General features: G+C 39.6%; 1 protein-coding gene across 4 annotated transcripts; it reads right to left on the bottom strand.

Moving 5' to 3' along the window:
• Positions 1-5,826: 5,826 nt before the first annotated feature.
• Map3k5 (mitogen-activated protein kinase kinase kinase 5) lies at positions 5,827-210,932 on the bottom strand. 4 transcript variants are annotated; one of them, XM_074073740.1, is made up of 31 exons: positions 210,738-210,932; positions 209,775-210,476; positions 142,873-143,012; positions 130,539-130,562; positions 125,441-125,634; positions 124,575-124,743; positions 123,351-123,457; positions 120,655-120,825; positions 101,602-101,714; positions 92,774-92,933; positions 90,410-90,563; positions 86,026-86,133; positions 78,734-78,783; positions 76,255-76,350; positions 73,166-73,247; positions 61,903-62,036; positions 56,621-56,748; positions 56,069-56,205; positions 54,437-54,542; positions 48,368-48,525; positions 42,355-42,532; positions 41,589-41,609; positions 32,813-32,990; positions 32,548-32,716; positions 27,825-28,010; positions 25,633-25,738; positions 15,291-15,534; positions 10,625-10,737; positions 9,380-9,492; positions 6,848-6,924; positions 5,827-6,188 (listed from the first exon to the last, which is right to left on the bottom strand). In XM_074073740.1, the coding sequence occupies exons 1-31, from the start codon at positions 210,811-210,813 to the stop codon at positions 6,128-6,130; spliced, it is 4,455 nt and encodes a 1,484-aa protein (XP_073929841.1). In that variant the 5' UTR covers positions 210,814-210,932; the 3' UTR covers positions 5,827-6,127. The 4 variants fall into 4 exon arrangements, with proteins under 4 accessions (XP_073929841.1, XP_073929821.1, XP_020035993.2 ...); XM_074073720.1 differs by lacking the exon at positions 210,738-210,932 and having other exon boundaries at positions 32,813-32,993; positions 209,775-210,396; XM_020180404.2 differs by lacking the exon at positions 210,738-210,932 and having other exon boundaries at positions 209,775-210,396.
• Between the last annotated feature and the right edge of the window lie 23,258 nt (positions 210,933-234,190).

Here is a 234,190-nt window from a genome sequence, read left to right as displayed (position 1 = left end):
GGGGAGCCAAGTACAGGGCTGGATGCGGCTCTGGGAGCCGATCTCCACCTGCACTTTAAGTAGCCATTGCTAGCCACCCTGTCTTTGCACTAGGCCTGCATGAGCCTCGGGGCTCACAAGTTAGTGAAACTTTTGCCCACGTATGTGGTTTTTCTTATTCTTGTTTTCCAATTAGTAAACTACCATGTGACCGCTGGCTTGCTCAGGAAGACCAGAAAAAAAAAAAGGCAACATTTTTTTAAAAGAAAAGAAAAAGAAACATTAACAGGCAAATAAATGATAAAAAACAAAATACTGAGAAAAAGAAAATAAGTAACGTACATAATGGAAGCATAAGGAACAAAAGTCCAGCAGCGACTAGTTCTGCCAGGTTACCAGAAATGCACTCCCCCGCCTTCCTTGGATGACAAGCTCTCAATAGCTGAAAACTCTTTCGAGCTAGCGAAGAATGTGTCACAAGGGTTGAATTTCTTGTCAGGGTGACAATTCTATCTTTATATGCAAAAGCTGCCACTCTGAATGCAGGCATGCATTGTTTTTATTTTGTTTACTGGTTTTCTGGGTGAATAGGTAGAGGTTTTGACCAAGAGACACTTCTGCTTTGGTCTGTGATTGTGGATTTTTCCTATGGTACCGTCTCTGCAGTGGAAGAGGCAAACTGATCACTGTTAAGTGATATCCCTAGATCATATTCAAATTAGTCTTACTAGACTTGCAATCAATAAAAATAGAGCACAAGTGGGCAGAGGTACTTATAGCCCTGGAATTGGACCTCAGCGAAGTCATTTTTTTACTATGCTACAAACCATCAGAGTTTAAGATGCTTTACTTTGAACATCAAAAAGATTTTCTTAGCTAAATTTAGATTTGAACTTTTTGGCAGACCCTTGGAAAACGAAGGTGGTTTGTTTTTAACTTTCTGATTAACCACCTCTCTCAAGTGAACCAGTGAGTTTTTTGAACAATGACAAAAAAAGTCAAGACTTAATTGATGTTTGTTTGATCTCATTTGGTTTGGTGTATGCTTATTCATACTCTCTTTTGATTACTTATGTTTCAGTTTGTCTCAAGTTACAGAAAAATAAATGAAGTAAGGAGCATACCAAAATCTTGCACTTAGGCCACAGATAGACTATTTGTTCTAAACTTAATGTGGTGTCTGCAGCAGGTGGGGTTGTTGATGACAATGCAGAGAATGAACGGCATCTGTCAAATGTCAAACACCAACACATTGTACTTCAAGTTGTACTTGGAACACAGAAGCCATCTGCCTCGAGCTCCCTCATCTATCTCAAAAACCTCTGCAAGTCTTCATGGCTCCCCTTCCCAGGGGAGGAGCTGGACCTCCTGACACCGCCTGCTCACCTCCTGCCCTCTTTGAAACCTCAGCCTCTTCTCCCTCCATGCCTCTCCCTGACTAACACATTGAGGACTCTGGTTCCCACAGCTTCTTCCCTTGACATTCCTACCCCCACCCCCAAATCTATTGTCATACGTTTTGTCCACCAAAAGTAATAAAAGTGTGGACTCCTGTGGTATTGTCTTTTTAAAAAAACAAAACAAAACTAGTTTTTCTTACTTAGCTATAAAAACTTTCCAGATCACAAAATCAAGTTACTTAGCATTTTCAATCTGTCATTCCCCTAGACATTCTATAGATGTGATCCTGAGTGGCTGTCCACTTGCTCACCCACTGCTGACCTGGCTTTTCTGATTCTTCATGACCAGTCTTTTTGTCCCCTTTGTTTATTTAGATTCCTCCTCCCTCCCACTCCTTCCTGAGATCTTCATATTCCTCAGATGTTAGGCCACAGCTTTTTTTAAGTTTGCTGGTCTCTCACAGCCTTCCTTTACTGTTAATTTCATCTAGGTGACTCCCAAATCCAGAATGTATACTCTTGATCTCAGTCCTAACTTCCTCTAGTATGCTTTCAGTGATCTGTGAGCAGTTCTGTCATGATGCCCTGCCATGGATTCAACATATCCCCAAATGACATCCCCACCAAGTCCTACTTTTGAATTCTTCTCTTACTTACATAGGCTCAACATCTATGCTTTTCTTCCCCTTGTCATCACTATCCATAGACCCCAAACCTTTCCAGGTAATTTGTGCCACCCTCTGGTTTCCTACTCCTCTGACTCCTGCTGGACCTTCATTCACATCTGAGACATCCTCCAAGCTTCTCTGTCCAACTCAGTTCCTCCTAATTCACCTTACACAATGTCACCAGATTAATCTTGTAATTCACAAGCACGTACACACACCCCTTCCTTGTTCAAAAACCTTTAATAGATTCCCTATTTTCCATATAATTAAGTATTTCTCCCACTCCCTTCCCATCCTCACTCCTGAATTGGCTCCTGAGCTCTCCCCTACCTCATTTTTTACCTTTTGCCTCTCTAACATTTCCAGCCAATGTAGTTGTTCACTTTCTCCAGAATGCTTTTAAAATCCCCTCTATTTAGCCTTTGTTCTTGGAGCTCTACCCGCAGTGATTCCCTGGACCCACCTTATTTAATAATGCCTTCTCTTCAAGGCTCCATGTTAAGGTGTTCCTCCTCCATGAAGTCTCTTTCACCTGCCCTGGCCCCCAGCTAACCTGTCCTCCGAACCTCACCTGGGGTTACTGGACTCAACACCTGTCCACCCTTTAACATAAGATGAGGTCAGATTTAGTGCAAAATTGTGTCTTCAATCTGAGGTACAGTTTTGGTGGCAGGAACTTGAGTCTTTTATTTCTCTACAGGGTTTCCATAAAGTCTGAAACCATCAATTATTGTATTTGTGCACAGATTGCAAATATCCTTGATGACATAATGCGTGTTCATTGCATTCTGAAGTCGGTGGGCATCTCATGCATTTTGTGCTGTTATAGCATCTCACACACAGTAGGCATTCAAATGGGTAAACAATGATTCCTTATCATGGTGGCCTAGGAGTGAGTGAAACAAAGTATGCAAGGACAGAATTTGGAGAAAGAGACCAAAACGTAGTTAAAAGGAAACATTGGATCTACTGCTCCCAGCAAATTCCTGTTTTGTTTCTCTCCCAGTACTTCTGCCATTCTGTTCGAAACCAACTTCCCAGGCTCTGCTCTGGACCCTGGCTTCTCAGGAAAGGTTTTCTCGATTACCCCCTGGCAGCTGGATGCAACTGCACTTACTATACCACTTTGTCTTGATTCCACCTCTGACAATGAACTTGAGGGGAAAGAACCATGTCTTGTTCATGCACCACACTATGTACTACCCAGAAAGTACATAAAAAATGCTCTGGAATGAAGGAAAAGCCATCTCAACAGCAGGCAGCAGCACCAAGCCCTTCCTGTATGCTAAGTGCTGTACTTGGCACCGGCACCCACCTGTGAGGTCTTGTTTGAATCTTATCTCAGCCCTCTGAGGAAGGTACATCATTTCCTCCATTCTACAGAGGAGGGTACTGAGACTCAGAGATGCTAATTAATTTTTCCACGGTCACAAGTTAACTGATAGTTCTGCTCCAGGCTTGTTTGCAGGGTTTATACTGTGATGACCCGTAAATGTAACCATCTGGTTTTACCACCTCTGTGTGTGTGTGTGTGTGTGTGTGTGTGTGTGTGTGTGTGTGGTGTGTGTAGGTGTGTGTGTAGGAGGTGGGGGGGTTCTCCATTGCCCTTCAGGGGTTACCTGAAATAAGGAAATGGGATTGGATTGTATGAAGTCACTGGTGGAGCTTTTTTTTGTTTGTTGGCAGTACTGAGGGTTGAGCTCAGGGTCTCAAGTTTACTACTCAAGAATTCTACCACTTGAGCCATGCTCCCAGCCATTTTTGGCCTTGGTTATTTTTAAGTAGAGTCTCCCTTTATGCCCAGGCTGGCATACACCTGGAACCTCCTATTTATGCTTCCTGCACAGCTGGAATGACAGATGCATGCCATACTGTGCCCAGCCATTGGTTGAGATGGGGTCTCTTGAACTCTTTGACCAGGCTGGCCTCAAACTGTGATCCTCCCAATCTCAGCCTCTCAAGTAGCTAGAATTACCATGCCTGGCCTGGTGGAGTTTTTTTTAAAGGGTATCTGGGGGCTGAGGGCCTGGCTCAAGTGGTAGAGTGCCTGCCTAGCAAGCAAGAGGCCCTGAGTTCAAACTCCTGAACCACCACCAAAACGGGGTGTCTGGGCCCTACCCCAGACAAATAAAAAAGTTTTCCTGAGTTTTCAGTATCTCTCTCTCTCTCTCTCTCTCTCTTTTTTGTGGTACTGGAGATTGAACCCAGGGCCCCGTAAATGCTAGGCAAGTGCTCTACCATTGAGCTATAGGACCAACCTGGATGGTATTAATGGCTTTAACAAGCATCCAAGTAATTGTAACAGGAATCTGGATTGACAGTCCCTGTCTTCTGTTGATCTAATGGCCTTCCCAGTGCAACATTAATCCATATCTTCTTCTGTGTCCAACACACAAAGTATTGACAAAAGCCTAATGATGCCAACCTGGGAATGTACTGTAACCCATGTAGGCATAGAGGAACCTCTACCCACAGAAAAAGTAGGAGGAAGATCCCAAGGACAGACTGTAGCATTGAAGAGTTGCTTAAAAATGGGTAGCTGGATTCTATGCACATACAGGCTAGAAGTACTTAACACTGGAATTAGTGAAATAAACTGTGTCTTAATAAAGAGGACACCCTGTATTTCAGTATAAGTCAAATGATATTATCACTGAATTTACACTTTACTTCCTTCAAAATTTCCATAGGATGTGAGAAGCAAGTATGCTTCATGATATGGTGTAAAAAAAGAAAGATGCAGCTATGTTGTTGTAAATGTCAAATGAAAACATTTATGAGAATATTCTGCATACTATAATGCAATACAAAATAGATTATACCTTAATTTTCACATAGAAGGAAAGATGGCATTTGTTTTATCAAAGATTGTTATATATGGATCAAGTCACGCTACATGAATGGTTATATGTTGTTTCCACACTGTGTAATAAACAGCTTCCTATGTATGGAAGAATGTTTATTTCATCCACCCATCTAGGACTTCAGACTTCACCCTATTAAGATGAGCAGACTCATAAAAAATGCAATATTCAGCTCAAAATGAGAATATTTCCCCCAAACATGAGAACTGCCTTGAGGAGATAAAAACACAGTACTGTCCACGAGGAAGTTCTTTGCAGACCTCTGAGGTTACATAATAGTCCCTCAAGATAACTCAAGACCTTGAGAAAAACACACTGACTCTCTTTATTCTCATTTTCTTCTCTCTTTTTTACCCCTCTCTTGCTCCATGAACACTTTGAATATGTTGCTCTTCGACTACTTCAATAGAAGACAGATTCTACTTAATGTCAATAGTTGAAGAAACAACCAGAAATTCAACATAGTCCTTTATCTAACTCATCAGCACAAAATAAGAATTCTTCAGAATTTATCAAAACAGTGTATCAGAAATCATTTTACTTTTTTTTTTGGTCTTTTTACTTTTTAGAGTAAATATAACACAGTGGATAGCTTTAGAACAAGCTAACGTTACTATGATCCAGGCATGGCAACTGGTACAACTCAGTAGTACATAAACACCTTGAACAATGCACAATGGGCCAGAAACTTAAGTTACAAAATACAGTCAATATCACAATTAAGACAGATAGTAAAAACCATTACTCTCAGATTCTACACACTTAAAAAAACATAGACTTTATACAATGATTGATTGCATCTCTACTCAGCTTCTTAGGGCTTGTTACAAATACACCTAATCCTATGGTGTGGTCACATTTTGGTTTTGTTCCAGTGGTACACAATCACATGAAATGTTATATCCCTTTTGTGTGAAATAAACATTTGGCTAAAGTACAATAGCTGCTGAGTTAAAAAATGTCTCCATAAAAATGTGTAGATGAAAATATCCTTCCCATTACAGTTCTAATTAGGGTTATTTTTGAAAGTCCTCGCGAAGAGTCCTTGAGAACTGTAGAAATAGAAGCAGTTAGGAAATTTCAGTGTATTTGAGTAAACAAATACTGGATCTAAAGTGCAGCTTCCTCCTCCTCTCCCTCTGATTCTCCCTCCCTCACAAAGTTTAGTTCTGTATTCATTTTCAGAATCTCTGTCGAAGATTAAATTGAGTGACAGTCAAGTGTGTTTGTCTCGAAAGTCAATGATGGCTTTCCACAGTGTACACAGCATTCCTCCCCTGTATAAAGACACAAGAACAAGGTGAAGAACAGTCTTTTCCTTTGAAACACTGCCCTGGAAATAAATATAGCAGTGACTTCTTAGCTACCAGCTGCTTTGGTTAGACCCTGAAGCTCCTGAAGTCTTACCAGTCATTGTGTATCCTTCTTTGTATATATTTTCTCATCAGTCCCCCATTCCTTTCTTTTTCACTCCCATAAGTTGCCAGGTCCCAGAATACCATTTTAGATTGTCAACATTTTTGGAATGTGTCATTATAGAGAGGTGAGTGTAAATTAGAGAACACTATAGCAAGAAATTGGTATCAGGTTATACCAGGGTTTTGGATGGCAAGTCAACACCTCACTCAACATTTCCAAAAAGTATGAGATTCTCATGAGCTATGTTAGAGCACATGCTGACAGCAATCTTAGAGTATCAGCATGGACCTAGCCTACACATTAGTCAAGAAAATGTTTCCAGTATTTCACTTGCATAGAAATACTAGTGAGTAGAGCACCCCAAAATAGCCAGGTCCAACTAACTCAGTTTACTTGGAGCAGCTAAAAACCAGAATGCTCTTACTGGACTGGGAAGCTAGTTAAAGAGACTCAGCAGGGCAGGAGCCCAGTCTTCCCACTCTCAGCCATCATAACTTATCGGAAAGAAAAGTGGTACCTTATTCTCAGACATTTTAAATCATCACGTGTAACGTAGTAGAGAACATCCACCAGTGTGTAATCCTCAGCCAAAAACTGCAGAGAAAGCAATATGTACACAGAAGTAAGATATTTCATGTGCAGTTAATGAAAGAAACCCATCCATAACACAGACAGTGGTGATAATTAAAAATGAATATAAAAGGAAATCCACTAAACATAATCTTCTAGAATAATTAGAAAAAGGCCTTCTTGTTACAAAATAATGACAAAGAAGTGCGTTCAGATGACTTTCCAATACATGTGACACCGAATTTCTGGATAGGCTTCTAAGGAACAGATAAGACCCCCTTGTAATTACATCTGTGGCTCATAAACAAATGTTTGTATTGAAGAAGTTTGGGCTAGGGCCATGGCTCAAGTGTTAGAGCTCCTGCCTAGTAGGTACAAGATCCTGAGTTCAAAACACATACCAGGATAAAAAAAGAATAAGTTTGGTAGTTCATACCTTTGTTTTTTCCCTAGTTCATAAAAAATGTTCTTGGGAAGTTAATTCCTGCTTATATTTAATCTCTGAGCTTACTTTTTCACAGCTGACCAAAGAGACTTGCCTGTAATTCACTGCAAAATCAGAGTCCTGAGTTTAAACTTCAAATATTTTTAAATAAAATTCACTGTTGAATTTCCACCCTTCCTATGGTTATTGGTTGATATCTATTGTTTAATATTTGTTTTTAATGTTCTTAAATTGGTCAATATTCTTGTTTTTCCGAAGGTGACAAATAGTCACTTTGTGCCCTACTGTACACGCTGAAGGTAAGGTTTATTTAGTGCCTACTACCTCGTACTTCTGCTTTGTCATAAAGATATGTCATGCAAGACAGACTCCTCCTCTGCCTCCTCCTAATAATACCTTCACATGGTTTACCATGTGACAGCTCCTGTCACGTAATTGTTAAGAACAAAATTCTTAGGCGACTCTAAATTTTATTTAATGATCCAATAGATTATCAAAGTCAAGGAAAAACATCTTAATTTTTAATTGTTCTTGAGTACAAAAATAAACTGAAATCAAGATAACATTTTCAGAAGTCCTTTCTAGACAGTTACAGTGATGCATGGCTGGGAACCCCACACTTGGGAGGCTGAGGCAGGAGACTAATAAGTTTGAGACTGGCCTAAGCTATATAGCAAAGACACTGTCTCCAAAAAGCAAAAAGAAGAAAAGAGGTCATTTTTGCCAAATAATATCACCGCTTAATGTGTGTGTTTATATATGTGTGTAATCTTAAAAAACAGTGCTATTCATGCTCATTATAAAAATGTATAATGATCAGAGAGGAGTTAGATTATAATTAGACATAATATGGCTTGTACAGAAAACATTTCTGACATAAATTTACCTACTAAATCTATTTTATTAAGTAGCAATAGCCATTGCCCAAGGAGTCTAATAATGCTGGAAGAGAATTAAAATTTTAACAACAAAAGAAAGTGGCCTTTTATTCTAGCTACTGGTGAGGCAGAGATGGAAAGGATCATGGTTCTAGGCCAGCCTGGGCAAAACGTTTGTGAGATTCCCCCCAACTCAACCAATGGTTGGGAGCTGTGGTGTGCACCTTTCATCCCGCTAAGCACAAACAGGAGGATTGTGGTTTAAATTTGTCTGGACAGAAAGCAAAACCCATCTCAAAAATAACCAAAGCAAAAAGGGCTGGGGCCTGGCTCAAGTGGTAGAATGCCTAAGTTCAACATCCTATACAGAATAAAAAAAAAAAAAAAAAACAACAAAATAAAACAGTAATAGAAGAACTTTTCTGTTTTAGTTATGTCTTGATTTTTTCCTTACTCTTCCTAATTTCCAACTTCCTTAGAGATTGTGGACAACAAAGCTTTTGCTGCCTCCATGCCTTTCCCATCCTGTACCCCCAGGTCCAGATGATCTTCTTATCTGGCCCTCGTCAAAAAAACATGCATCCACTTGGCCTAGTTTATTTCTACATATTCCTGTAGACTCATGTATCACCTTCCTGGACAACCTCCCCATCCCCCTCTCTTGTAACTCCTGCAAACGTTCCTCATAAAATTCACCAGTGTATAATTATATATACATATATACTCTATATAACATACAGTATATATAGTATTTATAATACGTATAATTTTTGGCAGTACTGGAGATTAAGTTCAGGGCCTTGTGCTAGCTAGACAAGCACTTGAGCCATGCCCCTCGCCCTTTTGCCTCTTTTTTTTTCAGATAGAGTCTCACACTTTTGCCCAAGGCTAGCCTCGGACCGCTCATGATCCTTCCTGAATAGCTGGGATTACAGGTATACACCACTACACCCAGCCCTAATTCTATTTTTTTAATCTGTGAAATTATCTGAGTATCATCAGCCTACATTAGTCTATAAGCCTCAGAAGGGCAGGGCTGGCTCGGACTTGCTCATCAGGGTGCCCCTGGGCCTAGAAGAGGGCCTGGTTCATAGCAGGCATGCAATATTATGAAACAGAGTAAAGGAGTATGGGTCCCGCAGATGGTTTTCCTTACCCGACTTATAGTGTCTTCATCAGCTCCATTTTCTCTCAGCCAGCTGGTGAGTTCAGAATCCTCAGTGGCTGTGCCAGGAGAATTCGGGTGGCACACAGGCAACCCGGGAATATCTAGAACCAAATTTGAGTGGGAGGGGGGATATACTTAGCTTCACCTAACAAAGATCAGCTGAGATTCTCATAGTCCACAGACATTTATTGATACTCTAAAAGACTTTTCTCAATCAGAGAATAGTTTTAGAAACAGTTGAGATTGGCAGTAAAAGTGATAGGATAAGAAAACTCAGGCTAGTTAATCTGGCAGTAAACAGGGAATCAGAGGCAATAGTGAGTTGGTATTCCCAGTGTATGCTTTCATATCAATTGCATAGTTTTTTGAAATAAACCTCATGCACCAAAATTAAGCCTTGTATTTTTCATGACAAAAAACCCCCCATGAACACAATTAGCAGAAAAGTTTAACAATATAATAATCTCTTTTTCCACTATTTGTATTAATATGAAAGAGATGGACATCTGGACAAATAACTATGAATTATATTTTCTTCTAAATCAGCTAAGCAAATTCTCTAAAGGTTACCTTTCACCCTCAGCTTCTCATATGTTTTTTTGAAGTTTTAACCCATGACTTATTTGTATATCCTTATTTTACTTGTCTGTTCAAGTTAAAGCAGAAAAAAGCTAGAATATACTGAATATAAATGCACAATAACAAAAATAGTATTATTTTATTCTAGTAATCTCACTGTGAAATCCTTAAAAAGAAATAAACACTAAATCAGGGGAAAGTCCTATTTACCTCAGTAATATATATGATCTCAGAAAAGCTAACTATGAATCATACATACACTTATAAGAAATTACAGTTTGTTACACTTAAGAATTGGATTTTTTTTTTAATTCTGCTTGTCATTGTGATGCAAGAGATAGATGCTGGTTAAGCTATGACATAAAACTTCCCCTTGGCCTTCTCAGCTTTTTTTTTTTTTTTTTTTGTGGTACTGGGGCTTGAACTCAGGACCTTCACCTTGAGCCACTCCACCACCCCTATTTTTGTGAACAGTTTTTTCGAGATAGGGTCTCACGAACTATTTGCCTGGGCTGGCTTTGAACCTCAATCCTCCTGATCTCTGCCTCCTGAGTTGCTAGGATTACAGGTGTGAGCCAGGGGCACCTTGCTCTTCTTAGCTTTTTGAGAAAGTCTTGATTGAACAGGATTACTTCAAAATTTCCTGCTGTTTACCTATTGGTTCGGACTTAAGCTTCAGGTGTCTAATTTCTTGGTCTTTTTCTTCAATAGCTTGATGAAGGAGTGCTTGTAATTCCTTCTCTTTCCGAACCAATTCTTCCAGTAATCTACAGGAGGAAATTACATTGGTTGATCAAAGGTAGAAGCAACAGAGTGATTTAGACATGGGCTTCTCAAGCCATAGTGGGCACAGACACTCCTGAGGTTTTACACAAATAAAGATTCCGATCCAGGAGCTCTGGGATGAGGTCAGGGAACTCTGCATGTCTTACAAGCTCCCAGCTTGGTTCACAGACACCGCCCCCCCTTAAACCTCCCATTCCAGTTGCAAAATTTTAGAAGACTCTGTGCTTCCAGGGAAGATCCAAAACCTCTGTTGCAGATGGTCTGCCAAAATCTTCAGAGATACTGTTCGACTGATTTTTTTAATGACCATAAATGCCAAAAATACAAATATGGGATATTAATAGACAAATATTTTACAGGTATGGCCCTCATCAGAAAAGTTAGCAAACTGGGATAATATCATAATCTATGCAAAGCAGAAACGTAATTACTTTTCTTAAGCTATGACAATTTGAGAAGTAGGTCTAGGAGAGATTGCCAAGAATACCTGGTGTGTGACAACTGCTCAATAAATGTTAATGGCTGTTGTGGCAATGGTAGTTGTTACTACTGTTGTTCTTCTTCCTTCTGGGAAGGAGAGTGGGGCTAGTGAAGTGGGTAAAAGAATAGCTTTGTCCTGGTATGTTCAGTTCCTGGTTGGCACTCAATGCAGTTGCCAAAGAAACAAGAGAGAGCTATGGTACTCAGAACATGGTGCTTCCATAGAAGGTTCACTTTGCAACTGAGAACCAACTCCTAACCTACTTGCCAAGTCCAACACTGTCTCTTGAGGAAAACGCTCCAAGTTATAAGAGGAGATGCTCTATTTTTTATAAAAATATCTTTAAGTAAGTTGGATTCAGAGTTTAAAATATAGTTTAAAATACATAATTATTAGTAAGATCATTAAGACAAATTAGTGCTACTCTAGAGCTCTTGACAACGTTGTTTTCTCTTCTGACTATTGATAGACTTAACTCAGGACCACGTTCCATCCAAAAGTTTGTTCTGCTTTAGTTGACAAGCTTTGAAGGCAGCACGATGCAGCTGAGATAGGCCTGGGCTTATGGCCTGGTTCAGCCAAGCGCTTCCTGAGTTAACTTAGACAAATGATTGCTCAGTGACTCCGGGTTTCTGTTTTCTCATTTGTAAAAAGGAAAAGGAAAATTTCTGGAAAGCCTCACAGTGAGGGTTAAATGAGACAGTGTAGGTAAAGTGCCTCACACCGTGCTTGGCCTTTGGTAGGGGCTGTTCTGGGCCCTGCTACAGGCTCAGACCATAGAAAAGAATTTCTCCAGGGCTCTGTAGGGATTTTTGTTCTGAGTCCCAGACTCCATCTCATTCCACAGCACGTAAAGATAAGCCCTTAGGAAGGAGGAGGGATTATAGTAGAGCAGACAGTGAAGGTAAATCACAATGAAAGGCAGACAGATAGGTGGGTTGTGGAAGACAGGTAAAGCAAAGATACCTGCAGAGTAGAGACGGTGCACAATTATGTAGGTTAAGCAACATGAACTGAGAGCAAAAGGAGGAAGCGGAGGGCTAGAGGGAGACTTTCTGTCTATTCCAACATGAATGACATTCTCAGAGTGGACAGCAAGGTCTGTATGAATTTTCAAATTGGCAATTTTTTGCTTTGGTGTATATATTTTTGTCTACCTTGCTAATTTTCATGTATGGAAAAAAGTGATAGATATCCCTATTGTTTTCTCAAAGAACACAGAGATATTTTCTAGAATTTCACATACGTTTATCTAGGCTAGATAGTACCTTTTTTTTTTTTTAATCTTTAAAAAGCCAGAACTTCACACCGGAAGCACAGGATTGTGAGTCCATGTTATTTGCCCCACGTCCAAGTCCAGCTTTTAAAACTATCCTGAGTATGTATCAGTCCATCAGTTTTAGTTTTACTTTGTGTTCAGTTAGTCGGGAAATACTGTGTAATGAAGGCAGCTGTCTGCCTCTCTGTTCCAGAAACAAGGAAGTACCATGATGCTGGTGTTAAGTCAAGTGAGCAGAAGCTAGTGAGGTAGGCTGGTGGGAATCCTAGAATTGTAGGACAGGGAAGTTAGATAATCAGACAGTGCCTTCTAAATTTTACTACTGTTCCCACATCTCCTGTGTGAAGTGAATTTTATTATGCATTTAGTTAGTAGAAGTAAGACATGTCTAAAGCTATTTTCTTACTTCTTGTCATTTACAATTATTGATGATCTATTAACCAAGGGCTGGATAAGCCTGATTTACCTTTATCAATGATCATCCTAAATATTATAAACTTAAGACTGTTAACATGAGAGCTATAACCTAAACACACACACATTTTCTCTAGATTTTTTCTCTAGATTAATTTTGGAATATATATACTTCTTGGGGGAGATTTGAACCCAGAGCTTCACACATGCCAGGCAAGCTGCCTACCCCTGAGTTACATCCCCAGCATGTTATATATATATAATATATATATATATATATATAATATATATATATATATATATATAATATATATATATATATTATATATATATATATAATATATATATATATATATATAATATATATATATATATAATATATATATATATAATATATATATTATAATTTTATATTGCAAATAATATTCAACTGAAAATGTATAAGACCAATACAGATAGGACCCAGTCCCTGACTTTACTTGCTCAGTGCTTGTACTAAACCAGTCATTCTTTCTTCAAATTATGTGTGAAGCAAATGTTGCACCTTATCTCACTTGTCTGAGGGCAATGGAGGAACTGTGAGAGATAATGACTGAAAAATGAAAAAGGAGGCTAATAGCCCTATCTCACAGGTTCAGTTCTAAGTATGTAAAGAAAGCACACACCTGTGCGGGTTGTTGCAGAAAATGTAGCTATGTAGTAATGTGATAAAGAAACATAACATGGGAGATCTTAATCTCAACAGAGATGGGAAGATGTGAAAAGCAAGACCTTAGGAGGGGCCAAGAAAACCTCAGAAGAGAAATGTGAAAACATGAAGAAAACAATAGAGCAGCCCTTAGGACCACAGATGTCACAAACATGGCAGACAGAGGCAGCCCCAGGTGATGAGCAGAAGGCCAACTAAATGGGCAGAGGAGAGAAAGGAAAGGAATATACACGTAGGTTGCATTCAGAGAGGGAGGTCCTGTTGACATAGCCAGGTGTGTAGACAAAAGGTTGCAGGGCCAGAGGACCAGACAAACCAGCTCTTTGGTAAACAAAGTAGCTTTCCTGACTGTATAATTCTGACCAGATGCCATGGGTGGGAAGGGGTGGACCAAAACAGTAATGAGGGAAATTTTCTCCTCCAACAATCAGGGATCCAGAAAACAACTCCAGTCAGGCTTGGGCAACAGAGTAAAAACAGAAGTGACTGAAGTTTGCACCTATTATAATGGATGGGGTGTTAAAATTGAACTGTTGCTTGAGGAGAGGAGTGAGAGACACCAAGACTTAAACAAAGTCTCAGAAGAGAAAAGACTCAAGTTTTTTTCCTTCCACTAAGTAATAGGAAAAGACTGGGTCATGGAAGTCAGACGGCCAATTCCCATTTTTATAAAAGATTTCTCTATGCAAATTATAGAAGATAAGACTGCACAGCTTTACTAAATCATGCAACCAAAACTTATTTCTGAATAAAAGATGAGCTTTGTAACTAAGTTTGGGATTCAAGTTTTACTTTAGAAACCTAAACTTATAAACAGAAATAAGATTTTTTTTTATCACCCTGGTGAACAACTAGAATCTTCAACTAAGTTTTCTAAACATTTAAACAACTTTTATTGATTTGCTAAAAAAAAAAAAAAAGTTTTCACCACAGGCACAGAGCCATAAAGTCAGTTCCCCACATGTCAACCATAGCCAGCACAGGAAGCCATAAATTATGAATTCAGACCTTGAACTGTGCCAACATCTGTGAAGAACAGGAAGAATTTACTGTTCACTAAATAACCTGTTCTTGGGATCCTATACTACCAAATTCTCAAAGACAAATTAAACTGCAGATATATAACAGCATATTAAAAATAAAATAGTCATAAATGTGATCAATGATCATCTTTTCAAGTCTTTAAAGTGCAAACTTGGTTCTGTCTCCTTGAGCACTGAGATCTTCCTATCCTGAAAGAACTTTATATTCCAAATCCCAGGCTTTCAAGAACACTGACTTTGTGTTCTGTATTTCAGCTATCTACCAGATGGAACAGGCTGCTCTGAGTCTTTGTTTCCAATAATTTATGAGGTTACAGCTCAGCTTATTGCAAATCCCAGGGCACATGGAGATAAAGCAGCAATCAAAGAAATGGTGCTAAGGAAGACTTGAACTTGTAAAGGCAGAAATGACAATAAAAGATAATAAAATATAAGCTTTGTGCTAAGCTCTCCTGTTCCATAAAGAAATACATTAAGTCAAGTTGACATGAGTAGGATAAAGAAAACACAGTTTATATGTTGTATACACAAGAGGTTCACAGTAGACCAAAACTGAATGCTCTTTTGTAGAAGTAAGAAAGAAGAAAGTACCCCTGCTTAGGACATACCTGTTTGTTTCTATTTTCATCCTGCCAAGCTGCACATTGAGTGACCGATGAGCACTTTGGGAATCGTGGGATACAGTGGAGCTGAGTGTGCTCACCCCAGAGGTAGCCACAGCATCGTCGATGATGGCCTGAGGTCTTCGGACAGTCTGATTTGAAGGTGCTTCTTCATGGTCATCTTCTACATCCAAGTCTTCCGGATCAGCCGTGTCACTCTCCGAGGCAAGGCTAAAATGTGGCCTCAGTTCTGTTAGGCACAATATCAGCAATAGTGTTAATAAAATATAACTGGTTACCTCTATGACTAGAGGAATGAGTATCAGTCCCGCTACTACCCAAATTGCTCTTCCAAAAGTGAGGGTGGATTTCTGTGCCTTAGTTCAAATCTGTTCTTTCAGTGGATTTACAAAATTTACAGGATGTAGAAATACAGTCAGAGTGATCTCATTCAAACAAGAAAAATGTCCATCCTTTACATAAGATCAGTGGGAAAAAGGCTAAAATCTGAAGGAAAGGTAATGATGTAAAAACCTATTAAGGATATAAAAATTTGGTTTTTTTACAAATAAGACTCAGATTATATGATGTCGACAGCTATTAATTTGCTTAGCAATAAGGATACTACGATATATAAAGATGACATGGACAAACCAAGTACACAGGATATTTTTCCTGTAACATTTGCAATGTAAGGGGACTCAGGACAGGTGCTGGAGATGCCTCAGCTGTGCTTGTGTTAACATCAGTAAGACCACCTCTCTTTGACTCTTGGGTTGACTGTTATTGTGCGTCCTGCTCTAGCCTCTTGACTAATCATTGAAATTTAAAGTGCAAAAGTTACAAGCTTACAACTTAAACACACTATTTAACATGGATTCGTCTGCATGTCACTTCAGAACTTGGGTGACATATTCTCATAAAATACTGCATAAATTGTGATTAGGTCCACAAATGGGCCCACAAAAAAGAAATTGTAATTCAAGTGAAGTCAGGGTAGAAAATACTGGACACCATATGCTCTGGCACATGGAACTTTTATCAGATCACAGAACCTACTGAGAACCTGATAAAAGTCACAGACTCTTCCCCAGAAGAAAAATACATTTTGACTACATTTCCTAATTTTGCTTAGACTTTTTTTTTTCCCAGGTGCTGGGGACCAAACCTAGAGCCTCACCACTGAGCTAAATCCCCAATCCCTTGCCTGGATTTCTTAGATTTACACCGATTTTCTGACTCTATCCCAAGAGTCCATGAATCACTGGTTAAGAGGTCCTGTGTGGATGAGGGGAATCTGGTGGGGGCAATGGAAGATGCCATCCTACCACTTCAAAATGGCCACTGTGGCACTCACCAAAGACCTGTTTCCAAATCCTCCAGATGGTTGTTCTGTGAACAGTATTTTCCCCAAAGGGAGAGGCTATTGCTTCTTTTCCCTTATCTACTACCCTCCCCTTAGAAGCTGGAACCTGGGTTCTACCCTCACTTTTTTGTTTTTACTTATTCTCCATGGGTGAGGTTATTCAACTCTGTGAAGGTTAAGTCCTTCTAATGTGTGCTCCAATCCTGTTGCATGCAGAATATCCTAGGTATTCCTCAAATTCAACACCTCTTCCTTATAACAAGAACCAGGTCATCATTCAAGGCCAGGTTTACATAGCCCTGGCCTCCTTCATCTCTTTTTCTAAATGAAACAAAACTTATTGTGGTTTAACAAGTACATGACATAAAATTTAGCACACTAACCATTCCTAAAAATAGCACTCAGTAATGTTAAGTACAGTCCACACCACCATGCAACCCATCTCTAGAACTCTTCATCTTGCAAAACTGAAACTCATACCCCTCAAACCATAACTCCCTATTTTCCCCTCCCTCCAGCCTCTAGAAACGACTTTCCTTTCTGTTTCTACGAATTGCCTACTCTAGGTATCTCATGTAAGAGGAATCATATGGGATCTTTTTGTGACTGCCTCATTCCACTTAGCATGATGTCTTCAATGTTTATCCATTTTGTAAGCATGTGTTAGAATTTCCTTCCTTTTTAGGACACAATAATATTCCATTGTATTTATGTGGCATATTTGTTTATTCATTCATCTGCTGGCAGGTACTTGGGTTGCTTGTACCTCATGGCTACTGTGAATAGTGGTGCTGTGAACATGGGTGTTCAATATCTCTTTGAAATCATCCTAATTTATCTTAGTACAAATGACTTTAAATCAGGTGTCTTAGCACCTAGTACAGGACATAAACACTTCAGAGTCTCAAAAAAAATACAGTGTGAGTAGAATGAAATAGTCATCCTAGGATTATTTGGGTTTAGAAGGGAATAATGAAAAAAATTAATTTATAAACAATTTAAGATAGTATAATTCTAGATTAAATTAGAAGTCAAGATTAGATCTTTAATCTGGTTTCTTTTCTAAAGCATCTAAATTGCTGGCAGAGTGGCTCAAATGGTAGAGCCTAGTAAGCATGAGGCCTTGAGTTCAAACCCCAGTACCTCCAAAAACAAAACAAAACACCCAAGAAACAAAAAACAAACTAAGCTTCTAAACTGAAAATTTTTCAGTAATTTAAAAGTTTTGGAGTACTGTTGACTACAATGTCACTTTCTGGGAGGAAAAACTTTTTTGATGTTTTTATAATAGTTAAATAGTCCCTAACTCTATACCCTTCAAACTAGCCTTTAATGTATGTAAACATGACTAAAAAATTCTCTCAATTAATATGGAAAGTAGAAAGTTGCAAGCAAATGCAGTGCTTTGCTATTTTGTCCTTTCATGGGCCTCACATAGCAAGTGCACATCCTCACATCAGACACTGGAGCCTCTGGCCCTTGTCCTCAAAGCGATAACCATCTAAAGGAGAACTGGGACAACTGTACAGAAAAGCCCTAGGGATACACTCAGAGACAAATGAAACTGCAGGTGTAACTTAATACAGCTCCAAACATCTCAGGGATAGACCTACTTCTACATGTAACTTACACGTGCATTGTGATGTTTAACTTGAAGTGCCAACTTGTCTAGGCTAAGGGATGCCAGGTAGCCAGTAAAACATTATTTCTGGGTGTGTCTGTGCAGGTGTTTCCACCTCAACTATTTTTATGGAACTCGGGAAGGAGGGAAAGGAAAAGAGAAGGACAGAGCATCAACAAAATTGTAAAACATGACATCTGTGAAGGCAGAGGAAATAGGATATGTGTTGAAAGCTGTTGAAAAACAGAGGGTGGGAGGCAGAGGGGTAAGAGAGAGTAATGGAAGGGTTGAACTGACTAAAGTAAAGTAGACTCAGTGCAGGGATACATTGAGAAACCCCTCTGAACATTGACTTAGATACTAATAATGAAAGACAGGACTATAAAAAAGGTACAGTGTGTGGTGGGGTGAGAACTTGTGGGAGGGGGAGGGGGAATGAAGGAGATTAAGGTGAGGGAATATGGTTGATGGACTCCATGTAAGTATATGAACTAGAACAGAGAAACCTCTTGCAATAGTTTTAAGCAAGGCGGGGAGGGGTCGAGGGGAAGGGGGTACCGGTGATCTTACCAGTGTACAATATTAGCCTGTTTTGAATGGTCACAATGAATCCTCCCCTGTACAAGGAATATATCCTAATAAAAAATTAATGGGGAAAAAAAGAATTTCCACCTTCTCAGTGGGGGTGTATCATCCCGCTCACCAAAGGTCTGAAGAGTACAAAAAGAGAGAGGAAGAAAGAAGTCTCTTTCTCTCTTCTTGACCTGGGGCATCCCTCACCTCCTGCTTCAGGTTCTCAGACATTCAGGCTTAAACTGGGAGTTTCACCATCAGCTTCCCCCGGGATCAGTCCTTCAGATTTGGGAGTGAAGTACACTGAAAGCTTTCCTGGGTCTCCAGTGTCCAGAGAATGAATCATGGGCCTTCTCAGCTTCCATAACCCCATGAGCCAATTTCCATAATAAATTTCCTCTTATATCTCTCTCCATATCCCATTGGTTCTGTTTCTATCACATACATGCATTGAGTGTAAGGGGTAAGAAATGCATATTTGCAGGATTGAATCCATGATGGTTTACTCATGGGCAGATTCATGGAGGCCAAAGGGCCTAATGTGGACTCTGGTGGAGGGAAAGGGCTGTGGCTTAGGGGGATGGGGAGAGGTGTTTAAGAGAGGGAAGCTCCAGTGGTGGGCCAAAGCCTTCTAGGAAAAAGGTTAAGCGAATGAACTGTCAGGAGAGAGTCACATGTCAGGAGAAGGACTGGGCCTCAGGTCTGTCATGAGTGGACGACATCTAAACCCCTGTATGGGAAAGTGGACAGAATGATAGGATGAAACAATGCTACACCCTACTCCAAATGGGTAATTCCCCAGAGGAAAACGACTACACCAAGCTTACTTAGTATTTCTGATGCCAAGATCACGATGGGGTGTGTGAATGGGGAGTATCACACCAACATTAAGCTACTTGTGTGGTATCCAGTGCAGTTTGTTTCACATTCATGTATACTGGGCACGTGCTTGATTTGCTCTAACAACTGGTAGTGATATCAACCATCCACTCTGAGCAGCTTTTAAAGATCACTGCTAATCATTTGTTGCCCTTAACGCAGAGAAACTAAAGCAGATACCTTAAAGCAACTGAGGCCAATAGGAAAAGGGGAACAGGTACTAGAGAAAAGGTTAGATCAAAAAGAATTAACCTAGAAGGTAACACCCACGCACAGGAAATCAATGTGAGTCAATGCCCTGTATAGCTATCCTTATCTCAACCAGCAAAACCCCTTGTTCCTTCCTATTATTGCTTATACTCTCTCTACAACAAAATTAGAAATAAGGGCAAAATAGTTTCTGCTGGGTATTGAGGGGGGGGAGCGGGAGGGGGCGGAGCGGGTGGTAAGGGAGGGGGTGGGGGCAGGGGGGAGAAATGAACCAAGCCTTGTATGCACATATGAATAATAAAAGAAAGATGAAAAAAAATAAACAAATAAATAAATAAATAAGTGGGAAAAAAAAAAAAAGATCACTGCTAATGCAGGAAGTGTGTCTGCCTTATCAACGCTCTCTGCCTTCTCAAGGCCACCATTGGCTTAGCATTTCTCCATCTGGTCACCAACAGCCATGTTGTACTGAAGAAGCAACAACAGACACTCAGTGTTGCCAATAATCTTATGGCACATTCTTGATGACAACTGAGAACACAGCTTGAGAAAAGAACTCTCTAAGGATTTCACTGTACTCTCTGTTCTGTGTGCTCTTTGGAAGCAGGAAGATTTAACACTTTAAAAAGAAAACTTTTTGTTTTGAAATAATATTAGAATAACAGAAAAGTTACAAAATAGTACAGAGAGTTCCTGTGTCCCCTTCATTGGCTTGCCCTGACCTTGACATCCTACATGATTTTGGAGCTATTATCAAAACCAGGAAATTAACAACTATTAACAAGTCTACAGCTCTTAACTTGAATTTCAGCAGTTTCCCTGATACCCTCTTTCTCACTGAGCAGCATGTCTCTTTAGTCTCTTGGAAATCTGTGACTAGGATTCCTTGACTTCTTCCAACTATCACAGTTTTGAGTTATTTTGCTCAATGTCCTCCACTTGAGATTTACGTGATGTCATAATCAAGCGGAGACTGCCTTTTTGGTAAGAATACAGAGATGGTACTGTGCCCTTCTCAGGGCATCATATCAGCAGGTACATGACGCAAATGTCTTGTTACTCGTGGTGCTTACTTTGATCGTTTGACTGCAGGAGTGCCTGTCAAGTCCCTCCACTGTAAAGTTACTGTCTTCTAGTAAACAACTTGTGAGGAGACACTTCGAAAGTATTCTAAGGTCTGTTTCTCACCACTGTGTAGCCATTGATGATCCTTGCCTATGATAATCATTCTTTCAACATTTATTAAATGGAATTCTGCTACAAGGAAGAGCTGACCCTTTTCTTCTGAGTATTGATTTCTACAATTATTTATATCTATCTGGACTCATGGATATTTATTTTTTCTTTGAATTTGCTAGAGTTTGGGTTTTAAGTGTTCCCCAAAAGTCCATAAGGTAAAGGCTTGGTCCCAAGCATGACACTACTGGGAGGTGGTAGAACATTTAAGAGGTGGGGCCTAGTGAGAGGTCTGTAGGTCATGGTGGGGCTTGGGGGGGTGTCCTCAAAGGGGACTGTGGACTCCAGTCTCTTCTTTTTCTCTTTTGCTTCCCAGCCATGAGGTGAGTAGTTTTGCTCTGCTATACATTCCCACCATCTGGTATCACAGAACCAAAGCAATGGAGTCAAATGACCATCAACTGAAAACTTAACTGTGAGCCAGAATAAGCTTTGTCTCTTTCTAAGTTGACTATCTTAGACTTTTACTGAGTAACACAGTCCTATAACTTAGCACCATTTTTATTTAGTTTCTTTGCTCAAATTGTTCCAACCTGGGCTCCTGGGGACTCCTTTAAGTTGTCTCCAATGTCCTTTCAATAAGCCCCATCTTTTTTGGACACTTCCTTACTTCCTGGCACCACAAGATGTCCCAGGATCATTTTGTTCCCAGCTCTTGCTCCAAGTCTGCAATCAACCATGTCAATGGGAGCCCTGATTCCTTTGGTTTGAGGATGACATTTAAGATCTATGATCTGGGTCCTCTCAGCAGACAGATTTACAGAATATGTGTACTACATGTATTTTGTTTCTTTAGTATCTTTTGAAATTTGATAGGTTAATTATAGTATTTTTATCATCTAAAAGGAATTTAACCAGGGGCATTTAAAAACAGTCATATATTTTTTTAAAAAATGTAGTTTCTTTTGTCTTTGTTGTTACTGGCAGTACTGGGGTTTGAACTCAAAACCTCATACTTGCTAAGCAGGAGGTCTATCACTTGAGCCGTGCCCCAGCCCTTTGTTGCTTTAGTTGTTTTGCAGGTAAGTTCTCATGTCCCCCGCCTGAGCCACCAGGCCAGCCCAGACTTCAATTCTCCTATCTATGCCTTCCATATAGCTGGCATGACAAGTGTGTGCTACCATGTCTGGATTCTTTTATTGAGATGGATCTTGCCAACTTTTTGCCCATGCCAGCCTTCAACCACAATCCTCCTAATCTCTGCCTCCCAAGTAGTTGGGATTATAGGCATAAGCCACCATGATCAACTTAATGTGGTTTCTTTGCATCTCAATTGTATAACAAAATTTTTAGGGACATTTGAAAATTGCATGGAATTATCAAGTGGCTGTAATTACTTCTTCTTGCTCAATATTTCATCATTTGTATATTGGTGGCCAGTGTATGTTGGCTTCCCTTACCTTTGGAGGAATGCAAAAAGTACTTTTTCAATGTTATTCTCCCCCCAAAATTTCTACTTTTTAATAAATGCTTTCAAACAATAACTTCAATCAAAATCAGATACTCCTAGTGGCCTCAAAGAAACCAATTTCATGGTAGAAGGACAAATAAGCTTCTTTAGTAAACACTTCAGAATCTGCCCCATTGCACACACAGTTGGTTAAAGTAGTGCACACACGGAACTCGTGTGCAAGGACATCTCTGCTCTGAGCTCTCCCTAGTGCCTTCCCTGACTCACAGAGCTTTGGAAGAATTGTAGATTTACTGAAATGTTGCAAAGACAGTACAGAGAATCCCCAGATAGTATCTACATGATTCTCCCTTAGTATATTTGACATAACTGTGGTATATTTGTCAAAACCAGGAAATTAACCTTGGTACAATGCTAATAACTAAACCACAGACCTTGCTCTGATTGCATCCGTTTTTCACTAATGCTCTTTTTCTATTCCAGGATACCACATTGCATTAGGAAGTCAGCACTAAAAAGCAATTTAAAAAGTGCAAGCTAAGGGCTGGAGAGATTGCTCAGTGGCAGAGCTCTTGCTTAGCATGCACAAATAAAGTTCTGAGTTCAATTCCCAGCACTGCCAAAAGTAAAACAAAAAACAACAAAACCCAAAGCAATGACAACAAACACCCCCAGATCATTTACGTGCTATTTAAGTAATCTCAAAATGTAATTCCTCTCCCCTCTCCACAGTTGGACATCCTTAATTTAGATTATTGCCACGTTTAGCTCATGGCTACACCTGTTCTTTGCAGTGATGCACACCCGTCACTACTTTCATGGAACACCTATAATAGCACATTGCCTACAGCCAGGCTTATCTGAATAACAAATTATTGAAATATAAGCATTGTTGACTTTGAAGGCATGGACAGCTTAGGTTCACCTCCAACAGCTAACTGCATGTCTCAAAGCCTCTCTAGAATTTTTTCTAAGTTATGCCAATTTTCTACCCTCATGTGTTATAATTGATGCAACGTATTGACTTATTGTTTTGACCGAATATTCATCAAGGGCTTACTGTTTTCCAGGCACTATGCTGGGCAGTACGCTAGGCACAGAGTAAAATAAAGCACACGGTTGCGCTCTGGTGAGAACAAGAACCATTAAATGAAAAACTGAAGCAGTTTCAGATTGTGGTCAGGGTCATCAATGGGTAAAAACCACGTCCAAGGAGAGGGACTCACAGAGGGAGCCCACTTTAGATTTGATGTGGTAGCGGGTCAGACTTCTCTGGGAGGTGCTTTTTTCTTTTTTGTTATTGGTGATTGGACTCAGGGCCTGGAACTTGCTGGGCAAGTACTCTCAACTGAACCACAGCCTCGCTGTTTTTAGTTTTATTGGTGGTACTGATAACTGAACTCAGGTCCTCAAGCTTATCAGGCAAGAGTTCTACCACACCCTCAGTACTTTTTTTTTTCCCATTGTTTTAGAAGCCATTTTATTACACAGCCCTCAGTACTTTTGCTTTTGGGTTTGGCTTTCAGATAGGGTCACATGCAAACTTTGCACAGTCTGGTCTAGGACAGTGAGTCTCCTACTGCAGACTTCCTGAGTAGAGGGAGCTGTCACCAACGCCCAGCAGGAGGTGCAAGCCACAGGTCAGGAGGGATGCAGAGTGGAGGAGTATTCTAGGGCTATGAGAACATCCACTTACATTTCTAGCACAAGAAAGAAATCCCTTACTCTACTAATGTTTAATATGAAGACTGGCACTGGTGCCCTCACTTGCAGGTTAAGCAAGGTATCCTGAGAGAAGAGAAGGAATTCCACAGTTTGGAAGGGCTGATGTAGACTTAAAATGTTTGGTATCATTTACAAATATTTTCAATTTTAAAATGTTTTATATTGATCTTATCTTTTTAAATTTGTGTTTTAGAATGATTTAAAATACAGGTATAAATTAGGACAATAGACATGCTTATAATTTAGATATCTGAAAGTCTATCTATATCTGTCTATCTATCTATGTAGACAACTATCTAGACATCTACTTAGCTGTCTATCCATGCCCTCACTAAAGATACAAAGGGTGGAAGAACTTTGCCTAAAATTTTTTTATTACTGCGTAGACTATCAAAACACTCTGGAGGTTTTGCCTCAGAGTGTGAATATACACCTTGCTGCATCATCACTACCCCCTTCACATCTCGCTGCTGTTAGAACTGAGGCTGTGTCTAAACCAGTGACTTCTAAATTTGTGCATCAAAATGACCTGGGAGTTGTAGTAAAATCAGATTCCTATAGATTGGAGCACAAGGGGATTTTAGGATTGTGAAAATATTCTGGATGATACATGCTATTACACATTGCTCAAACTCACAAAAGTACAACACTGTGGGTGGATCCATGTAAACTACAGACTCCAGGTGATCATGTGTGTTAAAGTAGGTCCACCAATTATAGTAAGTGTGCCACTCCGCGGGGGTGTTGAGCGAGGCTGTGTGGATGGGGACAGAGGCTCTATGGGAAATTTCTCAGTTTTGGGGTGAATCCAAAACTTCTCTAAAAGAATAGCATTTTTAAAATCCTTTTTAGATGTGAGTATTCTCATCTAATTCCTGGGCTCTACTTCTAGCAGGTTCTTCCCAATTCAGTCTGAGGTAGGGCTCTGAAAGCTATAATTTGAAAGAGTTCATTACCTGGTTCAATGCACTGGCAGAGTTGGGGACCACTAGTGAATAGGACATAGGCCTGGGTTTGTGGGCACAGATCTGTATGTATTAAAATATATGTTTATTTGGGGTATCTTATAGTTTTTTTTTTCATGTCCCAACCTGCTCTTTGAAGACAAGGAAGCAAGTCTTCTTGACTCACAGTAAACATTTTGCTTGGTGAACAGTGCTCAGACTGTTCACTAGGTAAAACCTTATTTGGTGACTTTGAAATGATTTTTAAAAAGGCAGCCATGGTCTTAAAAACATAAGGAAATATCAGAAGTGAGATGGCAAAAGAACAGCAAGCTACAACATCCTAGCACTAAGTATTTCCAGAACAAGTAGACATTTCTGACCTGGCACCAGGATGGTAATAGCCGTCTGCACAGCCTTTCGGATGATGCTGTCCAGGGCAAACATCCAATGTGGCTTGATGTTATGGTTCCGAAGAACTTTATTTACCTGGAAGAAGACAGTGACATTTAGTCTTCTTTAATGTTTAATTACAAATAACCCCATGGATCCAAGCACCTCAATGAAGTTCTAGCTACAAAAACAACAGAAAGTTTTTGTCACTTTGAATTACAAATCTTCATGTCACTAGGTAATGAATTAAACAATGCCACTTCAGGTGAAGTTGAGTACATCCCACGTAGGCAAACAAGTAAAGTGTTTAAGTGGAGGACAGTCTGAATAAATGGGAATGTCACTACTTTGGGGCTCAGAATATGCAGCTGCAGAATGGTTGGAGGTCATAAAGGAGGAAGACAGCATTCAACTGGCTTTCAATAAAAAAATATAATAAAGCCTGTCCTTAAGGGTGTGCCATTTAACACAGCCAAGCACTTCAGCACACTCTGGGGATTTGGAAAAGCAAGTAAAGGGGCAAAAGTCACCTTTATATGCTACCTAACAGAAAGTCACAATTGTAGCCTGTTTTCTTCCCACCATTGTTCATGCCTCTGTAAACAGGGAAAGAATCTGCTAGAAAGTCTGTTCTCATGACATGAAAATCCTTTCAGACTGAGTTTGTCCTGGTACCTTCATTACTTTAAAAGACCTACCTGCTTATGTGGCTGACATGTACAACATATAGTTACCTGGAATATTTCTCTAAAGACACACACACAATGGAAGAAGGGTCCTTTATAACCATGACCTGCTCCTCATAGCTCCTCATTTGGGTTAATTCCCATCCAGGATATTGAGCAAGCAAGAGCAGAGGTGGTGTGTGTGTACGTGTGTGTGTGTGTGTGTGTGTGTGTGTGTGTGTGTGTGTGTGTGTGTGTGTGTATGCACGACCTGGGCCCAAGACCCAGGATTACAACTAAGTGACTCTTACTCTGAATTCTACAGCCAATTTGCTTTCCAACTTCTAGGATGAAAGCCAAGTATGTAGGCAAGTACAAACTAGCTGAATTATTTCACTCCACCTGCAGATGGCTGCGTTTCCCTGGTTGTAGTGTGAGCATGCCTTTAGTGTTTCATACTAGTGACAGATGGTCAGCTGCTTTTGTTTCCTATGACCTCAATCAATTCAGGGCTCTTGCCACCACTCACCTTATAGCACGAGGACCAAATGGATCATACAGTGTCTCAGAGAATACTAGTGGCCATCAAAGATTATAATTTGGTTTTAAATTAAGGATTATTTGATGCTCCAAATGCAACTATCAAGACACCTTCCACATAGGATCAATGAACAATGAACCGAAAGTTAATTTTTGAAATTTAAATAAAATTATATGATGTGATTCCTATTTGTATCACAGGCCCCACCAAGAACCCTCTTGTTTCTGTCTTGCACACCTTCTAAGGTCTTCTGGGAGGACCTTAGAGATATGTTTTTGGTACAAAGTTCTACAGAGAAGTCTTATCCAAGAATAACACAGAGTTTTGAGTCAGCCTTGCAGAAGACTGGCTTCTAGTCTGTGTTGCATAGCAACTCAGTTTTAGAGAGAATTCCCAGCAATCTCTCATCAGATCATGCAGAAGAATTTCCACTCAGTGATGTTCTGTTCTTTGAATTACGTTCCTGGCTAGGACATGGTGGATATGTAACAGATAAATGCATTTAAATTTTTCTATAAAGAAACCAGAGAAAAACCAGAGGGAAAATCATAGGTTTTATTCCATGATGACTGTTCAATGTATACTGTTCAATTTGTCTCAGTGGCCACCAGATGGCATTTCCAGTATGGCATTAGGAAGTGTAAGACTAAAGCATGCTGTATTGCTAAAGTCACCAAAATAAATAGTGACCAACAACGTGACTTCATAAGAAGAAAGTTCAGCCATGGGGGATGCTTGCAAGGTTTTCTACTTTCCACAGTGATTTGGCTTCACAGGTAACTTTTGGGGTGCAAACACTACATAACCAATCTGATACTTGAGGCACACAGCTAGGGAAATAGCTCCCATTTATCACCCAAACAGAAGAGAGTGGGATTATTGGAATTGCTGAAGAAAGACAAGATAGTAGAACTTGTGTTTTATGTTCTTTTTATGAGCTGAGTCTGTGGGAAAACGCTGACAATATCACACTTACCGCATCCTGGAAACCAAAGAGGACCACCTGCACTTGACTGATCCCATGGCTGTCGAAGTCCAGCTCTAGTTTCAGCTTTGACAGGGTGGTAGCTATGATTTTTCGGTCAGTGGACCTCACAAACTCCCTGAGGCTCGTGACGAGGGTGGTGATGTGTTCCCATTTCAGCTTGGGTTCCTCAGCACCCTGTGAATGAAACCCCATAGCCCCTCAGTCACTCTGGGCTGCACTCATCAGCCATAGGTACACCAGGCCCACAGCTCTTTTTGAGAATGGGGCTCCACGGTGCCTCCTTCTAAAGGAAAAGACCACTATTTTGAACTGCATGGCTCCTCTTAGCCAAAATCACCACCACCAGCCCCACTACTTGGAAACAACCAGTCTTTGGGAGAAAGGGTCCTTGCCCCACACACCTGTCAGTAGCCACAGTATAGTCAGCTATATAAAACTTTAGCCAAATGTGGATAGGCTGAGGCAATGAGATTGTTCTCAGAAATTTTAATAGGCACTAAAGTGAGATTTAGGCAATGAGCCACAATATCTTAATTTCAAAGTCTGTCCAGAGAGAAGTCATAAAATAAGAGTCATGAATGTCTCCAATATAAGGAAGGAAGTGAAAGCAATGAAGCTGATAATGACAATAGAAATGGACAGGAACAGAAATGCCACCAAGAGGGCCATAGCAGCTGGATTGAAGAAAAAAAATGTGTCAACTCCTGGAGCTTCAAGTCACTTGGATCATGCTCTATTTTCGTCCTTGTGACTCGGCCAGGTTCAGTGGCTGGACTTTCTTGAGAGTCCACTTCTCTCACTGTTATATGTGTCTGCCAACATATGTCCTGGTACTTCAATTTCCCTTAAAATGAGGCAATTCCTTGCAACCAGAGGTCAATCTCAGATTCTATCCTTGAAACTATTCCTTGCCCATCAATGAGGCACCTGGTTATAAGAATGGATCTTTGTGATACTCAAACCAATCCCTTCTCTCAAATTGCATTTTTAGAAAACTTTGAACAAGGCACACTGCTTCTGTAAATGAAACCTAGTGAGATGTTATTTATCCTCTCTTAAATTTAAGAAGCAACAGGGTTTTTATTATGTTCACTTCCATCTCATACTGAACATTTTCCAACTGCGTCATTAAACTTAAATTCCTCAGCTGGGCTGTGAAAATTATGACATATAAGATTCCACTAAAGTAAAAGACAAATGCACCATCACAGTCTCTCTGCATTTGGGAACCCTGCCCCGTGTTTATGTTTCGTAAGAAAAGATTATAAAAAGCTTAAAAGCTATGATAAGGGAATTTAAAAATCACATTGGGAATAACTATAAACTTTGTTTTTTTTTCTTACCACAGACTAAGCTACACCCAAAGTAAAGACTCACAGGCAAAATCATAACACCATGAAAATATATTCAAGAAGAAAAAAAATTTCGGTAGTTGGAAGCTTATTATTTTTGTGAAAACCCAGTTACATGTTTGCCAGTGGTTTAAGTAGCAAACATTTATTTTTTATGTTAGCTTTGTTTTTCATAACAGAAAAACATGTTGCTTCTGGTTTTTTTGATGTGTGTGTCACTGTCCTACAAAGGAATGCTCTCCACTCGGGGAAATATTTCCTGTCCAGGCTACTCCATCCACTTATGTCATGGCTATTTCTGTCCTAACTCCTGTTTCTCCACATTAACTCATTCATGTGCCCATGTGCCTTCTTCATGAACATCTTTGGTGGGGTGTGTGTGTGTTGAGTCCGAGTAGGTAACAAAGGTGGCCTTTGTGAACCTTTCCTGAGCCCCTCACAGTGCTGGTCCTGGAGCCTTCTGCGAAAGTCCCATCTATTCTTTAATAAACTAAAGCAAAAAGGGCTACAGGTATGGCTCAAGTGGGAGAGCACCCATCTAGCAAGCGCAAGGCTTCGAGTTCAAGCCCAAAAGAAAACAACACAAAAATCCTAGGAATTACCAAACTACTGAGTATGATTAATTAACCTCAAAATTTAAGAATTTTGGGTTGGGGGTATAGCCCTGTGGTAGAGCATATGTTTAGTATGTGCAAAGCTCTGGGTTCAATCTACAGCACCAAAATAAATAAATAAATAAATAGAAAGAAAGAAAGAAAATCAGAGTTTCAGAATAACCACAGCAGTGACTTCTCTTGCCAGGCTCAATGCTGGGGCTGGGACTATAGCAATGACCAAGGCAGGCCATGCCCTATGGAATGACAGGTCAACAGTAGACAAAGAAACCAGACCAAAAGGACATTTTCTACACTGGAAAACCATACGCTTTGGGGAAGAGTGCAAGATTCAGGCAATTCCTGGTATGCATGTTTCTGACCTAAAACTAAGAATTCAACTAATGGCACAAGAGAAGCCTTCACTCCATGGTGGCTATGAGTGATTTCTCCTCCCCATTCCTTTCCCCATGGTTCCCCCGCCCCAGGTGCACAGAGGTTAAGATGGCACTCCCAGGGGTCACATCACCTGCATCCTATCCTGACTCCATCACTTAGGGCTGCATAACCTTGGCAAGCTGCTCAAGCCCTCTGTGCCTCAGTTTCCTCATCTGTAAAATGAGGACTATAACAGAAATATCACTTCTGTACTATTGTCATGAGGATTAAATGAGGAAATTCACAAAAGCCTAGCAGAACTATCAAGAACAATACCTAGCCCAGACAGAGAACATGTTTGCTGTAATTACCATACATTTAATATATAGCTACTTATTTTTATTGTTTTTCTTCCTCCACTAGAATGTCAACCTCAAGGGATGCAGGTTTCTTTTGTTCTCTGTAGTGTCCCCAGCATGTGGAACAGTGCCTGGCATTTGGCAGTTGACCAGAAAGTATTTGTTGAGTGAATGAATGGCCTCTAAGTGCTGGCCAGTTGCTCCTTCCTTCTAAACCTGGCTCTTCCTCTTATCTCGACCAGTCCTATTCTCAGTCCTTCAATGACTGCAGGAAGCCTGTCTGGCATCCTTGACAATCACCTTGCCCCCAACTCAGATGTCAGGCTACTTCTTACCCCAGAGCACCTTCTTCCGGGGCCTTAGAGATAGTCAGAGTTTCCATCCCCAAAGTACAGATGGTGCTTATTTTGGTTCCCCCTGTATCCAGGACCCTACAGGTACACATATGGCCTCTGACTCCTCCTGTGGGCTCTAAAGAGGTGGACATTAGGGAATTCTTCAGATGATGAAATGTTTAGCACAAATGTCAGCACAAAAGCCTACTGGAACTCTCAAGACAAAGACAAGGTGGGGCTGGACAGTAAGTACCAAGCAAGAGCCTTGCTCTATTTCCATCCCAATAAAAGATGAGAACAAGTCAACTCCTGGACTGGGAAGGTTTAACAACTTGGACCAACTCCCCTAAATCCACCCTTTCTGCAGCTGTTTTCCCTGGACAGAGGGAGGGAAGAAGCTATGTATAATTCACAGGGATCACAAGCTATGGGCAGTTTGTGGTAGACAGGGTGGGAAACAGGGACTAACAGACAGTGACAAGCCTCGTGCCAGGACTGGGAAGGCTCGCATTGGTAAGAGGACTGAGCTTCCCATACCCAGCAGTGTGGGACTCAGGGAAAACCTATTTCCACTGATGCAGGTATGGGGAGTGACTTCTTCCTCAGGTCCCTCAGCAGAATCTCAGGGAACATATTTTCCCAGGGATTATGAACTGAATTGTATCCCTCTCTCCCCCCACGCCCCCAGTTCATAGGTTGAAGCCCTAACGCCCAGTGCGAATGTATTTGGCAACAAGGCCTTTAAAGAGATAATTAAGGTTAGGTGAGGTCATAATGGTAGCAACCTAATTCAACTGGCTGGTGTCCTTATAAGAAGTAGAAGGACACTGAGGTGCTCACACAGAGAAAAGAGCATCTAAGGAGACAGTGAGGAAGTGGCCGTCAGCAACTAAGGAGAGAGGCCTTCCAGAGAAGAAACCAAGCCTGGCAACACCTTGACCTTGGACTTGACCTTTGACTTGAGCCTCCAGAACTGTGTGGAAATAAATTTCTGTCACATAAGCCACCCCATCTGTGGTATTTTGTTAGCAAACTAATTCACCAGGGAATAGTCTCACTGACAAGCTTTGCTTTTCACAGTACGCTTGACCCTTTAACCTGGTATATAATTCACTTACTGTTCCTGTCACCTCTATCTGAAGGTAGCAGCACAGGGGTTCTGTTATATTGGCTGATGTTTCCAAATGCTTGGAGGAGTGCCTGAGAGGTAGCCCTGCACTACCGTCAAAATGAACAACTCACATGACTCAATGCTTGCTTATTAATTGAATAAATAAATGAATGAATGAACAGTAAAAGAGACTCATAGGGACTAGGAAGACTTCACCAACATGAAAATTTTGCTTCTTACTTAAAAATAGCTTATGTTCAAAACCACAGTTTGTACACGAGGGATTTGCTTTTTCATTTCCCTTGGGTAGTTTTGTTTCTGTCGCTATAAGCACTGTAGATTCTTCATAGTCCCACATGACCTGATAGAGCTCCAGGTGGTTAGGACACAGTTGAAAATACACACGCTTTGATTGGTGTACAGTGGCATAGGCTTATTGTCCCAGCTACCCAGCAGGCTAAGGTAGGAGAATTGCTTGCAAAGTGAGACCCTATCTCAAAAAGTAAAATAAAAAATTTTCATACACACACACACACACACACACACACACTTTGGGAAATGAAATACCAATAAGAAGCTTTACCTGAGCTAAGGACTCCATTAAGTTCCTCACAACCTTATCCTGGTCCTCGGTCAGGATCCTATGAAGGGTGGCTCGCCTTTCACTGTCCTTCCTCAGCATAAAGAATCCAGAATCTTTTTCTTCAGGGGAAGGTGGCGCACTATGATCTTCAAAATTTTCATCTGGAATGCTGTAAGAGTTGACACAGCCTAAATCACAGTTTCCTTTATAAAATGGCACACTTCACAGTGTACTTTTTTTAACTCAAGAGAAGTCCGGTCTTTACCCCAAAAACAGCGTCCGTATTCCCTTCACATCTTTTTCTCCACAGGACTTGGCTCTGGTTTTGAAAGAGAAGGGGTCCACCTTCAACTCAGTGTCGGGGGACACGGAGCCATACTCACTACTGCTGCTGGTGTCTTCCACCAGGACAGGGACTGGCAGGGAGATGCTCCTGAGGTACTCTGCTTGTAATGGGAGGAAAGAAGAAAGGTGGTTAACACTCTTTACTTCTCCTGGAACACCTGTTGAGAGAGACCAGCATCATCTGTCAGCTATCTCAGGGTAGGGAACAGGAGATTACAATTCCTTCCTTGCTAAGGATAACCCAGGCAGGAGGTCAGCTAGGAAAGGGTCTCTCAAGCCCTGAAAGGAGAATCTCAGGGGTGTCAGACAGTTGAGAAAACACAAGTTTGGCAGGTCCTGGGTTCTGATCTCCTTGTTTTTATTAATGACATTGTTGTTACTTACAGGTCTCAGTTGTTGACATCTATGAAATACAGGTATTATGATGCATAATTTTTAAACTATGTTCCAAAGAGGTTTAAGGGTCTACCTTAGTATTTTGGGATTACTTTGAAGGGATGAGGAGTGGGACACTATTCTTTTACCTAAAACAATTGCACTCTGACCACCATAGGTCACGGCTCTGCTTGAGGATGAATATATAAAAGCATTCTTTGCTAAGAAAATTTTGGGAACCAAAGTGATATGATAACTCCATAGCAAACAGGGACTTCTGGTCTGTTTGGATGGGACTAAGGCAACCCAATAGGAGTTCCCTAAATTTCAACACTGGTTTTTAAGACAGTAATTTTTGCTAGAAACATCTTAATTTCTCAATGATACAAACATCTTTTACTAAAGAAGGCAGGTGTGAAACTCTAAGAAGAGAAAAGCACTGTTGCCTGGAAACCTTCTTACTTAATTTCTCTCAAACTGGGTTGAGTCAACAATTGCCTGAGTCTCAAACATGGGAGGTGACAGTCAGCAGTGACCTCTGACCCTGCTCACCATGACTACACATCTGTGATCATGACTGGGGAACAGGATGAGTGGTGGTGTGGGCCAGCAAGTCTCAGAACACACAAATGGACACATTTCTGACCAGTCATTCCTTATCTGATTTACAAATATGTAAAAGCATGATTCGCCTTCACCTTCCACTTTTCCTTCCTTTGCTCCAACTATTCTCAGATTCTGTACCTTAACATTCCGTGTATGTGTGTGTGTGTGTGTGTGTGTGTGTGTGTGTGTGTGCTGTATTATATATTGTATATGCTGCCAGCACAAAATATACAAAATATGCCATAAGGTTAGTGGTGGTTATTTCTAGAAGATGTGATTTGGGGGTAACTGAGTTTTATTTTTTCAAACTTTTTATAATAAACAAGTATTAATTTTACAATTAGAAAAATATGTCACTCAAATAGTTTTAAAAAGCAAATATTCAATAGTCAGCAAACGCCACTTTCCTAAGAACTTGCTTTAGTCAAGGATGGGGGTGCACGCCTGTAATCCCAGCACTTGGAGACTGAGGCAGGAAGATCACAAGTAGTCCGAGCTACTTAGCAAGACAGTGTCTCAAAAATCAAAAACAAAAACAAAAAGAACTTGATTTCCCTGATAACACATTTAGTAATGTTCTAGAAGATGAAACAAATCCTATTACAAATGTCAGGAAATGATATTTCTCTGAAAACATACCGCCTCGGACACTGGTAAGGTTTTCTTAATGCTCAGTTTTAGACTGGGTCTAACCACATCCAGAAGTATCCCAAATCATACCATCTTGAAGCTATGACACTTTCTACCCCTGGCTATTTCAAAGATGCCCCCAGGCCTGTTCTATTACTCTATCCCATCTATAAGCCAGGTAAAGAAAGCAGGTAACAGAGTAGTACCAGTTTTGGTCTCACCTGCGAGAAGGAAGAAGGAAAAGTGTGGCTTCCAGGGTCAGTGGAGCTCAGGGGGAAATGATCTATGGGTCAGTAGCTGAAGAGTCTCCCAAGGATGAACTAGCGGACCTGTCTATTCTCATATAGCTGAAATGTTATAAGGTAGGAAATAGAGGGAGCCAAGTAGCATTGCTGAATTTACCAATTTAATGCCAGAGAGTCTGAAGTTTAGAGAGAAGCCCAAATGGCTCAGCTGAAGACATATAGCAGGGCAAACTGCCTAGCAGGCAGTTTCTCAACTTCACTCTACTATGAACCTCCCCCACTTTTTTTTCTGGAGCAACTCATGGCCTAACATTTCATGGGCCACATTTTGGGCAGTGCTGCTCTGCTGTAAAAGAGGGCAAGTGAGTGACCTCTTGCTGATAACAGTAAGGTTGTCTGAGAAAAGAAAGGCTTGTTGGGGAGATTGCTTATAAGAGGACACTTCTAGGGGTGCTCTGTTTCTCTTTAGAGACATTAGCTGCATATGGGGGCAGATTTCAGAATAGGCAGAACAGCTACTTTGGAGAAAGATTTTTATTCCTTTGAGATGTTAAGGTCCTAGTGTTAAATACTGCTATTATGGGAACACATCACCAAACAAAGCCATCACTGTTCTCTTGGCTTGGAATAGCCAATCTTCTTCTTAAAGAAGGATAAAAGCACTCTAGGAAGGCCATGCACACTGGCTCACACCTACAATCCCAACTGCTTGGGAGGCAGAGATTGGAAGGATATAGGTTCAGGGCCAGCCTGGGAAATAAGTAAGACCCCATCTCAATCAATAAGCTGGTCACGGTGGTGTACAACTGTGATTCCAGACACATGGAAATCCCAGGTAGGAGGATCATGGCTTGAATCCAGCCCTAGACAAAAACAAGAGACCCTACCTGACAAAAATAACTAAAGCAAAAGGGCTGGGAGAATGGATGAAGTGTAGCATGCCTGGCTAGCAAGCATGATGCCCAGTACCACCAAAAAAGTTTTCTAGGTCTTCAGGGGGGTTCACTAGTACTTGCTGAGTTTCTTCATCAGTTCACAGATGGACAATCCTCTATACAATGCATGCAATGAGCAGACATGAGGGCAAGCTTCATTTAAATTTCAAAACAGAATCAACGTTTCTTGGGAACAAACAGAGTAATTAATTCTACCTGGAACACAATCAGACGAGTATTTCCTACCATGTGTTTCTAGAAGTATATGCAGCATGTATGCAACACACCTATGTACATCTTTTTAAAATTTTTTGAGGGGTTTGAACTCAGAGCCTCATGCTTGCTAGACAAGCAAGGGAAATGGGCTACCACTTGAGCCATGCTCTGAGCCCACATATGTGCATCTGAAAAAGAAAGGGAGGAAGGCCTTGACCTGGCTTTTAATCTTTTTGGTCTAATTATGTGCCTTTGATTTCCAGTGATGAGAGGACCTGGTTCCTATCTGTGAATTTTAAGGTTGCTATGGATACCAACTGCCTAAAAAGAGACCTGATGAGGTAAGACAGTACATGCTTAAGGATGCAACACAGGCTGCCATTATGGTTCACCTGGAAAAGAAAGGGACTGTCAGATGTTCTGTAGGTCCTGTGCACATGACCTTGGATCCTCCTCTTCCTGATTTTAAATTAGTGAATCTAGTTCTAGATGATTCTCCTTCTGTTAGGCCCATGTACTCATTCATCCAACATCACAGACTGTTCTGATCACAGACTATTTGTTGGGTAGGAGTCTGCAAAGGAGAGTGACAAGGAGCAGCCAAGGGAATGGAAGGCAACAGATGAACGAGGCATCTCATACAGAGGCTCATGTGGTAGATCACCTGCCTAGCAAGCTCAAGACCCCAAGTTCCAGCCCTGGTACTGCAAAACAAGCCCACACATGGCAGTGTTTGACAAAGCAAGAAAGACCAGCATTCTGGGCTGGAAGCCACCAAAGAGCTGAGAGAAAAGCTCTTGTTGGATTGCCTACATGGACTTGATTGGTGATCTTGGCCAGAGTGGGTTCAGTGATCAAGTGGAAGGGCATCAAAAGTGAAGAGGTGAAGATGAGCTGGAGACACGGAACTTAAAGACGTGAACTTGGGATGGGAACAAAGAAATGGGGATGTTAGTCAGTAGGGTGTCAGAGAAAGATCAGATCATGACAGAAGACATTGTGTATGGGTGTATGGGACTTACAGGAGAGCTGGACACTAAGAGTCAAGGGCATATGGGATCCAGGACCCACCAGAAGTTCCACTTTGGAAGGATGCTTTCTCTTTTGTAAGGGGAAGGGAAAGAGGTGCTCAGGAAGGTGGCTTTACACACTGGTGGTGGAGTCGTATGATCAAGTCTATTCTTGAGGGTTTCAGCTTCTTGAGTTGGGAAAATTTCCAGGCACATGAAAAGGTAGTATATTCCTGTGGTACTTGTCACTGTCAGTGGAGAGAAGTGCAAGAATCTTTCCAGAGGAGAAAACTGGCAGGGCCTGGACAGCACAGAGTCACCAGTCTCTAGAGAGGGACTCGTAGGATCAGGGAGGAGAATGCAAGGATTTCCAGTCACTGGCAGCCTTACTGCTGATGTCTTGACAACTATTACGAAGCCCTCCACTAGGGGGCTGGCAAGGAAGAATCCAAAGGGGCTAGCTGAAGCTCTCAGAGAACAGGTCACTTCACAGATGTGTCTCTAGGGAGCAATTCTCATGGCTCCATTTGAGGGTTGATGAGAAGGAGTATGAGTCCAAAATTCCCTAGGAAATGGCTTTTTCAAAAGGCCAGGGGTAAGGTAGGGTGGGCAAGGGGCAAGTGGCCATATGGATCCCAAATTGCTGAGATCTCCCATTTAGGAGAGGCAGATGGCTCTAACTTCAAGGAACTGGATATATTCCTGCTTTGAGAAAATGGAAATTTACTGAATTTCTTCCATTGCTATGAGGGAGACTCAGATCCTAGGAGCTATTCATGAGCTACAGGGACCTTCATGGTTCTTTGTTTTGAGGACAGTCTAGGGACAAGGCTCTGCCTCAATGCACAGCCCTGAACCTAGTCAGCCTGCCTCCGCCTCCAGTTGACCAGACCTTGAATAATGACTCTCATACTTGTGTAACTTCAAGAGCCATCTGGGTTTACTGAAAAGGACAGAATTCCAGGATGCACCTCCAGATTCTGCAAAGGGCCAGACATCTCGATTTTTAACAAGATCCCAAGTCACCCACACGAGTGGATCTGGGCCTGAGTCACTTCCACCTTCCTGGTGTCTAGTTCTGATATTCCTCATGCTAAGTGCATAGGAGACATTTAAAAGTGTTAGTGAGCAAACCACCCTCCCCATAGCTGCAATAATTCCATCAATGGTTTCACCGTAGCTACTAGCCTCTGATGGTTATTTATATAACATTTAAGTAAAATAAAAATTCAGTGCCTCAGCAATGGTAACCATGATTTTATTTTGTTTCTATTCTTTTTTTTCAGTGCTGGGGATCAAATCCAGTCCCTCACACATGCTATGCCACATCTCCAGCCCAGGAGCTGTGTTTTGAGTACTGTATAGGACTAGTGGACAGGGAAGACATAGGACATCTCTATTAATGCAGCCTTATAGACCATGTGCTAGTCTGTAACACTTTTCCAGATGGAAATCTGTTCCCGGCTCCCTGCCCCTCTTTGCTAGTTTCTTAGTATATCTTGATGAGCCCTTTGGGGTCTAAGCCTGCCTACCACTTCCACCTTCCTTCTTCACCTGTTCTTTAAGCACCTGCAGTGCTGAGCCACTGAAGTGCCCTTATTATGCAGCAAGCTTCCACATATCCTGCTAGCAGTGGCCTCCCCTGTCTTCCCACTCCCCCTCCACCTGTCAGATACACGTTTATCTGTATTCATCAGGTCCCACCCCATTAGAAAGTCTTCTTTGAGACCACACACTCAGATTGACTTCAATCACTGTCCCCCATTTTGTAACTCTCTCTATACAGAGTAAGTTACACTGTGGTGGAGTTGATCTTTTTCCTTCTGTCTCCTCTATAAGAATGATGGCTCCTTAAGGCATTATCTCTGTCTTTATCATCATTATATATCTAGGCATGGCACATTTCCTGTGCACACAGTAAGTACACAATAAATGTTTAAGTGAAAGGGAATGACTTAAATTGTTGGGTCTGCACGTGGCTCCTGGAGAACTGGTGGGGCTAGCTAAGTCACGTGTTGTGGTTTGAACAGCTCACCAAAACTCACACTGAAATTTAATCCCCATGATGAGGTTCTAAGAAGCGGGATCAGGTGGGGAAGTTAAGTGGTGATTGGGTCATGTGGGCAGAGCAGAGTCCTCATGGATTAATTCACCCGTGGGTTAATAGATCAGTGGATTATTGGGTTATTGTGGGAGTGGCTTTGTCATAAAAATGATCTCTCTTTGGCTCTGTTCACATGTGGTACTGTGCATCACCCTGGGACTCTACAAGGCAGTCCCCACCAGGAAGAAGACCCTCACCAGTCACCAAGCATATTCTGGAGCCATGCTCTTGGGCCTCCAGAACTGGAAGCTAAGTCAACTTCTTTTCTTCATAAATTATCCAGTCTGTGATATTCAGCCATAGCAACAGAAAAGTGGACTAAGACATCACATCTCTCCCTAAAGGGGAGGGAGGGTGCCACCATCATTACCTGCCCTTTGCCCTCCCTAGAGGAAGCTATATGCCGTTATTGAAGGTAGAGGCCCCCAGGCAGGGCAATGGTTGTGCTCTGGATAGAAACAGGTACATGGCCTACAAAAGATAGCAGGGAAAGAAGAGGCCTGATGTTTGTACTCATCTGGAAGAAGAGAAGGCCTAGGCCATGGCCACAGTTGTAATTTATATTTTATATGTGGCCTGAAGTTCTTGGGAATACTTGAGAACAATTAAGTGGAATTTTTGTTCCTATTTAGCTGTGTCTTGCTTTCCAATGGAGGACAGGGAAATGGCTCAGGAACCACTACATCCAAGCAATGAAATTCCTTCCGCTGAGGGTCTGAATGCCTAATTGTGTGGGAAGGTGGGGTGTCCATTCTTTCTAGGTCCAAGTCTCTGTCTCAGATAAGTGGTGCAGACCAAGGGGAGACAGCCAGAGGTGAGGAAAGGCCCAAAGAATTTGGGAAGCCTAGGGCAGTTCTGACTGAAGAGAACCAGGAGACTCTTAGGAGAGGGCAAGGGACCTTCAGGTTGTAGTCCCCAATTCTCAATAAGCCTCTGAGAATAGGGGCCAGAGAAGGAGGAAGTGATCAACAGTAAGAGAAATAATACCTGCCTATGATGTGCTTGCTGAGATACGTGTCTCTTACGTAGGTGCTCATTTCATCCTTTTAACCCAACTGCACGCATGAGGCAGAAGAGAGTAAGTCATGGTCAAGACCACCTAGTCAACCATGGAACCCAGCTCAGAGCCCAGCACCATCCTCTGACTCTCTAAAGTCACTCCTCCAGTATATATTGCTCTGGTCATTTTGGAATGGTGTCTTGCAAACTATTTTCCTGGGCTGACCTCAAATCTCTTAATCTCAGCCTCCCAAGTAGCTACAACTACAGGCATGAGCCACTGGTGCCCAGCTAAGATTCTATAATATCCTAAGAGGGGTTGGACTGTAAAGCCAGGGGACAGTCCCTACTCCTGTTGAATTACACTGAGCACAGAGGTGAAGGCACATGGGATCCATGACTGACCAGTGTATAGCAGATGTAACCTGCCTTCTCATGCTCACTCTGAGGCCCAGGCTCACTAAGCAAACTGAGGACAGAGCTGCCAGCTCACCAAGTGTCCCCAGCTGAGTTCACCGAAGTGAAAGGCACATGTGACAGGAAACTGTTTCCTGTGAATGGAAACTATGCCATGTGGAAGTGATCAAATACTCATGGCTGGGGCTTCTAGGCAGAGCTCCAAGGCTTTTCCTGGGAATTATTTTATTTCATTCTCAGAACCAAATCTGTGAAGTAGGGATTGTTGCCAGCACAGAGTGACAGCTAAAACAAGTGATCTGCTGCATGTCACATATCTAGAAAGAGCCTTGGAGGGATCAGAACCAACTTTCATGCAACACTAAAAGCAGACTGCCTGGAAGTCTGAATGGCACTGCAGGGTCCACCTTGTAAAGCAGAGACAGTCCCACAGCCGCCATGCTTGTGGGACATGCTTGTGGAGTGGCTGAGAGGAGAATGTAGCCTCTTCTCAGAGGCTACCACCTCCAACACAGAATCACAGAAGGAAATCAGAGAGACTATGCCTGGGAAACCCCAATCAATGGGTCTCTACCATGGCTGAGAGGCCTTAAGTCATCTGAGAAAGACACGAAGCCCTGCCCCTTTGGCTCATAGAACAGAGGCAAAATTAAGTCTCCTGTGCGTCCGTCAACCACTCATCCAATGGAAAAATCCCAAAACATGTTCCTTTTCATTCTTTGAAATGCTACAGTTGATCTTCCTAGAGCAAATCCTCCTGCCTGCTTTTGATCCACAACAGACAACTGGAGAAAATAAAAACCCAACTCCTGACGTGCTGAAGGTGGAATGCGCTACCTTAGAGATGACGGGGGAACATCTGGCACCCGACTTTTTCCACGAGGAAGCCACTGGGTGGCCAACTGGCTCCTAGATAACAAAGTATGGACTTCACTTGAATCTAAGATTTCAAAAACACAGTCACTCTCTTGCTTTTTTGGAACATAACGGAGGCCTCCTTGGAAGAGAAAGGCAAGGATCTCGCAGATGCACATGCTGCTGTACTCAGGACCTCCCATGTGAACAAGGGGCGAGGATGGGGTTGGGGATGATTGGTTTGGAGTGCATCGTGCCACAAGCCCATCCTCAGCTCAGTGGGCAAAAGCAGAAACTTACTCACCATTTGATCCAGTCGAAAGAGCTGTGGGAAAAAAAGTGAACAGCAGTGTAAGCACATGTTGGCTTTGTTGTTAAACAGAAAGTTATAAAAGTGAATGCTTGATGTAGGAGTGATGTCCCCCAAATACTCAATCGTCCCATCCTCACCCAAAAGAGAACCCCAAATGCCAAGAACAAGTAGATGCCTTACTGATTCTTAATTTGTGAAATGAGTTATGGAAATTATTGCAAAGGACAATTTACTTGTATTTTATACTGTTGTGTTAGTTGTAGGTGGCAATCTTTTTTTCTTTTCCTTTTTTTTTGGGGGGTTAATAATTCACAAAGATATTCTCTGAGGGGTAGCAGGCATTTTCTACTGCCGACAATTAAAAGATCATATTATCTAGATGGCTTGGAAGTTTAACAGTGCTGGCACAGCATGGTAGCCCATTCATGGAAATTTTGGGTTTTAGTTCTAACAGGCTACATTTCATCTTTTCACTTTAACTTTAGTATGCACAATGCTAGAATGTTCTAGAGGCTGATGTACTGACTACCTACAATGTGATGGAAGACCATTATGTATGAGGTCCCAGGATTTGTGAAATTTGGCAACATGGCTCCTTCATATTGGAACAAAATGCCTGAGAACATTGTGCTGATGTTTAGTTCAAACTCCCAGTGATATCTGTAAGTAGATTAGTCTACTTCTAGAAAGTTTTTTCATGTTAAAAGCTTAAGATTTAGAAACTGAACATATATTCTTCATGCAACCACATACATACCTGAAAGCTTGGGTTGTGTCTTTTTCTTTTTGCTGGAAACTTTTAAGAACTCGTCAATAAGCAAGTCATTAGCACATGCTCTCTTGTCAGGGTCAGGTTCAAAACATTTCAATATGAATGCCTTGGCCTCTGCAGACATGGACTCTGGGATCTCAGGGTGGACTTTAAACATCCCAACCTAAGTCATAAATAGAACAAGCACAGGGGTCATTACCTGAGTTCCAGGCCCCACGGCTTTCCCCCAGTGCAATGAGCTCCTTCATCCTACAAAACAAGAAAAGTTCAAGGCTTTTCTCCAAGTGAGGGGGGATGTGCTCTCTGTAGGTTAGGAAAAGCTTCCAGAGTGCTTTTGTAACTTTACCAATGGCACAGGAAGAAAAATTAGCTTAACACAGTAGAAGGAATTACAAAGATTAATGCAGTCCTTCAGAACTTAAAACACATTACTACCTTGGCATTCAAAGATATTTTTAGTTAAGATCACTGAGTTGCTCAGAACAGCTGTGTGCTAGGCTCTGGGTTTTCCATTTGTGAATCTCAATCCAATAACACAGTGAAGTAAATGTTATTTCTCTTACACTAACAAGGAACACAAGGCTCAGAGAGATGAGGCTGTGTGGTTATGAAAAGGTGAGTCTGCCCCAGGCTGTCACCTGCTGGCCCGCTGGCCACCAGGCCTCCACCCCACAGGACCCTGGTCGCTGCCCTGCCCACCATCCCGCAGACCTGCCAGGCCACAGCCCTGCCAGACCACCAGGCTACCGCCCGCCTGCCGGCCCACCAGCTGCCGCCCACCACAGCAGGGCTCCAGCACCACCAGATGCTGGCTCCACACCTGCCTAGGAGACGCAGACTAACAGGACTGGATGCTAAAGGAGTAACACAAAACAACTAAGACTGAAATTCTACTGTTCCTGAACCAGGAATTTTTTCTTTCTTTTTTCTTTTTTCTCTTTTCTTTAAGTGTTTGTCTTGTTTGCTGTCTGATTGTCCACCATATCTCCATGTTGATTTCTTTGGCTTTCCATTTTTTTTCTTTTTCTTTTTTCTCCTTCTTTCTTGGTTTTCTGAGTTTTACTATTATAAGTTAGCTAATACTAAATAACACATAGACCAGGGACAGAAATAGTACCAAGTGGAAGGATGGGAAGACGTAAAAAGGATGGAAACCATTCTCCCCCCAAAAATACATTAGTACAGGATTCAGAGGGAAATGAAGAAAATGGATACCCAGATCTAGACTCCAACAAAACAAAGAGAAACTATACCAAGGAACCCAATGAAGCCTATAAGAAGACCCTAAAAGAAGAAATTCTGCAAGTAATCAATGAGAATTTCAGAGATGATACTAGACATGGTCAACCAAATGTACAGGAGGCACTCAAGAAATTCCAAGACAACAAAAATAAAGAATATGAGAAAACACAAAAACAAATAAATGAAATCATAAGAGCCCTAAATAAACACCAAAGAACACAATAAATAGAGAGATAAATGAATTAAGGATGAAAATTGACAACATTAAAGAGGAAGTGACGCGTGGTATGAAAAACCTCAGAAAAAAGAATGAAACAGAAATACAAAACAAAATGGAAGGCCACTCCAGCAGACTAGAACAAGCAGAAGACAGAATCTCTGAACTCAAAGATGAAATGGTAATTAAAGGAAAAACTGAAGAACTACTAGTCAGACAACTCAAGACCTGTGAAAGGAATATGCAAGAACTCACTGACTCCATCAAAAGACCAAACCTGAGAATCATGGGCACTGAAGAAGGAGAAGAGGTACAAACAAAAGGAATTCATAATATATTCAACAAAATAACAACAGAAAATTTCCCAAATATAGAGAAAACTATGCCCATACAGGTACAGGAAGTCTCCAGGACACCAGACAGACTTGACCAAAATAAAACTACTCCATGACATATTATCATGAAAACAACAAGCACAGAGAATAGAGAAAGAATATTGAAAGCTTTAAGAGAGGAGAAAAAACAAATAACAAACAAAAAACCAGAAATGTGGTTGGACTTGGGTCACATAACAAGGGGAGAGCACATACAGGAGGTATGGGGATAGGTAGAAAACCCAAAACATGAAAGCGTTTGATGTCCCCACTCCAGAGGAGCTAATACAGAAACCTTAAAACAACAGAGGTCAACATGAGAAGGGAATCAGGAACTAGTGAAAAGGTCAGTTAGAGATGAATCAATTTGGGTTGTAACACATTTGTACATGGAAGCAATGCTAGGAATCTCTCTGTATAACTATCCTTAACTTGACTAGCAAAAACGCTTTGTCTTTCTTATTAATGCTTATGTCTTCTCTTCAACAAAATTAGAGATAAGGGCAGAACAGGTTCTGCCTGGAAGTGGGGGGGGGTGAGGGGGAGAGGGTGGGGGCAGGGAGGCAGGTGGGAGAAATGACCCAAACAATGCACGCACATGTGAATAAATGAATAAAAAAAAATTAAATTAAAAAAAAAGGTGGGTCTGGGATTTGAACCTTGATTTATTTGGAATAAAGCCTATGCTGTTTCCTATTATATAATTTGTGAGTATTTTCTTCATCTCCAATTACCTACAGTAAGTGATATTTAAAAGTACTTTAAAATGACATGAATAGATTTTCTATCACAATTAGAATTTATGTCTCATTGCTTCTATTCTGAAAAAAAAATTAGGGCCAGGCAGAGCAGCACATGACTATAATCCAAGCTCTTCTGAAGGCAAAGATTGGGAGGATCATGATTGTGATTCAAGGCCAGCCCAGGCAAAGCGTGAGATTCCCATCTCAATCAATCAACTGGGCATGGTGGTATGTGCCTGTAATCCCAGCTATTCTTGAGGTCATAGGTAGGACGATTATGGTTTGTGACTGGCCCCAGGCAAAAATGCAAGAGGAAAGCCTACTTCAAAATAACAATAGCAACAAAGGGCTGGGGCATGGCTCAAGTGGTATAGCACCTGCTTACCAAGGGAGAGGCCCTTGATTCAAACACCAGTACCACCAAAACACTAAAGAAAAATTTTTACTGATTTTTTTTCTAAGGAAACCTTTTTTGTTATTGCATAGCTTATATAAATGTATTCTTATATACATAATAACATATCGTAACAATTATGTAGCCTTGTTATATAGGTCAGACACTATTCTAAGTGCTTTGCATGTATTACCTCAACTACTCTACAACAAACTCCTTTAGGTACTATTTTATCCCCATCCTGCAGATGGGGAAACTGAGGTAGAAGGAGGTTCAGCGATTTGCCCAGTGTTGAGTATCTTGACCATGTTGGAGCTTGCATTCAAAAGTGTTCCAGTTCAGCCTGGAAGAGGGGGTGGAAGTGGCCCAAACAATGTATACACATGTGAGTAAATGTAAAAACAATAAATAAAAAAAAGAACTGCTCATATCACCTCTTATTTCCCTTTTGGGTTCAGTTATATTCCTCTTTTTTTTTTAGTGGTGCTGGGGATAAAATCCAAGGCCTCATGAATGCAAGACAACATTCCTCATTTCTATCTCAGTAGTGTCCTGTCCTATCAGATTTTGTTCAAACTTAAACTTGCTTTGTTCAGATGTGCAAGCTGTGTAGCATGTGGTCCTTGTGAGAAGTCATAAGCAGGTGGGTTAGGGCTGGAACATGGCTGGTGGCAGGGAGAGGACAACAGTGACCCTCAGAAATCCTCTGCCTCACAGAAGAGCAGTGAGTGAGCTTGGCCTCCTGGGAAACAGGCATCATGCCAAACTTCCTGCTGGCTTGGCAACTGGCAAATCAGTATCCCAGTCAGGTCACTGCCTCACCCAGTGCTCAGGTCCCCATACTGGCATGAGGGCTCTCTCAGGCCTGTGGGGAGCACAGTAGGAGAAGCACAGCTGTACTCAATATTCTGTAGGCTGAGTTCTGCACAGCCCCAGCCACAGAATAAGGCAAGAGTAAGATGCGGAGCAGCTGCTTTTCCTAAAATGTTTATGTCAAATAATCTGGAGGCTGAGATTTGGCACAGCCCCAGCGGCAGAAGAGAGCTAGAAGGTGAGATGCAGCTCAGCTGCTTTTCCTAAGTTGTTTTAATGCAGGTTTCTCCTGCTACAATGTCACACCCCTCCCCAGGAACCATTGCTCCACCTCCTTATTTACTACTGGCTATAAAAGACTTGCTAAAGGAGGACATGGAGGCTTTTTGGATGGGAGTCTTTTCGATGAAGGGAGGATTGCTGAAGGGAAATGAATTACTGAAGGAGAATTGCCAAAGGGGAATTGCCAAAGGGGAACTTCCCAAAGGAAACTGCTAAAGAGGGGTTGATAGAATTGGTTGGCAGCTTGCTAGGGAATGGCCACTGTTGATTGTCTGCAAGTCTGAGGGCTGAAACTTTAAGAAAGCTGAAGAGAGAACACAGGACAGTGCAAGTCTGATGGGACAGTGCAAGTCCGCACTGAGAACTTTATACATAGGCTTTAGAAAAGCTAAGCTAAAGAAAATCTAGAAAGAACATGGGACAGTGCAAGTCTGAGCATTGAGACTTTAAGAAAGCTAAAGAGAGAACATGGGACAGTGCAAGTCTGAAGGCAAAGGCTTTAAGAGAGATTATGCTGAAGAAAAGCTAAGAGAAAACATGGGACAGAGCAAGTCTAAGGAAAGAGACTTTAAAGAATAGTAAAGAAGACTTTTAGAAGCAAGGTTTTAATGACTTGTAAAGGAGTAAGGCCTTAAAGAAAAGATAGAGAAAAGAAGCAGAGTAAAGAGAAGAGAAGTAAAAAGCAATGAGGGTTGTGCGTCTCCACCCAAGCATCCAACACACCTGGCCCCAACTTTCTGCATGTCTGTCTGTTTATCCTGTGTCCTTTCTGCATCTTCCGTCACCCTTGGTTAGCCCCAGTTAGGTTCAGTAATAACCAGGAGTGAGAAGAAGCTCGCTTCACAGGCCTGCTCACTTATCAGAGCCTCCGAGTTGGGAGGGAGACTGATTCCCACTCCCCAAAGAGCTGCTTATGGGCAAGTTAATAAACTAGAAGAACAGACAAGAGAACAAGGTGGACTTCCTTAAAATGGCAATTATGAAGCAGGTGACAGTGGCTCATGCCTATTAGCTTAGCTACTTGGGAGGAGCATGGCTCAAAGCCAACCCTAGCAAACAGTTCATGAGACCCCCATATCAACCACTTGCTGGGCATGGTGATGCCTGCTATGTAGGAGTCTGAGATAAAGAAGATTGAGGTTCCAGGCCACCAGGGGAAAGGAAGAAGTTCACAAGACCCTATCTCAAAGGAAAAAAGGTGGGTGTGATGGCATGTGCCTGCCATTCCAACAATGGTAGGAAGTGTGAAACACTTCCTGTCCAGAAAGTGACCCCTGTCTCCAAAATAACCAGAGCAAAAAGGACCAGTGGTGTGGCTGATGCTATAAAGTGCTTACCTAATGAGCGTGAAACCCTGAGTTCAAACCCTAATACTGCTAAAAACAAACAAACAAAAAAAAGTAATTATGCTCTTTTTAAAAAGGGAGTCCTCAAACTTTTATGGTAGAGAAATAAAGGAAAATATTGATCTGAGACCTGGTAATGTGACTTAAGTGGTACAGCACCTGCTAACAAGTGCAAGGCCCTGAATTCAAACCGCAGTACTACCAAAGCAATTTTTAAGAGAAACAAGAAAATATCAATTTGATCGAATTCTGAAATGGATTAAAAATCTTCTTGTGTCTCCCTGCATAGAAAATAGTCAGCGTTTAAGTCATCTTTCCTGCCGTGGTGTGTTGTTTATACCGTGCTGCTAAAAAGTGGTCCAAGGAGGTTAACTGAGTCTTACTAAGAAAACCAGGGCAGAGAGAGATGCACCCTGTGAGGCACAGGTGTGAGTCTGGGGAGAATGAATCTCCTTGAACTTGAATGTGCTCTCAGTTCGTGCTTACTTAGGCTTCGGTCCTTAAAAATATGTCACATATACACATAGAATATCCAGGGGCTACGGCAATCCTTATCCCCTTGCTTTTAAGGTAACATGAAATGTGACCTTGAACATGGCTGCTTGCGGCTCTCCGAGTTCATAAAACGGTGGTTTTCCTGTGGCCATTTCGATGATCGTGCACCCCAAAGACCAAATGTCAGCTGCCTTCCCATAACCTCGTGGTCCTTTATCAATTATTTCTGGTGCCATATACTGGAGCGTACCTGGAAAGAATTCAAACACATCTCCACTTGAAAAGGGGAAACAGATGCGTTTCTATTGACAATTTCAACTTGTCTACATGAATAAGATGACTTTAAAAACATGATTCGGGTACTAACACATCATCTTCTTTGAGGTCCAGTTTTCTCTATTGGGAATAAAAGTGAAAATGGCAGTTTTTACAATGGGTTTTTAACCACTGACACAAATGTCACCAATTTCATCTAGTTATGAAGATGTATGTCCTCACTCCCTAAACAGTGGGTCACTCCCCTAGGGTCCCTAAATAGTGGGACACTCCCCAAGGGACTCTAAGGGATTTCTTACCATTGAGTTTTTAACAACAACAGAGAATACCTCGGCACATTATTTTCTGCATTCAGTTCTTCAAATGTATGAAGACTGCTATTCTGTGTACTTCTAACCTTCTTCAGGACAAGTCTAGTTCACTCATTTCCTGAGATTCACACTCCTCAATTCCCGAACTGAGTGCTTAGCTCCTCTGTTCTCGTTCTGGAGGACGTTGTGGTAAAAGTGAAATAATCCAGACACAAAGACAAGTCTTGCACGGTGTCATGGATACGTGGCATCTAAAAAGGCGGATCTCATAAACATTGAGAACAGCATAGTGGTGACCCGAAGCTGGGGCGGTGGGAGGGGGAGGCTGGTCAGTGGCTACTAAGTTAGAGCTTAATAGGAGAAACAAATTCTGGTGTTCCACTCTACAGCAAGGTGACAACTCCCAATGCTAATGTGCTGTATGTTTCAAAAACACTAGAAGAGGTGATTTTGAATAATGTCACCACAGAGAAGTGACAAATGTTTGAGGAGATAGATATGCTTACCCTGATTTGAACTTTATACAATGTATACATGCACTGAAACATCATATGATACCCCATTAATTGTTCGTTTTTGTGTCAATTTTTTTAAAAAAAGAGAAATCAGTTTTTTTTCTGGTACTGGAGATTGAACTCAGGATCTCAAGTTTGCGTCCTACTGTTCGAGCTGTGCCCCTAGTCCTTTTGCTTTTAGTTTGTTTTTCAGATAGGGTCTTGTGCTAACTTTGCCTTGACCAGCCTCAAACTATGATCCTCCTACCTCTATCTCCTAAGTACCTGGGATTACAGGTGTGCACCACCACACCTGGCTTCTTATTTCTTAAGTATGACAGCATGATGATTCTAAAAGCTGTGGTGAAAAATAATGTAAATAACATCTAGTGTACTCTATTCTGTAAATCAACCTGTACTACTACTGCTGTGTGTCTGAGGTACACAGAACAAGAGATTTAACAGATCAAAGACAGGTCATGAGCTATTAACAGAGATTTGTCAGACAAGAGTGAATAAGAATAAAAGGAAAGAATCTGGGCACCAGTGGCTCACACCTGCAATCCTAGCTACTCAGTAGGCAGAGATCAGGAGGATTGTAGTTGGAGACCAGCCTGGACAAATAGTTCATGAGACCCTATCTCAAAAATACTCAACACAAAAAAAGAACTGGTGGAGTAACTTGAGTGGTATGGTGCCTGGTTAGCCAGTGTGAAGTGCTGAGTTCAAAACCCCAGTACTACCAAAAGTAAATAAATACATAAATGAAAGAGAGGAGACTTAAAAGGCTGCATGAAACCAGAGTTGAAGGGTGTGGCATGATGGGGAGAGCATTAATTGAGGGCCCATGAGCCTTGGTTCTGGTTCTGGCCTGCTACAACAACTCGTGGCAACGACCTCATTGGTCAGCTCAAATAACTGGCTGCCTTTGAACTCTTCATACCCTGCACGGGGGTTTCCCAAAGTCTAGGATACGTCAGAAGCACGACTAAGCTAAATGTTACTACCACATTCCCTGCTTCTGACATACAAATAATATAATCAAACAGGAACCCATCCAACATTCCATGTTGAATTACTTCTAGTTCTGAGGTGTCTGCCAAAAGAGCTACTTCAGTATCTTCTGACTCATAACCAAAGCGACATTCTGATATATATAGATGACACCTTTTATGAGCCTCTCATATGATTTATAGGTGAAAACTGCAATATAAAATTCCTCCAAACAGTTCCTATGAAACCCACCATCATAGGTCAGAAAGTATGTTATTTTTTCAATTGTCATCTCATGAGGTTGAGCCTCCGGACTTTGTCATCACATGGGAGTAGCTCATGTTCGTGATCACATACAGATTCAGGTGACTGCTTTCAGCTTAAAGTGGCAAAAATACTGCAGGAAAGCCTTTCCCAACAAGGACAAGGAAACCACGCCCCTTAAAGACTCAACCACAATCAGAGCAAATTTGTCATCTCTTCCTGTTCATAGCTTTCCCTCAGGTGATAACTTTTCATGATTTAAATAAAATCAAGCTTTTAGAAAATATTTGTTAAAGCCCACCACTCCCTTTTGTTCTCTCTGGGTCTAGAGCAGAATTACGGAGAAAATTTAAGTTGCACTCTGTGTTCAAACTCCAGTATCACCCCCCCAAAAAAAGTTGCACTAATATCTAAGTAGGAATTACAATTTATCAAAAATAAGGTGAATTTTAAAAACTGATTAATTCAAGTAATTTCAACAATAAATCATGCAATATTTTATTTATCAGATAGTATTTCAAAGTGCTTTATCTGCCAACTGTATGCTGGTTGATCTCCCACTTAGCATGTGCCAGAAAAGCAGGGTTAGTCACATGGTCATATCTGTTCCTCTCTTTCCTCCACAAACAACACATTTCATTTGTTTATTTGTTTTTGCGGTGCTGGGGATTGAACCCAGGGCCTCATGCAAACTAGACAAGTGCACTACTACTGAGCTATACTCCTAGCCCTCATATTTTAAAGAGATTTGTAGAAGTGGAAAATGTAGATGCAAGCCAATCTGAACATGAGCTTAAGGAAAACGAGTGAGAACAAGATCTCTAATACCTGTTCCTCACATACCTGCATTCTGAATTTATATTTAAATAACTGTCAAATAAGCAGGGCATGGTGGTAATCCCAGTGCTTGGGAGGCTGAGATAGAGTTCCAGGCCAACCTGGACTACATGTCAAGACCCTGACTCAAAAAAAAAAAACAACAAACCCTGCTAAATAAAGGTTTTAGAATTTCTTTGCCGCTGAAACTACTTAGGGTAGTGATACAGCTTAGTATCTTTTACTCATTAATTTATTCATTAGAGCTATACTGAGTACTCTTCTAGAATCTATCAGTGAAGTAATAGAAATCCAGAGCTATGTTGTTTATAGTTTTGCAGTGGAAGATAGATAATAAACTATTGTTATAATAAATAAATTATACAATATGGTAGAAAGTGACATGCTATTACAAAAAAAAGTAGAAGGCAAGTGATAGAGCACCTGTCTAGCAAGTACAGGACCAAGTTCAACTCCCAGTGCCTCCAAAAACAAAAACAAAACAAAACAAAAGAAAGAATGGCAAAGGGGATCAGAAGCTCACAGAAGGTCTTATTGAGGAGGTGACGCCATGCTGGTAGCTGTGAGAAGAATGTTACTGGCAGACACAGAGCCTGTAGAGCATGTGCAAAGGCCTTGCAGCGAAGCACTGCCATCAGAAGATGCAGGAAGGTCCATGCTTCTGGTATAAAGTGAGCAAAAGGGAAGAGTAGGAAGGGAGGTCTGAAAGGTAATGGGCTCTGAGTCAGGTCAGAGCCTTGTCCACCATCACTGGACACCTCAGCATTTGTTTACTCTGAAAGAAATAGAAAGCCACTGAGGGCTGAGTGCCAGGGCTTGACTGATGTTTTTAAAGCCTCACTTGGCTGCTGTGTTGAGATCCAACAGTAGAGGGCAGAAGTGGAAGGAGGAGAACAGGCAGGAGGCAGCAGAAGCACCACAGGTGAGAGGAGGGCAGCAACAGGAGTGGTGGAGAGAGCACTGGCCTGATTTTGAACCTGTTTTGAAGGAGGAGCCAGTAGGCTTCCTGATGATTGGGTTGGAGCGTGAGAAAGGATCCAGTGACAACTCTAAGTCTGGGGTGGCCCTCAAGTGAGACAGGGAGGAGTGTGGGTGGAACAGGTTTGGGGAGAAGGCCATTATTCTCTTTGGCATGTTAAGTCTAGTTTAAACCTCAGCTCTGTTACTAACTAGCTTTGTGACCTTGGGCAAATTATTTAAACTCTTTGAACTATAATTTTCTCACCATAAACTGAGATAATGAGACCTAATGTTAGGGTTGTTGTATGACTTTCACAGAGCCAGGTATACGGTAAGTACTCCATACGTGTACTGCTACCTTTTCCTCACCAAAATCACCAAGAAGTGAAAGACAGCAGGGTGTTTCAACTAAGTTCACTAAAGGTGCAGAAGCACCTTGACTCCCTGGGCACGAGACAGCGCTGAGAGGTCTAGGGTGTAGAGGAGATCTGGGTGCACACACGATGGCCCTCAGAAATGTGGCCGGCAGAGATCTTAGCACCCTTGTTACACACGTCATCCTCACATGTGACCTGTGGGAGAGGCAGAAGCACAGGACCCTGTGAAGACTGCTTTCCTACAACTCCTTCAGGGGTTAAAAAAAAGTTTTCAAGTTTAGCAAAACATATGAAATTAACATCCTGCCTCCCCAAAAAGCATGTGAAAGCAGGGTTTTTCTTCTCAGAAGTTACTAATTTTTGACATCATTTAGATGTTACTTGCCAAGTTGAGAGAGTATGAGGGAAGAAATGCCGAGACACTGAACAACCAGCAGGCTGGAATTGATTTTACTATAAAAACACATTCTAAATATATGGAATTCTGTGCCTGAAATATCCATTGCTTTGAGGGTGGGACCTTGGCCAGAGATATTGTATTGCTAACTGAACATTCTGAGGTGAAAACAGACTCTCTCTTTCCTCCTTTCTGCTTCCCAGGCTACCAGGGCAATACTGGAGAGGAAGATAGACTGGAGCCCAGAGGAGGACACAAATACCAAAAGGTAAATTGAGAGCCTGAGCTCTATCATGTACCACCTGCTCTGACCTTTGGGCTGATGTCCATCTCTCTCAATTTCCTCATGTGCAAAAAGGAGGCACTTCCACCTACTGCACAGGATTCAAAAATGGGGACAGCTGGCCATTTAGCAGTCCATTAAATCAAAGATTAGTCACTGACTTTTGTTGTTGTTGTTGCTAAATTTCTCTAATAACAGTAACAATAATGATAATAAGAACTACTTGGTACCTCATGAGATCAGCACAGTGAAATGGTTTGAGCTGAGAGCAGTTTAGCAGCCAAGATGCCCTCCCCTCCCCCCTCCTACCCACACTGTTGAACAGTCTGCCATTCCTCCCTTGAACTCAGTTTCCTCTTGGCTACCTTCACTTTTTTGGGAATTGCTTTCTCTCCACCCTCCCAGGACTTTGGACCAGAGGCAGCTCAGTCACTGTATTGCCTAATTTCTCAGGAAAGCTCTCTCTCCACCCCTCCTCTGAGTAGATGAGTCACTTCCTCTTCCTGAATTAAGATCCTACAGTTATTTATATTACCAAGTAGGGGAATCGATTCCAGGGAGAAAACAGTAGGAAAGAGGGAATTCAGAGCCCAGATGGGAAGTGATTTGGGTATGAGTAAGAATCAGAGAGGTTGGGCCAGGGTAAGGTTTTTAAAAAGTAATCTTGCCAGTGTTACAGTGGCTGTAGCCTAACCAGGAGAGATGAAGGGACAGGAAATGAAAAACAAATAACAAATTGAGAATTAAAAATAACCTTCACTGACTGGCCTTAAGCAGGAGATGAGCAAATAAAATAAACAGAAGACAAGAGAGGCAGATTGAATTATATATAACAAGTCTCAGGGAGCATCAAATGCACCAACATTTAATGTGTGTGAGAACATGGACTCAGTCTATCTCTCACCTATGCTCAAACTCAGCAATTATGTCTCTAATATACAAGCTCTATATCGTTATTACAAAACATACCAGTAAAAGTTTCAGTACATGGATTTATGCCAGCAAGTCTCTTTGATGTCCCAAAGTCAGAGATCTTGAGAACGCCACTGTATGTATTAATCAGTACATTGTCACCCTAGGGAAAAAGGACTTCAATCAAATATGTTATCTTTCTGCACACACTGTTTGTTGTTGACTGGTTAAGTCTAACTAAAAAAGGAGCCCCAAGAACAAATAAGAATACTTACTCTGTGCTCTTTATTAATAATTTATCTCAATACAGACTTCTTCATACCACTTTTGGTTTATATAGTATCAGGTGTTCACAATCTGCTACTCAAATTGCAAGAATAAACATGGCCACAGGCAAGTTCACTGAAGTTTACATGTAGCACAGGCTAGCTGTGTATGCTACACACACACACACACGTAAATTATATATATAAATTACATTATATTATATATATAAATATGTATTATGACTTGTATAACTTCCCCGTCACTTTACTTTCTTTTTATGTTGTTTTCTTTCTTCCCTTGGAATTTTTAGCCTCATCCTGGATAAATAGCAGTTGAGCTGATTTCAGGGTAGTACTGTTAGCTGTTATGCAATGAAGGTACCTTTAGGGATAAACTCCTACAATTACAGAGGAGAAAGCTGCTGTCACTTTAAAAGACTATTACCCATCTTCAAATTTGTTCTTTCTTTTTGTTTCAGTTAAAACTCTTTGAAGAAACTTGTGAGGAACCAGCCAATGTCACCCAGCAACTCTGACTCACTCTTTTATGTCACCCATAGTAAACTTTTCTCAGGATAACACTAAGTTCCCTGTCCAGCAGTGTTCCTATCTATCTAGCCTCTTTTCTTTTTGAATGTGTAATCTATGACCTTGAACTGAGCATGCTCAGAAATGCACACCTTAAATGGAGCATGTTGGGGAATGTGCCTGCCCCTCGCCGACAAGTACTCTTCAGTAGGAATGTGTATGGGCTCCCAATACAATCCTTTGTTCAGGGACCGTACTCCTTTGTAAATAATCCCAGTGCTCTCCTTACATGGTGCCAGTGATAAAGTGTTCTCCATCTCTCACCTCCTGGCTGTGCTTTTTGGCTTTGTACTCACCAACATCGTGTTTGGTTACAAAATTAACATATCTTCCATAGTCTAGTCTTTGCCAAAACTTGGTTAGTTTTGAATTTTCTTTTAAAAGAGAATGTAATACTTTTATTTTAGAGGAGCTACAAATGATAACCTTAGTTTATGCATAAGTGAATGATAGTTGTGAGAAAGGAGGGTTTTCTTTATTTTTTCTTCTAACCATTCATATTTATAAAGAGTGGTTATGGGCAAGGATACAGAGATTAGCCAGCTTGTCCTTGCTTGGGAACAGGGCACATGGCTTGCTGGACTTCACATGGCTGTTCACAAAGTATCCATGGAGGGAGCATATCTACTGGCCGAAGGTGGTGAGAGAGGGTATACCTTGCTTAGCAGAGATGAGACATGGACATAAATAGCTGGTTCAGAGTAGCATGACATATTTCTACTGTTTATTTATTCATCATTCTAAATTAGTAGTCAGAACACAAAGATATGACTTCTGCAAACAAAAAAAGTTACCCAGGAAGGAACTCATGAAGATGAATCATGGTGCATCCTACCTTTATATCCCGGTGAACTATTTGATTGTCATGGAGGTATTTTAATCCTTCCAGTATTTGCTTTGTATAAAAGCCAATTGTTTGCTCATTGTCTTTTAATGGGCCCCATTTGGACCGAAGGAGAGCAGAAAGACTTCCTGTAAGAGAAAGTGTAAATAAAATCTCATCAAAATGAGCTCTTTAAAGGATATTAAAAATGCAACAGTGATTTAAGCCAACATTCATTTGTTCTTCACAGTGGCTCAGGACCTATACTGGTTACTTGGGATCAAATATGCGTATGAAAACATCTCTACTCTAAAGATGGTCATTTTCAATACGTCTAGGGAAAAGGCTAATCAATTGCTAACCTTAATCCAAGTCATGATGATTGATACTAAAATGGTTCTGATATTTATTTATTATCTCCTAACAGACATCAAGGTAAGGTCCCAGGTTTAATTTTTCTTTCAAATGGACAAATTAAGACCCGTACTCTTGTAAGTCTCAATTTTATTTCTCCTTCTTGGCTTAGAAATTTATGCTCTTGAAGGAAAGAAAAGCAGCTCTTACCTCCTGGGACCTGCTCCATGAAGATTTTAATGAAGCCATTGTCACTTAGAGAGCCCAGATATTGGACAATGTTTTTGTGCTTGAGATGCTTATGCAAGGCTATCTCTTCATGCAGGGGCTGGGAGTATCTGAAAGACATGTGAATGTCAATACGCTAATCATGCAGCCAGACTTCAGTATATAAATTTAAGCAATCCAAATTGAGAATGTCAGCTAGACATGTGCCCATAAATAAAATCAAATGACCACCCAAGGCCTCTATTTCTCAAGAGGCACATTCTGTGAGGTTGCAGTTGGAGTAGGATAAGGGGAAAGATGCAGGCACTGTTCTAAGCTCCTTGTGCACGTTAACTTATTTCTTACAAGTAAGGAAGAAGGTACTATTAGGATGTCCATTTTATAGATGTGGAGATTAATTCACAGAGATGACTAACTTGCCCAAGGTAACAAAACTAGTGACAGTCTTAAAATGATTAGAAATCATCTCCACAGCTTCTGTCCATACTAAGATGGCATCCTGTTCCACTGGCCTCACAACATGACTTTTCTATCCCAGAAGCTTTTGTCCAGGAAAGCCCAGAAGTTCCCAATGACTTTAATGTTCATTCTAGAACTTTCTGAAAGGCCCATCCACTCCTCCATGAAAAACAAAGGCATTTACATTCCAAGTCTCTCTCAGTCCACTGATTCAAAATCTTCACCTTACTTTGTCCACCAAGTCTATTATCTCATGATTTTTACCTAATTCTATACAATTTCTGTATCAAAATCATGTGCTTGGTGTATTTGCTGTATCTGATTATAGAAGTATTTAAGCTTCTGAAACAAATAACACTTTAGTTGATAACAGGAAGTACTGTAAAGCTTACAGAATCTTAATAATCCCCAAATCATTGTAGCTCTTTTGTAATTATTGTATAGTTTGGCAAAGAACAAAACTTCAACAAATTGAGTTTTAAAGATTCAATTGGTGATTCCTGAATTAGACAGCCTTGGGTCCAAATAGCCAGGAGCTTTGCTAGGCATGACAATAATAACCACTTATTGCAAGGGAGGCTGAGCAGGAGGAAGGAAACAGCATGGCGCAAAAGCAATTTGTGAGCATCAGGTTACTATCCTTGTGTGAGTGAAAGCAGAGGGGACTTCCTTATCATGCTGGCGCAAGTGACTGGGCTCCTTTTGATTGGTGGCTATACATCTGAAAATCTGGAAATTTGCCTAACATCTCTCTCTTGAATTGAGGGAAGTTTAAATCTTACAAATAAATAGCTTAGCTTTTGATTTGGTGACATGAAACTGAAGCATGAGTGACTACATTTTGAAATGACCCACTATGACCTAGTTCAGGAGCTTAGTCTAATCAATGGTAAGGTGACAGTGATAAACAGACTCAATGCTATTCCCTAATATGTGTGTGTGTTACAATGTTATATATGTGTGTACATATATACTGATGTACTCATATACCATATGTACACATATGAGTACATGTATATACATACACACTTGCATACCAGGGGATGCAGAGAGAAAGGCACTAAGTACTAAGACATATTAAGTGCAAGCCTGCTGCCTCATATTGGCTTCAGTCATACCTGTAGGGAATGTTCAGATCTTTCAATGACAAGTCCAAATAAGCACAGTGGATCTTTTTTGGGTACTGATAACTAACACTGGAATTGGTTAGTAATAAAACCATTTTCATAAAGCTTTGCAGAGTAAGTGCTAAAGCCAAAGCAACTAACAATTTACTAAAATCTGAATCATTTAATTCAAGTACACTTTATAATCCGTATATGATTACTGAGAAAGAACGCAACATAATGACAACAAAATCTTGTGTATCAATATATTACTCATTTTTTTTTAGTTTACAATTGCTCTAGGACCTGAAAAGGGCAGATATTAAAGTTATCACTTTAGCAGTGTATCAGTTAAAGACAGAAACAACATTTAGATAATTGTTCGAGCGAGGGAACACAAGAAATACCCATATACAGTGTCACCAATACGATGCTTAGGTAATAACCCTTTGCTCTGAAGCCATTTACCAGTTACTTCTTTCATGAGGTGAAAACCACTTGGATACTGGTTCATGATTACTCTTATATGAGTTAGTGGCAAAAACTGGGCCTGTTCTACAGATTGAGGAGATTAAGATCATCTGAAAGAAGACACCAGCTCAGTTTATTATGAATCAAAGGGTGCCTACCTTCTGATTCTCTACGGAAAATCAAACCTTCAATGCTTACAGTTAAGATCCTACAGAAGCAAATGTCCCCATGCTTTTATTTAAACCAAGAACAGATAAAAAGTTACAATACTAGTCAGAGTCCAATGAGCTAAGGATTCATACTGTTTTCACGTTGAAAAATATTACAAACACCAGCAAATTTCCCAAGGTATAAGTGCCAAGCACTATATAATGATGAAGTGCTAATTTGTTCAGGTGAATAAACTATGATTGTCTATGGGAATTACAAGAAAACTATATTTTTTCTCCATCAGTTATAACAATGGAAGGAAGAAATGGTATAGACAATCAGATCCATCCATCCATCCATCCATCCATCTCTCTAGCTTTGTTAAAAAACTATTGATCCATAAATCTCTAGACTGCCCCCTCTGAATCAAACCTCCACTGATAACCACCTAGATGAATGATTTCCAACCTTCCTTTTTTTTTTTTAAGTTTAAGACGGGGACTCGCTATATAGCCCAGGCTGGCCTCAAACTGGAAATCCTCCTGCTTCTGCCTCCCAAGTGCTGGAATTACAGGTGTGCACCACCATACCTGGGTGGCTTTCAACCTCTCCTGTATGGCTTCTGAAGAATGCCAACCTGAGAGTGACACCTATCTAGGGGCAGATTATGGGAGCATACTTAAATCCAGCATAACTTTCTTACAAACACTCTGACTCACTAGCAAAGTCTTTTTAGAATGTGAAGGAAATGCAGAAGGAATCTGGTATCTTTGTCAGGTGCTCGCAATCAAACTCAGAGCCTTGTGCAGGATAAGTACATGCTTACCACTGAGCTGCACCCCAAGTCAGCAACATAAACTGCTGCTGCTGCTATGACCCTTCTTTGCATATGGCATTCAGTATCCCACAGCATACATTTTTCACATCCATCATACCATTTAGCAATTATGCTCTGTAGCTCCTATCTTTCCAAATGGAACATCCAGATGTCTCCAGGGCACATAGATAGAAATACCTGTTTATTTCATCTTCACAATAACAATGCTATGAAATTGATGTAATCCCTTTACATAGTTAACAAAAAGATACCCTGAACCATCTGTTCCAGGTAAGCACTTGTCATGCAGGTGACAAGCACATACAACCCACATATATCGACTACACCATTACAGAACAGGAGCCAAGGGCATTTTGTTGGTCCTGATGTGCTTTGTGTGTACGCTGGCATTTGAATAACCTTAATCTACATGGGGATTTAAAAACTGCATCTTAAAATCCACCCAGAGATGAAGAGGAGGGATGTGACTAAAGAGTAATTCAGCAATCTAATAGTGATGATCCATTAAAATTTCATATCATTTCAGAGTCTATGAGTCTATAGACTCTGAACATGTAGTATATTTAACAAAAGTTTTAATTGACAACTTTATACATATCACTCCAAGTATTCAATGAATAATTTCTACCATTTTTAAGAATTCATAAGCAAGTCAAATGGGTTAACACAGAAGAAAATGTGGAATAATACCATAAAAATATAAAATTGAAACTACATGTGGCAGATAGCAACAGCTTCTTGCCAAACTCATATCTATTCTTTCCTCTTCCTACGATTTTGTATGGAGAAACAGATGGCCAACTAAAAAGCTATAGAGTCATAACCTCCTTGGTAGGGATAGGTGGTCACCCAACCCGGTGACCAAGTTGTAGAAGTATGCTGGGCATTTCCAGGAAACTTCGTTTTCCTGTTTTTTTCTAGAATGAAGATATGGAGGCTGGAGGCAAAGTGACAGTCTATGGAAGTCATGCATTAAGGATGGATAGGTGGGACCTGGGACAGTGGTGTATGGGAGGGAATATCTTTTTCAGCCTGAGACAGTAAGAGAAGGCCTCTATGGTATCTTGACATTTGAATAGAGCCTCCATTCAAATGATACGGAAGGATGGATGGAAACACTGGTAGAAATTATTCATTAAATACCTGAGTGATGTGTATAAAGTTGTCAATTAAAACTTTTATTAATGATGAAAATGAGGCAATGCTGCCAAGATCTGGTTGACACTGGTTTGACTCCTGGACAGAGAGACAGCAGTGTGGCTGCCATGGTGGTAAGGCCCCAAGCAGGCAGGCTGCCTAGAATCCTTATATAAGAGAGTCTGGGTTTTAGATTGGTTGTAGTCAGGATCCACGGAAGAGTTTTAGGCAATGGTAATATGATGTGATTTTTTAAAAAGGAATTTTATTTTTTTTAGAACAATTTTAGGTTCTCAGCAAATTGGTCAGAAGTTCAGAGATTTCCCATATCCCCTTCCCCCACCAGGCACAGCCTCTGCCATTATCAGCTCCACCCCGCCATGGTACATTTGTTACAACCATGACCCTATACTAATACATCATTATCTCCACATTATGTGATTTTACCTTCAGAAAGGTCTCTGAAAGATTCAGATCTCTGAAAGATTCAGATCTCTGAAAGATCTCAGAAAGATTCAGAAAGAATGGGCTAAAGGCAAAGGAAGGAGTGAAAGCAGACAAGAGGTGGCTGCAGACACAAACAAGGAGTTTAGACAGGTTTTCTACCCCAGCAGTGGTTCCCACGGAGGCTTCTGTTCAGGGATTTCTGCTCTGTTCAGTTGTTTGAGGACAGCCTCCTGTCCTCCACCCATAGATCTTACAAGAGCTGCTGATTTTTCTGTGTGTTCAGCTTTTATTTGTTAGAATGGAATGGCAGCTTCCAAGCTCCTTATGTGCTGGACTGGAAACTTACCTGTCATTGCACTTGTTTTCCATCTAGCCATATAATAAATCACCTTTATCTGATGTGACACACAAGGCCAGTCTCTTTTCTAGTCTTTGAAAGTCCTGTCCTTCCCTACCTGAATCTTTTGTTTTTCCCCAGCAGATTTTCTATTTAAGTTACTGAAAAATGTAGTGGATAAACTTGAGATAGGTTAGTTAACACAATGGAGTTTTCAGACAGTTCCATTGGTTAGACTATCACTCAAGTATTTTTTAAAATACTGTTTACAACCCAAAGTACTTTCACAAACAGATTTTGGTAGCCACAATTACAATACCTGCTGTCTCTCTCTGGGATTTCTTTAATAGCAATTCGGACCTGGTTGCTCAAGTCTCGACCTGCATAGACTATCCCGTAAGTGCCTTTTCCCAACACAACTCGGTCACCATTTTCATCATATTCGTAGTCATACTGCAGAAGGAAAATGGGGGACAGGAGGTTGAAACATTAGTTGCATGTGACATTTCAAACACCAGCTTTTCTCTAGAGCAGTTTTTCGTATTTCACCAAATGACTGTAACAAGTAAAATAATAAGATGAAGTTTTACATGGCAGCTTCAAGAACCAAAAAGCAGACATTGTCAACGTAAAGCAGGTAGTACGTTCATGTTTATGATCGTGTGTGTTATGAGTAAGTGGGCACTACACAGGTAAATCCACAGACACGCTTCTGCAAAAACCCACTGGGCTTCCTTCACCCACTCAGCCCTCCTTTCATTGATTCTGGAGATGTCAACAGCTGGCATCAGCCTATCACCAGTGAGCACATAGCTTTCCTCCTGTTATTCAGCTTTGGTGCTGCTACAGCAGTTTTTATTCTTCCAGGAGAACAAAACCACCAAAAGGATAGGGTAAGGAGACAATGAATAACAGGAGGAACACTAACTACGCATAGGTTCTGGGATTTCCCTCTACGGTACCCTTTCCTCTTCACGGCTGGTTCCTGGCAATGACTTTTACTTCTGTAAGCCTATCAAGGCACTTAAAATCTATTTTATTTTATCTAGATGTTGTTAACAGGATGGTTTCCTATGCATGGGGTGCGCCTGCAGTCCGAGATGGGCAGGAGTGGATGAAGGCAGGGTTTTCAGTTTCACTGAGCTAGGGCAGGAGTTTGCAAACACTTCCTATAATGTCCCTGATAGTGAATATTTTTAGCTTTGTGGGCCATGTAGTCTTTGTAGCAACTACGCAATCCTGCCATTACAGGGCAAAAACAGACCAGTAGATATATAAATAAATGGGCAGGTTGTGTTCAAATAAAACTTTATTTAGCAAAATAAGTGGTGGGCTGGATTTGACCACTGGGCCAGAGTTTGCTAACCTCTTATCTGGGGCTTGGGTCTTCATGCCCATGAGGGGAGAGGAAAAACAGCCTAATGCTGACAGCAGACAAAGAGCTGGAAGAACCTTGAAGGACCACAAAGCAGTGAGAGGACAGGTTAAAAGAGGGACCCACTGCACTGGGAGATGTACAGAAGGCAGGTCTCTTCTGTACTCTGGATGGGTAAAACCAAGTTTTGTCTGAATGCTTTCAACCATAGCTGATCCTCATGCTATTTGGAGTTCAAACTGACACTTCCTATAAGTATCATAATTTATCTTCAGCCCACGTTGCCCCAAGAGTGGCTGGAAAAGGTGTTTTAAAGGAAGACTTCCCTCAAACAAGCTTCTCAGGGTTCTCATTGAAAGTGCACCATTCAAACTGAGCTCAGAATCCAAAATCATCAATATATAAAGAAATAATTCACCGTCAGTGACAAATACAATCCTCAAAAACCCATAAATCAGAGACTTTAAAATATAAACATAAAGGTATGAAATAAATTAAAAAATGAGAAAGGATTAGGTATTCTGAAAAAGACCAAAGATTTGAAACATAATCAATTTAAACGTTCAGCAATTGAACCCTAAATAGGAAAGATAAAAATGAATTCACACTCAGATATGCTCTCAGGAAACTATAAAATACTAAAGACAAAGATTGGACTATAAAAGAAAGCAGAGATTAAAAGGATAAGTTACCTACACCAGGAGCTAAGCAAACTGTCTTGACGACACAGGGGCTATGTTAGCACATGCTCCAGGTTATTTATCTCTAACTGGTCTCTAAACCTTAGTGGAAGGCAGTCAGGTGGTGTTTCTTGGAGAGAATACTATGCCAGGCTGGTGTGGATGCCAGCCTCCTTCTCATGGACCCTGCTCTGTCTTTCCAAGCTCTGGAAAATTGACACCTGCTTTCAGGTGTCAATTCTCAGTATCCACCACAAGATACCCAGGGTACATTAGTGAACACGCCTGCGCTCAGTGCTTGACGCAAGGCTGAAGACTACCCTGCCTAGGGAAGATGCCCGGGAGGTCTGATGGGGAAGGGAACTCACAACAGGGATCATCCAGCCATTTGCCAGACTTGGGACATAGAACTGAGTCCCTGAAAAGGAGCAGTGAGAATAGTTCAAACAATGCTGCCAAAGGAGACCAAATCACACACCTAATTCCTGTGGTCCAGACTTCTGCAATGCTGTGCTGTACCTGTGGAGTCCCACCTTAGGGCATCAACAAAATAGATCAAATTTGCCAGTGTGCCTGCTCAAAGGGACAGAAACCTATACACTGGACCACCTTATGCTATAATACCTTATAACTGAAAAGAAAAAGTCTCCAACTTGCAATGATCTGTCTCATTCAACTTTCATAATAAGCCTGTATCATAGTAAGAAGGGTCTCTGATTACCTTCAATTTACAAATGATCAGAAATACTGTTTCCAATTAAAATGTCCGACTTGTGGTTTAAAGTCAGATCTTGTGTTCTTTCTATAACTAATGCTGCAAGGAAACTCCATTACTTAAGAGCTTATGACCTTAATATTAATTCTGTTTTCAAACACCAGTATTATCAAGATATTCAATGTATTGTCAATGTCCACTGAGATCCGCTTGCTTTTCAAGCAGACACCTGGTGGCCATTGCCGCCTTAGGCTCCATCCTTTATTCTCCCTCACTCCTATCTCAAAGGGACTGAACACACTATCAGGTTTCCTTCTTAAGATCTTACAAACCCATGGCATATCCATCTCTATTTTCAGTGCTATTACCTCAGGTCAGGCTTATCTTCTGTCTATGTCTATGTCTATGTATTGATCCCTGGGCCTTGTGCAAGCTAGTGCTCTACCAAGGAGCTTCACCCATAGCCCTTCTACTCATCTTTGTTGTCATGTGTTTCTCACTCTGCCTGCCTGTCTTGCCTACTTGTCTGCTCTATCAGTCATTTTTAGAGTTATTTGGCTTGCAGTAGATGCTTAGTAATTATTTGCTCGATTAGTGAATTAGATTATAGAAAAATGTGATAACTTTTTAAACCAGGTGCCAAAATGAAACATTCAGAGCCTGTATCTGTTCATTTTTGATTGAAGCAGTTTTGTCACAGGGATAGTGTTTTGTCACACAGCATACTGAGGAACACAGAGCTGAGAGGGGGCTGCACGAGCATCAGTTAGCTCAGGAGCCTAAAGCATCCAAAGACTACTTTGAAAAACTATTTATTAGGTATAGAACTTGACTCTATACCTAATAAAGTTTAACAAAGTATTCATAAATGAAAAAACATCAAGAGAACTTTTAATAAAGCCATTGCTATTTAAGTAAGACCATTTTAAAGAGTAATTACTGCCTAGTTTCTTTTTTATTTTTCCTACTATTACAAGGTAAAAATATAAATTAAGAAGGCAGTTTTGAAGAAAAGTTAAAAAGGGACAGGAGGCTGGTCTGGCCTCTAAAGACAGTTATCTATGTGATAGCTAGAAAAACTAGAACAGAGCTGGGAAGGAGGGGCTGTTAACTGACAAATATGCCAAAAAACAGGGAGGAAAAAAAATTTTTTTTTCTTTTTAATAAAGAATGTAAATCCAGTGCTTATATATTTTGCATTCTATTTCTGTGGTAATAGGTTAGCAAATCAGGTTGTTGCTAAGGAGACAACAGTTGCATCTCAAATCAATGATGGGAACACTTCTAGAATCTTCCCTTTATTGCTGCCTGCCCAGAACAATGTTGGCGAGGAGAAAACTGGCAGCTGGCATGGGAAGACACTGTTAACAAGGCCATACAACAGAGCAGTGATTCACTCAGTCCTGGCCCAACCAAGGGACCTACAGAGACAGAACCACCTTACAAAAGTCCATGCACCTCCCAGGGGTCTTGAGTACATTCGTCAGTGGTTACCTCAAGGACCCCAATGGCTGGTTTGTTAATCCTCAGTCACATTGCTTCCTTAATATGCAAATGCCACAAATATGAACACACAGCAGGGTACAAATATCTAGTGCAACAGATCGAATCCCACTCTTCCCCCTTTTTTGAGGGGGGGCAGTGTTAGGAATCAAACCCAGGGCCTCATGCATGCCAGGCAACCACTCTACCAATGAACCGTATTTCCAGTCCAAAACATCACCTTCTTAAAGTGCCTTTCTGGCCTTCCTGTCTGAAACTGCACACCCTGCTACACTGTAATCCTTCTTTACTTATTTAATATCTTTTATTTATTATCCTTGCTTTATGTTTCTCCTTCACTCTAAGCACTAACATCCTATATATTTTACTTATTTACATTGTTTATTGTTTGTCTTTCATCAGAAGTATAAGTTCAGTGAGAACAGGATGTTTTTCCCCTTGTTTTGTTCTCTGCTAAATCCCCAGCACCCAGAATAATGCTTACCACCCAGTAAGTATCCAAAAAACAGTTTTTAAAAAAGTGAATGTACTTATTTTTTATTAGCATACATTAATAGTACAAGGGGGTTTCATTGTGATATTTCCATAGATGTGTATACCAAACTGTGAAAACCTTGAGATAAATGACAAAAACCAGTTTTTGAGTGGATTAATGGGGGTCTACTTGGACCACCAATGTGCATAAAGATCCACTTAGGCCTTGAAAACATCTAAACGAACAGCAGCCATAGGAAAAAAAACTGATGTAAACTGCTTTTGCTGGCTTAAGCAAAGCTTCCAGAAAATACAGCTGTCATAAATCCCCTCGGGAGTTTACAGCCAAGAGGGAGGTGGACCTGTTATATCCAGATGAGAAATTACCTAAACAAAGCCGACAAAATTTTCTGTACTCATTGCTGCTTCTCTTTGCTGTCCCATCCCCTAGCCCTCTTCTTACTCAAATGACACAAAAACACTTAACCCTACCTGTCTGGGAGTGGCTTCTTGGTGTGGCTTCTCAATGATTTCCATGGACTAAATGCATAAAGTTCGTCCCTTTGCTAACTTATCTGTGTCAGTTAATTCACAGGCTCCAACTACAGAACATAAGTTGGTAAAGGAAAAAAGGTTTTTTTTCCCCCTCTCAAAAGAATGAATAAATAGCAATTCGTATCTTCAATACTCTAAGTGATATACTTTCTCAGATAGCAAAGTAACTGTGGGTGTTCAGATTGAGATCTGTACAGAAATAGAAGTAGAAGGTTAAAGAAAAACAAACCAGTTTACTACTTGACGATTCTATATCGATTTAAAGGAATTCTAACCCACTGTTTGCTAATGCTGATGAGGCAAATAAACAGAAAAGGAAATGGTGAGGTCTTTCATCATACTGCAGATGTCTGAGTCAAAAGAAAATGTTCCTTTCTTCTTGCTGGTCCCCACTCCAGCCCACAGGGGCCACTTTCTCTTCGTGCCCACTGGAAACGATGTAGAAACGGGTGCTAAGAACATGTCACTTGATTGCCTTGGGCTTGTGCCAGTCATACACATGTTTTGATAAAAAAGTGAGGCACAGTGCACATAACACAGAGGGAGGGCAAAAGGAAGTGAAGAGGGAGAGGGAGAGGGACTGAGAGAAAGAGAGAGAGAAAAAATATGAATGGGTGTGCTTGGGAGAAAGGAAACATGGATGGGAGAGCTCACCTCAAGTGGTAGAGCACCTACCTACAAGCCCACAGCCTGTATTCAAATTTTTGTATCACAAATTAATTAATTAATTAAATGAAAATGAATACAATGGATTTTATGGTAAGCACCAAAAGAACCTCAGTAATTTGTACCTATTTTTCCCCCATGGAAATAAAAGATAGATATGGAGAGGATGTGACAATCTTTGCACTATGGCATCAAGCTTGATTAAAATATTCATTCTTTAATTGACTTAACATTGCTTTGCACAACCTTCAAGTCCATTACCCACAACCTACACTGCCTCCTCCAATCCACATCCCTCTCTCCTTGGCTGGAGATATTAAGCATCTTTGTTTTGGCACTTCAGACTCTTTGCAGTTCTGACTGAACTTCCTCCGCGACTATGGGATGAAAAAAGAAACAAAGCCCAGATCTCATGTGTTGGGTGGTAACAGTCCAGGGCAGGCTTCAGAATGACGATGCAGTGACTATAGTTAGAGCAGGGAAGTGTGCAAAAATGCCACGAGAGTAGACGAAGCAAGAAGGGGGCTTGAGAAATGATTGAAAAAAAAAATGACACTTGAGCTGGATCACAGACAAAAGGATATGGTCACCAAGTGTGACAGAGCAGGAGAGCTGTGGAGTTGGTGTCTGCCTGTCAAGCCCAGAAGCAAGCGAGGAAGGCCAGCTGCTGGGAAACAGGAAGGATTTGGCACTGTTAGACCATGGGGTGGAGAGGAAAGGGAGAAAAAGCTAGGGGTTTTTGTGTCATATGGCAGAGAATGCTCCTTCTGCAAATAGTAGCAAAGAAAGATTTTTAATTTGGAGAGCTCTGGCACTAAATCTGGAGATCTCTCCACAGATGACAGGGACGGGCCACGTGAAAGGTGATTAAGAGCTGCCAGCAGCAGAGTGACAGAGAGGAGGATAGGAAGAGCCTAGAGGAAAGGCAGGTGTAAGGGTTAAGGGGCTGGGGCAGAGGTCTCTCTCAGGGGTCTGGCTTGGGTTACTGGATAGATGTCCTTGTCTGTTTGTTTTTTGTGGGTCTGGGGTTTGAACTCAAGGCTTCATGCTTGCAAAGTAGGTGCTCTACTACTTAAGCCACACCTCAAGTCCATTTTACTCTGATTATTTCAGAGATGGGGTCTTGTGAACTATTTGCCTGGGCTGGCCTTGAACCAGAATCCTCCAGATCTCAGCCTCCCAAGTAGCTAGGATTACAGGCATGAACCACTGGCACTTGGCAATGTCCTTGCTCTTAATGTAGGGAAGGCAGGAAGAAGAACAATATAGACCACAGCTAGTAAATGTTAACTGTAGCACAGCCTAGGAATTAGCTGTAATCAATTCCTTGATGACTTCAGAAGAAATTTATTAACACACTGATTTATTTATTATGCATTCATAACCTTTTCATGACAAACCACAGCCTTGAGTCAAAATACACATCCTTGAATCAAAAGGAACTATATCTATAAAACAGAAAAGTCCTTCTTTGAGAAATGGTACTGAGCTATCTCTGAAATAACCTTGTATAGTTTGTATTAATCTGGAAAATTATTTTAAAAAGTAAAGCTGGGAAACTATCTTCTTGCTCAGCTCTAATTTAAGAAACGAAACCATCTTAGCATTGGACAAAATTCAGCAGCATGAATTTTGTCCAAAGTTATAAAACTGAAACTGGCAAAGCTAGAACCAGAACCTGGGGCTCCTGCCCTCAGCTTGGAGATTTCAGTAGATCTGATCTGATCTGATGGAGGAAGGCTCTGGTTATGAATCAAAGGAGGCTGAGTCCATCCCACAACTACACTGCTTCAAAGAAACATTGAAATCAGAAGGAAAAAAAAAAAAACAGATCCTAACTTGGGCCTCGAAGAAGTTTTTTTAATGGCAGGAAATCTAACCCGGGGTTAGTGATGGATTTGCAGTTTCTAGAACCACATTAATAGTTAAAGTTTTTTTGAACGATGACACCTCCCTAACTGAAGATAAACACATTGAAGAGCACTCTGGTCACCTGTCCTTTCCAAAACTTTGATTTCATTTTGGCCCAAGGTACCCAAAGGCTTTAAGAATAATTGGTACCTGTATAAAAACAATTTTAATTAAAATTGTTAGAAAATAATTAACCATTCTTAATTATTCTAGAAAACAATTAATCATTCTTAATTTCTCATACAAATCTCAATCGTATAAAGATGGTGTCTAAGGTAATTCTTGTTTGTAGCATAAAGGTGGGAAGTAGAGGAATTATTTTTGGTATATCATTCATGGAATAAAATTTGAATTCAGCTTATGAATGAACTTGAGCTCATTTTAATCAAATATTTAACATTCTGATAAAATAATTTAAATGGAAAAGGTCAAAAATATCTAAGAAACTCGATCAAATACATAATTGCAGCTGGGCATGGTGGAAGACACCTGTAATCCCAGATACTTGGGAGGTGGAGGCAGGAGGATTGTGAGTTTAGGGTTATTCCTGGCAAAATTATTGAGACCCGACCTAAAAAAAAATAAATAAATAAAAATAAATGGGCTGGGAGATATGGCTCAGAAAGTAGAGTGCTTGAGGCCCTGGATTCAATCCCTCATACTGGAAAAACAAAACAAAATCCTAATGGTGAGTTATCATAAATTATGCAAAAATAAATGTTAAGGCTTAATAACAACTGATAAGCATGGCCATGAAAGGACAGTGAGAGAACAGCCAAGGTAGTCTCACCATCCTGCAGCCTAGAACATCACTGTAGACATTCATTGCTACACTAACAGAACACCCAGGAGGAAAGAATCAGCAGAATCACTTAGCATGGCGTAATGGCAAACAAAGCCCAAACTCACAAAACAAGGATACTGACCTCTTCAAATAGTCTATTTAAGTCCATTGGGAATACTGTAGATGTCATTCTGTGTCTGAGACAGAAGTGTAAGGATGTTTTCTAAATTAAAAGAACAGCATCTGTGCACCTACTGGAGAAGGGGAGTCAGGAACACTTCGATGCATTAAAGCAATATTATATATATATATATATATATATATATATATATATATATATATATATATATACTGGTTTTTGTGGAGTCAGCAGATTTACCAAAACCCTCTGGATGTTCCTAAGGAGAAACCTTAGCATTTCCCTTATTTGGTTGGTCACAGTGCTTGCCATAGGATTGCCTAAGTAGAAAGAGTCTCTCACAAGCACCCACCTCATACGCTACTTCTGAATATACAGATCAGAGGATGTTGAGCCTGGATGCTCTTGGTTGTTCTTTGGAGAGTGATCTACCCCGCCTCTTACATCATGTAAGACTGAGGCTAGGAAAAAATCAGCTAGAGAAATTCATTACAAATTCTAAGGCAAATAAAGCTTTGCTATTCTGTCCAGGTAGTTAAAGTAGCTCCTAGAATAGGGTCCCCAAACTGCTGATCCAATCAATTATAAAAATCATCCTTGTCTAATATGGTAAACATATATTTTTGGTAAAATGCCCTTAGCTCCTTTGGAAGGAATAAAATAAAAAATATTGCTGGTTTAAAAGAGAAATAAAAGAGCCAGATGTTGGTAGCTCATGCCTGTATAATCCTAGCTACTCAGGTAGCAGAGATCGGGAGGATTGCAGTTTGAAGCCAGCCCGGGAAAATAGTTCGAAAGACCCTATCTCAAAAATGCTCATCACAAAAAAAGAGCTGGTGGAGTGGTGCACAGTGTAGGCCCTGAGTTCAAATCCCAGTACCACAAAAAAAAAGGAACAGAAAAAAGCCAACAACATGTGACATTGCATAAGACCTTATGGATTTTCCAGTCTAATCCCCTCATAATTTTATACTATTGACAGAACTGTTTCATTCTCATTATCTTTTACCCTGACAATTGCTGTGTATCAGTGATACTAAATTTAACACAAATAAAAACATAGATAATGAGAAGTCAAAAGAGCACTGAAGTAAGAGCTAAGAGATTTAGTCTCTTCTATAAGGAAGTATAAAAGTATTAGGGCTGGTGGGGGGTGGTCAAGGGAAGGAGCACCTGCCTAGCAAGCATAAGGCCCTGAGTTCCAACCCCAGTACTACCAAGAAAAAAAGCATAAAATACAAAATATATGTGAATAAGTACTAATATTGGTTCTATACAGCAAGCTAATACATTAGGAATTTTTTTCAAACTAGATCTATCATATTTTTATAGCTTTAATGAAAACTTACCTAACAATATCAAAGCAATACAACTGGTAGATAATTAGGGTTTAATGACAGGCAGGTTGATAATTGGTTAGTATATTTAAATTTTCCATCAACTGCTAGAATATTTTTATAAAAAGTTCAGTGTATGACATAAAAATCATCAAGATGGTATAATAAGTAAGCATACTGACCAGGCTGGTGATCTATAGTTTCCTTAGTTTTACATTAAAAATATAATTTTAAATATTGGTTGGTGCTATAGACTGAATTTTTGTGTTCTCCCCAGATTTGTATATTGAAATCCTAATCTCCAAATGAAGATAAGTTTAATGCTCAAAAGATCTGATTAAGAAAAAAAAAACTTATGGAAACTGAAAAAAAGAAAAAGAAATCCTAATGCCCATGGTGATGGATTAGGCTGTATTTGGGGAAGGTATTACGGCATGAGGGCAGCCCCCCTTGAGTGGTAATTGTGGCTCTATAAAAGAGATCACACAGAGCTACCTTGCCTTTTCTACCATGTGAGCACACAGTAAAAAGGTGCCATCTATGTAGAACAGGCCCCCACCAGACATCAAATCTGCCAGCTCCTTCATTTCAGACTTCACAGCCTGTAGAATGGTGGGAAATAAATTTCTGTTGTCCATAAGCACCAGGTTTAAAGTATTTTGTTATAATAACCCATATAAACCAAGACTCCTAGATTCAGAGTTCTGCCCCACATCAAATACTGGGAAGGGCTTGGAGGAAATGGTGGCCAGCAGTCCTGCCTGGAGAAGTACTGTCCTTCAGACACTGAAAATGTTAGAGTTCAAAGTCAGTACTCACAACACTCCATCCAGCACTGACCTTTGCAGTGCTGGGAGGTTCTTCTACACACAGTAGACATGGCAGAGAAAACAGACACGCACTACAAGTTGGTATTGATACAGTGCTGTGTCCATGAGGCATAAGTAAAATGATTCCATAGAGGAACAACATTTTGGGGTAGTTGTTTCCTGCCTCTTTTTATTTCATTAACTTTCATGTGTGCATCATACCAATGAGGCCCACCAGGGCTCTATCATCCACAATCTCCACTGAGTTTTGTGTGTCTGAATTGCACAAAGATCAGAGGAGAATGGAAAGAGTGTAAGGACCCTAGTCCATGGGGGGTAACAGGCACCCTCACAGGTAAAGCTAGTTACTCACTTTCTCAGTACTCATTAAACAAAACTCAGTACTCCTCAGTAAGAGTTTGCCAGGGTTTGCTTTTTTTAGTCCCTTTTCACTAAAGGAATTCCAGAAGTTGCTTTTAACATTAAAGGAAAATTTAGACTCTGACTGAGCCGTTCTGTGTCTCACCACACAATCAACAAACTACCTCCTCCTTCCCTCCTTTAGTGAGGCCCTCACTAGTTTGTTTTTTAAAAATCAGCCACAGAGAAACTTTGTAAAACCTAAAGTCATTACCTCCAGGGAGTCACCTTCACAGTCCCCTTCTTCCGTGCTTCTCCCCTTCTCTTCGGTAATGGTGTTCACCATTTCAAAAAACCTACAATGAAAGTTAACATCCATAACACATATATTAAACACACATGCTCCTTGATTTATTCTAAGTGGAAAATACTGTATGTAGAAAACACACAATATAGCAAACCTGCCAACGTCCTAAGCTTAACCTAGCCTACCTTCTATGTGCTTAAAACACTTAGATCAGCCAATAGTTAGGTGAAACCATCTAACACAAAGCCTATTTTATAATAAAGTGTTGAATAGCTCATGTGATATACTGAATTTCTGTATCCAAAAACACTGGCAACCCATTTCACGAGAGAGTGTTAGTTGCTTACCCTCGTGATTGTGAGGCTGACTAGGAGCTGTGGCTTACTGCCATAACTCAGCATGGTGCTCCATCTTACTAGTCCAGGAAAGGGTCAAAATTTGGAGTATGGTTTCTACTGAATGTGTATCACTTTCATACTCTCATCAAGTTGAAAAATCCTAAGTCAAACCATTGAAAGTTAGGGACTGTTTGTATAAGCAAATATGCCCCAAAGTGACTGCAGAGCAAAAATTGAGAGCTAAGAGAGTTTCTATAATTAGGCAATAGACTATAAGGATCATTGTAAAAACTGTGATTTTTTTTTTTTCAAAAAGTAAACATAGGTTGGTAGGATTTTCTAGAAATTTCTGACCTAACTCCTCACTTGAAATAATAGTAATATAGACCACAGAGCAACAGTAATATAGAAAGTAGAATTGAAACAGGTAGAATTAAGACAGGGTCACAGAAACATTAAGAATGTGAACATGAAATCAGAACAGGATTATTAGTGTCTATGTGATCCTATGCAAACCCATCCACTTCTCTGAGTCCTTAATTATGAAAACAGGAAGTATCAATTACCTATTTCACAGGTTGCTGTGAAGATGATTTAGGGTAATATTTGTGAAGTGCTCAGCACAGTTTAGTCATAAATATTAGCTAGTATTATTTTGCTGCTACTAATATTATTATTTAAAAACATAACAAAAATACTTATATTCTGGATCTTCTACAATATCTAGCATCTCTAAATTCAGAGGTGACTATTTGGCCAGTGCAGCATTTGAGCTCCATTACTAAATCTTCTGCTTACGTACTTCAGTATTATACATATAGGTGCCATAAATACAGTCTGTGAAATACTGATGTGAACTAGGAAAAACTTACACATTGGAGATAGAGCCACCTCTCTTTTGATGACAAACATTTCTCCTTAGTAAAACATTACTTAGTAAATATTTTTCCTTGTAAAGTTTTATTTCTGGAGACCATATTAGCCAAGCAATATAATTAAGTGAGAAACAGATTTGCTCCAGGCCCCCTGAGTCTAGTTCATTCAGAGTAGATGCTGGTGGTTCACACATAAAAGTAAGGGAAACAAAACAAATTAGGGCTGTGGAGCTCATATGCAGGTCATACTGTGCAAGGATAGCCCAAAGGCAGAGCACATTGTGGTGTGACAAGTTTATTCAACACAATTCAGGACATTTCTCAGATGATTTTCCAATTCAGATACAGTTTATCTATCTATCCACCCATCCATCCATCCATCCATCCATCCAACAAATACTCACTAAGTATCTATTAGGATCAAAGCACTGTTCTGAACATTGGAAACATGACAGTGAGCAAAGTGATTTTAGAGTATTTATTTTCTCATTCTTTCTTTCCCTACACATTTCTTGGAGGTCAATGACAAGAAAAAAAATTCTCAAACTTGATTGGCATCACAGTATGCTCAAATGTAAATATCACAATGAATTAGAAACAAAAGCAAGCTCAACCAAGAGGACAAAGAACTTTTAAAAAATTTGGCTGACTTTGAAGATAAGGTTTAAGATCTGACATGAACGATATACGTCAGCGACTAATGCAAAACTTCTCAGTGTGAACATCTGTAGGCACAGATGGGATGGGAGTCCAGTACATGCTTAAGGAGCATGGATTCTAGACTCACATGTGCCTGGTTCAAATCTCTGATTTTACACTACTGGCTATGATACTGGGATAGTTAACACCCCCAAACTCTATTTATTTTGCTCTTTTCAATGAATATATTACTCTACCAACCTAAAAAAGATTAAAATAGCTTCAAAATTTGGGGTAAGCACTCCAGAAATCTCAGCAATAGTTATCATAGAAACACATCATAGTCTTGAGCCCGTAAATGGAAAATTAGCCCATACAGGAGCTAGGAATTCTTTCTCATTTCCCAGTCCTTCTATTACACATATTGTGATAATAAAGATAAAACTCTAGCCAAGAATTGTGGATTAAACAAACATTATTTTTACACCAGTCATTTATAATGTGATCAAATAGTGATTATTTGAATAAGAACAATCTGCAATAAAACTTTACTTCAAGCTGATTTTCAACCTACACTTTGGCTTCTAAGTGGTCATTCACTCCTCTACTTCCTCTTCATCAGTCTAAGAGGGTATGAAGTATTTAATTAGCCCAAGAGAAACTACCCAGGCAGGGCAGCACAAATCAACAATGCAGTCCATGGATTTTTGAATCACCTTCTTTATTCATGTAGATCAGATCACTGGCTCTTATCCCAGGCTGTGCTCCCAATGTAAATTCCAATATAATTAGTCTGGGATGGGGCCCAGGTACTTTTTTAATGCTTCCCAGTAATGTTAATAGGAGCTAGAGTTAAGAAGCACTGTTGTAGATAACAGCAAGATTATCCAAAAGAAATTTAGAATGAAATTTTTGGTAACATAAGTGAACATTTAAAAACGAGACTCATTATTTCACAATTAACCATGAAGTCTTGGTGAATATTTTGTCTGTGGGAGAATAAATTATGATTAAGAAGCCGCTTGATTTATTAAAAAGAACCCCAAAACTTCTCTGACTGCCTAATTATAACCTATCAGCCTTAATAAACTATTTATATAATTGCATAGCCATTCATCCTCTACAGGGCTACATGTTTACCCACTACTTAAAAATAATGATCAATTTTGAATAGGCTTTTTCATGTGTAACGACAAATACGTACTTCTTACAGTGAAGTTCTGTACAGAAATAGATTTGGAAATCATCAGAATTGTGCAGTACATAAAGAAAACAGCATCGTTCTTCAAATTTAGAAATACTGAAACAAGAAAAACCATTATTCAGGAAATCACAATACTTTCACGGATCTGTAATGAAAAACAAATACTTTTTATAAGTACTCATGATTATGTCAATGCTGTTTATAACAAAATGTTAGAAATAGCACTCTAAAAAGTGATCTTTCCCATCCCATAATACTAAAAATTGTTTACTATTCTGAGAATTGTCCTCCTACTCATCTCTAAAGATCAGGGCTGCTCTGAGATGTTGTAAACACATAGAAACTGCAGGTTCCTACAATTTAGCAGGGAAAGGGGTCCTGTGGCTGTAGCAGTAATCTGTGTGCTAAAGGGAGAAGCACAAATACCAACTGGCTGGCTGGCCATGGTTGATTCTGGGTCTCCGAGATCTACAGAACAATGCCAAGTTTCCAAGGCTAGGAAGACAATTTGTGGGGGCAGCAATAGCACCTCAATTAGTGGCCAAGATTTTAGAGGAGTGAAGAAACATGGAACAGAACTTGGTTTGGACTGACCAAGTGCTTTACATCAGAGCAACAAGAAATAACAAGCTAGATCATGCTGTTTTTTGTCAGGAGTTGGCCAATATTTTCTGTAATGGGCCAAATAGTAAAATATTTTAGGGTTTACAGGCCAAACCACTCAATTCTGCTCTTGGAACATGGAAGCAGCCTTGGACAACAAATGAGTGAAGATGACTGTGTTCCAATAAAACTTTATTTGTAAGAACAGGCAAGGGGCCACATGTGGTCCATAGAACATAATGCCATCCCTCATTTTATGCCTTTGAATCTTCTATTTCTTCAATTTGGAATGCACATAATTTTTTTAAATCTTTAAAAGGAATTCTAATCTTAATTTAAGGTCCAGCTGAGACCTTATGCACTCTCCCTGTCCTCCTTCTACCATCAACAGGACTCCCTCTTGTGCTTCTGTTCTCTGAGTATGGCTCTATCATTGTCCATCTCGCACAGTATTGTCATTAGTTGATAAATGTCTAATCCTCTCCCTACTAGACTGCGAGCTCTTCACATGTGAGTTCATGTCTTTGTTGTTTTTATATCCTTAACAGAATAGGACTGAACACTTGGCACACAGCTAGTGCTCAATAAATGCCACTGACTTGAGCTGGGTACATTCTAAGGTGCTGCAAGACAAACTGCTGACCTAGTTGGATTTTGTTCAAAGTTTGTCATCTTCTCTTTATAGAGGAGGAAGCCAGGAAAAGTGAGCTCTCTCTGAAGGCACAGACTAGAACTTGAGTTTCCCTCATGTATAAAACAGCAAGAGCCAAAAGGAGGCATTCTATGTGTGTGTCATACATCACATACATAGAGGTTATGGAGGGCTGCCACACCCAAATAAAGAGAATTAATTCACCAGAAAAATGGATCTGGTAAAGTGAAATTTACATTCACTGTACTAAATGGATTTCTGAAAACTGTAGCAAAAATTAATGAGTGCCTTGCTAATGGGTGCCTTTAAAATTAAATATTAAAGAGAGTAAAGCTTTATTTAAGAAGGTATCAACTGGAAAGATAGATAATGAGTCAGTCTATAATCTTGCTTGTTCAGATCATTCATGAGGTAATAGGTAGTTCTACCAGGCAAATTAAAATGACTGGTGACTCACACTGCTCAGCCAGCTCCTGCTCTAACAAAACCAATCACTATTATTACAAAAGCAACAGGATGTTGCATAACTGGCCTGCAGAAATGTGCTGTCTTCCATTTCTATTATGGAGGGATAAGCAATAGTAAACACAACTAATTCAATTTGAAATTTGCAAGAGCTGGTTTAGCATGGGTTTCTATGGAATACTTAACTTTAAAAAAAATCATCTTATTTTGAATTCCCAAGAAATAACATTTTCAGAGCTATCGGCATTACGACAGCAATGTGAGAACTGAACTGCACTGAAGTTTATGACTGTGACCTCAAGAACAATGCAATAATGGTGACCCTGGGAAAAAATTTTAAAATGGATTCCCTACAATCTCATGCCATTAATACTGGTCGCAGGACACAGTCTGGTAGATGGCATGTGTGTGCTTTGTATCCATGCAAAGAGAGATTAGTTCCTGGTAACCAAAAGAACAGAAAACCATGTTACAACATAAACCAAAAGTGCAGCTGGCTAGAGAGGACCCCCACATGACTCCCTTTTATCCACATCTTGATTCTGGGTCATAGTTCATATTTTCCCAAGTCAACAGTTTTGTGAGTCGGTTCAACTAACAGTGATGTTAGTTGATGTTCAAATTGAGGAAGGCTGGGCATTTCTACCAACAAAAAGATTCTTGAAAATTTTTTTTTAAATCATGATTAAAACTCCTATCCATGCTATAAATATTTCTGAAAAATGTTTTTAAGAAACAAAATGTACCAGGGAAACTTACCTCACGCCCCTGACAGAGGAAGCACTAAAATTCCACTCATGTATGCCTTTCTAGAACACAGAAGAACAGCAACAACAAAAATAGAGTCATCCAAATGGAAAATATCATAAAAATATTTTATATTATTATAATTTTTAATAATACACAGAGTCATTTTTCCTAGTGCCTAATTCTTCATGAACAAATTATCTGGTAGAAGCTTCAGTTCATTTTAAGGCACACAGGTGATGTCACTCCACTTAACAATTCCTCAACTTCAGTGAAACAGCTGCAAAAAGAGCCTGGTAGAATTAGTTTCATTACAGTCTAAAGCTTGATTTTTAGCAATAACTATTGTATATTATTTTAAGTAAAAAAAAACTCAGTAATCAAGATAATTCTATTATTTGATAGAAGAATATAATTCTATCAAATTATTTCTTTTCTGAGAAAGAAAAGCATTAATTTGAATAGAGTCTCTGCAAGGTTTTAAAGATAAGTATTTCTGAATTATCTTTCTCTCTCGCTCTTTCTTTTTTTTTTTTTTTGAGACAGTGTCTCGCCATTTAACCCAGGTTGGCCTTGAACTCTTTATCTCCCTGTCTCAGCCTCCTGAGTGCTGGGGTTATGGGCTTGTACCACCACACCCGGCTCTGAATTATCTTTAGGTAAAATTTCCAAATGAAGCAGTGGGTCTGTCTCTTCAGAAATTAGTATAGCAAGTATGTATGTGTCTGCATATGTTCATGGTGGCCATCATAGCACCAAGGTGTTATTACCTAATTTATGCAAAGATCAATAGCTAATAAAGTTTGAACATAAAAAATGGATAATTATATGATAGAAACAGGTTATTCACAGGGTTCAAATGAAAAAAAAAGTGGGATTTTATTTCTCGAGTTTATTACTAGAGCTGTTATAATTATTATCAAATGCATATGTCCCCAAATTAAGTAATTATAAGATGGGATTATAAGCATTATTAAAATGCCTGGCTCTGATGTAAAATTAATAGCACAAATATTTTCATAGAAGTAAAGTAGAAGATACATGTGTCCAAATTTAGCAAGTTCTATACAGAAATAAGTTCACACTGAAAATTCAACTAGGTAGATGTAAAACAACCAGAAACAAACTCTTACCCTCCCACTGCTAGGAGCCTGAGGTCTTGGCTGGTCCAGTGAAACCAATAGGGTAACAAAGCCTTGAGGCTCTGGGGTGTCCAGAACTTTCCTCTTGGCCAAGTCAAAAAGCCACAGTTTATATCCACAGCCCCTAGATTTTTGCTAGGGCCATGTAACTTAAGGTACAAGTAGACCCTGTCAAATCTGATGTGGATTACTAAAAACCTAGTTTCAACATTCATCAGTCAGCTCACAAGAGGCAAATGAATTAGCATGGAGCAAAATTTTCCATGAATGAACTCTAGGGAAGGAAGATGCTGTAGAAAGGTGCTCACAGAATGCAACTCTCTCAACCAAGTACAGATGCAGGTAAATTAAAATAGCAGCCTGCAGCCTCAGCTGGTAATTTGGAAAGTTTCTAACTCCTGATGGCCTCTAGTGAACTTCAAAGTATCTTTGTGATCCAGGAGCTGCAGCTGTTACCTGTACACTCCTCACACACAATACAGCCTTATCCCCAGAGTCTGCAACTGACTGCTGCTCCCCAAGGCCAAGTCCAGGATCAGAAGATGTGGGAGGGGGTGGGGGGTGGGGGTAGGGCAGAGCTGGTGTCACTGAATATAGCACTATCTATAAGATAGCACTGGTGAGGCAATCTTCAGCCTCATGCTGGGAGCAGCCAAAGAGACATTTTGCAGATTGATTGGGAAAGGAGCAGAGCACTTCCAGAATCCTAGGTTCCAGGCAGTGCTGCCAGGGAATGTTCCATTTCAGTGCTATCAAGCCCAGGGCCTGAGATGGAGTGGTTAGCCTGAGGGCCTCACTCCCCACTGGCCCTGCTAGTGGGACTCACCACAGGGAGGCACTGGTGAGCTATAAAGCCAACCTGTGAGTTACAAGGCTCCAGGGACCTGTCTGGGAATCAGGATTTTAAAAGGCAGGACCAAAGGCAAAACTGCAGAGGTAATTAACCCCAGAAGTTCCCAGACCAAGGCTCAACCTAACTGATACCATGTCCAAGAAGAACTGGGAGTTAGCTGAGTTTAGGTGGCAGATATTACACAGAAGCAAGCACTGTCAGTCCCCAAGGCAACAGCCATGCCTTCCTTCTCCTTTGTCAAGAAAAAAGGATGGCTTTTTGGTTTTTGTTTTGTTTTTTTCAGATTCAGGTGGGATGGTGAAATTGATTTAGTCTAAATTGGCCATGGTAGGTCCATTTCACTTGCTGCTGAATGATTTGGCACGGTTGCAGGGTACTGCATTTCATTTGAAGGAGGGGGCCTGACCTTGCGCCCTGGGGAGCTCTCTGTGTGAGGAAATGCTTGCAACAGCTGTTCAAGACCATGAGAGAATGACCAAGACCATGGAGAGAGACCAATTCTGAATTCTGACCCCGAAATCCCCCTCGGAATGAATCCATCCCGGAGTTTCTTGTGATATAAAATACCATTTTCTGATCATTTAAACTGTTTCAGTTGGGAGTTTTGTGGTTGAAAACTTCATTAATGGGGAGCACATCCACCATCATATTCTGGAACCTGGGTTGAACATGTTCCCCTCACACAGCTCCTGGGTCTTCTCAGTGGCCACTGGCTGGAGCTGGGCCCCTGCCACCTGCTACTTGTGCTTGAGAAGCCACCAGACAGGCCAAGGGTGCTTAAACTCCAACCCTCAAAAGAAGAGGATTCTAAATAATAACTGTATACAATATCTTGCAAGTAACTTCTCTTCCTCAGTCTGTGTTCCTTTTATTTCACCCACGCAGACATTCTTCAAGTACTAAGTGACTTTAAGCAGCAGCCATCTATGGGAGAAGTGGTGCAGTACTGGGATTCAATTAATTTTTCCCCGGAATGTAGAGTAGCTTTCTAAGAGTCCCTGGGAATTGGCATATAATGTGTTTAAAGTTCTGAAAAACTGCAATATAAAGTGGAACTGTTTATTCCACATTTGAGAGCAAAATTACTGAGAGTAAAGAAATCAGTATGATAAATGAAAGTAGCATTCCCTGTTACAGTTTTCAGAAAAATTTTTAAGACATTTTCTATCAAAACACCCCATTTCCTGTGTGTAACATCAGACTTGTTAAACCAGTTGCTTATCTAAATTACAGTTTTACAATTTCTTTAAATTAACAGGTTGTAATAAAGTTATTTTTATTGCTAGTCTTCCTTCCAATTTTATCCCTTCTATTTTAAAAAATAGAGAAAATGATGGTAGTAATGAATACACTATGAATAAAATGAGGGTTTACAAATAAATCAACATAAACTCAAAATGGAAACTGACGAAGAAAGTTTAAATTTTTAGAGAAGGAGAATTTTAGTACTGAAAGTTACAGTGAATGGGAATAATGCAAATTTATTTCTTCTTGATCAAAAGATGGTGAAATGGAAGCTGGAAATTCACAGTCTAAATCTGTACTCCTTCTTAATCTACTGATTTCTAGCCCACTCTCTTTATTTCTTGGCATAATATAAAAATTGTCTCTATGATTGTCACAACGCATATGAGAATCAATAAGAGGCTTACTCCATTGAATGGAGAACCTCCTGGAAGGGTGAACAGTGACAACTGCCTGGGAATGGTACTCATTTTCCAAAAATTTCTGGCTTACTCTGCTCTTTTTCTGTCTTCCAGATTCCACTGGCTCTCCACTCACTCTCTGGCCTTGCTAATTGCTAATTCCTTTAGCCCCTGTGTTTCCAAGTGTCCTTGGGTAACCTTGCTCTTTCTGATCAAGCCTTGAAAATCTCTCCCAGTCTCTCTCTCTCTCTCTGTAATAGCGTATCTCCTCATCATCCCAAGTCTCCAGAGTTTCAACTGGATGATTACTAAACTTGAGTTTGTGAGATGTCTCTATATACTTTTAAAGTAATGTAAATACAACACTACACTTTAAATTAATATTAATAACATGTACATCTAGTTGCATTGATTATTCTCACTTGTGTCTGTGGATGACTGTACATGGAGTCATGCCATTAGCTCCAGTTAGACAAGTCTAAATGAAATTCCTTATGATTCCTTCACAACTCAGGTTTTCCTTCTAATCCCTCCACCAGTGATATCAGTGCAAATTCCTCTTCCTTATAGGTGGTTAAGTCACACATTTCACACTATCCCAGTGTAAGGTCTCTACCTGCCTCATGTCTAGCTAGTTCTATCAGTCTTCTCTGTGATACTCCAGAGTGCTAGCCTTCTGAACTCTAATGTCAAGGCCAGATAAATCCTATAGCTATAATGGCAACCATTACTGAGCACTTGTTCTGCTATCCCTGTGTTAAACAAAATTTATGATACTTATCTTACCCAGTCTTCACAACAACAATCCCAAGAAGTACTCTTACATAATACATATATGAAAACTATAGCACGAAGAGTTTAAATGGAGCACCCAGGTCACAGAACAGGTGAGGACATTGGCCTCCACACCTGTGCAGTTACACTGACCCTATGTTCTTAACTACTGTATTCTGCCTTCTTGCCCTCAGCTTGAAAAAGCTTCAATGGCACCCTGCTTCCTGCCAATACATGTCTGAATTCTTTTTCCTGGCCCAGGAGTACTTTATTGTCTAATGTCATCTTGTCTACCCAACCACACTTCCCACCACCCCCAATGCCTTCCTCCTAGCAAGCCAATCAGGCTCTTCCCAGGCCCTGAATATCCCATGCTCCTCCTCATTCTGGGGGTCTTTGTTGGAATTCTGCCTTGTTCTTCTAACCTGCTTGTCTTCTCTTGCTCCTTTAGTTCTTTTAGTCCTACCCAGAGTCAAAGCCCAGGATCTACTTGGTTTCTGAAGTCTTCTCTAAGGACTCCATGCCCCACTGCTCTCCCTCCTCACTGAACTTCACAGACCAAGCACTCACATGGTCCTCCCTGTAAACCAGCACAATCCCCAGGTCCAAATAACTTTCAAGTCACTTACAGACATGAAGCATCAGTGTCATGGCTTATCTCAACAGTGTTTCCTCAGAAGTAGCATGGTGCATAGGGAAAGAGCTCTTTATCTTACATGTAAGAAATATTACAGGTGGAGGGCTGTAACACTTTTTTTTTTTTGTGGAACCGGGACTTGAACTCAGGGCCTACACTTTGAGCTACTCCACCAGCCCTTTTTGTGTTAGGTATTTTCGAGATAGGATCTCTTGAACTATTTGTTCAGGCTGGCTTTGAACTGCTATCCTCCTGATCTCTGCCTCCTGAGTAGCTAGGATTACAGGTGTGAGCCACAGGCGCCCAGCTCTTTCAGTCTTTATCACTTCAAGAAAGTGAGTATAATGGGAAGCTACGTCTTATCTGAAAGTCCATCATAGAGTCCTAACATTGCCATGGAAGTTTTCCATTATGAATAAATGCTTAAGTGATTTTTTAAGTGTTAAACAATTGGCACTCATAATAATGAAGACAAGTCAGATTTCTGACTCTGCTCACAGTGACACAGACTGCATGTGTAACCGGGGTTTGTTGGGTGATGGTCTTTAGTTATTACAATGAATGAGTGGAGTCTCTCTAAAATTCTGGTACAGCCAATCTAGAACTGTCTTGCGAAAGTGTCAATGAGGACAATGTTCCACAAACTGGGTCTGAAATGCCCCAGTTTTGAAAGATGTCACTTGGTATTTCTCAATGCTGGCAGACATATTTGCTGTTGATGATGGATGCTATTCTCTATGCTTATTCTACAATGTCATGTTAACAACACTTAGCATGCCTGCTACATTACTAAGTTACAAGACCAGCACGACTAACCTTAGCGAACATGTAACAACTTAAAATATAGATAACAATGCATTTTGGGTTCTGCTCTGTATCTATTTGTTCGTTTTAAACACAGACACTGCCTTTTCTAGAAATTGTGGCACTGGGACAGGTGAATCCTTGCCACTCTGATAGAGGTCACATCTGGGAAGGGTCTGTCCCAACTGACTTGGACATGTCAGAACAAGGGAAACTCTTTCTGCTAGATTTTAGACATGCTGTGTTAAACTTCCTAAGGCAGTGAGTTCACACACGTGAGTTCTGACTCTCTTTAGTAGGTGTGATATGAAGATTAGAAACCTGCATTTTTTTCTGGCAGCTCTGGGGACTGAATTTAGGGTCTCAGGCTTGCTAAGTAAATGCTCTGCCACTTGAACTACATCCTTTTTGCTTTTATTTTGTTTCTCTGGTATGGTCTCATACTTTTGCCCAGGCTGGTGTCACACAGTAATTCACCCATCTTTACCTTCTGAGTAATTGGGACTATGGCATTTGCCACCACAGCCAGTTTATTTGTTGAGATGGGTCTCACTAATGATTTTCCTGGGCTAGCCTTGAACTGTGATCATCTATCTCTGCCTCACAAATAGTTGGGATTACAGGTATGCATTTCCATGCCTGGCCCCAGAAATCTGCATTTTAAACCAGCTCCTTGGGTAACTTGAATGCTAATGTTCCAGGGACTTACACTTTGAAAAACACCATCCTTGGGCCCAGTTTTGTCATAAAGTCATGGACATATTGATTCTTCACCAGCGGCTACAACTAATTTAATATGCCTTCATCCCCTATTAAACTTGTTCTCAACCATGGCTGTATCAGAAGCACACAGAGATCTTCAAAAGTTTAGGTCTTTTTCAATCCCATTTGTGGAACATGCCTGCTGAGAGCAGAGATGAGAGTGCTTAAGATCCTTCTAGAAACAAGGGCAGCACAGCTCCCCTCATTTTGGGCATAGTACATGGAGTTAGTGGCTAATCTGAGATTTACCACTACTGAGGTAACCAAACAGCTAGATGTAATGGTAACTGTAAAGGTACAGTGTAAGACCAGAAGTTGCATTATTCTAACAGGCTTCTGAAATTAAGGTACATATCATTTTCAACATATATTTTAATTATTAGTTCTTTGATGCATAATTTAATTTTTGGCATGAATTTACAAAACAGAAATATCTCTATTTCAAGTATAATTTTAATAGTTAGGCTATCTATAATAAAAATCCAAAGGTTCAATTATATTTTGTTAATTGAGTGAAATTCATAACCCAAATTTAGCAAATTTGATATTAGAGAATGAATTTATGCTTAGAGAAATCCTATTAAGCTACTTCCTCTTAACTAACAGAAATTCACTAGAACACAGAAATACCAGAAGGGCGTTAAGTCTTTCATTACTAACACTCTTATTTTAATTGTATGACTTACCTTGTCATCAGGAAGCACATGCCAGATAGATATTGTCTTTTCTTCGAATTCATTGTTGATAGACAAGTAAGAAGGCTGATAGATTTTGGTTGGTTCTAATATTAAGACCTTGAAAAGATAAGGCAAAGAAACTCATTTTAGTGACTTAAGATTTAAACCACTTATTGCTGCTATAACCACCCAGTGTCTACGTGGGAGATTATCAAATGAAGCCCTGAATCTATAGCTGGAGTGACCCATTGTAACTTCTGACAACTCCTATGAGATCCATGATCATTTTATGTTATTATACAATTATCATAGGTCCAATAAAACATCACTGTTTATTGCTAATGAACTTGGAAATAATTTTTGAGGTCTATGTTTTAGTTCAGTTATTCAAAGAGAATCTATTAATGTTACATTTTTAAAAGATTATATTTTATCGTTGGTACCTAATCTATTTCTCCAAATATAAATTTGTCAAAGAAAGGCAGAAACAAAGCAGCTCAATTCTGTGCACAGAAAAGATTTCATATACAGAATATCATATACTTTAGGTTTTCTCTTGTCATACTTTATCATAAAGAGGGAGTAGTATGGTTTTCACTTCATGAAAATGCATTTAGGAATAATTTTGGCTATTATTGAAAGAGTTTTGTACTTTCGATACGAGAATGAATATAGAATTTTTAAACCTCTTGAAATCATCATAAGAATGGTACTAAGGTAGAAAGGAGAAAAATAGAGGGGATAAACCAATTTGAGTTACAATACATATACACAGGGACATGCCATAAGGAAACTCCCTATATAGCTATCTTAAATAAGCAAAAACGTCTTTTTTTCAAAAAGAAAGAACAGAAAGGTAAAACAGGTCCTGTCTGGGGGTTGGCATCAATGGGATGGAGGAGGATATAAGAAAAGGGTGGAGGAGGGTGAATATGGTGGAGATACTATGTACTCATGTATAAAAATGGAAAAAAATGAGATCTGTTGAAACTATTCCAGGAATGGAGGAATGAAGGACAATGATGGGGGGGTAAATTCAACTATGATATATTATAGAACTTTGGTAAATGTCACAATGTACTCCCAGTACAACAATAATTTTTTAAAAAGAGTTTATATAAAAGGGTTTATATAACCCAAGAAATGGATGCAGCTGTATGAAATAATACAAATATTTTTGTACTACCTCCAATTGTCATTTTCAATAATGATATAGTTAACCTTATTAGGGAAAAAGACAAATAAAATTTGTTTCAAATTTGGAGGTGAAGAATATATGATAAGTGAGTTGAGAATCTGCCTCCAAAGAGTGGCATGAATGGTTATATTATTACAAATATTTCACATCACAGTAAATAACATTAAAATACCAGATATGCCCTGATTTCCAAGTTTCTGTAATTGTTACCTTTATGTACAGATGCTTAAAGACCCAGTTTTTTGAGATACTGGGATTTGAACTCAGGGCCTTGCTCAGGTTAGGCAGGCACTCTACCATTTGAGCTACTCTCCTAGTCCAAGTCCCAATGTTTTATTTCAATGCAGACTTTAGTAAAAATATTTTTTTAACAAAAAGCCTATACTTCACTATAGGGAAGCTGAAATAGTTCTTTGTAGTCCACTGCTTGCTTAAGAATCAAGAAAATTACTTTCAGAGCTAATCCTGACTCAAGCAAGTTTACCAAATAAAAATGTGGGGGGTGGGGGGGACTTACGAGGGCTCTATCAGTAGGAAATCACAGATTCACAATACATTAAAATATTACAGTGCTCCTGGAGCAAGAAAGCACAAGAATCTGGGTCAGAAAACTAGTTTCAGGCCACCTACCTTGAACCCAAAGCATTCATTTTACTCTAAATTTATCATAAGAGTACATTTATGTAAGTTAATGTACAGAGAAGTAGAAAGGGGGCACTAGAAAAACATTTTCTTTACTTACTCCTTGTATTCTCGGTCAGGCTCTCTTGTGACAATAAGACAGGCTACACAAGGACAGGCACACTCTACCTCAGGGACATACTCGCTCCCCAGGTGATTCAAAGCCCAAGGTGCGGCCAACAGAGTTCAACCCTACTGCTCAATGCTGAAAGCTGACTTTCAATCCCAGCATTGTAGAAATGGTGCTCTCATAGCTGAGTAATCCAGTGTTTATGACATTAAAATAAATAATAGAGAGTAAAAGGTGGGTTTCCCAAAACTTGCCCAAGTCTCTTCCCTGACAAATACATTAGCTCTGTTCCCTAATTGTGGGGATGCTTTATGCAAAGGTAAAAAGCACAGCCCTAGATGAATGAGCTCCTTTCTTCTTAAAGCGTATCTCTCTTGCTGTCTCAAATGTTTCTAATAGATAAACTGTGACCAATGTGTTCTTAACTTGGAACAGGGAATAAAAGCAAGGTTGTAATTATCATTGTCTAATGTTTGCTGAGCCCTTTGATATGCCCTTGAAATGACAAAATGTGAGGAAGACATTGCAGCAGACATTACAGAGATCACAAAAACGCTGAGAAATTAGAAACAAAGGAAGGGAAAGGAAGCATTTGACACTGCTACAGAGCTAGATGCAACTCACTTAAGCTATGTATTCTTGCTTTTAGTTTCTCGTCTTTTCACTGGCCAGCATTACAGTTAAATGCTAACTTCACATATCAGAAGCAGGAAAGAAGAGAGCAAGACCTACCTGCTACAGAGAACAGCTGTTAACTCAAGCTGCACGCCTGACTTCCTAGTCTTCCAAAACATCACTCTCTGCCTCCTCTCTCTCTTTTCTCCCCTCCCTCCCTCCCTTCCTTCCTAGCAGTGCTAGGGATTGACCCCAGGGCCTCATGTATGCTAGGCAAGCACTGTATCACTAATTTACATCCCCAGTTTCTCCATTTTTAAATGAAATCAATTTTGTGAATATTTTCTTTTAGGGCATATGAATCTTTTCTTGCTTAAGAAAGCCTCTCTAACCTGGAGTTTATACTTATAATTTCATGACTTCTTGCCTAATATTTTCTGGGTTTTATTTTTAACATTCATTTATTTATATAACAGACAAATTCATAGTGAAGGAATTTAAATGAGTTGAAAATGGCTAATATGAATGGTTTCCTTTCATGGCCAGTTTTCTAGTTGATCAAGTCAATAGTCAATTAAGTCCCCTCTTCTTTCACCACCATATTTATTGCTAGTTGTGGCACCAGTGGAAGGCAAGCTGCCAGCTCTCTGTAAGATAAGTCTTTTCCTAGGCTATGCCTTATCTAGGCTGGAAGATAAAGTGCAGTGTTTTAGTTTAAAAGGCTTTTCAATTAAGGATCCTGCTGGGCTCAAGGCTTTATCTGGAAAGCAAGTTAAGCATATCAGTGCCAGCAATGGATATAATTACTCAAAGCAGATGATCCCATCAATAAAACCTAGAAATCAAAGTTCTCTTTGAGAATTGAGAATTGTCAGCCCCTCTGAGTGTGGATGATTGAGATCAGAGAGCTCAAAGCAAGAGACTCATGGCATCACTTTGACATGGAAAGAAAGGTGTACACGTGGTAAGTTGCCAGTAATTCCTGAACTGGATGCAAAGCCATATTGCTTCTTGTGGTATTCTGAGAGCTATCAGGATGGGGATGGCACCAGCTGGCACTACATCTAAAAAAGTACGTATGTGTGTGTGTGTATGTGTTACACGTCTATAGACACACACACATTTATAAGTATACGCACATATGTAAAGTCTGCTACAGACTAAGAGAAATGGGTTGCTGACTCCATACTATAAGTTGTTATTTCCCTTGGAATCCCACACATGTATCTCTGCCCCATATGTGTAACTCGGCCCACCTGGGCAACGGGTGGCAGAGGTGGAGCAGCAACACATGTGAGCCTGACAATTCCCACCACAATAATGATGATAATCCTGAAGACAATGTCATCAAAACAGCAATATTTAAAAGCACCACCCATTTGGGCTGAAGAGCCACCAGGGCTTACTGAGTTAACCAAGAGGCAATCTTTTCATTGTTTCAGAAGCATACTTACCTACTTATCAAAGGAGCCACTCAAACTTTCTGGAGAAAACATCACAATGTATCTCATTTATCTGATTTAAAAGTAAGCTAAACTGGGCATAGCAGTGCATGCCTATAATCCCAGCACTGGGAACTTGGAGGCAGGAGGATGGCTAGTTCAAGGATAGCCTGAGTTATATAAAAAGACCCTGTCTCAAAAAAATTTTTAATTAAAATTTAAAATGAAAAATAGAAAGCAAACCAGTTTGCAGGACATAGATATGTGAACCAGGTCACGGCAGTGTTCGGGCTGGATAATCAGTGCACCTGCTCTAATCCCAACACAAGATGTTCTTTAAGGCAAAAACCACAGAAATGAACTTCAATTTAAACAGAGACTACTCACTGGAAATCTAACTACAGTAACATCTGTCTTTGTGGCCTCAACCAGGAAATCCATCCAAAAGTCCACCAGTTCTTCCTTGGCCACAGGCTGTTCTGGTGTCAGTTTCACAAAATGCTTATATATCAAAATTGTCTCCACAATTGACTTGAGGTACCTGAGAATTAAAAGATACAAAACACATAACAGGTAAATTTAGAACTACCTGTTCCCATGTATCCCAGCTTTATTCTGTGTCATTTATACACGCCATTAATAAATCTGCATTTGGAGTCATCAAACATTATTCATTATTTATTATATATCCTGTTCTTTCACATATTAACTATTAATATCATGAAAAAAAATCAATAAAGTAGGCTTTATACCCATTTCAGAGATCAGGAAAGTGAGGCTTGGAGGGCTTGGATAAATTGGGCTGGGGTCAATCACCTACTTAAAACATGAGTTTTACATATTTATATTCTATTCATGGATGAGGTGAGTGAATGTTTTGAAAATACACTTCTTCACAGAAACTTTCTGAAATAGAGTCTTCAAAAGAGATTAGTTTGCTCTGAAGCAACTGAGCTTATATGTTACATAAATTCCCTCAAACAAGAAGACAGATGGTGCCTCCAGGGAAAAATGAGGAGCAAAATAAGTGTACAAGAGAATGGGATCAAAAGCTCTTTGCAGAGTATAAACATGGAGTTGACAGTCCATAAAAATTGTCTATGGCCGTTTTCACTATTTCATAAACGGTGTCTGTTTTCTTGTTAACAGAAGCCAGGATGCCTGAAGCCAACTCTCTTTCCGCCTGTGCTTCTTGCTCCTCCTCTGCCATCGGACTCCTCCTCAAAAAACAAAGCTCATCGTGCTGAAAGGAGCAAGTGAGCTTCTTTATTGGCCTGTCTACTCCGTGTGAATCCCACTGTGGACATGACACTGCTAGAACAGCCCCCGTTCTCAAGTTGCTCACAGTGGTGTGGGGAGTGTTATGACACATAGTGGAGATGTGATTAAGTCTGACTAAAGAAGTCACACAATCGACATTCACAGACTTGACTGAACAATAGCAAAAAAAAAAAGAAAGAAAGAAAGAAAAGACTTGGGCTGAGCTAGGTTTGAAGTCAAGAGTCTGCAGATGGTGTAGGTAGGGGACAGGTAGATAAGGTAGATAAGGGGGCAGGAAGAGGTATCCTTAGGCGGTGCCAAGACACAGACATGCACAACTGCAGCTGGGCAAGTCTGTGTGGAGAGAGGGCTGCTTAAACCCTGGGCCATGACAAGAGTTGAGACTGGGGTGGCTGAAGGAAACCCTTGTCTGCCAGGCAAGGAAAGGGACTTCATCCCTCAGCCTGTGAGAACTCAATAAGCTGTGTGGATCTAAGGATTTCAGTGGAGGGGAAGGTTAGGCTTGCATTCTAGAAAGGGGAAGCCTGGTTAATGAAGGACACCTGAAGGAAGTCCTTTCAGAAGGCTGAGGTCTTACTGTGGCTGCCACCTTCTCAAATGGCTCTTGGGATGCGGCCAGTCAGAACCCGAGCTTGGAGCTGCTCTGGAAAGAGCCTTTCTCTATATCATTCATCTTTTTAAGTCTTTAGAGCTAATGGTCAACTATTACATGTGACACATAATAAAACTACTGCTGCTTTTCAAAATGGCCCTAAATGCAGATGGAATTTTGTTTTCATCTCTAATACCACACGGATAATGATGAGACTTGGGTTCATTTCAAGAACAGTGCGACATTAGAAAAACACACATATATACAAAACACTCCAGTGTCATCATCATACTCTTAAATAAAAAGAAATGAAAACCAAGAAAGAAAATTACAAAACTTCGAGTAGACCATGAAGGAAACGAGGGGCTGAGCTGGACATGTGGTCTCAGACCGAGTGTGGCTCAGTTTTGCAGGTACTGAATGTGTGGCCTCTGCATGGTTTACATGGTGACACTGCCTAGGCTAGCACAGTGGGCTGGTCAGTGTGCAGCAAAGGCTAAGTGACTAGTTTAGCACTTGTGCAAAATCATCAGAACCTTCAGCCAACATGCTTTCTTTATGAACATTGCATTTTTCTCTAAATTCTGGATTTGGTGCTAATAATAAATAAAATAATCTAATTGTTACTAGCTATTTTTCAGAAAGTATCTCACATTTTTTCCTGGGGCCCACCTCAGACCACTATCTGCCTACCTATGACTCTCTAGTAGTTAAGATTACAGATGTGCACCACCACCCCTGGCTTTTATCCTGAGATGCGGAGCTCACTAACTTTTTGCCTGACCTGATCTGAAATTGTGATCTTCATATCTCTGTCTCCTGAGTACCTGGGATTATAGGCATGAACCATTGTGCTCTATCCAAGAGGTTATTATTACCATGCTGGCGTCTTCAGTTTGAAAAGCTTTTCAGATGCTTGAATGACTCTCAGGTGGTCATTGGCCAGGACACTAGCTCCCAGAAAAAATCCAACTTCCCAGTAGCTCTGGAGGTTTTCCAAGTTTCCCTTCTTACCAAGAAGGCTACTTAGCTTCACTCCTAGGAAATGAACAGAAAGCAGAATGTCACAAACACACACCACACACAGGGAGAGCTAATTTTTCACTACAAAGCAAAGTTAAGCTTTTGTCCTCTTTTTAAGATTAAAATTGCTTCAAGTTTGATTATTAAAGTGGTTTAAGCTCATTGTGAAAAGATAGTGTTTAACAAAAACGCACACAGAATAAAAGTGAAAAATATCCCTTAGTCGGAAAACCAAAGTAAATGCTGGGTTTGTCTTCAGTACTTCAGTGGGGAAATTGTATGTATGTCCAAATATGCATAAATTAAAAGGCAAGAATACCCAGCCCATTGTTGTATGACCTCCTCTCTTCTCTTATTAGATCATGGAGTCTTAAGCAACCTGAAAGGGAAACCTTGTTTTGTAGGCTGAAATTCTATCAGTGCCTTGAAGCAGAAATATATATATCTTTTGCAAGAATGAAATGCTACAATAATTAATAATGATTTGTATATAAACACAGTTATTTTACAGTTACAAAGTTAAAGACTGGCAGACAACACTTTTTTTTTATTACCATCACTTTCTAACAAGCATGAAATGAGCTAATGTGAACTCACCAACTGTTCAACATTGTTTGGTTTTTCCAGGTGTTTTGCATTTGATTATAAATTTTCATCTGTCTTGTATTTTTGCATTTTATTTATTTGCTTAAAAAGAATATATCCTTGTACAATTGTTTAAGACTGCTAACACTGATTACATTAAACTATAAAAATAATGTGAGATTTGGAAACAGGGAGAAAAGGTAGGGGCACAGCACTTCAATATCACAAGCAAGCATGAGGCCACTCAATGACCATTGAGCTTATTAAAGGCAGACTTAACACCAGTTTGCTTGTCGAGTTTTATTAAGTAGAGATGCAAACAATGTCTGCCTAGTGGAACTGGTCCCCAAGCTTTATATCCTGTGGGACATAAACCAGCTTTAAAAGAAAATCAAACTCAGAACTCTTATCCTAACATTTCCTTGTTAAACAGTCTATGAAAACCTTAGTTTCTTAAATAGGTATAGGTAAGAACTTTCTCAATGAAACCCCAGCAGCACAGCAACTAAGAGATAGCATAGATAAATGGGACCTCATAAAACTAAAAAGCTTCTGTTCATCAAAAGAAATGGTCTCTAAACTGAAGAGAACACCCACAGAGTGGGAGAAAATATTTGCCAATTATACATCAGACAAAGGACTGATAACCAGAATATACAGGGAACTTAAAAAACTAAATTCTCCCAAAACTAATGAACCAATAAAGAAATGGGCATGTGAACTAAACAGAACTTTCTCAAAAGAAGAAATTCAAATGGCCAGAAAACACATGAAAAAATGCTCACCATCTCTAGCAATAAAGGAAATGCAAATTAAAACCACACTAAGATTCCACCTCACCCCTGTTAGAATAGCCATCATCAGCAACACCACCAACAACAGGTGTTGGCGAGGATGCGGGGGAAAAGGAACCCTTTTACACTGTTGGTGGGAATGTAGACTAGTACAACCACTCTGGAAAAAAATTTGGAGGCTACTTAAAAAGATGGACATCGATCTACTATTTGATCCAGCAATACCACTCTTGGGGATATACCCAAAAGACTGTTACTCCAGAGGCACCTGCACATCCATGTTTATTGCGGCACTATTCACAATAGCCAAGTTATGGAAACAGCCAAGATGTCCCAGCACTGACGAATGGATTAAGAAAATGTGGTATCTATACACAATGGAATTTTATGCAGCCATGAAGAAGAACGAAATGTTATCATTCGCTGGTAAATGGATGGAATTGGAGAACATCATTCTGAGTGAGGTTAGCCTGGCTCAAAAGACCAAAAATCGTATGTTCTCCCTCATATGTGGACATTAGATCAAGGGCAAACACAACAAGGGGATTGGACTTTGAGCACATGATAAAAGCGAGAGCACACAAGGGAGGGGTGAGGATAGGTAAGACACCTAAAAAACTAGCTAGCATTTGTTGCCCTTAACGCAGAGAAACTAAAGCAGATACCTTAAAGCAACTGAGGCCAATAGGAAAAGGGGACCAGGAACTAGAGAAAAGGTTAGATCAAAAAGAATTAACCTAGAAGGTAACACCCACGCACAGGAAATCAATGTGAGTCAATGCCCTGTATAGCTATCCTTATCTCAACCAGCAAAACCCCTTGTTCCTTCCTATTATTGCTTATACTCTCTCTACAACAAAATTAGAGATAAGGGCAAAATAGTTTCTGCTGGGTATTGAGGGGGGGAGCGGGAGGGGGTGGAGTGGGTGGTAAGGGAGGGGGTGGGGGCAGGGGGGAGAAATGAACCAAGCCTTGTATGCACATATGAATAATAAAAGAAAAATGAAAAAAAAAAATTAAATGGTCTTTGAACTGACATATACTCTTATTGGTTTACACACTAATTGGGTTAAATAAAATCTTTTATATGTTTCTATATTTCCCAAGAATCATAATTCTACCTGTTTTTTGAAAATTATACTTAAAACAAAATAACCTTTAAATTTTTTAAAGTTACTTTTTAGTATATAATTTCACTTAAACCATAAGTAATTCAGAGAAAAAAGAGCATTTGGGAATTCTTCACATTTTGAGAATAAGCTAAAATCAGCTTTGCCATCTGCAAGTTTCATGAGATGAAAACAATTAACACCTGTCTATGCAACAACATCCAGGACCTTCCACCTGGACACACTAAAAAAGATGCAACAAATATGGGAAAAATGCGGGGGGTGGAGAAAGATTGGGCGCTAAGAACCTGCCACCACCATGCTCAGCTGGAACTTTTCTTGCATCTTACTTACAGAGCAGCAGGCTTGGGACCAGTCTAGCAAAGAAATGTGATGGTGAACTTCCAGACAGACACTATGAAAGGGTCTAACAATAAAGCTAAAGAAGTGCTCCATGAAATTTTAGACTTCTTCTACCACAGAAACTCTTATGATTTTGGTTTGGCCATGGCATAAATGGGTCATGTTGCACCCAGCCACTCAACATGTGGACAAAATGTATTACTTTTTTTATGACACATGGTGTTTTAAGCACATGGACATGTCACAACGTATTTAACCAAACGCTGGTGGAAGGCCATGTCCTATTGTCATAAATGTTCCCGAGCACATAGCTTTGTGCACTTGTGCAACTTTTTCTTGTCATGAAGTTTTAAACATGGATTTGTTAGAGATAAAAGATATCTCCACTTTACATGTTGATACATTCTGCCAAACTGCCCTGAGGAAGTGCTACTCTGATGAACACCCTCCCTCGAGGGACCCCTCACCCAAACCCTTCCCAAAAGAGAGTGATCGTGTACATTGACCACTGCCAATCTGATGAGGGGAAAAGGAAAATTGCTTTTTTATTTTTATTTTTGCTTTTGTGACAGTCTTGCTACGTAGCCCAGACTAGCCCTGAACTCACATTCTTTCTGACTCAGCCTCAAGTGGTGGGATTACAGGCTAAAACATTGCACTTTTTAACCACTGAGATTGACTATCTTTTCATATATTTGTGTTTCTTTTGTGAATGAGCTTCTATCTTCTTTGCACAAGATGTATAAAATCTGTTCCCCCATGATGACTATAAGCATTGAGGATTTTTTCGGTAGTTTAGTTTTTATCATTGTTTCATTACCATGTAGCTGTTATTAGACTCAAGGCTGTTCTCACAAAGAGAGAACGGCGCTCCTACAGAATACTCATTAGTTCCCAACACTGTGCACATGGAAAATGTCGACTCTTTTCATTAATACAGCGCAGCGAGTTGGAGAATATGTTCCTTTTGTCATAAGAAAAGCAAAGTCCAGAGAGGTTTAGCAACCCATCATAAGTGGTGGCGACAGATTCTTCTCATTTCCATGTTCCATTGTGAAGAATTTCAAATGTATATGAAAGTAGAAAATAAGCAACAACGAGGGGCTAGGGCTGCAGCTCAGTGGTAGAGCAGTTGCCTAGCATGCAGTGACCCTGGGCTTGATCCCCAGCACTGCCAAAAGCACATATATATATTCATTTATACATATGTGTATACATCTATATAAATGAAAGTCTATTTTCAACAATTAACCTTTTGCTATTGCTTTCTTGCTGAATATTTTTTGCTGAACAGTTTCAAATTAAATTACAGACACTATTATACATTCCACTCTTAAATATTATAAGATACCTATATATCTTATTCCATTATTGCACCTAACAAGATAATATCAGATATTATCTCCTATCCAGTCCTGACTCAAATTCCCTAATTATTCACCAAATGGTTCCTATAGTTTTTCTCCAAAACCAGCATCATTTAATTATACTCAGTATTTCTGTTTGTAAATCTCTTGCAATCTAACTAATCCATCCATACTTTTCTTTTTATGACACAGATTTTGTTAAATGACCAGGGGGTGCTGTCTTGTAGAATATCCTCATATTCTAGACTTCTGATGGCACATTGTGGTATTGTCAGACTTTTTTCTTTAGATCTTTTGATTCCTATTGAGATCTTAAGATTTCACTTAAACATTTTTGGTGAGAATATTTCATAAGAGATGCTGTGTATTACATCATATCAGGAGGCCCATAGTAAGAATAATAATCACTTGAAATAGTCATGTGAGTTTGGTCACTGTTGGCTGAATCCTTCCATTGTAGAGATGCGTTTGTTCCTTTGTGACTAATGAGCAATCTGTAAACTAGCTTTGGTACCATGTAAACGTGGTAAGATGTATATGTTTTTTAAAAATGAATATTTTCAATTAATGGTTTTAGTTCTAACTGATGATTCAGTCCATTACCGTAATATCAGTTATCATCAGTTGTATCATTGGTTGTATTTTACTAACTAGCATTCTTAGGAAGAATTTTCTTCTTATGAGTAATACATTTATGCACAGCTTACTTCAAGAAGAGCTATACTTCATTGATGAATAAACCGTAATATTTCCTTAAAAGGAAGGAATAGTACTTTAATTCTTTCCTTATAACCTCCGATTTTCTAAGAAATTGGCGACCTCCACAGGTGACGAAGGAGTTCTTTGTGGTTAGTGAAGGATTTTTTTTTGTTTTATTTTCTCTTGATTATAGATTCATGGATTTTTATACTTAGTAGTATAAATTTTATATTCAATAATTTTTAATGCTCACTGAAAATAAGGTTCAAGTAGTGGTTTGTCTCAAATTCCAAACAGTGTTCTTTTACTACATCATCATTACTGTTAGGGACCCAAACCTATAATTCTGACTCTCCCCCATAAAATGTCTTATGGTTAAAAAATTTCACAGCATGTGGACTTTTTTTTTATTTAGCTGAAGTCTGAATATTAATAAGACTTGTCAAGCTGAAAATAGAAAGAAGACATAAAACTTCACTTTGGGTTTTAAGTCCTAGTTCTAAATAGTCTAAACATCAATGATTATTTAAAACTTGGGAGAGTAAAACACAGACCCATGAAGCAATTAGTCATAACCTTAAACAAACACACAACTGAAATAAAGAGTGTGCAATGGTTTGGATATGGTTTGAATGTGTGCATCTCTTAAAGGCTCGTGTTGGAAGCTTACCCCCCACCCCCAGAGTGGTGTTGGGAGGTGGTAGAACTTTTAAGAGGTGGAGTTTTGTGGGAGGGTTAGGTCATTCAAGATGCTGTCCTCATTCCTCAGAAGGAATCAAAGTTCTCGTGGCATCTTGGTTAGATCCAACAAGAGTGAGTTGTTGTTGTACGTGAACAAGCATGACCCCGGAATCACCATGTGATCCTCCCTCTTGCAGATGCTGCCACCGTGATGACATTTACCATGAAGTGATACAGCCCAGGGGGTGCTCACCAGAACCCAAGTCAACTAGGCCACCAGATCTTGGACTTTCAGCTTCCAAAATGGTGAGCTAAATAAACATCTTTTCTTTATAAAGCAGTCAATCTCATGCATTTTGTAATTGCAACATAAAATGGACTAACAGAATCTTTAGACAACAGAGTATGACAGCTAAGAATTTTTTATATTAGAGATTTTTATATTACAGATTTTTAAACCTGATAATATGTTTAGAAAGCTTTAAAATCAGTGATCTTATGACATTTTAATTTCAACTGTTTTCTTTTCATAAATGAATCAAAATTTCAAAAAGCAGCTAAAGAAGGGATTTCATAAAGAAAAGCCTGATTAGCCAGGCTTGGTGACACATGCTATAATCTCAACATTTGGGAGGCAGAGGCAGGAGGATCATGGGTTTGAGGCCAGCCTGGGCTACATAATGAATTTCAGACCAGTCTGGGCTATATAGTGAGATCCTGTCTCAAAAAAGATAAAAAAAATTATTGTATTAGTAATTCAGATTAATTTATATGTTTGGAGAGGCCAACAGGGGGAATGAGAGGAGACACAAATCACTGGAAATTTGGTTACAGCATTTTGAGAATGAATTAAAGAATGAATATCTTTAAAATATGCCAAATATATTATTTAGTCTTGTTTTCCTTATACATGATTGCTATCATTATAATAACCTATTAATTTATTTAGCCAACCTGTCTTTCCTTGAAAATCAATTTAGTCCTATCTTATCATATAAAAATTAATTTTAGCCAGGCATAGTGGTTCATGCCTGTAATCCCAGTTACTTGAGAGGCAGAAGTAGGAGGATCAAGGTATGAGGCTAGCCTGGGACAAAGTGAGAGACCCTATTTGAAAACCAAACTAAAGCAAAAGAAGAACCAGGGGTGGGGGGGCATGGATGGCTCAATTGGTAAAGCACTTGCCTAGCAAACATGAGGCCCTGATTTTAATCCATGGTACCACCAAAACAAAAATTAACTTTCAGTCAACCTATTTTAATTAGCATCATTTATGATTTAATAGGACCTAAAGTAGTAAGCTATTTTCTATAATTGAAGGGCGTGCAATTTAGAGTGTATTTTAGAAGCCTAGAACTAGCTCTTAAAGTAGCTAAAAACTCATTGTCAAGTCATGTTTTAAATCTGTGTATGTTGTGCAGATTCCAAAATTTTAAATACAATTTCATGTTTCAAATGCTTATTCAACACATCGTTCTTCTTGGAAAAATATTAAAGTTTACTAACAGAGTTATATTAGAGTTAAACCTCAGAGTGCTGACTGTCTTAAATCTACACTCAAGTTAAAAGTGAGACTTAGAATAAGTAGCTTTCAAACCACTGTTACTGCTCTGCCTACATATGCAGGTCAAGGTCAAGGCTTGTGAGGATTTAGATGCTACAATAAAACTTCACTCTGAGTTCAAGAATAGAGCAATAAAAATTACATTAGACCACTGATATAGAAGGAGTTTTGGCTACTGTAGAGCTTTTAAATTAATCTAAGATGTAATATTTTAATATAACTTATAAAAAGCACAAGTTGCAGTATATTTTCTCTGATTTAATTTATCAACCCAAAAAAATTACTTAATATAGAGTTTCTTTGTCCTCAATGTCACCGCAATCCAGCAGTGGTTGTAATTATATTTTATCATTCGTCTACAAAGCCAAGAAATCATTTTTCTTTAAGGAAAAATAAATAATAAACATTTCCAATTAAAAATATTAAAGGAAAAATTTCTTCTACAGTGCACAGCTTCATTAAGATCAATGTTATTCAGATCAATAGTAAGAACTCCTCCAAGAGTTGGAAAGGTTCTCTGAGAGGGAGTGCTTAGACACTCAGAACAAAATCTGATCATCACAGAAAGTATTCCCAGATCTTAGAATCTTAAAACAAGTGTCAGCAAGCCAAAGAGTAAGAAAATCACTCAAAATTTGTCTACAAAGATGCCATAATTTCTTTAAATTCCATAGAAGGGTTAGCAGATGAAATAAATCTACAGACTTGTCTACAGATAACAGGCAAAAGCATTTTCTATCAATGGCTCCAATTCAGAGATGGAGATGGAGGCCTCTCTGAGGACTGTCACTAAAAAGACTGTCATTTATCTGGTCTGGAGGCTCCACCTCCAAGACCAATGAAATCATAGGGGCAGATGGCTTGAGAACGAGAAAAAGAAATAAAGGTTATTTGCATATTTTTTCTGTAAAACACAAGAAAAGCACACATCCTTTCTTTCTCTCCTCTCCTTTCCTCTTTCCTCTCCTCTCCTTTCCTTTCCACAGCACTGGGATTTGAACTCAGGGCACACACTTGCTAGGCAGACACTCTATTACTTAAGCTATGCCCCCAGCCCAATCATAGTCTTAAATAGGAGGCATTCCTGATGTTCCACAAAACACTAACCTTGTTCTGAAAATGTGACTCAATTGATAGAGCACCTGCTTTGTAATCATAAAACCCTGAGTTCAAATCCCAGTCCCACCAAAACACAAATAAACAAAATGCTATCTTTATTTGGGAGTTGGAGGCTGAATGCAGAGTCCATATATGGCCAATAGTAGTTTGAGCTGGAATAATAAATATTAACCAGGGGCTTTGGGAAGTAGGTAAAATAAACGAATGGAATGACATCCCAGTATCACAACAGTGTACTGCACAGCAGCATGAAATGCCAAGCAAGGAGATTTCATAAACTTTTTTGTTCAGCAAGTCAGATGAGGTAAACAGCCAAAGGATCTGCTACTAAGTTCTTTTTCTTTGTACCAAGTTTGGGCCTGGTTCTTGAGTTTCATGAAAAGAATATTAAGCTGTAATTACCAACTTTCCGAAGCTCAAAGGAAGATTCAAACTGGTGTCCTGCTGCCAGGAGGAGGACTGCATAATTAATTCCTGACTGTAGAGTTGGCTCAGATTCAAATGCCTTTTTGAACCTACAAAAAAACCAAATGTACAAGTTTACTTTCTCACTCATGAAACCCTGGGTGTGTAATAACTTCTGTTTGCATAACTCCAGTGCCTAAGCAAAAAATATTCAGTTGGCCTCCTCCCCAGAATCTCATGTGCTATTAGTATTTAATGCTTAAGTAACTGCATGGCTTTGACCCCAGCTCCACTGATTTCCCTGTTTAGCCCACCTTCAACCAAGTGACCCCAGCTTTTAAAAAAATTGTCTCTTAGCCAGGTGTGGTGGTGTGCACCTGTAATCCTAGTACTCAGGAGGTAGAGGCAGAAGGGTCACAAATTGGAGACCAGCCTGGCTATACAGTGAGACCCTGTCTCAAGAAAGAAAAACAGGGATGCTGATGCAAAAGTTTTCTCTTGACCTCTACCAGAAATATGTGACTGCATCTTAAAAATTAAATATGGAAACCCTGATGTATTTCTTAAAGTGGTTTTTAAAATGCCTTAAAAATATACAAAGCATTGGGGAGAATCACCTGGGAAAGGTACTGAAAGGGTCACTTCCCTAAGAGTGACAGAAATAATGACAACAGCATGTCAACTACAGGAGGAAGTTAAGGAAATCAGAGGTTTGTCTCCGCAAGCATGCAGTTTTGGCTCAAAGAATATAAGAGCCCTTTTCTGAATATGAATGAATTGAATATCAACCTTGGAAAACATTGCAACATTTGAAAGGACTGCACTGTTTAAGTATCCACTGTATTTTCAAGTAACACTTCCTAGATCCATGAAAGGGTTTCTATGCATGCCTCCTTAACTAGGCAATGATACTCAATATTACTTCACTCAGACACACGAAGAAGAAAATGAAAATAAATACCCAGAGACTAATAGACTCTGCCCAAGACAAACACATGAAAAATGAAATCTTATTAAAAAAATCGGATAGAGAAAAACGTAAGGTAAATTTCCATTAGACCATTTAAAGATGCAAAAACAGATTATATAAGGAAACATGCAATATAATTCCAAGATAGAGGAGATTCTTATTTAAATTATAACTGTGTAAGTGAATGACAGGAGTAGGAAAAGTGATGATAGGCACATAGTGTACTTACATTCTTAGCTTTTATGTACACTTGAAATTTTCCATAGTCTCAAATAAGTTAAACATCAAACAAAAAGTACATTTTTCTGAATATTGAGGATCTTGTACCTTTTTAAAGAGTCATACTTTTTAAGTAGAACAAATGTCTCTGAATAGAAATAAAAATTAAATAAGTACTTGTCTTAACCCATTGGCTCTGATAGTTACATACTTTGGAAGATGAAAAAAATTTTTCACCTGCAGGTGATTTAAAAATATTTTTATCTTTTTAGAAATGTAGGTATTTCCATTCCAAAATGGAAAAAGTATGCAACCAGATTATAGCCATTCAAAGTCTGTCAAGTCTTACAAATCTTATATTAATTTGCATCTTAAAGTTCTTTGTCTTTGTTCAGAGGCAAGTAGGGAGTTCCAACAAAAAAGAATGTAACAGAAGAAATATGTTATATGCTTTCCTTTCTCATATGCATATTTTTCAACAAATTTTTTGTATCTCCTAAAACAAAGAACATAGAATCTCTCCCTTAAAGTTATAAAAAGGAAAATGTCAAAAAAGACTTACACAAGCCAATTAGTAAGTACTGACTACGTATTTCCTATGTGCCTATACCAACCAAGATGAATAATTGAACTTACATCTGTTTTTCTGTTAACATAAACAATACAAATACATATACATGTCTATCTATCTATCTATTACATTAGCCAAAACATAAATGAAAATGTCTTAACATTGCTTAGATTTTCTGAGATTAAAATAGAATGTAGACATGTTATAAAAGAAATAAAGTCTTGTCACATATTGAGAAAATACCACTGCAAAAAGTGGGAAATGTCATAAGCTACAGTAGTAAGTACAGTATTTCAGAAATTTGCCAATATTAAAACCTAAAATTTATAAAAATTCTATGTATACTTATTGACACAATTACACATTTATGAACTTATATCAAGAAAAAGCATTAAATATGTACTCAAACATTTAACAAGCATGAGGCCTTGAGTTCAAATCTCAGTAATACACACACACACACACACACACACACACACACAAGAGTAATGTTCCTCTAGGTAAAAGTTCTAGTAGGTAAAGGAACCTGGTACATATAAAAGGTCATATAAAGGGTTTTTTCTGAAAGAAATTTATAAAGTTTGGCACTAAGCAATGTGCATGAATAAAGAACTAAGCCTCAAACTCCAAGAAGCAGACATAAAATCTCCTACAGTAGTTAAGGGATCAGGAGATAGAGATCTGCTAGGCTCTGGATCAAAAGTCTTTAAACAGGGTCACAGCCAAGAAGCAGGGACAAAACAGAGACAGACTAGGTCAGCTCAAACTAAAACCTGACCCAACCCAATGCAACTCCATTTGTTGAAGTCATCATCTTCTTAGCCTAACAGCAGAAAAGGCACAGCCTCTTTGAGAGCAAATAAAGTCATCTTCAGTCTCAGTAATTCTGAAGTACAAAACGTCTTGTACATGATAAAGAATTATGAGAGTTGGAAAGAGCCAGGAAAATGAGACTATAAACAAGAGCAAACACAGCCAAGAAAAGATGACCCACAGATGCTAGAGTTTATGGACAAGGACTTTAAATAATTATTACAAATACAGTAAGGAAAATGGGAATAGATGAACAAAAAGAATGAAAAGATAAACAACTTTAATAGAAAGCTGGAATCTAGAACTACAATATGTAATAAGAATTCACTGGATGGGTTTAAAACCATACCAAACAGAGCAGAAGATATTTTTGGTGCACTAAAAAACATGTCACTAAAAAAGCATTTAAACTGAAGCTGAGAAAGAAATAAGGGAAAAACCCAACCGGGGTCAGGAGACATATGAGACCTGGTTAAATGTTCTCACATATGTATTCTTGTATGGCCAGAAGAAAAGCAAGAGTATGTAACACAAGAAATATTTTAAGATGTAAATGAAATAATCCAAGACTGAATGAAAACATATCATCCCACCAAGTCAAGAAGTTTGGCAAAACTCAAGCATGATGCATGATAAAACAAAATAATCACAATCTAAATGCTGAAATAAAAAACACAGAGAAAAAAATCTTTTTTTTTTTTTTTTAAGTAGAGGTCTTGTTATATTACCCAGGCTGCTCTCAAACATATGGCCTTAAGTGATGCTCCTGCTTCAGTCTACCAAGTAGCTGAAACTACAGGTATGAACCACTATGCCTGACTTAAGAAAAAAATCTTTAAATTGTACACAGAGGACCTGGAGGTGTACTGGAATGTTTGCTTAGCATGAAAGGTACCTCAGGTAAACCACCAGCAAAAATAGAAGGGAAGAAAGGAGAGAGGAAGGGAGGGAAAGAGAAAGGAAGGAAACTAACCAAAGGAAAAAAGATATATAATCTTCAAAGGAACATTAAAATGGATAGTTGGCTTGGTATCATTTCTAGGAAAGCTAGAAATGATGCAATAACATCATTAGAATAATAAAAAAAAAATAGGGTAATACAGGTGTTTTCAAACAAGCAAAAACTGGAGAACTAGTAGCCAGGAGATGATACTATAAAAGAATACTGAAAGTATTTTCAGACTAAAGGAAAGTGATTCCAGTTGGAAGTACTGAAATACAGAAAGAAAGATACAAAACAGGTAAATGTGTAACAAGATATAAAATACGTTAGCTATAATATTTAAAGCCTACTAATGATTTGAATTATTCTAAGTTTCCTTACTTAGGAAATGGCAAATTGAAAGTAGTCTGTGAAATTCAAAAGTATAGGCTGCAATCCCCTGGGGGGTTAGTAAAGAATAATACAAAGAGCATTACTAAAGAGCTAATGGGAAGAAATGGTAATGCTAAATTAATTTTAAAAATAAGGAAGGGAGGACAAAAACAAACAGAGAGCATATGAGAAAAATAGAAAATACACAGCAAGATTCTAGACAAAAACCCAGTATAAGTTCCTACATTAAACATAAATGGCCTAAACACATGAAGTAAAAGATTTTTAAAATCAAATTTAATAATAACAGAAAAGACACAATTATATGTATTATGAAGAGACACTTTAAACATAGGACATGGGTGGGTAGGTTGAAAGTGAAACAATGCATAAAGATGTAGTGATTACATATTAGTATCAGGTAAAACTAATTTTAGTATAAGAATTATTACAAGAGACAAAGAGGATCATTCATAATAATAAAAATATAACAAATTTAATAATCCTAAATGTACTATTAACATCGCTTCAAAGCATATAAGGCAAAAATTGAAAGAATTTAAGAAAATAAGTGAGTCTACAATCATAGCCAGAGATTTTAAAACACTGTCTTCACGATGACCAAATGAGCAGACAAAAACTATCTGTGAGGGCATGGATGATTTGAACAACATGATTACCAAGCTACTCTACCTGATTTGCCTAGAACACTGCACCAAACAGTTGTGGATCTCTTCTGGGTCATAAGCATTTCTCAACAAATTTCAAAACATTGACAATGCAGGGCCTTTTTTCTCTCAACAGAATTAAAGTAGAGAACAATAAAGAAAAATGCATTTGGAAAATGGACAACCTACTTTTGAGACCCAAAAAAGAAATCACACAGAAGATTAGAAGGCATTTGAGCTGAACAATATTGAAAGTTCAATATATCAAAATTCCTGGGATGCAGAACAACTTATGTCTTTAAGTGCATATATTGGAAAAGGAGCAAGATTGAAAAATCAATGGTACAAGCTTCCATCTAGAAAAAGAATGGTGAGCTACCCCAAAGTAGAAGGAAGGACAGGAAATCCATGAAATAAAATGGGAATGCAATTTAAAAATCAGTAATGCTGAAAGTTGATTGCTTGGAAAGTTTAATAAAACTGATAAACTCCTAGGCAGACATTTCATCAGAGGGAAAGGGAGAGACTGTGAGAGGGAGGGAGGGGAGGAGAGTGAAAAAGGAAGAGAGGGGGAAAGAAAAAGGGGGAGGAAGGATAGAGGAAGGAAGAGAAAGAGAGAGAGAAGCAAAGAAGTAAAATTATTATTGCTACTAGGTAGCAATAGGGAAACATCAGTATAGATTCCACTAGCATTAAAAAGGAAGAAAAAGTAGTCTACTCTGAACAACTTTATGACAATAAAAATGACAACTTAGGTGAAATGAAAAATTCCTTCAAAGTCACATAGCATCACATGACTCAAGAAAAATGGAAATTCTGAATAGTTCCGTATCTGTTTTAGAATCTGTAGCAACTTGAAATTACTCTTTTTTTTTTGTCACCAGTCTCCCCCAATAAAATGCAGCTTGGTGACAGCAGAGACCTTGTCAGTCTTGCTGGTCAATGAGTCTCTAGTACCTGAATCATCAGGTGATTTTTTTAACTACCTGTGGAACAAAGAAGAAAATCTCCACCTCCTCCCAAGCCCAGTCTATAAAAGGTCTTACATGAGAAATTAATTTATTGCTAGGGAGAGTTTCTTTTCCTCTGAAGAGTGGTGTATGATTCTTTGTTGAATTACTAAAAAGCTTCTTAGCTTGACAGCTCAGGCGCAGTAGGCATGTTGATCCTCAGTATTACCACTTTTGCATTCACTGGCTCCTTCCTGCCAATTTTCCATCTAAATCCGATCACTTTCTTAGTATTTAATGACTCAAACTTGATAAAAACACATGTATATGTTAAAATAATGAAACTATTTCTTTTAGCTAAAGCTGATGTCTCAGTCATTTTAGGGCAAGTGTGCCAGTGTCAAAGTTGAAAATCCCAACTGATGTTCATGACATTTCTGTGTCATGTTAGTTTAGCTCTGCTGTACGCTGTCTTCCCTCTGGGACCCAGCCTAAAGGAACAGCCTCTTATGGAATGACCAAGGACAAAACACAAATAGCACAACCACAAAATAACTCTGAAAGCTTCTGTTTAGAATGAGTATTCATCAAGCTGTATACCCAAACCTAGTGTCATTGGATGAGAATAGATAATCTTCCAACAGCCAGGCAGAGTGTGTTTCTAATACTAATATAACATAGCATAGGTGCCCTTCTACCAAATAAACCTGTGATTGATGGCAAATACTAACAAAAGCAATGATAGTAGCAGCCTGTGATTACAGAGTACCTACTACACACAAGGCACTGTATGTGACACTTCAGATTGTAACATTTCTAACTCTACCGCTCTTTCACATGGACGGAATTCCTTCCCCGTAAGGAAGTTGGAGCACTGAAACATTAAGCCAGGAAGTGCAGAAGTGGTCAAGCAGGATCTTAACCTGGCTCTACTGGATTCCAAAGCTGGAGCCCTGTTCTCGGAATCACTATCCTTGCTTGTGTTTAGTAAAATATATTTTTCCTTTTGGTTCCTTTTTATTTTTATTTTGTTTAGTAAAAGAGAGGGGAGCAGAACAGGAAAAATTAAAATGAAGAATAAAAGAATATGAACTGTTTTCATATTGAGGATAAAGTTTGTGTTATATACTCAATAGAAACATACTGATATATTCTAGGAAAGAATGGATTTTTTCACAAAATATATTTAATCAGTTTCATTAGACTGAAGATTATTATAAACATAGAGAAATAAAATGATTACCCATGAGTGAAGCTAACTTAGAAAGGACTTTATTAGGGAAACAAATCTTAGGGAGAGAACTGGACATTCGAGAATTCTAGCTATATTTGAATAATAGGAGGAAGTTATTTCCATTCCTGATGATTTTTAAAATTTTAGTACTAAGTATCTGTTGAAAGGGAGTAAATAAGTTTCATTGTTCAATTCATTATTACATTCAAAATGTTTAAAATTAATTACTTTTCACTGACACTCTCAAGGTAATAGATTTTTCTCTTTGGCTGTTCTGGGGCTTGAACTCAGGGCCTCACACATGCTAGACAGGCACTCTACCACTAAGGCCACACCTCCATCCGTTGTTTTGCTTTAGTTATTTTTCACATAGCGTCTTATGTTTTTGCCTGGGCCAGCTTGGACTATGATTCTCCTACCTATTCCCCCTACATAACTGGGATTACAGGCATGAGCCACCACACCTGGCTCAAACTAATCACATTTTGCTCAAGAACCACCCTATTATAAGCACTGTGTGTCACCTGGTTGTGAACTAGCCTTTGAACTAGCAAAGACCTTGATTGTAAAATGAGTGATATTTTCATAATAAAACCTGTTCCCTTTTTGCATCTTTGCTGAGATGTACAACAAAAATCAAATATAAAAGAAATATTGAGTTGATTATTTCTAGCTGAAGACATCTACTTTTCAGCATGGAAGAGACTGAACTTGAGTTCTTTCTATGTAGCTCTCAGCTTTCCTTGTTTGTGATATAACAGCTGTGACTCTTATGGTGAGACACCAGTAATTAAATTAGAATTTCATGGTGCTCGGCATCTCTAGGAATAATTGTGAAATTATCACTCATAAATAACTCAAAGGCAAGCAGGGCAGCATGTGCAGAAAATGAGAGCCAAATCACCCTTCTGACTTGATCTGGAAAAGATGACCCTTTCTCCAATTCAAACTATTTGTGTACATTCCATATTATCACTGAAAATTCAGGAAGAAAATCAAGGAGCCTCAAATTCTATCTTCTTCCACTCCTTTTACTATTTATATACTTTTTCCAAAAGGAGAACTGTGCAACTTTTATAACCTGTTTTTTTAATTTGACATGGTATCTGATACATGTTACTATGAAACATTTTCCAAAGTCACAATTTTCTTTGGGGTATACACCAAGAAAAATTGAAAGCAAGATTCAAAGGAGATATTTATACACCAATGGTCATAATAGTGTTATTTACAATACCCAAAAGATGAAAACACACATGTCTGCTGACAGATGAGTGGATTAAGATAGTGTGGTATAATGCATACAGTGAAATATTGTTTGTCATATGTGTCAGGGAATACTGACACATATGACAACATACATAAGCCTTGAAAACATTATGCTAAGTGAATTAACACAATCCCAAGGCAAATCCCATTTATATGAGGTACCTGTAGTAGTCAAGTGCATAGAGACAGAAGTAAAAAGGTCGTCTACAGGGCTCAGAGAAGGGATGAATGGAAGTTATCTCTTGGGTACAGAGTTTCAGTTTTGTAAGACGATAGTTGCACAACAGCATGAATATATTTAGTGCTAGTGAACTTTACTCCTGAAAATGGTAAGATGGAGCCACCTACAATCCCAGCTACTTGAGAGATGGAGATAGGACATTGGTTCAAGGGTCAGCCTTGAGCAAAAGGAGTGAGACTGGAACTGAAAAATTACTGAAGCATAAAAGAGCCGAGGGCATGGCTAAAGTGATAGAGCACATGGCTAGCAAGTGGGAGGTGCTGAATTTAAACCTCAGTGCCACCAAAAAAAGATACTTAAAATATAAAAATTAATATGCAAAGATAAAATGTACTTGATATAAGTATTAAAAGTTTATATATAATAAAACATAACATATTTTAATACTTTTATTAAAATATAAAAGTACATTTTTACCATCATCAAAACAAAAAAAACACTTCACAATTTTGAATGAACGGTACTCTATCTTGTGGAGATGTTACCTTTTGTTTAATAATTCCCCTTTGTTAAGCATTTAGCTTTTTTCTAGTTTTTTTGTTACCATAAAATTCAGTGTCATGAATGTCATTGTAACCACATCTTTGTTTCCATATCTGCTTTTTCTTTGGATAGTTTCCAAATGACATGAATTATTTCAAAGCTCTTGATGTGTAAGGCCTAATAGCTTTCCAGAATGTGATTTGTCAATTTAGAACTAATCTCTGAAGATGTGAAGAACAGTAAGGATTTAGGAGGGGTAGAATGACAGATAGATATGGGGAAAAGCTCCATTTGTTCACTGGGTTTTGGCGGTACTGGGTTTGAACTAAGGGCCTACCACTTGTTAAGCAGGCACTCTACCACTTAAGCCCTGTCCCCTGGAAATGTACCATTTAATAAAAGAATAATCATATTAATCAACTGATTTATCTACTTAGTGAAACGGATCCACTGAAGCAAAATATCCCCAGGGAAAGAACTCCTAATGGCTGAAAACCTCCCTAGCCATTCTGATATTGAGCAAGATTTGGAAACAATCACTTTGGTTCACTGAATGAAATCCTTCCTCTTCATCCATATTTCCTTCCTTTTCAGCATAATGCCTGACAAATACCTGTTTTCTCACTCATCCCTCTGGATGAGTGACAATGGAGTTATGTAAAGCAAGCCTTGATGGCTCTCCTCATGTACTCAGTATTCACTAATCACAATGAGAAAACTTCCACACTAACATACTAAATACCATCATTCTTGGACTTGACCATGCCACAACAGATCTTCATCCAATCTGTCATCTGCTGAATGTGGTATTAAGCCAAGATCAGAGCATGAGGCCAATGTTCCAAGGCACAGAATCATCTATATCTGGACACCATGCTGAGTTCCTAAAAACTCTTCAGGCTTTGTGTTCTAAAATAAAAACCACCCCAAATCTGGAAACTTGTCTATTGGAAACATAAAGGACCAAACAGAAATGATGTCAATGGGATGGTGGAGTAAGCTCTGGGGAAGGAAGGCATGGAATGGAGATGACACAGAGGATGACAGCTTGGAGCCAAGGAAAGAAAAAGGGCTCAATGTGCAAATGGAAAATAGACATTTGATTTTCTTTACACGTGATTGGGTTGCTACATAACTCTTTCAAAGTGAAGCCAACCCCATTAGTAACATTAAAAGAAGTAAATCTTTATTAGGCATAATTATTGTTTGAATAGCACCATCACTGATGTAAAAAAAAAAATTAGTTGATAAGGCAAGGCTCTTGTTCTTTCCCAAGTGACTATGGAAAAATGAACACAGTAATACAAAAACAGCCTTACAGCTCTTAATTTTCCAACTACGTATCTGTTTCAACATTGTTAACAGGAGAGATGTGACTAGGCTAATACAGTACAGGTACCTAATTTTCTTTAAAAGTTCTGAAAATGACTTCCTATCCCCATTCAGAATGAGAACACCATCTTCTGCAGAAACAACTGCAACATCAAGCAACTGCTGCCCATCCCATGTGACCCTGATAAATGGAACTCAAATAAGACCCCTGTGAAAATTATGCAGCCTCTACACATTTGATAAAATGTCTAGCTAGATCCTGAAAGAAGAAATAGGTAAACTTAATGTAGTCAAAGTCCATTTTAAGCATGGATAAATTGACAAATATCAAGAAATTCAAACTATTTTTACATATTATACACTGAGGATATAACACTAATGGCCTACAGGATTCCAGACCTTTAACATAAATTTCATTTAATCCACACTTCAGAGTACTCATTCTTCCCAAAGACATTAGTCTTAGCAGGGAGGGTAGCCTTGGTGTTAATGATCTGTGTAGTCCTAGGCTTGTGATAAACTGCTAGAAGCAGAAAGATGTAAGGAAAGACTGGAGCAGGTTTTTATGAGTAGGTTTTTATCAGTTCTAAGGTAAAGATATAGGAAAAGATAGCCTCCTTTCTCTGACATTGGGGTAGCTGATCTGAATTGATCCAGGAAGTCCTGCAGCCACCTGGCAACATTAAGAAGGCCACCTCAGTGGCAAAGCCACTGAGGGAAAGGACCTGAGCAGAGAGTTTTAACCTCCTGACTCAATCTATGCTACAGCCAGTCCTACTCCTAGATGTCATGGTTTAGGAGATACATTTTTATTGTTTACACTCATCTGAGTGCAGTGTTGGGGTGGCTGTCAGGTTCAAGAGCACTCTAACTCACTAGGGAGGTATTACTCTTATTTTTTAAACAAGAAACTTGAATTTCCTAAAGGTTCTCATTTGCCTAAGATGACACTGTTTCTAGGTATTGAGTCAATCTCCCTGTATGTAGCACCTGCCTCCTCAATAAAACAGTAGAGACATTTTGGGAAACGCTGTTCCAGGAAACTCCAGGGAAGAGGACATGGGATGAAGTAAAAACAACATGGAGAAAGTGAGATTTGAAAATTTAGTAATCATAGAGCATCAAGAACTCACTTAAGTTCTTCAAATTTCAATTCTCTTGGTTGTAAGTAGGAAGAAAAATGCCACCCTTGCCTACTTCACATGGTTCTGGTAAGCCCCAACAGCTAATAATGCCCAGAAAACTCTGTGCTAAAGGGCTTGGTTAGTATTTGGATCTATGTGAACAAACGCTGCATATCAGCTGTTTTAAGTCAGCCATGCTGCATATGAAAAGCCATTTATTTCATGGCTCTTTTTTTTACAGATCAGGTTAACAAGCAATTGTGTGACAATCCTGGCAGTGAGAACTTCCATGGCCTCCAAGGCATGGTGCTTTATCGGTAATGTTTCCTTGGACCATCTCCAGTTGTCAAGTCTGTTGCCTCAGGAGGTCTGTGGTCTTTTTTCCCCCAGGATATAAGTCTAGGCAACTTGGTCATGGTCACATCATAATCTTTGAAAGCTGGCTGTCCTGCAAACTTCCCCCTCCCTCTTCTCTCATCTCACTGTTTCTCCTATACCAGCCCCAAATGTCCTCTAAACAGCATGGGTGACAGGTACCATGACTGCTTTTTGACTTTTAAAAGTTTATCTTGAACAGGTATGATAAAAGGCACAACCTTTTCATATAGTAAAAACAAACCACAGTTCAACCACCTACAGATGAAAAAGACATTTTTTATAACTTTAACTTGGATAATAGAAATTTAAATATAGAAATAGATCTGGCCCTTCTTATCCATGAGTTCTGTATTCAAGAATTCAACCCACCTCAGGTTGAGAATATTTGAAAAAAAATCTATCTCTACTGCAAATGTACAGACTTTTTGGCCTATCATTATCTCTAAACAATACAGTACAAGTTGGGTATTATAAATAATCTAGAGATGATGTAAAGTATATGGAAATATTGCTTGCATACTGAATCATCTTATACAAGAGACTGGAGCATCTGTGAATTTTGGTGCCCACAGAGGGTCCTTAGTCAATTTCCATGGGCACCAAGGAGCGAATGTAATAGCATTATTTCAGCCAGCCTCAAAAGCATCAGTGAACAAAAATAACTAAGGAAATCACCACAAAAAACATCAAACAAGAGAGAACTACTCTTGTTTAAAACTTTTTCAATCAGCAGGATGTAACTATTCAGACCACCCACCCTCCCTGTCAGATAGGACTCAAAACCTAAAGACTGTTCTAACAATACATCTAAAGTGACAAATCTTAAAAATTCTAAACCAGTGCTGGTGGCTCACGTCTGTAATCCAGCCCAGGCAAATAGTTTGTGAGACCCTATCTCAAAAAAACCCATCACAAAAACAGTCTGGTGGAGTGGCTCAAGATCAAGGCCCTGAGGTCAAACCCAGCACCACACTCACACAAAAACCAAAAAAACAAAAAACCTCTGAACCAGAGAACTTTTTCTTCTCTAGTTTCACATTCTGGATTCTCAACTAAAGCTCTCAGCACATCGCTGTGCATTGAAGGGCCTCCCAGGCAGCAAAAGGGTGCCATGCCCAGGACTTTGATCAGATACTGCAGAGGAGTGTAGAGCCCCTACCATGAGGCAGTAACACTGCATTTATTGACAATGTTTTAAAAGGGAATTATGGCCAGGTACAGTAGTTCACATCTGTAATCCCAGCTACTTGGGAGCATCACAGTTGGAGGTCAGCATGGGAAAAAATTAGCGATATTCCATTTCAACAAACAAGCTAGGAATGGCAAGCATGCTTGTAATTACAGCTACATGGAAGGCATATGGAGGAAGGATCACGGCCGAAAGCTGGCATGGGTAAAAACTGTGAGACCCTATCTGAAAAATAACTAAAACAAAACAGGGCTGGCAGAGTAGCTCAAGTGGCAGAGCACCAGCCTAGCAAGCCCAAGGTCCTGAGTTCAAATCCCAGTGCTACAAAAAAAAATTGGGAATTACAAAAAAGAAAAAGGTTCACACAAGTCACTATCATCACAACTGTGTGGAGCTCTTCTATGGAGAAGCTCTTAATCTTAAACTTTCCATGGTCCATGGGCCACTGTGTATTCAAACTCACAGAAAATGACTCAGTCCATGGAAAGAACCCTGAGGGACTGATGACCTGCTGTGCACCCCACTCTTCATCTCAGCACCTGCATTTGACAAGTGAAAACTCAGAGGATTATGACTCAACAAGAAGGTCAGCTAAAAGATTCCACTGGGACCCAGGACTTAGGGCAGGTGTGTTACTGGGTAAACCTGGCCAGATGCCTGATGACATCCATGGCACCTTCCCCTCCTCCATCAGCACCCCATCAGAGGGGTAGTTTTTCTTCTTAGTTCTCACAGAAAAGGAGGTTAGGAACGGTGCCAATGTGAAGGAGTGTGTGTCTGCATTGTCTCAGAGGATGGATGAAAACAGTAAGAAATTCTTAAACAGCTTTCTGAGTGTAAGGGCATAAAAATGACTCCATTTTAAAATGGGGGTGGCTTTTGGCTTTTCAGTATCTTTTAGTGTAAGTGGATATAACAATGGTGAGAGAGTACAGACAGGTACCGAACAATAAAAGTGACATGCTTATATTACCAGATAAATCAGTAGCACACACAAGATCAATTCCTATGTACTCTGCCATTAAAAGTCTTAAAACTCTATTAGGCATCCCTATTCTTACTAGAAAAGCAATGGGCAGCTTAAAATGAAATCATACAAATCTAGACATCTTCTGCTTGACCGAAAGACCTTGATCACAAAGCTCTTTTGAAACAGTTAATGTTTCTAGGCTAAATAGGAAGAAGAAGAGGAAGAAAAAAAAAAGGAACCAGAAAAGTTAAAACAAAATAAAACCACAATGTAACCAGAAAAATCTCCACTCCTTAACTGAACTTGACATGACCTTGAAAATGTCTCTCTGTAGTCTAAACTGTTGTGTTTTCAAATGAGGAGACACTTCTTTTTATTCCTGTGCACAACACACATGAACTTCCTAGGACTTTTTCCACTTGAATTCACAGACCATGAAAACCCAGCTTCTTAAGGATTTATCTTTGCATTTCACCATCACTACCATACAAAGCATTTAGACTGGTACAATTAATGCTCCTCAAATTTCAGGTTCTAATTCCCTCCATTAAGAATTTCACTAAAGTATAAATCTTGTAATAATGACAAGGCTGCATAGTTACATTTCTCTTTTGTAACCATGGCGGGGAGGGGCTTGCTTATGAGAAACTATAAAACTCTGCATTGTAGTAAAAATGTAAGGGAAAAATCTAGAAGTCCTAACCCAAGCTTCTTATGAAGAATCTAGGAAGTCACTGTCCCCAACTTTTCCTCAGTGGTTATAACTCAGGACTCCACTCACAGCCTCCCTCCTACTAAAGGGACATAGATTTTAAAAATTAAGACTACTTTCACAACTTAAAAATGTTTTATTAGCTATCAATGACAAACTCTTGAATTGTCAAACTCCTTTAATGCATGACAGATACAGATATATAGACATAGACTTTTTTATTTGTGGTACTGGGGTTTGAACTCAGGGCCTCATACTTGCTAGGCAGATATCTACCACTTGAACCACTCCACCAGCCCAAAAATATAGATATATTTTAATTGGAGAACATTTTAGGAATAGTAAGAAGTGCAACACTCTAACACAGCCACCATTCGACTTAAGAAGTAAAATGTAAAGCATGAGGCCTTGAGTTCAAACCCCTGACACCCCCTCAAAAAAAAAAAAAAAGCGAAAATGTGTTAAATACACTTAAAATCATACGTCAATCACTCCGACTCTCTTTCAGTTCTTCCCTCCCCACTGGTAACCATCATACTGAATCTGGGGAATTTATGGTGGCCATCCACGTGTCTATTCTAATTCTATATCTGTAAGGTGGTTTTTAAAATTCTATAGATCAAATTAAATGTATCATTCTGCCACTTGCTTATTTTGGTCAACTTTTAATTTTTTTTGACAAGCTGTCACTATGTAGCCCAGGCTGGCCTCAAATTCTCAATCCTCCTACTTCAGCCTCCTGAGTGCATGACCACACCTGTTGGTCATTTTTTTTTAAAGACTTTTTTTTGGTTAAATTTTTCTCTAGGGTGTATCTCTGCTGGGTCTAGGGTAGACAAGTTGGTAGCTTTCCTTGATGATACCAAAATCTTTAAGTGGTTATAAAATGTTATATCCCAACCAGCAAGGGATTAGGACTTCCCATTTTTCTTGTCAACAGTTGATTTATAGATTTATAAATTTTGGCTAATAGTGTAACATGGTATGTCATTGTTTTAACATCTTTTTATTATATGTTTTAAAATACATTTATCAGACATTTGTGATTCTTCTTTTGTAAGTGATCTATTCATATCCTGTGCCCATTAATTTTTTCTTAGGCTACATGTAATGGCTTACACCTGTAATCCCAGTGACTTGGGAGGTGGAGTCACTGGTTGAAGGTCAGCCTGGACAAAACTTTAGCAAGACCACATCTCACTAGGTGGGTGTGGTGGTACGAGTCCATTATTCCAGCCATGTAAAGGAAGATAGTAGTGCAGGCAAGCCTTGGCAAAAACATGAGACCCTATCCCAAAAGTATCTAAAGTAAAAAATGTTGGGGGCATGGCTCTAGTGGTAGAACACTTGCCTCACAAGTGCCAGGCCCTGGGCACCAAAAAAAAACCCTTTTCCTTAAAGATTTTTAATAATCCTATATTGGTTATATGCATTGCTACTTATCTCTAATTTTTTTCACATTGTTGATAGTGTCTTTTATATTTATTCATATTGTCATTATTTCCAGTGTTGCACATTCCTTCCTATAGATCCAAATATCCATTCACTCACTTCCATTCAGCCTAGAGATTTCCCTTTAGCATTCTTCTCGGGAAGGTCTGCCAGCCACAAGCTACCTCAGTCTTTATTCACTTAGAATTGTCCTTGCTTCCCTCCCATTTTTTTAAAAAAACATTTTCGCTGTGCAAGGGTGGGCTTCTTGGCTGGCCATCTTTTCTTTCTTTACTGATGGTACTCCATTGTCCTCTGGCTTCCTTCTGATGAGAAGCAGGTACTCTTCCTTCCAGATGCTACCTCTTCTTAAACTGCATTTATGACTTTTATTTTATTTTGCATTTCTGTTTTACAGCAATTGATGTGCCAAGGAATGACTTTATCTTGCTTGTATTCTGCTGAGCTTCCTAAATCTGTGGGCTATTTGTGTGTGTGTGTGTGTGTGTGTGATATCAGTTTTAGCAGCTTAGGATGACATTTGGTCATTAATTCTTCAAATATTTTTCCTGCCATATATCACTCCTCTCCTTCAGGGACTCCAAAGGACACCACTCAAAAGTACTCCACAGGTCACTGAGACTATTAATTTCTTTCTCAATCTTTTTCTTTCCTCTGCTCCAATTTGATTTCCAATAACTATTTTCAAGTTGTACTGATCGTCTCTTATATTGTCTCTAACCTATCTGCCCTCAGTGCTCTCTGGTGACTCTGTGGCTCAGTTCTAGAACTCCTTTTGGTTCTTTTTCAATTTTCACATCTCTTCTATAACTTCTCATACTGTTGCTCATATTATATATTAACCTTGTCAAGTGTCTCCTTTAACATATTTATCATGGCTATTTTTATGTCTTTGCCTGTGGATTTGTGTCTATGATTGATTGTTTCTTGATTATGGATCATACTTTTCTCTGTCTTCACATCTTTAGTGGTTTTTCATGGTGCTACTAGACATTTTCATATGTTGTGAAGTTTGGACTCTGCTCTGCTGTTTAGAGGACTGAATTGGTTATAACAAGCAAACCTGTTCCCATGGAGGCTTGGTTTTAGGCTTTATTAGGGTAGTGCTGTTAGTTTGCCCTTAATTTTAGTGCACTCCCTTCAACCTAGGATGCAATTTTTATTCCTAAGGCTTGGCCATTTTAGAGTTTTAGTGGAAAGTTTGAGTCTCTCTAACTCTGTCTCCCATGCAGTGGGCAGCAGCTGAAACCTCCACTCAGCTCTCCAGTCTTCCAGCCACTACGTGTGGTTCTGCTCAGCACATGTACACCCAGGGTTAGGCAGGAACTAAAGGGGAGTTCACAGATTTGGGCTAAGAATCCTTCTTCTGTGGGAAGATTTTTGGGGCCTATGCCATTCACCCTCCAGCACTCTGCAGCTTCACACTGACTCTTTAGGCCAATAAAACTGTGATTTTTTTGCTTGAGCTCTACCTACCCTGTGCCCTGCAGTCCAGGGACAGTCTTACTGCTGTCCAGCTGTCCATGTGCTATCTTTTATCTATAGATGAAAACCTCTCCTGGTTCTGACTCCTTTTAGTCACTCTTCAGTACTTTCCAACTTTTTTTTTTTGGAAAAGGTCTACCTATGTAACTCAGGCTGGTCGTGAACTGGCTACATAACCCCAGCCTGGCCTCAAACTTGCAATCCCCCTGCCTCCGCCTCTCAAGTGCTGAGATTACAACAGTCTACAACAGCCAACCCAACTTCTTTTTAAGTGTTTTTTTTCCAACATTTATAATTATCATTGAAAGATCAGTGCAATAGAACCTACTCTGTCTGTTCCAAAGGCCAGGACCTTGACTGGAGAAGTGACTCAAGCAGTAGGGCGCCTGCTTTGCAAATACGAAGCCTTGAGTTCAAGCCATAGTCCCACAAAAAAAACAAAACAAAACAAAGGCCAGGACCTTGAAATGCAGAAGCATATTTTAACTCACTCTATTCTTCTCAATCTTTGCTTTTATTGTTTATGATATTTTCAAATCTTGTTTAAGAACCCCATTCCTATTCCAAAGTCATAAATAACATGTGTGTATATTACTCTAAAAGTATTTTGTTTTTCATATTTTGGTCTTTAATTCACTTAGATTTCATTTTTTTTAATGCAGAGTTTAAAACAGGAGTCCAGGGCTGGGGGTGGAGCTCAGTGGTAGAATACTTGCCTAGCATGTGTAAGGCCCTGGGTTGGAACCCTAATAACTCAAAAGAAAGGAAAGAAGGCAGGAAGGCAGAAAGGAAGGGAGGAAGGGAGGGAGGGAGGGAGGGAGGAAGGGAAGGGAGGGAGGGAGGGAGGGAGGAAGGGAGGGAGGGAGGAAGGGAGGGAGGGAGGAAGGGAGGAAGGGAGGGAGGGAGGGAGGGAGGGAGGGAGGGAGGAAGGAAAGTAAAGAAGGAGGAAAGGATGGAAGGGAGGGAGGGAGGAAAGGAAGAAGGAAAGTATGGAAGTTAAATTTTACTTATTTTTCTAAGCAGACAAATACATTTTCCCTGGACCACTGCTGAAGAATCCATTCTTTCACCCTGGCTCATGAAGCCTGACCCACTCTGTCATAACTCTAGTCTCTTGCACCCATCTCAGAATGTTTCAGTGCTTTATTTATTCATGCCTGCAGCATTCTGTGGTGTTCTCATTATTACAGCTTTATAGAGAGCCTTGTGATCTGGTAGAACAAGCCCCTCCGCCTGTTCTCCAACACTGTTTTGCCTACTCTTGGCCCTTTGTGTTTTCAAATAAACTTTGGAATCAGTTTGTCAAAGCACATACTGGGAAGAATTAACATCTTTAAAATATCAAGCTTTCTTATCCACTTTGTATATTTTTCTATTCCTTCAGTCTCTTAATATCTTTCTATGAATTTTTCTCACATTACATTTTGTTATTAATATTATATATTTCAAATATCTCTTTAAAATTATATTTTTAACTTATCTTTTCATCCAACTGATCCCAACTTACCCTTCCATGTTAAATGAATTTCATGAAATTCATCAATAAAGTTGTAAAATCTAAGATTTAGTTCATGTAATATAATGGACTTTATTTATTTAACACTCTCCTTTGCACACAATTTTGTATGTCATGGGCTTATCAAGTAAGTAGCTTATTTATATCCTCTATACTTACCAAGAAGCTCCATGGTCTCTACTTTCAGTATCCATGAAATTAGAGTCCAAAAACATATCTTTGTAGATTCGACCAACTAGGCAATACATATCTGAAGCAACTTGCCCTTCACATTGCACCATGGGAATCATAATATCAAGAGCTTTTGCTCTATCTCCAGGGCGATTTCTCCTGAGGTAGAAAACATTGTTTCAATATGGATTCCAAAAGCAGTCCTAGGCCAACTGTCTTCTTAAAATTCTGCATAACACATTGGTTCACATCAGTAAAGTTGGCAGGCTAAAAACCATGATTAGATTTTGCATTGTTTATAGATACTCTGTGCTAAGCCTTTTTCATCCTACTACATGTCTACTGGATCTAGCAAGGATCTCTTTTGTGTTTCTCCTATGATCTTGGTGACGGACTTCCATTTACCTATCTACAGTTCTTACAACTTCCCTGTGGTGTATATGCAAGTTTAAGATGGTGGAGTGAGATTATACATGTAGTCTGTGGCCTTGAATAGGGAAGTCAGTTATTACAAATAGACCCAAACTCTTGACCTTAGGTTTTGATGGATTTTGTTCTAAAACACTGAGAAAACTAATTTGCAGTTAATACCACAAACTCTTGATAGTTGTCTGATTTCTAAATGTGACAAACTGATTCTCTAAGAAAGCTACTTTATGTGACTCATTTTGAAATATGTGCAGATAATTCTTAAACACAGACAAAAATTATCTAAGCGTTTATATTTCTTGGATCATGAAGACAATATACCAAGTCAAAGAAGTCAGTCATGAGAGATCACGTACTATGTAATTTCATTACATCTAGATGGAGCAAATCTACAGACAGAAAGTAGATTAGTGGGTGCCCGGGGCTGGAGGATTTAGGTGGGGAAAGAGGGTAAATGATAAAAAAAAATCGATAATTTCTCGGATTGATGATTATATAACTCAATATGTTACAAACATTGAGTTATGTAATGGATAAAGTGTATGATATATGGATTACATTTTACTAAAGTTATTACTTAAAAAGTTATCCTGTTTCTTCTCAACAACTACCTTAAATCTTCTGCACATAAAGTTCCCTCTTCCTCTTTGTACTAAACATCTTAAGTTTAGTATACTGTTTCATACAAATATGCTTTTCATTTCATAAAGAGAGATGAAACATAAATAAAGTAAAATTATAAGAAATTTTCACAGAATTTCACGTTTAATTTTAAAATATAATATATTCCATTCTGCCTTCAAAAAGGACTTCCTTGAAAATTAGTTGGAACAGGTAAACTCTGGAGGTCTCATCTGGCTCTATCAAATCTAAAAGATGTTTAACAAATGGTAAGACAAAATGGACTTTTGGTATACATCTGTTGATAAAGTTAGTAAATTCTACAGTTTGAGAGGACAAAAAAAGGAAAGACAGAGTCTGTGGCTGAGTGGCAATGCTGACTTTTTTCTCCTAGAGAGAGGCAGCAGAGCCTAGTGATAAGGAACACAGACCCCGCACCAGGAAGATCCAGGTTGAGCCTAAGTTTAAGGGCATCCTCACTCGGAGCTGTCAGGGACAGTTACTCAACCTTTAGAAGCTGCAGTGGCCTCATCTATGAAATAAGGACAATCAAGTCTTACACGACATATGCAAGTATTCATAAATGTGACATCCCTCCCTTTTTTCATCACTCTCTTCAGTTGTGGTGACTATGGATGTAGTCACCTTTCTCACCACGGAAGAAAAGAGCACCTAAGTACTGGATGGCTGGTGTTCTAGCTCCACCCTTGGCCAGAGTACAGATGGCCTCCCTGGTGACTCTAGACTCTAGTCTAGAGTCTAGGAAGTGGCCCTGAGCCCTGCCATGATGTGGACCGAAGGCAAAGGCAGGGCTGGAAGTAACAGTATCACTCCTATAATCCAAGCAGATTCATGGGCATATAGTCTAAATGTGATCAACAAGTTCTGATCATAACTAGATGTGTTCACAGCAGTTCTGGTAAAAATATTCTGTGGATGAGAAATGTGTTCTTCTACACAGACTGTCGTTACTCTCATTTAGTCTTGGTGTGAACGACCATTTGGTGTTGAGCATAAAGTCAGCTCTACATGTTTGTGGCATCCATATCTTGGGTTCAACCAACCACAGATTAGAAATATTCAGGAAGAAAACCTCAAATGTCTGTATTGAATATGCACAGATTTTTTTTAAAATGGTTTTCATTATTCCCTAAATAATGCAGTATAGAAACTATTTACATAGCATTATACTGTACTGAATATTATAAATAACCTAGAGATGATATAAAGTATACAGAGGGTATACACAAGTTATCTACAAATACTATTTTATGTAAGGGACCTGAGCATTCCCAGGTTTAGTACCTTTGAGGGGTCCTGGAACTGATCCCCTGCAAATATCAGATGACAACTATATTTGCTTAAGGATAGTGTCATTTTTATATAACTTAAAAATCCTAAAAACAATAAATAGTAAATACAAACCTTATTAGAGAAGAATAAGAATTATAAGCATTTAAATATACAAATAGTGTGAAACATTTTTGTTGACCAAAAAATCAGGATGCACGCCCTGTATATTTTACATGGTTTCGGTAGCTGTGTTAATATTGCAATGTTCAGAGTCCCTGTAAAGAATCTGCAAGGTACACAACAATACATTAGTGCAGATGGGAGGGAGTTTTTCTCCTTACCTATTCAGTGCAAACGCATAATGAAACTTCACATGGAGATGGGAGGCCAAATCGAAGGTGGGCAGTTTTTCTAAAGTTTCTACCAGCTTCACAATGGAATCATAGTCCTTTCAAAGAAAAAGAGAAGGCAGAGAATCAAACCATTGGGAGAAAGTTCTGACAATGACAAGTCTTTTGACAACCAGACATCTGAATCTGAGAAGGGAATTAAGTGAGAAGTCAGAATCCACTGATACATTAAAGAACCTAGAAGAAATTGCTGCTGTTTTTCTTCTGAGAAGTTTAGATTACTTAGATAAAAACATTAGACATATAGTAACTATGTGTGACAAAAATCAAAGAAATAAAAGGAACAAAAAATACCCAGCAAGGTGATGCCCCACTGTCTGAATATATTCATTTTCCACAGAGCCAGACTCCTGGTAGGAAGTGCTCCATAAGTGCATGGAGCAACGGATCGAATTTCTATTATACACAGAAAAATGGTTTCAAGTCAATGAGTAAGTTACTCTGGCCATGGGCTCCTAAGAACTACAGAACTTAAAAATCAGAATCTGTGGTATTGAGTCTCTTGTTCACATGAAGCTTTACACAGGCATGAAAAGCTGGGAGTGGGAATAAGAAATCAGAAGTCACTTAAATTTTACTATAAAAACCTGCTAGCAAATCCTAACTGAGAAGATTTTATTCTATTAAATACATTTAACAAATTCTAAGACATGTCAATAAAAATGCTGTAACATGCTAGTGTGTTTTGCATTACAGGATTTATAGTTATTTTTATAATGAATCAGTTGCATATTTCTTGCTTCGGGCACTATCAATTTCAAACAGCACAAATTTCAAGAAGTAAAAGCTATGTCCAGAAAGCTCCAAGACTTTTTACTACTTGCCAAAACAAAGCTCTCATTTATTGATTGACAGGTGTGCCTGAGGCTAGCACAGGAGAACAGACTCAAAGGTTAGGTAAGTGAGTAGATTTTCCTTTTTGTTCTTTTGGAGGACAAGTCAGATCTTCAGTACAAGTATTTCACAATCACAGATGGTTAACCCCTACCCATCTTTGCCATTCACTATCGAATCACAGGATGGAATGTTCAGGCTACACAGTAAAAAGTTACGTGCAGCAATGTGAGTTATTTATCAGCTAACTGAAGTTTCATTTCACAGTCCCTTACTCCTCCAACATGCCACATGACAAAGATATGAGAAGAATCTTCTCACCTGGATATCTCTGTAGGAAAGTAACAGATTGATGACAATGTCTGCAGTTAAGACTTCAATATTATCAACTCGCTGCCGAATTCTCGCCAATTCAGCTGCCAATTCTTTCCCAGTGTATAAGTTCCGAGCCTTCCTGATGTCATTAAGTATAGATTCCCGGAAGTACTGGCTGGTGAAAAAACACACATTTCAAAAGTTGTCATTAGCAAGGATTTTGGTGAAAAACGGTAATTTTATAAGGAAATGAATGACATTTGTATGTGAGTAGTTTTCAGTTTGTTAAAAGAAATACACAGAAGGAACAGCTCATATATTTGTCATCATTATGAAATTTGGGAGTCTATGTTTTTCTTTTAACCTTCTGCCTTGCTTCTAAAAATGCCCAAACTGCATTTTTCATTTTACTATTTTGAGTGAGAATTGTCCTAAATAAATGAGCTACACCTATGATCTGAACATAATATAATCTGTACTTTCCAACTCAGCATCATCACTCATTAACATAAATGATTACTTTTCACTAAAATATATTCTAAGAAATTTTTACAGACTTCTGATCTTTACATTAAAGATCAGATCTGATGTTCTATACTTGATTTTTATATATATTTAGATCCGCCAACACTAAAAAGGAGTCAGCAGTCTTTCTGTTTTTTTTTTGGCTGATGTCAAATTATTCTGTGAAAAAAAGAGAATAAAACACAACATGTGAACTCTGAAGACCTCTGTTTTATCTGTTCAGGAGATTGCACATTTTTCCTGGTCCTTCGCTGTCTCCTGACATCTAAGGAACATCTGATAAGAGGCAGATGAATGAAGCAGACAACACAGCCTGATCAAAACCGAGTGGCAGAATGAGGCATTACCTGGAACTCGCTTGTGCCACCTTCAGAAGCTGGACGAATCGGTCCACGAGAGGTAAGCAGATGGGCCCAAGCAGGAGCTCGAAGTTGGGCTGCATGAGCTCTGTCAAGCCCTTCATGAAGCTGCTATCACAGCAGTAGACCTTGTTGTGTGGTGTTACCATGTAGGGGACAAATGTGTAGTTCCCTGTGCACATCTGCAGAGAGAGGAGGTGCTGGGTAGGTGATGGGGAGCTCACCTGGGGACCCCACACCCACAGAATCCTAGGTCCCCTTCACAGACTCATTGTTGACAATAATTTTGAGTGCAAATGGAAATACAAAAAATTCATTTCTTATTCATGACTCATGCAAGTGAAAATTTCCCAATTTCTTTAATTGCTTACTTCAGTATAATTAGGACTTACAGATGACAGGGGAAAAAAGTAGACAACAGTTTCTATCAACCATTAAATATTTATTCACTGTCTCGTATGGCTAAAGTGCTATGATTCATGCTGTCAAAAAACAAGAGCAGTGCAAAGCACAAGCTTCACTTTAGAGAACTTACAATTCAGTCAGAAACACAGCAGAAACACAGGAAAATCCTGACAGCTAACATTAAAGGGCTTCCTGTGACAGCAGAGCAAGGAGTAGGGCTAGGACACAGCTGCTCCCTCCAGCCACTCTCAGTCAAAGGCTATAGGCTCATCTCCTAGTCACTAAAACTAGACATCCAGAATTTAGCTTTGACGATCCATTGTCCCTCCACTGCCACATCCCATCAGAGTCCTGTCTTTTCTGCCACCACAATGGATTCTGGATTCGCCATCTGCCTTCCTCCTCTCCCACCAGCATTGAAGTCCATGTATCACCACCTGTGGTTGAGCCTCTGCAAGTGGTTTTCACTGGCCTCCCCACTTCCACTCTCATCTCCCACCCCCATCTCTTCTCTCGTCTATACGTCAGACAGCTTTACAGTTGTGTGAAGACCCCTCAGGTGACCTTGGGATGAAGATAAGGCCCTGTGCTATAATCCCCAAAGGACTGACCTCTCACCAACCTTGCCTGTGCCCCTCTCCCCTCACTCATGACAACCTGGCTCCCTGACCTGTCAGTTCTCAGATGATGCCAAGTGAGGGTGTATTCATGCCAACAAATGCACTGCTAGAAAGAAGATGAAGGGACCCCTGAGTAAGCAAATTGGACTAGAGCTTAGGGGTCAAGGAAGCTAAGGACTTTAAACTATATATTCTGGCGGGGGGAGGGTGTGATGGTACACATCTGTAATCTCAGCTATTGGGGAGGTGGAAATTGGAAGGATCATAGTTTCAGGCCAGCCTGGGCAAAACCAGTAAGCGAGACCGCCCCCATCTCACCAAATAAGGTAGTCATGATAGTTCATGCCTGTAATCCTAGCTACATGGGAGGCATAAGTAGGATAACTGCAGTCAGAAGCTGGCCCTGGGCAAAAAGTATGACACCCTGACTGAAAAATAAGTAAAGCAAGAAGGGCTAGGGTCATGGCTCAAGTGGTGGAGTACATGCCCGGCAAACATGAGGTCCTGAGTTCAAACCCCATGCCGCAAAAAAAAAAAAAAAAAAATAGGAGGAGGAAATGGGGAGGAAAGAAGAAGAATGAGAAGGAGGAGGAAGAGAAGAAGAAGAAAAAAAGAAAGATTGGGACTTAATATGAAAATGTCCAAAAGAAAGTTGGAAATACATGACGAAGTGTGATGGAAATGTCAAGGAGTTTCAGGCAAAAGCAGAGACCTGGGAATTATTTGCTGTGGTTGTCTAGAAGGAAATGGAGGGACCCCTAAGAGGAAAAGCACAGAGAAAGGCAAGAGCAAAGGGCTGAGGACTAGACAGGCGTGTAGCAAACCCTGTTATCATCACCGTAGGGACCTTGGGTCCCCAGTATCTGCTGCCAGTCACGTCAGCATGTGGAGAGCAAATGGCCTTGTCCTACCCTCTGTACTAACCCTGTGAGAGCAAACCCATGCACCTGCGTGGGCCAAGGCCTGTGATGGGGCACACGTTCACCACAGCCTCAGGGCCTGCATGAACATAATTCACTAAAGAAGGTTCTGGTGTCTCCATCTTGTAGGTGAGGGCATAGGTGGACTTAGATCACATAACCGGTCTGTGATGTGTTTGTGACCCCAGCCAGGGCATGCCATGACCTCTAGGGGCTATGCACCCTTGGGTGTGGCCTTAAAGATGGACACACCTGCTTTCCAACCTTCTATCACCTTTACAGGAACCCTCCATGACCCACGTGACTTCACAGCAGATGCACAGGAAGTGACAACCACCTTTGTGGCCACACTTAATTATTAATGAACATATTAAGCTCTGAGGCATTTGTATGTGCAACGAAGCAGAAACAAGCCTGACTTCCAGCTAACGTCTGAGAGCATCATCAAGAGGCTGAGGTTTGGTTTTTAAATGAAGTACAGTAAGCTGCTCCTTCCCAACTTCTCCTTTGTGCAGCAAGGTTGGAAGGCTAATTAGGAAGGGGGAAAATGAACACCCTGTTTCCACAATACCACCAACCTCTCATAAGCATGTCCCCAGCTTAATCCTTTCACCTAAGCCACTGCCTAAAGCAGAAAAGAAAGTCAGGGACATCAAGCAGGGTGTTTTCCAAAGTTTCGAGAGCTTAAGCTATACATGAGTTATAAAAGAACAGAATCAAACACTCTTATTTTAGAAACCCATCATAACTCAAAATTACAAAGGAAAAGTTTTGAATCTTTAAGGTGAAAAATGAAATAGATGAAAAGCCAATAAGCCAGAAAAATGCTGTCAGAGTTTTCAACTATTGTCCTTTGCTGTTGGATAAACTTCTGTAGTCTCAGAAGCCTTAATATAAGTACTTGTATACAAGGAATGAAATAAACACTGTTAGTGAAACACTGGGCCAGGGAGAATACTGAGTCCGTATAGAACTAATTCCGGAAGAGAATGACTATTAGATGTCTGGGTGTTGAGGAAGAAGGTAGTAGAGGGAGAAAGAAAGAAAAATGAAAGTCAGAGGACATCAGGAAAAGCTTGTCCTGAACCAAACTCCATGGGATGGGGCTTCAGATCCCTGCTGGAGACACCAAGCATGCTGAAGCAGGTTCCTGGCCTCACTTCTCTAGGTTCCTAAGGTAATACTGTGTTTTAATTTCCCACCGTTAGTGTCAGAAAAGAGGGGAGGGTGATCAGCCACAGGAGTCCCAAGGGCCGCTGGGTCTGAGCTTAGAGGCAGCACAGGAAGCAGCGGGGGAAGGACAAGGGTTGGCTCTGTGGCTCAGTGCTTCAGAATGGTAACAATTGCTGAGAAAAGTGCTTTTCCAAAACGATGAAAGCTGATCATACAGGAACATTTATCTCCCAAGTTAGCTGCCATGTAATTTAGAAATGGTATTACAGTCATTTCTACTTGTAAATTGCCTCTGAACTTGTAGTTTGAAACAGAAAATAATTCAGAGTAAATAAAACAACCACTGAGTGATCAAGAGCAAACCCCTCAAGTGCAAGGACTGCTTTTTATGAATAAGATACTCATTCTAAAATATCCAAATCTTCTTTCTGCAAGAGAAAGACGGTATTTCCTTAAATTTCTAACCACTAAGGCAGGGTCATAAAAATAAATGCACTCATCTCTCTGGTCCTGGCTTTGTTTAATGGATATAAAATCCCACAGCTCACAATCTAGTCTTACTCAATTAATGCTCTTCACTGTATAAAAAATAATAATGCAGACCTTGTTTTTCAGTTTTTAAGAACTACATGCAGGTGGTCATCGGTGTGGGTGGAAAATGAGTTGAGCTTCTGAAAAGAAGCATGTTAAAGCAGATGTGACAATCAGCTTTCTTAAGGACATCCAACACCTGGGCCACAGCAGCTTTCTCAAGTCCTTGGGCAACTTGCTTGTGAATAGGTGATATCTGGGCCTCTCACCAATCTGCTTCTCCTTGTGTTGAAATGGGGTGGCCACCACTAGCTCTTTCCTGCACTGCAGGTCTCAGGGAAGACTGCCTTCTCTGAAGAACCTTGATATAATGGTCACTCATTGTTTAGCAGGTCACCTAACCTGAGGTTCGTAATGTGTGTGTTCACTTCTTGTTTATTGACCTCCCCCAGCTATACCCTAGCACTTCTCATTTGTTTCCTAGAAGAGTTAGGAGTAAGATCGCTTCCGCTTTCAACCTCTATAGGGAGTCTCCTCTGTCCCAAGCCCATAGCCTGACACACAGTTCATATTCAATCAGTACTTGTTGATAAAATTTATTTCACCACATTGAAGCATGGTGCAATAAGTGCTCATTTCCTGTTGAGATGGGAAGGGTAAAAGCTGATCGTGTCACAAGTCTCTGTCCTGGTGAAATCTTAAGCATAAATTTTTAAGTTTCTGATCCAAGGAAAAACTACCAATTATACTGTTAATTTTGCCATCTTTAATGGAATCCTTGGCATTCTTTATGTTATATGTCATTTTCACATTAAATTGTATATATATACATTCTTTAAGGTTTTTAAATACTGACTTCAAAAATAAAATATATAAACATTGGCCTAAGATTGCTTTCCCTGTATTATTACAATTTTTCTTCATGCAGAATTTTTTTATTTTCTCGCTTTTTCATGTTTGTTTAATTCTACTGGGAATTCTGTAGTATGGTCTCAAAGACAGACTTCAGTTCTTTAGAACTTTATATTACTCTAAAGGGAAGACAAATGTTGGCTAGATAGATACATGCATGTTGTATGTAAATAATACATACTACATACATATATACACACACCTCTATGCATATGTGTCTCTGTGTGTAGATATACTACTTTATTGACATTCATATTTCCACAATAATGAATATACTGTAGAATTTTTTCCAAAACATAACCACATATAGAAAATACAGTATTAGTGTCATCTCCCATTGTTACAAAGTTTCACTACAATGGAGTATCTAGATAAAATAATCATATTTATATTTCTAGTCAGAAACTCTAAAAAAGAAATACAGAGATAGAAGTTAACAGTTGGTGCAGATTAAAACAATACCAGAGATTAACTGATGAAAAGAAAAGACTTAAGCATTGCTGGAAAGTTAAGTCAAATACTCACAGTATTCTTCTGGCAAATGACTTCCTGAAAAAAAAAAAAAGCACAGCAGAAGTTAATAGGAAATTCAACTCAATGACCTATACTGAACTAAGTGGGAAAATTTGTATTAACATTTATATTAGCAATTGGAAATTTCAGAGAGAGCATATATTAAGTTTCTGTCTCTGAGAAGTTTACCTCCTAGCGGAGGTGACAGGCAAACACCACAGTCTGTGGTTTAAGGGTAACAGCACAGTCATATACAATATCCCCAAACTGAATAATGTAAAAATCATTTGTGCAGAATATCTATATGCAGAATTACCAGATCAATCACAGTCTCCTTGGGAAAAAAAAACTAAAACAAACTTGTTTTGCCTAAGCACAACCTCTCTCACGCCTAAGAGAGGGACAAGTAGCATGCTACAACTTGGGTAGCTGAAAATAAAGCCCACTGGGAGACCCCCACGTAGTTAAGCACATCTGACAACAATAGCCATAGGTAGAGTTCAGATATTTTTCAATGAGAAGGACAATGGGACAAATACACTACATGGGCCATGCCCTTTCTTCTAGGTTGTGAGGAATGAGGACAATCTTGCAAATAATGTAGCTCTGCAGTATTTGTGCCTAGCAAGCTCTCAATAAAAGCTAGCTACCATTATTATTCTTCCTAGATGTTAAAATCACTGGAGACACTAGGGAGACAATCTAGAAAAGCCTGTGGTATACAGGCTTCACTGAGGTTGGGGAATCATTATTTCGAAGAGAAAAAATGGGACAGTGTACTATAAAAGATGGTATGCATGTTGTCATGGAAACGGGAAACAGCAGGCATTTGTGGAGCCTCAAGGGTAAGTCCATCTGGCTAAGGAGAGGAGCCAGATCTGGCAAGGCGAGAGTAGACATGCAGGGTCCAACTGACCAGTCATCATCTTTCAGCCCTGCTTGGCAACACTAAATCAACACAGGGGTCAAAGGGATTTGGCTTAGAGCAACATGTAAGATCTGTGAACATTCCAGAACAGCAGATGAGAAAACTAAACTGATAAAGGAATTGCCCTGAGTAGTGTTGAGAGGCATGAAGAAGTATATAAAATACTAGAAGATATCTTTCAATACCTAACAATCTTGCTACTACAGAAAAGGACATGTACACAATAGAAATGGAACATTATAAATCCAGATGGGCATGTGTGCACACACATGCATAAAAAAGTCATTCAGACAGCCAGGGTTAATGTACTATAGAGTGTAGAAGTCTGAGGAGAGCGACAGAGAAGGTGGAGCTGAAGCTGAGCTGTGGAGAACAGGCCCAACCCGAAAGGCAAAGCCAAAAAGCTAGGGAAAATAGAGCCCTGTATGTTTTGGGATCTACAGAAGAGACAATTAAAGAGACATTTGAAAAAGAGCTTGAATATTATTATTGGGCAAAAGCAAAAAGTTCATTTTGACACATATAGATAATATGACTAGAAAGTTGTTTGGAGACATTTTCTTTTTTTGTTTTTTTTGAGACAGGATCTTGCTATGTAACCCAGGCTGGCCTCAAACTCATTATACTCCTGTTTTGTTGGGAGTACAGGTGGGCACCAATCACACCCAGCTTAACATGTATTAAAAACATATCAACACAGTCAGAACATTGTAAAAGCAAAGGTTGGTGAGATAATAACGCTCATAGCATTTCTTCTATACAGTGGAGCACAACTGCAGCAAGAAAACAGAGTGAGGAAGCCCTTTCTGCAGTGTTACAGAAAGATCTCAAAGATACACTGGTAAGTAAGAGCAGCAAAATGAAGATATACTGGTAGCAAAACACGCGAAGCACAGAATCATTTTTATCATGTGCTCCTATTCATGTATGAAAAGGAGAAAAGGGACCTTCTAACTTGCCTGTTCATGAAACCTCTCCAGCAGAATATAGACAAGCTGTTAACAGTAGTTAGCAGTGGAACTAGCTGATTAGGGGACAAAGGTGAGAGAATACTTTTCCCTTATACATCTTTTTATTCCTTTTCATTTATTTATTTATTTGGTAGGACTGGGGCTTGAACTCAGGGCTTTGTGCTTTCAAAGCAGGGACTCCATCACTTGAACCACATCTCCAGTTCATTTTGCTCTGGTTATTTCAGAGATGGAGTCTCCTTAACTATTTGACTAGGCTGTGATCCTCCCAATTTTAGCCTTCCAAGTAGCTAGGATTATTGGCATGAGTCACCAGTGTCTGGCCCCTTCTGGTTCTTTAAATTGTTGTATGCATGGTCTAAGAAAGACAAAGCTTTGCTTAAGTTTTTGAAATCCTAATTTGATGGTATTATGGTTTGATTAGGAAATGTCCCCCACAGGCTCATGTGCTGACTGCTTGGTCCCCAGCTGGAGGTGTTATTTTGGGAGGGTGTAGAAACTTTAGGAGGTGGAGCCTAGTTGGAGGAAGTAGGTCATTGGGGGTGTGACTTTGAAGGTTATACCTAGTTCTCAGTCCCTTCTTGTCTACCATGAGATAAAGAACCTCCTCTGCCACACACTCCCACCTCCATGATGTTCTGCCTACATGCATGGGGCCAAGTGACCGTAGACTGAACCCTCTGAAACTGTAAGCCAAAATAATCCCTCCTCCTTGGAGCTTTGTCTCAGGTAGTTTGGTCATAGCTCTGCAAAAGTGACTAATTCAGATGGTGATATTTACTATTTGAGGGAAAAGGCATGCAAAGTCTATGGACACATCATTAAGACATGGAGAGTGGTGGTGCCCAGAGGGATGGAAATCAAGGGACGGAAGAGTGACCTTGAGGTGGGGGTTAAAAGTGGTGTGGAGTTAGTGCCTGTGACAAACACATACACAAGGTTCATGAAACAATAAACAGAAAAACATTGGGTAAACACAAGAACAGAAGGAAACACAATGTGTGGAATTTTCTGAACTTGGCTGACAGAGCCTCTCTCCAGAGCAGAAGACCACACCTCACAGATACTGTCCTCTTTTGATAGAAATGTCCTTGTCTCTTTTCTCTAAGATGGAAGAAATACCCTTCTCTGCATCCTCTGCCACAGAACATCCTCCTTGTGGAGCACAAGAGGTGAGCTGGCCTTGAGTGTGTTCCATGACACCTGTCTTCCCAATACAGTAGATTATGCCTTTATTTTGTCTATCATTGACCTTCAATACAGATCTCTTACAGCACCTCTAGACCTCATCGCACGTTTTTGTTTGTATGATTCTCCCATTCTTCATCATGAACTCCTTAATGCAAAGGCGTGTCTGGTTCATACTTGTATCTGCACTGATTGACTATCAAAACACCAGGGCATATAGTCAGCCCTCAATAAAGGCATGAATAACTGAGTGAATGCACAAAGCACACAAAGTACAGTGTGAATTGGGCTAGATATGTAAGTTCTGGCTCTGCTCCCAGCAAGCCATGTGTCATTTCACTTCTTTCTAATGTAGTGTACTAAGAGAGTTGGGTTGAATGATGACTGGTCTCTTCCAACTCTGTATTCGTCACTTTCTTTTGGCTCAAGGCCTGTCATAGTCAGTGTTGTCCTCAAACTCCCCCAGCACAGAAGCTACTCTGCCACATCCTCCTTTTAGTGTGTCAGGCACAGAAATCAAAGTGGGAGGCAGGAGAGCAGTGGTGCGGAGTAAATAAGCCAAGGACTCTTTGGAAAACCACATCAGGCTGCCATTGGCTTCAAACCAATATGCTTTCTTCCTGAGGAACTGCTCACTGGAGTAACAGCCCTCCTGCGTTCCCTCTGCTTTCTTTTTAGGTTATGTGTATGTTGTAACAAATTATGAAATTATTAAAATCATTCCTATGTCAATCTACTGAACTCCTGTCAACTTATGTTTTATGGAAGCTGGAAACAGATATAAACCATTCTCTTAAAGGAGACACATCTTACTCCTACTTTATGAAGCAAACTTAAACAAGTCCTCAACTTTGAAGAAGAAACTGTACCATGTATGCACTTCAACTCACTTCAAAGAAACTGCAAACGAGACCTCGAAAGAGGTCTACTGAGGCCGAACAGGAAATGTTTAATTTGTACCTAGCCCACTGAAGAAGGGGAATAAAATAAATTTATGAGGCAACCACTGTATTTCACATCAGATCATGGAAACGTCTCATCGGAAGTATAAGTAAACATGTAACATCCACCTCTGCTCCAGTTCCTTGCCAATAAAATGTTTCTCAAGATACAACAGGCTCAGTGGTACATACCTATAATCCCAGCACTCAAGAGGCTGAGACAGAAGAATGGCAACTTTGAGGCCAGCCTGGACTAGGGAGCAAGACCTTGTCTCAAAACAAAACAAAAAGCCATCCAGTACCCCATTAGGGGGTGACTGGTTGGTGCATTCTCTGACTGTACCAAAAATATCCAAAAATTATTTTTCAATTTCCTAGTTCCTTTTGATAACCAAAGAAGGAAGCAAGACAAAAGAGACAGCCTAATCTGTGTCTCATTCCAAGAGAAAACAATGACAGCTTTTGATAGCTGTATGAGACAATGTAACTGAAGAAGTATTTTAAACAAATGCAGGGATTTAGACATCTATTGAATTTGGTTTTTACGCACTTCAGGTGTTTTCATATGCTTCTTTCATTGGCTTTAACATACAATAAATACAAGAAGTGCCTCCAACATGGAAAGTCTTTGTGCCTAATTAAATTATAGGCAATTATAGCAAGAAAGGAAGTGGGAGCAGCTGCTTTGGGTGGCCACGTCAAAGTGGTCAAAGTGGTGGGAGAAGCCAGACTAGAACCAATACCTCAGTTTCCTGGTGGTGGATAAAGGAGCCAGCTAGGAGTTCTGGTCCAGGGAAAGAACATGGTCCATCAGTGACCTTCCAGGCTTCCCTTCTGGTTCTTCTTTTTGTCTCAGTGGAACTTAGCAAGTGTTCCATTAAAAGTTGGGGGAAAGAGGGATCGTTCCTGTACCCCCAACTCCATCCTCTTCATTAATTAAGCAGTGAACTGCTTCAAAGCTAAGTATGAGTTATTGTAAACATCCTGGTCCTCACTGGGGCGAGACACCCTGTTCCCCTTTTTTCACACTGTTAAAATAAAACTGAACAGACTCAGGAAGAACATTCCAACATAGGTAACACAGAAACATGGTGCAGAGACATTAAAGACAGGTATAACTCAAATGTAGAGCACTTGCCTACTATGCACGAGGCCCTGGGTTCAATCCCAGCATTACAAAAATAAGTAAATAAAAATAGAAAGCTGAGTACATCTGTGTTTATGTGGTATATGTTCAGAAAAGCTCTCTGTGAAACAAACCAAAAAGCTATCAAAAATTAGACACTCATCATTTTACAGGGTATATGAAATCTGTGGACAGATTTAGAGGGACAGTATTTGATGATGAGTCAAAGAAAATGGGGCTCATCCTTGCTCTGACACTCACCAGCTGTGTGTGCTCCTAACAGTCACTATATATCTCTGAGCTTATGTCTCATCCACAAATAAAATATGTTCTGTCTGCCCAGTCTAGATAGTGAGCACCTAACTTGTCTGTCTCACTGGATTGTATGACAAGACCAAATGCAGTAAGTTTATGAAACTGCCCAAAGTACTTAGAGGCCATATACAATCAGAGGTACCAATCACATCAGAGCAAACAATTCCAGATCTAGACACATTGTACACCAGTGTTTCTCCTGAGCAGGGGCGAGAAGGTGAGCAAACGTCAATCAAACAACCTGTCCCAAAGATCAGATAAATTCTACCACAGTTTAAAAGCAATCGTGAATGACATTCCAGACGTCTCCTCTCCTATTACTTTTATTTTGTGTTTAAAAAAATACATCTTGCAGGGAAAAGTCTACTGTAAGTAGATGTATTCTGGGCACTGAGTGCAGATGAGTGATGTGTTACAGTGCTGCATTTGACACAGGTTCTGAAGGCAAATCACCAGCTAGTTCTTTCAGCAACCCCTAACTGAACAATATTACTCGTTGCACATGTTTCTTTTTAACTGTATTATTAAGAAGTTACAGGTATAATGATTTTCTTTGCAGTAAGTCACACTTCACCCATAAATTTCATTGATAATGTCAAAGATGCATTCTAAAAGGACCCAAAAGAGGACAATGGGTCGGACTGGCACACAGAATAACCTCCACAGAAAGGCTATTATATTAATAATAAGCAGGAAGGAGAATTCTGGAAGGCTTGCCCTTCTTATGCTGTGCACAGAGGCATGCAGACTCCTAGGTCTGTGGGGAGTGCTACAGTCAGAGACGATGGCAGGTGTCAACTTTGCGATAGGATCATAGGGTGGCATCTTTCATTCCCTGAGTAGTATACATTTTCCTCTCCTTTAGACAAAATGGTAATAGGAGGATAGAAAAGGGGGTGGTTATGTTTAAAGAGAATTAGGAAGGAACACAAGGACACGATTATATTTAGTCTATAGAAGACATAGTATTGTTAACCAATGATAAAGAAAATTCCAGTCTCCAGTCCTTTCCATAATGTCAGAGTCTACAATTGGGAAGCCAACTCCTGCCAACTCATTCGGTGATCTGGTTTGTCAACTCAAGATCTTCAGAGAAAATCCCCATCACGCTATATTATGTGTATCCTTTATCTGCTCCTCTCCCAAATTGTCTCTTGACTTCCCCAAGTTGAGCTGAAACCATGTTGAACAGGGGAGAGGACAAAAATGCTAATTAAAAAAAAAATTGCTGATTCTAAATGACAGTTGAAGCAAACTCAGAAACTTTCATTACGTGTGTACTTTGTACCACAAAGGGGTACTATTTAAAGTGCTGAAAAGAATCCAGTAAAAATCCATTGTTATGTCACAGTGAAATCCCCTTTGTACAATTAATATATGCTAATAAAAAGAGAGAAGAAATCAATTGTGAAACTAAGAGTCATAAACCTTTGGAAAAATAAACATTTTTATTTCAATTATGACTCAACCTAAAACTAAATTCATCTTAGTTATTTGCCTTGGGAGGGGAGGTAAATCTTTAAGGGAAGGAAGTAGTGGTGTAAGATTGAAAAAAAAGAGAAATATGTTTTTATGTGTTTCAGCACATTCTGGAATCTGAGCAGATTCATCCAGTACAGGTAAGAATTTAATTTAAAAGATTTGTATAAAGATTACCTTCATGTCCTAATTTACTACAAGCTTGTATCAATTTCAACATTTCCAGCATGGACAACATCACTCTTTTCAAAACTATAAGCCTTTGCTTCAAAGGGATCTAAACGGATACCAGAGGACAGACTTAGTGTCCAACTCCACCAGTGTCCAGCTGTCTTTCTCTGTGCAGAATACACTTTCCTCTCCTTCTGACAAAATGGTAATATGAGGCTAGAAATGGTGGAGGGGGGAGGGTAAAAACAATCAGAAAGGAAAGCAAAGGCATTATTTTATTCAGTCTACAGACAATGCTGTAAAAGGAAATTGGGTCCCCTAAGCATCTGCAGACAACGGATACCATGGAACTGCTTGAGGAAGCAACTGAGATAATTCCCAAGGTTCGTTCGGCCATGTTGTAGTATGTCAGAATTAGGGAATTCACTTTTATGGCTGAATAATATTCCCTTGTGTGTATGTACTGCATTTTATCTACCAATTGCTCTGTTTGTCATGGACACTTTGGGCCACTTCCACCTGGGGTGTGAATAATGTTGCTATAAACATGGGTGTGCAAGTCTCTCTTTCGTATCTTCCATTTATTCTTTGGTGTCTATACCAGAAGCAGAATTGATGAGTCATATGGTAATCCTATTTTTAATGTTTTAAGGATCTGCCATATCATTACAAATTGCTGATTTTTTTCAGGGCTAATTTACTGATGGTGTTCTGCGTTTTGGTTTGTGCACAAAATATTTCTAATGTCATTTCCTAGTGACAAGGTCATCAGATGCCAATGTACTAAATAACAGATTCACTGAGGCAGAGGAAGGGTTTCAGCCATCAGATAGGTATGCAGTATATCCAGCAAGGTAGAGAGGGAGTGAGCATGTAGTCAGCTTGCTGTAGAGAACAGTTTATTAAGGAAAATCCTATCTGTAAAGTAACTTTTCAGGCAATACCTTAGAAGACAAAATACAACCAAATTTCTGGAATAAGAAATAATCTTACATAATCACTATATTTCAATACTAGCTGATAATGCACATCAAACCCTACAGAAACATTTCTTTTGCAATGAATAAAATGGGGGAGGAGTTGATTTAAGTGTAGAGAGAAAAATTCAAATACATCTGTGCTTTCTAACTACAGCTGGAATATGAGGAGGAAAAATTCTGTAAGTTATCCTGATGGAGCTAGAGAACAATAAAGAATAAAGCAATCTTTTTCTTGAGATGTTTCAAGTTCATAAAAAGTATAAAAATTAGTAAACACCCCACATATCTACCACCTTGACTTAGAAATATTACATTACAGAAGTGGTTGAAGACTCCTGTTTTCTCCTCCAATTCCATCCCATTCCTATCCCCGAAAGAGATAACCATTCTGAATGTTGTCTAACTCCATCCACACTCTATCCTTTCCCAATGCCAAGTGTTCATGGCAGCATTGTCTTGCCTGTGATTACATTTTGTTTGCATTTGGTATGTAATTTGGTTTTCCCTCAATATTGTTTGAGATAAACTGATATAACATGGAGAGATCTTGTTCAATCATTTTAAGTGCTCTACCATAATTCATTAAATGACTACCAGAAGGTATTTATGCACTCTCCTAATAGCTATTTACCACTTCCTTCCAGGGAAGGGGGTTATTACAAACAATGTTGCATAAACCTTCTTGATTATAATTTCTTATGCATGTGAGACTTTTTTTTTTAACGGTACATCATCTCTAAGGTCAAAGTTGCTTACCCTCAGTGATATGCTCACTAGATATCACTGATCACTGGATATTGACAAAGTGCTCTTCAAAAGGGAGTACCAGTACACTTTCCACCAGCAGTAGGTACAGTTTCCATTCTTCACAGCCTTGCTATCTACTTTACAAGAAATGTATTAATTTAGCTGGTTTTGCTTTTTTATTAATAAGCAACATTGTAGATGGTGTGTGTATGTGGAGGGGGTGATCCACAATGAACAGAAGGAGTTAGAGAAGGGAGTGGGAGGAAGGACCACAAGAATTAAAGCTGATAAAGGAATTTCTGCTGATAGGAGACATGGCTGTTGGGGCTCAGAAAATGATACCCTAAAGTGTGGCGCTTTGACACACTGAGCACTTTGAACTAACAGGCAGTCTCAGAACTGAAGTCTCTCTGACCTTCTCTTGCCCTTGTCTCTCTCTTATCTATATGAGGGCCAGATTCCCTCAAAAATTAACTGGAAGGCAGAAAGACTAGAATTGACCACAGGCCACATTCAGAGCCCAGATGAACTTTATTCCAGGCGATTGTCTGTTCCTGGGGCCCACTTATCTCCTCTAAAAATCATTTACTTTTCAGGCTGGGGGTGTCGATCAATAATAGAGCATTTGCCTAGCATGCATGAGGGCCTGGGTTCATCACCCAGAGTTCCTGTCACCACCATAAAAGAAAAAAAAAGTGCCTGTAGTCTCCTCTAAAATGTCACACTTCCCTCCTCTGTGAGTTTCAGCCTTCTGTTCTGCTCATCTTTGAGTTTTTAGACTTTGAGGGACTCCTCTGTGCTTGCATGTTAATACATTAGTGTGCCTCTTCTCCTGTCAATCTGTCTGTTGTCTGTTTCTGCAGACTGGATTATCAAACTGTCAGAGGATGGAAGGGGAGATCTCACCTCTCATCTCACATGTTTCAAGCGTCCATACCACAGCTCACTGGGCAGAAGAGTCCCGACTTCCTTTCCCATTTGCTGAGCAATCCCAAGTGGAAATCAGACCACTTTTAAATGTATGAATTAAATCAGAAATTTGCTGCTAGCATTTATCATTTTTAAGCAAATGTAAATCTCAGCATAGAATCTATCTTGATAAACATTAATAGGTGCATGAGAGTTCTTATGATATTTATTTAAAGAACATCATGAAAAATGTGTTATAATACTAAAGAGAAAAGAAAGTAATATGATTTTTTATAAAAAAGTTAAAATATTTTTTACTAGAATGAAATAGTACTTATAATTTAAAACAACAGATACAAATTTTATTGCAAATACATGATACGATTAGATTCTAAATATCCTTTCAAATAGCAAATCAGGTGTGATTAATTGAAACTACAGAACCCGCGGATAGAGGTGAACTGTGGTAGACAATCAGTAAAGCTCAGGGATGGAGGAGAACTGGCTTTGGAGTGAGGCAGACCCGGTTCTAAATCTCCCTAACTCTGCTGCCTTGGTCAAATGACTGAATGTGTTTGAGCCTCAATTTACAATTCTACAAAATGGTGTTAGAATATACACCATCTAAAGCTGTACTAAAAATTAAATATGAGCTGGAGATGTAGCTTAGTGGTAAAGCACTGTGCTTCTTTATCTCATGCATAAAGCTGTAGTGGTAGACCACCCGCCTTGCATGCACAAGACAGTGGGTTTGATCCCCAGCACTACAAAAGAAAAAAATAACAATGTATAAATGTATGCAGATCAAGCATAAAATACCTAGCATACAGTAAGTGCTCAATAAGATGCAGTTACTATGCACAAGTTAAATAACAGGAATTTAGATATCAATAGTCTTTCTAAAGAGTTACTTTATATTTCAGTAAAAGTGCTACACCTATACAAAGGCTGGCTAAAATCAATTAAACCAGTTTCTTTGCCCCATATAGATTTCTGGTAAGATTAGCTTTATTTCTTTATCTAAAATGTAATTATGATTCATGAAAAAATTCTCTAGGAAAGAAAGGCCAAAAATTTAAATAGCCAGATGCTAATAGGACAAGAATGAACATTGTGTAGGGTTAAAAGTCTCCAACACAGAAGTGCCTTCTTAAACTTAATCCAAATCAAAATGAAGAGAACTAAAATAAATAAAATAATCTCACTTTTCATCAACTGCTAAAACGTTGCAAATATAGGAATCAAAAGTTTTCATTTTATGTACAATTACAAAATTTTATCATGCAACAATTAGAAAGTCTGGAGGAAAATTAAATTGTGGTTTCTTAAAGTCTTTAGGTTAGAGAAAAACAAAACAGATTTAAACTGAGCAGAGGCAAATGTCTTAGAATATTCTATAAAGGAATATGTCTATCAACCCTCGGCCCAATGCCTGGATTGTAGCAAATGTGTTTGTTCAATGAAACTCTGCCACACATGCTTTAGAAACTCGAGATAAAAGAATGACGGAGGCGGGTAATTAAACTATGATATATTTATAAATGTCACAATGCACCCCCAGAACAACAATAATTTTAAAAATAAATAAATACTATATGGAAAAGGCTTAAAACATTTTAAAAAAAGTAAAATGTTACTTAACAGTATTTTTGCAAAGATTTTGGATTGGAGATCTTCAGGTAACAATTGCTAAGGCATTAGAAGCACGTCCTCGATTCTAGGGCTCCATGTCTCAAGGTTGGCTTTGATTTGGGAATTCAAAGACAGAGATGAGAAAAGGTCACATAAAGATAAGCTGGAAGTCACACAAAGGAAATGAGTGATACTAGGCCCAGCATGGGTTTTACAAAACTATGAGATGCATTTCAAAGAATCACACAGTATAAATCACCTGGCCTTGCAAATGAATTTTAGACAACTTTGTAGGGTGAAGGAAATGCCTTCACATAAGGTATATCCCCGGTTAATGGAGAGAATGACATTGGGGCAGGTTGAATTTTGTAGACAAAATACAGTAAGTTTTTATTCTCCAACATTTTTGGGTGGCAGAAATGCCTTATTATCAGGTAAATTCCTATTAACAGGGAGAATGGCATTGGGTCAGGTTGAATTTTGTAGGCAAAACACAGTTTTTATTTGCCCTCTACCATCTTAATTGAAACGTTTCTCCAATGAACAAGGATAGCAACTGTCTGGGGAAGCTCAGAATTTTTCCTACTCAGAGCACTTTCAGTAGGAAGCATACTTTAGTTGGAGCTAAGAAGTCACAACAAAGCCCCAAACATTCAGGTGCAAGGCCTGACATATCTTCTGCAATCGCCTTTTCCTTCTCCCAGGTATGCACTGATTCCTTTCTATTAACATAGTCTCTTAGAAGACAACTCAAGTGGAACTCAGAACTCAAAGTTTTCCTTACATGTGTGTCATTACAATTCTACAGTGAATTCTAGATGGACCTCACCTCTTAACCAGCCCTTGGTGCCTAGTGATCACAATGACACAAACATCTTTCCACAAACATAGCTACTTCAGATGTTTGGGGTAATGGATCGGTTTCCCAGAACACTGGTGCTGAAATCAATGCTTAGTACCTTGAGGGACTGCAGAGAGTCTGAGTTGGTGTCACAGTAGAGAATGATATTGTTGGCCATGCTGAAGCTTTCTCTCACCCCAAGATGGTAAAACAAGGACGGCTGCCGGAAGGCATCACTCATCTCTACCACAGCAATATCTGCAAGCAGAAAACAAAGTCCCAAGAGATGACACTTAAATCATGCCCAACAAGCATGTTTGGTTGCAATAACTTAGTATTCAAAAGAGGAAATGAGAAAATGAAGGGATTTTCCCCCCGTTATTTAACAGTAAACTTTGAATTTGCAGTCTACTGGAAGTGGTTTTATAAAATTCAACAAACCTGCATTTTTTTAAACAAGAAGGAAATCATGTAATCATTGCAAGCTAAAAGTAGGAGCTAATGCTCTCTGTTAAATGTCAACATTAAAACAAATGGACTAAGATTAAGAATATAAAAATCTTAAAAAAAGAAAAAAAAAAACCCAAGCATATCCATAGGCTAGGTGCAGTGCCTCACACCCTGTAGTCCCACCTACTTAAGAAGTGCAAGTAGGTGGTTTGTGGTCTAGACCAGTTGAGATATCAATGCAACACCTAGTCAAAAAAATAACGGAAGCAAAAAGGGCTGGGGGCATGGCTCAAGTGGTAGAGTCCCTGCCTAGCAAGACTGAGGCCCTGAGTTCAAACCCTATTACTACCCCACCAAAACAAAGCAGACCCACAGAAAATAGCAGTAATAAATGTAAAATGAGATTTTTTTTAAAAAAAGAAAATGTAAGTTTATTAGTTAATCCAGAGCTGGGTTTTATAATTAATTAATTAATAGGTAGTAAGTTCTTGACGATAATAATTATGGGGCAAAGTGTAGAAAATAATGACAAAGAAGAGAAATATAAACACAGATACACATTCTTTCAAAGTGTAGAAGTGACTGATATTCAGCTGATACAAACCTGATATCAGAATTTGACAATTTCATTCTGGCAAAAATGAAATTCAGATTACTCTTAAACTCATCTATAGGTATAGATAAAAATTTGAAAGAAAAACTAACAAAATGTATGAAGTGTTATTCTATGAGAACCCTAGATCCTAGGTTTTAAATTTATTTGGGGAATGCAAGGATGGCTCAGTGAAACAACCATGAGCATTTCCATCATGCTCCAAGAACATTAACTAAAATATAAAATCCATTTTTCATTAAAAAGAATCAAAGTGGGTTGGGAGTGTAGTTCCCTGTTAGAGAGTATACTTAGCATGCATGGGACTTGAATCCTTGAATTTGATCCCTAGCACCACAAAAATGGTGGGGGGGCACAATGGCTCAAATTTATAATCCTAGGTACTTGGGAGACAGAGATTTGGGAATGATTTGAGACTCACCCATGCAAAAAAAAAAAAAATTCTCAAGACCCCATCTCAACCAATAAAAGCTGGATGTGATGGTGTATATCTGTAATCCCATCTACCCAGGAGGCATAGAGGATGGTGGTCCAGACTTACTCAGGCATAAAGCAAGATCCTTTCTCAAAAACAGCCAAAGCGAACAGAGTTGGGGGCATGGCTCAAATGGTACAGTGCCTGCCCAGCAAGTACAAGGCCCTGGGGTCCATCTCCAGTATTGAAGAAAAAAACAACAAAACAGGGAGTATGTGCACATTTCATAACAAGTGCCAACTTTGTACTTACAGGTATGCCCATGAAAATAATGAACAAAAGTCTGTCAACTACTCCCACAACTATATAATGGCTTATATTTTCCAATTTGGTAAGATCTTTAGAAAATAAAGAGGTGTAATTCTAAAACACAAAATAGACAGTTATCATTACTTGCAGATGTTATGGTTGTCAGCCCAAAACAAAACAAAACAAAAACCCTTTCCAATAGAATTAACTGAATAACTGCTGGAAATAATAGTGAGGTGTCAAGATGCAAAATTATTGTGATGAAACAAAGAACTTCCTTTATGATCATGACAAGCATTTGGAAAATAAATGACAAAACAGAACCCATTCACAATTATAATGAAAATGTTAAACATATAACAAACTTGCTAGAGATATGTGCAATAATGTGTAAATAAACAGGAAAAACAACCTTTATCTCACTTCTAATAAGAGTGCATCAAACTGACTATAAAGTGCCAATTTCTTTGCCTACCAAGTGGACAAAGGCATTTAAAAATTGCCAATGAAAATGCACAGAAACGAGACTCATGCTGTGGGGAAGTCTAAATAGACAATCTATACCCTTAAAGTTATGCACACGCTTTAACTCAATAAATCCATCCTTTGGAATTTAGCCTGAGAAAATTCTTACAGATGTCAGCAGTTACCTGTATGTGCACAGAAATATTATTTTTACAATAAAACAATTGAAAATATCCATATGTCCACCAGTAGGAGAATGGTCACACATATATGTGTATATGTGTATGCATATATAATAACACGTATATACAATATACACACGTAATATTCATTTTCAGCAAAGGCATATCATGTAACCCCAAAACCTTAAGGTAGAATACTTAGAAACAGGAGAAATTCAAGTTATTAAGTAAAAAATGTTATAATGTATACATTATAATTTATAGCACATCTACAAAAATATAATGTGCTCGTATTCGTGTAATAGTCTTATGAATACATTCATGTAAATTTTAAAAATATGAAAACATATACCAAAACATAAATCGTGGTAATTGCTGTGTTATTTTACTTCCTTGTGCTTCCTTTTACACAATTTTTATTATAAAATTTATTCTTTTTATAATTTAGAAAACCAAGGCTAGGGGAGTGACTCAAGTGATAGAGCCTGGCAAGCATGGGGCTCTGTGTTCATATACAACACCACACACACACTCACACACTAACTCACTCACACACAGGCAGACACACAGTCACTCACACGGTCTCACACACTCACACACCTCACACACACTATCATACTCCCACACACACACTGACACACACTCACATGCTCACACTCTCACACTTCACACACTCACACACACTCACACACACTCACACACTAAGACACAGACACACACCAACACAAACACACATACACACTTTCACACACTCACTCTCACACACACACAGTCACACACTCATACTCACACACCTCACACACTCATATTCATACACACTCACATGTATATACTCACACACACACTCACATACACACTCACACACATTCACACACACACTCACACACAAAACTAAGACAGGCACACACTCTCACACACCAACACACACTCACACTCACTCACACACATTCACACACATATACACACTCACACACCACATTCACTACTCACACATTAAGACACAGCCAGACACTCACACACCAACACAAACACACACACACACACTAAGACACAGGCACACTCACACACTAACACACATACGAGCGCACATGCACACTAAGACAGTCACACTCACACACCAACACATTGACGAGCACACACTTGCTCACACTCACACCACACACACTCACTGATGCACACTCATTCTCACACTCATACTCACACACTCACTCACATACACTCACACACTAAGACACACACACCCCCACTCACACACTAAGGCATACATTCTCATGCTCGCGTGCACACGCACACACACTCACACTCTCACAGGCACACTCACACCCACTCCTCACACAAACCCCAGAAACCTATCAATACATAAAAAGAATATTTGAGACCTATGTGACAATGTAAACATTGTCCAACATACAAGACTAACGCATTTTTTCCACACTAGGGATGCAATCCAGGTCCTAGGACACGCTAGACGAGTGCGTTACTGCTGAGCCTACCCTCAACCCCCAAATAATGCATTCACAAGAAGCTATTGGATACACAGTCCGACTTACCTAATGAATTTGAAATTGGAATTTTCATTCAGAGAAAGAGAAATAAATCCAATGCAATGGAGGGGAAAGCCATAGACGATTTACTGATGTACGAAAAGGGAAGACAGATCAAAGAAGCTTCAAAAAGTTTTGTTTCCTTTTGTTTCAAGGATAAAAATGACTTAAGGACTCTTTAATGTAAACAAAGACTATTCTTTTGAGGTGCTTAACTTTCTACATCACAAATCAACACATGAAATAAATGAGTCATTGCATACCTCCTACATTGCCATCTGCCTCCTGCCCCCACACTGCTTCCGCCTCCCCCAGGTGCCAGCACTCAACAGTCAATCACACAGCTTTAAAATCCACAGATAGCCAAGAGTGAGGCTGAGAGAAGTCAAATAAAACACTGGCTGATGAAAAGTAAGAAATATGCAAGAAAACCAACAGTTAAGTGGAGATAATAAAGGAGGAGGAGGAGGGGAATTTCTCCAGAGAAGTGATAACAACAATAATAATAAACTACAGAAGGTTTTCAGGTTAAGAAAGAAACTAGATATTTAAAAACAGCACAAGCAAAATATGGTATATTCATTAGATCTGAATATTGAAGAAAATACAGATCAATTTTGGGGCATAATAAAAAGTACTTAATATGTCCAATTTTAAAATACAGTAATACGGTTAGTAACTCAGACTTAAACTTTTCTACTTTAAATTCAGATGAGTGGTTGTTTTAAGGCATTATTATTTTTTTCTAAATTATTTTTTAATTGCCTTAGAGAAAAATTCACTTTCTTTGTGTCTGGGATTCAGCTTAGTGGATTCTGAGAAATGTATACCCCACCACAGGCATGATACTGAACAGTCCCTTCCTCCCAACATTTTCATGCTTTCCTTCTGACATCAGGGGTCCAACCCAAACTCAACCCTGCAACCACCGATCTGTTTACTGTCTCTGTAGTTTCGCCTTTTCCAGAATGCCACGGAAATGGATCATACAGCAAGTAGCCTTTTGGGTTCGGTTTCTTGCCAAAATGCATGTGAGATTCATCCACAGCTGTCCACTCACAGGTGAAGGACATTTGGGTTGTCTCCACGATGGGGAATTTTGAGTGAAGTGGCTACTGATATACAAGTCTTTGTATAGATCTCTGCTTTTATTTGTCTTGGGTAAATACTTAGGAGTATTACTCCTAGGGATTATTGGGTCATATGGTAAGAACGTGTTAATGAGAAAATGCCAAACTTTTTCCTGAAGCAACTAGAATATTTTGCTTCCCACCAGCCATGTATGAGAGGTTCCAGTTTTCCACCATCCTTTTAGCACTTGATATTGGAGGGTTTTGTCTTAAGCCAGCCTAACAAGTAGATAGAATTATCTTACCACAGCTTTGATCTGTGTTTCCTTAATGACTAACGGGGCTGAGCATCTTTTTGTGTGATTATTTACTGATTATTCTTTGGTGAAAGTTCATAGCTTTTGTCCATTTTTTTAATTGCTAAATTAATTTTATTGTTGAAGTTTACATGTTCTCTGGATATTGTTCCTCTGTTAGGTTTATGATTTGCAAATACTTTCTCCCAGTTTGTGACTTGTCTTTTTCTTCTCTGACCAGTGTCTTTAGAAGTTCAGAAGTTTTTAATTTTAATAAAGTGCAGTTTGTCAATTTTTTTTTCATTTACGGTTTGTGCTTTAGGTATGGGATCAAAAAAGTCTTTGCTTAACCCAAAGTTACACAAGTTTTTTCCTAGAAGTTTTAAAGTGTAACGTTTTACATTTAGGTCTCTGGCCCATTCAGAGTTGATTTTTTTTTGTATGGTGTAAAATATATGTCAAGGGTCATTGAACTGCTTCTACATTTTGAAAATATTTATTGGCTACATTTTTGAATCTATTTCTGGATTCTCTGCTCTATTTCACCAATCTATATGTCTACCTTTTCTAATGCAACAAAAATATTTTGACAGCTAGAGTTTTATGGCAAGTATTGAAACCTACCATAAGGCCAAGTAAGGTCAACTTACCATGCAGGTCAAATCCTCCAACTCAATTCTACTTTCAAAATTGTTTTTGGCTATTTTAGTTGTTGTGTTAGTCAGCTTTTTATTACTGTGACAAAATATCTGAGATAAATCAACTTATAAAGAGGAAAGATTTATTTTGACTCATGGTTTCAGTCCATAGTCACCTGGTACCATTGCCTTCGGGTCTGTGGTAAGGCAGCACATCCTGCCAGGGAAGCACATGAAGGAGTAAAGCTGCTTACTACACAGCAACCAGCAAGCATGGAGAGAGAGAGAGAGAGAGATTGGGCAGGATCCTATTATCTTCTTCATGGGCACACCCCCAACCTAACTTCCTAACTTCCTTCTACTAATCCCATCTCCTAAAAGCTCCACTACGTCTCAGCAGTATCATAGGCTGGTATCCAAGCCTTTGGGGGATATTTAAGACACAAACTACAGCAGTTCTATTTGCTTTCCTGTATAAGTTTTACAATCCTTTGTGGCTATAACCATTAGTTGACAGCTATTAAAAAAAAATTCTCCTGCTATTCTGATTGGGATTGTGGTCACTTTAGGGAAAACTACAATTTTAGCAATACTGAGCCTTTCAATCAATTCATGAATGGGGCATAGCTCTTTATTTAGGTTTTCTTTAAGATATTTCATCAGCATTTGTAATTTCAACATACATATAGATAAAAATATATCTAAAGGATTCGATTTTTGGTGGTATTTTAGAGATAGTCTGTTAATATTTTCTAATCCTTATTGTCCATTGCGAATATAAAAATGATTTTCTTTTTTTGTACATTCAGGGTTTTCTATGTGGTGAATTATGTCATCTACAACTAAAAGTCATTTTGTTTCTTCCTTTCCTATATGTATGCCTTTTATATTTTTTGTTAGCGTTTGCCTTGCTATACCAGCTAGGACTTCCACTAACAAATCACCTTTTTAACAATCATCTTCATCACCTAACTAAAGAAAATATTCTCCCATGGCTGCCTTTTGACTTTGATGGGTACCTTCTCAGAATTAAAATAGACAGATGAAAACGGCTTCCTGTGAAAAGATCTTAAGACACGTCAAAAATCCAAAATATAATGTGATTATATTAAATTAAACAAACACCTGATATTCAACAAAGTTTTTGAGACAAGGTCTCACTCTACAGCCCAGGCTAGCCTGGAACTCACAAACCTCCTGCCTCTGCCTCCTGAGTGCTGGGGTTACAGGTGTGTACCACTGTGCCCATCTATCACAATTCTTGAATCCTATTTGCAGGAGGTGTGGTTTATCCATTTTATTTTACATATTCAGTACTTACTGTATATCAGTTACTAGATGCTTTTCAAATATGAACTCACTTCATCTTCAAGATTACCCCTTTGTGATTAAGAGATTACCCCTTTGTGCTAGGTAATATTATTATTCCATGGTACTGAAACAGAGAAGGTATCAGACCAGCTAGAAAGTGGTGGCACCAGGATTCAAACCCAGGAGTCTGGCTCCAGAGTCCATGCTCTGTTCTTCACTGAGCTCCACCCTGCACTTTCGGGAGACAGAAGTTCACAAGCTCAGAACACAAATAAGAGGTCAAAGTAGATCTAGGGACCAAAGCATACTATTCCTGCCATGAGTTTCATAATCAAATGCACTTAGTCATTGTTTTGTGGTACTACTGTGAGTAAAACTGCCACATTTAAAAGTCTAAAACAAAGCTAGTCATTTCAAGTACAAAGATACAAAAGCTCTGACATTTTTACCTTTTGTTTCCTTGTTCCAACTAAGTTAATGTTAAATGGAGCATAAAATTAGGTTTACTGGGGATTTATTAAAACATAATAAGGTTTAAGGCAATATCATAAATCTGTTGAGCCTAATTGCGTTTTGATCATTGAATAGCATGGGTCATTGTCTGTGAGGTTTTTTTTTTTTTTTGAGTTTTTCCTTCAGAACACAGTATCCTTCAGAACACAGTATCTCATGTGAATTGCTGCTGCTTATGAAAAAAGAGTTGAAGGAAAACATTAATCTTTGATTACTCCTAATCTCTTCAATGGTTTTTCTTAAGTATCAAATTACCCATGACAAAGCAAGAGGCCAAGTGTCAATGTGGCTTGTACTACATAGTCTACAAGATGCTCACTGCAATCTGCCATGATCAGTGACAGCTTCCCAAGTTATCATCTAGAACTATCCTATCTCACCACAATGGACAAATTCCCAAGACAATAAATTAATACCCATTTAATTTGACAAGCATCCTGAATGCCTAGTATACACAAGACTTGCTATGAAAATTAAAAGGAGAAAATGAGACATGGTTTTGTCACTCTCTTGGGGGTCAAAAACACAAGTGTTTATACTAATACAAGGCAGAAAGTGGCTGGCACTGTGGAAGAATAGAAGAGACAAGTCAGTACTGTTTAGACGGATGAAGCTGAGTATGTGTATTGGGCAATGGCTGGATGCAGAGGTGGACAATGGAGCCCCATAGGGAGTGGACAAAACACAGCAGGCCTGGACCATCAAAAGCCTTTAAGAGAAGCCAAGGAAAGACAAGATGACTAGGGCATGGTCGTAAGAAATGCAGAAAACCACAGCAGAAACTAAAGCAACCATTCCCAACATATGATCCAAGAGAGGTCCCCCAAAAGAACAGACAATTCCCGAATGCTTGTCCCTTCTTAGATTCTCAAGGAAAATATAACCTGCCTTCCACTGGTTTTCCTATGATGAAATGAAATTTACAACTAAATTACTACATGAAAATTACTGAAAAGTTACTCTGGATCTAAAAGTAGTATCCTAGTAGAGTACTCTGAAGACTTGCTAAGTCAATTTTCTAAAGTCTGGCAGGTATACAACATTGGCAAACTATAAAACTCCCACGGCACAGCTAGGATCATTGGCATTTTCAGGAAGGACAGGAGAACAGTCTGTTGGCATTGCCTTAAATCAACTTGGCAATTCGTACTATCGGCATCACTTAAGTTTCTTGGATGTTGTTTGGTTAACCCTACTGTGTATGATACCTGTTTCTTTCAACAGTGTATTTTGGTGGATTGCCTTATCACTAACCCACTAAATTCTAAAGGATATATACATAGTGATTCTGATGAGGGGTTTTTCTGGTTTGGTTTTTGTTTTGTTTTGCTTTGCAGTTGGGATTGAACATGGCCTCATGAATGCTAGGCAAGTGCTGTACAACTGAACTGAACTGCAGTCATGAATCATTCTTACATTTCTAAAGCAAATGTATATATGATCTCCCCAACCCGACCCTAATGTACTAAGTTGATGATGGTTTATTATTAGACAGTAGTGGTTTGTTGTTGTTGTTGGATTTTACCTGAAAAGTGAGGTCGGATAGGGAGGTGATCAGAGGGATGTGTGGCACTTTCAGAGGTTGACATTAAAAAGGGTTGCATGCCACTGCAGCTACAAAACAAAAGAGAAGAAAAGGAAAGGAGAAGCCTGGAGAAGAGAAAGAGACAAAAGAAAGAAAGGGAGGAAAGAAATTGACAGAAGGAGAGAGCAAAACCAACAAGGCTGTTGGAAGAACTAAGGTCCTCTTGTCCAGGCACCAGCTGCAGGAGCTCAGCCCCTGGTGCTACAACTTCAGAGAATGGGAGGAGGGACGAGGGGACATCATGGGCAATGATCAGCCCAGAATGTCAGGACCTAGAACCACAGTTTAGGATGAAACCCCGCCTCACAAAAGCACAAGAACAAACCTGCCAAGCTGGAAAGGAAGAGTTGCTTGAAGGGCAGTCTGAAAGAGTGGGAGGGGCTATTAAATATTTTTGTAGTGTTCTCTGTCTTGTGCAGAATGTGTAGAGTATGCTCTTGAATTTAGTAAATATTTTAAAAGGTACAGACGCTTTGTTATTGTAGCTAAACAATTCTTAATCATAAAATTTCTGAAATTCTTGTAATTTTTGTCATGTTCATCAGAAGTTGTTTACCAACTTATTTTTGTTTGAATTGTGATTCCCCTCTCCTCACCTTTCTTGCAAAAAGAGAAATGTATTTCTGCTAATGAATTGAGCAAACATCTAATATTTTATATGCCTTTTGAGCTATATAACTTAATATTTGGATACTTGATAATTTGTTTTATTATGTAATTTATAAAATGGTGATATGTATTAATGTTAATTCAACTATATATTTGTACAGTCTAGGAATATGTGGTTATAGTTCCATGGGAGAAATAAATTGCCAGTGTTCACCAGCTTGTAAAAACTTAGTGTGAGAGTTTAGGCATCTAAATGAATAATGGAATACATTTATCATAAAAAAAAACCCAGAAATGATGTTGAAGTCAAATTTATGGAAGCATAAGTAGAAAGCAGCATAAAGAGTTTTGACTTTGGAGTGGCTCAAGTGGTAGAGCACTTATCTAGCAAGTGTGAAGCCCTGAGTTCAAACTGCAGTACTGCCAAAAAAAAAAAAAAAAAAAAGAATTTTGACTTGTTCTTATAATAGATGGATCCATCTATGTTCATGCATTTTAAAAGGGGTGTGGCAGGATCAAAGCTGTGCTTTAGGAAGATAAATCTGAAATCTGTGGATGGATGGATGATAGACTAAGCTGTCTAGAGGTTGGGGGATCATTTAGGAGTCATTCATAAGAAAGTGTGCCTCTAAAATAAGGCAGAAAAGTCATGGGAGGGAAACCAATAGATTTCAGGGACTGAGTGAATGAATGTAAAGAAAGAATGAAGGATGATTCAGTTTTGAACTTGAACAATTAAGAATGATGACTTGGCATGAACACAGTCAAGGAAACGAGAGAAGGAACATTTTTTTGGCAGGAACTTGAGTTTGGATTGGGATACATTAAACATTGCATGTGTATGTGTGTGTGTACGTGTGAACGTATGAGTGATAGCTGTCATTTTGAATCTTGGTGGAAAAAAGCAGAATGAGACAAGGTTTGAGTCACAGTGATGGAAATGATTGAGGCAGTGGGTGTAGATCAAAGACCTCTTAGTACATAGCAAGAACGGAGAACACTTCTAGGACACGAAATTCCCCTCCTCATGATATGTCCAGTACAAACACAGATGTATGTTCACCAAAAGATGTAATGCTTGTGTATAGCAGCACTATTTGAAAACCATCAACAGGATAAGAAATAATAATAAAAAATAAACTATGCCATATAAAGACAAGTGATACCGTACAGCAATGGCAAAGAAAAATCTACAACCATGTGGGACCAGGACGAATCTCACAGACATGCTGTTGACAGAAAGAAACCAGATATCAAGAACAGGTGCTGTATGATTCTGAGACGTGAAAAGTCTTAATAGTGCACTCAGGAGACAGAGATCAAGAAGACTGCGGTGCAAGGCCAGCCCAGGCAAATAGTGCCAGAAACTCTATCTCAAAAATACCCAATACAAAAAATGGCTGATGGAGTGGCTCAGGTGGTAGAGGGCCTGCCTAGCAAATGTGAAACCCTGAGTTCAAACCCTGATACCACCAAAAAAAAAAAAAAGTCATAACAGTGAATTCTATGGTGAGAGATGTAGAGGCTAAAAGGGGTCTTCTGGTGGGGGTTTGGGAAGGTTCTGCTTCTTGACCTTGGTGCTGGCATGTTCATGTCATAAAAATTAACTCATTGCTCATCAATAACTTTGCCCAGAAAATAATACTTTGCAAATAACTTTGCCCCAGTAGTGGGGATTGAACACAGGGCCCTGTACTTGCTGCACAAGTGCTCTACTGCTTGAGCCATGCCCTCAGTTTTTTTTTACTTTGATTTTGATACAGGAGCTCTCAGTAACTTTGTCCAGGCTGGCCTTGGACCAAGATTCTCCTACCTCCACCTCCTGAGTAGGTAGGATTGTAGGCATGAGACACCTAGCCCATCTTAATCTATGTTTTTTGGGGGGTGGGTTGTTTTCTTGTATGTGTGCGTGTGTGTTTCTCTCTTTGTTGCAGTACTAGGGATTGGACCCAAACACTCTACCACTTGAGCTATGCTGCAAGCCCTCCAGAATGTTTAAAGAGAACTCTATTACTTTCCTGTGGGAACAGAACAAATTACCAAAAACTCAATACCTTAAAAAAAAAAACAGAAATTTATTCTCTGTTCTGAAGGCCAGAAGTCCAAAGAAGCCCAAAGTGAAAGTGTCAGCCGGGCCTTGGTATGACTACCTGCAGAGGCTCTAGAGAAAACAGTTTCTCACTACCAGATTGTGAAGGTTTTCAGTTTAAGCATTCCTTGGCTTGTGGTGTGGGAGGGCACATGGGGTCAAATTACCCTGCCACTCTCTTTCAGGACACTTGGGATGGCATTCAGGATTCACCCAGATAATCCAGGATTATCTCATCTCCCAACCCTTAACTTGATCATATCTACAAAGACCCTTTATCCAAACAAGGTGGCATTCCCTGCTTCCAGTGTTCTGATGTAGAATATGGGGTAGTCGAGGAATAACATTCAGCCTGTCACAGGATTGTGGAGAAGCCGCACAATAAAGAGAGAGAGGACAACAGAAATAAAGGTGCTGAGTAAGATAAGGAAATAGAGGTGATGAGCACAGAGCGCAAAGAAAGGAAGAGGATCCTCTTCTTTCTTCTTGTTTACTAAGCTGCTCTGGCAGGGATGTTTACATTTCGTAAGAAAATCAAGAGATCAGTCAACACTTTAATGGGGCAGAAAGATCTCAACGTGTTTAGTTTTAGAATAGTGTACTTGAACATTAGTACAAGGATTAAGATTTTAAAGGAGAGCCAATAAATGTCATTCATCTCATGCTCTCAGATGAGACAGATGGGTGGGATCTGTGCAGAAGGGCAAAGCCAACTTTGGAAATAAAGGAGGGGTGATATTTCAGGGGAGAAAGGGAAATACTGTGAGGCAGAGACTGGGAAATAACGAGCTAGAAAAAAAAGAACATGGAGAACTCTCATTTCAGCTGCTGACTTCATGGATGGAGAGCTGGGGTATGAAGCCACAGAGAGGAAAAGGATGGCTGGACCAGGCTGTATCCGTGGGCATCACTGGGAACATGGCCCAAGGTAGCAGAGCTGCAGACCTGTACCTTGTGACTCTGATCCACTTTCTTTTTCACTAATGAGAATTTACATTAGTGTTTCTGTCACTTGTGACAAGAACAATCATTTGCAGCAACAAAAGCAAGATGTGAACCCAGTTCCTTAGGATCCCCAAGCCCTATTTTTTTCTGACTCCATCAAGGTGTAATGAAGCTATGTAAGGCAGTATATGATGAAAACAGAGACGATACAGACTAGACTTCGGTTTTCTGGGGATTCATGGCCATAGCCATTACAATCTCAATCTTACAAATAAATCTTCTTGGTCACTGGACGATTTGGCTAACAGAAGAGCCCCTTCCTCCTGTCGGAGATGAATTTCAAGTACACAGTGCTTTGATGGTCATGTAGTTAAGTGTCACTAAAGAGCCCTATACCTACCACACCAGTTCTGTCTTTAGGGACTCCTTCATACCAGCTCACAGGAAGGTAGACAAGTCACCAGGTATGTCTTATGGCACATAGCAAGGATTTTATGAAGTGATATTTTCCTGACTATGTACACAGAAGTCCCCTGCATACTTTTGCTTATTAAAAACATACGAATAAGTGCTAGGACCCAATACGTTATTCTCTTTGCAAGTTAAATTTGGGTCTAATTCATACCTTAAGAATGTATTATGTATTTATTTGTTTATATTTGAGACAAGGCCTTACTATGTAGCCCTGTCTGGCCTTGAACTCCTGATACTCCTGCCTTAGTTTCCCAAGTGATGGGATAGCAGGCATGAGCCACCATGCCTGGCTAAGAATTCTTAATATTATAGTAATGACAGACTAGTTAATGGTACGTAATATAAGAAATGTATAAAGTTAATTATGTCACACAGATTTAATTATGCTCTACTTTATAAACAGAAATACAGTGAGGCTGGCTTGATGGTGAAAATTTCTATATTACCTTTGCAAATGTTTCTTCTCCTTGAAATTTTATCTCTAGAAGGTATTCTGGGTTTGAGTCTATAATCATAAATTTATTTTTTAGCCTTTTTAAGTTTTGCTTTATCACACATTAATAATACGAGGGGATTTCATTGTGACAATTCCACACATGTGTACAGTGTACCTTCAGCAAGCTCACCCCCTCCATGACATTCCCATTCCCTCTCCCTCCGTCCCTCTTTCAGCTAGTGTTTTGCGGGTTCCACTGTGCTGTCCTCAAATGTGTGTATATTATATGTACTTCCATCCTCTTCCCCACTCAGTGTCCTTTCATTTTCTTTATAATCATAAATTGAAATCTCTATAAACTCATTTCATATAATACATTTCAGCCCTTAAGTAATCAATCTATTTTCATTAGATACTGAAAGGGCTATTCAGGAACATTTGAACAAACTTTTTTTAGATCTTATTATAGATTTTTTGTTTTTCTTTTGTGGTATTGTGGTTTTTAACTCATAGCCTCAAGCTTGCTAAGCAAGTACTCTCCTACTTGAACCATGACCCCAGTCCTTTGTGCTTTAGTTATTTTTCAGATAAGGGTCTTATGCTTTTACATGGGCTAGCCTTGAACCTAGATCCTCCTATCTCCATCTCTCAAGTAGCTCCAACCTTAGTTTTTTGTTATAGTTGAAGTAAGTGATTTTTGTGTTTGGGATCTCATATTTAATTTTACTTAAATCATCAAAACTTCTTTCTTTGTTTATGCTTCAGGGAAGTTCCCAGGTACTTTCTAATTACAGAGCTTTGTAACTATAAAAATCTTACACAGGAATCCTCACTCAACCCAAACCAAGAATCAGTTTCATTTAACTTATATTTGTTTTTGCTTTGTGAACACTTCAGAAGATGAACTGATGCTCCTCACAGGTGACGTTCTCGAGCAGCACGTTCGCCCTGATTGTTCTCCACCTTTGCGATGCCTTCATGCAGAGAGCGGAAAGGGGCCAGGGAGAACTTTTGTTACCCAATGGCTACCAAAAGTGGCTGAGTGGTTTCATTCATGCTTGAGGCTGTTCTGGTTAAAACATTTTGCTCACTCTGCTAGGGAATTTTCTCCCTCACCTTTTTTTTCTTTTTTTTGGTGATGGTGGTGGAGTTTTGAACTCAGGGCCTTGAGCTTGCAAATTGGATACTCTACATATTGAACAGCACCTTCAGTCCATTTCACCTTGATTATCTTGGAGATGAGGGTCTCTCAAGCTACTTTCCTGGGCTGGCCCTGAACCTTGATTAGCTAGAATTAAAGTGAGCTACCCACGCCTGGCTCTCCCTCTCATTGATGTGTGTTATGTTGACATAAGCATTAATAGTTATTTAAGGCAGTATAACATGATGATATAATCAGCAAAATTCAGATTCTGAAAAATTCTACAGGAAAATGACCGACCTAGGTCCTTTAACAAAAACACTGGGGGTGGAGGGAAGGGAAGATACTAAAATTGAAAGAGTTTGAAGAGGCAGAATCAACCATAATGCATTGCAGTGAATGCACAATTCTTTTGGATTCTACTAAAGTAAACTAAATTATGACCTTTACGAAACAATTAAAATATTTTGTTATTGTGCTGGGGGTACATTGTGACAGTTACAAAAGTTCTTAAAATGTATCATATTTGAATTCACCCCTCTATCATTCTCTTTTATCCCCCCCTTTCCCATTCCTGGAATAGTGTCAACACTCTCATTTTTCCATTTTCATCTATGTGTACATAATATTTGCACCATATTCACCCTCCTACACAGTTTCCCTACATCCTCCCCGCTCCCACTGGTACTGATCCCCCCAACCCCCCAGACAGGACCTGTACTGCCCTCCTGTTCACTGATTTTGTAAAAAAAAAAAAAAAAAAAAAAGAAAAAAAAAGACGTTTTTGCTTTTCTAAGACAGCTATACAGGTAGTTTCCTTATGAAATTTCCATGTATATTTATAACCTGAATTGGTTCATCGCTATTTTTCTCCTTTCTACCCTAGTCCCTTTCTTATGGTGATTTCAACAGGTTTAAAAATTTTATGTTCATTTTTGTATAGGAAGTACATCAACCATATTCACCTTCTTAACTTTCTTCTTTTGCTCCCCCCTCTAATATGAGATCTCCCCTTAACATGACCTGTTTTGCATAATACTGCTGAATTTGTTTTAGGTCTGTAATCTGTGTATGAGGAAGAACATGCAGCTTTTGGCCTTCTGAGTCTGGCTAACTTCACTTAAGATGGTATTCTCCAGTTCCATCCACATACCTTCAAATGACAAAATTTCATTCTTCTTTATGGCTAAATAAAATTCCATTGTGTATAGATACCACATTTTCTTAATCCATTCGTCAGTAGTGGGGCATCTTGGCTGTTTCCATAACTTAGCTATTGTGAATAGTGCTGCAATAAACATGGGTGTTCAGGTGCCTTTGTTGTAGCTGGAGTCGCATTCCTTTGGGTATATCCCTAGGAGTAGGATTGCTGGATCACATGGCAGTTGTATTTTTAGTTTTTTGAGGAGCCTCCATACTCTTTCCCATAGTGGTTGTACTAGCTTACATTCCCACCATCAGTGTATGAGGATTCTTTTTTCTTCATATCCTCAACAACATTTGTTTTTGTTTGTGTTCTTGATGGTAGCCATTTTAATAGGAATAAGGTAGAATCTTAGTGGGGTTTTGATTTACATTTCCTTTATGGCCAGGAATGTTGAGCATTTCTTTATGTGCTTTTTGGCCATTTGGACTTCTTCCTTTGAAAAAGTTCTGTCTAGTTCATTTGCCCATTTCTTCGCTGGGTCATTGATTTTTGAAGAGTTTAGTTTTTTGAGCTCCCTGTGTATTCTGGTTATAAATCCCTTGCCAGATGTATAGCTGGCAAAGATTTTCTTCCATTCTATGGGCAGCCTCTTCAATTTGGTGACCATTTCTTAAATGAACAGGAGATAATTAAAATGGACAGGAACCAGGGTGGAGATGCAGGTCAAATGATAGAGTGCTTGCCTAGCAAGTGCAGATGGTATTGAGTTCAAACCCCCTAACCACTAATAAAAAAGAGAAAGAAAAAAAAACCAGTCAGTCTATCTGATGATATTGAAAATTGAATTATTTTAAGTATGACAAGGTATTGTGGTAAGAGCCCTTATCTTTTGTAGGGAATAAAAATGTAGCACTGTAATTTAATTGTACATTTAAAAAAAATGAATGCTAGTGTCTGGCTCCACACAATATATGTATTCTTTTTTAAAAACAGTATAATTTTCTAGGGCTGGTGGTAGAGCTCAGAGGTATAGCACTTTCCTAGCAAGCATGAGACTGGGTTCAAACCTCAGTACCATGAAAAAAAGTATAATTTCTCATACAATAGAGATTTAATTGCAAGCAATAAATACTATTCTGTAGCTACTGTAGAAAGAATAAAGGTGATAAAATAAATGAAATCCAGCTGCACACTACTTGTGTGGCAGAAATAGTTGCTCACCCTGGTACACATGCCAGTTTGGAAGAGTTTTCACCTTGTATTTATGGCTGTCATCCCTGTATTCATAAACCCAGCTGGATCTCAGGCGTGCAAGTGAGTGCCAGCCCAGGAGTTCTACCATGCTCCAGGATTCCTAACCTGTCAACAAACAGTAACCTTCTTTAGGAATCAGACTTCATCAACTGCCCTAAGAAATGCCAAGCCTTGCCTCCCTGTCACAATCCCTTTCAACACCTGGTCAATAACTGGCACTGAGTCAAAACGTGCACTACTCTTTGCTCAAATTCATGTATCTTCTAACAATTCTGTAATTGTGCTGACACAACAGATGTATAAATATGATTCTGCCAGGAGTGATTTTGTTCCTAGATTATGTGTTGACATTTCATTTCAGTTCAATAATTCATTGGGGGGGGGGTTAAACTTTCTTTCTGAGGATGATGGGTTAAAGGAAATGGGTAGGATTAAGACTCTTCATTGGTCAATAATCTTTTTATTGCTGACAGACTTGGGTGACTGTCTTTTCTAACTGTAATAAAATAGTCTGCTACTTCCTCCCCCCCACCGCCCCGCTTTATTTCAACTAAAATTAAATCTCTCATATGTAGTTCCCTTGCTGTCTAGGAAACTTAATGTTGTTATTTTTTATTTGACAGATTAACACAATTATAAAAATGTCACTTCAAAAAATGAGCCGTGGGCCCCTCTGGAGCCCTCAGTGGGGAAAATGGGATGAGCCTGTCCAATAGATACTCAGGGGAGGAGAAAAAAACCAGGCAGCCCCCGTCATGCATTACATACTAACTTATGTCTTCCCATGGGCCTTCAACAGCTTCCCACCACACTATGGAGAAGGCTCAGGCTTCTTAACTTCTGAGGCAACCCCACTCATCACAGACTGGAAACACTCCTTTGTTCTATTCTCACACTTGTTTCTTTAAGAAGCTCTTCTTGTTTATTCTGTCAAGATTCTGTTGAAAGAGTCAAAGACATTAGCACCAGTAGCCAGGCACAAGTGGCTCATACCTAGTAGTAATCCTAGCTACTCAGGAGGCAGAGATCAGGAGGATCGTGGTTCAAAGCCAGCCCAGGCAAATAATACACTATACCCTATCTCAAAATAGCTTCCACAAAAATAGGACTGGTAGAGTGGCTCAAGATGAAGGCTCTGAGGTCAAGCTCCAGTACTACAAAAAAAAAAAAAAGACATTAGCACCAGCTATTCAATGAACTTGTAGCGTGCAAGTGGAATAGCTGGATATGTGAGCTGTAGAAGTTCAGTATCTGATGAAATATATGCAAATGCTCCAAGGGAACATAGAACCAAGAGTGATTAGTTCCGAGGGGAGTATCAGGGAAGATGTTGCAGAAGCACCAAGTTCAAAGTGAGCATTGGAAACAAGGTATTATTTCAGTAAGAGAAGAGCATTTCCAAATGCTCTGTGATTGCGTAACACAGGAGTTTCTTCCTGCCAGAAAGATTACTCTTACCACCGAAGACTGGACATGGTCACCACACCCCACAAGACAAGGAAAGGCTTAGCACTCGATCCAGCTGGTCTCCTGCGGGAAGTCTACAGGGAGTAAAAGAAATTGCACAATCTCTTTTTGGAAATTATAGTGAAAAATTTTTTCTTACTAGATACTGCCTTGTCCTTGTGCCTTTACACACACTCACACTCCTAAGTATGTTCTCTTTCTTTAGGTATTGCTTGGATGCCCACATTCTTTCTCTTCCCTACTCCCTTGGTACAAGGGGGAGTTTCTGTCCCTTTCTTGCAAAGCTACCTCCCCTTACAGCCTATAGTTATGGACTTTCTTGCCTGTGTTCTGGGGTACCTGACAGCTTAACAGAAAAACCTTGTTGGAAAAGTGACACTTGATGATAAGGAAACAACTTTTAACTCACATTGCTGAAACAAACAAGGGCATAGGAAAAGGCTTCAGAACACAGAAGAGATCCTCCAGGCAGTACTCAACCCAAAAGGTGAGTCCACAAAATATAACCATGACAACAGGGAGGATTCAAAGGCCGTGGGGAAGAAAATGTAGATTTGCCAAAGGCATTAATAACAAAATTAAGTCATTGCAAAGACAGCTACATAGCTCCTGAATTTTTAGCATTTGTTTCTATCTAATAACCATCCAAAACAGAGCTAACAAACTAAAATGACAGTGAGCATCAGTAAGGTGCCATGCACCCCTGGACTAGGTGCGATCTGCTGTCACACTGAGAGGAACCTGTAGCCACATCAGCTCCAACACACAGGAGAGCAGTTCAATCAGAATTTCAACCATGTTCATTCAATCCCCATTATGTGCCAGTCCCAGGGATACAAAATCACTCACTCACACACACACACACACACACACACACACACACACACAACTAGTAGGAGAACAATCAAATCATCATGCAAAAGCAAATGCAAACTATGGTAATTGCAATGCTGATAAAAAGATACCAGGAATTTAAAAACTGTAAAACAGAGAGACCTGATTAGTTGGTGGGGTTCCTTTAACAATGTGATCAAATTATAAGATGTTGAAGAAATAATGGAAATGAACATGCCAGGGCAGCAGGCAGTACTAACCATGGTGTACCTCCCTTGGGGAGGGGTGCAGGTGACTGGAGTCAGGTTGCCCAACTCCACACTTGTGCTGGGCAGGGAGCATTACTAGGATCCCTGGCTCTGGAGCCCCCTGAGCCCACTTCTGTCAAATAAGAATAATAACAATCCCCAACACAGAAGGAGCTTAACAACAATGAACGCTCAGTGAGGACCGGCCCTTATAGAGAGGGTGTCCTAGTTGAGAGGCACCTCACAGCCACCCAGGGAAGTGTCAATGATAGGTTATAGACAGGTTTCTGCACTTTTCCTGTTTGATAAACAGAATATATAAAATCAGTAGTATGAGTTTCATTCTTCTCAACAGACTCTTTGGTGTCTTGATGAAATGCGTAGTGGAAGAATATCTCTGTTGGTCAGGGCCAACAGAGCAGGGACTATTTTGAGGTTTAAAAGCAACTAATTCCAAGTTCAGGAGAAGGCGCAGGAATGGTCAGCTGAATGTGCACCTCAATGTCCTCCACACAGCCCTAGATGCTTAATATTCTAGAATGTCGAAGTAGCCATTGTGTAGACATGTCTAGCAGACTCCCCTTTCACCTTCCATGGTCCCCAATGAGCCCTGGGCAATGGGGCCTTGTTCCCACCCTTTCATGGGTGGCATCGGCAGGGCCAGCAGGTGCCAAAAAACTCAGAAAGAACACCTCTATACTGCTGTCACCCCAAGACTCTGGCCTTGGTGCTTTCACAAGTTGAAGGGCTCAGGACTGAGTGTTCTTCAAATTATTCTCAGCTGCTGTTCCAATGAGCTGCTTTTCCTCCTCTCCCAGACCACCATAATGACGGACATTTTAGAAAGAGCATCAGGTATTCTCATACAGCTTTTCAACTTCAACCCTTACTCCTCCAGGTCAGATGCCCTTCATTTTGCTGGGATTTTGCTTTAGCTTTGGTCATTTCCCTGTGCATGTGTGCATGCATGGGTGTTGGAGGTGGTGGGGTAAGGTTAACATCGCCCTTTCTCATCTTTAATCTTGGTTTTCCTTTTCTGGAATCTACATCTCCCTCTAAGGGATTCTCATTGTCCTCCTGGGTGTCTGCTATTTACTTACCATTTCTTACTGGAAATACCCACACCAGAGTCAACTTTCTTTTAGACATCACAAACCAGAGCTAGTTTTGTCATTCAGACCATGTGTCCCCTGAGTCCTGGACCAAAAGTCTAAAACGCTCTTTGGGAACTGATTTAAATCAGGTAGCCAATTCTGAAAGGCTATATTTTCCCCAGTTCTTTCTATCCCATTGATTTATTTAAAAGCAAGACTGAGACAATTAAAAAGAACCTGAACTTCTATAATCTATAATCCCATTATTAAAGATATTATATTTTACTAGGATTCCTGATAATCTTAGAAAAAGTATTACACAAATTATTTTCTTCAAACTGTTCTGCATTTTCCCTTCATGTTTACCATCATAAACAAACCAGACTTTGGAAAAGGAACTTGAGTGCTAAGTAACAAAGCAATTTTCTGCCATTTATTTGGATCCTGTTTCTTTGTACAAGTGCTGTACTTTTTACTTTTCTTGAAAATGAGAATCAAATTAAGATGATGAATGTTTTCCACTCCTGGACCCACTATTTACTTCCTTGAGTTGAATTCTCAGTAACTCTTCCCTAATCTCACTACAATGTATGCTTTTCCATCAATAAGACTATCTTGCTTATTGATAGAGATTATCAAGATGATCCTAGCAATGTGACCCTCTACTAAATATATAAAATAATAAAGTTATATCCGGATAAGTAATTTATTGGTTACCAATTTAGTGGTTAAACAGACCTCAAAGCATAGTATATCTAGTCCTCATCATCACAGAAATAGACATGCTAAAATAACAAAGTAATTATCAAATGGAGATATCAAGAATTTTGGTGTATTTCATTCTAAGCTTTTCCTTATACAATTATCATATATTATAAATGATATTATGAGAACAAAATTATGAGAACAAAACTGCAATTATTCTATAAATAATGTATCAGTCATAATCACTTCTAATTGCTACCTTGCAGGTAAGGAAGCCTGAATAAGATGTTCATGATTTGCTATTGACTGAAGAGAATAAAATTCTCTACATAAACATCTACAAAGAAGTTAGTTAAAGACCAGGTGTGGTGGGACATCCTATAATCCCAGCTACTCAGGAAGTGTGGATAGGAGGATTGCAGTTCAAGGACAACCAGGACTGTATCTCAAAAATAAGCCAAGAGAGGGCAGGGCATGACGGCAGATTAGAAGTGTCCTTTGTTTTAACTTCACAAATGAGAAGAATCAGGTAATCAAGGAGAGACTGTTCTGAAGAGGAAGAGCACTGGGAATCATGAAGGCAGTGGCAAGACAGCATGGAGAAACAGGCAAAAGAGAAAAACAAAACAGTTTCAAGAAGCATCCCCTTGCTAAATACACAATCACAAGGTAAGCCAGACGTCCCCAGCAACAGAGTGGTGATTCTAGCTGCAAGAGAAGCCCACAGTCCTTGCAAGGCTTAAGCCCTGTGTGGGATTTGAAAAGAGTGTGACTGCTCCAGTGTGGAAGACTAGTCCACAAGATGAGGTTGTGGAGAGGGAGAAGTCCTGACATGACAGGGTGGTGTTGAGAAGGTTAAACAGCAGGGAGTTCTAGCAGTGAAGGACCCACTGATTGGAACATCCACCCCCCACCCCTGTCACATCATGGCAGAAACAAAGCACTGAGACATGGCTGTTACAGTACTTGGTCTCCAGGACCTACCTCCTAGGTATGTACAGTGCCTGCTTGTCAGGTCTGAAAGCCCTGAGATCAGGGCTGCTCTAAATCATGTGATTTTCATAGCCTACCACCAACACAGGGAATTGAGCTGCTGGGTAGGGTGTGAAAGCACAGAGACTGGCCTCCAGGAACTGCACCCTGATGTGTGTTTGCTGCCAGGAGGGGCTAAAAAGCCCTATGCTCAAGCGTCTAAGTCACATGGTTTCTAAAGCTTATTCCCCCCACAGGGAGGTGAACTATTAGGTGGAGTCTGAAAGCACTGAACCTCCACACACACACCTCTGGTAACTGCAATACCAGTGAGGGTTTGCTGCCAGATGGCACTTAGAAGACAAGCTTAGGACCTCTCAATCACATGATTTCCCCAGCCTCCTTTCCCTGTAGGGATGGGATCTGCTAGGCAGGGTCTGAAAACACTGAGACCCACCTATGGCAACTGCACCCTTGCGTTTGCTTGCTGCCAGGTGGGACTGCAATCCCAAACCATGTTGAATTCCAAAGACTTTTCCCCACAAAAGAGAGCTGAAACTGCTGGGTGGGGTCTGAAAGCACTGAGACATAACATCAGAAACTGCACCCTGGAATGTGTCTACTGCCAAGAGGTACTGCTTGCCCAAATTCAGGCCCTCCAAATCATGTGATTTCCACAGCCTCCTCCCCTGATAAGCAAATGAACTATGGGGCAGTTTCTGAAAGCACTGAGACCAGCAGGAAGAGTGGCTCATTCCCTAAGCTCTTCCCCTGCCAGGTAGAACTCGGTGTTCTCTTTGTACTTACCCCCTACACAGTAGGGGAACAGCCCTAGGCTTGGATGATTGGGGTCCCTGAGGAATGTGAGTTGGGGTGTTTGTGGAGCAAGTAGGAATCTGCTTGAACCACAGATTGTAAATCCCCCTGAAGTCAACAGTGGCTCTCAGTACATAAAGAAGAGAAGGTTCTATAAGGAAAGCAGTACAGATGTGAACAACTGACCATTCCACAAGAACTTCAGTGGGCAGACATGGTGGCTTATGCCTATAATCCCAGCTACTCAGGAAATAGACCAGAAGGATTACAGTTCAAGCAGCCATGGCAAAAAGTTAGTGAGACCCCCATCTGAACCAATAAAAAGCTGGGCATGGTGGTATATGCCTGTCATTCCAGCTATACAAGAGGTATAAATAGGAGGATTTCAGACCAGGACAACACAGGCAAAAATGTGAGACCCTATTCAAAAAATAACTAAGGCAAAAAGAGCTGGGGATGTGGCTCAAGTAGTAGAGTGCTTGCCTAGCAAGTAGGAGGCTCTGATTTCAAGCCCCTCCAAAGAAAGAAAGAGAAGGAAGGAAGGAAGAAAGGAAGGAGGGAAGAAGGGAAGAAAGGAGGGAGGGAGGGAAGGGAAGGAAGAGAGACTCTACCTAGTTTACCTTGATCTGAGCAGGGCTGGGGATCAGGCCAGTACCCTAAGCATGAGGGCAAATGCTTGGCTATTGGACCATACCCCTAGTGCAGTGATGAGAAACATCACTTCAACCTTGTCTCTGTACTGTCCTGCCTGAACATTCAGGATACTTCCATTAAAAGACTGCAGGTAATTAAGACTTTCGATTAACAACCTGGCCTCAGGTACACAAATCCCAACACAGAAGCATAACATAGGAAAAAATAGGCAACATGACTCCTCCAAAACTCAAAAACTACACAGTAACAAACACTAATGATAGTAAAGTAGATGAAATCTCAGACAACAAATTCAAGAAAATAAGAATAATCAAAGAAATTAAAGAAGACCTGAATAAATGCATGAATGAATACCAAGAAAACACAAATAAGAGCTGAATGAAATCAAGAAGACAATGCAAGATATGAAAGAGGAATTCAATAGAGAAATTCTGAAAGAAGTGAAATAGAAGGTATGGAAAGGAAAAGCTCAATAAGTCAAGTAAAAAACTCAGTTGAATGCCACTCCAGTAAACTGGATCATATTAAGGACAGAATATCATGGCTTGAAAACAAGGTAAAGTATTACAATATTCAGATGAAGATAAAGAAAAAATAAAGAAGTAACAACATAACATGCAGACCTCAGGTACACCGTTAAAAGACCAAAGCTACAAGTCATGGACATAGAAGAAGGAGAAGAAGTATAAGCTGCAGGCATAGAAAATATATTCAATAAAGTAATAGTAGAAAACCTCCTGAACCTTGAGAAATAAATGGTCATCCAGGTACTGGAGTCTTTTAGGAGTCCAAACAGACAAGAACCTCTCCAAGTCATATTTTAGTTAAAATGTTGGTATAAAGAACTAGGAAGACATACTGAATGCTGCAAGAGACAAGTACCAAATCACATACAAAGGCAAGCACATCAGAATAACAGCAGATTTCTCAACAGAAACTTTAGAAGTGAGGAGGGCATGGATGATGTATTTCAAGCCCTGAAAGAAAACAGCTTCCAACCTAGATATCTATATCCAGCAAAGCTATCCTTCACAATTGAAGGAGAAATAAAAACCTTCCATGAATAGTTATAAGAGACAAAGAAGGTCACTTCATATTGATAAAGGGAGCAAGCTATCAAGAAGATATAACAATTGTAGTCATTTATGCACCAAACACTGGCATGCCCAATTTCATAAAACAAACACTATTAGACATAAAAATACATATAGATCCAAATACAATAATAGTGGATGGCCTTACTACCACACTCTCATCAATAGACAGGTTATGCAGAAAAAAAACTAAAAGGGAATCTTCAGAATTAAATGACACTACAGATCAAATGGACTTAACAGATATGTACTAAATATTCCACCCAATAATTACAGAATACACATTCTTCTTAGTAGCCCATGGAACTTTCTCCAAACGTATCATATTTTAGGACATAAAGCAATTCTCAACAAATAAAAGAAAATTTAAATTATATTCTGTATTTTATCAGATCACAACATTCATGGATTAGCAGAATTAATGTAAAAATGGCTATACTGCAGAGTCAATTCAATTCTCAGTAAAATCTCAATGTCATTTTTCACAGAAATAGAGAAAAATCAATCCTAAAATTTATATGGAAGCACAAAAGACCTCAAATCACCAAAGCAATCCTGAGCAAAAAAGCAATGCTGGAGGTATCATAATACCTGACTTCAAAATATACTACAGAGCCATCATAGCAAAAACAGCAGATACATAGACCAATGGAATGAATATCCAGAAAAAAGTCCACATAGCTACAACCATCTGATTTTTCCAAAAAAGAGCCAAAAACACACATTGGAAAAAAAGGATAACCTCTTCAACAAATAGGAAAACTGGATATCCATATGTAAAAACTGAAACTGGATCTTATCTCTTACTCTGTACAAAAATCAACTCCAAATGAATCAAATATCTCAATGTAAGATCTGAAACTTTCAAACACAGAAAAATACTTGAATATATAAGCATAGACAATAATGAATAGGACTCTAATTTCTCAGGAAATAAGAGCAAGAACTGACAAATGGGATTGCATCAATTAAAAAGCATCTGCACTTCAAAGGAGTCAATTACCAGAATAAAGAGACAGTGTACAGAATTGAAGAAAATCTTTGCTAGCCATTCATTTGACAATGAATTAGTAATCAATATAGAGCTCAAAGAATTAAACACAAAAAGAACAAATCATCCAATTAATAGATGGGTAAATGAATCATCAAGGAGACAAACAACAAATGCTGGTGAGGACATAGGGGGAAAGGAACACTTATAGACTGTTGTTTAGAATGTAAATTAGTATAACCACTATGGAAAACAGTATGGATGTTCCTTGGGAAACTAAAAATAGAACTGTCATATGAAAGTCAGCATGCAATAGAGATACCTGCACATCTGTGCTTATAGTAGCACTGTTCACAATAACCAAACTGTGGTATCAGCTGATGAATGGATAAAGAAAATGTGGTATGTAACACAATAGAATATTATTCAGTCATTAAGAAGAATGAAATTGTGATATCTGCAGGAAAATGGATGGAATTGGAGAACATCACGTTAAGCAAAATAAGCCAGACTGAAAAAGACAAATGTCATGTGTTCTCTATCTTATGTGGAATTTAGAACAACAACAATGAAAAGAGTGACATGAGTATAAAACTGGGACTGTTTGGGGGGCGGTGTAACCAGTGGAAGGGGAGAGAGCCCAAGGAGAGAGGGATGGGAGAAAATATGATCGAAGTCCTTTATGTGCATGCTGGAAATTGGATAATGAAAGCTGTTAAAAATTGGCTTAAAAGGGGGAAAAAGGGGAACAAGAAAGAGCAATAGAGAGGATGCATTAAACCAAAGTACCTTATATACATATGAATTTTTAAAAATTTTTTGGCAGCACTGGGGTTTGAACTTAGGGCCTTCATGCTTGCTAGGCAGGCATTCTTTACCACTTGACCCACTCCACCCCAGTATATGCATATATGGAAATATCACAATGAAACCCCTTAATGTAGTTAATTTATGCTAATTTAAATAAAACAAGTCAGGTATGGTGGCATAATCCTAGCTCCTTGGTAGGCAGAGGTAGGACGATCACTGTCTGAGGTTAGCTGGGCAAGGGCACAAAACTCTATCTGAAAAACAAACTAAAAGCAAAAGAACTGGTGGCATGGCACAAGTAGTAGAGTCCTGAGTTTAATATTGAGTACCACATAAAAAAATAAGCCTTCCAGCTAACATTCGTATTTTCAATGGGGAGACACTAGCCTTCCAACCAAGATTATTTCCCCTCTTATTAGTCCTTTACAACATTCTGATAAAGTTTAGTGTAATAGGACAAGAAAAAAAAATGAAGACGATCCTCAACTTATGATGGGGTTATACCCAATAAACTTTAACTTGAAAATAAAAATGTATTTAACACATTTACCAAATATCATAGCTTAACCTAGCCTACCTTAAATAAGCTCAGAACACATCAACCTACAGTTGGCCAAAAGCATCTTAACATAAAAGCTATAATAAAATGTTGAATATCACATAATTTACTCATTGCTATACCAGGATAAAGTGAAAAAGAGAATAGTTGTACACTTTCACATTACCATAAAGTTGCAAAATCATAACTTGAATCTCATAGAATGGGGACAATCTATTACAGATACACTGATTGGAAAAGAAGAAATAAAACTTGTCTTTATGTACAAATGTCTAGACTATCTATATAGAAAATTCAAAAGATTCAACCAAAAAGCTTCCTAGAACTAATAAGTGATCAAAATAGGATTTCAGGATTAAAGGTTAATACACAAAACCAATTGCTTTCCTTTGTGTCTACCATAAACAAATGGAATTTGAAATTTAAAATACATTATCATTTAAGTTAGTAGCCCCCAAATGAACTTTTGTTGCTTATATGTCTAACAAAACACATGTGACATCTATATGAGGAAAACATAAAATTCTAATGAAAGAAGTAGAAGAAGAACCAAATGAGTGAAGGAATGCCCCACGATCATGGATAGGAAGACACAAGATTGTCAAAATGTCCATTCTTCTCAAATTGATCTACAGGTTCAAGGCAATCCCAATCAAAATCCCAGCAAATTATTTTGTAGAGATGGACAAACTGATTCTAAAGTTTATATAAAGAGGTAAAAGAGCTAAACAGGCAAGATAATATGAAAGAGAGAGAATGAAGCTGGAGGACTGACATTACCCAACTTCAGGACTTACTATGAAGGTACAGTAGTCAAACCAATGTGGTATTGGTGAAAGAACACACAAACTGATGAATGGAACAGAATGAAGGTCCAAAAATAGAGCCACACAAATACAGTCAGCTGATCTTTGATAAAGGAGCAAAGGCAATAAAATGGAGCAAAGATAGTGTTTTCAGGCTGGCGGAATGGCTCAAGCACTAAGAGCACCTGCCTAGCAAGTACAAGGCCCTGAGTTCAAACCAACACAGCCACAAAAGCACCATTCATCAAATGTGCTGGAAAAAAAATAATCTAGACCTTACAACCTTTGCACAAATTAACTCAAAATGTAATACGTGAAGCTATAAATTTCCTGGAAGATAACATAGAAGAAAACCCAAAAGGCTATGATTATGGTGATTATGTTCTGGATGCAATACCAAAAGCATACTACATTAAGAAAACACTGATAAGCTGTACTTTAAGACTTCTGCAAAAGACACTGTTAACATAGCAAGATGAAAAGAACATTTATCCAAAATAACTCTTACCCAAAGAACTCCTAAAACCCAAAAATAAAAGCAAAAACAATCAGATTGAAAAATGGACCAAAGACTTGAATAGATACCTTAGCAAAAAAGATAAACAGGTGACAAATACATGGATGAAAAGATGTTCAATATTACCTTTCATTAGGGAACTGTAAATTAAAAACAAGACACCACTACACATATATTAGTATAGCCAAAATCTGAACACTGACAACACAAAACACAGGCAAGGAAGCGGAGTAACAGGAGCTCCCTTTTGTTGCTGACGGGAAGTCAAAATGGCACAGCCAGTTTGGAAGACAATTTGACAGTTTCTTATAAAATATACTTTACCATTCAATCTAGCAACTACATTCCTTAGCATACCCAAATGAGCTGAAAATTTGTGTCAACAAAATTCCCTCACACAGATATTTACAGCAGCTTCATTCACAATTGTATCCTTCAGGACATATATAAATAAACTGTGGTACATACAGACAATGGAATATCACTTAGTAATAAAAGAAATAGTTAACAAGCCATGACAAGAACTGGGAGGGGGGGTATTTAAATGCATATTACTTTGTGAAAGAAGTCAAGATAAAAAGGGTTCATACTGTTTAACTCCAAATATAAGGCATTCTGAAAAAAGCAAATGATGGAGATGATAAAAGGATTAGCGTTTGCCAGTGGCTAGTGGGAAGGGAGGATGAATAGGTGGATCACTGAGGATTTTTAGGACAGTGTAACTACTTTGTGTATATATGACATTATACATTTGTTCAAACACACAGAATGTACAACACCCAAAGTGAACCTGACATAACTACAGACTTTGGGTGATAATGATATACCATGTAGGCTCATTAACTGAAACAAATGTAGCTCTCTGGTGGGATGATAATAATGGGGCAGGCTGTGCATGTGTAGGGGTAGGAAAGGTATGGGAATTCTCTGTAAGCTATGTTATTTTGTTGTGAACCCGGAACTGCTCTAAAAACATAAGGCATTGTGGCTCACACCTGTAATCCTAGCTACACAGAGATATTCAGAAGGCAGAGATCACCATTTGAGGCCAGCCTCGGCAAAAAGTTCTCAAGACCTCCATCTCAACCAATAAAAGCTGCCCAGCTATGTAGGAAGCATAAATAGGATGGTCACCACCCAGGCCAGCCCAGACATAAATGTGAGACCTTATCTCAAAACTACTCAGAGCAAGAGGACTAAAGACATGGTTCAAGCACCTGCCTAGAAGTGGAAGGCCCTGAGTTCAAGCCCCAGTACCACTAAAAATGGTACTATAAATGGTACTAAAAATGGTGTTTATATATATATATATATATAAAACATAAATAATATGTTATACATTTATATATAAATATATTTTCTATATATATGTGTGTGTGTATATATATATATATATACATATATATATGTATATATATATATATAAAACCTTTGACTCTCTCCTGTCCAAAATAGTTTGTGTTTATGGTGTCAGGGTTATAAAGACAGCTCCTGACAGGTTAGCCTAGGCAGGACCTAGTCAATGCCACCAATATTGGGAACACAGCAGATCTCAGTCCAGTAGCAGAGAGCAGGTACCTTCAATCCCACGCGACCCAGTGCACAGGTGTCCACTCCCTGCACAGCCTTCACCAAACCCCACACCTGTGAGGGAGTCCTGGCTAGATAAAGTGCAGCTGCAAGGCCTAGTCATTTAAAGAGTGATTCATCATATCTCTACTACATGTTGTAATCACCTAGGAGCTTTGAAAAACACTGAGCCTGAGTCCTCACCCCAGAGATCCTGATTGACTTGGTCTGGACTGTGGCGTGGACAGCAGGCTTTTTAGAATCGGGTGATTCTCATTTTCGGCAAGACAGAGAACCACTGGTTAGGAAGTTGACTTAAAGATGTGCGCTTATCCAGCAAGCATCCAACTTGTCCAGAAACAGCATAGGCTGCTGACTTGAGCATTTTGATCCATTATGGTGTGCCTTAGAAATTTTGTCAACAAATACTCATTTTCACATTAATGAAAGTAAATTGCTCTTACAGTGAAAACTGGTGTCAGCAGTATTTGGATGGAACCCAATTTTTCCTGTTTAGGATGCTGACAAGACAGCAGCCATTACATATACCCTTAGCAGTTGTTAAATAGCTTCATTTTTTTCAGTCCTTGCATCTATTACGTATCCTGTTTAGAAAGGTTTCTTTGAATTGACTGAATAGATGACTGCTTTTCCCTTTCTTATATAAGAGCATTAAAAATGAGATAATTATACTTGTGTATTTTACCAATACACAAATTTGGGAGAAGAAAATTGGTTTCCCTGGATTTTAATTTTTCCACCCCTTAACACATCAACACACTTTTCAATAACGAAATAACACTGAGGTGAGTAGAAAGGTTTTGTTGGGGTGCACACTGATTTTAATGGCTAGCCAGCCAGCTCTCTGCCTCTGGTGGCTGGAGACTGGTATGGGGGAGGGGGGGCAGGTGGAGCTGGGACCTCCCCAGAATGCCTCTTTCTCTCCTAAGTTTGAGCTTGCAAGCCAGCAAAGTCCTGACTCCTGCCCAGGAGGATCACAAAACCTTGCTCATGGTGTGGACTTTGAAAATAAAACTCCTTTATTCACAAGCCCGGCTTTTGCTGTTTTTTATACTTCAATTTCTTGACGGGCATCGTGCATGGTTTTTGTTGTTGTAGTTGTTGTTGTTTTCCTTGCTTGTTCACTCAGTGCTTTCCATCTATACATAAAGAAAAAGGGCATGCATGCATGACAAGAGTTCAAATCTGTATACACCATTTGACAATATTTTCAATAAGGGCATATGTTATCTGTCCTTTTTGTAGCAGGGAATTTAATCTAGGTCATTTTAAGGAGAGTCAATGTAATCCAGTGCTTTATTGTCACATTCCCAGTTAGTAACTTAAAATTAGCATGATCTCTAAAGTTTCTTCTCCCTCAAAGCTGGATTGGTTCTTCAAGAAGAGCTTATTTGATTTCAGTTGGTAGAGGATCATGCTGGATGCTGTATGGGGCACAGCCTGGAAGTAAGGTCAAGGGCAGAAGCAGGAAAGCAAGTTAGGGGCAGCTACATGGGTCCAGGTGTCGAGATGCTTATAACTGAACTCAGACAGTAGCAGTAATGATGGAAACACATAAACAGGTTCAAGATGCATTTGGGAGGATCATCAGATACTTCAAGAAATTTAGGATCTTAATTCTTGACTTCCCCATTGAACAAATATCACATGGTAAGCACATAAGGTTTATGGCTTCACATTTAACTTAATAAATTTTTTCTGGCTCTCTGGATTAAAAGAACTAGGCTTAAGGGAATGCATGCAAGAAATCTAATAAAATTCTGAGTAAGCAGGAATATACAGACATGTTTATTTGTAGGTCTGTGAAAAATGATACAGGAAGAAGGTAATCCAAACTACAATAACTGGACAGCTCACTATGAGCTAGTGACTACAACTGTGTTAGAGCTTTAGGCATTTCTAAGTATTGACCCATGGGAATATTTGCACAAGGGTCTCCTTAGATTACTATGAGCAGCAAGACACTGAACCTCACAAAAAGAACACTGTATGTACAATGGAGGGGATGTGCATCATGATAACTATAAAGTAGAAAGCTCTGGCCCAATCACACAGAGAAAACCATACAGGGTTCTAATGCCCAAGAAAGAAAGACAAGTCTATGTGTATTTGAGTTTTAAAAGAAAAACTCAAGTATGCATAATTGTATATCTCTTTTTTGCAATAAAAAAGTAATAAGGATTAGAAGGATTTGAGGGATTTGGAGAAATCACCCAGTCCCCTTTCTCACCACTACCCTTCAGTACGTGGGGCAGCCCTGTGTTGAACATCCTCTGTGCCCTAAGGAAGGTCAAATTCTACATCCAGCTAGAAGAACTACATTCCATTGTTGGAAATTCAAATTCCTTTTAAAAATCCTTCGTAAAGGTAAGTGCAAAATCTGTTTCAACAATATTGAAATACTGCACATCTGTGCAGGTAGAGGACATAACCATATAGGCTGAAAGCTGCCAAATAATGGGAGGCAGGAGGGAAGGGGTAAGAGAGAGCAAGAGAGGGGTTAACTGATCAAAGTAAAGCATATTCACAGTGGGATACATCGAGAAACCCTTTTGAACATTGACTTTGGAATTAATAATGAAAGGCAGAACTGTGAAATAGTGTGGGGGTTACTTGTGGGAAGGGAGGGTGAATGGAGGTGATGCAGATGAGGGAACAGGGTTGATGGACTCCATATACACAGAGGCAACAGAATTATGAAACCTCTTGTGATTGGTTCAAGAGGGACAATGAAGATAGGGTGATGGTGGGGGAAGAGGAAATGGAGGGGATGATCTAACCAATGTACAATGAAAGGCTATTTAGAATTGTCACAACAAATCCTCACCTATACAACAAATGCATGCTAATAAAAATGGAAAAAACCCCAGAACCCCAATATCTGTGTCTCTCTACTTATTTATTGCTTCTATTTTGGCTTTCCTAACGCTATACTGAAAAAAATCAAATTCCTCTTCTTCTAAAAACTTTCATACCATCTTGGCATCCCTGACATGTTCTCCAGGTTACAACCTCCTAGTCCCTTCACATGGCCACAGGATCTCTAGTCCTGTTAACACAGTCACTTTCTAAGTATACCCTGGCCCAGAAGTGTACAGGGACTCAATGGACAATAAAAGGGTTTTTTGAGGTGAAACAAGGCAGAACTACTTTTCAGTGTGTGACTCTTATTGGAACTTCAGACTGGTTAACCATCAAGATGGCACATGCTAGAAAAGTATGACAGGCTGAGAATTGCTGTGCACAATTAGCTATTAATAGGTCATTGGTGTCTTTTGCAAGGTTGGCACAGTAAAAACAATGAATCAAAGTATAAGTGAGTTCAGACCAATGCTCTCAAATTTACTGTATACATGAATCACTGGGATATTTTGTTAAAAAAAAAAAAAAAACGAAAAGAACCAGATTCTGACTCAGTTATGGGAGATGGAAAGGAGGAGGCTCTGCCTCTCTGTAAGCACCCAGGTGACAGTGTCCATTCCACTGGTAACAGTGGTCGCACTCTGAACAGCAGAGGGCGGGTTACGATCAGAGACATTTGAGCAACTGCTGTATTGTAAATTTAAAGAGACGGAGAGTAATATAAGAGCTGGGGGTGTGACTGAGTAATAGGGCACTTGCCTAGCACATGTGGGGCCCTGGGCTCTATCCCCAACACCACACAGAGAAAGAAAAAAACACAGATATTAACATACCATAAATCCATAGTCAGGGTAAAGGGGATGTTTTAAGCTAAGCATACAGTGAAGCAAAGTTTAGCCAGCATGGCAAGTTGCCACATAAAAACAACAGATCTATCAGATGTACAGTGGCTTTCTGGAGGCTGCCATCTATAAGTCTCTGAAAGAAGCACTCGCATTTTCATCTTCTGCCTCCCATGTGAGAAATCCTAAATAAAGCAGGGTTCCTTGAATCACTTGTAAAACCGTGTGTGTGTGGTCACAGAGTACCCAATGGTGCAGAGCAATTCACAAGTTTAACCAGTCGTCTTTGTCTTTCCTACACATCAGGTGTGAATATCGGAGCTAATAAGCTTCTTGATGTAAGCAGGTGAAGGAAGTACTTGGAAAAATGCTAACATCCATACTTATCTCCACAATTGGACCTCATAGCTATCCATAATAAAATCCCCCAGAATGTCTGTATATGTGCTTGCACAAATATATATTTATCCAGAAAAAAACCGGGGGACTTTTTCTTTGAAAAAAAAAATGGAAGGCGAATTTTACAAAATATATGCAAAGACAACACAAAGGGCAAACAAAATCTGGGAAAATACAAAAAAGACAACATGATATCGGTATGGTTAGGTTTTTAGAAGAATGACGATGAAATTAAATCACAGAATGGAACACTTGATGTGTTACAACAAAAAGTACTTTAGAGATTAAGAATTTAAAAAGTTGAAGGCAAATTTAAAGAAACAAAAAGTTGAAGTGTTTTGTGTAGAATGTGTGGACAGAATCATTTCTAAGAAATGGGTGTAGAATACTTTTTAAATAACTTTAATACCAATTAAGTCTCTTGGATACCTGCATATGTGTATAATTTTTATATTTAAAGAAAAACTTCAGCCAGTGGAAGAGGTTTTACTTAATGTCTTTTAGATACAGCTGTAGGCAAATTACTGGTCTTAGTTAAGAAATACAAGTGAGGGCTGGGTATGGTGGTACACGCCTGAAATCCCAGCATTCAGGAGGCTGAGGCAGGAGAATCTAGAGTTTGAGGCCAGCCTGTGCTATACAGTATGTCTCACAAAAAGAAAGGGAAAAAAAAAGGATGGAAGACAGGAAGTAAGGAAGAGGAAGGAAGGAAGGAAGGGGGGAAGGAAGAAAGGAAGGAAGAAAGGAAGGGAGGAAGGGAGGGTGGCTGAACAAAAAAAAGAAAATTATATAATATGGTCAAAAAGTTATAAGTAGTCAAATTGCCTTACTAATTATTTGGGCTCCATTAGTACATGTTTAGGTCACCAGAGAACATACAGTCACTCCATGGTACTTCATTGGCAAGTGCTGCTAGCTCATGTAACTTCAATGTCTCAGAATCAGTGTCATGGCCATAGCTAGATGACTAGATGAATGCTCTTCAGCACCAAGAGAATGCTGGCTCAGCTGCCAAAAGGCTGTGCTCACACAGATTTTTGGGGTCTTCTACCACCAACAGCACCAAGTTTAGTTTGCAATTACTGTGAACTCAGAACTTGCAATTTATCAGTTTTGTCCAATAGAATATGAGCTTTCAGGCTGGGACCAAGTCTAACCCATCTAGCACCATATGAGTCTACATGGTTGTGTACTAAGTGACAGAGTTAACAGGATGACTAATGTTGAAAGCCAGAAACAAGGATGAAGGAGGTTGGCGGAGGAACTTGGTGCAGGCTGCCTGTGCAGACCTCACTCAGTGCTGCTCACACCCATAAGCAGCTGAACTGGTAAACCACCCACCAGTGCCTGGGCCCCAACATACTCTGAAAGCAGAAATTCGAGGCCCAGTCACCTTCCCTCCATACCCCATCAACTCTGGGAAAGTTGCAGCCTGCTGTCCTTCCAGTGTTTCATTAGTTAATACACAATAGTTCAAAAACCTTTCTGATAGGCCACTGAGAGACAGTAAGTACCTCTGCTCAGGGCAGTTGAGGTGTTTCAAAGAACGGTGTGGACCATCAGTTCTCAACGATAAAGGGACCAACTGTTACAGATCGTGCACTTGAGTGGTTTTGTTGTTAAAATAATTTGTCAAATCACGCCTTTGGCAAGATCACATGTAAACAGATTCAGAATGTGTTACTTTAAAGGTATTTCTGAATCTAGATTAAAATTGATGGAAAAAGGTCTAAACATCTGTCATTCTCACACAGTCTACCTTTCCTTCCTCCTTCTAAAGGAAGTCTTTCTAGGTCCCACTCCTGTAGCATGCTTACATGATTGCCTCTAGCTTCTAGAAATCAAGAACAAAATGCAAGATTTTCCACTAACGTTCTTGGTAATTCAGGGTTTGTTAAAAGTTTTGAATTTGTCTGATATAACTTTTCAAATATGCTTCTCAGAATGATTACCCAAAAAATTTGTTCCTCTATTTTGGGACCCTTGTTAGATCAAGTTTTCTCATGACTTTTAGCCCTGGTGAGTGAGTTTCATTCTTTTTTTTCCCCCTTCTTCCTCTCTCCCTTTTTTGGCTGTTTAGTCCCAAGTCACATTCTTTGGCTGTAGTGCAAAACTTTGCTTCTCCTTGGGTTCAGGCTGCGATTTTGGCTGATGTTTCTACCATCCTTCGTTTCTCATTAGGTCATTAAAAGGCCTGTCATCCTCAATTCCCGCATATACTAAGTGTTATTTGGGGATTACACCAGTATCTTTCTGAGGTTGAAATCACATAGTAGTAAAAGGAACTGAATTCCAGATTTCATTGCTGTAAGCCATGGGAGAATTTGTTAGAGCTAGAGTCTACAGCAATAAAAGAAAATACTAGAAGACTGTTAGATTTAATCATGATGACTTTGGTCAAATCTTGTAATGAGTTTTACAAAGGAACACACTTATTTCTTACTTATTTCTTCTTTCTATCCAATGAACATAAACACACCCAGATGTCCCCAAATGCAGAAATCTACTGGTAATGATAGCCCCCAAGTTCAGAATTAAACGCTCCCTTCCCAGCCATTAAGCAATTGAGCAGTAATGTTTTATGAAGTTTAAAGATGGAACTTCAGCCTAGACAAGTAGTAAATGCTGCTTGGAAAGAAGACAGCAAATTGTTGAGTTTCTTGTTTTCTGGCCCGGAGTCTTATTTCCCAGCCCAGGCTGCTGAAGAAGGGATGTGGTTATACAGAAAGTAGATTTCAGCTTGCATTCTTGTAATCTAACACATCAAATACATAAGACCTTGAAAACACGCTGACTTAAAAGAACAAAGCCAAGCCACTCCTACTTTCAGGAAACAGGTGAACTTTCAGTTTGCTGAAGGCTTGGCAGAATCACCATGCCCATGGCTATAACTGGGACTCTATCTACATTTACGGAAACATTTTGATATTATATTATAGTCATCTTAATTCGCTTTAGTTGTAGTGTCTTTTTCTCAATGTGCTTCACACCTTCTAAAAAGATTTTTACATTCATTCTCTGTCTCCCTTCATCCCTCCCTCCCTCCCCCCATCTCCCCTACTCTCTCTCTCTCTCTGTCTCTCTCTCTCTCATTATTCAGTCAATAATTTCCCAGGCAAGGTTCTGAGCACTGGTAGTACTGAGATGATCAAATCATGGTCCCCGTTCACAGTTAGAGGTGGAGGAGAATTTTAAACAAATAACCTACAATTCCAAGCAATAACGACCATATCAGAAATGTGGATGGCTCAAAGGAAGCAATACAGAAAGTGAGAGACCAGTTGCTCCTGCAGGGGAAGGACAGAACAAGGGGGTGTGACAGTGGGTGGGCAGCTGGATTCTGAAGAGGGATTTCACTTAATGAAGAAGAGGAAGGGGGCTCAAGACAGAGCCAATCACACAAAGGCACAGAGTCACGAAAGGGCAGAAGTTCAGGATGGCTGGGACAGTGGATGGATATAAGGGAGGGAGAGGGAGGCTGTAAAGCCTCTAGGGTTCAAGTACAAAGATAGGCCTTTGGAAGGTGGACTGTGCTCCATCTGCCTGGAAACGCTTCTCCCAGATCTCTGTGGTTCCTTCTGAGTTCGGGTCCTGCTCCATTGCCACCACTTCATAAGTTCTTACCATTCTATCTACAATCCCTCACTCCAGCCTACCTCGGCCCCCTGTGATGCTTCATTTCTTCCTCATGGCACCCTATCTCAACAGGAGGTCACTAGAAACTTCTTTATCTGCTTGCTTGTTGATTAATGTTTTTCTAAGACACACCACAGGACCTGCACATGCAATACAAAACAATGTCTGCATGATGCTTTTTTTCCTTACATGGAAATCCTATATATAAATACATCTGAGTTGTCAGCCTATCAAAGCAATACTAGAGGCCTTTATTGCTTTTTTTGCTGTTAATACAAATTGCTGTTAATTCCCTACTTTCCTTTACCATGAAATTCTGTGAACCTAGTTCAGTGGGGTCACGACGGTATTGCTTAAAACACTTTGGGAAGGAGCTGGAGGTGTGGCTCAGTGAGAGAACACTTGCCCAGCATGCATTAGGCCTTAGGTTCAATTCCTTGCACAGATAAAAGTCAAAAGACACTTACTACGCAGGATGCTAAGGACAGGAAATGGATCTTTCATGGCCTTGCCAGGTTACAACTTACAAAAAGTGAAACTCTGTGTCTTCAGGAGAACCTGAAGAGATATATCTTTTTTCTGCTGAATGGATTACAGAACATTTTGATAATCTTATAAAAATACTATTTAAAAAGTGCAGTATTAATGATGTACAGTAAATTACTTGAAAATTACTCATAGGTCAAGTGAAAAAGTATGCAATGAGTGCATATTCACTCTTCCACAAATATTCTATTGTGTTTGTGCAGGAATCTGTGTGAGGTCTGAGTGAAATGCAGAGATGAATTAGACCACAAGTACCTTATGCACATAACTAATGCTAAGGCCTGTCTCAGACTTCCAAATGGCACAAGACAAGCAAGGAAGACACAGTTGAAAGCAGATGCCCTCAGCACAAGGAAAGAAGCAGTGTTAGACTGGACCTTGAAGTACAGATAGATGAGACCCTGAGTTGCTGGGAGAGCCTTTCAGGCACAGATGCTGAAAAGAGGGTGGTGCCATCAGAAGCAGCAAGCTCAACGCAGTGGAAGAGAAAGAATAGTAGAAAATTCAGCTCGAGGGTAGATTTAGTGCACCCTCACCCCCTGCTTCATCTGCAGAAAAGGAAACCATCCATGGGTTGGCATCCAAAGTGACATGTCCACAGGAAAGCTTCCAGGAAGAACATCCTGGTGCAGGACTGGAGGTGAGCAAATCTGCAGACCTTAGGAAGGTCTTCAATAACACTGGAAGAAGAATGGATGACAGCTGGTGAATAACATCCAATGGCTCAGACAAGGGCCACTGACAAGATCTACTGGATGTACTGGACTGCCATTTTCATAGAGCTGAGCATGGATACTATGGCTACATCCAAGCTCATTGGAATGGTCTCTTTGAATATCTGCCTTTTCAACCAGACTACACACTCCTTAAGGGGGCTACCCATGCTGTACCTGCCTTTTATCCCAAGTTCCCTAAATAATGAGAAAATGGTACTTTAAAAAAAAAAAGGAGTAGTGAATCCTTTAAATCTCTTGTTTAGGAGAATAAAGATGAAAGTCACACTTAAATGCTTAAAGTTCCCACTGATTCATCAGAAGACATTGTCTATTAAATGATGGGGGTTATAGTTTGGATCTTTAATGTAGCTCGAAGTATGAAAGGCTTGTTCCCAGAATGGCACTACTGGGAAGGGCCGGAACCTTAAAGAGATTGGGGCCCAGTGAGAAGTCATGAAGGCGAGCATTTGAAGGGGATTGGGAGATCCTGGCCTTCTCCTTTTTTGCTTCTTGGCAATGAGGCAAGTGGTTTTGCTCTTCCACATGCTCCTGCATGATGTGTTACCTCATTCTAGGCCCAAAAGTCACAGGGCCAACCAATAATGGAATGGAGCTTCCAAAGCTATGAGCCAAAATAAACCTTCTCACTTTATAAGTTAGTTATGTCAAGTAGTTTTGTTACTGTGACAGAAAGCTAACACATGGAGCAAAAGACAACTGCAGGAGTTATGTGAGGAACAGCAGTCAAATGGAGAACATTTTCGTGAACTTTTTCACTGCCTCCAGGAGGCCAATAGTCCAATGCATGTGCATAAAATCTCTTTTTCATCTTCCTGCTTGTCAGGAAGAGTTCTATACCAGGATTCCTCCAAGAGACTCTTCTCCAGTATGTGCATGGGCTTTGTCTTCATGACCATTCCCAGCCTTGAAGCAAAGTTCACTGTGGGTTTTCCACTGAGTCAGTGCTACAGTCTGTGGCAGTAGACCTTGGTAGGAAGGCTCTTGGCCTACGTTGTTCTAAAAACTTCAAGCCACCCAGCCCAGAGCAGGAGATGTTTGAGGGGAATCCAGCCTGGCTCACCAGAGTTTTGCACTGGTAGCAAGAGACAGAACACTGTTGAATAATCAAAGGATCCTTTGCTTGCTTTATTTTCTGACCACATACCTACCTCTCAGACTTCTCAAGAAAATATGTTCCAGGGCAAGACTGTGGTAATCCTTAGCAACTGGGCCAAATACAACTCTAACAGCATCTCAATTTCAATACAACTTACAGGAAGAAAGAGTCAGGGTTGGGTCTTCAGAGCAATAAGTTCAAGGGAGCTGTTTCAGTCTTGGGAAGCAAGACTATATATGGCAATCATCTGTCTAGTCAGACAGCACTCCACATCTGTGAATAATATTCATTTATTAACTACACTCAAGAGTAGACATATTAGTCAAAGAACTCATTTTATAGCCCTTAGAGTCTTGTTTTCATACCTTGCAACATCTGAATGTATTTTAGATATAAAATAGGGAACATAAAAATTACATCATTTAAAATGATAAAGTCATAATGGGAGTGTTACATAAAAGTATTAGAACTAAAGAAATAGTCTTTCTGTAAATAATTGAAGTCTATTTTAATACCCACACCCAATGTAAGACTTTTGTTGAAATATCTTGAGTATATTACGTTCTCTAGAAATTTAGAAACAAAACCTATTTTGATTTTACTTTCACTTAAATATACTACAAATTAATGTCATTTTATCATACTAAAATTTAAAGTTAAATAAACTTCATGTGTTTTAAAGGAAGCTTCTTTGCCCCAGCAAAGCTTTTTCTTACATAGTATTTTAGAGTACTACAAAAAGTCATTACATAATAAAGTATTGCAGTTTTCAGTACTTTTATGATTTTGACTAATTTTTATTCTCTATGAGGTCCTTTTCTTAAAGTCTCATAAATTCACCAAAATAAAATAGCCTCTGAATGTACACTGCATTAATAGTTCTCTTAGACACTGTTCTAGGATTCCAAATTTATACAAACACTTTCTGCTTCTCATTTTTAAAAAGCCCTAGACTTTGCCTGCCCCCTCAGCCATTTTCACAACTGGCATACCATATAACTTTTGTACTTTGGGCAGTCAATCCAGATCCTTTAGATTTTAGGAACAAATCATTAGAAAAACCAATAAATTAGAGATTAGCAGGAACCAATTTGGTTCATTCAAAAATTAAGCTTTTGTTTAAATAATCAATCATTACATTTAAGTGCATTCTGTTTTGATTAAAACTGATAGTTCCTATGGGAAAACAAGGATATGTTTTAAGTTTTGGCATATCATACATTCACAATAGGAATCCTATTTTTGCTTAAGTTTCTATGTATTTCTACTTTGAAAGTAAATTGTTAGCAAAGCATGGTGAGCATCCCTTTAATTTCAGCACTTGGGAAGTGGAGGTAAGAGTAGGAGGCCAGTCTGGCTACATAGCAACACCCTGTCTCAAGAAAAACAAAAAAGTAAATTATTGCTCTGTGTATAACCTTGTGCACTTGTTCATTAATATTTATTGAATAAATATTCTGCACCAGGCCTAGGCTGAACAATAGGGACAAAGGTGAGTAAGAAGTTGATTCATACATGTGCCATGTTTCCACAGTGAGTAACAAGCAGGGCAGGGATCAAAATTCACACAGTAACTAAGAATACCATGATCATGGGAAAATCTTTAAAGAACAAAGTTCCCTAAAATAAATTCATAAAGTAAATTAAAAGTTTGGAGAGTAAAAACTAAATACAAAGTGTTCTCTATTTCCAAAGAACAGGTTTTATCTACCATTATCATGGGAAAATTCAAGAAAGAAATGAAAATAAGCTAAAATAAAACTTTTACTTTTTTTTTTAAGTTCCAGAGGCAGGAAATGAGAGTTTGAAGTCTTTGCCTAATTTTTTAGCTGTATATCTAAAAGTCCCAAGTCAGGAGAAGAGCCCAGATCATTGCTTAACTTTTGAATTCTGTTCTTAAAGACAGCAAGAGCAAGGAGAATGCTCCCAGGACTGTTCAATTCATCCACCAGTCCTCTGTGTTGTGGAAGAGTAATGTATAGCATATTTTTATTTATCCAATTAGGATATTCCAATTGCAATAAGATGGCACAAACATGCAATATCAAACCAAAGCAGCAAAGACTCATCAGTAACATACAATTGTCATTAGTCTAGAGTATTCCTTCTTCGAAGGAAACAATAAAGGACTTAAAGACAGTTACCACTGGTAAATCCTACACGAATATCCAGGAGCTGTCACCTTCCATATCGATCAGCTTCCTTTTTCAGACCCAGGCCCCAACTAAACAGAAGGCAAAAGAGTTCATGAATAAAGCTCTTATGTGAGATATTGTTTACACAAAATGAACTCGCATCTATTCGATGAGTTTAATTAATGTCATTATCTGCTAATGTATTTATTCAATATGTTACACAAGCCCTCATAAATAGGATTAGTTAGTACAATTATAAAAGAAACTCCAGAGAGACACCAGGTTCCTTCTGCTGGTGTGGTTACAGTGACAAGGAAGCTGTCTGTGAGGAAGCAACTCTCACCAGACACCAAATCTACCTTGGACTTGATCTTGGACGTCCTAGCCTGCAGACCATGAGAAAATGCATTTCTGATGTTTATAAGTCACTCAGTCCATGGTAGTTTGTTACAGCAGCCCAAACAGAGTAGGATAGATGTTAATAGGGCACCTATGACAGGGAACTCTGGGGTCACAACAATGAAGGAAAAAAGTCTCAGCAGGGGAGTCAGCAGTACACCACAGTGGGCTTAAGGGGCAGGGGACCAACGGAAACGGACAGCCTGCAGACAGAAAAGGGCTCCCTCACTGCCTGGGCTGCTTGCTGTACAGGGTTCACAGAGACTCCTGTCCTTCAGGAAGCCAAGGAGCCCAGGAAGTACAGGTAGCAGACTGCAGACAGGAAGGAGCAAGGCTCCTCGAGGAATCCTTCCTTCAGTTTCCTAAGACATTGGTTCCAGCTCAGTCAGGCTGCAGAATTTGAAGAGGGACATGGAAAAAAAAAATGTAGAAGGGCAGTGCGGGCATGAATGGAGAAACCCCCTTTTTAGGGAGAGGCAGGAAGCCCTGCAGCTGGGGCCAATTAAGTGGGGTGGGGAAGCTGCCAGCAAGCAGTAATGCCAAACCTCACGGGCTGTGCCTGCAGTGCTAACATGTGTGCTTCCTCCTCAGGAGCGTGAGGAGCTGGAAGAAGGAAGCTCTGCTGCTTAAAAGGTCTTTAGGTAGCAACTACTCAGACAGCACAGAAGAGAGACTCTAGAGAGAGAAGGCAGAAAGGACAGACACCAAGTGGCCCCCAGAAGGCAAGAAAGGTCTGAGGTTAGAGGCATACTGGGAGGGACTGAGCAGTGTCCTAGGCAGCCAGCAATTCTACCAACAACTAAAAATTCCTAGAGGGTCTTTGCTCACCAACAAAACATTAGGGAAAGGAAACAAAATCAAATCTAAATTAACTCTTCAGCCTTTTAAATCTTCAAATCAATGACCTTAAGGAAAGTCATGGAAATGCTTTTTGTTTCTCATTTGAGCACAGTACCTGACTGTCAGTTTGGAGCAAGTGACAAAAATAAGAAAGGAAAATCTACTCTGACATCCAGCCAGAGAAACACTGGAACTTTGAGACAGAGTGGGAAAGGAGTGGGAGTGGGAGGAGCACAGCGCTCTGACTTTGGGTGGTTCAAGCTGGAAACAGTTCAACAAGTAGAAGAACCAAAGTTTTTTACAAATATACACAGTACATTTGATAGGATCCCCAGTCAAAGAACCGTCCTCTGATGTTTGCACACGACTCTCAGGTATTCCATGGGCAAAGAGAAGGGCTCCAGCTCCTAACTCATTCAGTCATTCATGGACAGACAGCACCAGAAATAAGACAGAGTGAAGGATGAGAGAGGAGGGCTCAGATTAGGAAAACTACAAAAAGAAAAATAAAACAGTCAAGTTTCTAAAACCAAGTAGAATTGAGCAGGGGAAAACACCAAGGGAAAATATACAAAGGAAAGAACCTCCTGTACCCAGCTTTATCTGGAGACTAATGCTGACTGGCGGGATAGGCAGGTTGCCTGCAGATTAAACCAGTCCATGAACCACCTGCTCACGTCTGTACTTGACCCTCAGGGAGGGCCTTTCCTCCTTCCTCCTTCTCCCAGGCTCCTGAGGTTTTTACCACCATTGTTACCCCTGCTTTCTCTGTGAATCTACTCCTTCCTTGCCTTGCCCCTTTCACAAGGAGAAGATAAAAATGACAAATTAAGGGGCTAGTGCGTGCACTTGTGTACCATGCAAGGAGGCCCTGGATTCAATCCTCTGTCCCCTAAGCGTTCCCTGGGCTAGTATAAAGTAGCATAGCCCAGAGGCATGCTAGCTTTAGTAACTTTTACATGGGCACCAATCCCCACATTTTTGCATAAATAGTCAGCTAGATGAAGTCTTTGATGCAGAAACAAAATTTTCACAAAATCTTTTACTGCCTTCTTGACTCTAAGCAGCAGCTGGATAAATTCTTGCTGTCACATCTCTGTTCAACCATCTCATCATATGTGGGGAAATGGGTCAGCTCGGAACAGATGCTTTGCTGGAGGGGACAGCAGCTCTCAGGCCCAGTATTTTCACAGAACTTTCTCTACCAGTCCTATCTGCAGACACTGAAGATTGATAGAGGAAAAAAAAATCCCTATAAAGTTTAGTCTACTCAGGTATCTTCTATTGGATAGTCATTGCTTCTTTTTCAAAATCTAATGACTACACTCAAGGCCCAGACCTCAGTTTCTCTCCATGACATAGCCACCAGAGGGAAGTAAAACAGGCAGAGAGCTCTTGACCTGCTGACCTGCCACCTGCACACACACATACCCAGGAGACACATGAAGAACTGCAGATCATGTGATTATTTCCAAAGATGACCACTGTCAATTCCTTACCCCTCAGTGTGTACACCCCAGCTTTCCCACTGAGGCAGTCCCCTTCCTCTGAATCTGGGTTGGCACCATGACTGCTTTGACCAAGAGAATGGTTCAAAAGTAATGTTCTGAAAATGTGTAGAGCAACTTAAGATAACTGAGATCTTCTACCTCTTTTTCCTTGGCACTTCCACTCCTAGGATGTTCCTCTTAAAAGGTAGCTACCACTGGAGAGGTGCAACCTGCTCATGTGCAGAGGCCTCATGCAGGGGTCTGAGGTCTGCAGACAGCCACACCAACACCCAGTCATGGAAATCAGTCTTCTTGGACATCACGGCCTAGTTAAATCTCCAGGTGACTGCAGACCTAACAAAGTTCATATGAGACAGAATTATGAACACACACCTGAACCTGCCCAACCCACTAAGCTGGAGAAACAACAACAGGGCAGTGCTTAAAGCACTGTACTCTGTGTGCTTACATGGCAACACAACAACAGAACCCAGACCTCTCAAAATGATCAACCAACACTGTGAACATATAAATGTTCAACACTGCAATCCAACATTTGTCTTTCATATATGTTTTCTCAGTTAATCTTCCACACAGTGTTAAAATACAGCTTCTCATACCACGTGCTGGTGACTCACACCTGTAATCCTAGCTACTTGGGAGGCTGAGATTAGGAGAGTCAGGGTTTGAAGCTAGTCTGGGCAAATAGTTTGCAAGACCCTATCTCAAAATAACCAGACCAAAATGGACTAGAGTTGTGATTCAAGCAGTAGAGCACCTGCTTTGCAAGCCCAAAGCCCTGAGTTCAATCTCCAGTACCACCAAAATAATAATAGTAATAAAATACAGCTCCTCATTACTGAGAGGATAAATAAGAAGCAGAACTAAAATACAGAGCAAGCCTCCTGACCAATCAACCATGGTCTATTCAAAACTATTAACCCAAATAAATCTCTCTTTTCCAGTTGATTATATCGGGTATATTTTGTCATAGTGATGAAAAGCTGACTAACACAGCCTGGCTGTGGAGAACTTTATTTATACAGTATCCTAATAAAAAAAATTAGGAAGCTATTAGATTTCTCCCAATCAAATTTTCTTTATTTATATACGGAAGGAAAAATACACCAAAAACCTCTTGGCAGATATGCATCAAATGGTTATACAGTCTGTAAAATTCTTGTTATTGTGACAGTCAGTGACCTGCCAACTACAAAACAAAACTTGTCACACACATGATTTCAGTTCACTTTCCCTTTAAGCATGTAAGGCAGAAACTGCTTTATTCACATCTTAGAGATGAGAAAAGTAAGACTGAAAGGGCTGGGGTGTAGCTTAGTGGTCAAGCACTTGCCTAGCATGTGCAAGCCCTTGAGTTCAATCTCTCAAGCTACAAGAACAAAACAAAACAACAACAACAAAAACCCCACTAACTTAAGGTTTAGAGAAGCAAGAACCAACCAGAAGTCTGCCAGATCCACAGAGTAGATCATCACAATAGACGGGCTTCTATTTCTTTACTAGGAAGACATGATTTTTTTCTAGTCCTCTGATCACTAAAGATAGAAATCCCCAGTATAGACACACTTGGAGCATTTCAAAGAATGGTCTCTAACCCCACAAGGCCAACACAGCTGCACCACAGGTCATGTAGTAGACAAGAATCCACCTGGTACAGCCAAGTGCAGGTGAAACCAGGACCTGAGCCAACCTCCAACCTCACCCTGGGCAGCAGTCCGAGATCGACTGTCTAAACATCTCACCTGCCAAGTCTGCACCAAGTGTCTCCCACAGAAGACAGTGCTGAGTGGCAGCTCTTATTTCCCTGCTAGAACAAAATTCTCACTGACTCCACAGAAATCTTGAAAACTTACTACCTGGTTTTCTGATTAGGAAAAAAGTTACAAAGAGTTGTATTCTAACCCAAAAAAATCAAGCAATAAAGAAAGAGTTGAAATTTTTAAAAAAGAAAAAAGAACTCAGCAAAGAAATGCACACAGGGTGACCTCTGGGAATGCTTCATGATTTAAGGACAAAAATAGCTGGGCACCATGGCCAAGTAGGTCAAGTGGCAGCCCCTGACACTTCACTACATCCCTACCTGCTTTAGCTCCATTCACCTGCAGAAATGAGCAGAGTCACGGACTATCTGAGGTCTGACTTTTTCCCTCTATTACAGGACATGCCAGTCTACAACTGGGTGTTAGAGTACTGGCTATTGGGTATTAGGCTATCTGGCTCAACAAAACTGGACAGGTCAGAAATTGTGGTTGGGAACAGAGGTCATTAAAAGATTTACAGAGCAAAGAGCATGTCACAGAGATCTCCAAGTTAAAGTGACATTTCAGAGAAGGTTTCATGTTAGATCTGCAATAAGACCAATCTAAATGGTAATAAACTCTAGTTCTTTCTCATATATATATGAAAAAATATATATATATATGAAAAAATATATATATATGAAAATATATATATATATATTTGTTATACTAGGGTTTGAACTCAGGACTTCAGGCTTGCTAGCAGGAGTTCTACCACTTGAGCCACTCTACCAGCCCTTTTTAGGGTTGGGTATATTTTGAGATAAGGTCTTGCAAAATATTTGCTGGGGCTGGCTTCAAACTGTGAACCTCCTGATCTCTGCCTCCTGAGTACCTAGGATAATAGATAGGCATAAGCCACCAAGTCTTTTTTTAATTTAATTTTATTTATTTGAGAGGACTAGGGTTTGAACTCAGGGCCTCATGCTTGCAAAACAGGTGCTCTACTGCTTGAGCCACACCTCCAGTCCTTTTTGGTCTGATTATGTTGGAGATGGGGTCTCATGAACTATTTGCCCAGGCTGGCCTCAAACTGCTATTCTCCTGATCTCAGCTCCCAAGTAGCTAGGATTATAGGCACGAGCCTGGGATACCTGACTTCTTCTCATACCTTAATGCTAAAATGTAGTTTGCAAAACACAGAGTGCTAACCTGCTCATGCTGGAATTACAAACAGAACTTCTTTTAGAAAGAGTATGCATTAATAAGTATGCTATGAGAAAATTAATTTTTCAGTAATTTTTTTCTTATAAAAATAAAAATTTCTACATTTTATATAAGAAGCCAAGTCACAAGGAGCAAGTCTATCACTACAATAACCATTTTGAGAAGGATTTTGACTTCACATTTAAATATTTAGGTATCAGGCAATAAGTGGGCAAAGGTAAGCAGTGACCTGCCTTTATTCTGAAGTCAGAGTCCACCAATCTCCATAATTGTGGAAGGAAGGAAAGACCAGACCTACAGGAAGGAGGCAAGGTGGAAAGAAAGAAAGGAAAAAAAACAGAAAGGGAAGGAAAGAGGGAAGGGAGGGAGGGAAGAAGGGAAAGAGGAAGGAAGGAAGGGAGGCACTGACAGAGGGAGGGAAGGAGAGAGAGGAGGAGGAGGGAAGTAGGTTGTAGCAGACAGCTCATATATACATCAGTAACTCCTAAGCACACTGCTGTACTTCACTAGGAGAAAAGCAGTTAGATAACTATTTCTAAATTTATCTCTTCCCCCAAGGGAAGCTGAGCCCCTGTGGGGGATCTATCTGCCCTGCCACAGAATCATGTTACAATATAATACAGAGTACAGTACAGTAACTATTACAGCCACTTAGAGCAAAGTAGAAAAGTGAAATTATCTTCACATACTCAGTGTCATTTAAGCAAATGTTATGGTTATAAAATTCACTGAGCCCATAAATTGTTTCCTTTTACTAATCATAGTACATTTGAATACTGATGTATTACTTTTCCTACATCATACAATAAAATACATTCAGAATGGAGGAGTGAAGTTTAAAAAGAAAATTATTAAATCTTATAGAACAAAACATAGGTGAATACTTCTCATATCTATGTATGGAAGCAAGAATCTGTACTTAAAAGCAAAAGCAGAATTCATTTAAAAAAATAAGTTTTGGTCAATAAAAAGTCCATGTCAAAAACTCACATAAACATTATACTGAACAAAACAAGTAATGATTTGGAAAAACAGAGGCTTGATATTCTTCATATGTATACAATTTCTTATTATTTGAAAGTAATTGAGACCCTCTACCTCGCAAAGTTAAAATTAACTGAACATGAATTAATGACCTAATTAGAAGAAAAAAAAATCATAAACCTCTTAGAAGAAAACTGGCTTTGAAGACTGGGTACCACTCAATGAGATGTTAGGAACAGGAGAAGGGAACAACATTTCTTGTGTGGAAATGACTTTGAGGTTTCCATGGACCTGAAGCCTTGAAGCATACAGAAGGCGGTTAAACCAATAGCTCTGGGGTATTGGGAAGTGCCCCAACCCTCAAAGCGTGTTCATTTCACATGAACAAATGAAATGAAACTTAGCTGACCCCCACTGTGGCCAGAAAAACTACACAATTTGCTACCCTGGTCTTTTTTACATTTTCATGACCACTATTACTACTATTATGAAAGAAGACGCCACACTATCTCAACAACCCGATACTTAAAAATGTAGTCGGCCCTCTGCATCTGCATCCAGGTATTCAGCAACCTCAGATCGAAAAGAATTGGAAGGAAGATTGAATTCGTACTGAGGTTGTTTTTCTTGCCATTATTCTCTGAACAATACAGTAGAGCAATGATTTATTCAGCCTTTTATTGTAGTTGGTAGATAGTATAAGTGATCTAGAAATGACTATATGGAGGGTCACACGGATGATATGTAAATACAGTGCCATTTTATACAAGGGATGTGAGCATCCTCAGCTTTGGGCATCTGTGGATATGGAGGAATGACTGTATTTTGCTTTATAAAGGTATCCATTATCAAATGAAAAAAAAAAGAGGGGAGACCTTAGTCTTTAGTAAAGTGCTCCATAAGTATGTAGGAAGAAGAAAGGCTGAGTTCCTTCCCTATCCTGCACAGAAGACTAAGGGAGCAGCAGCAGAAACATCAGTGGGTACTGTGCACCCCTCTGCTAACACATGTGTAAAGATGAGGCTGAGAAGGCAGTAAGACCACAGCAGCTATTCCGATAAGGTTTTTGGGGGTTAGGCAGCTCCTTTTTGGAATGACCTAACATATGATAAATACAAATGAATAAGCATCTCTTGTGAGTATCTTCAAGTTAATCCAGGGTTTAATTCAGAATTCTAGTCAGAGCAGCCTTCCATTCTGCAGGAGTTAAGAAGCCTAGGTGAAGAAAGCCTAAAAAAATAAGGAGTTTTGAAAAAACTGTGAAGTGTCTCCACTGCAAGTTTACAAAGTAAAGTGGCAAACTGAGCAACTGATCTCATTCTGTAAAAACAAATTGTTTTTACTGTTACTCATAGCCAGTGCTACGAGCAGTGAAGTGTTTCAAGTAGCCAAGAAGAACACGAAAGAAAGGCATTGTGGTTTCCAGTTCCTATCCTTAACTTTCAAAGACCTGGGAAATCTGGCCACAGGGACAGATGAATGGAAACCTTACCTTGACTATCCATTTCCTTTATTTCCTGAACAAGTCTCTTACTTCTGTAAACTGAGCCCAACCAGAAAAAGAACCATCAACTTAAGCTGCATCATTGGAAATTCCAAGTTACTTAAACCACAGAGTCTCACAAGGAAAAGCAACTCTATTTTCAGCCAATTAAAATTAGCAAGCTTGTTTTGTGGACATTTACCACTGTTTTGGTCACACTCCAGAGCTCCTTCCTATTAAAAAAAAAAAGTGGCTGGGAATTTGGGTTCCACATTCCCATAAAAATGACGAGCCCACATAGGCCTACTGACCTCGTCCCTTCTCCAAGGCAATGTGTCCTGGGCTGACAGTGTGTGTGGGTTTTCAGCAACTGCCTTCTCTCTCTGCTTCTCTCATAAGCACATTTCTTTAAATAACGTCCCTGTTTCATTGTTCACCAGCCATCAATCAGATCATTGTACCTGACACCTACCACCACCTACTTTCCTGAAACGGCTCTGGCAAAAGTTATCAGGGGCTTTCTAATCTCCAATCCAGTTCTTTCTTTTAAACATTCAACTTCACTGACCTTCTAATAAGCCCTCTGCTGTAGTTTAGATCTTGAATGTACCACAAAGGTCCACATGTTAAGAGCTTAGCCACAAAGTGGCACTGCTGGGAGGTGTTGGGACCTTTAAGAAGTGGGGCCCAGTGAGAGATCTTCAGGTCATAAGGGCCTCCCTTTCTCTCTCTCTCTCTCTCTCTCTCTCTCTCTCTCTCTCTTATTGGGGGTTGAACTCAGGGCTTCACCTACCACTTGGGCCCAGCCCTTTGTGTGTTGGTTATTCTTTGAGATAGGGTCTCACTTTATGCCTGGTCAGCCTGGACCTCTGTTCTTCTATTTGTGTTTCTCCAAGTGCACAAGGATGGGATCTAGGAGACTTTTGCCCAGGCTGACTTGAAACCATGATCCTCCTGATTGCCATCTCATAAGTAGCTAGGATTACAGGCTTGAGTCACCACGCCCAGCCTCTCTCTTTTACTCCCTGGATCATGATGAGGTAAGCAGCTTTGTTCCATTACACACCCCCACCACAATGTCCCATCTTCCTACAGGCCCAAAAGCAATAGGGCCAATTGGTTATAGCTTGGAAGTTCCCAAACTGTGAATCAAAATAACCTTTTTCTCTTTATAAGTTAATTATCTCAGATACTTTGTTATAGTGACAGAAAGGTAACACATACTCTTTATGTCTCTGTCAGAACTCTCTTTTTTTTTTTAAACTTTCCCCCATCCCTTGTCCACTGTCTCACTAACCATCTTCCTCTGTCCATCTTTGAATTCTGGCATTTTTTAAGTTCTATCACAGGCCCTCGTTATTCTACTCCTGCCTTATGGACAGGATTATTCCTGTCCCATGATTTAAAAAGTTCTGGCAGATAATACTTGCACAACGAATGATAGCTTTCACTATTAGCCTTCAAAACTCAATTCAGAAGTCACCTCCCATCCAAAGTCTTTGCCAGTGTCTTCCATGTTCCTTTCTCCCCCAGAATCTTCCATCATTTTGTGTTCTCACAGCACTTATATAATCCTCCAGGATAATAATTAGCACAATAAATTATATGTTTATAGGCTGGTCTCCCAGACCAGACTGTGAGTCCCTCAAGGCGAAGGGTGATGCCACTGAATTCTATTCTAGAACCATCATTAAGGGTTATCCACCGATCATACACAGATACAGAAGACCTGGAGGATATCACCATCCATAAAACGTGACCCTTGCCATTAAGCAGGAAAACCAGGTATCAAAACCAGTGACTAAAACACCAGTGGGGAAAGTGCAGTGCCCATGTACTCAGCAAGTAAGTGTGTGTCAAGTGATGCTATGGGACACACACCCGCTGTGTGTACTACAGGTGCTACAGGTTCAGAGTAAACAAGACATGCCTAAGAGAAAAACACATGGAACCACACATTTTAACAGTCCTTTGCAGCACCTAAAGCTGATTCTTCTAAGACCTTTCCAACAAGGGACTTCTCGTTATCTGACAACCTTGGACTTGACTTTTTCAGATGTGCCTTCTTAGTGATGTCACGTAATCCAAGACTTAAGGAGCACCAGCTGTTTGTCATAACACTCAGAGAATCAACAAGGCTTTGAATACTAAATCCTAAAAGCAAATCAAGATTCACTTAATAGCCTTTAAAAGATTATTTTTACAGGGAATAAGTAGGGGCTACTAACCTAAACATGCAATTAAAAATTACATGGATCTTAGAGAATAAAAACAGAGAGATAAATAGTTCCATGATTATTCTTAAGTGGAAAAAAAGGTTAAGGTCTCACTCAAATAAATATGCAATGTGCTGGATTCCAAAAGATCTCCCTGGTGACCACATACCAGAGATACGTTATGGCTCAAAAACTGGGTAAGGTTTTCTTGTGTGGCTAAATGGGACAATTATAAGTGTTGAAAAGGTAATAAATATAAAGCCACCAGAAGCTTATATCCTAGTCCAAGTCTTGAATTAAACCCTCAGCATTTGAACCAAATAATCACCTAAACTGAAAGCAGATTAGGGCCTTGGGTTGCCAGTTACAGTTTACTTCTTCATTTATGTCCCCAGAAAATCTCAAATTAAATGTGGCTTGTCCTCTGGCAAAGAACTCGCTTTTAGTAACACGCTCCTTACCCACCTGACAAATAAATCAGCGAACACAGAGCCTGAAAACAGAAAAATCATGATTGCTTCATACATCTGCCTCTGCAGACCTCTTCCAATATGGCTAATGATATATTTGGAGGGAAGCAAACACCTATTAAATGACTATGGTCTGGAAAAATTAAGACATGACAATATACAAATACCACAGTACAATTTTGCTTCAAAATTCCCAAGCAGTGTCACACCGCTGTGGCAACAGCTTTTGTGCCAATGACTTATTCCTTTCTGGGACTCAAAGATTCTCAAGTTGAACATGGTGGTGCACACCTATCATCCCAGCACCAGAGAGGTTGAGGCAGGAGGATCTCAAGTTTCAGGCCAGCCTGGGCTACCTAGGGAGACTGTCTCAAACAAACAAATAAGGAAAGATTCTTGACTCTGGCTATGTCTGGATGACTTGAGATTAGAAATGAGGGTGTAGCCCTGAAAACAGGTAATGGGAAGAACATCCAATCCTGGACAGTCACGAGAGTGAGTATCCATCAAGAAGAATGTTCACTATTCAGCAAGATGAAACCTATTTCTTTTCCTAAAACCTGTGCTCCATGGAGAATCCTGCACTCCATGCATCTTGGAGTCTTCGAGGCCACACTTTCCTGTTATCTAGATTGTACCAAGCAATGAGAATGTGATCTAATGTGGCCAGCAAAGCAGGGAGGTACAGAAAGATCTTAATTTTAGTGGATGTGAGATTTGGCTGAAGTAGAAGAGTGCCACTCTTATGATACTAAGGTTTAACCTTCTCAAAGATGTCATGATCACCAAACGAACCCTTAAGTTCAAACACCTACAAATTCTTCATCTTGGAGTTATCTGCCTTTTGCCTGCTTTCCGTCAGATCACGGACTGAAGGATTCCCAAAAATCCAGGTAAACCAGTCTCTAACCCTGTCATTAACAAACCCTGATGAATGTTCACAGATTAGCAGCTTTTAAAAGCTCCTGCAATTTGCCTTCTTAATTATTAGGTCTGCCTCTAACAGAAACTTGAAAAGAAAACACTGTAAGCATATTATGTTCATGTTAAGTATGAATTTTTGTTACTCAAAACTTGGTTTGACATAATTAAAAATTACACTGATGACAGAAATGTGCCAGTCATTTGAATATATGGTAAATGGATTAGTAAATACTAACAAAATATTTCTATAAATCAAATAGCAATAAAGTCAAAGTCATAAAGAGTTGTGTAAAAGATTTCCTAATGCTGACATCAGACCTTGGAAACAGTAACACAGATCTGCAGAGCAGCACTGTAATAAATGCAGCAGGTTCGGGTGGGGGCAGGGGGGAGAAATGAACCAAGCCTTGTATGCACATATGAATAATAAAAGAAAAATGAAAAAAAAAAAGATTCAACTTCAACATGTACCCATGCATAAGAATATTGAATGAAAGATAGAGCTACTATACAATAAAAATGACTATTATTTTTTTCAAAAAAAAAAAAACAAATGCAGCAGGTTCAGTCCTCGGGTAACCCATACACATGTCATGTTTGATAGTTAAAGATTTTCTATGCCACAGGTTTTGTAAGGAAAAAAGAAGAGTCTAGAACTGTGCTAAGAATCTAGGCTAACATTTCCTTTCCAATTTTATTTGAGATTTACCAATAGGCCAAATGTACACAAAATACTGGCAGCACTGAGTTGGTTGGCAAGAAAAGTCAAGCCAACTGTTCTTGTCATAACTCACATGCAAGCTACAACACTGCTCTCTCATTTCACTAGGTCATGCCATTGTCTTGAACCCCAACCCTGGTTTGCAACTCATAATGTACCTATACACCATGCAATATGTTACATATATGTAAAAATTCAAATGGCCAAAAAACACATGAAAAAATGCTCACCATCTCTAGCAATAAAAGAAATGCAAATTAAAACCACACTAAGATTCCACCTCACCCCTGTTAGAATAGCCATTATTAGCAACACCACGAACAACAGGTGTTGGCGAGGATGCGGGGGAAAAAGGAACCCTCCTACACGGCTGGTGGGAATGTAAATTAGTACAGCCACTCTGGAAAAAAATTTGGAGGCTACTTAAAAAGCTAAACATTGATCTACCATATGATCCAGCAATACCACTCTTGGGGATATACCCAAAAAACTGTGACACAGGTTACTCCAGAGGCACCTTGCACACCCATGTTTATTGCGGCACTATTCACAATAGCCAAGTTATGGAAACAGCCAAGATGCCCCACCACCAACGAATGGATTAAGAAAATGTGGTATCTATACACAATGGAATTTTATGCAGCCATGAAGAAGAACGAAATGTTATCATTCGCTGGTAAATGGATGGAATTGGAGAACATCATTCTGAGTGAGGTTAGCCTGGCCCAAAAGACCAAAAATCGTATGTTCTCCCTCATATGCGGACATTAGATCAAGGGCAAACACAACAAGGGGACTGGACTTCGAGCACATGATAAAAGCGAGAGCACACAAGGGAGGGTGAGGATAGGTAAGACACCTAAAAAATTAGTTAGCATTTGTTGCCCTTAACACAGAGAAACTAAAGCAGATATCTTAACAGCAACTGAGGCCAATAGGAAAAGGGGACCAGGAACTAGGGAAAAGGGGACCAGGAACTAGAGAAAAGGTTAGATCAAAAAGAATTAACCTAGAAGGTAACACCCACGCACAGGAAATCAATGTGAGTCAACTCCCTGTTTGGCTATCCATATCTCAATCAGCAAAAACCCTTGTTCCTTCCTATTATTGCTTATACTCTCTCTTCAACAAAATTAGAGTAAGGGAAAAATAGTTTCTGCTGGGTATTAAGGGGGTGGGGGGGAGAGGGAGAGGGTGGAGTGGGTGGTAAGGAAGGGGGTGGGGGCAGGGGGGAGAAATGACCCAAGCCTTGTATGCACATATGAATAATAAAACAATAAAAAGAAAAGAAAAGTCAAGCCAACTGTTCTTGTCGTAACTCACATGCAAGCTACAACACTGCTCTCTCATTTCACTAGGTCATGCCATTGACTTGAACACCAACCCTGCTTTGCAACTCATAATGTACCTATACACCATGTAATATGTTACATATACACCATGCAATGCATTACATATACACCATGTAATACGTTACACATACACCATGCAATACGTTACATTTTAAAGCCAGACTCCATGCTCCTCTGGATTGTCTATTTTACGTAAATAGTAAACACTATTTTTACTCTATTATAATCTTTTGTACATAAAGAGTAAATGCTAAGCAGTATGTCCAGAAGACTAACTAGGAATTATTCTGGAAAAATTGAAATACTACTATCTAAATCTGGAGGTCTAAATTTTCACTGGATCAACCAAAGCTAGTTTCCCAAGACTAAGTCTCAAAAATCTAGGCACTACCATAGCAAGACTAACATATGTCAACTCTATGTATTAATAATTTCAACTGTTACTTAAATTATATATCCATAAATGTTGCTAGAACCTTAAGAGGCATCTCAGATTTCTGTCTTGTCCATTTTTATATGTAGATCATAATTTAGTTTGAGATCAACAATATATTCAATACATGTTTGGCTTTATCATTTAAATGGAATTTTCTTTGTTTACTATTCTCATTCTGGTCCAGTCATTCAATAACCTGGCATTCAACTGATGCTATCTGCCTCATAAAGCTGTTCTAAAGACTGGATAAGATCACGCATGTGGAACTCTTGGCACGTCACCTTGCACACGGTAATGGTGGTGTTGTTTGGGTATGACTTGCCTAACATTGTGTACAATTTTACTGCAGTTCATGAGCCCTCTAAAATAGGATTCTTTTGACTCAAAAAAAAATCTCTTTGAAGCAGTTCTAGAAGTTCCCACTGTGACAACAGTGGTTTTCTAGCATAAAAATGAAGCTGGTTTTCTAGATGTGATAGGCATCACACAGGTATATTTCTGTCTTGTTTCTGGCCACATAGCTCTTATCACATCAAAACCTCACTGACAGACATCTTCCTATCCAACTTCTATATGCTTCCTGAGCTGAAACAACCATGATTAGGAACTCTGGTTAGAGCAGGGGCAGGCGTAGCTTCAGCTAGCAGAGTAGCAGAGAGAAGAAAAAAACAGGTCATTTAGGTGGGGGTAGGTCCAGAGCCCCTGGGAAGGCAGGCATAGAGCTTGCTTAGACTGGCCAATCTTTTGTCTAGCATTGTCTCAAAGATGTGTATGTGAGCAAAAGACGGTATTGCATAATTTTTCAGTGGAGGGCTGGGCTTTGTAGCACAGTCTCTGGGAATTACATATTGGATTTTAACGGTGGATACACCTAAGGTTGACTTTCTAGTGAGAGGCCATTTTACAATGCTGTTGGGATAAACTTAAGTTGTGCAAAACTCATAGTACTGCAACTATTTCTTGTCCATAGCAATGTACATGAACATAGCTTGGTACAGATATAACTGGTTTCTACCTTATGGAAAAGATGACTGATATTTGTATCGGCAGAACTGCTTCACATAATATTAGCTAGTTTTGCATCTATTAGCAAATTTATTTTAGCTTTCTTGATTACATGTGTGTCTATATCTGTTTAAATTCTCTTCTGAGCCAGTTTTAATCTTACTGCTTTTCCCATTAAATAATTAGTTAATTAAGCACTTAATATGTTTATATTTGCAGACTCATGATTTTAGGTTTTTGAAAATTATAGTTTATAAAATCACAGTGTAGCACTCCCATGAAGGAAGTACTTTTCTGGCAAGAGAAACTGATGAGGTAGAAAGAGGTTTTTAGTTTTGTCCAAAACGATGTATTTCATTGGAAGGGAGAAGGGAAGTTGAATTGTTTAATGGCTATTATCTTCAGGTAGTGGACACATGAATGTCTGCTATCCTATTTCTGTACTTTTCTGTGAAGTGTTTCATGACTTAAAATTTTAAGGTTTTTAATTATTTTTGGTGGTACTGGGGATCAAACCTAGGGCTTCTAACATGCTAGACAAGAATTCTATCACTGAGCTATACTTCCAGCCCCTAGGTTTGTTTTTTTTTTTTTTTTTAATTAGTTGGATGGGAAAGAACGAGGAGTATGGGGAGTTCCTCCTGACTTCTTCCTTAGCGTCCGTTGTTATCATGGAAACAGATAGACTATAAACCTTTTTCACCCTGAAGATTTATGCCACCTTTGCTTTCAGAGTTCTCCAGGCCCATCATGTGCAATCAGTACATGCTAGAGAACTGAAGTCCTGGGAATACGTGACTATGCTAGGGGAAATCAAATCAGACTCAAGAGCGAGAACCTCTCAGGGAGCCAAGGAGCGGCTGCCATAAGCCCAGTTCTCTTCGCCATTCCACAGGAAGGTTTCCCTGGTACAGCCTGAGGCCAAGCAATTGGCAGTCAGCATTCAGCCTGGGCTCCAGGCCCCTTCCTTGGTTTTGACAGAAAACATCTAAGTCAGCTTCCCTAAGACTGTTAGGAGAAGTCACTGCTCTTGTTAGCAAGAAGGGACCAGAAGTTAAGTGCTACTGCCAAGATACACCCTCAAAATAATGCTTCAATCATGGACCAAGATGGTAGACCTGATCCTCTTAAACAAGACATACACACTGAGTGTCTCTCACTGTAGGGGGAAGCCTGCAGTGAACACTACAGTGTACTGCACATATACTATGTGGTATAATGGGAAAGCACATAGATTATTTACATGGTGGGAAGAGCTGAGTTTGACATCTGTTTAACCACTTGACTTATGCTGACCAAGTCACAAGTGTAAAATGTAGATAATTATACTGCCACATCTGTTTATTTTACGGAGTTAATGAGAGGATCAAGAGAAGAGGACAGAGCACCAAACAACATCTAGATCATTCTGACCTAGTCACAAGTAATCACCTAAGCACCACTGTGACCAAGTTACAAAATGCCTACCTGAAGGGAGAAATGGTGGCCCTTGGATGCAGGAATCACACTGCTGTTCCTGGCTGCTCCAGCTCTAAGCTAATATTTGTCACAATAAGCACATTAGAAAACTTGAACCAGGCTCTTAACACTTAGATCCTCTCCACTCCCCCGCCTCCACAATATGACTTGGTTTTGTATCTTAGTGCTTATGTTTTCTTTCGAAAAAGAAAAAAACCCTATAATTAAAGATCACATAAAATGTTAAGTACTCACTTATTTAAATTTTTGGAACAATTAGACAAGACATTGAAAATCAGTTGTGTCTCATATCCTTCTTCCTTTTCTACTTCCTTTTTTGTTTTGTTTTGTTTTTTTCCTGCCAGTACTGGGGTTTGAACCTAGGGCCTTGTACTTGCTAGGCTCTACTACTTGAGCCATGCCTTTTTTGGTTTTTGCTTTAGTTATTTTTCAGATAGGGTCTAGCATTTTTGCACAGAGCTGGTGTCAGACCTTGATCCTCATCCTACCCACAACTCTCACATTGCTGGGATCACAGATACATACCACATTGCCAGGTTTATTGATTGAGATGGGGTCTTGTTAACTTTTTGCACAGGCTGGCCTTAAACTACAATCTTCCCAATCTCTACCTCCCAAGTAGCCTTTTCCACTTTTGATCAGTTTATCTAATCAGTATCTCCAGCCAGAGAGAACACTAACATAATAAAAACAACTAAAGAAACCAACATGTTAGAATCACCAATGGATTTTTAAATAGTTTATCATTCTGCCTTTTTTTTCTTTTTTCTCTTTATTCAACTAGCAAAATTTTTCAAATTTAATCTTACTCCCTGAAAATAAGGTATCTTTCTTAAATATAGCCAGTTACCCATCCTCCTATGTCTAAATTATGGGAAGATGAGGCTGCCTTTAAGCCATTCCTTTCTCAGGCTGGGTGTAGAACACCTGTACCAGGTCCTGGGTTCAATCTGAAATACCAAAAAGAAAAAAAAAAAGGAATAAAGAAAAACTTCCCCTTTTCCAACTTTCATCTCTTTCACCTTCCATCAGTTTCCTACATTTCCAACTCCTCCTTGGCCCTAGTGGAGTGCTGAGAGCCCGCTGTAGAGGATGGAAGGGAAGCCAGTAATAAAATGCCCTCAGTGCCTTCTGGGAGGAGTCATTGCTTCATCACCCAGCCTTGGAGTCATTAGCCCACAATGCACTCTCTTGTACTTGTCTGATTTCCTGGTTTGGCTGGTGTTTGGGGACCACTTGGAGCAACTACTAGGAAAGTAGACACCATTGGCACCTTGCTGGGGAAAGATTGATCAGGCTTTGTCAATCTCCTTCCATTCTGCAAAGAAACTATAAACCAATTTTATTCTAAAAACCAGAAACAGGAGCTAAACAGGCCTCTGAAACAGGAAGCAAGGGACAGTCCCTGTAGTTACCACAAAGGACTGACCTGAGAATCGAACTCCTGAAAGACTGGCACAGCCAAGAGCACTGATGAGATCAGACCCTCCATGCATTTATAGATGGGCTTCACCTGCAGATGGAAACAGCTTGAACTACCACATAGAGAGCATCTGAAGCAGACCAAGATGACCAGGAAAGAAACCACGATTCCAGGAGCCTGGGAAGCAGGGCCAGTTGTGACCATCTGCAGTTGACTATTTTGAGGTAAGAAACAAGGGCTCTAAAAATGAATCTATTTTTGTGCTTTGGAGTTTTCTTTTTAGATGTGCTTTTTTTTTTTTCAATGTTCTAGTCAAGCTCTTTTAGGAAAATCATGCTTTGCCTGAGTTGACCAGTTATCAAGAAAACAAGAGGAAGCACAGAGCTCTGGGTTGTGTGGGGTAGTGACAGCTGTCCCAATGGCGTGACAGCGCAAGGGAAAAGCTCAGACAAAACCATGTGGGGACCAGTGGGACATTTTTTTTCAAATCCCTTCCTAACCAGAGTTGTTTAGTTTTATTTTGGGTTGATGAATGTATCTATGTTCCTCTTTTGATAAGTTTTACTAAGGCTTATAGAGTGTCCAAAAGGTAGAGACTATAACACAACTCAGATTGGAAGTGGCAAACACAGCTCTGTTGACTGCATCACACGGTGAAGATGGGGAAATGAATCATAAATATTGGGTTTTTCCACACATTTACTGTATCCAAAGAGTTCTCCTTTATTGCAAGTTTACAGCTACCTAATTTTTTAACATAAAAATGTCTTTCCTTTTAAGAAATCACAAGTGGCTGGCTGTTGCATTTTCTCTCTTTCTCTATAATATCATTACTTAAAAAAAATAAAATGTTGAAATGTTGGCAAGTGTAAGTCTGTCCTCTTGACTTTTTTAAACTGGTTTGTGGGAACCCCTAAGAAAACACAGACTTCATCCTCTCCCTCCACTTCTACAACAATATGTATGAAAGCTTCATTGGATTCGAAAGCAGAAATGCAGAAGTGTGCTGGAAGACTTTCAAGAACTCAGTGTGGGACAGATGAGATGCAAGGGTTATGTTTTGTTCTATTTTACCAAATAAAACTGGATGTCCTAAAGAGCGGTGCTGAAAGCAAAAGGAGCCAAAGTCCAGAAAGGTCAGGTGCTACTCAGGCAAGATGGCATAGTTAGGCCAGTACGAGATCAAGAAAAGTAAAAACACAATGTGGATGAAAATAGAAAAGCTAAGTTCTTAAAATTTCAGCTAGCATGTGCTTCCTTCCGGTTCCCCACTATTGCTACAGGGTGAAAGGCTGAGTAAGAGGTTGCAATCTGCAGTGAGCCGGGCAAAAAGGAAGGCCCAGGCGGATGTAATGGCTGGTGGCAGGGAAAGGGGAAGTGGGCAGCTGTTCTAATCCAGTGCCCCCAAGAGGGACCAGGTGGCCTTAAGCCAAGCAAGGTCCTTGGGCCTTAGATCAGCAGGAAATCAAGGGCCAAAAATAGGTTTTGAGGGGGGAAAAGGCTGAAAGAGATGAAAGTGTTCATGGATACTGCTGGCTTCTTCTCCCTGAAGCCCCACCCACGGCCCCCATCCCACCCACCCCACCACCCAAGTTGACGCTTCTCCTACATCTGGCCAAGATGCTACCAAAAGCTACATCCATGCAAAAGTCACTCATCTGACACATAGAAGGTGTATTCAAAGTCTCAGTGTTTAAGTTTCAGAAACATAATTTTCCTGAATGGGTTCCAAACACTGAGTTAAGAAAGCTTCTTAGAGGCTGGTCCCAGAATCTGCTACCTGTAATACTGTAAACTGAGCTCCTGGTTTTAACCAGCAATCTTAAATCATTAAACCTGAAGGAATGCAAGTAACATCTTTAAGGTCCAGTGTTTTCAGAAGCAAAATGAGGGAGTAATAAAGCCTACTCCAGCTATTTTCATAGAACCAGTGTTCATTAAGACATTTTTTGGAAACCTAGACAGTTGGGGTCTGTCCACCAACACTGAGCACCTTGTAGCACTGTCATCTCCCAGTGATCACAGAATCTTACTGCCTACCATGCAAGAGACTGGGAAGACATGTTGTTGGCATGGCACTTGCTATCTCTGATTCTCATATATGTAAAGAAGATTGCTTATCATAAAAGCATTAATAGGGCATTAGTTTCACCTCTCAAAATGAGGAAATAACAAGTGTAGTCAATGAACAAACCAGAATATAGTTAAATAATGATCAACTCAGGGCAAATTGGTGAAAACTGTTAACTGCAATCTAGTCTTTTACAAGATACCAATAAAGACCAAGTATGGTGAGATACATCTGCAATTCCAGCCATTAGGGAGGCAGAAATATGAGGATCCCAGTCCAAGGCCACCAGAGGCAAAAAAGTTAGCAAAACCCTATCTCAACCATTGGCCCAGTGGCCAAGTACAGTGGCTCACACCTGTAATCCCAGATACTTGGGATGTGGAGATGGGGAATACCATAGTTGGAGGCCAGTAAGGGCAAAAAGTTAGCAAGGAACCCATCTCAACAATGGCTGGGCATGGTGGCTCATGCCTGTCATCCCAGCTACATGGGATGGCATAAGTTGGAGGATCACAGTGTAGGCTGGCTAGGGCAAAAACACAAGACCCTATCCAAAAAATAACTAAGACCTAAAAAGGGCTAGAGGTATGGCTCAAATCATAGAGCACCTGCTAGCAAGTGTGAGGCCCTGAGTTCAAACCCCAATATCACCAAAAAGAAAGACACTAGCACACAAAGAGAAAATATGTAAAAATGCCAGTACTCCATATCCCATTATTCATATGTTATGAACACCACTAGTTTCCTCTTTAAGTGCTGAGGCCCTGGGTGGGCTTTCCTTACTGACCCTTCCATCTGACTCCAGGTGTCACCTCCTCTGAAAAGCATCCTGGACCTGCCTATCCTTGCTCTGATTCTGGGATCCAAGCCAGAGTCTTTCCTGCTCACCACCCTACACTCCACAGGGCCAGAGAAAGGATTTACACACAGGCATTGTAAATCTCTATGAAGTGAAATGACTCATTCATAGTAATATCAAAAATTTAAGTAGGGAATTTTTGAACTGAGGGACTCTCAAACATCAATTCCTCCCACCCTCCACTCTTCTGAGATTTTAAATGATTCGCTCCAGATTTGAGAAGACCTTGAAACTCCTGTTTCCCTGCTCTGTTCTGGCTTGCATTTGCAAATTCACAGGATTGAAGGGACTTGGGAATTTCGTTCAATTCTCCATCCTCTTCCCGCCCCCCCACACCCCCATTAACTCTACAGGCAAACAATCCCCACTGTTGAAGAGATGAGGGTCTTTCTCACAATGGCATGATTCACAACGAGCTGGGATGAAAAGTCATCGCTACCTGGAGGGGCAGTGTTCTTCCCAGGACATCACAATGATTCAACCTTCGAGTACAGGTAGTAAGTGTAGGAAAAGGTCAGCGTGGCTCAGGGGCCTGCAGCTACAGTTTTTGTAGGGCAAGCAAGCTAAAAATGCTTGTCACATTTTTAAATGGTTGGGAGAAATCAAAAGAATGATACTTGGTGAATTCTATGAAATCCGCATTTCAACGTCTGTTAATAAAGCTTTACTGGAATATAGCCAGGATCATTTGTTTAGGTACTGTTTATGGTTGTTCTCAGAGCAGAGTTGAGTAGTTGTAAGACAGACTTCAAGGACTACAAAGTCTCAAACATTTACTCTCTGGCTCTTGACAGCAGAAGTTGGCCACACCCTGCTGGAAGAAAAGCAAGCCCTCTTAGACCACAGAAGAAAAAAGTTATACTTCCATGAAACTCCAGGCGCTTGGTTTAGAAAAACAAAGGGTTTGGACAAATCTGATACATCCTCATTCTGCCTCATCCTCATGCTGAATGAGGGCGCAGAGTCCCCATGTCATCCAGCAGGGCAGGGGTTAAACTCAGGCCTGCCTATGCTGAAAGAAGCAGCAGGGGGACAGTGCAGGCTCCCTAAAGAGGGACTTAGCAGTGCCTGCCCTCCCCACCATTCTAAATGGCCCCTAAATAGCCCTTAAGATCTTTCCAGCTCTCCATCCCATGATCCCAAATCCGGGGAGCGTCCCTTGATCCTAAGATAAATTCACCCACCTGACTGGAGGCAACCAGGGCCACACACACAGAAGCTTTTAGGTCTGTCGCCTGAGGTGGTATTCTGCATGGACCAGTTCCTACCTAGGAATCCTAGGACCTGTTTTCTCATCACAGAATCTAAGTAGTACTTACTCCCCAGGACTGCTTGGAGAAGTAAATGAATCACTTCAAATGTCAGCTCCCACTAATTCAAAACTAAAATTAATAATAAAAAAAAATGTCAGCTAGGGCTAGTGGAGTGGCTCAAGTGGTAGAGCTCAGGCCTAGCAAAGTGTAAAGCCCTGAGTTCAAACTCCAGTACCACACACACACACACAAATGTCAGCTTCTTTGTAATATTACTCACTCCTTTTCCCAGAGATAGTATTTGGAGAGCAACAGAAGAGAGCCTGTTAGGAAAGTCTTTTTCAAATTAGCTGAGATTTTTTTCCTACAGCCCTGGAAAAAAAATGCTCCATCTATCAGTGCAATAAAAATAGGCTCGAGTATTTAGCTGGGTATTTTCCTCTCCTATCTTTCTATTCTTTGAAGCGTTTTCCAAATTATAATCCAAAAATAAGAGTGCTATAATTTTTAGAAAAGTTCTGTTTATGCAATTTTTATAGCAAGCCACCCAAAGAACCAAGTATTTTATAATATATTATACTCATGTTCGGTTATGAAGACTGAGATTGTAAAAAATGCCAGAACCAGAAAGTCCTAGTTTATTTAGTCTGGCTTCCTTCACATGAAGTTCTTCTTGTTCTTAAAATATTCAGCTTTGGCTGAATTCCAAAACTGACATAAGCCTACTTCAGGTATTTTGAAGAGGTTGAAGAGAATCAGAACCAAAAAAAAGAAGACTGGAATATAAAACCTTGCATGTGATTACAAATGTAGGAAACTGATTGTTTTGAAATCATTGAACCAGGTTTTCCATCCACAATTATCAAAATAAATATGTCTGCATTCTCCACATTAGATTACAGGGTGCTAACAGTTAACATTGATCACTTCTACCATTTGCTAACAGATAGCTAACTGCTTCAGTCACTAGAACTACTTAACACTTTATGAATTCTGAAGTAGACCTAAGAGATGTTTTTCATAGATTATGCTAGGAATCACCTTAATAATCATGCTAATTTTAGTCATTAAGTAGGTGTATCTGCATTTTAAGCAATGTTAATTTATAAACTTTTCAGCCCACCATGTAATCTTTTACCAACATCCTAACAAAGACATCACATTGCATTTACCTCAAGTCACAACGCAATTACTTTGATAATTATTTGAAAGTTCAAGTTGATAAACGATGGGAAATACGAGCCACAAGCACTTGCAGGTAAAATGAGTTGAGAAACATCAGGACACGCCATGCAAATTTATATAGATACACTCACTCTGCATGCAGCTGGCTGTGTGACAACATAAGTCCTGTGTCTGCACTCCTAAAACTACAGACAACTACAGAGCAAAGCAGAACGTCACCTGAAGGGTCACAGGTATATGTCAAAGGAACACGGCACAAACCTAACAAAAGCGAAACAGACACTCTTGGATGGGGAGGGACTGACGAACAGTGGAGCACAGGGACCCCGGCTCCACCGCGGGGCGGTGGACAGGTCAGCAGGTCTCCGCACACATTCCGTCTGACTCTTGCACACTCTGCCAGGAGCCGCGAGTGCCAGGAGTTGTCACGCTGGGCGCTCGCTGTCCCCAAGGTGGGGTGAGACCTAAGTAGGAAGCACGCTTCCCGCCCAGGAAAATACAAAAACTAAATTCTACCCCGAAGACAGCGAGGAGACCACACACTCACCTGCGTTGTAAAACCGGTCCAGCACCGTGGTTTCCCCGAAGTCCAGTTTCCCAAAGTGCAGGGTCTCCAGGGTGGCGCCCACCGCCTCGCACGCCTCCCGCAGGCTCTGCAGGGCCTCGCTCTCGGCCACCACCAGCTGCCCCTGGCTCGCTTCGTTGATCACATACGCCACGGTGGTCCGTCGGCCGCCCCCACTGCCAGAGTTGCCCCGGCCCCGGGTGGCGTTGCTCCCGGAGGTGGCAGCAGGACACCCAGAGGTGCCAGGGGCGGCGGCGCTCTCCACGTTCCAGAAGCTGCCCGGTGGCGGCGGCGGTAGCTGGCTTGGCTCACCCACGGCCACAGTCGCCGCTCCTCCCCTCCGGCAGCTGCTGCCCTCGGGGAAGGTGGAGAAGGCCGAGGAGGCGAAGGGCGGCACGGAGAACGTGATGCCCTCGCCAGCCTCGGTGCCCATCTCTGTCGGCCGGGCTGCAGCGGCTGCTGTGTCCCCGGACCAGACGCACCGTCTGGCCAGCCACAGCTCGGGGCTGCTCCGTGCCCTCCGGGCTAAGCAGCTGCCATCGCGCGCCGCGCCTTCGCCGCCGCGCCTCCGCCTCCTCTCCGGCGCCCTGTCCCCCGGGGCCACGCCGCTGCCCGGCGGCGGCTCGCCCCTCCTCGGCGCCTCCGTGGCCGCGCCGCTCGCTCGCCCGCCGCAGGGTTTAGAGTACACAGGGTGGGGAGCCGGGCGAGCGGGAAGGGACAGAGCTTCCTTTTCTTGGCGGGCGGACAAGTCGGCTGGCCAACCTGCGCCGCGGTGCGGCTCAAGGGCGCCGCGCTCGGGGTGCCGTGCGCCCTGGCACTCGGAGCGCGCCAACCCCTTCCGTCCCGGGCGCGGGCAGAGGCAGCAGAGGGCGCCCTTGGGTGGGGAGCTACCTAGCCAGCACCTTACCAGAGGCGGGCGGACACCTCGCGCTGCGTCCGGGAACCTCGCGCTGCGTCCGGGAACCGTGACGGCTGCAGTCGAAAGGATGCGCCTCCCTCCTCGGCGGCAGCTCCCCTTCATCTACCAGATTCTCCTCTCTCGTCCTCCTCCTTTCCAGGCCTCGTTTCTCTTCGGATAGCCGCGGTCACTTGGTCCCAGCGTCAGGCTCGCCACCCGCCTCTGGCCGCCCACTTGTCGCGGCCCCGAGAGCCAGGGACCGCCCTTGGGGAGGGCGCTGCTGGGAAGCTGGAACCCGGACGGAACCCACCGCGCAGCTCTCCGGGACCTCAGCCCTTCTCCGGGCGCGGCGCGAGTCACCAGAGGCCCCCAGCGCGCGAGGCGGGGTCGCGCAAAAAAGTCTCTGGTGCTGGAGACGTTTGCGGACCCTGAGGCGTTGGCAGCTGCCACCGAGCCTCCTGCCCGATCCTCCCCCGTTTTCCCCGCAGCGTGGTTTGGGACCGCGTGCGGTGCTGGAGGCCCAGAGGAGGCCCAGGTACCCCGAGTGGCGCGAGGCGGTAGGGTTTCCACTAGAGCCCTGCAGCCCCGGCCTAAACTGAAAAGTGGTTTTGTAAGTGACAATGACGCTAAATTTAGAAATGGAAGTCTAAATTTATCAGATATTAATGAATGATTGATTAGCTCCAGCTGCTGAATGATCTAGCATTCTCCTTGACCATCTTAAAATTTCCCCCACAGAGCCATATATATATTTAAGATAGAAGATGGGTGGTAAATTATCATCCACAGATGAAAGAGGAAAATTAAAACTGAACCACAGGAAAGAAATGCCCAGAATGCTTAACGAGAGATCAAAAAGCAACCATTTATTTGGGGAGCAAAACCAAATGTGTGGATTCCCAGAGCACCTCTCTGTTAGGAAGGCCAGTGCAACACCGAAAGAAATATAGTAACAGGGTTTGGACTTCCAAACGGAGTAATGAAAAAGACAAAAAGTGCAAATTACATCTCAAGCTGTTGCACTGGGGGCTCCGTTTCAACATGTGAATCTGAGGGCAGAGACACATCCGGACCATAGCAGGGCGGTATTATGAAATTGTCATGTTGAAAATTTACAAACAGTAATAATGATTTACTTCTTGTGACTTTCTTGTACGTTGCTTTGCCAGTTTACCTGCGTATTTGACGCCTCCCATCTCGATAGACAGATGAGTCCAGAACAAACAGGTTAGCCAATATCACCGCAAGAATAAAACTGGATTCATTTCCCACACCATACACCAGGAAAATTCCAAACGGATAAGAGAGTTAACTTTTTAAGTTAAACGAAACTATATGAGTACTTCATAAGTATGTAGTTTTGTTTTTTTCAATTTAGGAATGAGAAAAACTTTCAGGTCTGGGACTCAAAAAAAAATCAATAAACTTGATAACATAAAACAAAAAGTCTTTCCATGGCAAATACACTATAAGTAAACTACCTAGACAAATAAGATGTTATCTATAACTGATGTCACAGCTCATGAGTTTCCAAAATTAGAGGAATAAAAGACAAAAAACTCCCATAGAAAAACAAGCTATATATAGAAAGCCACAGGCAATTCATAAACATGAAAAAACAGGTGGCTCTTACCCATATAAAAGATCCAACCTTATTCATAAGTGCAAGTTAAAATTACACTAGTGTGCCACCTTTCTCTAATTGTGTGGGCAAAAATTCTAATGTTTGGCAACACTTTATTTGTGAGGCTGGGTGTATGAAAATAGGCACTGTTTCATTTCTGGTGAATAAACAAATGATTAAAAAAAGACCCAGAGGAAAATTTGTTACTATCTACCAAAAAAAAAAAAATCCACATTTGTCCTTGACCCAGCAACCCCCCTTATAAATATTTGTCTCACAGATGTACTGGCAAATTTATTCATTTCACTGTTCTTACAATAGCAAAAGATTAATAATCACTGAAGTGTTCATCAGACAAGGACTATTTTATTTATCCACTAGATGGAATACTATCCAGCTATAATAAGGGATGTTAGCCTGGTGGCAAGTGACTCAACACCTGTAATTCTAGCTACTTGGAAGACTGAGATTAGGAGGATTGAGGTTCAGCTTCAACAAATAGTTCAAGAGACCCCCATCTCCAAAATAACTGGGGCAAAATGGACTTGTGGTGTGGCCCAAGCACTAGAGTGCCTGCTTTGCAAAGTGCAAAGCTCTGAGTTCAAATTCCAGTCCTACCAAAAAAAGGATGTTAATTATATCTATATATTACCTTTTTGTCCCCAGTTTTCTAGGTTTGTTTGTTTGTTTGTTTTAACAGTGGGATAATTCTAGATCCTACTTCTCTTTTTCGACTGCAATCGGAAATCTGAGTAACATTTTTTAAGTAATATGTTGTATTTTCCACTGAACACTGTATTTTAAAATATAAACATATTTACATACATCTCACTTCCTTAAGAAAAATGTTTTGTTTTGTTTTGATTTGAGACAGGGTCTAACCGTGAAGTCCAAACTGGCCTGGAACTACAGATCCTCCTGCCTCAGCCTCCCATTGCTGGGATTACAGACGTGTCCCGCCACATTTTTTAATTTTTTATTTCTTGCATTTTCAAATATTAGACTACAGATAGCACAGGACTAGGAAACCTGAAAAAGGGAGGAATGAATGAGGCACTCCTTCTGTTGGGAAGCAATTTCTGGATAATGGCACAGAGAAGGAAAACCCAAACAGAGCCCAGCAATCCCTGCGCAAGGATGAAATAACTGGAATTTGTGGAGATTGAGGCAGTTAGTATAAGTACAGATTATCCAAAAGGAGGAAGGAGAGAAAGAATTCCAGACAAGACCCTTTGAGGCTTTGGCTGAGTACTACTCCCTTTTCACATGTGTAGTATAAAACCTCTTAAGTTCAGAGACGAGCAACTTCTGGGCACAGAATAAGAATCAGGGAACTCTAGAATGAACAATTTCCAGAGGGAACAGAGCTGGGGATGGTTAAGACACCCTCAGTCCCCATTAGCCACAGCGGAGACTTTATAGAATACACAGACCCAGAAAAGCCACAACTTGAGAGTAAGGGATATTTTGAATGTGGCCTAGATGAACCTAAAAACAAGGAAGTTCATCTGTAAGTAACTAACTGTTTGCCAGAAAAATTTAATACCCTTAAGTATAATAAGATAGAGTATTGGGGGTTGGAAGTATGGCTCAAGTGGTAGAGCACCTGCTTTGCAAGCATGAAGACCCAAGTTCAAACCCCAGTCCCCCCAAAACAAACAAACAAACAAAAAGAACCAGAGTATTTGATAAAATACAAGTAATATCTGGCACCTTATCAAAATTTATCAGACAAATCAATTAGAAAATGTGACTGTTAAGAACAAAAAAATCAAAACGACAGTCCCAGAAGTAACTGAGATGTTGTAATTAGCAAAGATAGTAAAACCACTCTCAGCTCTCAGGAATAAGCAGAAATACTTAAGGATGCACAACAAGTGAGCATATTGAGGACACAGAAGACACTCTAGAGCCAAATGGATTGATAGGAAAAATATTGTTTCTAAAATTTGAATTTAAAGGATGGGATTAATAGCAGATTGGATACCATGGAAGACAAGGTGAAGTAATAGAAATATAGTAAATGTATTTTTATATCAAAATTTATCTCAGTTAGGGGTCCTGAAGATCAGCTCTAGGTTCCATGACTCACTAGGAGGATTCACAGGTCTCAGTGTGTGGCGACTTATAGCTATGATTTATCCCAGAGGAAAGAGACAAAAGCAGAACCACAGGAGAAAAACACCCAGTGTGAAGTCAGGAGGAAATCAGGCACAAGACTGTAAGGATCCTTTCCTACCATCCTTTCACTTGAGACACACTTAGTTCCCCAAGCATTGAGTGGTGACAACACGTGAAATGTCTTCTACCTGGGAAACTCATTAGGGTCTAAGTGCCCAGGAAATTTATAGAAATTCCTGATTCCCTGAAAGAAAGCAGGTGTTGAGCAGGACTATTTACACAGTTTAGGGGGCAGTGAGCCACTCTTACAGGAGATGATGGAGACATTCCCAAAATCCAACTTGAAAGTTGACCTTGCTAGGAATACCAGTCTCAGGCCTGAATATTAACAAATCATACATTGTAAATGTGTGCGGTTTGTCAGATGTCACTGTGTGACATAAAGCTTTCTTAATTTTAATAATGGGATGAATTAATAATGAATGTAACTACATGGGTGATCAGAACACTATGCTGTGCAGAGGAGGTCAGCAAGAGGTGTACATATGAACGATTCCACTCATATGAAATGTACCAAAGGCAAAGAAAACCCTCAGCAACACAGAGCAGTTCAGTGGTTGTCTGGGGCTGGAGGGAAGACTTAGAATGGTATAACGGACTTGTTAGGGTTATGATATGTTGTGTCTTTATTATAGTGGTAGTTACATAGGTATATACATTTTCTCAGACTTATTGAAGTATACATTTAAAGTTTGTGTATTTCCCCATGTTTATTGTGGCACTTTTCACAATAGCCAAGTTATGGAAACAGCCAAGATGCCCCACCACCAACGAATGGATTAAGAAAATGTGGTATCTATACACAATGGAATTTTATGCAGCCATGAAGAAGAATGAAATGTTATCATTCGCTGGTAAATGGATGGAATTGGAGAACATCATTCTGAGTGAGGTTAGCCTGGCCCAAAAGACCAAAAATCGTATGTTCTCCCTCATATGTGGACATTAGATCAAGGGCAAACACAACAATGGGATTGGACTTTGAGCACATGATAAAAGCTAGAGCACACAGGGGAGGGGTGAGGATAGGTAAGACACCTAAAAAATTAGTTAGCATTTGTTGCCCTTAACGCAGAGAAACTAAAGCAGATACCTTAAAGCAACTGAGGCCAATAGGAAAAGGGGACCAGGAACTAGAGAAAAGGTGAGATCAAAAAGAATTAACCTAGAAGGTAACACCCACGCACAGGAAATCAATGTGAGTCAGTGCCCTGTATAGCTATCCTTATCTCAACCAGCAAAAACCCTTGTTCCTTCCTATTATGGCTTATACTCTCCCTACAACAAAATTAGAAATAAGGGCAAAATAGTTTCTGCTGGGTATTGAGGGGGTAGGGGGGAGAGGGAGGGGGCGGAGTGGAAGGTAAGGAAGGGGGTGGGGGCAGAGGGGAGAAATGACCCAAGCCTTGTATGCGCATATGAATAATTAAAAAAAAATAAAGTTTGTGTATTTCATAGCATGTAAATGATATCTCAATACAATGGATTGTTTTTTAAATCAAAAATGGTAACTTACAGGCAAAAGAGGAAATTGGATAGAGAAGACATTAATAAAATATCCCTTGTTTGGTACATTGTGACTCTGGAACCATGAAATTATTTTGCATAGTTATAATAACAAATTAAAGTTTAGGAAAGCAGACCCTGAAAATAAAAAATAATGTGAAGTGAATTATTCTAATGTACAACTGGTTGATGGGTTGTGTCCGGAGGCAATTTGCAGAGGCTGTGGCCAAACATGGGAGGATTTGAACATCAATACATCAATAAGTGCAATTGCAACTGACTGAAACACAATAAACATGTTTCAATTCATGAGTTAATAATGAAATCTAAACCTGCTTGGTTGAGATGGTTGATGTTAGTGAACTTGTAAGAGAAAGGGAAAGAACTAAACATTTATTCTCTTTTTATATTCTAACTCTTAGTCTGGCATGCTGGTGAATGCCTATAATTCCAGCACTTGAGGCTGAGGCGGGAAGGTCATGAGTTCAAGGCCTACCTGGCTCCATAGCCAGACCCTGTCTCAAGAATAAAGAAAGAAAGAAAGAAAGAAATGAAATAAGCCAAATGTATCCCAACTGTTTCTGAGAGTACCCACATAGTCGAGTGTGGAAAAGTTTCTTTTCATGCAAGTAGCCCAGCCAATAAATATAGAAAAAATGGTGGAATTCAAATATGACAATTTTGCCATACTATTGAATTAATGTTGATGGCTACCAATATCACAAAAGGAGAGAAAAGCAGACACTCTATGTCTCTTGGTATGAGGACATAGGACACCACCTACCTATGAAGTAGTCTTGCCAAAATAATAATAATAATAATAATAATAATAATAATAAAGAAAATTCACCTTGAATGTGGACTAATTTCTAGGTTGAACTGAATTTAACAGAGAACAAAGAAACATGTTAAACTACACCATGAAGATGCAATCAGCAAAATCTAGACTCATAGTCCAGTTCCTTAACAAAAAGTGTGTCTGAGTCCATTCAGGCTACGATACTAAAATAACATAACTGGGTGACTTACAAGCATTAGAAATTTATTTCTCACAGTTTGGAGGCTAAGAAGTCCAGTGTCAAGGCTCTGGCTGATTCAGTATCTGGTGAGGACCCACTTTCTAGTTCATGCCTTGTCTCCTTGTGTCTGCACATGGTAGAAGGGCAGCTAGCTCTCTGCAGTCTCTTTTAAGGGCACTAATCCCAATTATGACAACTCTGCACTCTTGACCTAATTACCTCCAAAGGCCCACCTCCTAATACCATCACCTTTGGAGGTAGGATTTCAACCCATGAATTTTGGTGAGGAGACACAAACAAACCATTGCAATATGGAAGAAGCATAAGCATCTCAGTCAATCTCAATGTGTAAATCTTAGCGAAATTCTAACTCAAACTGAAAAGATTATGAGGTGATGAAATGATTAAACCATTGGATACTGACTGAACATTCTTAATTCTGAAATTAAGAAATTATTGGCTCTTTAAATTGTATTGTATATTTTTAAGGCATTCTTATCTTTGATAAAATGATACTTGATAAGACATTTATGGATAAAAAGATATGATGTCTGGGATTGCTTCAAAATGAAACAGGTAAGTAAAAGTATATAGCAGTATAAATGAAGCAATATTAGCCATAAATAAATTATTGCTTAGCTGAATTATGGATATATGGGTATACCCGTAAATCATACCACTTGGTATACTTTTGTATATGTTCAATATTCTCGACTATAAAAACAAACAAAAATATCTGGAATGATAGCAAAGAACATTTAAATAATAGAGTTTTGTCATAAACAGGATGGGAAAACTGAATGCCTAAGATATATTAATTTATATCAACCTTGACTTATGAATTCAATAAAAATTAAACTCAACTAACAAAACTTTTGACAAACAGGTCCTAAATTTTATCTGAAATAATTAAGACTAGCCAGGATAACTGTAAAGAAGAATAAAAGAGGGAAGACTCACTCTATCAGTAATCAAGAGATTTTGTAATGCTAAATATGGCTTTACCACGTCAGAACATACGGCCCAATGATCTAGACCCAGAAATGGCCCTGTAGGGAAGCAGGTTTCTATGTCCACATGAGTAAAAGCCAAAACAAATCTTTAAGAGAGAAAAATCGTAAGCTGCAAAAGGATAAGTGTGTGCTTAAAAACAACATGATTTTAGAAGATATGTGTTCTGAAAAAAGTAGAAAACATGGACCAAAAGGATTCACAGTAATTTTAGGAAATGCGTTTTCACCTAGAGAACAAATGTGGAGGTGAATAATCAACTTCATCCCTTCTGCTGACACGCTCTGTGTCAGGAAATGCCTTTTCACTGGGGAACTGTTGGGAAGGCGAAGAAGAAGGCGATGGGCAATGTGATCGAAATACATTAAACATATGTATGAAAATGCCATAATGGAACCCACTAAAAACTGTTAAAAAGAGAGGCGAGGAGGAGGGATGGGGGCTAAGAAAGAGTAATACAGATGGGTGCATTTGACCAAAGTACATTATATACATGTATGCAAACACCCCATGAAACTACTTAATTTATACTAGCAAGTTTCTTTAAAATTCCTTTAGCTGATACATGTAATATTTACTAAGTTCTGGGTTTTATCCATAACATAAATGAGAGGGTAACTGAGTACTAACAAGGCTGCTTTCTCCTGTATTCGCTTTCTTTGAGAATTTTGCTTTTTTCTTTGGCCATTTATACTGAGGGCTTTTTATACATTTGATCTATTTTAATCAACCACAAGCACTTTTCTCTTTTTGATCCTCAAAGTCACAACTCTGGCAAAGAAACCCGATTTATGTGAGTTCCTATTTCCTTTTGACATGACTCCATTAATCTTTGAAAGTTTCCTTGCTTTGTGGCATAAGAAGATATTCCAGGCTCAGTTAAGCCCTGCAACAACCAGTCTTCTTTCTAGGGACTTTGGCTTCTGTTAGTGGCTAACTGGGATTGGAAGCCCTATTCCATGTACTAGGGGTTGACTGGTGGGCTCATCCCACTGGCAGAGCTGTCACCTCTCAAGTGGTCAGAGCTAGAAAGGAAATAAGGATGTTGATACACTTATCCATGTGTACCCACAGTGGAAGCAATGTTTACATGTTCCTTTCTGGGATGATAGTGAAATTCAGGCAATGTAAGTTTCTGTGTAAAGATGTCCTTTTACCGTTCTCTGGTCCATCTTCAATACCGTATTGCATAGTTAAGAGAGTAAGAACCATATATATGAGTTCTGGTCAGACAATTTGATCTTGTCTACTATCATCTTAATTCTAATAATATCAGAATCACATTACATTTATGTATTCAGTCATATTTGAACTTTACTAAGTCCTGAACAATTATCAAATCTTTCTAATTTATTTTGCTCCTTTTTCCCCATCAACTTTATATAATATTATATGTTATTATTAAAAAATTTGCTTTGTATAAATCCAAATGACTCTCCCAGTTAGGAATAACTTGACTCAATATCTATTACAGTCTTTCATTTTCTAGTAGGAGATCAAAGATTATCTTGGTACCTGGGTACTTTCATATGAAAAGCAAATAGTTACACATTTATATACATAAGCTATCCTTGAGCCTGAGATCTTCTTTTAATGTATGGGCCAAAACATATATATATATATATATATATATATATATATATATATATGCTATGTTTATTTTAATCAATGTAACTCTAATCTTTAGTATAGGATTCCAATTAAGATGAGGCCTTTGAATGATTAAATACACATATTTGTTGTCTTTTGTTTGATGTTTGTTTTGAGTCGGGCTCACTATATAGACCAGGCTGGCCTAGAACTTGAGATCCACCTGGCTCATCCTTGAACCCAGGCTAGCTTGGGTAACATAGGGAAACCCTATCTCAAAAAAAATTAATGCAAAAATTAAATCTTCCTGATTCATTGTATTTTATCTCTTTAGACATTAAAAATGTGTTTAATATAAAAATACTCAAATTTGTAATTTAAAAAACAACATTCATAGATTATTGGTTTATTAAAGAAAGGTATGAGGTGTTTGGGGTCAATCCCTGTCTTAGTAGAATCAGGGACTTTTAAACAAGATTTAAAACTGCCAATTTTTCCTTCTTTCTTTGAAGTTCCTTGCCTGTTTCCTATCTTTGAAGTCCCTTTTAAGTCTCTGTTCTTTTCCCATGAACTGTTAGATTTCTTTTTTTAATTTTTTGAGCTTGCAACAAATTTTTTTACCTCTTTTAGCTTCATACAAATACATTTACAGTCACCCTTTCTGGGATGATTTCTGGCAAAATGCTCAACTTTCACTTGTTTATATTTCATACACTTTAGCAATCAAAGCTTCCTAATTTCAATTATATCATGTTCAGAACATATAAGTGTCAGATATTTATCCATGAGCACCAAAATCTCTGAGTGTCATTTTCTGTTTAATGGACTTCTGATGTGTTTGCATGATTCTTAGCACTCCAATCTCTTTTGGGAAAGAACAGGAACTTTCATCTATGAAACAGATTACCTTACACTATAAACCAAAATCTTATTGCTTACGAATATTTAAAAAGTAGCATCTATTTACTGACTTCTGCTTCACTGGGATTCTTCCTTTCAAATGTACCCAATTCCATTATTCTTGGTATTCTAGACTTACTGTGATTTCTAATTCCTAAAATACACAGACTGTGCATCAGTGGTTCACTTGCCCTTCTAGCAGAGGTATATTTGGTCCATTGAAGGGGTAGGACACCCCCACTGCAGTAGAGCCCTTTTGTAAGTCATGTTCCCTGGATATTTTCTACGCCCCATCATTTCCAGGGCATTCTCTCAGGACAGCTCTTTCTCAATGTGGGAGACAATTAGAAAGTCCAGGGAGTGACTGTGACTAGTGCAGCCTGAGTGGTACATAGTCCTGGGGCCACACTGCCTAGACAGGGTGCCAACATGATACTCTACCTTGGTCTTAAGGCCAGGTTTGAGTAATCGGAATAGGTAGAGCAGGCAGAGACTGGGAGAGAGGAGTCAGGGGTGCTGGGCAGACCAAGTGGAAGGTCTCAGCTGAAATCCATGATTACTACTTGTGGTATCCACGGAATTACCTACCCTAACCTGCTTTTGCAGGAATTCCATAGCTTTCTTCCCATCTGCTTTTCCTGAGTCCTTAGCCTTTGTGACACCAGTAATGCTTCCTAAAAGTACTTAGTGTTAAATTCACAAGACAGAGAATATTTTTGTCATTAGATCTGCATGAAGGGGGTTGGATAAGAGATATGGTAGGCCCTTAGCATCCAGGGGTGTATGATTTCAATAAGGAAAAACTATGCATAGGACGCATACAGGTCAGTACTGTTCTGCAGTATTTGATTCACTTTTCCCATAAGGTGACCCAATTTCCTCCGAAGACATGCTGCTTTCAACAAATCTCAAGTGCTCACTCGATCACTTCAAGTAAGCATATTCACTTTAACCCGGCTCTATGGGCACCATTTGTTTTTTGGGAGGCAGATTTTTGCAAAATTAAGGGCAGGGAAACAGCAGATCACACAATGATTTCAATACAACTGGGAGACTGGAAGGTTGTCTGCATCAGCTGAGCTATGCCATACACTCACAGGAATTTAAATTTTTTTATGTTTTTAAAAATTCCTTTGATTTATTTTTTGACAGCACTAGGTCAAAACCTTGTAATAGGTCCTCAAATATGGCAGGCTTACTGTATTTGGTAGCAATAATCAGACAATAAAAACATTCCATGTCATGTTTATTCTGCCGATGACTTTTATAACTTTATCACACCATTTTTGGTCATTTATAACCAAATGCAGAAATTGTAGTTTTGTTACTCACTTTTGAACATGATGCTGACTGCCACATTTTCAAGTGTCTGCACCTCAACTGAGTGGACTCTTGATAGTGAACACGCAGAAGAGCCCTGTGGACGATGTGCTTCTACTGTGACCATCCCATTCCTCCTGCTGACTACAAATTGGTGAAAACAGGGAAACTCAGGAGTGTGTTTCCCTCTATTACAAATTTTCTCATTTGTACCTTTCCAAATGTGTCTTTCCATGCCGCTAGGACAGAGAGAAGGGTTTTTAAATTGTTTTAGGAGGTAAGTTGCTGTCTTCCATTTACATGAACTGTTATTCAAACTTGCAAAGGAAACATTTCCATTGTCTTTCTCAAAATTTCATTAGTTTGTTGCATGCAATAAATCCACATTGATTTTGTTTTTAAATTTTTTATTACTTTACATTAATTTTACCAAAAGCTTTCATTCTGACATTTACATATTACTTTTTTTCCTTTTGCAATACTGCAGTTTAAATCCAGGTGCTTGAACTTGCTAAGCAAGCCGTGTGAGCCACACCCCCAGCCCTTTTTGCCTTAGTTATTTTTCAAATAGGGTCTCATGTTTATGCCAGGGCCAGCCTGGAACTCGATCCACTCACTTACGCTTTCCAGCCAGCTTTTCATTGGTTGGGATGGTGGTCTTGCTAACTTTTTGGAGGATCAGGCTCAAACTGTGATCCTTCTGATCTCGGACTCCTTAATAGCTGGGATTGCAGGTATGGGCCCTGCACACAGCTTTACGTTACTCTTTCTTAACCTCCTCTCTCCCATATTGATTTTTATTTGGACTCTTCTCATTTATTATTCTTTCCATGTGTTTCTTAAGTTTGGATTTTTAAAAATGGGAATGTGATGTGTATTCCCCTGAAAATAAGGCACTCACTGAAACATTGTCATTAATGAACAATTGTCATTTTATTTTCCCATTTACTCACAGCACTGACCCATTCTAAGTAATACTCAAGAAATAAAAATGAAGTACCAATAAAAACAGCCCCTTTGCATTGGGCAAAGTATTCCCAATGGCATTTTACTTTTTGTATTTAATAATTATTTACCAAATTTTATAAGTGTTTATGCAGTTTTCACCAATAATGCGATATTCATAATATTACTCCTGTCTACTAAAAAATATATTAGTGATATTACTACTCTTATTATTAATAATGAATGAGCTAAAATTCAGCCTAGGAAAATAAAGTCATAGGATTATAGAAAAGTTTTTAACTGAGAATTTTAGTTTATACACATAATTATCTCTTAGTGACATAGCAACACTAGTGATTAATGAAATAAGTCCAGTTCTGAGCAGGTATTTGAACACATATCAGAGGACAACCAAAAAACAGAATTATGAGTTCAAAGAGAAGATGAAATGAGCAGATTGTCTAAGTTACATATAATCTTGTTCAAACAATTTTTAAATCAATAATAGTGATAGTCAGCCTCTAGAGATGGCTTCGCTCTTATACAATCTTATCCCCATAAAGGTGGGCTTGACATAACAACTTGCTTATAATGAAGGGAATGCAGCAAAAGTGATGGATGAAGCCTCCAAGATGAGGCTGTAAAAATACTGCGATTTTACCCTGCTTATCCTCTTCTGTTTGCTCTGAGGGAAACCAGTTGCTATACTGTGAATTACCTTATGGAGAGCCCCTTAGTGGCAAGCAACTGGGTGGGTACGGGGGAAGCTCTAGCCATTAGCCAGCAAGGAAGTGAATCCTGCTAATTATGTGAGTGAGCTTGGGAGCAGATTATCTCCCCAGTCAAGCCTTACATGAGAACAGGGCCTGGCTAGCCACCCCTACCCCCATTTTTGGTGGCACTGTGGTTTGAACTCGGGGCTTCGTGCTTGCAAAGCAGGCACTCTACCACTTGAGCCACACCTCCAGTCCATTTTGCTCGGGTTATTTTGGAGATGGGGTCTTGCAAACTATTTGCTCAGGCTCACCTTAAACCTTCATCCTACAACCTCAGCCTCTCAAGTAGCTAGGATTATAGGCATGAGCCACTGGGGCCCTAGCTTGGTTAACCCCTTGATTACAGGGAAACTGTGAGATAAAAAATGGGTGCTTTCAGCCATGAAGTTTAGGGAGAATTTGCACAGAAATAGATAACTAATATAATAATAGTTAGGATCACAGGGCTATCGCTTTTAGAAGCTATTGGGTACATTTAAGAACGATAAGTATTTTTACTTTTAAAATAACATTAACTTTCAATAAACTTGAAATTACATCATTTGCAGTTACTGAAATTTCTGAGAAAATATTTTAAGGGACAACCTAGTATGTGTGTAAGTTATTAACAAAAATTAGCAAAGTATGAACAGCATTGGGAAGTATTAATTTCTCAATAATAGCAAAAGAGGTTAGGAAGGAATTAAGAGAGAAATGGAACCTAGAAGGTTAACTTTTCTACATGAAGTAAGTTTAGTTCTTGAGTCAACCTAGAAAGCATACAACTAAAATAGCTTCTGTGGAATAATAACATAAAGTTATACATGTCACTCACTGAATCTTCACTTCCCTTTGAGGGAGATGGTATCATGATGGAGACGTGAAGGCATCACTTTATTACACTCTAGGTACTTTTGTTGAGTTAAGCCTGCAGAAGAGGAGCCCATCTATCCAACTTGGACAAATAAGGGGTTTGGGGCTTGACAATCAGTACAAATGCAGCTTCACCCAAAATGTTAATCCTGTTCAAGTACTGAAAGCACACACATACATATCAAAGTCTCCCATCACACAAGTTTGAAAACATAGGGCTTGGGTTCAATCCCAGGCCACTGACTTTAAAGCCATGTGTTCTTAACTATTAGCTTTCCAGAAAGCAAGGACAAAAAATCAAAAAGCATTTTCTACTATGTTCAGACTCTACCAACCACTTACACATTTTTAAACCTCACCTTCCACCTAAAAAAGGAACAAATATATGTCTTAGGCCAATCCTGTAGTTAAAATTCAAATACGTTTACTGTGGTAAAATATATATTCCATAAAATTTACCATTCTAACCATTTCAAGTGTATAGTTCAATGACATTTGATTATATTCATCATATACAGCTATCACCATCCATTTCTAGTCCTTTTTCATGTTAGCAAACTGAAACTCCATACTCATCAAACAATGTAACTCCCTATTCGCTCTTCCCCCCCCCCCCCGGCACTGGCAATCTCTACCCTTTGTCTCTGTGAGTTTAACTCCTCTAGGTACCTCATATAAATGGAATCATGCTCTGTTTGTCTTTTTGTGCCTGGCTTATTTCACTTAGCATACTATTTTTAAACTTATTCATGCAAGAACATCCTTCTCTTTAAAGATGAATAATATTCCACCATATGAATTTATCACATTTTGTTTATCTCCTCTTCATCTTTTTCAGGCTACCGTGTACCAGCAGATTTAGTGTCTGGATGAGGGACTATTTTTTGGTTCATAGATGACACCTTCTTGCTGGGTCCTCATATGATAGTAGGGGAAATGGTCTTTCTCTCTCACTCTCTCTGCTCTTTTATAAGGCCACTAATCCCATTCATGACCTACTCCCCTTACAGAGGCCCCACCTCCTATCATCATCATAATAGATAAATTTGGGGGGCACTGAAACATTCAGACTATAGCATCTGTCAATGGACAGGATTGCTTACACCTTTTGGCTATTGTGAATAATACAGCTGTGAACAGGAAGGTACAAATGTCTGTTTGAGCTCCTGCTTTCAATTTGGATAGATATCAAAGTAGAATTGCTAGATTATATGATAATTCTATGTTTAATTTTCTGAGGTCTTGCTATAATATTTTTCCTACTGGCTGTTCCATAGATTCTGTGTTCCATACATTCTAAATTTTTTAACAAGGAAGTATACTAAAAAACTAAAATAAAAAGTGATGAATAATATAAGTATGAGCAATATCAGCAATTTGCTCAAAATAATGGACTCAAAGCTTGAAGAGGCTCTAAAGTGCATCCATCTAAGAATTCATCTTATGTTTGAAGATAAAATGCTTGAAGTTTGGGGATGATTATTAGATTACTCTCTAGCAAACATTGATTAAAGTCTTACTATACATCCAGCACAATGCTGTGCAGGGCTCAAAGGAAGAAAGAAATTACCCATCCTTTTTCTTGGAACTCTTTCTAATAGCTACCATATGAAACCTTAAACACAGCAACCTATCGATTTACCCAGGACAATGACTCACCTGCATGGAAAGACCATGTATTTCAGTTGGTTTACTTCCTGCCAATCTTCATAGGAAAGATAAGCTAGTTTTTAAAGCAATGTGGGTTGGCAAATATTTGCAATAGAGCCTTATGAGGTCACCATAGCAGTTATAAAAACAAAACAATTTAAATATAATTGTAGATCTTTACAGAAACCTGACATGCAGCCATGCCCACCTACATTAGGTTAGCTAATTGTCTTCCATAGTGTTGGCCAAGTTCAATGAATGCTCATACAAAAATTATTTCTATCTTAGTTCAGAATTACCAAGTACCCCTAAATGATGAGGACAGGTAGTCGATGAGCACATTCTAACCACAAAGTAGCTCTTCTAAGTGCAGCTGAGGGTCTTGAGTTTGAGAACAGTCTGGGATACAGTGGATGAAGGAAAGGGCTCTCTGCTGGGCTTTTCGGGCTCCTTCCCTCTGCTTCAAGACTTCCGCTAAGAATCATAGTAAGGTATGTGGGACAGATAGCATCTACACCTTAGATTTCTTTGATTTCAGAACCTTAGACATCAACTGAATACCGAGGAACCCTTTCAAATTTGTTCTATCTATGAACTCCAGAAATGTTATTATTTGAAGATAATGCATGAAGGTTTTGGATGAAGATTAGATTGCCCTCTAGCAAACATGAACTAAAGGCTTCCTGTGTGTCCAACACAGCGCTTTCAGGCAGAGGCTAACATCAACACTAAAGAACCACTATAACCACACTGCATTCATGTAGTTTCATCCTAAAAATAAAGAAGACTAAATTTCAGGCTAGCCTGCACTGCAGCACTAGCAATGTATGATTCCATTATTATTTTTTTTTTAAATACTAGGACTATTTTATCTTACCCTACTTTAATCTTCAAGGCCTACTGGCTAAAGTGATTGCTTTGGTCCAAACTTTCCTTTTACATAGGAAGAAGTAAATGTCTAGGGATTGATGAGTAAAGCTAGAACTGAGAAGTGAAGGGCACATTGAGATGAAAACTCAGTATCTTCTGTCCTGTAGTATACTACAGCACAGGCAACAGGCTTTGTCACAGGACTCTTAATCTTCAACATGACATATCTATCTATGTCTAGATAGATAGATAGATAAATAGATGATAGAGAGATAGAAATTAAAGGCAACATATGGGTTACTCATTGTACATTTGTTGTTCTTTGTGGGTTGTTATAAGCAGAATAAGAGAAATATTCAAGTAGTAATTTATAATCCTCTTGGGAACATATTTCTAGTGATAGAATTTCAAGTAGTCCTTAACTCTTCTCCCATGGATTAGCAAACTGGGGATCCTCTTGGAAAGTGCCAGTGGGGGGAAGGGTGTGAATCAAGGAAAAGGGAGAGACAGGAGAAGATAAGGAATGTGTCACATTCCTCATTTCCAGTTTAACTCAAGTTCTCAAACATTTAAGAGGTGTTTATACCAGGCATTCTTCAAGGTGCTGAGGACACAAACAATTAGACCTAGACTTTACCTCGAGGTGCCCCAAAGCAAGTGTAAGAGTGCGTCTCCTTGTTTATGTGTTTGTGTTCATACTTTAGAAAACCTCCCAGCTAGGACAAACTTCTTTACAGTGCTACAATCATGCATTGCTCAGTAAGGAGCAGCCAGTACCTCAGGCCCCTTAGAAGGTTTTCTATGGCCAGGATCATGGCCAACAGTTCACCCCAGCTGGCCCAGCCTGTGTCCTTCCCAGAGAGATCACACTATTTTAAACTTAGATTGGATAAATCTTTCTGCACCACTCTTTGCCAAAGCCCCAGCTGCTTTGTTTGCTTACTTCATATTTTATTTATTAACTTCTATTTAGGACTTCAAAAGGTTCAGAATTTCCCCAGTTTATTCTTTGTAGTATATATATTTATAAAAGCCTACAGTGAGACCTTAGACACTGTTCTAGGCTGTATTTACCCATCAGCAGCATTTCCTGAATTATAAGTGCCAGGTCCTTGGGATATACCAGTAAACATGACAGATAATGATTTCTGCCTTTTTGGTGCATATGTTCCAATGACAACATATAATAGAAATCCAAGAATAATTGAGACTCAAAACCATATACATTTTTCTCTCATGTAAAATAAATTGAGAGTTAGAGAGACCAAGGCTGACCATCAACCATTGATATTTCCATTGCCATCAAGGATTTTTATTCCTTTATTATTCCTCCACTCTCAGTGCTGTCTCATAGTTTCCATCATCAGAGACATCTCATGGTCAGAAAATGGCTGTTGTAGTCTACAATCATGTCAGTATTCCAGGCAATAGGAGGAGGAAAGTGTAGGTAAAAGGCACACCTGCATGCGAGTCAACTCTTTTAAGATAGCTTTTTCTGGAAGCCTCACCCAACTATATTCAACTATAAAAGGGACGTGTAAAAGGGAGACTAGAGGCCAAACATTTAAACCTGGGTACATATATCCAATCAACAATTTAGGGGATTTGTTACCAGGAAAGAATGGGGAGAATGAATATTGCATAAGCAGCAGTCTTTCTCCCAGGGTCTTAATTTCCAACAGTATGTGGGAGCATGTGTATGTCTAGATAGGTAGAGTAGATAGACAGCCAGACAGCCAGACAGACATATATATAGACCGGTAGACTGTATAAGGAGAAGTTTAAGACAACATGTGGGCTAATAATTACACATACTTAGTACTTTTGGGAGGTGTTGCTTCTTGCAAAATCATATCTATAAACTCTAGCTTTAAATATCAGACTTTTACTCATTAAAAATTTTTAGAGTGCTGATTATCCTATCTAGAGAGTTATTTTTTAAAGAGTATGAGCTACAGATTGTCACTCACTTCATTGAGTGAAATCCACTACACTTAAATAAGAGAAAATAAGGACTTCTTTGGGAGGTCCTGTTTTTGGTTCAGGGAAGGGAGTGCATCCAAGCGCTTCTCCTCTTCTTGGAGCTGTGACTATGCCAGAGAGATGACAGCACAGTCAGTTTCTCCCGTCTTCTCCCCTTTGTCATGCCTGATGGCCCAGGCATGGAAAATACCTATGGATTGAAAGCAGTGGGCACAAAACTGAGCCTCTGGGTACCTGACTCAGTGTGGAGGAGCTGACTTCTGTTCTTTGGTCTCAGCTTCCTAATTTGTAAAATGAAGGAGCTTAAATTCAGTTACTGTCACAGCAGGTTACTACTGTTAATCACTGACTTCTTGAAAGTCCCCTGAATTTTTAGTGTCTATATATTTTTTTGGAAACAGTTTGGTTGAAAACAGGACATATATATCAACAAAAGCGATGGCAAATTTTCTAGTTGTCCTAACAAAGGAGAAATTCCCTTAGCAGTGTATTCGCGGGCTTGGGCCGCCGTAACACAGTGTCACAGACTGGGTGGCTTAAACAGCAGATGTTGAATTTCTCACACATTTAGAAGCTAGAAGTCCGTGGTTAAGGTACGTGCAGACCCGGCTTCTGGTGAAAGGGCTCCTCTGGCTTCTGGTGAAAGGGCTCCTCTGGCTTGTAAGTGGCCACTTTCTCAATGTGTCCTCACTGGCCTTCCCATGTGAGGGAGAGTAACAGAATTGCTCTAGTGACTTTCTCTTCCTCTAAGGACACCAGTCATATTGCATTAGAACCACATCAAGACCACTCAGTCTTGATGACCTCCACGCAGATTCTATCTCCACATAAAATAACGCTGAGAGGTTGGAGCTGCAACAAATGAATTTGGTGGAGGAAGGGAGACACAATTCAGTCCATAACAAGTAGTGACATAGACGATAAACTGCATACACATGTGGATTTAATGTCTCAAATAGCCTCTTTATTTTTGGCCTGAAGTATTCAAATTGGGTAGCTTAACTGACAGAAGACCAGACAACTACTCAATGCTTTCTCATTTCCCTCCTTTCTCTCATTTCTCCTCATCTTCCTGTTCTAGTGTTCTGGTTATTAAGTTTAACTACCTGAAAAATGTACAATCTTCCTTCATGTGATCTTATATCCCATATAATTTGACTCTCATTGTTCAGTATCTTTTCAGAGTACAAGTCTACTATAAACAATGACTAGAATAATTAATAACAGTAACAATAACAATACATCTTTGTCTTTCTATTTTTAGGTAGTAAACTTATCCAAATTATCAAATATCCAGGAGAGAAATACAAACTTCACTGAGTTCTTACTCTGTGCTTGGCACAATTCTGAGTCCTTTGTATCATTTGCTCACTAAACATTCATAAAAAAGACTATTACTTTCATTATTAATATTATTTATACTAATTGATATTATTGTTATTAATATTATTTATAGTTAAGGAAGTTGAAGTAATTTGCCCATAGTTGTATTCACAGTTAGTGATGGAGCCTGGATTTCAACCCAGATTTGCTTAGTTTCAAAGCCTGTTCTTAGCAATATTATATTATTTGGGGTAAAAATGAATATATGCAATTTTAAGTAACTTTGAAACCTTATTAAAATTATGGCACTAAACTATGTGTTGATATGAAATGATATCCAAGATGTATTGTAGAAACTTTTAATGGATAGCTGCAAAGCTTAAAATGAAGTAAAGACTTGCCTAGTATGTACAAGGCCCTGGGTTTGATCCCTGGCACCACAAAGAATATATACAATTTGGCTGGGCCCTAGTATCTGTAATCCCAGGTATCCAGGAGGTGGAGCTTGGGAGGAGTTTGGTGCATGGGCAAAAAGTTAGCAAGTCCCCATCTCAACCAATAAGCCAGGTATGGTGGCTTATTGCACCTATGCACCTGTGGTTCAAGCTACACAGGAGGCCTTAAGTGGGAGGACTAAAGACTAGGTTGGTCCCAAGCAAAAATGGGAACTCTATCCAAAAAATAATCCCCCAAAACTAAGCAAATTTAAGAATCTATACAGTGATTAGTAACTGCTATCTAGTCTTCTAGTGTCCCCATTCTTCTTCCTTGAGAAACTCTGACCCAGTTCTTTGTCTTTCTTTCCAGAGATATCACACATATGTACATTTGTTTCTTAAAAAACACAATGTAGCATTGGGGGGGGGCAGTACTACTGGGTTTGAACACAGGTCCTTGCCCTTGCTAGGCAATTGCTCTATCACTTGAGCCACACCTCCAGCCAAAATAAATGGTGGCATATTTAAGCACTGTTTGCTTTTTTTTTTTTTTTTAGTAAACAGTATAGAGTCACCCCTCAGTACCTGTGGAGCAACAGTTCTAGAACACCGTGCAGACACTAAAATCGAAGGATGTTCAAGTCCCTTGTATAAAATGGTGTAGTATTTGCATAGAGCTATATACCTCCTCCCTTATACTTTAAATCATCTCTAGATTACTTATACCTAATACAATGCAAATGCCAGGATAATAGTAATCATACATGTTGACTTAGAATAAAAGGCCTGTTTTAACGCAAATAAGCAAATAATTTATTCTGAGCCAAATATGAGTGACCATGGCCCAGGAACAATAACTCAACTTCCCATGAATGACATGTTCCACCGAAAAAGTGGTTACTTGAAATTTTATAGCCACAGCACAAAAGAAAGTCTTGTCAATACATTTACTAGTTACATCGGTGGGCACATCAGGTAGGCAGGCTACAGCAAGGTGGGAAGATCTCTGCTTAGGTGTCAGTGTTATTTTATAGCATTCTTAGATTTAGAGTTGGTGAAGACTAACAAGGTATCTGTCAAGGCTAGGGATGCATTCCAAAAACTGTATCTAGTAGTCATGAAGATGTTAGGTCAGATGCAAAATGGCTATTGAAAAGGACTAACGCTAGCCCAAGATAACCTTGTCTCTTGATCTGCGACATTCCATTCGCTACCATCAGGATGTTCTAGTCAGACAAGGTCCAACAGTCTTTAAGGCTGTGGCTTCTTCAGAGAACTTCAGTTCACACACTGCATTTTTTAGGGAAGGACAATATAAAAGTCTGTATATGTTTGGTACTGACACAATTTTTTCCCAACTATTTTCAATAGGAGGTTGATTGAACATACAAGTTCAGAACCCAAAGATACATAGGGTCAAAGGTACTGCTTTTTAAGGACGGGGGACTGAAAAATTAGTCTCCAGAGCAAGAAGACTTATTTCTCCCTGTATACTCCTTTGAATATATTTTTCAACCATGTGAATACATTACGTTCTTAAAATTGCAAAGCATATATGCAAGGAAACTTCTGTATATTCTTAATATTTGGGGGAATATCTCAAAAACAAATACCAAGGTTTTAAAGACAATAAAGTCAAGGTCAATAAACTTCACTTTTAATTTTGTGGCACCATTAACTTTGTAGTTGTTGAGGACTGTGATTTTCAGCAACACTTACTTTCTGAATTAAGTTTCTGATTGGGTGAAGCTACCTAAGATCAACTCACCACTGAAAGGAAATGCTATTCTGTTGTTTATGAAATGAAAGCCAAGTTTTGGGGTAAAGCTTAGCTATCATCTGGTGGTCTTAGTTTGAATAAAAATAACCTTTACATATAATGGATTTCCTTTATAGCAAATTTTACAGTCGTGATATTAAGAGATGAGTAAGATTAGAATTCATCATTCATCATTCAGATGAGAAAACAGAATACCAAAATGGTAAAGTGCCTTGTCTCACAACATTGGGACTTCTGACACTTGATCGACTGCTCTAATCATTACAAATCTGTCTTAATAACATCTACTTATAAATATTTTGTTCATTAAATTTGCCACAAAAAGGGGATGACTATATGATGACTCATGGTGGGGGGGGCATAAGAAAAGCAATTACAATTGGTACAAACAATTTGGAAATACAGTTTTAGAGATGGGTGGAATTTCTGGAAGTATTCAACCTTGATGGAGGACATGAAAGAGGACTGAGAGTTCACTTGTAGGATAGGAAGGCAAGACTTTCCCAGAGCAGGGGGCAGCATTAAACACACCCAGAAAGGCCGTGGGTGTAGGGAACAAAAGAATCTTTCAGATGAAATCTTTAGGCAAATTCATGTTAGCAAGATGGGGAAGGAGAGATTTCATTTTATTTTTTAGATTCTTAAAAGTTTTTTCTCTGAAGGATGGTGAGGACTAACAGCCAAACTTAGTAATAGTGAATTTGACCAACAACATATATTTACATACATTAAATTTTTCATTTAACTTGAGAATATTAATGTCATTAGGGTTTGTTTAAATGCACCAGACCATTAAAAAACTTTATTTTAAATAATTACAAACAGAAAAGTTGCAAAAAAAAATGTTTAGATTGGTACTAAAATACCTTTCATCCAGATGCCTAAATGTTAACACTTTAATATACTTGCTCATTTTTTTTATCTATTCATGTATTATGTATCTATAATGTTTAACTATGTGGATTTTTTTCCCCATTGCTGGGGATTGAACACAGGGCCTTGTGCGTGGTAGACAAGATCTCTACCACCAAGCTACACTCTAGCTTTCTGTCTATAATTATTAAATGCTTGAGAATTTTAGGCATATATTTCCTAAAAATCGAGAATATTTCTGTAATAAATAAACACAATGATCAAAATCAGGAAATTAGAACAGTTACAAAACTATTAATGGACAGACTTTTGCCAGTTGTCTCCTCATGGCCTTGACAGAAAAAGAAAAACATCTTTTTTTCCCTTTTTTAAAAAAATTTTATGAGCATATAATAGTTGTGTGTGGGGATGCACTGTGATATTTACATGTGTGCTTATAATATATTAATATATCTTGATTAGATTACCCTATCTATCCATCATCTTCCTCATCCTCCTCCCTCCTTCTTAAAACAATTTCAACAGGTTTCATTCTTCTGTTTTCAAGTACAAATGCAAAATACATCCACCATATTCACCCTCATTCACCCTTTCCTTATGCCCACCCTCTCCCACTGGTACCCACCCATGGTAAAGACCTATTTTACTCTCCCGCCCTTCATTTTTTTTTTTTTAAGTATTTATTGTTAGTCCAAGAGGGTTTCTTTCTGGTTCAGGATCTAACTCAGGAACACACGTTGCATTAGTTGTAATGCCAATGTAGAGAGTTTTAATCAATAATAGTTCCTTAGTCTTCATTTGTCTCCCATTACCTGGACACTTTTGAAGAGTACAGGACACATCCCTCAATTTAGGCTTGT

This window comes from Castor canadensis, chromosome 1, assembly GCF_047511655.1.
Source record: "Castor canadensis chromosome 1, mCasCan1.hap1v2, whole genome shotgun sequence".
Classification (NCBI taxonomy): domain Eukaryota; kingdom Metazoa; phylum Chordata; class Mammalia; order Rodentia; family Castoridae; genus Castor; species Castor canadensis.
The sequence above is the reverse complement of the archived record's forward strand: the minus strand, read 5'-3'. Positions and strand labels throughout refer to the sequence as shown.

Bases quoted from the DNA above. Each gene is read 5' to 3' on its own strand.
- Map3k5 (XM_074073740.1), bottom strand. From the start codon at position 210,813: ATGAAGGGGAGCTGCCGCCGAGGAGGGAGGCGCATCCTTTCGACTGCA. The intron at 56,749-61,902 runs GTATTGTAATTG...CATGTCTTTCAG, and splicing joins ATCCCAGAGAGAGACAGCAG to ATACTCCCAGCCCCTGCATG. The intron at 56,206-56,620 runs GTAAGAGCTGCT...TTTCTCTTACAG, and splicing joins CATGGAGCAGGTCCCAGGAG to GAAGTCTTTCTGCTCTCCTT.